This window comes from Ranitomeya imitator, chromosome 3 (genome assembly GCF_032444005.1).
Source record: "Ranitomeya imitator isolate aRanImi1 chromosome 3, aRanImi1.pri, whole genome shotgun sequence".
NCBI classification, from domain to species: Eukaryota; Metazoa; Chordata; class Amphibia; order Anura; family Dendrobatidae; genus Ranitomeya; species Ranitomeya imitator.
Window position 1 is genome coordinate 550,586,516 of NC_091284.1, and position 288,358 is coordinate 550,874,873.

Consider the following 288,358-nt stretch of genomic DNA (forward strand, 5'->3'; position numbering starts at 1 on the left):
AAAAAAACGGAAATGCAAAAAACAAAGGTCACGAAGGGGTTAAAGCCACATGTGAAGGAGAAATCCACAAAAAGTGTTTGTTTTTTTCACAAACATTAAAAAAGGCGCAAATAAGTGAGAAGTGTGAAAGTATAAGCCAAGGAAGCCATAGAGGCAGAGTGCCCACAGTCTTAGGTCCATGAAAGTCCCAGGCAGCTTCCGTCAGTCAGTGCCCCTCACAGTGGGCTCCTGCTCTGCTCGCCCCCACCAGCCTCCTGCCATCAGGCTATCCAGCCCTCAGGATTACTGGCGCTGAGCTGTCCTCGGCTCCCAGGACATACTGTCACCTTCAGCGCCGCCATAACGCGTCCTGGGCACGGGGCCGCACACAGCCACACACCACGGCCAGAAAGGAGAGCGGAACCACAATGCGGTGCAGGGGAAGCACATTCCCGGGGCACAGCTCTTGCCCCCGCCGCTGCTGTCACCACAAACAGAGCGGAGCATTGTGGGAACTGACAGCGGCTTTCGGCGGGTTTTGTTAAAATGGCGTCTATGCAGTGACCGTTAACGACACAGCTCTGTGAAAACGGCAACCCCTGGAGGAAATACAGTAGCGGGCGGACCCCAGCATGGCTACCCCGGACCAGAAGTCACCGAACGTACTGCTGCAGAACCTCTGCTGCAGGATACTTGGCAAGGGGGAAGGTAATGCTGGCCGTACCATGTTCATTCTCCGCTCCATGTATTTGTCACCCTCTTGTTCTGTAATTTGTAAGCGGGATCAGTCAGTGAGCAGGGTACCATGATCTGTCAGGTGTATCCGGGATCAGTCAGTAAGCAGGGCACCGTGATCTGTAAGGTGTATCCGGGAATAGTCAGTGAGCAGGGCACCATGATCTGTCAGGTGTATCTGGGATCAGTCAGTAAGCAGGGCACCATGATCTGTCAGGTGTATCCGGGATCAGTCAGTAAGCAGGGCACCATGATCTGTCAGGTGTATCTGCGATCAGTCAGTGAGCAGGGTACCATGATCTGTCAGGTGTATCCGGGATCAGTCAGTGAGCAGGGTACCATGATCTGTCAGGTGTATCCGGGATCAGTCAGTGAGCAGGGCACCATGATCTGTCAGGTGTATCTGCGATCAGTCAGTAAGCAGGGCACCATGATCTGTCAGGTGTATCTGCGATCAGTCAGTAAGCAGGGCACCATGATCTGTCAGGTGTATCTGCGATCAGTCAGTAAGCAGGGTACCATGATCTGTCAGGTGTATCCGGGATCAGTCAGTGAGCAGGGCACCATGATCTGTCAGGTGTATCTGGGATCAGTCAGTGAGCAGGGCACCGTGATCTGTCAGGTGTATCCGGGATCAGTCAGTGAGCAGGGCACCGTGATCTGTCAGGTGTATCTGGGATCAGTCAGTGAGCAGGGCACCGTGATCTGTCAGGTGTATCCGGGATCAGTCAGTGAGCAGGGCACCGTGATCTGTAAGGTGTATCCGGGAATAGTCAGTGAGCAGGGCACCATGATCTGTCAGGTGCATCCGGGATCAGTCAGTGAGCAGGGCACCGTGATCTGTAAGGTGTATCCGGGAATAGTCAGTGAGCAGGGCACCATGATCTGTCAGGTGTATCTGCGATCAGTCAGTGAGCAGGGTACCATGATCTGTCAGGTGTATCCGGGATCAGTCAGTGAGCAGGGCACCATGATCTGTCAGGTGTATCCGGGATCAGTCAGTGAGCAGGGCACCATGATCTGTCAGGTGTATCCGGGAATAGTCAGTGAGCAGGGCACCATGATCTGTCAGGTGTATCTGCGATCAGTCAGTGAGCAGGGTACCATGATCTGTCAGGTGTATCCGGGATCAGTCAGTGAGCAGGGCACCATGATCTGTCAGGTGTATCCGGGATCAGTCAGTGAGCAGGGCACCATGATCTGTCAGGTGTATCCGGGATCAGTCAGTGAGCAGGGCACCATGATCTGTCAGGTGTATCCGGGATCAGTCAGTGAGCAGGGCACCATGATCTGTCAGGTGTATCCGGGATCAGTCAGTGAGCAGGGCACCATGATCTGTCAGGTGTATCCGGGATCAGTCAGTGAGCAGGGCACCATGATCTGTCAGGTGTATCCGGGATCAGTCAGTGAGCAGGGCACCATGATCTGTCAGGTGTATCCGGGAATAGTCAGTGAGCAGGGCACCATGATCTGTCAGGTGTATCTGCGATCAGTCAGTGAGCAGGGTACCATGATCTGTCAGGTGTATCCGGGATCAGTCAGTGAGCAGGGCACCATGATCTGTCAGGTGTATCCGGGATCAGTCAGTGAGCAGGGCACCATGATCTGTCAGGTGTATCCGGGATCAGTCAGTGAGCAGGGCACCATGATCTGTCAGGTGTATCCGGGATCAGTCAGTGAGCAGGGCACCATGATCTGTCAGGTGTATCTGGGATCAGTCAGTGAGCAGGGCACCGTGATCTGTCAGGTGTATCCGGGATCAGTCAGTGAGCAGGGCACCGTGATCTGTAAGGTGTATCCGGGAATAGTCAGTGAGCAGGGCACCATGATCTGTCAGGTGCATCCGGGATCAGTCAGTGAGCAGGGCACCATGATCTGTCAGGTGTATCCGGGATCAGTCAGTGAGCAGGGCACCATGATCTGTCAGGTGTATCCGGGAATAGTCAGTGAGCAGGGCACCATGATCTGTCAGGTGTATCCGGGATCAGTCAGTAAGCAGGGCACCATGAAATGTCAGGTGTATCCGGGATCAGTCAGTGAGCAGGGCACCATGAGATGTCAGGTGTATCTGGGATCAGTCAGTGAGCAGGGTACCATGATCTGTCAGGTGTATCCGGGATCAGTCAGTAAGCAGGGCACCGTGATCTGTAAGGTGTATCCGGGAATAGTCAGTAAGCAGGGCACCGTGATCTGTTAGGTGTATCCAGGATCAGTCAGTAAGCAGGGCACCATGATCTGTCAGGTGTATCCGGGATCAGTCAGTAAGCAGGGCACCATGATCTGTCAGGTGTATCCAGGATCAGTCAGTAAGCAGGGCACCATGATCTGTCAGGTGTATCCGGGATCAGTCAGTAAGCAGGGCACCATGATCTGTCAGGTGTATCCAGGATCAGTCAGTAAGCAGGGCACCATGATCTGTCAGGAGTATCCAGGATCAGTCAGTAAGCAGGGCACCATGATCTGTAAGGTGTATCCGGGAATAGTCAGTGAGCAGGGCACCATGATCTGTCAGGTGTATCTGCGATCAGTCAGTAAGCAGGGCACCATGAAATGTCAGGTGTATCCGGGATCAGTCAGTAAGCAGGGCACCATGATCTGTCAGGTGTATCTGGGATAAGTCAGTAAGCAGGGCACCATGATCTGTCAGGTGTATCCGGGATCAGTCAGTAAGCAGGGCACCATGATCTGTCCGGTGTATCCGGGATCAGTCAGTGAGCAGGGCACCATGATCTGTCCGGTGTATCCGGGATCAGTCAGTGAGCAGGGCACCATGATCTGTCCGGTGTATCCGGGATCAGTCAGTGAGCAGGGCACCATGATCTGTCAGGTGTATCTGCGATCAGTCAGTGAGCAGGGCACCATGATCTGTCAGGTGTATCCGGGATCAGTCAGTAAGCAGGGCACCATGATCTGTAAGGTGTATCCGGGAATAGTCAGTGAGCAGGGCACCATGATCTGTCAGGTGTATCTGCGATCAGTCAGTAAGCAGGGCACCATGAAATGTCAGGTGTATCCGGGATCAGTCAGTAAGCAGGGCACCATGATCTGTCAGGTGTATCTGGGATAAGTCAGTAAGCAGGGCACCATGATCTGTCAGGTGTATCCGGGATCAGTCAGTAAGCAGGGCACCATGATCTGTCCGGTGTATCCGGGATCAGTCAGTGAGCAGGGCACCATGATCTGTCCGGTGTATCCGGGATCAGTCAGTGAGCAGGGCACCATGATCTGTCAGGTGTATCCGGGATCAGTCAGTAAGCAGGGCACCATGATCTGTCAGGTGTATCCGGGATCAGTCAGTAAGCAGGGCACCATGATTTGTCAGGTGTATCCGGGATCAGTCAGTGAGCAGGGCACCATGATCTGTCAGGTGTATCCGGGATCAGTCAGTAAGCAGGGCACCATGATCTGTCAGGTGTATCCGGGATCAGTCAGTAAGCAGGGCACCATGATTTGTCAGGTGTATCCGGGATCAGTCAGTGAGCAGGGCACCCTGATCTGTCAGGTGTATCTGGGATCAATCAGTAAGCAGGGCACCGGGATCAGTCAGTGAGCAGGGCACCATGATCTGTCAGGTGTATCCGGGATCAGTCAGTGAGCAGGGTACCATGATCTGTCAGGTGTATCCGGGATCAGTCAGTGAGCAGGGCACCATGATCTGTCAGGTGTATCTGGGATCAGTCAGTGAGCAGGGCACCATGATCTGTCAGGTGTATCCGGGATCAGTCAGTGAGCAGGGCACCATGATCTGTCAGGTGTATCTGGGATCAGTCAGTAAGCAGGGCACCATGATCTGTCAGGTGTATCCGGGATTAGTCAGTGAGCAGGGCACCATGATCTGTCAGGTGTATCCGGGATTAGTCAGTGAGCAGGCATAACCCTTCAGAGGATGCATAACATAATGGTGGGTCGTAGCTTGTGATGTCTCCTGTTAGCAGGTCAGTTACTGTGTCCGTCCATCCATCCATCCATCCATCCAAGCTGTGAGGGTTGTGGTCACTTTTGTATGTAAAAGGGGTCCCCAATTTGTTTTCACCTTGAGAGCCACTTTCAACTGTTGACAGATGGTCGTGAGTAGAGATGAGTGAATATGTTCGGGTTCCCTGTGATTCGGCGAGCTATAGCGCTCACCCATCCATTAAGCTGCAGAGGGAACCCAGCATCCTGGATTGCTCCGGCTGTTCGGCTCCACAGCGCCATGTGTCGCGGCTGTGTGACAGTTACAACACATGCCTGTTGAGTCACATCCAGCCTCCTCCACCGCAATAATTCCACTCTTGAGCCCACCGTGACCGGTGTGATGATACCCAAAACAAAAAGACTTTGTGCTCCCCCCTACACCGGCAGTATACTTACATCCGAGGACTCCCACTCGTCTCACAATTGCGTCCAGCTTACAATGTTATTTTTCTCCCCCATCTACCCCGCCATTGTATGCACATCCAGATCTGCTCTTCTGTGCAGGGCTACTCACAAAAGTCACCATCTAATAATCTTGCAGTCACCTGCATTTCCATCAGTACCACAAGATGTTGGGCCGGGTATGTGCAGACACAGCAGTTGCCCACTATTATGTGGCCATTACCACTCACATGAAGTTGTCAATGGTCCTTTACCAATTGGTGTAAAAATGGCTCTGAATTTCACGTGTACCTCATGGCCCTGCACCTTAAGGCGTAGTCACATGTGGGAGATAAGAATCTTTGCAGCTAGCTCATTAAGATTTATCCAGGATGGAAGTGACTTCAGTAACAAGCGTTTTTGCAAGCTTACAGTGAAAGTCTAGAAGGGACCCCCAAACACTGCTGCACCACATGCCATTCCCTTCATTGCGTTTCTTCCGGCCACCAGCAGTGCAGGAATCCGGAGCATTGCCTCTTTCTAGTGAATGGACTGCTGCAGCTGCTGAGTGTCTGGAAATGTTGCCGCGCAGGCAGCACATTGCTAGCGCGGTGCTATAACTCCTTTTTTCTCGGAATTATGAGGGTTCCCAGAGTTCGGACCCCCATCAATCATTAAGGGAGTACATATCCCAGAAATATGACATCATTTTCAGAGATGGGAATACCCCATCTAAATCTTTGACTAAAGTGCAGCACACAGACAACGTTCTTTATTTTAAATAAAAATCTGCAACACTAATGAGTCCTGTCACTGCCCCCCCCCCCCCCCAGCGTTGGAAAATCTCCGGGGTCTCGGCTACTGGGGGTAGCCGAGACCCCAGAGAACATGACTCGGGTCGGGTTTTCACTGTCCCCCGTTGTGTGATCACTATTATTCACTGAATAACTTTGATCGCAAAAAAAAAAAAGTGTCTTGATTTCCAATTCATTTCTCCTTTGATATGACCTAGCACATCAGAGGAGAGAGAAATGGGGTCCCCCAATCCCCCCTGGTACCTCTGCCGTTGCCCGGACCCTCCAGCTCTGTCCCCCGGCCCTCCAAGTCATCTTCCCAGAAGAAAATGGCGGGCGCATGCGCAGTGCGCCCGCCGAGATCTGTCGGTTGTTTCCCGGCAACAGTAGGAGATTTTTCCTATTGGTTCAGTTTGATCACTCTGATAGACCCTATCACAGTGATCAAAATAAAAAAAGGCAAATCAAACCCTCAGTTATCATCTTCTTAGTTAGGTCAAAATAATGAAATAAAAAAAAAGTATTTTTTTCCGTTGGGACTAGGGTTAGAGTGGGGCTAGGATTAGGGTTAGGGTTGGTATTAAGCTAAGGGGTGTGTTGGGGTTAGGGTTGGGATTAGGGTTAGTGGTGTGTTAGGTTTTAGGGCTGTGTTAGGATTGGAGTTAGAATTGAGGGGACGGGGAGGTTTAGGTACATCAGGGGGTCTCCAAATGCGACATAGCACCCGCCATTGATTCCAGCCAATTTTGCGTTCAGAAGTCAAATGGTGCTCCTTCCCTTCTGAGCCCTGCCATGCGCCCAAACAGTGGCTTTCCCCCACGTACGGGATATCTGCATACTCAGGAGAAATTGCACAACAAATTGTGTGGTCCATATTCTCCTGATACCCTTATGAAAATTAAAAAAGTTTGGTTCCAAAGTAAATTTTTTTGTGAAAAAAGTAAAATGTTAATTTTTTCCTTCCACATTGCTGAAGTTCTCGTGAAGCACCTGAAGGGTTAATAAACTTCTTGAATGTGGTTTTGCGCACCTTGAGGGGTGCAGTTTTTAGAATGGTGCCACTTTTGGGCATTTTCTGTTATGTTTACCTCCCAAACTCACTTCAAATTTGAGATGGTCCCTAAAAAAATGGTTTTGTAAATTTTTTTGGAAAAATGAGAAATCGCTGGTCAACATTTAACCCTTATAATGTCCTAACAAAAAAAAAATGTTTCCAAAATTGTGCTGATGTAAAGTAGATATGTGGGAAATGTTATTTATTAACTATTTTGTGTGACATAACTCTGTGATTTAAGGGTAAAAAAATTAAAAGTTTGAAAATTGCAAACTTTTCAAAATTTTTGCCAAATTTTCCTTTTTTTATCTTAACTAAATGAAAGTTATATAGAACAAATTTCACAATTAACATGAAGAACAATATGTCACAAAAGAACATTCTCAGAATCAGTGGGATCCATTGAAGCGTTCAAGAGCTATATCCTCAAAGTGACAGTGGTCAGAATTGTAAAAATTGGCTCGGTCACTAAGGGGTTAATACAGTTCCATTTTTCATGCTGAGGTTCCCCGTGTGAACACCCTACAGCAGACAGGTAGACCGGTCAGAGGTGGGGCGGAGATGGTTTGTTCTCTGTGTGCTTCCAGTGTTAAACACAGTACAGTCCTTCATTTTGTCATCTTTGTGTTTCCTGACTGACTTCTGGCAGCTGTATGGTTAATGTTCCTCCCGATGTGTTGTGTCCTATTAGCACCATGCGTCTGAATGTTTGGTGCTTTATGTGCAGCACAGGTAACTGTTAGGCTCTCATAGTTTCTATGTCCAGTCCTTTTCTGGTCCTCTAATAAAGGATGCATCCATTTGTGTCCTCTATCCACCCTACCTTACCGCACATAGGCCATGTATTGTGAGATGTGTGTCCAGGAATACAACTTTTCATATTTCTGCGCACAGGTCAGCAACCGACTGCAGCTATTGTGAAACCACAACTGCCAGCATGCCCTCCCACCCATAGGCTGTCAGGCGTCAGTGCTGCAGGTTGCTGATCCATGCTGTTTTCTCTCTTCTGGAGGAGAATTTTTGATTGCTTCCCAAGAAGCAATAGGTTAGAATATCAAGAGAAACACGCCAGATTTTGACAATTCAGAGCTTTCATGACTTTCACTATTGTGTGTTTTCGGCACTTGCCGTGCCCTATTCACAAGGGGTGTGGATTTACTCAACGGTAACATGGCCTAACATGTCATTGTGTACTCAGAATTGCACCAAACTGTGGCATAAATTGCTGGCGCAGAGTAATAAAAACCTAATAGATGTTATCAGATTAGACCGATTAGTTCCCACTGCCAGGTGCTGCGGATCGGCTCCTATTCAAATAGAAGGATCTGACTTGCAGTACCCGGCGGGGCCGCTGAACTGTACCGGTGCTCTGCTGTTCTGCTCTGCGGTTCTGCTCTGCGCACGGTCTGTATCCGGCCTCTGTCTCCCACCGATCTGATATCATTGACCATCATCACTACCAGAGTGGTGGAATACCCCTTTAGTGCTGAAGAACAGAATGCTGGAACAGAAATAGTGAATATATTTACATCACATTTTTGTTATGTTAGAAAGTCCCAGAAACAAAAAGATGGGCAACCCAACCAAAAGCAATCCGATATGTCATTATAAATAGTGTCCTAGATGTGGGGCGAAACGGGGTCTGTGCTTGGGAAGATTAGGCTGCAAGCATTCAGTAAGATGGTGGAGTTGTTAGTGATCCATCTTCTCCGCAGGCTCTGTATGGTGGGTGTTACATAGCTGGCTACCTGCTCTTGTATGACCACTATATAATGTGTGGCATGCGCTCCCTAGAGGTGAAATATCATGTTACGCTTTTCTGACTTTTACAATAAAGCAGATCTTTCTCCCCTTTCCCCACAGCCGATGTCGCCCAGCAGTTCCAGTACGCCGTGCGTGTAATTGGCAGTAATTTTGCTCCAACTGTTGAACGGGACGAATTTCTTGTTGCTGAAAAGATTAAAAAAGAATGTAAGTGTGACTTCTGCTCCTAGGTAATGGGTACTGATGGGTAGTTTCGCTGTAGGGCCACCTCATGGCATCACCCAGAGATAAAATGATCCAAGGAGAGGCTTTATTAATTCTAGGAAGGGATTTTTATCATGTGGCAACTGCTTTTTAAAGGGTATCTATCACCAGGTTTTTGCTACCCCATCCTGATGTAGGGGCAGAGATTCTGATTCCAGCAATGTGTCACTTACTGGGCGCTTGCTGCAATTTTGATTAAAGGGAACCTTTCACCCCCAAAATCGATGGTGAGGTAAGCTCACCCTCATCAGGGGCTTATCTTCAGCATTCTGTAATGCTGTAGATAAGCCCCCGATGTAACCTGGAAGAGGAGAAAAAGACGTTAGATTATACTCAACCAGGGGCGGTCCTGCTGCGGTCTGGTCAAATGGGTGTCTCAGGTCCGCTCTGGCGCCTCCTATCTTTATCAGATGACGTCCTCTTCTGGTCTTCACGCCGCGGCTCCGGCGTACTTTGACTGCCCTGTTGAGGGCAGAGGCAAGTACTGCAGTGCGCAGGCGCCGGAAAAGTCAGAGAGGCCCGGCGCCTGCGCACTGCAGTACTTTGCTCTGCCCTCAACAGGGCAAAGTACGCCTGCGCCGGAGCCGCGGCGTGAAGACCAGAAGAGGACGTCATCTGATGAAGATGGGAGGCGCTGTTCCAGACCTGAGACACCCATCGGAGCAGGACCGCCCCTGGGTGAGTGTAATCTAACCTCTTTTTCTCATCTTTCAGGTTACATCGGGGGCTTATCTACAGCATTACAGAATGCTGTAGATAAGCCCCTGATGACGGTGAGCTTACCTCACCATCGATTTTGGGGGTGACAGGTTCCCTTTAAAATCCCTATTTTATCTACTGTAGATTTGCTAGTTCTGTGAATGCTGAGCCCTGTATAACCCACTTACACCACTGGCTGACCACTTTTTGCCATCGCACAGTGTGCACAAACGCTGCTAATTAGTTGTGGGGGTAGGTTATGCAGGACTCACGGATATGGAGGGCTACATTACAGCAGGTTTACTAGTCCTCTAGTCGTAATCTGCTGATAAAACACTAACTTTGTCAAAATGACAGCAAGTAGCTGAAATCATTGCATTATGCTGCTCTCGGATTAGGTGTCAAAACCTTGGTGACAGATTCCCTTTATGTGCGATGGAATGAAATGCACTAATTTTAGTTAAAGACGTTTGTCGCTTACTATATATGGTGCTCTTGGGACTGTCTAAAAATTAGAAAAGGCGGCAGCATTAGAAGATTGGCACATGCATTCATGTCTCACAGTTTTTGTTGCAATTTATGCCCCAAATTGTCCCAAATCAGTTGATCCTGCCCCATCTCCTTTATATGTTTACTACATTAGTAAAGTGATTTTCAGTTCTCTGCAGTGATCGTTTCCTATAAATCAGTGATGGCTACATACGTGGCTGTGTCAGTGACATACCGTGCTGCGCCATTGAGGCTGGGCACCAATGTGCAGAGCCATGTAATCCCTCCTCTGGTGACTGTAATATGGGATCCGAGTATCTGTCAGTTACACACCTGCATATATCATCCCCCCCAGTTATGTCAGAATCCCATAAGAGGGTGCAATGGTTGCTCAGATTCAGTTTTCTGCAGTGATGGGTGTTCATGTGAAACGTTTATTTGCTCACTTAGGTCTTTGATACATTTGTCGGGGTAAATGCTTTGTTCTTTTGTAGTTGTGAGGCAGAGAAGAGAAGCAGACGGCGCTCTGTTTTCTGAGCTTCACCGGAAACTCCAGTCTCAGGTATGTGTTGGACATGATGTGGGCAAAACATAACTGTTCTATTGGAGAGTTGTCCCACAATTATAACATATGACCTATACAGAAGATAGATAAGTTTTTGATCACCATTAATGAGACTATAGGTCCTGTGTTTGATTGAAGCCACGGTCATGTATGTGCACTGGTGCCCCATTAATTGTCTATGGGACAGATGAAGATGACTGTGCTGTGCTTGGCACTCCTTCAGTCCCATAGGCATTGAATGAAGCTGTGCTGTGAATGCTTTGACTTCATTCAAACTGCAGAGCTAGGACCTCTGTTCTGTGCGGTGGGACCCCAGCAGACGTATAATTAACACTTACAATGTATGACGTATCTACAGAGTAATTGTGGGATTACTACATTACCTAACATAATCATTTTGCAAGTATAAAATGTGGAATCTTGTAGTTTTATTGTCACTTTTGTTTGCTTTATGGCATTTTTTAAGTATTTTATGTTTTCCTTAACATTTTCATTACAATTTACTGGCATACTTGTGTTTGTTGTCTGTGCGCATACAGGTCCTTCTCAAAAAATTAGCATATAGTGTTAAATTTCATTATTTACCATAATCTAATGATTACAATTAAACTTTCATATATTATAGATTCATTATCCACCAACTGAAATTTGTCAGGTCTTTTATTGTTTTAATACTGATGATTTTGGCATACAACTCCTGATAACCCAAAAAACCTGTCTCAATAAATTAGCATATCAAGAAAAGGTTCTCTAAACGACCTATTACCCTAATCTTCTGAATCAACTAATTAACTCTAAACACATGCAAAAGATACCTGAGGCTTTTATAAACTCCCTGCCTGGTTCATTACTCAAAACCCCCATCATGGGTAAGACTAGCGACCTGACAGATGTCAAGAAGGCCATCATTGACACCCTCAAGCAAGAGGGTAAGACCCAGAAAGAAATTTCTCAACAAATAGGCTGTTCCCAGAGTGCTGTATCAAGGCACCTCAATGGTAAGTCTGTTGGAAGGAAACAATGTGGCAGAAAACGCTGTACAACGAGAAGAGGAGACCGGACCCTGAGGAAGATTGTGGAGAAGGACCGATTCCAGACCTTGGGGAACCTGAGGAAGCAGTGGACTGAGTCTGGTGTGGAAACATCCAGAGCCACCGTGCACAGGCGTGTGCAGGAAATGGGCTACAGGTGCCGCATTCCCCAGGTAAAGCCACTTTTGAGCTACAGAGAAGCAGCACTGGACTGTTGCTAAGTGGTCCCAAGTACTTTTTTCTGATGAAAGCAAATTTTGCATGTCATTCGGAAATCAAGGTGCCAGAGTCTGGAGGAAGACTGGGGAGAAGGAAATGCCAAAATGCCTGAAGTCCAGTGTCAAGTACCCACAGTCAGTGATGGTGTGGGGTGCCATGTCAGCTGCTGGTGTTGGTCCACTGTGTTTCATCAAGGGCAGGGTCAATGCAGCTAGCTATCAGGAGATTTTGGAGCACTTCATGCTTCCATCGGCTGAAATGCTTTATGGAGATGAAGATTTCATTTTTCAGCACGACCTGGCACCTGCTCACAGTGCCAAAACCACTGGTAAATGGTTTACTGACCATGGTATTACTGTGCTCAATTGGCCTGCCAACTCTCCTGACCTGAACCCCATAGAGAATCTGTGGGATATTGTGAAGAGAAAGTTGAGAGACGCAAGACCCAACACTCTGGATGAGCTTAAGGCCGCTATTGAAGCATCCTGGGCCTCCATAACATCTCAGCAATGTCACAGGCTGATTGCCTCCATGCCACGCCGCATTGAAGCAGTCATTTCTGCCAAAGGATTCCCGACCAAGTATTGAGTGCATAACTGAACATTATTATTTGTTGGTTTTTTTGTTTGTTATTAAAAAACACTTTTATTTGATTGGATGGGTGAAATATGCTAATTTATTGAGACAGGTTTTTTGTGTTATCAGGAGTTGTATGCCAAAATCATCAGTATTAAAACAATAAAAGACCTGACAAATTTCAGTTGGTGGATAATGAATCTATAATATATGAAAGTTTAATTGTAATCATTACATTATGGTAAATAATGAAATTTAACACTATATGCTAATTTTTTGAGAAGGACCTGTATATACGTACCTGTTGGGGACATCCCTGTGGACTGTTGTTTGGGCAGAGGTGGTCTCCATTGCAGTACCAGCCCCAGCTGTCATGCTTTGGAGGGGGGGAATACTCTATCATGGCATTTAACCAGTTCACTGCTGAGTTTGCCCTGATCCCGGCACATTCAGTGTGAGTGTACCTACAAGTCCTTCTCACAAAATTAGAATATCATCAAAAAGTTAATTTATTTCAGTTCTTCAATAAAAATCGTGAAACTCATATATAGAGTCATTCCAGAGTGATCTATTTCATGTGTTTATTTCTGTTAATGTTGATGATTATGGCTTACAGCCAATGAAAACCCCAAAATAATTATCTCAGTAAATTAGAATACTTTATAACACCAGCTTGAAAAATGATTTTAAAATCTGAAATGTTGGCCTACTGAAATGTATATTCAGTAAATGCACTCAGTACTTGGTCAGGGCTCCTTTTGTATCAATTACTGCATCAATGCGGTGTGGCATGGAGGCGATCATCCTGTGGAAATTCTGAGGTCTTATGGAAGCCCAAGTTGCTTTGATAGCAGCCTTCAGCTCATCTGCATTGTTGGGTCTGGTGTCTCATCTTCCTCTTGACAATACCAGAGATTCTCTATGGGGTTAAGGTCGGGCGAATTTGCTGGCCAATCAAGCACAGTGATACTGTTGTTTTAAACCAGGTATTGGTACTTTTGGCATTGTGGACAGGTGCCAAGTCCTGCTGGAGAATGAAATCTCCATCTCCAAAAAGCTTGTTGGCAGAGGGAAGCATGAAGTGCTCTAAAATTTCCTGGTAGACGGTTGCGCTGACTTTGGTCTTGATAAAACAGAGTGGACATACACCAGCAAATGACATGGCTCCCCAAACCATCACTGATTGTGAAAACTTCACACTAGACCTCAAACAGCATGGATTGTGTGTCTCTCCATTCTTCCATCAGACTCTGGGACCTTGATTCCCAAATGAAATGCAAAATTTTCTTTCATCTGATGATAACACCTTGGACAACTGAACAACACGGAGCAACAGTCCAGTTCATTTTCTCCTTGGCCCAGATAAGACGCTTCTGGCGTTGCCTATTGGTCATGAGTGGCTTGGCACAAGGAATGCGACACTAGTAGCCCATGTCCTGGATACGTCTGTGTGTGGTGGCTCGTGAAGCAATGACTCCAGCAGTAGTCCACAACTTGTGAATCTCCCCCCAATTTTTGAATGACCTTTTCTTAACAATCCTTTCAAGACTGCGGTTATACCGGTAACTTGTGCACCTTTTTCTACCACACTTTTTCCTTCTACTCAACTTTCCATTGATATGCTTGGATACAGCACTCTGTGAACAGCCAGCTTCTTTAGCAATGACCTTTTGTGGCTTGTCCTCCATGTGGAGTGTGTCAATGACTGCCTTCTGGACAATTGTCAAGTCAGCAGTCTTCCCCATGATTGTGGAGCCTTCTGAAACAGACTATGGGACCTTTTTATACACTTAGGAAGCCTTTGCAGGTGTTTTTTGTTAATTATTCTAATTTACTGAGATAATGACTTTTGGGTTTTCATTGGCTGTGAGCCATAATCATCAACATTAATCGAAATAAACACTTGTTTGTAATGACTCTATAATATGAGCTTCACTTTTTTGTATTGAAGAACTGAAATTAATTAACTTTTTGATGATATTCTAATATTGTGAGAAGCACCTATGTTAGTTATCCTCCTGCTAGTGATTGCCCAGGCACTGTGTCAACATCCACTTCATAACATGAAACACCTAGGTGTTCATTAAAAATGAGGGTGTAATAGGCAGGGCTGTGGAGTCGCTATAAAATGGGCTAACTCTGACTCCTAAAATATATAATAAATTGGGTACAGCAGTACAATGCAGGATGTGCTGTAAATGTTTTCATAAGCATTTGGGAAAGTTATGAAATGTCCTATAAATGTCTGTTCTGTTCCTGATCTAAGGATCTCTGCTTTTTGTTGAGGTGAATCTGTGCTGCACTTTATGTACACGCTCAGTAGTGACAGGGCCGGCGTCAGCACCCGGGCAAGTGCCGGTGCCCTGAGCTGGCAGGGGGCCCACTCGATGTCGGGGACACTGGCGTGCTATAGTGCTGGCCCTTGCGAGTGGACCCCCCGCCTGCTCTGGGCCCCGGCACTTGCGATACTTACCTCTCCTGGTTCTAGCGCTGCAGCGTCTTCCATCCTCTGACTGTGTCGTTCAGGCCAGAGGGTGCGATGACGTCACCAGTGCGCGCCCTCTGCCTGAGCAGTCGCAGCACAGAGAGCAGGAAGACGCCGACGGTGAGGAGTCCAGAGCAGCGTCAAGCAACGAGAGGTGAGTATTTCATTTTTTTTGTTTTAATATTTGGAGCATTATATGGGGACCATCAGAAGGGGCATTATATGGGGCTAATTCTATATGCAGCATCTTATGGGTCCAATAATATAGGGAGCATCTTATGTTGCCAATTCTATAGGGAGCATTATATGGGGCCAATTTAATATGGAGCATCTTATGGGGCAAATTCAATATGGATCAGTATATGGGGCCAATTACCTATGGAGCAGTATATGGGGCCAATAATATACGATGCATCTTATGGGACTAATTATATATGGAGCATTTTATATGGCCAATTATATATGGAGCATTATATGGGGCCCATTATACATGGAGCATCTTATGGGGCCAATTATTTTTGGAGCATTATATGGGCCCATTCTGTATGGAGCAATATATGTGACTCAGTATACTGTATGGGGCCGATCATATACTGTATGGAGCATTATATGAGGCCCATTATATATGGAGCAATAGATGGGGCCCATGATGTACAGTATGGAGAATTATATGTGCTCACTGTATGGAACATTATATGGGGTCAATTCCGTATGGAGCAATATATGCGGCTCATTCTGTATGGAGCACTCCGTGGTGCCCATTATACTGTATGGAGCATTATATGGGGCTCATTATTCTGTATAGAGGACTGTGGTGCCAATTATACTGTATGGAGCGCTATATGGGGCCATTATACTGTATGGGGCAATAAATTGGGCTCATTATTCTGTTTGGCGCATTATATGGGGCTCATTATTCTGTATAGAGGACTATACTGTCCGGTTTCTGAGGTAATGTAGAATGTACAATAGATAACACTCATGTAATGTAAGAAGTAAGTGAAATCTTTGGCATTGTACTATCCATTATTTCTCTGCCGTATCGGTGCATTATGAATTGTGGTATGTGTTAAAGGGGCCCACTGGGACTCTTTTGCCCAGGGCCCATGAAAACCTGGAGCCGGCCCTGAATAGTGACCAGTGCTGTGGGGTCAGTCAGGGCAATTGAAGAGTCTGAGGTTTGGCTTACCGACTCCACAATCCTGATAATAGGGAATAAAGTCATATGATCAAGAAATACTCAATTCATATATTCATATATTATTATATAATCAGATAGATGTAGGTACTCACATTAAAGTGCATGTGCATAAATACAGATCTAGACCCAGTTAAATTAAATATGAATTCAAATATAAATTAAGACATGATCAAAAACAGAGTGGATTATATTTACTCTCACTGTCACTAAAGATGTCTCGACGTACATTTTGCACATTGATGTCTTAAGGGGAGAAAGCAGTGTACAAAATGCGTGTCTGATGCGGACATCTTGTGTGACGGTTTATGCACATGCACTTTTATGTGAGTATCTTTATCTACGTGGTTATGTATAAATTACTTACTCCCTTGGAAAGATCTATTAATTGGGTACCTCTTGATCATATGACTTTATTTCCCATTACACCTTCGCTTTTAATCTCCGCTCTTTGTTGTTGTTTTTTTTTTTTTTTAAATGATGGAATAAATGGTTTATGTATTTAATAATGTTTTATTGTGCAGCAAAATCAAAGCTGTAAAATAATGGTGCGATAACAAGTCGCAGACACATTGTCACTAGGTTTTTCTGAAAATTAGTGTTGGGCATCAAATATCACTTTTGTAACCCTAGCATCTGTTTGTAAATAATTGAAAATGAGCTGGTAGCATGTGGCTGGGTAGTGGCAGCCTGGGAATGGAATTACAACTGTAAATTTGACCTACGGTATGTCGTTCTTGATGTGGACGAGCATCTAGAAATTGGGTCTGTGCTGAGGTTCTGACTTCAGTGCTGAGGTTCTGATTTCCGTGCTGAGGTTCTGATTTCAGTGCTGAGGTTCTGATTTCAGTGCTGAGGTTCTGATTTCCTTGCTGAGGTTCTGATTTCCTTGCTGAGGTTCTGATTTCCGTGCTGAGGTTCTGATTTCCGTGCTGAGGTTCTGATTTCCGTGCTGAGGTTCTGATTTCAGTACTGAGGTTCTGATTTCCGTGCTGAGGTTCTGATTTCCGTGCTGAGGTTCTGACTTCCGTGCTGAGGTTCTGACTTCCGTGCTGAGGTTCTGACTTCCGTGCTGAGGTTCTGACTTCCGTGCTGAGGTTCTGATTTCCGTGCTGAGGTTCTGACTTCCGTGCTGAGGTTCTGATTTCCGTGCTGAGGTTCTGATTTCCGTGCTGAGATGACGACTCATGTCCTGGATCTGGAGCTGGAGTTTAAGATCATGCTGTCATTGTTTGTAGTAGGAAATGTCATGGTGTACTGATCCCTTTCTTGGGTGACACACAGATTGATGACATTATTTTGAGCTGCTGTTCTAGCTTGTATCTCTTTGCTGTGTTAGTCTAATAAGATGGTGTTTTCCGCAGACGTAGGAAGGGCAGCATGGTCATTATAAAAGCACTGGGTTTTTGTGATGTTATTTTTGAACCATCAAACCCTTTTAGCTTCCTTGATCATAGGAAACTTCTTGCAAGGAATAGATTTTTTTGTTTGACTTTTCACATTACGGCTTACGCTGAGTGGTGAAGGTCTATTTTTAGGATCATTTGGTTTATTGTTCCACAGATTTATTGAGTTTCTTTTTTTTCACATACAAGCTTTTTAAGCAGCTTTTGTTTCTGCCTGAAGGTTAAATACATTATTGATTTTTGGATGGGAACTGAAGAAACTATTAGTTCATCGCATTAATGGATAATACTGTTTGTCATAGAAAATGGTACTTCAAGCACTTATGTCCTAAACAGGGCTTTCTCGATCGAGCATTCTATAATAGTAGTTTGTACAGAGTTGCTATTTCTTTTTTATTATAAGGTCATGTCTAACTATGAATTTTGTTGATAGTTGCGGTCCATGGTCAGTTGTTGGACAGTGTGAAAATCTGCATGATATTTTTTTGTCAATATATTTTTGGCTTCATCTTCAGGTCTACCTACAAATTTTCGATTGGATTCAGGTCTGGGGTCTAAGTGGGTCATTCCAAAACGTCAAACTTCTTCTGGCAAAGCCATTTTTTTGTTGATTTGGAGTTATGCCTAGTGTCTTCATCTTCAGTTTTTAGCAGAGGCATGGTGATTTGTGTTGCAAAATTCACTAATATTTGGAACTTTTTAGAATTCCCTCCACCTTGACTAAAGCCCCAATTCCAGCTGCCAGAAAACTGCCCCAAAGCATAGTGATGCCTCCACCTTGCTTCACTGTGGGTTTGGTGTTCTTTTGGTGATGTACTTTATTGGCTTTGCACCAAAGACCTTTTGCTATTATAGCTAAAATGTTCAGCCTTAGAAAAAGCTTTCTTTTTGCCAACCTACCCCACAGGCCAATGTATATCTAATGCCTTGTAATTTTTTTTTTGTACTTCTCTCCTGACTGATAAATGTCAACAATGATATTAATTTGCTGTGTTGTAAGCTGTTCACGGACCATGGCTTTTGCTGTATAAGGGTATGTTCACACGTTCCTGATTTCCATCCTTTTTTTTTCAGGACTGTTTTTTAAAAAACTGCAGCTCTTGGCAGAAAACGCAGGTCCTTTTTTTGGTCCTTTTTTTGTCCTTTTTTGATGCGTTTTTTGATCCTTTTTTTGATCCTTTTTTTGATCCTTTTTTTTATGCAGTTACCCCTAACCCTAAACCTACCCCTACCCCTAACCCTACCCCTAACCCTAACCCTACCCCTAACCCTTACCCTACCCCTAACCCTACCCCTAACCCTAACCCTACCCCTAACCCTACCCCTAACCCTATTCTAACCTTAGTGGAAAAAAAAAAAAATTCTTAATTTTTTTTTATTGTCCCTACCTACGGGGGTGACAAAGGGGGGGGGGTGTCATTTACTATTTTTTTTTATTTTGATCACTGAGATAGGTTATATCTCGGTGATCAAAATGCACTTTGGAACGAATCTGCCGGCCGGCAGATTCGGCGGGCGCACTGCGCATGCGCCCGCCATTTTGTAAGATGGCGGCGCCCAGGGAGAAGACGGCCGGACGGACACCGGGACGCCGGGTAAGTATAAGGGGGGGAGATTAGGGCACGGGGGGGGGGGGCATCGGAGCACTGGGGGGGGGCATCGGAGCACGGGGCGGTGGGACTGGAGCACGGGGGGGCGGGATCGGAGCACGGGGGGCGGGATCGGAGCACGGGGGGCAGCCACACTCCGCCCACGCACTTCCGCCCGCTTCCCCGCACTTCCTGCTGCAGCGGTTCGGCACCACAAACCGCAGTAAAACCCGCAGATATTTTTTTCATCTGCGGGTTTTACTGCGGGTTTGACCTCACAATGGAGGTCAATGGGTGCAGAACCGCTGCGGCTCCGAAAAAAGAAGTGACATGGTACTTCTTTTTTCCCGCAGCTATTCAGCGCGGTTTTTTTTTTGATTTTCCGCATTGTGGGCACAGCAGTTCCTGTTTTCCATAGGGTACAATGTAATGTACCCTGCATGGAAAACAGCTGCGGACCCGCAGCGGGAAAATCGTGGCAATTCCGCATGAAAAAAAAGGATCGTGTGAACATGGCCTAATGCAGCAAAGAAAATGTCAGGAAAATCCTACCAGGAAAGCTAAACTTTATATGGAGTTAATCAGAATCCGTTAAAATGATGGTTCTGAAAAGATTTTTTTTAGTATCTTTTTTTACATGACAAAAACTTGGCATTTAAACAGAGGTGTGTAGTCTCTTTAAATCTGCTGTATATGCGTATGAGTGCATATATATGCAAGCTCTTCAAGACGTATAAAGCATGCAAAACTTTCCGAGAGCACCCTTTTTATATTCTGTATCCAGTGTAATGATAACAGTATTATTAAAATGCTTATAAATATTCAATAATGTTAAGCTGTGTGTCCACACAGGTTCCTGCTAAATCTCCTATCACGTGAAAAACGCTTTTAATTTGCAGGTATGGATTAATCTGCAGATTAATAGTGTTTTGAAAAGGCCCTGCTAACGGGAGGAACTGAACTTTATTCCTCTCGGCAGGGTCCGGTGTTCAGTCACAGGCGCGGCACTGGCTCAGGTTCCGTTACTTGACTATACCGGGGGTGCGGATACGGCAGCCCCTTTCTATACACCGAGCAGTGACTGAACCTGCGCTACAAAGTTTGAAAATTTGTAGCCTGTCCTCAAGTCTGCACAAACCGTTGTGTTTTCAGCTAAATCGAATTTGTAGTCTTTAGCTATCATTACTGCTGCACCACTTTTTTATTTTTCCCTTTTCATGTTTTCCTCTCCTCCATCTTAGGCTACTTTCACACTTCCGTCTTTTGTGTCACGTTGCAATCCGTCGATTTTTAAAATGCAGGATTCTCTCTCTCTCCCTATTTTCGTGACGTCCGTCGATACCTCATTTTACTGCACAACGACGCACAGCAGAAGACGGAAGTGTGAAAGAGGCCTTAGCTTAGGTTTGTTTTTTTTTTTTTTTTTTTCTTTACATTTTTTTGCAGCACCAGTTATAGTTTTGATTGACATCATTCATTTTGCCATACTGTGAACTGGAAACCTGAAAGAAAATTTCAAGTGCAGGAAAAAAATGCAGGTTTTCTCTAGTCACCTTCCACGACTAATTTATCCTATGCTGTTGTGGAAGGTTCCTAGAAACCGAATTACCGGTAAGGCCCCTTTCACACATCAGTTTTTTTTGCTATCAGTCGCAATCTGTCGAATTTTGAAAAAATTGGATTCGGTGACTGATGCCGCCGGATCCATTTTATTTTCTCATTGACTTGAATTAGTTACAGATGGCCTCACGTTTCATCCGTCATTCGCTGTATCCGTCGAAAATTGTTTGTCCGACGGCCTTAGACAACGGACATAGTAACATTTTTTGTGTCCGTTGAAAAAATGGACTGCAACGGTCGTTTGCTACAATGGAAGCCTATGGTGCCGGATCCGTCAAATGGCTACGGATTCCGTTTTTTTTTTCACTGAGCATGTTCCAATTTTTTTTTTTAGCATCCAATTAGCCGGATCAGCTAGTTGGATCCGGCGAAAAAACAGATCCGTCGCATCAGTTTTTCACAATCTGCAACGGATCCATTTTTTTTTCAAAATTCGATGTATTGTGACTGATGGCAAAAAACTAATGTGTGAAAGGGGCCTTAGACTAATTCTATTTTCTCTAGTCACCTTCCACAACAGCATAGGAGAAATTAGTGCTGTCGTGGAAGGTTCCTAGAAACCGAATTACCGGTAAGACTAATTCTATTTTTTTTTTGTTTTAGTTTTTACATCCTTCAGTTCAGAACGATTGTGGCAATACCATATTTGTATATTGTTTTTTTTTCTCCGGATTTAACTTTGGTTTGTGTTGTCATTTTCCAAGTAAACCTCTCCTTGATTTTCAGTTGATAGATCCGTGCAATCCTTTTTCTTTTCTTTTTTTTTTCCATGGCAAACTGATGTTTCTCCTGATACCATTTTGAGGTGCATACAATGTTTTAATTGCATTTTGGGGGCAGAAATGTGTCAACCGAGGAAAAAAAAAAAAAAAAAAAAAAAAAAAAAAAAAAATATATATATATATATATATATATATATATATATATATATATATATATATATATATTTTTTTTTTACCTTGATGTTTACCATATTGGTTACGTAATTGCTATTTTGATAGCCTGGACTCTCTTATGAATGTGGTGATACAGAATATTTCTTTTGAGGGGGAAAAGGGGGGATATTTGAATTTTATTTTATTTTTTTCATTTTTATAGCTAATTTTTTTGGTCCCTAGGGTACGTGAACAGGAGTGCTGACATGACAGCCGTAAATGCTGTCGGAGCTTCACAGCATATAAGGAGTATCTGTTAAATGCAAATGCCTGCTGTATCGTATAGTTGAAAAGTTGATTTGATATATCAGTTGTCTTGTCTGAAGGATATAACTGACAAATACAATTTTTCTTGCAGGGTGTGTTAAAAAACAGATGGTCAATTCTTTACCTATTGCTCAGTCTAAGTGAAGATCCACGCAAACAGTCAAGCAAGGTATGCAGTGGTAAGAATCTTAAGGGGGTGACCAGACAGTATAGTTGTTTGTTTTTCTTTTTTCAGTCATAGATTTTTTCCACACGTGCTGTTTTACTGTCAAACATCTACGTTTGCAATCAGAATTATTTAGCCCTCCATTATATACTAGGTTTTAAAGAATGGCGTTGTTTTGGCGAAGTTCTGGGGAATCCTTGCTGTTTCTGGCACTGGGAACTTGCATAATTTTGGAGGGCAAGATGGATTCAATCACTTATCAAGGAATTTTATGAGAGTTTGCAAGGAAGCTGCAGTTTGGGCTTTATTGGCCTTTCCAACACGACAATGATCCCAAGCATACCTCAGATTTCGCCAAGGCTCATTTCCAGAGGTCCTGGAAGATTCTGGAGTGTCTGTCCCAGTCACCTGGCTTAAACCCTGTTGAAATTCTTTGATGGAATCTGAACAAGGCGGTTGCAGCATGCAAACCCCAAAATATTAGTGAACTGCTAAGATTCCTCAAGAACGCTGCCAGAAGTTGGTGTCTGGGTCACAGCAGGTCACAACAGCCAAAGGTGCTCTAATAAGTACAACCCCAATTTCAAACAAGTTGGGATGCGGTGCACAATGTAACGAAAACAAGAATTTGGAAATGCCTTTTTAACCATATTTTACTCACAAGAGAATACGAATCACAGATCAGAAGTTGAAACTATTTTTTTATATTTGAGAAAAAAAAATATAATTGGAAATTGATGGCAGCAACACATCACATAAAAGTTGAGACTGTGTTAATAAAGAGGTCAGAAAAGTAAGTGGAACTTATGAAAAATAGCTCAAGGATCAATTTTCAACTGAGTATTATGATTGTGTATAAAAATAGCATGTTAGGCTGGTTTCACATTTGCGTTTTTTGGGTGCGTTTTTGCGGTAAAAAACCCAAAAAAACGCATTGTGAAAAAACGCGTGCAAACGCTGCGTTTTTTTGACGCATGCGTTTTTGCATGTGGTGAAAAAAACACGGCGTTTTGACGCGTTTACATGCGTTTGCGTTTTTTAAACGCATGCTGAGAAATGTGTGACTGCTGCCAATCATCAAAATAAAGTAAAAAACCCACTATAAACAGAAATAGTTAGGGTTAGGGGTTGGGATCCTAACCCTAACCCTAAAGAGATCCTAACCCTAACCCTACCGCTAACCCTAACCCTAAGGGATCCTAACCCTAACCCTACCTCTAACCCTAAGGTATCCTAACCCTACCCCTAACCCTAAGGGATCCTAACCCTAACCCTACCCCTAACCCTACCTCTAACCCTACCCCTAACCCTAAGGGATCCTAACCCTACCTCTAACCCTAAGGGATCCTAACCCTAACCCTACCCCTAACCCTAAAGAGATTAGGGTTAGGGGTAGGGTTATGGTTAGGGGTAGGGTTAGGGGTAGGGTTAGGGTTAGGATCCCTTAGGGTTAGGGGTAGGGTTAGGGTTAGGATCCCTTAGGGTTTAGGGTTAGGGGTAAGGTTAGGGTTAGGGGTAGGGTTAGGGTTAGGATCCCTTTATCACCTTTATGTTGGGGGGTGGCATTTCAGTGTGTTTTCTGGTTTTTTAATAGAAAAACGCATGCGTTTTTAACGCAAAAAAACGCATGCACAAAAAAACGCATGCGTCCCCATTGACTCCAGTGTATTTTTTGACCCAAAAAAACCGCATGAAAACGCATGCGTTTTTTTTGGTCCAAAAAACGCCTCTCAAAAATACTACAAGTTGCATTTCTGAAAATGAACGCATGCAGTAAAAAACCGCATGCGTTCAAAAACGCATGCAAACGCGTACACCAAAAAACGCATGCGTTTTCAATGTTAAATATAGGAAAAAAAATGCTGCAGACAAAAACGCAAGTGTGAAACCACCCTTAGTAGGGCGGAAGTACACCAATCTGTGAACAACTGCGTCTCAAAATGGATCGCTACTTCCAACAAGTGGTGCTATAGAGTTTAAGTCCTCTTTTTCTCAGAAGAGGCAATTTGCATATCAAAATGTTTAGATAATTTCAGTAAAATGTTCGTCTATGAAAAATTGCGAAGTGTTGAATATCCCTCTATCCACAGAACATGATATCAAGAGATTAAGTGATTCTGTAGAAATTAATGTGCACAATGGACAAGACAGTTTGCCGTGCAATCCACAAATGCAATTTAAAGTGTCATGCTCGCAGATCTGGGACCCACTGCACCACGGGCGGATTTTCTCTAGAGAGGCGTGGCTCAGCGGCTACCTGGTTATTGCTAGAGCTCCTGATTGTGGAGTTAGGCTTGAGCTGCAGCTAGCCCGCCAGGTACCACTCAAATTCCCTGGTACTGCGGCAGCTGACCCCCAGGGTGGGGATCTGAGTCGCTGGCAGGACAAGGTTCAGAATCACAGGCTACATGTCGGAACCTGTTCAGACCACATGGATTCTGGGTCACCTGACACAACCCACACTGGTACTGGTTCAGACTGTGCATATTGTGGATCACTAGACAGGACAGACATTGATACTGGTTCAGGTAACGCCGGAGCGGTTTCAGGCTCAGGTACCACCAGTATGTCATTGGAGCGGTTTCGGGTTCTGGTTTAGACAAAACACGGTTAATGAAAACAGGGACCTCGCAACAGTTGCACCAACACTAAGTTACCAAAGGGGAAGGTGTTGTTCAGGCCCCTCCCTACGGGGGAGAGTGCTTTATACACCTGATGCCTCCTAGCTACTAGTTGGGGGCAGTTCCAAAGTGAGCACACTGCCCCTTTTAAGAATTGGCGAGCATGCATTAGGCGAACAGCTAGGCGGCGCATGCAGGCCCAGAGAAGCAGGTAGCCACAGTAAGGAACGGGGACACCGCGGCTGGGGCTGTGAGTATGTTGGTGGGGGGACGGAAAAAGGGTACTCGGGGATGCTGGAATTAGTGCTACATAAAGCTCTATCATGCAAAGAAGAAGCCATATATCAGCACAATCCAGAAATGCTGCAGTCTAATCTGGGCCAAATTTTATTTAAAACAGACTGAGGCAAAGTACAAAATAGTTCTGTAGTCAGATGCATCAAAATTTGAAATTCTTTATGGAGACCATTGAAGCCATGTCTTGTGGACTTGACAAGAGGAACTATGCAGTTTGTCAGCGCAAAGTTCAAAACCCTGCATCTCTGATGGTATGAGGCTACAATAGTGCGCACGGCATAGGCAGCTTACACATCATTGGAGGCATCATTAATGCTGTACATTATATAGAGGTTGCACAACAACAAATGCTGTCATCCAGGCAGGAAGACCTTGCATATTTTAGCAAGACAATGCTAAACCACATACTGCATCCATCATAACAACATGGCTTCGCAGAAGAAGAGTTTGGGTAATGAACTGGCCACCTGCATTCACCAAGAGAAAACATTTATAATGTAACGAAAAGTTAACCAAAATTTGCCCAGGAATGTTGAGCAACTAAAATTCCACATAAAAAATCAGCCATATCTTTCAAGGGTTGTCCAATTTTTAAGTGATGTGTGTCTCTAAATGAATTGGGCGCCTCTTACTCCACTGTGCCACTACCTTGTACATGGCGCTTAATGTGTTGACTTTGGAGAAACCACTTGTATTATTTGTTGTTGAGCTATTTACATTGTTCTTGTTTGATCTGGTTAGTTATTAAAGAAAGTTAGTACATTTGGCTAATAAGCCTAATTTGCAATGGGGGTTGAATACACCAGTTTGGTATAGTGGTATTTTCTTATTGTACTTGTCTCATTACATAGTTTATGTACACCTCTCTAGGACATAAAATAATTATGCCGGACCAGAGTCCTTGGAGCTTATTCATACAAGTGTGCTGCTCTGTTCACAGCTTTTTGAGTTCTTGAGCAAATCCTTGCTTAGGAGACCTGTTTATTGCCATAATAGGAATAATTTTTTTTTAATTCTGAAACTATTTTCATGTTTGTTTTTTTTATGGAATTTATGATGAAATAAGATGTAGCAACTTGTTGTCTTCATCTTAGATTTCCAGCTATCCATCGTTGTTTGCTCAAGCTTTGCCACGTGATGCACACTCTACACCATATTACTATGCCAGGCCACAGAGCTTACCGTTGAACTACCAGGATCGAAGTGTGCCATCTGCACAAAATACCGCCAACTTGGCAAGCAGTGGAATTGGCAGCATGGGAATGTATTCCTTAAACGGGCCAACACCTACTCCGCAACAATTTGTTCCAGGGTAAGCTTTCAATTAAAGACACTTTAAAAGCTTTTTTAATATCCAAAACGTAAGTATACCTGCATGCCAGTAGTACAGTTCTTGCACATAATTTACAGAATTTGAAAGGAGCATGAAATGTTAGATTAAAATGAATGCATATATTTTTTGAGTTCTCTGCTTATGGAAAGTGGATCACATTCAAAGCCTAAAAATTAGTATAAAAATGTCTGCAGAACAGACTGTCATTCTAAGTGCCAAGGAGGGATTACAGCACGCTCGCTGTGTAGTGAGCAGTGACCCGTAGGCTCCTGCACCGCATAATGACTGGAAGCAAGCAGCTGCAAGGAGAATATAACTTGATTCTCTCTGTAGCTGCTGTCACAGTAAGACGGCTACTCTGGATTTAAATGCTATCAATCTCTGCAAACATAAATTTGTTTAAAACCCCATTGTTCAGTTTGAAGAGATATAGTTTATTAATAACTTTTCATTGGACTAAAGCATAGATATAAAAGAAAAAACTTTCATGCACCAGGGACCACTGGTTGTAAAATGTCTCAGATGCACCACACTTATTTACAGCTGCTCAGACTTGTTCTCAAGTAATGTAAACTCAATGTAATGATTAGTGTACTCTTGAGACTTGGCTTAGGGTCTTTATTTAACACTGGGAAATTAGAGCGCTTCCCAACGGACGAAAAAATTCTAAGCACCCGTCTGTGTCACATGAGCAGGGTCAAATAGTGAAGTGATCATTGTACTACAAGAGCGAGGCTTTTAAAAGTATAAATCACGTCTCAAGCCAATATCAGGAGTTCAACTTAAACTGCCCAACTCACACTTCGTCTGTCAGCGGTTTTACATTTCCCCGTTTTATTTATAGAGAAGAGGGTGAAGGGGAAGTAAATAAAAAATGTGCCTCATTATAAATCATAAATGTAAAATATGAAATTTAAATGAAATATACATACTTTATTAGATGTACATTTGATCACAGTGTGTGAGTTTTTATATTCTAAACACCACCATGATCCACTAGTTCCCTAGCAATAGGTCCCAGAAATATATTGTAATTAATATCTTAGCTTACGACCCTAAAATAGTATGCTGGATTTTCAATTTAATATGAACAGTGGAGGCTCTGGTATCTAGATGTTAAATTATCCTTATTTTATTATTTAATATTCCCACTGTAATCCATATGGGCCAATGAATGTAGCAATAATATGGTATTAATTGTAGCCCGTACGCATTATACACAGATATCAATTAAAGCTGTTTATTAGTTATTATTCAGCAAAGATATAATATTTATAGCACATAATATCTGCAGATATAAATTGAAACTACCAATTAATTATTGTGCAATAGTGATATAATATCAATTATAACACATATTCTACATAGTATATATCCTACAAAAGCAATGGAGTTCTTGTCTAGAAAAGAGTCCTTACTGTCCGGACCCTGTTTGGGGATCAATGTCGGGCAACTATCTATACTGGAACTGATCTCCTTTCCCTTAAGAAGTTTTACTCCAGGCTGTATATGGACATGATAAATTCCCCATTATCATCTGAATAGGCATCCACTACTAGAAGAGCAGCTTTTATCACTTTTATTTTCTTTTTGCATTTACACTCTTTCAACGGTATATCTTTATGGAGCACTGTTGCAATATGTATTATGTATTCATTTGTGCACTTTATATATGGCATGGTTTTCTTATTTTGTTGTTTGTCATAATATTTTTATCACATATTTGTCACTTTAGGGTACATGTTAACATTTATAACCTGCTGATTATTAATTATGGATTGTTTTTTGAAATAACTATGCACCTATACTTTATTGCGGGAATTTCCTAGTTTGTCCATATCCTGAGATAAGAAAGGGACTATGTATTAGACTTTGCCCTTTAATTTGCCCATTTCCAAAATGGCCGCCTCGCAGGCGTGCATGCCCACTGTGATAGTATCCATGGGGTGTCACCTTCGGCGCCTGTAAGCAGCTGGGCTTGGTCTTTGACGTCACAGAGGATTTCCTCCTGACCCGCCTTGCTGCTGTTGATGCCCAGCGTGTTGCCACTTGCTGGAGCTATGTGCAGTGCGCATGCGCCATTTAGCGTTATTTTATGATCGGCACTCAGTCCGGGCAGTATATAAATCTTGTTAGGAGACACCGTGTTACAGCCCCCCCGAGGAAGCCCACGCGAAACGCGCGTCGTGGCTGCACTAGACAGACACATCACACAGGCACATTCATGGGTAAGCTGTTCTTCCATCTGATTACCCCTTACATAGACAATAACTCCGTTGCTTTTTGTAGGATATATGGTATTGGGAGTGTCTATGTGTACCTTATGCTGGCTTTTTTAGATTGGCATTGCCAGCTTACATGGATATTTAGGATGTTTCAGTGGTTCTTGCTTCTACCTATTATTATACATAGATATAAATTGAAGCTGTTTATTATTTATTATGCAGCAAGGATATGGTGTTAATTATAGCACATGTTATCCGCAGATGTAGATGGAGACTATTGATTGATTACTATTAAATGCCGGCAAGCTCCAATTCACTTGTCAGTGTATAATTTGGAGATCGTCGGCACTACAGTATCCAAATTGTGCTAATAGAACAGAGCTGCTAGCTAAGGGAAAGTACCCATGCCTGATGGAAGCAGTGGCACTAAGATTGATTAATGGCAAATGCCGCCAGTCCCCGATCAGCTGTTCAATGTATATCGCGAAGATCGTCGGCACTGCACCTCGGAGCATTCTGCCTGTTTCCACTGTCACACACTGATCGGGATACACCGCTAACTGGTGAGTGTATTTAATTAGAGGCAATGTGTGCTGCTATTGCACGCCAGCCTCTATCCATTTCACAAGTATGTCCGGTAGTCACACTGGTGCCATATTGGATGCATATCTGAACACTGGAAGAAAAAAAAGGAATACAACTTAAGGTGTGTTTCTCAAAACATACAAAAAAAATTCCATAAAATACAGTGAAAAAAATGAAATTGTAACTTCAAACTTGTGTTGCAACAACTGCATTAAAATGGTGGTATCGAAATACTCATTATTTCCCTAGAGAAGTACATTAGCGGGTATAATTTTCAAAAAAGACATTGATGGGGTTTTCTATTTTCTTGAACCACACGGGCTCTGCAAATATTACAATCTATTCCAAATAGAGATGAATTTGTGTTCCAAAATGCAAATATTGCTCCTTCCTTTCCAAGCCCTGACGTTTGTCAAAACAGACGTTTTTGACTACATGTGGGGTATTGCTAAGTATTGGTAAGAAAATGGGTAACACATAGTGTGGTCCACTTTTTGGTGTAACATTTTGTAAAGGTGAAAAATTTGCTCCCTATACCCCTGGATGAAATCATTGAGGGGTGTAGTTTCCAAAATAGGATCACTTGTCAGCAGCTTCTGCTGTTTAGACACATTGTGGGCCTGTCAAATATGACATGGTGCCCACAATCTATCCACAATCTATTCTAGCCAAATTTTTGTTCCAAAATTCAAACAGTGCTCCATCTGAGCCCTGCCGTTTGCCCAAACAGGACTTTTTGACTACATGTACCATATTGCCGCGCTCTTAAGAAAGTGAGGAACAACCTTGGGTGTTTGCTTTTTGGTGTTACCTTTTTCGAAAGTGAAAAACTTGGGGCACATGTTGTTTTTATTTTTTTTATCTTTTGAGTTCTGTTTAGGCACCTTAGGGGCCCTGAAAATACGATATGGTGCCCACAGACTATTTCAGCCAAATTTGGGTTCTGAAATTCAACAGTTCTCCTTCCTTTCTGAGCCCTGCCGTTTGTTCCAACAGAAGTTTCTGACCACGTCGGGTGTCAGCGTGCCCATAACGAACTGGGTAACAAATTGTAAGGTCCATTTTGTCATGCTGTCCCTTGTAAAACTGAAAAATTTGGGCTAAAGCTACATTTTTTTGAAAAAAAATACATACATTTCAATTTTTTTCTCTTTCAACTTTGCAGTCATGTCTGTGTAGCACCTGAAGGGATAAAACAATTCCTGACAGCAGTGTTGAAGTAGAGCAGAGGGATTTGTTTTTTCTTAAAATGGTATTACATTTGGGGAATTTCGAATGTCGATAAACAAGTTTTGTGAATTTCTCGAAAAATGAGAAATAGGGTCAAAAACCCTTTTAACCCTTCTGACTTCCTAATAAAATGACATTTGAAAAATGAGACACTTGGGACATGTAATTTATTATTTTGTACAACATGATTATCTGGTCTGTCTGATAGTTTTACAAATATACACATTTTTTTTTACCACTAACATAAAGTACGTTATGTTCTGAAAAATGTCACCAAAAAAACCCAAGACCGAATTACACGCTGCCTTTTTTTTCTTGATTTTTCAGACAGCCTTATCAAACTCCTATGGGAGATGCTTTGCGGCAGCAGTTGGGCACGCGCCTTGCATGGACTTTAGCAACTGGTCAACAGCCAACATTGCAGAATGCTACCTCCAAACCAATTCCTAATCCAGTTGCCCGTGGTGTACCAAGAACCAGGAGAGAAGGCGACACAAGTGGTAACCAATACAATATCCATGATTTTTTTTTCTGTAAAGATGCCAATAGACTGGGTGGAAATCTTTGGAGAAATGCTGAGCCTCACCAACGACAACCTATGTAAATCGCCTCTTGAGAGAGGAAGAGAACAGGAACTTTAGTGCCACCTGTAGGAATCCTAACCGCCAATATTGACTTTTTAAAAGACCTGGCCATATGACTTAGGAACAGAAACCCAACCAGAAGCTCCACTTGCAGTCGTGTTTTAAGGTGTTTGTCCCTCAGTTCAAAGCAGAAGAATGGGTTCGGTCTCTGAGTGCTCTTTTAAAGCGTTGGAAAAGGACTGTCAGTATTGATACTTGCAACAGCTGGCACTAGATTTCTGTCCTCTTCCTCTACAAATGTGTTATTTGCATATTTAATTTCCCAGCATTGTATTGGCCTATGCCAACTTGGGACTTTCTACAAGGACAAACTTTATCCCTTATATCTCCTGTTAGAGACCTCTCACCCAGCCATATTGGTTCGGTTCTCGTGCTTTGCATTGATGAGGGGCAAACACACCAGATCATGTTTCCACAAATGGAGTTTCTGATTTGGCTTCCTATCCGAAGTCATGTGGTAAGGTCACCTTAAAAGGTTGATAATGGCCTCCAATAAGTGGCACTATGGTTCCAGTCCACTTCCTTTCTGAGGAGACTATTTGCATATTTAGATTCCCACAAAAACCTTGCATGGAAGTCGCCCTGCACCAACTTGATGCTCTCCACAGTCAGAACATAGTGATTTTTGGGTCTTCCAATTGGCTGAAATCCAAGAGTGTATCCATCTTGTTTCTATAAAACATTACGATAAGCACAAGAAGTTATGTTTCTAATCTTGAGCTTGCCGCAGCCATAGAAAGTCCTGTGTAGCTTTTTATCACTTGTGTCTAAGCTGGCTCCAGTGTCCAGCTGTGCCCCACTAACAATTCGGGAATCTCGGCAATTGTTCTTGACTCACAACCCATTTCAGTTAAAAAGTGTACACATCTGGGTATAGTTACCGGCTGCTTGCGCTCACTGGGGAACAGCAGAGTTTGCAAGGCGAAATTGTATTCTGCCCTTCTTGTCTCCTACAGTAGCTGCCAATGGATGACTATCTCAGAGAACACTGATCCATCACAATGTTCGTTAGCAGCTCTCTGCCGCGGCTCTTAAGGTACCTTCACACATAACGATATCGTTAACGATATCGTTGCTTTTTGTGACGTAGCAACGATATCGTTAAGGAAATCGTTATGTGTGACAGCGACCAACGATCAGGCCCCTGCTGGGAGATCGTTGGTCGCTGAACAAAGTCCAGAACTTTATTTCGTCGCTGGATCTCCCGTGGACATCGCTGGATCGGCGTGTGTGACACCGATCCAGCGATGTCTTCACTGGTAACCAGGGTAAACATCGGGTAACTAAGCGCAGGGCCGTGCTTAGTAACCCGATGTTTACCCTGGTTACCAGCGTAAAAGTAAAAAAAAACAAACAGTACATACTTACCTACCGCTGTCTGTCCCCGGCGCTGTGCTCTGCACTCCTCCTGTACTGGCTGTGAGCGTCGGTCAGCCGGAAAGCAGAGCGGTGACGTCACCGCTCTGCTTTCCGGCCGCTGTGCTCACAGCCAGTACAGGAGGAGTGCAGAGCACAGCGCCGGGGACAGACAGCGGTAGGTAAGTATGTACTGTTTGTTTTTTTTTTTTTTTTTTTTTTACTTTTACGCTGGTAACCAGGGTAAACATCGGGTTACTAAGCGCGGCCCTGCGCTTAGTAACCCAATGTTTACCCTGGTTACCCGGGGACTTCGGGATCGTTGGTCGCTGGAGAGCTGTCTGTGTGACAGCTCTCCAGCGACCAAACAGCGACGCTGCAGCGATCGACATCGTTGTCGGTATCGCTGCAGCGTCGCTTAATGTGAAGGGGCCTTTAGACCTTTCCAAGACATAAATATGCACTATGATATAACTGGATATCACTTACCTTTAAAGAGCGAGTCTCATTAACATAATATTGTGATAAACTGGTAACTGCTCAAATCTTCTTACAGGAAGAAGTAACAAACCTGACAGTGTGCCGTATGGGGTCTGACAGTGTGCCGTATGGGGTCTGACAGTGTGCCGTATGGGGTCTGACAGTGTGCCGTATTGGGTCTGACAGTGTGCCGTATTGGGTCTGACAGTGTGCCGTATGGGGTCTAACAGTGTGCCGTATTGGGTCTGACAGTGTGCCGTATGGGGTCTGGCAGTGTGCCGTATGGGGTCTGGCAGTGTGCCGTATGGGGTCTGACAGTGTGCCGTATGGGGTCTGACGTGTGCCGTATGGGGTCTGACGTGTGCCGTATGGGGTCTGACGTGTGCCGTATGGGGTCTGACAGTGTGCCGTATGGGGTCTGACAGTGTGCCGTATGGGGTCTGACGTGTGCCGTATGGGGTCTGACGTGTGCCGTATGGGGTCTGACGTGTGCCGTATGGGGTCTGACGTGTGCCGTATGGGGTCTGACGTGTGCCGTATGGGGTCTGACGTGTGCCGTATGGGGTCTGACAGTGTGCCGTATGGGGTCTGACAGTGTGCCGTATGGGGTCTGACGTGTGCCGTATGGGGTCTGACGTGTGCCGTATGGGGTCTGACGTGTGCCGTATGGGGTCTGACGTGTGCCGTATGGGGTCTGACAGTGTGCCGTATGGGGTCTGACAGTGTGCCGTATGGGGTCTGACAGTGTGCCGTATGGGGTCTGGCAGTGTGCCGTATGGGGTCTGGCAGTGTGCCGTATGGGGTCTGGCAGTGTGCCGTATGGGGTCTGGCAGTGTGCCGTATGGGGTCTGGCAGTGTGCCCTAGGGGGTCTGGCAGTGTGCCGTATGGGGTCTGGCAGTGTGCCCTAGGGGGTCTGACATGTGCTGTGATCATTTGGGGTCAAGAATTTCACAGCCACTGATGTTGTGGTAACCATTAATTTAGACCACAGGGTCACCTTAAAGGGGTTTTCTATTCACTTGCATTGTGAATATGGGGAAATTGTGACCTAGTGACTCCAGACTTTTTTTTTTCACCTTTAAGTTTATTTGCCATCTTTACATCGGAGCGCATCATGTTGAACTTGCACAATTGTCATTTACATAATTGTGAACTTCGCAAAGTAAAACTTTTTTTCTTTTCCAGGGTCTGTGGAAATAACGGAAACCTCCCTTGTAAGAGACCTTTTGTACGTTTTTCAAGGAATTGATGGGAAGAGTATCAAAATGTGCAGTTCTGAAAACTGTTACAAGGTGGACAGCAAGGTGAATATGCCGGTGTTGTAAGAGCACACACTACATGATATGCACTTCTGGATACGTATAGGTATATAACCCTATAGGTTGTACATCTGTGAATCAATCAGTCAGTTTTTACACTGGGTGATGGCATTAAAGGTCACCTATACATAACATTTTATTGAGGTTAGTCCAGTGGCAATAAAATGTTTTTTTTTGTTTTGTTTTGTTTTACGGATCAGTACTGCCATCTAGTGGTCACAACAAAGCACTTCTTTACGTATTGACTTTTGCAGTGCGATTTTCAGGATGCTGTAGGTGTTAGGCTTACATATAAAAATAGCTTGTATTTAAAGAAAACAAAACTCGATACATTTTGAGCTTTTAAATGAGAGTTCAATATTTTTTATTTTATTGACAGGGCTTTGTAATAGATCATTAACAGTGTGCCGCCATACACAAGTCTTTCAGTGTATTTAACAGCAATACTGTAAAAATAGGTACACTTTTATTTTTTAAATTTAAACTGTGAAAATCATCTTTATTATATAAAATAAATAGACAATTAAAAAATGTAGTTTTTTGTAGCATTCCAAACTAATAAGATATTACTTTACTTTTCCTGCTAGGGCTTATGAAAACTAAATGAATAGGAATGCCAGAATACCTCTCCTCCTTTAAAAAAAAAAATAAATTATAGTTTGTACTGTGCATCAAAAGCATGCTAGTAAAAATTACAGCAAGAATTGTAAAACTATCCGTCTTTTTTTAATTTATTTTAATTATTTCCATCACAGGTTGCCCTGTCTAAGTCTCTAAAGGATACTACTGGCCGACTCGCAGAGTTAGGATGGCTTCATAATAAAGTAAGAAAATATACAGATCAAAGGAGCTTGGATCGAGCGTTCGGACTCGTTGGACAGGTATGATACATTTTCTATATTTAGCAGTAATGGGAATGTCACTAGGTTTTTTTCTACCTAATCAGAGAGCAGCATAATGCAGAGACAGAGATCCAGATTTCAGTGATGTGTCATTGGGCCGATTGCTGTAGAGCTTAAAGGGAAGCTCTCATCAGGTTTGGCTGATACAAGTTTCGGCCACCCCCTTTCAAGGCTGATAGACCTCATTCTATAATGCTGTACATCTGCCGCAACCTGACCTGCAAGAGTAGAAAAAGACCTTTTTATTATACTCACCTGCGGGGTGGTCCGGTCCGATGGGTGTTGCTCTTTCTGGTCCAGCGCCTCCCATCTTCTTATGACTGCTCTCCTCCTTGGTTCTTGTGGATGACGCGTCCCTGCATCATCCACACAGTCTGCTCGGCAATGCGCTGCTGCGCAGGCGTACTTATCTGCCCTGGTGAGGGCAGAGCAAAGTACTGCAGTGTGCAGGCGCCAGGAAAGGTCAGAGAGACCCCGCGGCTGTGCACTGCAGTACTTTGCTCTGCGTAGGAGCAGCCTGCAGGTGAGTATAATAAAAGCTATTTTTCAGTTCTTCCAGGCCGGGTTGGGGCAAATATACAGCATTAAAGAATGCTGTATATCAGCCCTGAAAGGCGGTGGTTCCCTTTAAAAATTAATAAAAAATCACAGCAGGAGATTATTAGCTAGAGAACTAGTAAACCTTATGCCATGTAGTCCCCCATATTCATGAGGTCTGTATAACCCTGCCCAGCACTGATGGGCAGCTTTCCGCCTATGCACAGCATACACAGAAAGCTGCCCAATCAGTGGTGTGGGTTGGGTTAAACAAAGCTCAGTTTCAGAGAACTGGTAGATCTGCAGCAGAAAAATAAGTGATTTATCATAATTGCAGCAAGCAGCCATATAAGTGATAAATCGCTGGAAACTGGGTCTCTTACCATAAATCCTTCTGCCCTCAAATGTGGAGGCAAAAATCTGGGAAAGATTTCCCTTTACTTGGCATATTATGAGTCCAACTTGTTATAACATGTGCGGGTTTTGGGAAGGGTGCTCATGAGACAGCAATTCTAACATGGATCTGTTAGTCATATTTTGACAGCTTTTTTCAGTTTAGGCTCCATATCGGGGTACACATACTTTTTTTTTTTTTTTTTAAATTCTTTATGGGGAGGACTACAAATAAAACATCAATTTTGCAATTATCTGTTTACATTATAAAATTTTAGGCCATTCACTGTGCTACAAAAATACATTTCCAAAACTTTTTTTTTTTAATTTTTCTGTAGACTGAGCTGTATATAATATAATATAATATAACATTTTATTATTTATAGTTGGTCATTTTTTTTTATTCTGCGAGATGATACAATTAGAGATAAGAGGTTTTTTTTTGGTTGTACTGCTTTTGTCCAAAAAATTACTTTTATAGGAACCAATAATTTTTTTTTTTTTGAGACCCAAAATGCTTTTTCTTTCCATCATATGAGCTGTCTGAGGGATTGTGTGTTTTATTTATTTTTGTTTGTTTGTATACAACCATTGCGGTGGTTAGTGGTGCCCTTTTAGAATACATGTTTTTTTTTAAATTACTTTTGATATCATTTTACTTTTGTCTGAATAGAGCTAAAAAATATGGTAACTAACTTCCCACATCAAGAAGTACATATTAACCCCTCAAGACGCAGCCCTTTTTTGTTTTTTGCGTTTTCGTTTTTCCCTCCTCTCCTTCCCAGAGCCATAACTTTTTTATTATTCAGTCAATATGGCCATGTGAGGGCTTATTTTTGGAGGGACGAGTTATACTTTTGAACAACACCGTTGGTTTTATCATGTAGTGTACTACAAAACGGGGAAAAATTCCAGTTGTGGTGAAATTGCAAAGAAAAGTGCAATCCCACACTTGTTTTTTGCTTGGCTTTTTTGCTAGGTTCACTAAATGCTAAAACTTGAATAGTTACAACTAGCACACTCCAATGTGATGCAAAAAAAGGTGGGTATTTAATATACATACAGTAACCACAAATTTTTTGGTCCGCAATGGACCTTCAGTGTGCTAAATGTAGCATGAATGGTATATATAGTGGAACCCCGATAAGAATTGACTGATTTGCATCAAAATGTAAGTTTTACTGGAAAAATTGCACTGAAAACGATTTTGAATGGTAGGTCAGTCCGGCTAGCGGGAGAGGAAGAGACACGAGAGCCACGCGGTATCCGCCTATATATACCGAAACATTTGTGGTTACTGTATGTATATTAAATACCCCCCTTTTTTGCATCACATTGGAGTGTGCTAGTTTTTACTATTCCACGTATTAAGGTTTGGGAACCTATATCTATGCACCTCCCATTTTAGGCTGTGCTGAACATTTTCTGTATCATAAATGCTGAAACTAACCTGCCATTATCATTCTCCAGGTCATTACGAGTTCATAGACACCAAACATGTATAGGTTCTTTTTTTATCTAAGTGGTGAAAAAATAATTCCAAACTTTGCTTAAAAAGAAAGAAAAAAGCGCAATTTTCTTATACCCGTAGCGCTTCCATTTTTCGTGATCTGGGGTTGGGTGAAGGCTTATTTTTTGGGTGCCGAGCTGACGTTTTTAATGATACCACTTTTATGCAGATACGTTCTTTTGATCGCCCGTTACTGCATTTTAATGTGATCAAAGCAAGCCGGCATCAACAACCATAGAGGTTTCAAGGAGACCTCTGGTTGTTATGCCGACGCATCGCTGACCCCCGATCATGTGACGGGGGTCGGCGATGCGTGCATTTCCGGCCCGATGGCCGGAAGCGGTAGTTAAATGCCGCTATTAGCATTTGACAGCGGCATTTAACTAGTTAACCCCTTCCCGACCTGTGACGCCATGTAGGCGTCATGACAGTCGGTGCCAATCCGACCTGTGACGCTTATGTGGCGTCATGGAGGGATTGCGTCCCTGCAGATCGGGTGAAGGGGTTAACTCCAATTTCACCCGATCTGCAGAGACAGGGGGAGTGGTACTTCAGCCCATGGAGGGGGGGTGGCTTAGCTCCCCCGTGGCTACGATCGCTCTGATTGGCTGTAAAAAGTGAAACAGCCAATCAGAGCAATTTGTAATATTTCACCTATGAAAAGTGGTGAAATATTACAATCCAGCCATGGCCGATGCTGCAATATCATCGGCCATGACTGGAAACCCTGATCTGCCCCCCGCCACCGATCTCCTCCCCAGTCCTCCGTTCTGTCCCGTACTGTGGTCCGCTCCCCCCGTGCTCCTGTCCTCACCCCCCCGTGCTCCAATCCCACCCCCTCATACTTACCGAGCCTCCCGGTGTCCGTCCGTCTTCTCCATGGGCGCCGTCATCTTCCAAAATGGTGGGCGCATGCGCAGTGCACCCGCCGAATCTGCCGGCCGGCAGATTCCTTCCAGGTACATTTTGATCACTGTGATAGGTTTTATCACAGTGATCAAAATGAAAAAAAAAAAAAGTAAATGAACCCCCCCCTTTATCACCCACATAGGTAGGGATAATAATAAAATATATATATTTTTTCCACTAGGGTTATGGTTAGGGCTTGGAATTAGAATTAGGGTTAGAACTAGGGTTAGGGTTAGTTAGGCTATGTGCACACGGTGCGGATTTGGCTGCGGATCCGCAGCGGATTGGCTGCTGCGGATTCATAGCAGTTTTCTATCAGGTTTTACAGTACCATGTAAACCTTTGGGAAACCAAATCCGCTGCGCCGATGGTGCGGAAAATACTGCGCAGAAACGCTGTGTTGTATTTTCCGCACCATGTCAATTCTTTGTGCGGATTCCGCAGCGGTTTACACCTGTTACTCAATAGGAATCTGCAGGTGAAATCCGCATAAAAAACACTGGAAATCCGCAGGTAAAACGCAGTGCCTTTTACCTGCGGATTTTTCAAAAATGGTGCGGAAAAATCTCACACGAATCCGCAGTGTGGGCACATAGCCTTAGGGTTGGAATTAGGGCTAGGGTTGGAATGCAATAGGGTTAAGATTAGGCTTGTGGTTAGGGTTAGGCCGGCTTCACACTTGCGAGTTTTACGGACGTAAGAGTGCAGAAACTACGTCCGTAAAACTCGCAAAACATACGGCACAATTATTCTCTATGCCCCTGCTCCTATCTGCCGTATTAAACTGATCAGTATTATACGGCTTTCTACGGCCGTAGAAAATCGCAGCATGCTGCATTTGTCACCGTATTGCGCAAATAAAACGTCAATGAAAGTCTATGGAAGCCCCAAAAATACGGATCACACACGGACCAGCAGTGTGACTTGCGAGAAATACGCAGCGGTGTTAGCGACAAAAGTCGGTAATTCATTGCGGTGTACAGTAAAATCACACTCACAGCTTACAGTAGAATAGGTAGAATAAATGTGTACACATAGAATAGATATATATATATATATATATATATATATATATATATATATATATATATATATATATATATATATATATATATAATATTTCTTCCAGCGCTAGACAGCTTTAAAGCCGGTAATTCAATTACCGGCTTTTGCTTTCTCCTTCCTAAAACCCGACATGATATGAGACATGGTTTACATACAGTAAACCATCTCATATCACCATGTTTTTTGCAAATTCCACACTACTAATGTTAGTAGTGTGTCTATGCAAAATTTGGCCGTTCTAGCTAGTAAATTAAGGGGTTAAATGGCGGAAAAAATTGACATGGGCTCCCGCACAATTTTCCCCGCCAGAGCAGTAAAGCCAGTGACTGAGGGCAGATATTAATAGCCTGGAGAGGGTCCATGGTTATTGCCCCCCCCCCCCCCCCCCCCCCTCCCCGGCTAAAAACACCTGCCCCCAGCCACCCCAGAAAAGGCACATCTGGAAGATGCGCCTATTCTGGCACTTGGCCACTCTCTTCCCATTCCCGTGTAGCGGTGGGATATGGGGTAATGAAGGGTTAATGCCACCTTGCTATTGTTAAGTGACATTAAGCCAAATTAATAATGGAGAGGCGTCAATTATGACACCTATCCATTATTAATCCAATACTAGTAAAGGGTTAAAAAAACACAAACACATTATTAAAAATTATTTTAATGAAATAAAAACAAAGGTTGTTGTAATAATTTATTTAACGCCCAATCCAATCACTGAAGACCCTCGTTCTGTAACAAAAAAAACATAAACCAACAATATCCTTACCTTCCGCAGATCTGTAAAGTCCAACGATGTAAATCCATCTGAAGGGGTTAAAATATTTTGCAGACACGAGCTTTGCTAATGCAACGTTGCTCATGTCTGCAAAACCCCGGAGAATGTAGGAAAAGTAGGTCATTGACCTATATTTACCTGCATTTGCGGTGAGGCGCCCTCTGCTGGCTGTTCCTAGATCGTGGGAACTTTCCTAGAAAGCTCCCTGGCTCGAGATCATATGAGGACAACCAGCAGAGGGCGCCCTAATATATATATTAGACAGTATATATGTTTTTTTTTTTATTTTACACATGGATCCCTTGTAAGCCGTATGTCGGTTTTGCAAGCCTGCGATAAAAACACGCAGTACGGATGACATACGGATTACATACGGAGGATGCCATGCGCAAAAAACGCTGAAACACCCTGCCTACGGAGGAGCTACGGACCACTATTGTCGGGACTTTTCAGCGTATTACGGCCGTAATATACGGACCGTATTTTCATACGCTGAGTGTGAAGCCGGCCTCATGGTTAGGGGTGTGTTGTGGTTAGGGTTGGGGTTAGGGTTGTGATTAGGGTTATGGCTACAGTTGGGATTAGAGTTAGGGGTGTGTTGGGGTTTGTGTTGGAGTTAGAATTGAGGGGTTTCCACTGTTTAGGCACATCAGGGGTCTCCAAACGCAACATGGCGCCACCATTGACTCCAGCCAATCTTGCGTTCAAAAATTCAAATGTTGCTCCCTCCCTTCTAAGCCCCGACGTGTGCCCAAACAGTGGTTTACCCCCTCATATGGGGTATCTGTGTACTCAGGACAAACTTGGCAACAACTATTGGGGTCTAATTTCTTTTGTTACCCTTGTGAAAATAAAAAATAGCTTGCTAAAACATCATTTTTGAGGAAAGAGAAATTATTTTTTAGTTTCACGGCTCTGCGTTGTAAACTTCTGTGAAGCACTTGGGGGTTCAAAGTGTTCATCACATATCTAGATAAGTTCCTTGGGGGGTCTAGTTTCCAAAATGGGGTAACTTGTGGGGGGTTTCTACTTTTTAGGCACATCAGGGGCTCTGCAAACGTAACATGATGCCCGCAGACCATTCCATCAAAGTCTGCATTCCAAAACGTTACTACTTCCCTTCCGAGCCCCGACGTGTGCCCAAACAGTGGTTCCCCCCCACATATGGGGTATCAGCGTACTCAGGACAAACTGGACAACAACTTTTGGGGTCCAATTTCTCCTGTTACTCTTCTGAAAATAAAAAATTGCGGGCTAAAAAATAATTTTTGAGGAAAGAAAAATGATTTTTTATTTTCACGGTTCTGCGTACTTCTGTGAAGCACTTGAGGGTTTAAAGTGGTCACCTCACATCTAGATTAGTTCCATGGGAGGTCTAGTTTTCAAAATGGGGTCACATGTGGGGGAGCTCCAATGTTTAGGCACACAGGGGCTCTCCAAACGCGACATGGTGTCCGCTAATGATTGGAGCTAATTTTTCATTCAAAAAGTCAAATGGCTCTCCTTCCATTCTGAGCCCTGCCGTGTGCCCAAACGGGGGTTTACCCCCATATGTGAGGTATCCGTGTACTCAGGAGAAATTGCCCAATAATTTTTAGGATCCATTTCATCCTGTTGCCCATGTGGAAATGAAAAAATTGAGGCTAAAAGTACTTTTTCATTTTTAACGATCAATTTGTGAAGCCCCTGGGGTTTCAAAGTGCTCACTATGCATCTAGATAAGTTCCTTGGGGGGTCTAGTTTCCAAAATGGGGTCACTTGTGGGGGAGCTCCAATGTTTAGGCACACAGGGGCTCCCCAAACGCGACATGGTGTCCGCTAAAGATTGGAGCCAATTTTTCATTGAAAAAGTCAAATGGTGCTCCCTCCCTTCCGAACCCTGTCGTGCGCCCAAACAGTGGTTTCCAATATGTATCGGCGTACTCAGGACAAATTGTACAATAACGTTTGGGGTCCAGTTTCTCTTTTTACCCTTGGGGAAAAAAAAAATTGTTGCTAAAAGATCATTTTTGTGACTAAAAACTTAAATGTTCATTTTTTCCTTCCATGTTGCTTCTGCTGCTGTGAAGTACCTGAAGGGTTAATAAACTTCTTGAATGTGGTTTTGAGTACCTTGAGGGGTGCAGTTTTTAGAATGGTGTCACTTTTGGGTATTTTCAGCCATATAGACCCCTCAAATTAACTTCAAATGTGAGGTGGTCCCTAAAAAAAAATGGCTTTGTAAATTTCGTTGTAAAAATGAGAAATCGCTTGTCAAATTTTAACCCTTATAACTTCCTAGCAAACTAAAAAATTTGTTTCCAAAATTGTGCTGATGTAAAGTAGACGTGTGGGAAATGTTATTTATTAACTATTTTGTGTCACATAACTCTCTGGTTTAACAGAACACAAATTCAAAATTTGATAATTGCGAAAGTTTCTAAATTTTAGCCAAATTTCCATTTTTTTTTCACAAAGAAACACAAAAATTATCGACCTAAATTTACGACTAACATGAAGCCCAATATGTCACGAAAAAACAGTCTCAGAACCGCTAGGATCCGTTGAAGCGTTCCTGAGTTACCTCATAAAGGGACACTGGTCAGAATTGCAAAAAACGGCCAGTCCTTAAGGTCAAAATAGGCTGGGTCATGAAGGGGTTAATAGCGGTAGGTGGATCGCGATTCCACCTGCTTCTATTGCGCGCACAGGTCAGCTGTGCAAAATAACAGACATGTCGCGACTTTGATGCGGGCTCACCGCCGGAACCCACATCAAAGGGGGAGACACTACTTGCGCCGTACTAGTACGGCCCATATCGTGAAGGGGTTAACCTAAAAATATTAAAGTAAATATAATATAATATATTATTATGCTTTCCTTATATAACACTATCATATTCAGCAGCGCTTTATCACACATTATCATCACTGTCCCCGTCGGGGCTCACAATCCTATCAGTACGTCTAGGGGTGTAGGAGGAAACTGGAGTACCCAGAGGAAACCATCGCAACCATGGGGTGAACATGCAAACTCCTTGTAGATGTTGTCCTTGGTGGGATTTGACCCCAGGACCTCAGCAAGTGCGGGTGATTTTGTATTATATGTTGGTGGTAGGTGAGATACTGGTCCCAATATGGAGTTGTGATTGTCACAACGCCTATAAAAGCCTGTGTTAGTCAGCCGCTGCAGCAGGTAGGAGGTTCCCTTCCTCTGCACACAATAGGTAATTGAATGGAGGATAGGCGTTAGATGTCCATTCTCCTGCAGAAGAAGGCAGGTTCCACAGTACAAGGCTGATACAAGTAGTTGGATTATGCTTTTCTGTGTCTAACCAAGTCCTTTTTCCAATACAAACTACAGAGCCAGAAACTAGTGATGAGCTCAAGTGCTCGCTACTCGGGTCTGCCTAGGGTGCTCAGGTGTGTACCGAGTATCGCGGGTACTCGAGAGCCATGTTTGAGTCCCTGTGGCCATATGCTTTGTGGATGCCTAACAGCCCTGAGATAAGCAGGTCCGGGGACTTGAACATATTATTCGAGCACGCCAAAGACACTTGGTAAGCAAGTCACTCCAAGCACTTTCGCTCATCACTATTGACCAGTTAGTCAAGGGTCCAAAAAGCATTATTACACCAAATAAACCCGACACTACAAGGGCAGCTGAGGCGCAATAACTTTTGACTTTGATTACTTTAAAGTTAGGTTCACATGAGCCTATAAAAAATTAGTTTGTTTCATCCAGAAAACTTGGATGAGTTTTCTTCTCACTTATCATCCATATACAATCCATTTCTTTTATTGCAGCAGCTATTATCATTTACTGGAGAATTTATGTTGCAAAATTGCAATGCATCTAAAAATCGGATGCTACATTGGCATCTAGTTTTGCTTTTTGCGCAAATAGACTTGGATGGGTGAGTCTCTTCCGATTTAGAGAATAAACGAGTGCATGCTGACATTTTTTTTAATGCACATATTTGATCCATAAAAAAAAATAAAATTGTTCTTCTGCACTGTCCAATTGAATAACATTGGTCTCAGTGTTGTCGGTGGAAAAACAGACAGCACTCGGACCGAAAAACAGTCATGTGAGCGAGCCCTAACATTCAGGGATGTGTCTGATTTATCTGATGACTAGTAATGCAGTGTTTGGTTGGTTGTCACGTCTTCTTTTACTCGTGTAACTGTCTGTCATCGATATGTCAGGTTGGCAAGCAACGCTCACATAATGCTTTGCTTCTCTCAACAGAGTTTTTGTGCTGCTTTGCATCAGGAGCTAAAGGAGTATTACCGGCTTCTCTCTGTCCTACACTCTCAGGTAATACATAGGAATAAAGAACATACACAATGTATCCGCATTACATAATGTTATGTAATTAGGCTCCAGGCTTTGGCTTACATATTTGCTTATAGAATAATGCTCTCCAGTAGAAATATAGGATTTTTATTTTGCTTTCTTGCACAAGGCTGTGTGAGGGTATGTGCACACGCCAGAATTTCTTGCAGAAATTTTCCTGACAAAAACCGGACATTTCTGCCAGAAATCCGCATGCGTTTTTACCGCGATTTTGACGCGTTTTGGTGCGTTTTTTGTGCGTTTTTTTCCCAAATGCATAGAATTGCGGGAAAAACGCAGAAAATCCGCAGAAATAATGAACATGCTCATTTTTTTTACCGCGATGCGTTTTTTTCGCGAAAAACGCATCCATGTGCACAAAACATGCAGAATGCATTCTAAATGATAGAATGCATAATGTATGCGTTTTTAATGAGTTTTTATAGCGTTTTTAGTTCGAAAAAACGCGAAAAAACCTGTACGTGTGCACATAGCCTCAGGATTAGCAGAAAAAAGAAAAAAATATATACCAGCTCACCTGTCGGCATGTGTTGTGGGGAAGCACGGATAACGTGTAGTCATCATGTGAGCAAGCAATCCAAAAAAAGAGAAAAAAAGCCAGCTTCCAAAAATTTGTAAATTTTTGGAAGCTGGATTTTTTTCTCTTTTTTGGACTGTATCAGGATTGGCAATCGTCCAGACATTTCAGGACCATCTGTAAAAATGGAGCACTTATTTGTCCGGGAAAAAAAAAAAGAAAAATTAAGGTGCCTGTGATTGTTTTTTTTTTTGTTTGTTTGTTTGTTTTTTTTTAAGCTGAAGAGACTTATTATAGGCAGTTGACATATATCACTGATTATCATATTTTGTTTGTCCTGATTTTTAACAAGCAGTCCAGAAAAGATAAGTCAAGTTGTGAAAAAAATAAATCAATAAATAAATATTTTACAGTTGTGTTAGTCATGGCTTCTTAAGAAATGTATGAAAATTATTGGCTTGTGGGGCTTATAAATCAAAGAGGCTAACAAGGACTAAGCCCAAAATTTAGATTTAAAAGATGAAATGTAGCTGTATCAAATTTAAAAGACAATCAGCAAACACCGTACACATATAGCCATGCACTCTACAATAGATAGGCAGGTGCAGAGCCTGGATTATCTGTGGAGGTTGGCACCCTACACATATATACAAGTGATGGCACCCCCGCTCCTCGATAGCTGACCCTGGGTATCCTGGAAGACCCTATGCTGGTGAGTCATGCAAACACAGGGCCACCATGTGTAACGGACGGGGATACTGGGGTGTTTTTGACAATAGGAAGGTGTGGACAGACCAGTATCAGAGAGATGCACTGAGAAGAATGAACTATTCAGCAACAAATAGATTGGAGAAAAGATAATAGATAATATCTCTATCAGTACCTGTTATAAAACACCCTACCTGCCACCGGAGGTTGCAGAGCCTAGGGTATCTATTGTAGAGACCACGGTTATATGTGTACGGTGTTTGCTGTTTGTCTTTAGTCTTTTCAATTTGATATATTAAAAGTTACATATTATCTTTTTTAAATCTATATTTTGGGGTTAGTCCTTCTTAGCCTCATGGCTTCTTAACTTTTTTATATGGATGGGCAGGAGGTGTTAGAAACTCATGTACGGGTGACTGGTTTCAGACCACCACAGGTCTCTAATCATAGCCTGGTTATGATTGAGAACTTATGATGGGTCAAAGTGCGTCACTTGTTCATATATTTATTACCTTTTCTCCATCCCTAGGGGCAGATTCAGGGGAATATAGGCCTCCTTCTGCCTTCACTCAGATGTTGGCTCTCTGCACGGAAGTGGCGGGGTTGGGAGGGGAATCTGTGCAGCAGGAAAATGTTATATTAAAGTTTTCTACAGCGTATAAATGGGAAATGTTCATATCACATCTACATGAGTAGTTCTGGAACTTGCACATTTGCTACAAGTGGATATGCCCCTAAAAAAAAAAAATAATTATATATAATTCTGTAATTAGTTTCATTCATCCACTGAATCCAGTATAACTTCACAATGCATTTACAAGGAGACAATGATTTAGCTGATCCTACAGAATGCAGGGCTTAATAGAACAGCAAATAAGCGTCCACACCTAAGGTTTACTTCTTTTTGTGTCGTTTTTGGGGGAAGTATTTTGTACGATATTATTCTGTTCTAACTCCCTTTTCAGCAGTCCGGCATCATATACAGTTTAGAGCTTCCAATAACTTTGCATCTCCTATGTTGCCTTATTTGAGAATATACTCTTTTTAAAATCAAGTTGCAGGTGGAAGATGACCAGGGTGTAAATTTAGGGCTGGAAACTAGCCTGACTCTTAGACGATTGCTGGTGTGGACCTATGATCCCAAGATTAGATTGAAGACCCTGGCAGCACTTGTTGATCACTGTCAAGGTAAGATGAAATTGCATGAGGCCTCTGTACTTTTATATTCAGGAGCATTTTAATTTGATTGTTTTTTTAGGCCTGTTGAACAATATTATTATTACCATAGGAAGAAAGGGAGGGGAGCTGGCATCTGCAGTCCATGCATACACTAAAACTGGCGATCCGTACATGCGAGCTTTGGTGCAACACATTCTTGGCTTGGTTTCCCATCCCATCCTGAATTTCCTTTACCGCTGGATATATGATGGAGAGTTGGAGGACACTTACCATGAGGTAAAGAGATTGTTTCCAGAATCGAACTATGCTTTTTAAATAAGTCAATTTAAAATCTTTCCGATTTACCTTACATCTTTGTTTTTTTAGCAATTTGCTGTGGCTATTTTTCATTTTTTGGACTCCTATTTTCTTTCCCCTCTTCAAACAACTTTTTTTTTTCCCCCTATCGACACAGCCATTTTGAATGACACCATTTATTTTCTAAGTACGTACAGGTTAATGGGAATACAATTCTACGTGTGGTGGAAAAAAACCCATGTAATTTCCACCATTGTTTTAGCTTTGTTTGTTATTCTTGATGTCAGTACCTTCAATGTTTTAATTGCTTTCTATTGAATTTTTGATGGAGTACGACGACTTGATAATTTTGGTGTTTCGAAGAGCAGCTAAAAAAAAGAAAATGAACAGCGCGCATATAGGGCATGATCCAGGTAGAGGCGTTCATAATTTGCTCACCAGATTGAGTAGTGAGAAAGCAGAAATCTTACAAAGGTTTGGTAGAATTTCCAGCTGATTCTTCTCTGCTGGTTGGAAGTTCCAACGTGAATACGAGAAAAATTCCGACATGCGTAGAAGTAAAAATGGCATGCGGTTTATTCTCAACACCTTTCATAGTCGGGCTGACATTTTAGGAGAAGCACTTCTGTACACTAAATCAACTGCTGTCTACCAATTTGGGAAAACTCATTTCCCCCTCTTCTACTCTAGAGCACCAAGAAAACAGCACAACTGTAGACCACCAATGTTAGTGACATTAACACCGCCACATCTTTTCATCACCAGGGTAGCTTTAATTTTAATATGTAGTCCAGTGCATGAATTGTGGATCGTCTTGATATTTAGTGCTCCATGGTACATTTCACATTACAATAATAACCATTTTTTTTTTTAAGGGAAATGGTAAAAGTAACTAAGCAAAATGCACAAGTTATTTCTGTAATGCATCGAATAGAGACAGTACATGATATGTACATTTAGTATTTTAGACCCCTTTATGTCTCTGAAATGTCTAAAATATAGGGCTTTAAGAGCACCTGTCACCAAGTTTTTAGACCCCAAACTAATGTCATCTATGTAAAGTCCCTGTAATGTTGATTACATCCATATCCTTGTTTTGTAACTCCGGTGTCTCAGTTTTATAGAAATTCATAGGCAAATGTTTATGCAAATGAGCTGCAGGGTGTTTGACCCTCCACTTGCAGCACTCCAGCTTCTCTCATTTCCACCCATGCTCCCCGCTGCCAGCCTCTGTCATTGACTGATGGGTCACTTTTTTATGTAACCTGCCCTCCCAAGATCTTGCACAAGGACTGTCATTCCATGGGGCGTCTCATGTGCAATAGGGTCCTGTTAACATTTGAGAGCCTGACTATTGATTTGGTTGGGATTTCCAGAAGCATTCCTCCCATAAAAGTTTTTATCCTCTTGATATATTGCTGTCCTCGTATTATACAGCACTGTGTATTTACAATTGCTCATTTTGCCTTTCTACACAGTTAATTTTTCTTTTTTCTCTGCAGCATGTAGAAACAGGACGTTTCTTGCCCCTCCCTGCAGAAATCATTCCTCTCTTCAGCTCCTGACCCAGCTGTTCCGCTCCTCCCTCTTGCCATTGTCTTTTGCAGTAACTGTTGTCACACAGGGGAAATTGACCTCCTGTTTCTACATAGATGCTTAGAAGGATTCAGCTAGTCCGTTTTTAATCACGTGATATCATAAACCTAATGGAAATCAGGAAGTAGTAGAAAAGCAAAATGAGCAATTGTAAGTACACAGTGTTATTTATTATGATGACTGCAATATATTAAGAGGATAAAAGCGTTGATGGGAGGAGGAGTGCTTCTCTTAATGCCCTTTTGTGGGGTTTTGGGCAGGGAGCAGGTCACAGAGAAATGTGACCTGCAAGTCCCTGGTAGACGGGGAAAGAGGAAGAGTAACCAACTCCCTGCACTTGCGGCTCATTCACGTAACACTGATTTAATGGGTTTCTATAATACGGACACACGGCCTTCTAAAACAAAGGTATGCACAGAATCTTGTTTACAGGGACTTTACATGGATGACAAAACCTACTGGACACATTCCCTTTAATGCACTGTCACGTTGTGCTATATTTATCATTCCACTTGTGCTATGTAAAGTTGTTACTTTTCTTGAAAAAGGTTGCCTGAGATTAGAAAATTACTGTAATGGTGCACAAATAGGACACTGTATAAATATGGTGTACTGAGACCTGGAGAAATAGCAAGACCGGAAAGTCACCAAATGAACATGGGCCGTATGTTCCCCTAAGGATTTTTCGCAGATTGATTATGAATGGGTGGGAAGTCGAGACCCAGTTACCATGGAAACCCCATGTAACCATATTTCTATTCAGTGAAATGTGCTGATAGGTATTCATAGCGGCTTCTATTCTGTGCTGCGGCGGACTGTGTTACAGCTATTGTACCTTATGTCCTGTGTGGCTTCTGCAGCAAATCACACCGGAGTGTGCACGAGCTAGAACAGCGTTCGTTCAGAAGGAAAACACTCCACTTTTGAGAAACTGTGTAGGAAGTTATTCACACTGTCACAGAACATTGTTTACATTTGTTTTTCCACAGACTGACTGTCCTTGTTGGGTTCGGACTCCGTAACACAACTACAGACTATATACTTTTACATTGTGAACCTCCTCTGCCTAAATACACTGATCTGTTGCCATGCAGAAGTGTAGGGTGCATGCACAGGACTTCTTTCTGATTTTTCGCAGTATTTTGGCATCAAAATTTGCATGTGTAGGTTTTAATTGAGAGTTTCACATGTGCATTGCAAGTGAACTCTGCAATGATTTCCGCATGAAGAATTGACATCTATGTGTAACAATTTTCCACAGATGAGTTTTATAAAATCTCATTAACTTTGCTGCTGTGGATTTTTTGCATGCAAATCCATAAGGTTCTTGCAAAAAACAAAAAATAAATACCGTATATACTCGAGTATAAGCCGAGATTTTCAGCCCAAATTTTTGGGCTGAAAGTGCCCCTCTCGGCTTATACTCGAGTCACGGTGGGTGGCAGGGTCGGCGGGTGAGGGGGAGAGGGCACTGAGGCATACTCACCTAGTCCTGCCGTTCCCCCTGCCCGTCCCACGGTCTCCGGGTGATGCAGCTCTTCCCCTCTTCAGCGGTCACGTGGGACCGCTCATTAAACTCATGAATATGGACTCCACTCCCATAGGGGTGGAGCCACATATTAATTCCTCTGAGCGGTGCCAGTGACCGCTGAAAGGAAGAGCTGCGGCACCCGGGGACAGTGTAACAGGCAGGGGCAGCGTCAGGAGCGCTGGGACTAGGTGAGTATCATATTTACTTGTCCCCGTTCCAGCCGCCGGGCGCCGCTCCATCTTCCCGGCGCCGCTCCGTCTTCCCGGCGTCTCTGCGCTCTGACTGTTCAGGTCAGAGGGCGCGATGACGCATATAGTGTGCGCGGCGCCCTCTGCCTGATCAGTCCGTGCAGAGAGGCGCCGGGACGAGACGCCGGAACGAGACGCCGGGAGCTGCAATCAAGAGAGGTGAGTATGGCTTTTTTTTTTTTTTATTATTGCAGCAGCAGCAATGGCACAGATTTATATGGAGCATATATGGGGCAAAAATAAACGGTGCAGAGCACTATATGGCACAGCTATGGGGCAAGAAAGAACGGTGCAAGCACTATATGGCAGTTATGGGGCAAGAATGAATGGTGCAGGGCACTATATGGCACAGCTATGGGGCAATAATGAATGGTGCAGAGCACTATATGGCACAGCTATGGGGCAAGAAAGAACGGTGCAGAGCACTATATGGCACAGTTATGGGGCAAGAATGAACGGTGCAGAGCACTATATGGCACAGCTATGGGGCAAGAAAGAACGGTGCAGAGCACTATATGGCACAGCTATGGGGCAAGAAAGAACGGTGCAGAGCATTATATGGCACAGTTATGGGGCAAAAATGAACGGTGCAGAGCACTATATGGCACAGTTATGGGGCAAAAATGAACGGTGCAGAGCACTATATGGCACAGCTATGGGGTAAGAAAGAACGGTGCAGAGCATTATATGGCACAGTTATGGGGCAAGAATGAACGGTGCAGAGCACTATATGGCACAGCTATGGGGCAAGAAAGAACGGTGCAGAGCACTATATGGCACAGTTATGGGGCAAGAATGAACGGTATGGAGCATCTATTTTTATTTTTGAAATTCACCGGTAGCTGCTGCATTTTCCACCCTAGGCTTATACTCGAGTCAATACGTTTTCCCAGTTTTTTGTGGCAAAATTAGGGGGGTCGGCTTATACTCGGGTCGGCTTATACTCGAGTATATATGGTACATAATCCCTGGAAATACAGATAATCTTTTAAATAAAATGTGTAAAATAAACTTTCTCAAAATGCTAAGTAAGAAGTATGCACTGATTAGCCCCTATCCTGGAGACACCCATGTGTTAGAGCACTGAGGCACTTTTTGACCTTCAGAGCTGCGTCAATCATGGCACAGTTACTACTAGGTGTTTATATCAGTCTGTAGGATTATTGGCCAGTGCGAACAGGAAGGCTTCTCCTGGCTGTGATACATTTAGATGGAGTGATCTGTATGTTCTGAACAGTCTGCTTACCAGCGATTTAGATCTGGGGCTGTGAAGACCAGGAAAGCGGTGGTCAGGTCAGTATTAGTGATGAGCGAGTGTACTCGTTTCTCGAGTTTTCCCGAGCACGCTCTGGTGGTCTCCAAGTATTGTAACTGCTCGGAGATATAGTTTTCATCGCGGCAGCTGAATTGTTCATCAGTAGTCAGTATACCATGGTCCCTGAACAGGAGCCCTGAGAAACTCCTCCTACCTAGCAAGATCCTTGACTTGTCTTTTAAGTTTCCTCTTTGGCCCGATGTGAGCCCGGCTAATGAAAAGAGGAGCCAGAGCTGCTGGCAGATGGGAGGCATTTCACAGGACTACTATTCAGCAACCACAAAATGCTGACCTGACCTCTGGACCAGGGACATGTGCATCGATTCTCATCTCTTAACTGATGTCACCGGACCTAAGGGCTGTGATCAGACGTCTGTGATAATGGGTCCGAATGCATCAGCTGGTTGCCCATCTCCTAACCCTAGTGTGACCGCTTTATAGAAATATATGAAGCTGTCTCACACTGATCAGAGGCCAGCCCATTGCGATCCGACATCAGACGGACATCTGAGCACAGCCCTTATGTGGGCTACGAAAACACTCCCTACACCATTACTCCACCTCCACCAGCTTGGACTGTTGACATCTGACAAAAAGGGGCCATCGAATCAGGCTGCTCAGTCAAAATTCTGATCTTTCCATCAACATGTTGCAACAGAAAACTAGATTGATCGGATTAGCAGGTGATTTTCCACTGCTCAGCGACATACGTTTGTGCTGTTTTGTTTTACACTGGAGTCTTGCATTTGTTTCCCATTAGACAGTAATGTCACTCAAGCTGATCATATGCGGTTAGAGCCTATCCACGCTACAGAGCGAGCTGTGCATTGGCACGTACTGGTAGCATTAGTGTTGTGTTCGGCTGCTATGTGCTTGTCTGTGCACTACATGCTCATCCGAACAATTCTTAACATTCCCCGGACTACTTTTGTCTGAGTTCTTTGCGTCCACAGGATTCCCTGTCCATGGTTGTTTTTCCCAAAGCACACCATTCTCTATATACTCTTGTCAATGTGTTATGAGAAAAAGTGGTTTGGTACCGTGTTGGCCAGTAGAAAAAAAAAGATATAGAGTGCTCTCAGTGGGAGAAACAAAATAGGAATCTTGTGGGTGTGATACCTTTTAACGGCTAACAAAATATAGTGAATGGTGTTACAAGGCAAGCTTTCGAGACTGCTTACTAGTGATGAGCGAGTATACTCTCTGCTCGGGTGATCTCCGAGTATTTATGACTGCTCAGAGATTTAGTTTTCCTTTTTCCTCAGGGGGGGGGGGGGGTGTGCGGGGGAGATGGGGATGATTTACGGCTGCTAGCCAGCCTGAGTACATGTGGGGGTTGCCTGGTTACTAGGGAATCCCCACATGTAATCAACCTGTCTATCAGCCGTAAATCATCCAGCTGTGGCAAGGAGAACTAAATCTCCGAGCAATCATAAATACTCTGCGACCATCCGAGCGTGCTCTGGAAAACCCGAGCAACGAGTACACTCACTCATCACTACTACTTACCTCTCCATCAGGCTGATATAACAAGATATTTGAGGAAAGCCAATTATATACAGTACAGAGCACAGGCATGGTGTGATACATGGACATTTAAATAAACACTGAGCTTAAAGAGAGAATCCTTAATAAGGTAAGGTTAGACAAGTGGTGTGAAAGTTTTATCGACCCCATATGCATGTGAGATCAATGGGCTGGTGGTGCCTTCATTGTTTTTGGAGGAAATTGCTCAGATTTGATAGTGGGCCATAAATCCTCCTGACAAATTGAGTACCGTGTGAATAGAATCAAAGATGGTAATGAATTTGTATTCCCCAACCCTGCGATGTTTCTGTGATTTGAAGTTGCCTTTCAAAATGACAACTTTCATATTGTCTATGTTGTGTCCTGGACCACAGAAATGTTTGGCCACAGGTAAATGGGGTTTTTTTTTGTCTGTAATTGTATGACGATGAGACCTCATCCTTGCTCTCAGTCTCTGTCCTGTTTCTCCAACATAGAGGCCCCACACAGGACATATATTGTGTAGAATTAAATACACCACATTGGAAGAGGAACATGTGAATGTCCCAGGGATCTTTATAGTCCTGCTGTGTGTTGGGGATTTGGATCGTTGGTCTCAATATGAATGCAGATTTTGCATCTCCTCCCACTGCAAGAATATGTCACTCTTGGTGAATCTGAGGGCATTGAACTTTGGATCATGATATTTCTTAAATTAGGAGGTTGCCTGTAACATAGCAAGGGGGGGTGTCTTTGAATAATATTTTTAACCGGTCATCCTTGTGTAGTTTGTGAAGTTTCTTAGCCGTTTTTCCTCAGTATTTAAAGCTGTGGGTTGTGAAAAATGAGAAAACCCAGATTATCAAGCACTCAAAACCATGCCTTGTTCAAAGTCGCGAGATCACTTGATTTTCCCATTTTAATATGGATTCACGTTAAAACTGATACACTGATTGTGTATAAAGTGAGAACTATTAAAACTAGTAAAAAAGGAATAGTAAGGTTCTGTGCACATGTTGCAGATTTTGATGCGATTCCGCAGCATTTTTGCACTCGTGGAGTCAAATCCGCAGTGTAGTGCACAACCAATGTTATTCAATGGGAAATTGACATTTGGTGTGCACATGCTGCGGAAAAAAACGTGCGGATTTGCAGCGTTTTATTTTCCACAGCATGTCAATTCTTTTTGCGGATCAGCAGCGTTTCTGCCCCCATTGACTTCCATTGTATCAGGCAAATTGCGTGTGAGAAACGCTGCAGGTTGGGAGGAGGAAGAGTGTGTGTGCGGAGATGTGCGGGTCTTTGTGTGTGTGCACGTGGGTGTGCGTGGCTGTGTCTGTGTGCATGGATGTGTGTAGGCAGGCATCGTCCGATGGGACTACTAGTCCCATCTGGCTATGCTTGCTACAGTGACAGCTAGCCGGATGATGGGACAGCAGTAGTCCCATCATCCGGCTACTGTGTAAGAATAAAACAACAAATACCCGCATATACACATACAGTACATACAACATACAGTATATACTCACCATACAGCTAATCCCCAAAGCCTTCGATCACCTGTAAAAAAAAACAAAAAAAAAAACACAAAAAACAAAAAAAAATTAAAAATAAACAAACAAACCAACAGTCTACTCCCTGATCCAATGTAATCCATTTAATAACGAGTGTCCCATGACGATCTCCCGTGGAGAGCTGTCACATCAGCAGATGTGACCGCTTTCCAAGGGCTCCGGTGATACAATGACTGCAGGTAATCCTCTGCACTGTATCCCTCCGCCGAGTTCAGCAGAGTTCATGCTGTCACTTGTGGCACCACTGCATGGGAAAATTCTCACGCAGCAGTGCCATAAATTGAGAGCTCATTGAATCCTCAGAAATAACACTGCAGGAGCCATTGTCTCCTGTCAGTGTATCGCTGGAGGCCTATAGAGCAGTTACATCTCCTGATGTGACAGCTCTATAGGGGAGATTGTCACAGGACACTCGTTATTAAATGTACTGCGTCGGACCAGGGAGTATTTGTGTTGGTTTATTATTTTTTCTTTTTTTTACAGGAGATCAAGGGCGTCTCATGCATACTTTTTTCTGGCTGTGTCTTTTTTTTTTTAACCCATTAAATACTATAGGATTAGTAATGGATAGGTATCTTAAAGACGCCTCTCCATTGCTAAGCTGGCTTGATGTCATCTTACAATACAAAGGTGACATTAACCCTCCCCCCCCATTACCCCATGTAACGGGGTCTACTGTGCTGTAGTACCTCTTTCAGCACCCCCCCCCCCCCCCTCCTGTGTTTCAGGAGGTCCATTCAGCTTTTGCTGGATTCTGAATGAAGGACTCTGGCTAGGATTTCTTGATTACATGGGCATATGAAAGCTGATTGCTACTCCTGGTATTTCCAGTCTAAAAGAACCCACTTTATTTACAACACACAGAATATATAACACAGATACACAGGGCAGGCCAGACATACATTACAATAGCTGCAGGGGGCCGGAGCCTGCTGGTATTTACTGTGGGAATTACAAAGGTGGGGGAGGTCAGAAGCAGAATATCTTGTCCCCTCTGCCCAGGGATGCAGCCTGTGGACTGATGCATTTCACATGGAACCTATTATACATAATATATATATAGCATAACATATTCTTGGTGCTGGGGGTTCTGTAACACCCCATATGCCACCGCAACATGGCAGTGGGATGAGAGAGGCTAACTGCCGGAATTGGCATGTCTTACAGATGCGCCATTTTTGGGGCGGCTGTGTGCTGGTGTTTGTAGCCGATGGGGGTCCAATATCGATGGTACTGTCCTAGGCTATGAATATAAGCCTGCAGCTGTCTGCATAACCTTTTGTGGCTATTATAGGGGGACCCCATGTCATTTTTTGGGGGGTCCCCACTATTTGAATAGCCAGTAAGTACTAAATATACAGCTGCGGGCTGATATTCATAGCTTGGGAAAGATCCATGGGTATTAACCCCTTCCTAGGATATAAACATGGGCCCCCAGTCGCTGGCTTTCCCTCTGGCGCAGAAAATTGTGCGGGAGCCCACGCCATTTTTTTCAATATTATTATTTTTATTTTTTTTTTAAATATAGATATTGCATTTAAGGCTGGGGTCACACTTGCGAGAAACTCGCGCCTCAGTACCCGGCACTGCCGCCTGCTCTCGGGACCGGAGCGTGCGGCTGCATGTATTTCTATGTAGCTGAACGCTCCAGTCCCGATTTCCGGTGGCAGTGCCGGGTACTGAGGTGCGAGACTCGTGCGAATTTCTCGCAAGTGTGACCCCAGCCTAACGCAGATTTTGTGTGTGTCTCTAATTCTTTATGTACCATTTTATTATGTTTATTACTAAACATCGGGCTTGGCATTATCTATCCATCTATCTAGAGATGAGAAAGGATTTGTTTTATCCGAAATGTTGCCATGCCACAGGGCATTAAAGTCCTCTTTTTTCCATCTTTTTGTGCTGTTTCACTTTTTGTTTACTGTCTGAAAGGCCACTGGAATGCTGGTCAGGGAAGCGTGCACGCTTTAAGGTATTTTTTTCTGATGCTGTTCCTCTTTTTCTACCTATCCATCTATCTATAGATATATCTATCTATGGATAGATAAATCAATAGATATATATAGCTATATATTTATGGACATATCTATAGATAGATAGATCTATCATCTATCTATTATCTATCTATCTTTCTGTGTGTGTAAACATTCTTCAATGGAGTATGTAAATGAAGAGGTTGGATAAGAAACGACATCACAATTCTTTTTTTTTTTTTTTGTTAAATAATACATCTTTATTTAGCTTACAAAAACGTATACTTATCTGCATGAAAATCCGCATCAAATCTGCGCGGATTTTTACCTGCGTTTTCTGCCAAGAGATGCAGAATCTGTGCAGAAAATTCCACAGTCAAATCTGCAACGTGTGCACATAGCCATACACCTAGCAGCCATTCAGGTCTGTCTACATTTTCCCAAGGGTCCTTAGGAGTACAGGTTTAGAATGTATTCTGAATAGTAGAGAACAATAAATCATGATATAACAGTGTTTTCTGCCTTACTATAATCGTCTTTTCCTCTTGGAATCCTTTCATTGTATGGAAGGTAGATATCAATTTGTATCTTATTTAGCTGTTAAGTACTGAGACCGTTTCCTTTCGAGTAGAGCAGCAGATTTCGCATGCATGCGCTGGATAAATATCTGCTGAGGCGTAAATGATTTCCCATAATCATGTCAAGCAGTAAGGCCATTTTTGGTGTTTAATAGCTGACAACAACATGTGAAAATGACAGCTATTTACATTTTACTTACTTGTCCTTGGCATTTACCCAATAATTAATGAGAAATCATAGTACAATTATCTTTTTTTTTTGCTCTTGAATTTTTCTGCATGTCACGATGAAAATCATACAGCCTTGAACAGGAAATGCATCAGTACCTCGGCGTATAATAACCTTGATTGCTTTTGTTCTTTTTTTTATATATATAAATAAATTCACTAATGATAAGACCATATTTTTTTCTCTCTGCGGTTGTTTCTTTGTGATTTCTCTGCGCACATACTTTGTTCCCAGAATGTAATTCCATACTGCTAATGTTTCTTTTCATATGACAATTTTTTAAAATCTTTTACAGCATTTTTTTTAACAGGAATATTTTTTACGTATTGTGGCAGTGCATGGAAATTGCTAATTTTCGGCTTCATTCAGACTACACTTTTTTTTGTTTTTGTTTTGTTTTCTTCTTCTGGATCAGATTTTTTTTTTTTTTAATTGTTCCAGTTTGTACTATCGGTGTTCTAGAAGTTTATCTTGTATGCAAAAAAACCCATACAATAATAATCATGGCGGTTTCTCAAGCTTTTCCTACAGTCAGGTGAAAAAACAAGCAGCATAATAGGATGCAATGAGAAGATATCGGTGTGCGGAATTCTTCACAAAACCATAGTCTTGAATGTATCAATTTGACCCACAGAATGTGTTTATCATGTCTGTCATACTGACTGGTGAACAGCGGCTAAAAAAAACTGATTAGTGTTCACACACATTAAAATAAGCCATTTAGAAATGTTAAGTGTGTGTCTCCATAACAAATGTTTTGTATTTAACCAATGTATATATTGTTCAAAAGTAATAAAACACTACATTTATATAGAAATATTAATATTATTGTAGTCGACTTACTCAGAGTAAAACTCTCACTTTTGTTGTGTGATATGAATAAGAAAAACCTATATGAACGCAGTGCAAGGCACAGTAATATGAAGAGTAAAATTTTATAATTTTATTGTACAATATTTGAAATGGTACATACAGAGATGGGACACAGGAATGTATACAACTCAGAGATAAATAAACCAAGGCAAAATACAATGTTTACAAACTGATTCCTAATAAAATCTAGGTAAACAATGTTTAACTAGACAAATGAGAGTAAGTAATAGATAGAAATACATAGTGGCCTAAATAACCGCACCCGGGCCGCCTTTCGCATCTAGCTTCGTCAAGCGGTAATGGGACAGTGTACATCTCGGGTTACGTATACGTATGAAGACCCATCCGCACACTCCTATCGCACCATGAGTACGGTAATTAGGATGAAGTTACAGCACACGTGAAAGAGGCAGTACATCGCCATGAGGGTAATAACTGCAGACGCCATCCTCACAGTGCTGCCCATACACAGTGAAGGAGAAGACAGTCATGCATCTGAAAGTACCCCCCGTAAAATAGGACTCATTTTGAGGTGTAGTATGAGTAGCATAAAAGGTAAATGGTTAAAAAGCAACAGCAGATTTGCTGTTTTTTTCCCATTTGTTTCCATAAACGGTTAATGAACATTAGACCTGACATCTTCTTAAAGGGACTCTGTCACCTGAATTTGGCGGGACTGGTTTTGGGTCATATGGGCGGAGTTTTCGGGTGTTTGATTCACCCTTTCCTTACCCGCTGGCTGCATGCTGGCTGCAGTATTGGATTGAAGTTCATTATCTGTCCTCCATAGTACACGCCTGCGTAAAGCAATCTTGTCTTGCACAGGCGTGTACTATGGAGGACAGAGAATGAACTTCAATCCAATATTTCGGCCAGCATGCAGCCAGCGAGTAAGGAAAGGGTGAATCAAACACCCGAAAACTCCGCCCATATGACCCAAAACCAGTCCCGCCAAATTCAGGTGACAGAGTCCCTTTAACTACATTCCCCAATCTAAAATAGTAACACTTTATACTTGCCTCCCATATCTGTGCCTTCCCAGTGATGTTAGGGCTTGGTCTCCTGAGTAGTGAAAAGGGAATGTGCTGGGATAAGGTATTATCTGAGCATGCTCGGATGCTAACCAAGTGTCTTTGGCATGTTCGAAAAATATGTTCCAGTCCCCGCGGCTGCATGTCTCATGGCTGTTAGGCAATCCCTGCACGTGTGGCGGCTGTTGAACGAACAGGCAATCCCTGCATGTGTTGCTGCTGTCAAACAGCCGCGAGACATGCAGATGTGGGGATTCGGACATATTTCTCAATCATGCTAAAGACACTGGGTTAGCACCCGAGCATGCTCAGATAACACCTCATCCCAGCACAATCGCTCATCACTACTCCAGAGTTTTCCTAATTCACCCAGCACTATGTAAAATAAAACCTTTCCTGACAGCAGAACGCTGCCATATTCTATTGTGCATCTGTGCAGAGCAGTAAAATAAATGGCTGTGTACTGACCATATATCGTGTTACAGTTTTTTGTAGCTTCAGACCCTACAGTAAAAACTGACAGACTTTGGCATGACAAATATACGCTAAGAAAATCTATGATTCCATCTTTCATCACTATGGATCAATCTAGAAAGGTAAATTCTATGTATTTCCATACTTGCTACTGTTGTGTTTATATATAAATATATACAGTTATATGAAAAAGTTTAGTTTGAATGCAGATTGCACATTTTCTGTTAGTACAATAAACCTCATTTCAAGGCAGAAACATTACTGTGTCCAGCAGTTATTAGATATATGAAACTGAAATAGCTGTGGCAAAAAACAATTTTTATAAAATATTAAGCTTAAAATTAATAGGGGTACCCAAACTTATTCATATAACCGTATATACATTAGGGAGAGCGTTTCATCCCCTCTATGTCCGTTGTTTGGTGTCTCAAGTGGGTAAAATCTTACTATTTGTTTTGTCCTTTTGTGACTGCCCAGGTGTTTGGAAAGTAGTAGGTGTGCTTGGAAAAAGGCCGACTACAGGCACTACAACAAAACTGCTGTAACGTACTCCAGAAAACTGCCGTACGTTGTTGCTGAAGTCTAAATCCGCTGATGACTGCCCTAGATTTCATGTTCTGTCACCAGCAGCCCAAGATGAGACCAATTTTGTATAAAAGGCGTGCAACTTTTGATAAATTTGGCACATCTTGTTCCGACAGGATGGAGGGTCAATCTTGACAAATCTTCCCCCACCCCAAATCTGTTTACATAAAGTGGAATGCTTGTATCGGTATAGTCTGTTGTCACAAGGCAGCGACTATGTCCGTCCGTTATATCTGCTTCCCTGCTCGTATACCATGCATGTTACCATTCTTTACCCTCTGGCTTAAACTTAAAATGAGACTGTATATGTCAAGTCCCTGGTGCCATTCTCTGCACTCTCACATTTTAGAGCAGACCGATCCGATGCAGTCAGAGGACGAGTTTCTGTTGACATAGGAGTTTTTGGCTCAAAGCAAACCATCAATAGGGTACACATACAGGTGTATGATTTGTAAGACCTGTGGATATTTTCTGAGGCAGGTGGAACAAACTGATACAATCCTGCGTGAGCTTTGAATAGACTGGTTTTGGTAACGTACAGCATGTTGACTCATCCATGATTTTCTTTTTCAGGTTCTTTTGATTGGGAAATCCATTAACTTTCTTCACCAGGTGTGCCATGACCAAACGCCAACTGCTAGGATGATGGCAATTACTGAAACCCCGGAGTCCCCCAAAGATGGTAAGATAAAAATAGAAGAGCAGCAGCTTGGGGTTTCTGAAATTGTAGACATGTTAATTTGTAATATTTCAAAATAGAATTATCATACGTCTAGACCTCTGCTAAGATGAATAGAACACCTTCTACTAATAGTAGCCGTGGAAGTGGAAATACTCAAAGTAAGGATCTGCTTATTTATTCAGCAGATTTTAAATCTATCTAATGTACAGTATCTTGATTTTATTAATTTAATTTTACTCTCTGCAGTTTAAAAGTCTAATTTATGAAGCATATGTTGCTTATGATAAATTGAGTACACAGGTGAAACAGCTGGGGCTCACAGCTTCTGCTTTCACATTTCCCTTCCTGTTTTATCACAGGAGTGAGTGCTGGCCTTGTCACCAGTCTGTGAGCTCAACATACCGTATATACTCGAGTATAAGCCGACTCGAGTATAAGCCGACCCCCTAATTTTGTCACAAAAACTGGGAAAACGTAATGACTCGAGTATAAGCCTAGGGTGGAAAATGCAGCAGCTATCGGTAAATTTCAAAAGTAAAAATACATAGTTTGTGTTTTTGAATATCCATATTGAATGGGGAGCTCCATATAATGCTCCATAAAGTTTGATGGCCCCATAAGATGCTCCATATTAAAATAAGCCCCATATAATCCTGCATAAAGGTTAATAATGGCCCCATAAGATGCTCTATAGAGACATTTGCCCAATATAATGCTGCAAAAATGTTGATTATTGCCCCATAAGATGCTCCATAAAGATATTTGCCCCATATAATGCTGCACAAACCTTGATTATTGCCCTATAAGATGCTCCATACAGACACTTGCCCCATATAATGCTCCACAAACGTTAATTATGGCCCCATAAGATGCTCCATAAAGATATTTGCGCCATATAGTGCTGCACAAACGTTGATTATGGCCCCATAAGATTCTCCATACAGACACTTGCCCCATTTGCTGTTGCTGCGAAAAAAAAAAATCACATACTCACCTCTCCGTCGCTCAGGCCCCCGGCACTTTCAATATTCACCTGCTTCTCGTTCCGGCGCCGCTCCATCTTCAGCGTCTTCTGCACTGATGTTTAGGCAGAGGGCGCGCACTAATCACGTCACCGTGCCCTCTGACCTGAGCGTTACTGCAGAAGACTCTGAAGACGGAGCGGCGCCCGGAATGAGGAGCAGGTGAATATCGCGCAGCGCTCCCCTCCCCGTTATACTCACCTGCTCCTGGCGCGGTGCAGTCTCTGCTACCCCAGCGCCGCAGCTGCTTCCTGTATTGTGCGGTCACCGTTACCGCTCATTACTGTAATGAATATGCGGCTCCACCCCTATGGGAGGTGGGGCCGCATATTCATTACTGTAATGAGCGGTACTATGTGACCGCTCAGTACAGGAAGAAGCTGCTGGCGCTGGGGAACCAGGGAGCTGCAGGGACCGCGCTAGGAGCAGGTGAGTATAATTAGACAGCCCCCGCTCCCCCTCCCCTGTCGACCCCTGGGTATGACTCGAGTATAAGCCGAGAGGGGGACTTTCACCCCCAAAAATGGGCTGAAAAACTCAGCTTATACTCGAGTATATACGGTAAGTCAAGTCAGTGACATATACCTTCAGCGGCCACCGGTGCCTTTACATCACTGACTTGATTTATGATTGGTTCAGAGGGTTGGAGACAAATCAGAAACACTCATTCCTGTATTACCTTAGGCAGGGAAATATGTTCCATGAACTATTCTGGCCCAAACTAGTGCGTGTTAAAATCTTTATGTGTTGAAGATTGTTTGTGTGCACATAAACTACAATTGGTTCATTTTGCTGTTGCGCACATGAACCAGGAACCCTTTTGTGTGTACATTACCTAAAGGAACTGGCTAACATGTTTTCCTGTTAGTACTTTTTTTTTTTTTTTATTCTAACCTTGCCACAATTTACATTTTTTTGCTGTGTGTCCTGCTAACCTCAGAAATTGTAAAACTGAATTAGTACTGCACAGCCTGTAGATCAATGTCTTGAATGGATTAAAGGCGCTCCTTATAACTCTAACATTTGGTAATAGGGCCTTTCACCAGTTTTTACTTATTCGTTTTTTAAATTCTCCTCTTTGTTGCCAAGAGATTAGCATGTAACGTTTATATGATAGTTTAAACTATAACCAAAGAGGCATTTGCAGCTATTTTTATATTTACTTTTTTTGATTAGACAATGTTGCCCAATCCTAAGCAGACATCAAAAAGAACATACTTTCTATAAATACTTTTATATACAGACCAAAAAAAGCATAAAACTACATTTTATTGAAAAAATCATAAAAGTAAGCCATAAAATGACACACCCATATATAAAAAAGCGAAAAATACCACAGATGAAAAGGCTAGTTACATATTCATTACCTTATGAATTAAGGTGGTCCGAGCGTCCTCCACACCCGACGCGCGTTTTGCATTGAAATGCTTCGTCCACCCCTGAACTACCCTTTTCATTAGGCAACTTGTAGCTACCGTATTTTCCGGCGTATAAGACGACTGGGCGTATAAGACGACCCCCAACTTTTCCAGTTAAAATATAAAATCTTTTCAAAAGTCGGGGGTTGTCTTATATGCCGGGTGTCGTCTTATAGGGTGGGTGCGGAGCAATCTGCGGTCGAAGTATATAGTGGGGGGGGAGTGGTCCTGATGACGAGGTGAGGAAGCGCCTCACCAGGAAGGTGTAAGTGAAGCAAACTGTCAGCGTCTGGGATGCCAGGGGTATGCAAAAAAGAGAGAGAGAGCGGTGCTGTGCCTAGAAAAACACTCCTCTTTCACTCATCTGGCTCGCCCTTGTATCCTATTCTCTCCTTCTCTGTCTCTGCTTCACTTACACCTTCCCGGTGAGGCGCCCCCTCTCCTTGTCATTGGGATCGCTCCCCCCACAATATGCGGCGACCGCAGATTACTCCGCACCTGCCCTATAAGACGACACCTGGCGTCTAAGACGATACCCGACTTTTGAGAAGATTTTCAAGGGTTAAAAAGTAGTCTTATACGCCAGAAAATACAGTACTTTTACCCTTGCCCCTGCTTGGTTACTTTTTATTGATTAGTCGTATAAAGCTGTGTTTACTATGCTGTAACGTGTCATAACATATCTATTTACATAATATTTACCCTTCTTCAATTGTATGATGTCAATTTTGCACTTTATAAGGTATATATGAGTGGTATATTATGACACTTCTATATACTTGGTTACTAAACTTCTCTCTTATGCCTTATATTATTATGATGTATGGATATTAATCTGATGCTATTTATATACATCAGGATGTATTATGCTATTAGTTGCTAGGCAATAATAATTTGCACATGTCCTCAAGTTAAAAAAAATTATATATTTTTTTGCCTATAGTTTATACGTACCTCCTTTGCCGTCCTGTCTGACAAATTGTATTTTCTAGATCAATTAATAACTATAGTTGATCTTCAGATATATGGTCCGGGTTTCTCATCAATTAGCCTTCTTCATATGTGGTATTTTTCTTTTTTTTTTTAATATATGTGTATGTATTATGTCATTTTATGACTTGCTTTCATGATCTTTTCAATAAAATGTACTTTTATTTCTTTTTTTTTTTTTGTCTGTATATAAAGTATTTTCTTTTTGGTGTCTTTATATATACTTTATGACCTTAAGCATAAGATTCAAATATGCAGGTATGTAGGTGTGTCCAATCATACCAGAGAAACAAAAGGAATATGTACCCAGAGAAAGTAAGAATCTGCTTTCGCTGTGTGATTTAGTAAAACCTGTAATGCCACAGCTCTGCTCTCTGCCTCAGGTCACAGAGATCTCGCTGTTCGACATCTACTGCATTATTATCACTTATTTATATAGCACCATTGATTCCTGTATATGGGTTTACATACAAAATACAGATATAACTTACAGTAAGGAAACGAACAATGACAGATTGGTACAGAGGAAAAAGGATCTTGTCCCTGCAGGCTACATTCTAGTATACTGTGTTTAAGAGCCGAAAGGAGGGAAGAGTAAAGCTCTGTCATTACAAGCACCTCCCTGCATCTATCCCAGGCATCCAGGAATACTGCCCTGATGGCTAGCACAGATTCGAGGGGTGTATGTGACACACTGCAGCTCTCATCTCACGGCACTGACAGCTCTTCTGCACTTCCCACACCACCCACCTATCACCACTTTTTTTCCTTGCATGACGCCCCCTGCTTATGATTAGTTAATGTCATGCAGGGTAAAGGTAAATGCCCCCAGTAAAGATCCTCTGCTAATGCCATCCTTGATTATAGTAGAAATTGGCAAATAAACTTTACCAGCTGATATCCTCTTTAAAACAGTAGAGCTTTGACATATTGCACAACACAGGTTGCATATTTTTTGTTTCGGTGAACTGTATAATAATAATTTATTTATCATTCCAGAAGTGACAGCCTTGTTGTATTAATCGATATTATTGAATTGTGCTTTAGCTGCAGACCTGTTCTCAGATTTAGAGACTGCATTCCAGTCTAAAATCGATGCAGCATATTTTGAAACGAGCAAATATCTGCTGGATGTCCTTAACAAGAACTACAATCTGCTGGAGCACGTACAGGCCATGAGACGCTACCTCCTGCTGGGGCAGGGAGATTTTATACGCCATCTCATGGATTTGCTTAAGTAAGTTGTGTTTATAGCAATGTGTGATATGTAGTGATGAGCAAACGTGCTCGGGATAAGCTGTTATCCGAGTATCATGGGTGTGCTAATATGTTCGAGTCTTCCCCGGCTGCATGTGTTGCGGCTGTTAGGTAATCCCTGCATGTGTTGCGGCTGTTGGGTAATCCCTGCATGTGTTGCGGCTGTTGGGTAATCCCTGCATGTGTTGCGGCTGTCTAACAGCCGTGGGGACTCGTTTATTCGAGCACACCCAAGATACTCGGATAACACGTTCTGAACATGTTCACTCATCACTAGTGTTATACAATGTTTTATGTCTATTAATATATTGTGTATGTAATATTAGATTATTTCTTCATAATAGGACAGTGTGTTGCATCAACCCCATTCTGACCTCGGACGGCAGAGTACGTCCGAGGTCAGATCCCCCGCTTTGATGCAGGGCTCTGGCGGTGAGCCCGCATCAAAGACGGGACATGTCAGCTGTTTTGAACAGCTGACATGTGCCCGCAATAACGGCGGGTGAAATCGCGATTCACCCGCAGCTATTAACTAGTTAAATGCCACTGTCAAATGCTGACAGCGGCATTTAACCGGCACTTCCGATCGATCGAGTTGTGCCAGCTTTTAGCCTCCCATGGAGGCTATTGAAGCATGGCAAAAGTAAAAAAAAAAAAAAATGTGAAAAAATATCACCCCCCTTTCGCCCCATTCAAAATAAATTAATAACAAAAAATCAAACCTACACATATTTGGTATCACCGCGTTCGGAATCGCCCGATCTATCAATAAAAAACAGCATTAACCTGATCGCTAAACGGCATAGCGAGAAAAAATTAGAAACGCCAGAATTATGTTTTTTTGGTCGCCGCAACATTGCATTAAAATGCAATAATGGGCGATCAAAAGAACTTATCTGCACCAAAATAGTATCATTAAAAACACCAGCTCGGCACGCAAAAAATAAGCCCTCACATGACCCCAGATCACGAAAAATGGAGACACTACGGGTATTGGAAAATGGCGCAATTTTTTTTTTAAGCAAAGTTTGGAATTTTTTTTCACCACTTACATAAAAATGAACCTAGACATGTTTGGTGTCAATGAACTCATAATGACCTGGAGAATCATAATGGCAGGTCAGTTTTAGCATTTATTGAACCTAGCAAAAAAGCCAAACAAAAAACAAGCGTGGGACTGCACTTTTTTTTTGCAATTTCACCACACTTGGAATTTTTTTCCCGTTTTCTAGTACACGACATGCTACAACGAATGATGTCATTCAAAAGTACAACTTGTTTTGCAAAAAATAAGCCCTCACATGGCCATATTGACGGAAAAATAAAAAAGTTATGGCTCTGGGAAGGAGGGAGCGAAAAACGAACACGGAAAAACGGAAAATCCCAAGGTCATGAAGGGGTTAAGATGTACCTATCTATGTATTCTATCCATGATATAGCTACGCTTCATTACTCCCGAAATCAGATTTATTATTCAGATTGCATCAAATAAGTAAAATAGTAGCGGAATCCATACATTATGTAGACTATTGTATAAATTCCAAACTGATCAGTTCATCTACATAAATATTTCAGTAATTTATTAAACATAGTCTTTAGTCCCCAAAATGCATTTTAGACCAGTTCTATCTTAATATATGGCGCTTAGCCGCTATAAATGTTTGTGCAAGAGTAACTACTTCTGGACTGCCCATAGACTTTATATGTCCGGGCAGTCTACATTTGCCCTGCACTGACATTCTAACATATCAATGCAATGTAAGCAGCCAGCGCCAGATTGTGCAGCTGTGTGAGGGGGAAGCCGGCTGTCAGACACAGCCAGACTTCCCAGAGAAAAGCGTTATTTAGGTTTATTACCATGTTTCCCTGCATGATCTCTGTACACACAATGTTGAAATAGTGCTTGTGTATATAGATTGGGAATCACTGCCAGTGCTTCCTTCTCTGGATGCTGGGGTCATGTGATCAGAGTGCAGGAGGCCACAGTAGCTGCTGGGTCCTAAGAGACCCAATCAACTCTGATATACAGGGAGGAGGCTGCATTTCAGCTATATCTAGTGCTAATATTCCCCCCTCCCCCCATCACCCTTATCTAGAAGTCTTTGTAGACCTTATGGAGGGCAATGTGTGTACAATAAATGAAAAAAAATATATAAATGGCAAAAATAAAATTAAAAGACAGACTGTCTAAATCACGGTTTCTAGCCCTTCTCCCATTTAAAAAAGTATGTTCAAAGTATAAAAACAGTTTCAATGGAAAGGTGGAACACAATTTACAATATGTTTTGAGTCCTCTGAGGTCTTTAACATAAATAAACAATGTGAAAAATTGACATATTTCCTATTTTACCAGCAAAAAAAAAAAGCATTGTGGTAAATTTTATTTTATTTTTTTAATATTTAAACAAGAACATTTTTTTTTAGACCCTTTAGAAGCGCAATTACGATGATTCCTGAAGAATGTGCATGGCCAGGGGGAAATGGCCTGGCCATGAACTAGTTAAGCAAGCCGTCAAGAGTCTGGCACTGGTCTGCTATTGAAAGAAGTGCGTCTTGCAGGCTTAACAAGCCGGCACTTACTATCATTGAATGTACTCTCCTAAATAAATGGAAAGGTTTTGGGCTTTTTTCATGCTGACATATGTTTGTTGGGGGCTGAACCCATGGACAGGGGATAAGTAGAATGCCAGCTGCCTGGTAATACATAGCTCTGCATTCTTAGGTTGTATTCAGGTATATCTGAGGTTCATACTCGTGCTAAGAAAACAGATGTGCCTGTCTTCAAAATCTGATTGGTTCTTCATCAGCTCCTTTTCTATTCCCTTTCAGACATGCCGTTGTGTAGCTCAATATTGAATGGAACTGGGCACGTTTATTCACATCCTGCCTTTGTGCAGATTCTCTTTTCCATGCGTAGTAGTGTGAAGATCCACTTGCCTCTATCAGTGTGTTTTTCCTTTTTCCTAGACCAGAGCTTGTGCGTCCAGCAACTACATTGTACCAACACAATCTTACAGGGATCCTTGAGACTGCGGTGAGGGCAACCAATGCTCAGTTTGACAACCCTGAGATTCTCAAACGTTTGGATGTCAGGCTTTTAGAGGTAATGTGTGTGACCAAACCCCAATTAATAAGTGACCATCATGGTAAAAATTACTGATAAATGATAATGAAAATCTCAAGTGAGTAGTATTTTTTTTTTTTACTGTTCTGCCTGCTTCTGATTTCCAGCATGGCGGCCTTCACATCCCATCATCAGGGTTGTAATTCATTCTCTGATTCCTGAATTACAAGTTATGTTATTTTATATGCTATTTTTTTCTTGGTTATGTATCAGGAACACCTTCTGCAGCACTCTGCTGACATTGTCCTTACTTGTTATTCCCTGTGGGACTCGCAATCTAAATTCTCTCCTACTACGCCACCCTATTCATTATAGCGCTTACGTTAGCAAACTTGTGTAAAACAATTTGATGACTCTATGCAAAAATGTTGCGACTTATGCTGATTTCACTAAAGTAGTGGTGGGGGGTCGAAGAAACACCTTCCTGACAAATTCTTGGCGCGCTAAGGTGTACCTTATACCGGACGTTTTACTCCAGTCACCAACTGGAATAAGATTTCTGGCAAGGTGCACAGAGGCGCACGTCATTTGAATTTGCCCCTGATTCATTAAGTGATGTGTGCCTCCTAAAGAATCGGGCTCCATTTAGTCCACCACACCCCTTCATTTAAGACCTCCATGTATTATTCCAGTGTTAACGATACAAGACCTAAGTCTTTGGAGTGTGGGAGGAAATGGGAATGCCAGATGAAAACTACATAGAATAAATGGTATAGTTATCCGAATATGCCAGGAAGGAGTCTAGGAACGTCCACCCCGACGCGCGTTTCGGCGGTGTAGCCTTTTTCAAGGGGTAACCCTTGAGAAAGGCTACACCGCCAAAACACGCGTCGGGGTGGACGCTCCTAGACTCCTTCCTGGCATATTCGGGTAATTATACCATTTATTCTATGTAGTTTTCATCTGGCCCCTGCTATTTATGCCTTATAGTATTTTGCCAGGCTCTGTATTGATTAGGCGTGATGGGAATTGTGCAATACCTATATATAATGTTGTACAATAGTAGCATATGGATTCCTATTTGCCCTTACATATGTGTATTTTGTTGAGATAGATAAAATATATATATATATATATATATATATATATATATATAATCTCGTGAGCATCCCTGTTTTTGACATGTGTTAGTGGTTGTGTTCCCCTCCTTGTCCATTTCTTTTTGTCATCTTTTCCTGGTCACTTAATAAATTTATATTGATTATTTAAATTACCATTGGGATTTTTTTGTCGTGGTTTTCTTTGGTTTGAATAGTCTTTGCGATTTTCTTCCCGTTATTATGTCCATATATATAATATATAATATTATGATCACTGTGATTTGTTGCTTTCATGAGGTGTGTTGAACTAGGTTTGATTAGTAGTGATGAGTGAATGTGCTCGCATGAGATGTTATCTGAGCATGCTCGTGTGCTAACCTAGTAAATCTCGGCGTGCTCCGAAAAATATGCCCTCTTGGCTGCATGTCCTCCCGGCTGTTCGACAACCGCAACACACGCAGGGATTGAACAACTGCACGTTCGCTCAACACTATTGATTGGCTTTTCAGGTCTTCATGAAGTGGAGAGCTGAATTTCTTCTGTTTGCTGGTAGTTTCTTGAGTTTAGTAAATGCACTTTTTTGATGGAGCATGAACTTTTTAAATAACTTCATGGACTGATGGAGAAAGTTTTGTTTGTTAAAGTGTAATTTTTTATTAAAATGTAGTTCTTTCCGTCAGCCAAGCAGCTTTGTTTCCCTAGCTTCTAATGTCCTTTATCTATAACAGGGCATCACTGAACATCTGAGCTGCATTGTGCACATATCATTGGTATACCGTATTCGTATAGGGGATTGATTTGTTCTAAACTTAGGGTAAAGTGAATACTTATTAAACTAACAGAAACCGGATGTTTTGGTGCATAATTGGCTGTATGTCATGCAGAATACCCTTGTATTAAAGGTAATTTTCTTGTATTTTACGGTGTGGAAATGCACCAGACTAATACCTTGGCAATTGCATACAAATGCCTGCATCCTAAAACATTTCTAGTGTTTAATTCAGCAGTACCTCCCTTGCCAATATAAAGTCATAAACAAACATCCTCAGAGCTGGCAACTAAAGTGCTGCTAGACAGAGCACATAATAACCTCAATTTTCTTTTGATGATTCAAATAGGGCCATTTACGAGAAATAAGAAGACATTATTTATTGCATTCATCCGCACTGTAAAAATCAAAATAAGCATCATGGCCTCCTCTTTAAAATAAAACTCTCTTGTTATTGAAAGTGCCTGCTAGCTAATAACTCAGGCGGGCCTCTAACAAAAAAACAAGATTGAAATATGTCACGAGACCAATCTGTTTCCCCCTGTGCTAAATAGTGCATATTGTTTATACCAAGTCTTTGTCAAACATATGTATGTGTATATATATATATATATATATATATATATATATATATATATATATATATATATATATATATATATATATATATATATATATATATATATATATATTATTTTTTTTTTTTTTTTTTTTTTGTGGCTGAAATTTTCTTTCCTCACATCTAATTGGCCACTCCAGTTCCGAGCTTTACGGGAATATTTGTATTTTTCTAAAGATAAAATCCTGATTTGGTGGAATTAAAATCATAGAAGGTGCTTTGTATCACACAAAAACAGCATTTTATAAAAGCTTTGCTTTTTGAATATTTTTGCCATGTAGCATTGTAATAATTTCACGTGTTTCCTGATGGCAGGAATTGAAACTCTTAAAATGATTGAACGAATGTAAAATGTGGATGCCTTTTCACTTTTATAATTATTCGTAATGAATGAGCATTCCTACTCTGCATAGATCTCCATCGGTTTCAGCTTGCTTTTATTTCATATATTATACCATTTGTGCTCTGCCAACTTTTAAGCTCTTCCTAGTCAGTTTTTTGGTGCTACGGAGTTATATTCTGGAGGACCGGCAACATGTGAAAGCTGTACTGTGTGTGAAACGGATTTAAAGGGGCTGTCCACTACTAGAACAACAGCTCCTTCTTGATATAAATGTTTGGACCCAATTAAAGTAAACAAAACAGCTGATACAGCCCTCTGGTGTCAGCACTGTTCCAGCACCTTAGGACATTTTGAACATGAAGAGGAAGTCAGAAATCATCTGCCGCCCGGACTTCCTCTTCATGTTCAAAATGTCCGAAGACGGAAACCTTTCTATACATGATTCTCGATTGCATCTCTTTGTTTCTCTACATGAATGTCCCCATAACCACATTTATAACCCAGAGCTTATGTTTCATTATTTTTAGGTTTCGCCTGGAGACACTGGATGGGATGTATTTAGTTTAGACTATCACGTGGATGGACCAATTGCCACAGTAAGTTAGAAGTAAAAGACATCTCACTGCTTCCAGTGGCTACATCTCTGTGTAATTTGGTTGGGCGATGCAGCATGTGCTGGTTCCTCAGGGCTGTGGAGTCGGTAAGCCAAACCTCCGACTCTGACACCGACTCCACCAAAATGGGCTCCGACTCCACAGCCCTGGTTCCAGTCTCCCGATATGCCTGTTTTAGTGAACACCTGCTTCTCTTAAAAAGCAGTCTTAGGAATTAGAATGATATCAGCAATAATGACAACCATATGTATATAATCAGTTACAACAATCATATATACATAAGACTATGAAATAATATCAAGCTTTTTAATAATTTTGTCCATGACAGAAAGTTCTGAAACTTTGCAAATCACTTTATTAGCAGATTTGTCTTCATTCCCATAAAAAAAAAAAAATGCTGCATTTAAGCGACTTCCAAACCCCTGCTTTTCCCCCAGTTTATTTTTCTACCTTTAGCAGCATTACTATTAGAACTTACTCATTTGGGGTACAGATGGTAGTGAAAGGGTCTGCTGTAACACCTTTGTCTCTAAGGCTGCGGTCACACTAGCAGTATTTGGTCAGGATTTTTCATCAGTATTTGTAAGCCAAAACCAGGAGTGGGTGATAAATACAGAAGTGGTGCATATGTTTCTATTATACTTTTCCTCTAATTGTTCCACTCCTGGTTTTGGCTTACAAATACTGAGGTAAAATACTGACCAAATACTGCTAGTGTGACGGCAGCCTGATTCTGGCAAGAAGCCTGCCACAGGAGATTGTTCTCATAGCACAACACTGAGAGGATGATACAGGTGCTGATTCTTTCACCGCCATCCTCTGTACTCCAGCTGTATATCAATACAGCTAAAGGCAGGAAAATACCGATGTTTGGAAGCCAGTTACAAAAATGAAAAAGGCTGATTATCACTTCCAAACAGAAAGACAAATGCGAAGAGATCCACTCTATAAGTAACTAACAAATTATAAACTGCACTCTGAAATGCTATAGTATGCAAACGTTGGATATATGAAATTGGAATTGCATTACTGCTATAGAAAAGAAGTTACAACATGAAGGAACTTTTGGTCTTTAAATTGGCAAATTCATGTGTGCCCAACTGCCAACCTCCTGTGTTTGGGACCCTAACCCAACATGATACCTCTTCCCAGCTGAAAGCCTACAATCATATGTGCAAGCATGTGTATGCAAATATAAAAAATATTATGTTAGGTTAAGGTCCCAGCAGACGTGGTCGTCTTGTCGTTGGCTGTTGGGCTCGCATGAATTAACCAATTTATGTGGTAAGTTCCTTCATTTTTCTCTCCTTTTCAATATTAATAATACGATCCCATTTTCATATATTCAATATTTGCATACCATAGCATTTCAGAGTGCAGGTTTAATTTGTTGTTAACCAATTACGGTACATGCTTTTTTTTTTTTTAAGAAATGAAAGCAATTCCCTAATCAAAGTGATTTGCAAGGTTTTATAACTTTCCATGCTGGACAGAATTATTTAAAAAAAATAAAGTTTAGTTACTCTTTAACCCCTTCACGACCTTTGACTTAAGTAAATTATGCCCAAGCTGTTAAGGCCAGAATCGGTGCCCGGCCATGTATCATCCTAAATGCTGCAATTCATATCAGTTGCAACATTTAGGAGATAGAGGGTGATCTATCTCCCTTCTGATGGGCGCCCTTCGTTATGACGACCTCTGGGTCTGCCAGCTACGCCAAGCCTGTTAGACCATGGCAGGAGCATGATCTAAGAGGCTTCTGTAAGTGCAGCATTGATGGCTGTAATGCATTTTACCAGTGATCAGACTAATACAAGCTTTAAAGTCCCATAGTAAAAAAGTAGAAAAAAAAGTTAAAAAAAAAATTCAACCAATAAATAGTTTTTATTGTGTAACAGGCAAGTGTAAAATAATTATTAAATTATTAATTGATATAATCGCACAGACTCAAAGAATAACACTGTCTTATCACTTTTACCACACGGAGACTGGCATAAAGCTCAAACACTCCCACAAACATAAGAAAAAAACACAATTCAAAATGAAAAGTGATCAATAATGTGTCTGAAAATGGTACCAATAGACGTCAATTCCTCCTGTAAAAAACAAGCCCTCACATGACTGTCGGCAGTAACATTGAAACATAGCTCTCAGGATATGGCGACGCAAAATCATATTTTTTGTTCCAAAAGCCCCATCTTTAACCCCTTAAGCCCCGAGGGTGGTTTGCACGTTAATGACCGGGCCAATTTTTACAATTCTGACCACTGTCCCTTTATGAGGTTATAACTCTGGAACGCTTCAACGGATCTTGGCGATTCTGACATTGTTTTCTCGTGATATATTGTACTTCATGATAGTTGTAAAATTTCTTCGATATAACGTGCGTTTATTTGTGGAAAAAAAACAAAAATGTGGCGAAAATTTTGAATATTTTGCAATTTTCAACTTTGAATTTTTATGCCCTTAAATCACAGAGATATGTCACACAAAGTAATTAATAAGTAACATTTCCCACATGTCTACTTTACATCAGCACAATTTTAGAAGCAAAATTTTTTTTTATTAGGGAGTTATAAGGGTTAAAAGTTGACCAGCAATTTCTCATTTTTACAACGCCAATATTTTTTTAGGGACCACATCTCATTTGAAGTCATTTTGAGGGGCCTATATGATAGAAAATACCCAAGTGTGACACCATTCTAAAAACTGCACCCCTAAAGGTGCTAAAAACCACATTCAAGAAGTTTATTAACCCTTCAGGTGTTTTACAGGAATTTTTGGAATGTTTAAATAAAAATGAACATTTAACTTTTTTTCGTAAACAATTAACTTCAGCTCCAATGTTTGATTTTACCAAGGGTAACAGGAGAAAATGGACCCCAAAAGTTGTTGTACAATTTGTCCTGAGTACGCTGATACCCCATATGTGGGGGTAAACCACTGTTTGGGCGCATGGCAGAGCTCGGAAGGGAAGGGGCGCCATTTGACTTTTCAATCCAAAATTGACTGGAATTGAGATGGGACGCCATGTTGCGTTTGGAGAGCCCCTGATGTGCCTAAATATTGAAACCCCCCACAAGTGACACCATTTTGGAAAATAGACCCCCTAAGGAACTAATCTAGATGTATGGTGAGCACTTTGACCCAACAAGTGCTTCACAGAAGTTTATAATGCAGAGCCGTAAAAATAAAAAAATCATATTTTTTCACAAAAATGATCTTTTCTCTGATCGCCCATGACGGCACCACGGAGAGAGGGGATCCGCCCACCAAGGACAGGAAACCTACGGATAAAAAGGTGGTACCACTCTCCTGCATCAGTTGGTTTCCTGTCCTTGATGGGAGACCTACGGACTTACCGGTTCAACGTTGGATTCCGGGGCCAACCAGTCCGACTCCAGGCAGCTGGGGTCGGCTGGGGTGGTGACCCGAAGCACCACCGCTGGGGGCTAGTGGGCCTCTAGGGTGAGTGGGGGAGGTGACAAGGAGTTCGCGGTCACCTCCCCAGGTAAGATGCAGCAGCGGCAACATCCAGGGGGGTCCCTCTGTGGTTGTGGGAGGTGCGGCGCGGCCCTCCCCTAGCACGCGTCAGCCTGCACACTGCACTGCCATCGGGCATGCAGAGCCGCGCGGTAGGGTCTGCATAGGACCGGGGGTGCCGGTCAGCAGCGCCATATCTGCACTCCGGGCGGCCATCTTGAGAGTCCGGCGCATGCCCGGAGTTGCGCTGGTCTCGCGAGACGCTGGGGCTTGGATCTGCGCAGGCGCCGCTGAAACCCGACGGCGCAGGCGTCGGCGTTCGGCGCTCCTCGCCGTCGTCTGGACGCCACTGCGCAGGCGACGCCGATCTGACGCTTGTGCGTTCCAAAGGCGCCGCAGAAGCGTCTGCGCAGGCGCCGGCGTTCAACGCTCCTTGCCGTCGGCTGAAAAAAAAAAGGGGCGGGAGCTTTAAAAGGGAGAATTTACTTACTCCCAGTGGCTCTGCAGTATATCGGCAAGAGCCTTAGGAGCTACTAGTTGTCGCAGCATCAGCGCAGCACGCGTTATTGGCAGTGAAAGCAGACCAGCAGCAGTATGAGCGACCCGGCATCTCCCTTGCCTGAATCACCTCCACCTATAGCATCGCCGCAGCAGCAGCAGCAGCAAAAGAGGCGACAGCAGAAAGGTCACCAGGACACCAGCAAAGAACGCCAAAGGTCTCAACACAGCAAGGAGTCCAGCACGGCGTCGGGGAAAATGCCAGAGGCAGAGAATCCCCAACCGGTATTTATGGGTCCTGGAGGTGGTAAGTTGATCTTCGTGAAAGTTAGAGACAGTAAGATTATTATTTGTCTCTTTTAGGGGAGGAAAAGCGTAGGTAAAACAAAGCACAAAATCTGTGCCATCTGTAAAGAGGATCTTCCACCCGCATGGGAGAAGCAGCTATGTAATTCCTGCATACAGCAGACTGTATCCGAAAGCCTGCCCGGGTTTGCAACAGATCTTAAAAACCTGATTAAAGAACAGGTGGAAGACACCTTTAGATCCCTTAAAAGGGGAAAGAAACGGAGAAGGACCAGACACAGGTCCCCATCCCCAGTCTCTAAATCTGACAGCGATAGTGCAAGTTCAGTATCCTCCTCCTCCTCCTCCTCATCTTCATCATCCACTTCTTCCTCAGGAGGTCTCAATTGTTTCCCGCTAGAGGACACCGATGGCCTCATAAAGGCAGTGAGGAGTACTATGGGATTAGTAGACTCCCACCCTAAAAAGTCAGCACAAGACATCATGTTTGGGGGCTTAGAACAAAAAAAGAGAAGAGCTTTCCCGCTTAATGAAGCAATTGCAGCGTTAATTAAGAAGGAATGGAAAAAACCCATGAAAAAGACTCTCCTAACTCCAAAAAGGAAATACCCCTTCGAGGATGAATCCTGCTCCTTTTGGGAAAAAGCCCCCAAATTAGATGTAGCAATAGCTAAAGCATCAAAGAAATTCGCTCTCCCGTTTGAGGACATGGGGGTCCTAAAAGACCCTATGGACAAGAAGGCGGACGCCTTCCTCAAGGGCTCTTGGGAGTCAGCGGGAGGAGGCCTGAAACCGGCAGTGGCAGCAGCTTGCACATCCCGCTCCCTAATGATCTGGTTAAATCAACTAGAGGGTCAATTAAAGGGGAAAACTTCACGAGACTCGATGCTGAAGACATTACCTGTAATAAGGGGAGCTGCGGCTTTTCTGGCTGACGCCTCGGCAGACTCTATCAGATTAGCTGCCAGGTCAGCTGTGTTTGCTAATGCGGCCAGGCGTGCCCTCTGGCTTAAGAATTGGCCTGGCGATCTGCAAACAAAAACAAAACTGTGTACTATCCCCTGCGAAGGAGAGTTTTTGTTCGGTTCCACTTTAGATGACATCTTGGAAAAAGCAGGGGACAAGAAAAAGTCCTTTCCCTCTCTAGGTCTCCCCCTCTTACCGGAAGCCCTTTCGGAACAAGAGGTTTTTCCGCAAGAACCCTGGGAGAGGCCAGGGAAAGTGGGAGGATAAGAGGAACAAAAACAAGGGGTTCATCTTTAACAAAAACCCTAGCGATAACAAGAAACCTTCTCAATGAAGGTTCGCCCCAGGTGGGAGGGAGATTATCTCTCTTTCTCCCAGCCTGGAAAAAGATTACCTCCAGTCAATGGATTCTGATCATTATAGAATCAGGTCTGAGGCTGACATTCAAAAGATGCCCCCGTCCCTCTTTTACGATGACATCTATAAGATCTTCGGCAGAAGAACAGCTGGCACTGGAAAACTAGGTCATCGGGTTAGTAAAAAAGGGAGTACTCCTGGAGGTTCCCCCACAAGAAAGAGGGCAAGGGTACTATTCCCCTCTATTCCTGAGGAAGAAACCAGACGGTTCCTTCAGGACCATTATAAATCTAAAAAAACTAAACGATTACCTGGAGGTTCAAGCATTCAAGATGGAAACGATAAAATCATCTATCAAGATGTTGTTTCCCCAATGCTTCATGGTGGTCCTGGACCTAAAGGACGCATATTATCACGTCCCAATACACAAGGATCACCAGAGATTCCTCAGGATGGCAGTTCACATCAGGGGAGTCCTAAATCACTTCCAATTGTCAGCTCTACCATTTGGTCTTGCCATAGCCCTGATGGTTTTCACAAAGCTGATAGCAGAGGTAATGGCTCACCTCAGAGAAGAAAATACCCTAATCGTTCCATATCTGGACGATTTCTTGGTGATAGGCTCCTCCCCGCAACATTGCGAGGATCAACTGGCAATAGTGATACATTCCTTAAAAAAACTGCGTTGGCTAATAAACATAGAAAAATCCAGACTAATGCCTTCTCAGGTCCAGGAGTACCTGGGTCTCACTCTAGACTCCAAAAAGATGGAATGTCAGCTCCCGGAGAACAAGATACAAAAACTAAAAAGTTTAGTATCGAGAACCCAATCTCTCCCCTCCATAACACTCCGTCAGGCCATGTCCCTCTTAGGCTCCATGACCTCTTGCATCCCCGCAGTCCAGTGGGCCCAATTACATTCAAGAGATCTTCAATGGCAGATATTGTCGGAGCAAATCCATCTAGGAGGGCATTTAGACGGGCAGTTAACTCTATCTCCTCGCACCAATCACTCTCTGACATGGTGGAAATCGCAGGAAAATCTTTCCCAGGGAGTCCCGTGGGTAATTCAGATCTCGAAAGTCCTGACTACGGACGCAAGCCCTTCAGGGTGGGGGGCTCATCTGGGCGACCTAGTAACCCAGGGCATTTGGTCTCCATCTACAGTAAACAAATCCTCCAACATGAAGGAGCTCCTTGCAGTAAAATATGCCCTTCAGGAATTCTTGGGGGTCCTTCATTCTCACCATGTAAGAGTAATGTCGGACAATCGGGTGGTAGTATCTTACCTAAATCACCAGGGGGGTACCCGTTCCAAAAATCTAATGGAAGTGACCAAATCAATCCTGCAAATAGCCGAGAGCAACCTCTTATCCCTAACAAGCCTACACATAAGGGGAGTAGACAACTACAAAGCAGACTTCCTCAGCCGGTCCAGTCTAAAACAGGGGGAATGGGAACTAAATCAGGTGATATTCACCCAGATCACAGAAAGATGGGGTGTTCCCAAAATAGATCTCTTTGCGAGTCATCTAAACAAAAAAGTAACCTCCTTCTGCTCCCTATCTCCCCTGGGGAACCCAGTAGCTGTGGACGCTTTCCTGATATCTTGGGGTAACCATCTGGTCTATGCCTTCCCTCCTCTTATTCTGATTCCAGCAGTGCTGAGGAAGATTCGGGAGGACGGGGCGCTGGTCATCTTAATTGCCCCGTTCTGGCCGAAGAGACCTTGGTTCTCATGGATGAGGAAGATGTCAATATCCGACCCTTGGGTATTGCCAGACCGCCAGGATCTATTGTCGCAGGGCCCAGTCTGTCATCCTCGAGTCAAGAACTTGCACTTGACAGCTTGGCTTTTGAAAGGAAATTATTAGAAAGCAGGGGGTTCTCTCCAGGGTTAATCTCAACTCTGTTACAAAGTAGGAAGCCGGTTACAACAAAACAATACGGCAAAGTATGGAAAAAATTTCTGTCTTCAGGTGAAAAAATAGGGAAAGAAATTCCCCTTGCTTCCATACTAGAATTCCTACAAAATGGGTTGGAGATGGGTTTAGCCACTAGCACCCTAAAAGTTCATGTGGCGGCATTGGGAGCCCTATTTAACTTTGACTTGGCTTCAAATAGGTGGGTCTCTAGATTCATCAGGGCGGCAGGAAGATCAAGGCCTCTTCCAGTAAAAGTTGTTCCTCAATGGGACTTAAACTTGGTCCTTAAAGCCCTGACTAGTCCGCTATTCGAACCATTACACGAATCTACAATAAAAAACCTATCTCTCAAAACAGCTTTATTAGTCGCCCTTAGTTCTGCCCGTAGGGTTAGCGATTTACAGGCTCTCTCAGTTAACCCTCCTTACACACAATTTCTAGAGGATAGGGTCGTTTTAAAAACAGACCCAGCATATCTCCCGAAAGTGGCTTCAAAATTTCACAGGTCTCAAGAGATATCTCTCCCCTCCTTCTGTCCCAATCCTAAAAATAAGGAGGAACAAACACTACATACACTAGATGTAAGAAGATGTCTCTTACATCACCTAGAAGTCACTAGAGAGAGTAGGGAGGATTCCTCTGTGTGTTTCCAGGGTCCCCGGAAGGGGAAAAAAGCATCTAAAGCCACCAGAGCAAGATGGATCACGGACGCCATCAGTCTCTCATACTCGGCAAGTGGGATGTCCGTTCCCGGGGAGGTTAAGGCTCACTCAACAAGGGCAGTAGCGACTTCCTGGGCGGAGAAGGCCGGAGCTTCCATTGACCAGATATGTAGAGCTGCTACCTGGTCCTCACCATCCACATTCTATAGGCACTATAGATTGGACCTAATCTCCTCTTCAGACCTTACTTTTGGTAAAAGGGTTCTGGAGGCGGTGGTCCCTCCCTGAATGTACAATCTATGCAATTCTCTCCGTGGTGCCGTCATGGGCGATCAGAGAAAAATATAGTTCTTACCGATAACGGTATTTCTCTGAGCCCATGACGGCACCCGTACATTCCCTCCCTTCACTTGTGGGTGCTCACATCAAAATAGTGCCATAGTCTACTCATAGTTTTAAAGTCACGCGGTATCTAGTTATGATAAACAGTTAAAATTAACAAATGTTTAGTAGTGTCCCATCGTTCTCTATGTAAAACAACTGATGCAGGAGAGTGGTACCGCCTTTTTATCCGTAGGTTTCCTGTCCTTGGTGGGCGGATCCCCTCTCTCCGTGGTGCCGTCATGGGCTCAGAGAAATACCGTTATCGGTAAGAACTATATTTTTTGCCCCCAATTTTTTATTTTCCCAAGGGTAAGAGAAGAAATTAGACCACAAAAGTTGTTGTGCATTTTGTCCTGAGTACGCCGATACCCCATATGTGGGGGGGAACCACTGTTTGGGCGCATAGTAGAGCTCGGAAGGGAAGGAGCGCCATTTGACTTTTCAATGCAAAATTGACTGGAATTAAGATGGGACGCCATGTTGCGTTTGGAGAGCCACTGATGTGCCTAAACATTGAAACCCCCCACAAGTGACACCATTTTGGAAAGTAGACCCCCTAAGGAACTTATCTAGATGTGTGGTGAGCACTTTGTCCCAACAAGTGCTTCACAGAAGTTTATAATGCAGAGGCGTAAAAATAAAAAATGATATTTTTTCACAAAAATGATCTTTTTGCCCCCAATTTTTTATTTTCCCAAGGGTAAGAGAAGAAATTGGACCCCAAAAGTTGTTGTGCAATTTGTCCTGAGTACGCTGATACCCGATAAGTGGGGGTAAACAACTGTTTGGGCGCATGGCAGAGCTCGGAAGGGAAGGAGCGCCATTTGACTTTTCTATGCAAAATTGACTGGAATTGAGATCGGACACCATGTCGTGTTTGGAGAGCCCCTAATGTACCTAAACATTAAAACCCCCCACGTGACACCATTTTGGAAAGTAGACCCCCTAAGGAACTTATCTATATAAGAGCTTTGAACCCCCAAGTGTTTCACTACAGTTTATAATGCAGAGCCGTGAAAATAAAAATTCTTTTTTTTTCTTTCACAAAAATGATTTTTAGCCCCCAGTTTTGAATTTTCACAAGGGTAACAGGATAAATTGGACCCAAAACGTTGTTGTACAATTTGTCCTGAGTACGCTGATACACCATATGTGGGGGGAACCACTGTTTGGGCGCATGGCAGAGCTCGGAAGGGAAGGAGCGCCATTTGGAATGCAGACTTAGATGGAATGGTCTGCAGGCGTCACGTTGCATTTGCAGAGCTCCTGATGTACCCAAACAGTAGAAACCCCCCACAAGTGACCTTATATTGGAAACTAGACCTCCCAAGGAACTTATCTAGATGTGTTGTGAGAACTTTGAACCCCCAAGTGTTTCACTACAGTTTACAATGCAGAGCCGTGAAAATAAAAAATCTTTTTTTCCCCACAAAAATGATTTTTAGCCCCCCAAATTTTTGTTTTCCCAAGGGTAACAAGAGAACTTGGACCCCAAAAGTTTTTGTCCAATTTGTCCCGAGTACGCTGTTACCCCATATGTTGGGGTAAACCCCTGTTTGGGTGCACGGGAGAGCTCGGAAGGGAAGGAGCACTGTTTTACTTTTTCAACGCAGAATTGGCTGGAATTGAGATCGGACGCCATGCCGCGTTTCAAAAGCCCCTGATATGCTTAAACAGTGGAAACCCCCAATTCTAACTGAAACCCTAATCCAAACATACCCCTAACCCTAATCCCAACAGTAACCCTAACCACACCCCTAACCCTGACACACCCCTAACTCTAATCCAAACCCTAATCCTAACTTTAGCCCCAACCCTAACCCTATCTTTAGCCCCAACCCTAACTTTAGCCCCAACCCTAACCCTGACTTTAGCTCCAACCCTAGCCCCAACCCTAACCCTAGCCCTAACCCTAGCCCTTACCCTAGCTCTAACCCTAGCCCTAACGGGAAAATGGAAATAAATACATTTTTATTTTATTTTATTATTTTTCCCTAACTAAGGGGGTGATGAAGGGGGGTTTGATTTACTTTTATAGCGTTTTTTATACCGGATTTTTATGATTGGCAGCTATCACACACTAAAAGACGCTTTTTATAGCAAAAAAGTTTTTGCGTCTCCACATTTTGAGACCTATAATTTTTCCATATTTTGGTCCACAGAGTCATGTGAGGTCTTGTTTTTTGCGGGACGAGTTGACATTTTTATTGGTATCATTTTCTGACACGTGACAGTTTTTGATCACTTTTTATTCCGATTTTTGTGAGGCAGAATGACCAAAAACCAGCTGTTCATGAATTTCTTTTGGGGGAGGCGTTTATACCGTTCCGCATTTGGTAAAATGGCTAAAGCAGTTTTATTCTTCGGGTCAGTACGTTTACAGCGATACCCCATTTATATAATTTTTTTATATTTTGGCGCTTTTATACGATAAAAACTATTTTATAGAAAAAATAATTATTTTGGCATTGCTTTATTCTCAGGACTAAAACTTTTTTACATTTTAGCTGATGCTGTATGGCGGCTCGTTTTTTGCGGGACAAGATGACGCTTTCAGCGGTACCATGGTTATTTATATCCGTCTTTTTGATCGCGTGTTATTCCACTTTTTGTTCGGCGGTATGATAATAAAGCGTTGTTTTTTTTGCCTCGTTTTTTTTTTTTCTTATGGTGTTCACTGAAGGGGTTAACTAGTGGGACAGTTTTATAGATTGGGTCGTTACGGACGCGGCGATACTAAATATGTGTACTTTTATTGTTTTTTTTTTTATTTAGATAAAGAAATGTATTTATGGGAATAATATATATATATATATATATATATATATATATATATATATATATATATATATAATTTTTTTTATTTTTTTTTCTTTATTTAGGAATTTTTTTTAAATTTTTTTTTTTTTAATACATGTGGAATTTTTTTTAAAACCTTTTTGACTTTGCCCCGGGGGGAGGGGAGGGACATCACAGATCACTGATCTGACAGTTTGCACAGCACTCTGTCAGATCAGTGATCTGACTTACAGTGCTGCAGGCTTACCAAGCGCCTGCTCTGAGCAGGCACTTTGTAAGCCACCTCCCTCCCTGCAGGACCCGGATGCCGCGGCCATCTTGGATCCGGGCCTGCTGTAGGGAGGGAGGTAAGGAGACCCTCGCAGCAACGCGATCACATCGCGTTGCTGAGGGGTCTCAGTGAAGCCCGCAGGGAGCCCCCTCCCTGCGCGATGCTTCCCTATACCGCTGGCACATCACGATCATGTTTGATCGCGGTGTGCCGGGGGTTAATGTGCCGGGGGCGGTCCGTGACCGCTCCTGGCACATAGTCCTGGATGTCAGCTGCGATAGGCAGCTGACACCCGGCCGCGCTCCCCCCGTGAGCGCGGCCGATCGCGTATGACGTACTATCCCGTCACTGGGAATTAAGTCCTGGGGCACCTTGACGGGATAGTACGTCATATGGGATTAAGGGGTTAAGTGTGTTATAGCAACCTAACATATAAAACAAATTAGGTAAATCTGATATCTATGTAATTGCATTGACCCGAAGAATAAAATCATCTAATCACTTATACCGCACGAGGAACGGCATAAAAAATAAAATAAAAACAATTCTCGACCTGCTGTTGATTTGTTTATTCTGCCTCCCAAAGATCGCAGAAAGACTCTGCTCACATTTAACTTGCGCTCTACTACGCTAAGCGCTTACCTCGGGGTTTCTGTGTAAATCTATGAAATATGTCATTCAGATGGAATTCTTGATGAAAGATTCCCAAAAATAAGGCAAATTGTAGTTTCCAAAATGGGGTCCATAGTGGGGGTTTTCTGTTGTGAATTCTGTGGCTGAGTTCACTTCTGTGGTCACAAGTGGTATTGCAGTCTCTGGGCTTCCTCCCTCAGGTGTTTTGGTGAGCTCGTTGGCTGCCTTGCTATTTAACTCCACCTGAGTCTGTCTTCCTTGCTCCTTGTCAATGTTCCAGTGTTGGATCTGAGCTACTGCATCTTTCCTTGGGCCTGCTGCTCTGCTAGATAAGTGCTTCTAGTTTGTTTTCTGTTTTTTTCTGTCCAGCTTGCTATTGTCTTTTGCTGGAAGCTCTGAGAAGCAGAGGGGTGCACCGCCGTGCTGTTAGTTCGGCACGGTGGGTCTTTTTGCCCCTTTGCGTGGTTTTCGTTTTAGGGTTTTTTGTAGACTGCATAGTTCTCTTTGCTATCCTCGCTCTGTCTAGAATATCGGGCCTCACTTTGCTGAATCTATTTCATTCCTACGTTTGTCTTTTCATCTTGCTAACAGTCATTATATGTGGGGGGCTGCCTATTCCTTTGGGGTTTTTCTCTGAGGTAAGTCAGGCTTGTATTTCTATCTTCAGGCTAGTCAGCTCCTCAGGCAGTGCCGAGTTGCATAGGTAGTTGTTAGGCGCAATCCACTGCTGCTTATAGTTGTGTGAGGATAGATCAGGTACTGCAGTCTACAGAGATTCCACGTCTCAGAGCTCGTCCTATTGTTTTTGGTTATTGCCAGATCTCTGTATGTGCGCTGATTACTGCACGCTGTGTTGCCTGATTGCCAGCCATAACAGTACAAGGAGCCCCACCAATGATTCCCAATAGAGGGAAAAAAGAAATCCTGACATCATTTTTTTTTCTTAGCTCTGTCTTCAGTCTTTTTTTTCCCCTAGACATTAGAGTGCTTCAGGACACAGCTGTGGACATGGATATTCAGGCTCTGTGCTCCTCAATGGATAATCTCGTTGTAAGTGTACAAAAGATTCAAGATACTATTGATCAGAAATCGATGCTAGAACCAAGAATTCCGATTCCTGATTTGTTTTTTGGTGACAGAACTAAGTTCCTGAGCTTCAGAAATAATTGTAAGCTATTTTTGGCCTTGAAACCTCATTCTTCTGGTAATCCTATTCAACAGGTTTTGATTATTATTTCTTTTTTGCGCGGCGACCCACAGGACTGGGCGTTTTCTCTTGCACCAGGAGATTCTGCATTGAGTAATGTTGATGCATTTTTCCTGGCGCTCGGATTGCTTTACGATGAGCCTAATTCAGTGGATCAGGCTGAGAAAAATCTGCTGGCTTTATGCCAGGGTCAGGATGATGTAGAAGTATATTGTCAGAAATTTAGGAAATGGTCAGTACTCACTCTGTGGAATGAATCTGCACTAGCGGCTTTGTTCAGAAAGGGTCTCTCTGAAGCTCTTAAGGATGTAATGGTGGGATTTCCTATGCCTGCTGGTTTGAATGAGTCTATGTCCTTGGCCATTCAGATCGGTCGTCGCTTGCGCGAGCGTAAATCTGTGCACCATCTGGCGGTACTGCCTGAGAGTAAACCTGAGCCTATGCAGTGCGACAGGACTATGACTAAAGTAGAACGGCAAGAACACAGACGTCTGAACAGACTGTGTTTCTATTGTGGTGATTCTACTCATGTTATTTCTAATTGTCCTAAACGCACTAGGCGGTTCGATAGCTCTGCCGTTATTGGTACTGTACAGTCCAAATTCCTTTTGTCCATTACCTTAATGTGCTCTTTGTCATTGTATTCTGTCATGGCGTTTGTGGATTCAGGCGCTGCCCTGAATCTGATGGATTTGGATTATGCTAAACGTTGTGGATTTTTCTTGGAGCCTTTGCGGTGTCCTATTCCGTTGAGAGGAATTGATGCTACACCTTTGGCCAAGAATAAGCCTCAGTACTGGGCCCAGCTGACCATGTGCATGGCTCCTGCACATCAGGAAGTTATTCGCTTTCTGGTACTGCATAATTTGCATGATGTGGTCGTGTTGGGGTTGCCATGGCTACAAACCCATAATCCAGTATTGGATTGGAACTCTATGTCGGTAACCAGCTGGGGTTGTCAGGGAGTACATGGTGATGTTCCATTTTTGTCTATTTCGTCATCCATTCCTTCTGACATCCCAGAGTTCTTGTCGGACTTTCAGGATGTATTTGAAGAGTCCAAGTCTGATGCCCTACCTCCGCATAGGAATTGTGATTGTGCTATCGATTTGATTCCTGGTAGTAAATTCCCTAAGGGTCGTTTATTTAATTTGTCCGTACCTGAACACACCGCTATGCGCAGTTATGTGAAGGAGTCCCTGGAGAAGGGACATATTCGCCCATCGTCGTCACCATTGGGAGCAGGGTTCTTTTTTGTAGCCAAGAAGGATGGTTCGCTAAGACCGTGTATTGATTACCGCCTTCTTAATAAGATCACTGTTAAGTTTCAGTATCCCTTGCCATTGATTTCTGACTTGTTTGCTCGGATTAAGGGGGCTAGTTGGTTTACTAAGATTGATCTTCGTGGTGCGTATAATCTGGTGAGAATCAGGCAGGGAGATGAATGGAAAACGGCATTTAATACGCCCGAGGGTCATTTTGAGTATCTGGTGATGCCGTTCGGACTTGCCAATGCTCCATCTGTTTTTCAGTCTTTTATGCATGACATTTTCCGTGAGTATCTGGATAAATTCTTGATTGTTTACTTGGATGACATTTTGATCTTCTCAGATGATTGGGAGTCTCATGTGAAGCAAGTCAGAATGGTTTTCCAGGTACTGCGTGCTAATTCCTTGTTCGTGAAGGGATCAAAGTGTCTCTTCGGTGTGCAGAAAGTTTCATTTTTGGGGTTCATCTTTTCCCCTTCTACTATCGAGATGGATCCGGTTAAGGTTCAGGCCATCCAGGATTGGACTCAGCCGACATCTCTAAAAAGTCTGCAGAAATTCCTGGGCTTTGCTAATTTTTATCGTCGCTTCATCTGTAATTTTTCTAGCATTGCCAGACCATTGACCGATTTGACCAAGAAGGGTGCTGATTTGGTTAATTGGTCTTCTGCTGCCGTGGAAGCTTTTCAGGAGTTGAAGCGTCGTTTTTGCTGTGCCCCTGTGTTGTGTCAACCTGATGTTTCTCTTCCGTTCCAGGTCGAGGTTGATGCTTCTGAGATTGGTGCAGGGGCGGTTTTGTCACAGAGAGGTTCTGGTTGCTCAGTGTTCAAACCATGTGCTTTCTTTTCCAGGAAATTTTCTGCTGCTGAGCGTAATTATGATGTGGGCAACCGAGAGTTGCTGGCCATGAAGTGGGCATTCGAGGAGTGGCGTCATTGGCTTGAGGGTGCTAAGCATCGCGTGGTGGTATTGACTGATCATAAGAACTTGACTTATCTCGAGTCTGCCAAGCGCTTGAATCCTAGACAGGCCCGTTGGTCGTTATTTTTTGCTCGTTTTGATTTTGTGATTTCATACCTTCCGGGCTCTAAAAATGTGAAGGCGGATGCTCTGTCTAGGAGTTTTGTGCCCGACTCTCCGGGTTTATCTGAGCCGGCGAGTATCCTCAAGGAAGGAGTCATTGTGTCTGCCATCTCCCCTGATTTGCGGAGAGTGTTGCAGAAATTTCAGGCTAATAAACCTGATCGTTGTCCGGCCGAGAAACTGTTCGTCCCTGATAGGTGGACTAGTAAAGTTATCTCTGAACTTCATTGTTCGGTGCTGGCCGGTCATCCAGGAATCTTTGGTACCAGGGAGTTGGTTGCTAGATCCTTCTGGTGGCCATCTCTGTCACGGGATGTGCGTGCTTTTGTGCAGTCCTGTGGAATTTGTGCTAGGGCTAAGCCCTGCTGTTCACGTGCCAGTGGGTTGCTTTTGCCCTTGCCGGTCCCGAAGAGGCCTTGGACACATATTTCGATGGATTTCATTTCTGACCTTCCCGTTTCTCAAAAAATGTCGGTCATTTGGGTGGTCTGTGATCGCTTTTCTAAAATGGTCCATCTGGTGCCCTTGGTTAAATTGCCTTCCTCCTCTGATTTGGTGCCTTTGTTCTTCCAGCATGTGGTTCGTTTACATGGCATTCCTGAGAATATTGTTTCTGACAGAGGTTCCCAGTTTGTCTCGAGGTTCTGGCGAGCCTTTTGTGGTAGGATGGGCATTGACCTATCTTTCTCCTCGGCCTTCCATCCTCAGACTAATGGCCAGACCGAACGAACCAATCAGACCTTGGAAACATATCTGAGATGTTTTGTTTCCGCTGACCAGGATGATTGGGTGTCATTTTTGCCGTTGGCTGAGTTCGCCCTTAATAATCGGGCCAGCTCGGCTACCTTGGTCTCTCCATTTTTCTGCAATTCTGGGTTCCATCCTCGTTTCTCTTCAGGACAGGTTGAGTCTTCGGACTGTCCTGGTGTGGATTCTGTGGTGGACAGGTTGCAGCAGATCTGGACTCAGGTAGTGGACAATTTGACCTTGTCCCAGGAGAAGGCTCAGCTTTTCGCTAATCGCAGACGCCGTGTGGGACCCCGACTTCGTGTTGGGGATTTGGTTTGGTTATCTTCTCGTCATATTCCTATGAAGGTTTCCTCTCCTAAATTTAAACCTCGTTTTATTGGTCCGTATAGGATTTCTGAGATTCTCAATCCGGTGTCTTTTCGTCTGACCCTCCCAGACTCCTTTTCCATACATAATGTATTCCATAGGTCGTTGTTGAGGAGATACGTGGCACCTATGGTTCCATCTGTGGAGCCTCCTGCCCCTGTTTTGGTGGAGGGGGAATTGGAGTATATTGTGGAGAAGATTTTTGATTCTCGTGTCTCTAGACGGAAACTCCAGTATCTGGTCAAATGGAAGGGTTATGCTCAGGAAGATAATTCCTGGGTTTTTGCCTCTGATGTCCATGCCCCAGATCTTGTTCGTGCCTTTCATGTGGCTCATCCTGGTCGGCCTGGGGGTTCTGGTGAGGGTTCGGTGACCCCTCCTCAAGGGGGGGTACTGTTGTGAATTCTGTGGCTGAGTTCACTTCTGTGGTCACAAGTGGTATTGCAGTCTCTGGGCTTCCTCCCTCAGGTGTTTTGGTGAGCTCGTTGGCTGCCTTGCTATTTAGCTCCACCTGAGTCTGTCTTCCTTGCTCCTTGTCAATGTTCCAGTGTTGGATCTGAGCTACTGCATCTTTCCTTGGGCCTGCTGCTCTGCTAGATAAGTGCTTCTAGTTTGTTTTCTGTTTTTTTCTGTCCAGCTTGCTATTGTCTTTTGCTGGAAGCTCTGAGAAGCAGAGGGGTGCACCGCCGTGCTGTTAGTTCGGCACGGTGGGTCTTTTTGCCCCTTTGCGTGGTTTTCGTTTTAGGGTTTTTTGTAGACTGCATAGTTCTCTTTGCTATCCTCGCTCTGTCTAGAATATCGGGCCTCACTTTGCTGAATCTATTTCATTCCTACGTTTGTCTTTTCATCTTGCTAACAGTCATTATATGTGGGGGGCTGCCTATTCCTTTGGGGTTTTTCTCTGAGGTAAGTCAGGCTTGTATTTCTATCTTCAGGCTAGTCAGCTCCTCAGGCAGTGCCGAGTTGCATAGGTAGTTGTTAGGCGCAATCCACTGCTGCTTATAATTGTGTGAGGATAGATCAGGTACTGCAGTCTACAGAGATTCCACGTCTCAGAGCTCGTCCTATTGTTTTTGGTTATTGCCAGATCTCTGTATGTGCGCTGATTACTGCACGCTGTGTTGCCTGATTGCCAGCCATAACAGTTTTCCACTGTTTAGGCACTTCAGGGTCTCTGCAGATGCGACATGGCTTCCACTATCCTATCCAATTTTGCGCTCCAAAAGTCAAAAGCTCCTTCCCTTCCATGTGCCCAAACAGTAGGTTTCCACCACATATTGGGTATTTGTGTACTTAGGAGAGAATGCACAAAGAATTTCTATGTTCCATTTTCACTTGTTACCCTCTTGAAAATTGTTTAATTTTCACATCTCAACATTATAAAATTCTGTGAAGCATCTGTGGGTTCAAAGTGCTCACCATACCTCTAAATAAATTCCTCAAAGAGTGTAGTTCACAAAATTGGGTCACTTGTGGGAGGTTTAGATATAAACGCAAACATGATACAATATCTATTCCAGCCAATTTTCTGCTCGAAAAGTCAAATGGCACTCCTTCCCTTCCAAGCTTTGCCGTGTACCCAAACAGTAGTTTTCCAACACATATTGGCTATCGGTGTACTCAGGAAAAATTGTACAACATATTGGGCTGTCCATTTTCTCCTGTTACCCTTGAGAAGGTGAAAAATTGGGGGCTAAAGCAACATTTTTATGGGAAAAAGTAAAATTGTAATTTTCCTTCCAAGTTGCTTTAATTTCTGTGAAGCACCTGATGGGTTAATAAACTTATTGCATGTAGTTTTGAGCACTCTGAGGGGTGCAGTTTTTAAAATGGTGTCACGTTTGGCTATTTTCTGTCACATAGGCCCCCCAAAGTCACTTCTAATGGGAGGTGGTTCCTAAGAAAAAATTGGTTTCGTAAATGTTGTTGATCAAATTTTAACCCTTCTAACTTTGTAACAAAAAAAAAATTGTGTTTGAAAAATGATGCAGATGTAAAGTAAACATATGGTGAATGTTATTTATCATCTATTTTGTGTGATATAAACATCTGGTTATAAAAAATATTTTCGAAAATTGCGACCTTTATTCATTTTTTTTGCCAAAATGCCAGTATTTTCACAAGTAAATGCAAAAAATATCAAAATAAATTTACCACTAAGATAAAGGACAATGTGTCACGAAAAATCTCAGAATCACTGGAATAATTTGAAGCATTCCAGAGTTATCACCATATAAAGTGACACTGGTCAGAATTGTAAAATTTGGCTTGGTCAAGAAGGTGAAAACTTGGAGGTTGAAGGGGGTCAATCAGTTTGATATGGCAGCATTGCAAAATTAAATAGGAAACTATTATGCATTTTAGATCTCTTTTTTTGTGCATGTCGAAAATGGGCATTAATGACAAATGGACTCCCATAAGAATGAAAACCATTGTCTCTCCCCTTCACCCCTCAACTCTTAGCCTACGGAGAAGTGACTAGATGAATCCTAAGTGAGCAGTGCATAATCTATCATCTTTTACTTTATGGTGGTCATGGCTAATTCCCATTACATATTCCCAATAGATAATGGAGATAATGTGATGGGTACAGTAGAAAATCTTGAATTGTCCAGATGAGTAAACTCACAATATTTTATGAATGTTTACACGAGACGTTACATAGAGAGAAATTTCATTCTTCGACTTTATTTTTCCGTGTACAATATGGAACATCTGATTAAAGCCATCACTTGGCATCTGTGAGTGCTCCAGCTACAATCTGACTATATTTCTAAATTTGTAATCTGCAGATCATTGCCTTTTATATAAACCATTTCTTATATATTTAATAATTCATTTGTTCCCTTTCAGATTTAAGCATGTCCTTAATGAAATAGTTCATTCATTGTGTTCCATTATTCATAGACTATCAACTAATTTGAAATAATTTGCCAGGCACTGTAAAATGTATTTAAGTACTATCATATTTGTACTATTTAAAATAAAATATGATGAAGGATTCATTAGATTTGATTAGAAAATAGCTGGTTTATTGTTCAGAAGCGTTTTATCACATAGAACGGGTATTTTCCTTAATGAGCGCATTATATCGCTTTGTTCAGGGAGCAAGTGGGATCTTTTTACTTGAGAATGTTTGTACTGAGGTCTGATCTAATTTGTATGCACTTTTAAGGAGAGCCTGCTCAATGTGTCTGTGGTGAAATAAATTGTGTATTTGTGACCATAGTCACCATATGTATATTTCTTGGTACATGCATAACTGTATAATTGAATCCGTTTTTGACATTTTGTAGTTGTTAAATTTGATATCAAGGTTGATCATTTCTTCCCTTCAAGCCCCCATACACATTGCACTTAATTTGGCTGAACCCAGCAATTTCCATGGGATCATCTGGCACTAATTAGCACGGTGGCCTACTGACGCTACCCCGGTAGATGACAGAGGAGAGAAGGATCGCCGTTAGATTTCCAGTGGCTTACACTTTTGTTCTTGAGATGATAAGCAGCCGCCAGAGCAGAAGACAATACAGAAATACTCCACCCACTTTTTTTGTTATTGGGGTTGGGGGGAGATAGTGGTTGGCCTAGTGATCAATTGGCCAGTAGCGCGCGCGCGCGCGCGCGCGCGTCTCTGTCCTTTAAACCGCTGCCCAACTACCAGCAGATCACCACATTTTTCAGGTTTATATATATATTTTTTTCCTGGCAGTGTAGCTATATAGGCCAATTACCTTTATTCATTTTTGTCACAATCTGTAGAGTCCTACACTTAACATTTTTCAGCCATGCCTGAATTTGGTAACTGTTCATTTTTTTTTTCTCTTCGAAAATTTTTTTTTTTAATAACTCTTCTCTTTGGCAAATTGGTCATTATTCCTTTTTTCCCCTTCTTTTTATATGTAAATTGAGGTATTTACCAGAGAATGCATGAGTCATTATCTCCGCGTGTTCAACTTTCTGTGGCGTGCAAAAAGAATGGAATACATCCTAACGGACATTTGGAAAGGGCATATGTGCAATGCAAAATTACTGAAAAGTCTGCCAGGTATGTTTACAGCCTTTACTTTTATTTTTAATCTAGAATTGTTTTTTGTTTCTATTTCACAGACCATAACATCATTGTAGCTGACATATAAAACACAGTTTAGGCATAAATATTTGTTATATTTTTACCCACATTCAGTGTGCTTGTGTGGATTAGAATATGTCATAATACCGTATATACTCGAGTATAAGCCGACCCCCCTAATTTTGCCACAAAAAACTGGGAAAACTTATTGACTCGAGTATAAGCCTAGGGTAGAAAATGCAGCATTTACCGGTGAATTTCAAAAATAAAAATAGATGCTCCATACCGTTCATTATTGCCCCATAGATGCTCCATATACAACTGTGCTATATAGAATGCTCTGCACCTTTGATTATGGCCCCATAGATGCTCCTTATAATGCTGTGCCATATATGCTCTGCACCTTTGATTATGGCCCCATAAATGCTCCTTATAATGCTGTGCCATATATGCTCTGCACCTTTGATTATGGCCCCATTGATGCTCCTTATAATGCTGTGCCATATATGCTCTGCACCTTTGATTATGGCCCCATAGATGCTCCTTATAATGCTGTGCCATATATGCTCTGCACCTTTATGGCCCCATAGGTGCTCCTTATAATGCTGTGCCCCTTATATGCTCTGCACCTTTATGGCCCCATAGGTGCTCCTTAGAATGCTGTGCCCCTTATATGCTCTGCACCTTTATGGCCCCATAGGTGCTCCTTATAATGCTGTGCCCCTTATATGCTCTGCACCTTTATGGCCCCATAGGTGCTCCTTATAATGCTGTGCCCCTTATATGCTCTGCACCTTTATGGCCCCATAGGTGCTCCTTAGAATGCTGTGCCCCTTATATGCTCTGCACCATTATGGCCCCATAGGTGCTCCTTATAATGCTGTGCCCCTTATATGCTCTGCACCTTTATGGCCCCATAGGTGCTCCTTATAATGCTGTGCCCCATATATGCTCTGCACCTTTATGGCCCCATAGGTGCTCCTTATAATGCTGTGCCCCTTATATGCTCTGCACCTTTATGGCCCCATAGATGCTCCTTATAATGCTGTGCCCCATATATGCTCTGCACCTTTATGGCCCCATAGATGCTCCTTATAATGCTGTGCCCCATATATGCTCTGCACCTTTATGGCCCCATAGATGCTCCTTAGAATGCTGTGCCCCATATATGCTCTGCACCTTTCATTATGGCCCCATAGGTGCTCCTTAGAATGCTGCCCCATATATGCTCTGCACCTTTCATTATGGCCCCATAGGTGCTCCTTATAATGCTGTGCCCCATATATGCTCTGCACCTTTCATTATGGCCCCATAGGTGCTCCTTAGAATGCTGCTGGTGCTGCCATAAAAAAAAAAAAAAATCACATACTCACCTCTCTTCTCAGGACGCCGGCGCTTTCAATAATTACCTGCTCCTCGTGCGGCTCCGTCTCCAGCACTGACGCTCAGCAGAGGGCGCGCACTGACTACGTCACAGCGCCCTCTAACCTGAGCGTCACTGCTAGAGGACGCTGCAGACGGAGCCGGAGCGAGGAGCAGGTAATTATAGCGCTGCGCTCCCCTTACCTGCTGCGGCGCGGTCCCTGCAGTCCCTGGCTTCCCCGGCGCTGCAGCTTCTTCCTGTAATTGAGCGGTCACAGTTACCGATCATTTACAGCAATGAATATGCGGCTCCTCCCCTATGGGGGTGGAGCTGCCTATTCATTTCTGTAATGAGCGGTGCCATGTGACCGCTCAGTGCAGGAAGAATCTGCAGCGCCGGAGAAGCCAGGGACTGCAGGGACCGCGCTGGGAGCAGGTAAGTATGACTACACAGCCCCCACTCCCCCTCCCCTGCTGACACCCGGGTATATGACTCGAGTATAAGCCGAGAGGGGGACTTTCAGCCCAAAAAAATGGGCTGAAAATCTCGGCTTATACTCGAGTATATACGGTATATTTTTTAAATATAGATTCTTCAGTTTATATGACTACATGTCTCTTTTTGTTTTTTTTTTCTTGCAGTAAAATCCTTATATTTTGAATTATTGTACTTCACTTGTAGTCAGCCTGTCACTGAACCTCTTTTTGCTTATCTAGACAACTTGCCTAAATTTGTTAATTATTTCTGATGGAATTCGCAGACCTCGCTAACAAATTGTTAATCAAATTTCTTATGGATGAGTGACACCATAAAGGACTTTTTTAGTTGCGTAAAAACGTCTGTACCTATATTTAAAAACAGGTTTTTAGGGTTGTCCCGTTTCACGATAAGGTCAGTTACCCTCCAGGGCTTCATTTCTGCAACTGCTCCAGACAATCATTGAGCTTAGTCAATGTAAAGCCACCTTCACGCTTCAAACATTCACTTTTCGAGCATAGACTGCGATGTCTTGGCCAGTTGCCGGCCTCCTGATCCTGATTTATAGACATATATTAGGCTGTGGTAAGGTGATCTACGCTCCATACTCAGAGCATGGATGTCTGATGAGTGAAATTGGCGTTTTAGACTCTCTACATACATAATTAGGGTGCTACTTTTAAAATACTGTACATGGAATCAAAGTCAATTGACAAAAAGACAGTACATGCAGAAAATAAAAGCATTTTGGCCCGAATCCATTAATATAATTAAATGACTACAGTATTTATTGGAAGCAAAAAAAACAACAATTTTAGAGAAAACATAGTTTGAAAAGCCAGCCATAAGGACAGACCTCACAAGTATGGCTGACTTCTCTCCACCCCAGTTTATTGACGGTCTCGCCCAAATCAGCTGAAGTGGGACAGGGGAAAGGCGGCCTGGGACTGTCCTGGACTAGTCAACTGGCCTCCTTTAGTCCAATAGCAATTGTAAACTGCAGTCACTCTATAGGCTCCAATTCATACTGACAGTCTCTTGGGTAGCATGAAATGAGTGACATGTCCCTTTAAACAAGACATAGCCTCACCAGTTTAAGCATATTAACCTGACCACATCATGGAATAGTGGCTTCAAAACCGAATTAAATGGTTTTTTTTTTTTTTTTTTTAATCTCTGCTCTCCTCCTCAAAATGTATTAGCTTGTAAATTTTGCACTATAATATATGTTAAGTAAAAAAAAAAAGACATCCTCACAATAGCTTAGAGACAAGTTTTCAGTGTGAGACATGTAATGACAGAAAGACCGCTCTCCTTAGTGATCTCACTGCAGATTGTGTGTGATTACAGCAGGAGGTGCTGGACTAGAGCAGAGGTGAATGTGATCACATGTACCTTCTAGTTTTCATTTCATGGCTGTCAGTGTGGGGGGGCAGTACATAGCGGAGCTTTGTCTTGTGAAAAACACTCGTGACACTTGTAATCACACACTGCTCTGCAGTGAGGTCAGTGCGTAGACTATCTGTTATTACAAGGCTCACACAGGACAATGCTTGTCCTAAGGTATTGTAGAGGTATATTCATTTTTCCCTTTATTACATCCTGCTTATGATCGGTCAGAGTCATCTGGGGAAGAAATGCTCGCCTCCAGGGGGAAAAACAAAAAAAAAACGTTGTGAGAAACATTTCTACCAATGCATAGGATTTGTTGAATCCTTTTCGTTGGTATGTTGTTCATATTTTCTCTTAAAAACAATTAAAGCTTTAATTTGAGAAAATAAATGTTCTTCAGCTTTGCAGCCACTATTCCATGATTTGGCCAGTTTAACATGCTGAAACTGGTGGCAGGTCCTCTACACCAAGTCCAAATGTGGATATTGTCAAATATGTAGATATGAACCAGTATACATTCACACTCCAAGGAAGAAAAGAAAGATCCCCAAACCACCAAACGCTTTCCTGTGAGACAATTCAGTGCATACCTGTATATGTTCTATTATGATGATATGCTGCAAATAGACATTAGAATCTACATAGATGTAGACAGGTATGAAAAAGTATGGTGAGATTGCTAAATCATGTTCACACAAGAAATGAAAATCTGGAAGTTACCCTTGTAGATCAAAATATATTGTCCATGGAAAAATAGGAGAATAGCCCCATGTTGCATCACCACACGACACCTAACTTCCTCAAGGGGGTCCTGTGGAAACAGACAAAGAACTGTTTAGTGATGAGCGAACATGCTCGGATATCTTGTTATCCAATCATGCTAGGGTATTATCCGAGTATCTTGGGCATGCTTAAATAATATGTTTGAGTCACTGTGGCTGTATGTTTTGCTGCTGTTAGACAAACAGGCAATCCCTGCATGCGTTGCGACTCTGACAGCCACGAGCCATGCAGACACTAGACTAACATATTATTTGAGCACGCCCAAGATACTTGGGTAACATCCGGGCATACTCGGGTAACACGTTTTCCAAGCACGTTCACGCAGCCCTACTGTTGAGTTGGTTTAATTGTATTAACATTCAGTGTAGGTCAATGCTAACTTATCAATTAACCCCTTCCTGACATTGGACGTATGTTCTAATAGCCAAGGTGTTCCTACAAATGGACCAAACGGTATCAATGTGCAGGCACAGGGACTATGTGCCCAGAACGATTACGGCAGGAGCTCCTCCAATATCAGCCAGGATCGGTGCCAGCTAGATCTTAATAGCGACCACAGCATGTAAATGTTTAGCAACCTCTATAGAAGTGGAACCTGTCGTCGTAATCCTGCCTGTGGCAATTGAAAATCCTTCTATAAAAAAAAAAAAAAAAAAGCAGGAAGTACGCGTCTAGAATAGCCCAAGTGGCCAATACGGAAATGAAAAGATCTTATTTATATATATCTTTTTAAAGGAAATCTGTCAGTAGGATCGATCCTCCGAAGCCATCTATATAGGCATGTAGGTAATAGAAAGATGAATAAAATGATAGACTGATATGCGCAATTTCATGTCTTATTTCACATTTTTCTTGTATGCAAATGATCTCTTCCAGGCCATGGAGAGGACACTAATTTCCCTGAAAATCTGCCTCCAGAGCTTATTTTACTTGAAGGGGGAGTTATCCGTATGAGACAAGTAACTAGCACAGCACAGGAGACCTGAACTTTGCCTTCTTGCAAAAACATGTTTTGCAGCTCTCTGAGCTCTGCTGAATTGTAAGCTGAGAGGAACATGCAGATGTGTCAGGTATAATCACACACAGCTCTGTAGTGAGAGCAGAGAGTGGCCATTACACATCACACTCCCCCTACATCTAAAATAATCTCTGGAGGCAGATTCTCAAGGAGATCAGTGCGGACCTGTAGCCTGGAACAGCTCATTTGCATATAAGAAAAATGTGGATTTCTGTGGAATAAGACATTTGATGGCAGAAAAGGTATCCTTTTATTCAGCATCCTATGACCTACATGCCCCCATATAGATGGCTTAAGAGGGTTGATCCAACTGACAGATTCCCTTTTAATACAGATTTTAATATGAAAAATATTGTCAACAGTTTTTACAAAATACATTTAACAGAAAAAGCTGATTTAAACAATAAGTAATTTTTTGATGCTACATTTCCTTTATTTCTTATTTTAGCTGTGGGCAGTCTTGGCCCCTAATTAACCCCTTTGTTTTGTTAAGTGACACTGTTTAGAAAAGTTGTCTTTTTAATACGCTATGACGCTTCGGTTTTTCTCCGAAGTGATTAGTCCTGTTTCTCATTATTCATTTCCATTACAGAGCTGTCTGGGGTGCTTCATCAGTGTCACGTCCTGGCTTCAGAAATGGTTCATTTCATTCATCAGATGCAGTATTACATCACATTTGAGGTACATAATTGTTTATCTCCAGGCTTAGTTTATTTATTAGTTGCATTTTTTCTTCTAAATAAAGGTGTGATTGTCCTTTTGGTTTCCTTAGGTTCTGGAATGTTCTTGGGATGAGTTGTGGAATAAAGTACAGCAAGCGCAGGACTTGGATCACATCATTGCTGCTCACGAGGTTTTCTTAGATACCATCATATCTCGCTGCCTTCTAGACGGTGAATCCAGGGTAAACTGTTTTGCAGTAATGCTTTCCTGTTACATATAAAAATGGAAATCCTAGCGGTTCTGTAAGATTCTCATTGTGATTATTGCATACCTTTAGATTTTAAGCCTTCCCCTGTGCTGCAAACTGTTGTGCTTTTATCCTACCCTTTTCTCAAGCACCATGATTTCTTAACTTTTTTTTTTTTTTTTTTTTACATCTACATAGCCATTTGTTTTGTTTTTTTCTATTTTATGGGACAAATAATTATTTTGAATTACACCATTTTACAATTTAGTGTACTGGAAAATAGGATAAAATTTCAAGTGCAGTGGAAAAAAATGCAATTCCTCCATTGTTCTTGTTGTTTTTGAATTTTCAGTGTTTATAATGCAGCAAATGACTTGGAACATGACTTTCTAGGTCAGTACAATTACGGTGATATCAAATTTGCATTTTTTGTTTCTTTATAAGTGGTCAAACTGCAGCGGTCAGAGCTATAAGGCTCTGTTCACACAATGCTGATTTTGCTGTGGATCCGCAGCTGCGGGTCCACAGCAGTTTTTCATGAGTTTACAGTACAATGTAAACCTATGGGAAACCGAAAATGCTGTGCCCATGCTGCGGAAAAAAAAATGTGCGGAATCCGCGGTGGTTTTACACCTGCTCCATAATTGAAAACCGCAGGTGTAAAACCGCAGTGGAATCCGCACAAAAAACGCGGTAAATCCGCAGGAAAAACGCAGTCTTTTTGCCCTGCGGATTTATCAAATCCGCTGCGGAAAAATCCGCAGTGGACCATTCTACGTGTGCACATACCCTTAGAAGCTATCGCTGCTGTGAAAGGCTTGCTGTGTTACACAGCTGTCACCCATGATATGTAGAGCTGGCTGAAGTTCTGATTTCACTTTGTGTGCACATACACCTGGCATAAGATGTACCAGTATGTCCTATGCTGGCAAAGGGTTTAACCCGCTCATGCTTGAGCCAATTTTGATATTTTCGTTTTCATTTCCTCTCCGTCTTCCAAGAGTCATACATTTAAAAAAAAAAAAAATCTGTCCATATAACTGTTTGAGGGCTTGTTTTTTGTGGGTCGAGTTGTGCTTTTGAATGAGGCTATTTATTACTATGTTCACTTTATGGTAAAACTGACCTGGAAATATGATTCTCCAGATCAGTGTGATTATGCAGATCCCAAACATGCATAGATTTTGGCTTGTGAGCCCACATCAAAGTCAGGAACACGACATATGATGTAAGTGAAGGAGATAAACAAATGGTGTTTTTAAAAAGTGATCAAAAGTCGTAAGTATCCCAAAATGGTACCACCAAAAATTCAAGTTCATTATGTAAAAAATCAAGTCCTGAAGCAATGCTGAAAAAAAAATAAAAATAAATTCTCTCTCAGTATGCCAACCACATTTTTTTTTATTTATATTTTTAAATGATTTTCTTGTGCAGTTAGGTATAATCAGTTAATTTTACTGCGTGGTGAACTCTATAAAATAAAAAGAAATATTTCAGATCCATTGTGTTTTGCTTTCTACCAAAATATTAATTAAAATAGAAAGTCAAATGTATTTAAAAATGGTATCCGTAAATACTATAAGTTGTCCAGCAAAAAACAAGCCCTTGCAATATTTTGTATACTGGAAAATATAGGTATGGTTTATGACAATATGGTGACAAAAAAAATTATTTAAAACTTTTTTTTTTTTCCCCGCAAAACCAAGAAAACATTAAAAAACCCTAAAGTCATTTGGTATCGTCGTGCTTGTATTGACCCACAGAATAAAGATTTTGTCGATTTCTTTTGTTTATTTTGCCTCCCAAAGAGTGTAATAAACAGTGATCCAAAATGTTCATGCACCTCAAAATGGCACCAAAAACTGCCGTTCGTCATGCCAAAAATAAGCCCTCATTTAGCTTCACTAACGGAACGTTTTAAAACCTAGGGCTCTCAAATATTTTTTTCAAAGTGTAACTTTATTGTACAAAATAATAATCAAACAAAGAAACTACTAATCTGCAGAATCAAATTTACGTTTTTTTTGTGCAGCATGGGGAAAAGCATCAAATGTAAAACGCAAAAAAGCAGCGACATAATTGCTATTAGGTTTGTTCCTCCCAATAAAGAGTTAATAGAAGTATGTAATGTAATGCCGAGGAGTTAATGGTGTTCTCTGTGCATTGTAAATGAAGTAAGTTTATTCTGTGCGTTGTTATAATTGTACGATGTGAAATGTATATGGTATTTTTTTTACTTTTGCACAGAAATAACTTTTTTTTTTAATAATTTGCTTTTGAGTTTCTATGTCATTGTTGATCTAAAATAGAAATAATAACGAAATCCCACTGTACTGTTACTTTAACATGTCCATTGGTCTCTCCTCAGGCGCTACTAGATCAACTGCGAGCTGTATTTGATCAGATAATCGAATTCCAAAATGCTCAGGAAGCTATGTACAGGGCGGCCCTTGAGGAGTTACAGAGAAGATTGCAGTTTGACGAAAGGAAAAAGCAGAGGGAGGTCGAGGTAAGATCTGTTAAATTGTTTAATTTCTCCACTGAATATAGATTTTCCCATTTTTAGTAATCCCATTGTAATGCCCCTTTCTTATGTAGGCCAGAGGTCCCCAACCTTTCTGACCTTGAGAGCCAAATTCAGCTCCGCAAAACACATCCAGCTCCTGCCCCCCTCACAGTAGTAGCAAGCAAAGCCCCCATTACAGGTATAATGATGACCAAAGCTTTGTCACAGAAATCGCCCTGATCAGAATACCAAGATCCAGGTGTTCCCATAATCGGGCCTGTGGAGTTGGTAAGCCAAACCTCCGACTCCTCAATTTCCATGACTCCGACTCCATTAAAATGGGCTCCGACTCCACGACTCTGACTCCACAGCCCTGCCCACAATATAATTGAGTAATCCCCCATCAAGCTCTCCAAACATACTGTCGCATCCAGCTTCAAGCATCTCCTCTGACAGGTAGTATCTACAGCTACTTCAATTATCTCTAGACCAATAAGACCAGTATATTCCCATCCAGATCTGCTCTTCTGTGCAGAGCTGCTCACAAAATTCATCATTTTGAGATCTGCTCTTCATACCTGTTTGCCAGACCTGGAGCTAATGCACCAAGCTAGCAACCACAAGCCACAATGTATGGGACCGCGTGCCACATGTGGCTCCCAAGCTACTGGCTGGGGTCCCCTGTTATCTAGGCCTAATTTACAGTGTAGGCGAAGGAAAGGTGCAGTTGTATTAAGTCTTTCTCCTTCGCCTCATTGGGGGACACAGGACCATGGGTTATGCTGCTGTCACTAGGAGGCTGACACTAAGCTGAGACAAAAAAGGGTTAGCTCCTCCCCTGCAGTATATACCCTCATGCTGGCATCCAGAGACCCAGTTTAAGCTTAGTGTCCGTAGGAGGCACACTGATTTTTTATTCCTTATGGTTTCTTTTTTTTTTTTCTTTTTTCTTTTATCTATTCCGGACGAAGGGGGCGACGGATTCTTCTAAGGTCCGATCTCCCCCGAACCAACAACAGGCGAGCACGGGAGTTTCACCTCACCGTATCCTCTCCTGCGACGTGGGAGCCACTGCCTGAGCTGTCCTTTTTTGGGCGACGGTTTCTCCCCTAAAGGGCCCCGATCTCCCCTCTTTTTATACAGACGAGCACTGGTGTTTTTACCTCCAGTATCCTCCTCTGCAGCCAGGCTCCTTTTTTATTGCCGGACATCTGCCCTGTCCACCAGGTTCTACCCTCGGCTGTACAGTGGCCTTATCCCCGTGGCGTCCGTGCAGACCACACTGCATCACCAATGCTCTGAGTGACTCAGGTGGTGGACGGTTCCTCTCCACCCCCCATCCGGGGCCGGTGGATAGAGGCTTCCCAACCCCTGCACCGTCCCTATTACATGGCAGAATCCAGCAAGGAGAAATGAGGATTTTTTCCCTCTCACCTCCATATCAGGGTAAGTGTCCGGTGGGGGGTTTGGGGGGGATCGCCGGCGGTCCGGAGGGCTCCGCAAACTTGGGGCACATCTGCAGGCTGATACCGTTCGTTGGGCGGTGTCCCCGTCTTTTTCCGGCTCTTGCGGCCGCGCGCCGGGCCGAGGCCGAAAATTTAGCCCACGGCTTCGGCCTAGCCGCTGGTCGCCGCCGTTAGGCTCCACCCACTCCTGTCAGCGTCACAGCGGCGCCGCCCCCCGGTCCTGGCGCTTCTCGCAGCCGCCGAGATCTCTCTCCTGATCTCGGCAGCCATCTTGCTCCTCACTACAGCGCTGCAGCTCCTGCCTGTCGCATCTCCGGGTGTCACAGTGGCCACGTGCAGCCGGCTTCTTCTTCTCTGAGGGGAATCCTTAGCAGCTCGTCTCTCCTGGATTGCGGGACACAGGACCGGGGTAAGGAGACATCGTTAGCTCCCTTCTGCAGCGCCGCACTCTCTGGCTCGGTTTTCTTTTTATAGACCCTGTGTTTTTTCTGCATTAGAATCATGTCGCAGTCAAGGTCTAAAAAATCTTCTAAGGTGCATACGACCTTTTTTTCTGCGTGTACCACCTGCCAGGTCCCACTTCCCAGGCCTCAAAGCTCTCCCCTCTGTTCTGCCTGCGATGCCCCATGTGCCCAGGAGCCCTCCACCGCCACCGACTCCGGCGTACCTAGTCCCCCCCCCGTGGGTCGCCTCGCTTTCACAGTCCGTGGATTTTTTAGCTAACGCCATCAAATCCATTCAAAATCCTCCCGGGGAACGAGGCAATCTGTTACAGGTGTTAAGAGATCCCTCCATAGCAGGGGAATCGTCGGCCAGCAAGGGCCGCTCTCCTCTTAAGGAGGCACGGTCATCCAGAAAACGGATCCGTACTACCTCTCCTGAGCGTTCTCCTCGCCACTCAGACTCTGGCAGCTCCACCTCTCGCTCTTCCTCTTTGGGGGCTCGCAGCGTTCACGACTCTGAACATGAGTCCGAGATATCTTTGGACCCGGAGGCTCCGGAGTTCAGAGCTACGGTTGACTCCCTTATTGTAGCAGTCAATCACGCACTTAAGGTGGATGACGACTCTAATTCCGCTCCGGAACACGCGGTCTCCTTTTCCAGAACCAAGCGTTCTCACAAATCTTTTGCCTCTCATCCAGCCTTCCTGGATATAGTCAGGCGTCACAGGGAGCGCCCAGACAAGCGCTTCACGGGTAAGAAGGACTTGGTTTCCAAGTATCCCTTCTCGGCTGATCTCGTGAAAGACTGGACGGATCCCCCTACCGTAGATCCTCCGGTCTCGCGCCTGGCTTCTAAAACTCTTCTCTCAGTCCCGGAGGGCGCTTCAATTAAGAGTCCCACTGAACGCCAGATAGACTCTCTAGCTCGGTCAGTGTACGAAGCCTCTGGCTCTTCCCTGTCTCCCTCCTTCGCCGCGGCTTGGGTGACCAAGGCTATGGTTTCCTGGGCGGATGCCCTAGCGAAATCCATTAATGAACAGGATCTCCCCTCTGAAATGGCGGACCTGGCTAAACAGTTAGCCATGGCCAGTGATTATGTGATGTTCGCATCTCTCGACGCGGCGAACTGCGCAGCATCGGCGGCTTCCAACGCCATCGCTATTAGAAGGGCCCTTTGGCTCAGAGATTGGCGCGCAGGTTCCTCATCTAAAAAATCCCTGATTTCTCTCCCTTTTCAAAGCGGGCGTCTTTTCGGCGAAAAGCTTGACCAGCTTATTTCCGACGCCACAGGGGGAAAGAGCAAGTTTCTTCCCCAACAGAGGCCCAAGGCGGCCTTCCAGCGCCAGCCTTATTTTCGTTTTCGGCCTTTTCGTACCAGCTCAGCCTGGTCCAATCCCACCGGTCTTCCCAGATCGGACCGTTCCGCCCGCGCAGACAGAGACGCTCGTCCATCCTTTAGGCCTAATCCTTCCTGGCGCGGAAAACCGAGGCAGCCCAGGACCAGAGGTTCGAGACCCCCCAGATTCCCGTCTCACTGACTCGGGAACGGCGCCAGTCGATACCAGCAGAGTAGGCGGTCGTCTACTCCTTTTTCAGCAAGCCTGGCTCTCCGTCGTTTCCGACGAATGGGTCAGAGATCTGGTATCGTCTGGCTACAAGATAGAGTTCTCCTCTCCTCCTCCAACCCGGTTTTTCCCCTCTCGTCTCCCCAGTTCGGAAGCTCAGTCTCGCGCCCTTCTTTGCGCCATCCACTCCCTCCGCCAGAGCGGGGTCATTGTTCCGGTCCCGGAACACGAGAGGTTCAAAGGCTTCTACTCAAACCTCTTCGTCGTGCCAAAGAAGGACGGGAAGGTGCGTCCCATTTTGGATCTGAAGCTCCTGAACAAGTGCGTAAGAGTCCGGCACTTCAGGATGGAATCGCTCAGATCGGTCATCTCTTCCATGGAAAGAGGGGAATTCTTGGCCTCGATAGACATCAAGGATGCCTATCTTCACATCCCAATTTTCCCGCCTCATCAGAGGTTCCTCCGCTTTGCCATTCTGGAGGATCACTTCCAGTTCACGGCCCTACCCTTCGGCCTCGCCACGGCGCCCAGGGTATTCACCAAGGTCATGGCGGCTGTCATGGCCATTCTTCACTCTCGAGGGGTCGTCGTGTTACCGTACTTAGACGACCTCCTCATAAAGGGCCCGTCTTTCCAAGCCTGCGAGTCAAGCGTCCACATTACCCTGGATTCTCTTTCGCGCCTGGGCTGGCTGATCAACTTGGACAAGTCCTCTCCTGTTCCTGCCCGTCGGATCTCCTTTCTGGGAATGATCCTGGACACTTCAAGGGGGCTGGTCTTGCTTCCTCGGTCCAAGCGCTCCAACAGGGGGCCCGTACGCTCTGCCATTCTCGCCCGCGAACTATTCGGTTCACCATGAAGATCCTGGGAAAGATGGTTGCGGCAATCGAAGCGGTTCCCTTCGCTCAACTCCACCTCCGCCCCCTGCAACAGGCTCTGCTGGACAACTGGGACAGGAGTCCCTTTTCTCTCGACCACCCTTGTCCCCTGTCCCCAAGGGTCACAGTCTCTCGTTTGGTGGACCCTGGGACCATCTCTTCGCCAGGGGAAGTCCTTCCTTCCGATCCGCTGGTTAGTGGTGACCACCGACGCCAGTCTTCTTGGCTGGGGGGCGGTGTTTCTTCACCACTCTGCCCAGGGCTGTTGGACTGTTCAGGAGTCCAGTCTCCCCATCAACATTCTAGAAATTCGTGCTATCAGACTTGCTCTGAGTCACTTCCACGCTCTGCTCGCGGGTCACCCAATACGAGTCCAATCGGACAACGTCACGGCGGTGGCTTACATCAACCACCAGGGGGGTACCCGCAGCAGGGCGGCGATGCGCGAAGTCTCCCTCATCCTTCGTTGGGCCGAAACCAACCACTCCATCATCTCGGCGGTGCACATTCCGGGAGTCGAGAACTGGGCGGCGGACTTCCTGAGCCGCCAGGGCCTTGCCTCGGGGGAGTGGGAACTCCACCCAGAGGTTTTTCACCAGATCTGTCTTCGCTGGGGGACCCCGGACGTGGATCTGATGGCGTCCAGATTGAACACCAAAGTCCACAACTTCATTGCTCGATCTCGGGATCCCCAGGCCATAGGAGTGGACGCGCTGATTTTTCCGTGGCATCAATTTCAGCTCCCATACATGTTCCCTCCCCTTCCCTTACTGCCGAAGGTCATCCGAAAGATCAAGACGGAGGGAGTTCCGGTCATTCTGGTCGCTCCAGACTGGCCTCGTCGCGCGTGGTACGTGGAACTCGTCCAGCTCGTAGCTGACGTTCCCTTGCGGTTGCCAGACCGCCCAGACCTACTTCGCCAAGGACCGATCTACCACCAGAGCTCAGGGGCCCTACGTTTAACGGCGTGGCTGTTGAAACCTGGATTCTAACTCGTGCTGGTTTCTCTCAGCAGGTCATTCCCACCATGCTAAGTGCTCGCAAGGCGTCTTCCGCCTCTATCTACCACCGCGTCTGGAAGACCTTCTTCTCATGGTGCAGGCTCCAAGGGCACCCTCCGCTCAGGTTCTCTATCCCTTGTATCCTGAATTTCCTTCAGTCTGGTCTGGATTCCGGTTTGGCCCTGAGCTCTCTTAAAGGTCAGATCTCAGCCTTATCCGTGCTGTTCCAGCGTAGGATCGCCATCAACCTTCAGGTCAAGACTTTCATTCAGGGAGTCTCCCATGTTGTTCCTCCCTACAGGATGCCATTGGAGACCTGGGATCTCAACTTGGTCCTGGGGGTTCTCCAGGAACCGCCGTTCGAACCCCTTCAAGACGTTCCGCTCTCTGTCCTCTCTTGGAAGGTCGCCTTCCTGGTAGCGGTGACGTCCATCAGAAGGGTTTCAGAGCTCGCCGCTCTATCCTGCCGGGCACCTTTCCTTGCCTTTCATCAGGACAAGGTAGTCCTACGTCCTTCTCCGGCGTTTCTTCCAAAGGTGGTATCATCTTTCCACCTTAACGAGGACATCATTCTTCCCTCCTTTTGTCCGCAGCCCAAACATAGGGTCGAGAAGGCTCTCCATACTCTGGACGTGGTACGGGCCCTCAGGAGGTACATTTCCAGAACGGCGCACTTCAGAAAATCGGACGCCCTTTTCGTGCTCCCGGAGGGTCACAGAAAGGGTTTGGCTGCGTCTAAATCCACGATAGCCAGATGGATCCGATCTGCTATCCAGGAATCCTATCGGGTCAGGGGCAGTCCTATCCCGGCGGGGATTAGAGCTCACTCCACTCGGTCGATGGGTGCTTCCTGGGCCATCCGGCACCAGGCATCAGCGGAGCAGGTTTGCAAGGCCGCAACGTGGTCCAGCCTGCATACCTTCACAAAGCATTACAATGTTCACATCCAATCCTCTGCGGACGCGGCCCTTGGCAGGTGTATCCTGCAGGCGGCCGTTGCGCATTTGTAGTCAGATGGTACACGGAGTTACTTGGTTGTATTGTTTCCCTCCCAGGGACTGCTTTGGGACGTCCCATGGTCCTGTGTCCCCCAATGAGGCGAAGGAGAAATAGGGATTTTTGTGTGTACTCACCGTAAAATCCTTTTCTCCGAGCCGCTCATTTGGGGACACAGCACCCACCCTGGTAGCCTTACGGCTAGTTATCTTTTTTAGTCTTTGACTGTTGTTTGACATGTTATGTTCCAATGTTTTTTGATATATTGTTCTCATTATCCTACTGCTTTTGCACTTAACTGGGTCTCTGGATGCCAGCATGAGGGTGTATACTGCAGGGGAGGAGCTAACCCTTTTTTGTCTCAGCTTAGTGTCAGCCTCCTAGTGACAGCAGCATAACCCATGGTCCTGTGTCCCCCAATGAGCGGCTCGGAGAAAAGGATTTTACGGTGAGTACACACAAAAATCCCTATTTTCACAGTCAACATCTCAGTGTAAAGAATGCACTGGAATGAATAACAGATACTCATAAAAAGAATGGTAGGAACCGTACACGTTTCTAGTATTTGCCACCTTATATTGGTTGACTATAGCTTGCTGTTTAATTTGCCAGATTTTATGGAATCTTTTGCCAGGTTTTTGCTACCTAGCCTGAAAGCAGCAAAATGCCAGCATAATGTAGAGACCCTGATTCCAGAGATGTCACTTACTGGGCTGCTTGCTGTAGTTATGGTAAAATGACTGTTTTATCAGCAGGAGAGTATTACTATAGGACTAGTAAACCTGCTGCCCTGTATTTCTCCATATTCATGACCTCTGTAAAACCCCACCCCTGATTGACACCTTTTTGCCTATGCACAGTGTACATGGAAAGCTGCCATTCAGTGGTGTGGGCAGGGTTATACTCGGCAGTGAACTGGAAAATTTGCAGCAGATAAAATAACTATGTCAAAATTGTAGCAAGTAACCCTGTAAGTGACACATCGCTGGAATTGAGGACTTCCCCTTAATCATGTTATTCTCACATGTGGTAGCAGAAGGCTGGTGATGAATTCCCTTTAACCCCTTTCTGCCATTGGACGTAATATTCCGTCCATGTGGGGTGGGCCTTAATTCCCAAGGACGGAATATTACGTCCAGCGCGATCGGCCGCGCTCACGGGGGGAGCGCCGCCGATCGCGGCCGGGTGTCAGCTGCTTATCGCAGCTGACATCCGGCACTATGTGCCAGGAGCGGTCACGGACCGCCCCCGGCACATTAACCCCCGGCACACCGCGATCAAAGATGATCGCGATGTGCCGGCGGTGCAGGGAAGCATCGCGCAGGGAGGGGGCTCCCTGCGTGCTTCCCTGAGACCCCCGCAGCAACGCGATGTGATCGCGTTGCTCCGGGGGTCTCCTACCTCCCTCCCTGCAGTAAGTCCCGGATCCAAGATGGCCGCGGATCCGGGTCCTGCAGGGAGGGAGGTGGCTTACCAAGTGCCTGCTCAGAGCAGGCACTTGGTAACGCTGCAGCACTCTGAGACAGATCGGTGATCTGTCAGAGTGCTGTGCAAACTGGCAGATCACCGATCTGTATTGTCCCCCCCTGGGACAAAGTAAAAAAGTTAAAAAAAAATTTTCCAAGTGTGTAAAAAAAAAAAAAAAAAAAATCCTAAATAATGAAAAAAAAAAAAAAATATTATTCCCATAAATACATTTCTTTATCTAAATAAAAAAAAAAAAAACAATAAAAGTACACATATTTAGTATCGCCGCGTCCGTAACGACCCGACCTATAAAACTGGCCCACTAGTTAACCCCTTCAGTAAACACCGTAAGAAAAAAAAAAAAAAAAAAAAGAGGCAAAAAACAACGCTTTATTATCATACCGCCAAACAAAAAGTGGAATAACACGCGATCAAAAAGATGGATATAAATAACCATGGTACCGCTGAAAGCGTCATCTTGTCCCGCAAAAAATGAGCCGCCATACAGCAACATCAGCAAAAAAATAAAAAAGTTATAGTCCTCAGAATAAAGCGATGCAAAAATAATTATTTTTTTCTATAAAATAGTTTTTATCGTATAAAAGCGCCAAAACATAAAAAAAATGATATAAATGAGGTGTCGCTGTAATCGTACTGACCCGAAGAATAAAGCCGCTTTATCAATTTTACCAAACGCGGAACGGTATAAACGCCTCCCCCAAAAGAAATTCATGAATAGCTGGTTTTTGGTCATTCTGCCTCACAAAAATCGGAATAAAAAGCGATCAAAAAATGTCACGTGCCCGAAAATGTTACCAATAAAAACGTCAACTCGTCCCGCAAAAAACAAGACCTCACATGACTCTGTGGACTCAAATATGGAAAAATTATAGCTCTCAAAATGTGGTAACGCAAAAAATATTTTTTGCAATAAAAAGCGTCTTTCATAGTAACATAGTAACATAGTAACATAGTTAGTAAGGCCGAAAAAAGACATTTGTCCATCCAGTTCAGCCTATATTCCATTATAATGAATACCCAGATCTACGTCCTTCTACAGAACCTAATAATTGTATGATACAATATTGTTCTGCTCCAGGAAGACATCCAGGCCTCTCTTGAACCCCTCCACTGAGTTCGCCATCACCACCTCCTCAGGCAAGCAATTCCAGATTCTCACTGCCCTAACAGTAAAGAATCCTCTTCTATGTTGGTGGAAAAACCTTCTCTCCTCCAGATGCAAAGAATGCCCTCTTGTGCCCGTCACCTTCCTTGGTATAAACAGATCCTCAGCGAGATATTTGTATTGTCCCCTTATATACTTATACATGGTTATTAGATCGCCCCTCAGTCGTCTTTTTTCTAGACTAAATAATCCTAATTTCGCTAATCTATCTGGGTATTGTAGTTCTCCCATCCCCTTTATTAATTTTGTTGCCCTCCTTTGTACTCTCTCTAGTTCCATTATATCCTTCCTGAGCACCGGTGTGTTTCAGTGTGTGATGGCTGCCAATCATAAAAATCCGCTAAAAAACCCGCTATAAAAGTAAATGGAAAAAAATGTATTTATTTCCATTTTCCCGCTAGGGTTAGGGCTAGGGCTAGGGCTAGGGTTAGGGTTAGGGCTAGGGTTAGGGCTAGGGCTAGGGTTAGGGCTAGGGCTAGGGCTAGGGTTAGGGCTAGGACTAGGGTTAGGGTTAGGGCTAGGGTTGGGACTAGGGTTAGGGCTAGGGTTAGGGTTAAGGCTACAGTTAGGGTTGGGGCTAAAGTTAGGGTTAGGGTTTGGATTACATTTACGGTTGGGAATAGGGTTGGGATTAGGGTTAGGGGTGTGTCTGGGTTAGAGGTGTGGTTAGGGTTACCGTTGGGATTAGGGTTAGGGGTGTGTTTGGATTAGGGTTTCAGTTATAATTGGGGGGTTTCCACTGTTTAGGCACATCAGGGGGATCTCCAAACGCGACATGGCGACCGATACAATTCCATCCAATTCTGCATTGAAAAAGTAAAACAGTGCTCCTTCCCTTCTGAGCTCTCCCTTGTGCCCAAACAGGAGTTTACCCCAACATATGGGGTATCAGCGTACTCAGGACAAATTGGGCAACAACTTTTGGGGTCCAATTTCTCCTGTTACCCTTGGGAAAATACAAAACTGGGGGCTAAAAAATAATTTTTGTGGGAAAAAAAGAGATTTTTTATTTTCACAGCTCTGCGTTATAAACTGTAGTGAAACACTTGCGGGCTCAAAGTTCTCACAACACATCTAGATAAGTTCGTGGGGGGGTCTAGTTTCCAATATGGGGTCACTTGTGGGGGTTTGTACTGTTTAGGTATATTAGGGGCTCTGCAAACGCAATGTGACGCCTGCAGACCATTCCATCTAAGTCTGCATTCCAAATGGCGCTCCTTCCCTTCCGAGCTCTCCCATGCGCCCAAACAATGGTTTACCCCCACATATGGGGTATCCGAGTACTCAGGACAAATTGTGCCACAACTTTTGTGGTCCAATTTCTTCTCTTACCATTGGGAAAATAAAAAATTGGGGGTGAAAAGATAATTTTTGTGAAAAAAAAAATGATTTTTTATTTTTACGGTTCTGCATTATAAACTTCTGTGAAGCACTTGGTGGGTCAAAGTGCTCACCACAACTCTAGATAAGTTCCTTAGGGGGTCTACTTTCCAAAATGGTGTCACTTGTCGGGGGTTTCAATGTTTAGGCACATCAGTGGCTCTCCAAACGCAACATGGCGTCCCATCTCAATTCCAGTCAATTTTGCATTGAAAAGTCAAATGGCGCTCCTTCCGAGCTCTGCCATGCGCCCAAACTGTGGTTAACCCCCACATATGGAGTATCAGCGTACTCAGGACAAATTGTACAACAACGTTTGTGGTCCATTTTCTCCTGTAACCCTTGGTAAAATAAAACAAATTGGAGCTGAAGTAAATTTTTTGTGAAAAAAAGTTAAATGTTAATTTTTATTTAAACATTCCAAAAATTCCTGTGAAGCACCTGAAGGGTTAATAAACTTCTTGAATGTGGTTTTGAGAACCTTGAGGGGTGCAGTTTTTAGAATGGTGTCACACTTGGGTATTTTCTATCATATAGACCCCTCAAAATAACTTCAAATGAGATGTGGTCCCTAAAATAAAATGGTGTTGTAAAAATGAGAAATTGCTGGTCAACTTTTAACCCTTATAACTCCCTAACAAAAAAAAATTTTGGTTCCAAAATTGTGCTGATGTAAAGTCGACATGTGGGAAATATTACTTATTAAGTATTTTGTGTGACATATCTCTGTGATTTAATTGCATAAAAATTCAAAGTTGGAAAATTGCGAAATTTTCAAAATTTTCGCCAAATTTCCGTTTTTTTCACAAATAAACGCAGGTAATATCAAAGAAATTTTACCACTATCATGAAGTACAATATGTCACGAGAAAACAATGTCAGAATCGCCGGGATCCGTTGAAGCGTTCCAGAGTTATAACCTCATAAAAGGACAGTGGTCAGAATTGTAAAAATTGGCCCGGTCCATAACGTGCAAACCACCCTTGGGGGTAAAGGGGTTAATGAGTTACTACAGCAGCTGGTTGCTAATCTTATCACTAGTAATCCTAGCTTCTTTCTCACAGTACAACCAATGATTATTGTGACTGGATTCTTACAAAAATGGTTTTGCAAATGGTGTTGTAAAAATGAGAAATCGCTGGGCAACTTTTAACCCTTATAACTTCCTAACAAAAATAAATTTTGGTTCCAAAATTGTGCTGATGTAAAGTAGACATGTGGGAAATGTTACTTATTAAGTATTTTGTGTGACATATCTCTGTGATTAAAGGGCATGAAAATTCAAAGTTGGAAAATTGAGAAATTTTCTGCAAATTTCCATTTTTTTTCACAAATAAAACGCAAGTCTAATCAAGTTGAAAATCCGCGCAGTTTTTATGCGGATTTGATTCGGATTTTCATGTGGTTTTCTCTGTGAAATTGCAAGCTAAATAAAGATATATTATTAAACAAAAAAAAAAAAAAAAGAATTGTGATGTCAATTCCTTGTCCAACCTCTTCTTTTACATTCTCCATTGAATTCCATAATATCATTACATACCATGCTGAAATATTATGTTTACACACAAAACAAACATAAGTGAATATACTAGGAGACAGGCCAGTACACCAGGAGACGTGGAGGGGGCTGTAGGAGGGCAACAACCCAGCAGCAGAACCGCTACCTCAGCCTTTGTGCATGGAGGAACAGGAGGAGCACTGCCAGAGCCCTGCAAAATGACCTCCAGCAGGCCACAAATGTGCATGTCTGCACAAACCAACTCCTTCAGGATGGCCTGAGTGCCCGATGTCCACAGATGGGGGTGGTGCTCACAGCGGCAAATTTGCCGCTGGCACCCTTTGCTCTTCACAGATAAAAGCAGGTTCACACTGAGCACATGTGACAGATGTGACAGAGTTTGGAGACGCCGTGGAGGGCGATCTGCTTGCAACATCCTTCAGCATATGACCGGTTTGGCAGTGGGTCAGTAATGGTGTGGGGTGTCATTTCTTTGGAGGGCCACACAGCCCTCCATGTGCTCACCAGAGGCAGCCTGACTGCCATTAGGTACCGAGCTGAGATCCTCAGACCCCTTGTGAGATCATATGCTGGTGCGGTTGGGTTCCTCCTAATGCAGGACAATGCGATACCTCATGTGGCTGGAGTGTGTCAGCAGTTCCTGGAAGATGAAGGCATTGAAGCTATGGACTGGCCCGTCCGTTCCCCAAACCTGAATCTGATTGAACATATCACCTCCTGTCAGTGTATCGCCGGAGGTGACTTCTACACGTGAGATCGCCATGGGACACTTGTTATTAAATGGACTACAGCGGAAAGGTAAGTATATGTTAGTTTATTATTTTATTTTTGTTGCAGGAGTCGCGGGCTTCGGGGATTAGGTGTTTGGTATGAATGTTTTTTTTTGTTTGTTTTACAATTGAACACAGTCCCTGGATGATGGGACTACTGTCCCATCATCGGCTCGTGCTGTCACTGTCATATGTGAAAGCAGACCCAGCCGGATGGGAGTAGTAGTCCCATCAGACAATGCCTGGCTACACTCGCAGACAGACACCCGCCAACACACTCTTCCTTCTTTCTTTTTGCAGCGTTTTTGGCACACAAATCGGCAAACCTTTTTACACCTGCAGTTTACCTGCGGATTTGACTGACTCAATGTAAGTAAAGGGTGCAGAAACGCTGCAGATCTGCAAAAAGAATTGTCATGCTGTAGAAAATAAAACGCTGTGAATCGGTGCGGAATTTTCCTCCGCATGTGCACACCAATTCTGGATTCCCATTGATTAACATTGTTCGCGCAGATTTGGTGCAATTCCGAGCGGGAAAAACGCTGCGGATCCGCAACGTGTGCACATAGCCTTAACCAGTAAAAAGTAGTTGAGGAAAAAAATATTACTATATTTTTCGAATTGTAGGATATGCTTTTCTTCCTCCAAATTTGGGAGGAAAATGGGGGCGTGTCTTATAATCCAAAGTGCGCTTTCCTCTAGGCGGCGGCAGTGGTGTGGGGTCATAGGAGGCAGATTCGCTGCTTCAGGAGGCCAACAGTGATAAGTGGGGTGATGCTGCGGGCTCTTAAAAGATGTTGCACTGGTGAGCAGAGTCCCCTTTCCCAATGATTTCCTTGTTGTTGTCTTCTGGAAAATGGCCACCCAGGGCCCGCAGCATCGCCCCACTCCTGCCATTGGCCTCTTGAAGTAGCAACCCTGCCTCCTGTGACCACGCTCCACCTCCATTGCCCCCGGTAAGCTACCGTAAAACCGGTCTGTAAGGCGCGCCACCATTTTATTTCAAATAATTTTCTCCTACGCCTCATTGGGGGACACAAAGTCATGGGTGTTATGCTGCTGCCACTAGGAAGACACTAAGTTAACACAGAGAGATTAATTCCTCCCATGCAGTATACACCCTCTCACTGGGCAATATTCAACCAGTTCTTGCTTACTGTCTGTAGGAGGCACTTGCGTCTGTTTCAGACCCCAACAGTTGTATTTTGTTTTTGATTTTCTAAAAATTTTTATTTTTTAATTAACGGAGTAAAGGGAGCGACTGATTCCTTTCAAGGGTCCGCTCTCCCCCGAACCATCAACAGGCGAGCACGCGGAGTATACCTCCCCGTATCCTCTCCTGCGACGACTGGGGCACGCCTAATCTACGCTTGGGGCGACGGTTCCTATACAGTTCCAATCTCCCCCCTTTAAGATGGTGAGCACATAGAGTTCTGGCTCTTATGTGCCTTTCCTGGGCTCCACCGCATATCAAGGCCCTCACCTGATGGCGTCATGTAGTCTCCACGACAGCTGTAAGTCCCTTGTGGCAGGCACAGATGAAGATAAACGGAGGGTCCTCTCCATCCCCCAACAAAGGGAGGATGGATTCAGCTCATACCCCCGCGATGGAGGCTGCATTCCTACTCGGTGGCGGTGCGTGGGAAGGTGCGGTTCTGGTCCCCGGGGAGAGGTGCCGCTGGCTGGACGCCAGCGGCAGTCAGTCGGCGCGCCGTCGCGGCCTGCCGGCGCTCACCACTGGCAGGCTCCAGAAATTTAGTCCCCGGCTTTTCAGCCGGACTAGGCCGCAAGCTTAATTTCCCGCCCACCGCCGGAGCCCCGCCCACTATCCAGGCGCTTCTCGTTTGGAACGAGAAGCACCCTGCAAATCTCGGGGCCATCTTGGGACTCCACTTCTGCGGGGAAACCGGGCGAAAACGCTAACTGCTCTGAAGGTGCCGATCTTCTCCTATTCCTCCCTGGGGATACAGGCACAGGACCGTAGGGTAAGCTGTACAAGAGAGCTTTAAACCTTCCCTGCAAGCGCATACGCTGCATATCTGGCCCTCATGTTTAAAGGCACACTATGTCTCACCCTAAAGAGGCCAAAAAGGTTAACAAAAAGCACACTGAGCTTGCCTCGAGCTCACAATACCCCGTTATGTGCGGATTGTGATCCGGCCTGTGTGAAGTCGCCTCCTGCTGCCACCAACGCCGCCTCTGACTCTGCGGAGCCTAGTTCCCCTGAGTGGGCCGCTTCCCTGTCACGTTCTATGACTTCACTGGCCAAGGCGATAGATTCCCTCCGGGGTCCCTCTCTAAGTCAGAATGTTGAGGGAGGATCTAAATTGATCCTTCACGGTTGACTCAGTGATTTCCAAATTAATCTACAAGGCGTTGCCGGCAACTGAAAATGACCAGACGGAGACGTGTCTCTGGGGGGATCGAGCAGATCTCTGAGCCCCCGTTTATTGTGTCGCACTATTCATAATCTTAGAAGTTATACTTCAACCAATCAGCATAAGAACACACTTTCAGCACTTAACCTATAAGAATGCAGGAAAAACGAAACCCCTGAGAATACAGAAAAACCGGAAACTACATATATGGTCGTGTCTTCTTGGCATAGAAAAAGCATACCAACAGGTGCCTCAGAGTTCTGTATAGCGATACACCCCCCGAGTCTCTTATCTGGTTCAAGAGAACACTCTGGCCTTGTAGCAGAACATAAACAATAGCCTAGTTGAATAACAGACTTGTGAACAACAAGATAAAGTTACTTCATGACAACTATAACCTTTTACCTAATTAAATAACAGGATTTATCTTTAAGCAACAAGAAAATGGAGTCAAAATCACAAAATGGAGAATCTTTCTTAATTTGTTCCTTCACAAGAACACCATGTTGGCTACCGCAGAGGACTCTGGCGACGGTACGGATCCGTCCACCAGCAGGGGGTGCGTGCCCTGTCACTAAGGGCTCAGGGTGCCAGAAAATGGACCCATGTCGCATCCCCTGTCCACGGCCGCGCTTGTTCTTCAGCCTCCACGAGTTCAATGTCTTGTTCCCCTTCTTCTGAGAACCGCAATGCACATGACTCTGAATATGAGTCCGATGCATCTTCAGTTCAGGATTCCTCGACTTCTCAGTAGACGCTTGATTCTCTTATTTAGGCGGTCAGCAAGACCCTGACGATGGATGAGAAATCCGTTTCCACTCAGGAACACGAGGTGTCTTTCAAAAAGTCAAAACGTGTCCAAAGGGTATTTGTCACTCATGCTGAATTTAAGGACATTGTCCAGAAAGACAGGGACCGGCCCGATAAATGTTTCACGGGTCAAAAGCAGATTCAGTGGACCCTGCAGTATCGCATCTCGCCTCCAAGACGCTCCTTTCTTTGTCTCACGGTTCTTCAGTCAAAAATCCCTCTGACTGCCAAATTGACTACCTGGCTTGATCTATCTTTGAGGCGACAGGAGCGTCGCTCTTTCCATCTTTCGCCACTGCTTGGTGGCTAAGGCTATGGTCGCTTGGGCTGAGGTACTGACAACAACTATCCACGACAGTAATCTCCCCCCTGAGGCGATCAACCTGGCCAACCAGATCGCTCGAGCCGGGGACTTCGTAGTGAACGCCTCAATAAACGCGGCCAATTGCGCTGCGCATGCAGCCGCAAATGCAATCTCTATCAGAAAAGCCCTGTGGCTCACAGATTGGCGAGCTGATTCGGCTTCCAAAATATCTTTGACATCTCTGCCATACCAAGCGGGTCGCTTATTCGGTGAAAAGCTAGACCAAATTATCTCTGACGCCACCGGAGGAAAGAGTAAATTTCTTCCTCAACAAAAGCCTACCTGGCCATTTCGGTATCAACAACAACCTCGATTCCGGCCCTTTCGCAACAATCCCAATTGGTCTTCCACCTCCTCTGGATAAGGACGAGCTTCACGTGGAGACAGAGGTTCCCAGGTCTCATACAGACCTAACCGAAGCTGGAAACCCAGACCGCGGTCATCTGGATCTAAGGGATCCAGATCCCTTAGACCTTCCACTCAATGACTCGTTGCAACATCCGGGGGACATCGACCAAGTAGGCGGCCATTTACTTTCGTTCCGCCAAACCTGGCTCTCGGTCGTCCACGACAAGTGGTTCTGAGAACTGGTGTCCTCCGTATACAAAATAGTTTACCCCCTCGACACGTTTCTTTCAGTCGTGTCCTCCCGAAACAAAGACAATGGCTTTTCTCCAGGCCATAAGGGCACTACAAGGGGACGGAGTCATCATTCCGGTTCCCCTAGACCAAAGGTTCAAGGGGTGTTACTCAAACCTATTCGTGGTCCCAAAGAAAAACGGATCGCTACGACCAATACTGGACCTAAAGCTTCTGAGCCACTTTGTAAAAATTTGGCGCTTCAGAATGGAATCCCTCTGCTCTGTCATCGCATCCATAGAAAAGGGAGAGTTCCTAGCATCCATAGAAATCAAGGTTGCTTACCTCCACATCCCAATTTTTCCCCCTCATCAACTGTTCCTTCGCTTCACCTTTTGCGAGGAACACTTCCAGTTTGTGGCCTTACCTTTTGGCCTCGCCACCACTCCCAGAGTTTTCTCCAGGTCATGGCAGCCGTCATGGCTGTCCTTCATGCTCGGGGAGTGGTGGTACTTCCGTACCTGGGCGACCTGCTAATAAAAGGCCCATCATACCCAGCCTGCAAGGAGTCCGTCGACATCACGGTGGATACTCTTTCTCGCCTGGGTTGGAAGATAAACTTTGAAAAATCTTCCCCGGTTCCAGCTCAGCGGATTTCCTTCTTGGGAATGACCCTGGACATTTCCCACGGCTTGGTCATTCTCCCTTCAGAAAAGGCCTCGGCCTTGCAGCAGGGAGCACAGAGTCTCTCCCGCTTAGTCTCTCACTTCATTCCTTTCAGCATGCGCATTCTCGGCAAAATGGTAGCTGCCATGGAAGCGGTTCCGTTCACGTAGTTCCATCTCCGTCCTTTACAACATGCGCTGCTGTCGGCTTGGAACGGGAACCCATCTTCTTTCGACCGTCGCTTCCGTCTGTCTTGGCAGGTCAGGCAGACGATCAGGTGGTGGACGCTGAAGTCCTCTCTGAACCAGGGGAAGTCCTTTCTCCAAGTGCGCTGGCTGGTGGTGACCACCGATGCCAGCCTTTTGGGCTGGGATGCAGTCATCAGTCACTACACAGCTCACAGGCGGTGGTCCACTCTAGAGTCGCGCCTCCCCATCAATATCCTGGAAATACGAGCGATCAGACTAGCTTTGCTTAGTTTTCACCATCTCCTTGCAGGTCGACCCATCAGAATCCAGTCCGACAACGCCACAATGGTGGCGTACATCAACCGTCAAGGGGGAACCCGCAGCAAGACGGCCATGCTCGAAGTTACCCACATCCTCCGCTGGGCCGAGCGCAACCATTCGCCGATCTCACCGATCCACATTCCAGGTGTGGAGAATGAGGCGATGGACTTTCTCAATCGCCAGGGTCTTGCCTCTGGCGAATGGTCCCTTCCCCCGGAAGTTTTCCAGCAGATTTGCCATCGCTGGGGAACCCGGATGTGGACCTCATGGCCTCAAGGCTCAACAACAAGGTCCCCCAGTTCATTGCCCGATCACTCGATCCACGCGCCTTCGCAGCAGATGCCTTGGTTCTCCTGTGGCATCAATTCCGCCTTCCGTACATTTTTCCTCCTCTCCCCCAGCTACCGAGGGTCATCAAGAAGATCAGGGCAGAGGGGGTACCAGTGATCTTAATTGCGCCGGACTGGCTGCGCCGGGCATGGTACGCGGACCTGGTTCAACTGGTCGCCGATGTCCCCTGGCGGCTTCCAGATCGCATGGATCTCCTCTCACAGGGCCCGATTTACCACCAGAACTCCAGGGCACTGTCTTTGACGGCTTGGCTGTTGAATCCTGGATTCTAGCTCAAGCTGGATTCTCTACTGAGGTGTCCTCCACCATGATTAGTGCTAGAAAGTCCGTGTCCGTGCGCATTTATCACCGCACCTGGCGAATCTTGTTCGCGTGGTGCAACACCCGTGGACGATCCCCTCTGGTATTTCCCATCCCTTCCCTATTGGAATTTCTCCAATCAGGACTAGAATCGGGTCTCGCACTTAGCTCCCTCAAGCAACAAGTGTCAGCATTGTCAGTTCTTTTTCAACTAAAAATTGCCACCAGATTACCGGTTAAGACGTTCATTCAGGGGGTTTCCCGTGTGGCGCCTCCCTATAAAATGCCTTTGGATCCATGAGATCCTAATTTGGTCCTTGGAGCTCTTCAGGAGACCCCTTTTGAGCCACTACAGGACGTCTCTCTGACTTTCCTTTCCTGGAAGGTAGTTTTTCTAGTGGCTATTACGTCAATCAGGCGTGTCTCGGAGTTGGCGGCTCTCTCCTGCCGACCCCCGTTTCTGATTTTTCACCCGGATAAGGCAGTCTTGAGGACTTCTCCCTTTTTTCTACCCAAGGTCGTTTCCTCCTTTCACCTCAATGAACAGATTATTCTGCCTTCATTATGTCCGGCACCAGTCCATCGCGTTGAGAAAGCTATCCACACTCTTGATGTGGTTAGGGCTCTTCGACGGTACATCTCACGGACGGCTCCTTTCCGCAAGTCAGATGTCCTGTTCGTGCTTCCAGAGGGACAACGGAAGGGCTTGCCCGCTTCCAAGGCCACTCTAGCCAAGTGGATCCGATCGGCTATTCAGGAATCCTATTGTGTCAAGGGTGCTCCTATCCCAGCAGGGATTAAGGCCCATTCTACTCTGTCAGTGGGCGCCTCTTGGGCCATTCGGCACCAGGCGTCAGCACAACAGGTCTGCAAAGCTGCGACTTGGTCCAGCTTGCATACTTTTACAAAGCATTACCACATTCATTCTTTTTCCTCTGCAGACGCTGCCCTTGGCAGGCGCATTTTGCAGTCGGCAGCAGTACCTTAGCTGTAAGTCTATGGTACATGGGGTAATAGCAGCTATGTTGCTCCCACCCAGAGACTGCTTTAGGAAGTCCCATGGTCTGTGTCCCCCAATGAGGCGAATTTTTCTGTACTCATCGTAAAATCCTTTTCTCCGAGCCAACCTTTAGGGGACACGGCACCCACCCTCTTAGCCTTTTGGCTTGTTACTTCTTTGGTTTTGAGATCGTTTTATTGTCTTTCGTTTAATACTCCTTCTGCTTTTCTACCAAACTGGTTGAATATTGCCCAGTGAGAGGGTGTATACTGCAGGGGAGGAGTTAATCTTTCTGTGTTAACTTAGTGTCCTCCTAGTGGCAGCAGCATAACACCCATGGTCCTGTGTCCCCCAATGATTGGCTCGGAGAAAAGGATTTTACGGTGAGTACACAATAATCCCTATTTTCTTATTTTCCACCCCAATATTTGGGGTGCATCTTGTGGTCCGGTGCGACTTATAGAACACAAAATACAGTATACCCCCTCAAAAGACAAGGGGGCACTCCTCACCAGAGGAGACTGGCATTCTTCACCATAAGAACTTTTAGACAATGTCCACACGTTGAGTATTTGGAACGGTTCTTTCTCCAGGCAAATCCTGGTCTCTTGGCAGTAAAGGAGCTACTTACAAAAAGTAGATTTTGCTGCATTTTTGCTGCATTTTTTGGTGGGGCTTATGTGTTATTTGTCTGCAATACATGTTTCATAAAGTTAGTTGTATTCACCAAAAACATAGCAAAATCACATGGTCGGGGTTTTTGCACTTGCTCATTGCTTCGTAAGGTGAAAAAACACTGCTAAAATACTGAAAGTATAGACATGCTGCAGATTTTAAAAAACGCAGAAGTTTACCAATTCAGACAGAAAAAAACAAGCGTATGCATGAGAATTCTGAAATCTCATACCTTTTGCTGGTACTGTAAAAAGCAACTTTTAATTTGAATTAAAAAATTCAGCTCCCCAAAATGTTGCAAAATCCGCAATGTTATAGAGAAAAATTAAAAATCCATAAGACCTCTCTGGAGAGGAGAAATATCACCCTCACATTGAACATATGGGATTAATTATAGCTGGGGAAGAGAAAAACTAATTATAACTGGAGAAGTGGGAAGGAGCTGACACTTCATCTTCCATTGCAGTAGGGACCCCCCTGTAGTGACCGGGTAATTACAGCAGAATCTGTACCAGATGAGAGCCAGACACTAGGTTATGGATCCGCTACACAGATGCGGGAAAGTGTTCCTCTGATCAAAGCACAGTTGTCAGATGTTTTGGAGCCAGTGGTCAGTGATTAATATTGGGGTTTGCATTGATCCGACATTTAAGAGAGCTGTATTTTCAGCGTGATAGCAAAGGGACGAACATAACGCATAAACTCGCATTTCTGTAAGGCCATTCTAACACCTCCAACTTAATAATGGTCCGAAGGATGATGCAGTCCAGGCCATGTTTCATCCTTTATATAAAGGTAAAATCGCAATAGTAAACATGAAGACAATCTCTATGGCCTGGGACCTCCAGGGCGAAAATATTCTGTAAGTTGGGGATCTCATAAAATTCTAACAGACAGCACATCCCACAACCAGCCGCACATAAGCTCACCAGTGGGAGGTATGTGGGTGTAACCTTGATCTAATAAAAAGTTGAATTTTTGTGTGGTCATTTGTCAGTCCTAGAAGGTACAGCTTGCTGTGGTCCAGTCTGTTTTCCTAAGGAGCACCTCCCTCTGCTCTGCTCTGATCTGAGCCATTTCTGTGAGATCAGGATTATTACCTGTAGGGGGATGCTTGTCTCTCATATCACATGTCATTAAAAAGACAAACTGGTGGTCACTAAGGGGTTAAGGCTTGTTTTGCTTTCATGCATTTTTATGGGTTGGGGTTGGCCATCCAAGTCACAAGAGACCCATTAAAATGCAAGAAAAGTAGGAGACCTCCATTTTAGAACAGTTAACCGTTTTTCTTTTTCTTCATCCTCGTGACTGATTCATTGATAAGTGACAATCTAAAAAATGTTCTGTTTTACAACCCTGATGAAACAAAAAATTGCAATTTTGAGACTGAGAGAGACTCGTCCTTACCAGCAATACTCTGAAAGTGACTGAAGCCATAGAGTGGCACCCACCACCCTATTGTAAAAAATACATAAATTTAACAGTTATTTTTGCTAGTCAATAAAGTATGAAATAGCATATTATACTATGTGATTCTATAATTTACAGTATTTTCCGGCGTACAAGACGACCCCAACTTTTCCAGTTAAAATATAAAATGTTCTCAAAAAAGGGGGGGGGGGGCTCCTCTTAAAGGGCGGGTGCGGAGCAATCTGCGGTCGCGGCATATAATGGGGGGAGCGGAACCCCAATGACGAGGGGGCGCCTCACCGGGAAGGTGTAAGTGAAGCAAATTGCAGGCGTCCGGGACACCCGGGGTATGGAAAAAGAGAGAAAGCGGCGCTGTGCCAGAAAAACACACCTTTTTCACCCGTCTGGGCCACCCTTGTATCCCGTTACCTACTCTGCCTCTCAGAGCTTGCTCCCGAGGACTGCAGTGAAGCGGTGCAGGTGCGCATGTGCGAGATCTGAGAGGCAGAGGAGTTAATAGGATACAAGGGCGGGCCAGACAGGGGAAAGACGTGTGTTTTTCTGGGCACATCGCTGCGCTCTCTTTTTTCCATACCCCGGACCCCTTTTTTACTTCACTTATACCTTCCCGGAGAGACGCCCCCGTCATCAGGACCTCTCCCCCACCATATATGGGACCGCAGAATGCTCCACACCCACCCTATAAGACAACCCCCGACTTTTGAGAAGATTTTCAGGGGTTAAAAAGTCATCTTATATGCCTGAAAATACAGTATTTAAATTTTTTTGGCGTACCAATCTGTAAGATATCAACCAAAATTACACTCTTTAATTCTGTAAATCCCATTATAAATCATTAATGTAATTAAAGAGAATTACAACTGCAGGACTAGATCCAGTTCTGTAGCACACGTTAAAGGGAACCTGTCACCTGAATTTGGCGGGACTGGTTTTGGGTCATATGGGCGGAGTTTTCGGGTGTTTGATTCACCCTTTCCTCACCCGCTGGCTGCATGCTGGCTGCAATATTGGATTGAAGTTCATTCTATGTCCTCCATAGTACACACCTGCACAAGGCAAGATTGCTTTGCGCAGGCATGTACTACGGAGGACGGAGAATGAACTTCAATCCAATATTGCAGCCAGCATGCAGCCAGCGGGTGAGGAAAGGGTGAATCAAACACCCGAAAACTCCGCCCATATTACCCAAAACCAGTCCCGCCAAATTCAGGTGACAGAGTCCCTTTAAAGGTCTACTAACACCTTCTGCAGCTGCTAGGATGATGATACAGTATCTCACTCAGTGAGCTGAATTATATGATCCAAGTCATGTCGATTGCTAAGTAAAATGGCTGACTCTGCGAAAAATGTGGTACCCGTGAATCCCATTCAGAGAGTGATTGTTATTTCAACCCCTGATGCGCTCTGTTGCCATTACATAAACACGTACAGTCTGTGTATAGTTAGTATATACCTAACAGCTATTAATTGGTCCCACACTTCTGTAGGGTGAATGGGGAGTTACTGCTGAAGAAGAAGCCGAAGAAAACAAAAGGGTTTTGGAATTTCAGGAATCCATACCAAAAATGTGTTCACAATTGCGCATTCTAACGCATTTCTACCAGGTAAGAAGACGAAGGACTGCATATTATTTGACTTCAAAGAGTTTTCCATGGAAAGATCATATACATTTTATTCTTTTATCAGACAGTTTAGATAACGGTATGATAATAATAACATATTATTTCTGTTCTGTCCCATCTAACCATTGAGCACTTACCATTTGTCCCTCACTGGCGATCCAGCGCCACGCAGACCTGAGCTCCTCATCCTGATTATGGACTACAGACTCCATTAGCGACTTAGTTCGCCTAGAGCCCCTTCGTTTTCCCATTTGTTGCATTGTTCCACAGTTTCTCGCCAGAAGGTGATTTTTCCTTCCATATGATTTAACCAGCTAACCAGATAAATTGGAAATTGTTCTGAAGAAGGTCCAGTGGGACCGAAAACGTTTAACTGTTGAAACTGTATCTGGGACGTGCAATAAAGATAATGAACTACACCTTACAACCAATTTCAGTGCCAAGTTTTTTGCATAAAGAGATGTAGTATATAACAGAGCCCACGCAGTATGTAACACAGCCCACGTAGTATATAGCAATGTGGGAACTATATGCGTGGTTAAAAAAGACTTAAATAATAAACATATACTCACCATCCGAAGGCCCCTTGAAGTCCTGGCACCTGTGTGCGGTGCACGCGGCAGCTTCCGGTCCCAGGATTGGTATGAGTGTAGGACCTGTGATGACGTCGCGGTCACATGACCGTGACGTCATGGCAGGTCCTTCTCACATAGCATTCTTGGCACCGGAACCTGCCGCTTGCACTGCCGAGGACAGCACGCCACGTCGGAGGGTGAGAATAACCTTTTTTTTTATTATTATTATTATTATTTGTAACATTAGATCTTTTTACTATTGATGCTGCATAAGCAGCATCAATAGTAAAAAGTTGGTCACACAGGGTTAATAGCTGCGGTAACGGAGTGCGTTACACCGCGGTCCGTTAACACTGGCATTAACCCTGTGTGAGCGCTCAGTGCTGACTGCAGGGCAGTAAAGCAGCAGCTATTTCGCTGCCAGACTATGGCCGTCACTGATTGGTCGTGGCAAAACGCCCACGACCAATCAGTGACTTGGATTTCCATGACAGGCAGAGGCCGCGACCAAATATAGTAGATGGTTGTCTGTTCTATGCAATTTAAAGAAGTATTCCCATCACCAAGATCCTATATGTATTAGGTATAATAATAATATTAGCAAATACCTTCAGTTAGAAATATAATATCTTTCTGCTAATAACCTATGTCGCTTACCCCCATGTGCAGAACATTGCACTAGCTTAGGTGTCCGTGGTTACGACCAATCATTTGACAATTAGTTATCTGTTAGTGGTCATTACCATGGATACCTAAGGTACTGCAATGCCTGCTCACGGGTTTCTCGATATAGCGAATCTTACAAACTATACTACATTATATAACTGGAGGTATTTTGCTAATAATATTACACCTACTGTATTGAGATAGTATCTTGGCGATATGAGCACCCCTTTTAAGTACATCCATTTTTTTTACATATATGCAGCTATGTTTATCATTTAGCAGTTGCTATATATATATATATATATATATATATATATATATATATATATATATATAAAATTTAGCTTTGGAGTTCATTATTTCATCTTGTGATAATAGAAAGAATGTAACAGATACTCTTTAAAGGGAATCTGTCAGCAGGTTTTGGCGACCTCATCTGAGAGCAGCATAATGTAGGCAAAACGTCTCTGATTATAACAATATATCACTTAGTTTACTGGGTGCAGCCGTTGAGAGAATTTTTAGATATAGCAGATCTCAGAAAGCTAATCTCCACACACCACAGTTTTCATTGCACATAGTCTATTGACAGTGAGCTGCTTATCAGAGGAGGGGGTGGAGTCAGACAACGTGACACAAGGGAACTAGTCACAGCAATTATAATGTCCGGGTGATAAAGCGTTCACTGTATGGAATCCGCAGCCTAATAAGTTAGACTTCAATGAAATCAGTGTCTCAGCCCAGATCTCTTGCTGCCATCAGATTACTTAGCCTTAAAGGGAATTTGTATGAAGGTTTTTGCTATGTGGTGCCCACAGTCAGGAAGTAGCAGCACTTTGGACGTAGTGTATTTTCTCTGCATCCAGAGCACTGCGTTCTAATCACATAGGTAAATCCCCATGTGTTCACTGAACAATGCTGAGTTATCGTGTCCCATACACACTGTTGTGGAAATTTCTGTTGCGGAGACTAGCATCTCTGTAACAGAAACTGACATGCTGCGGCTCGTAAACATGTGCCGTGGGTGAGTCTGCACAGCGTCAGATAGAAGCACAGTGGGCATGGGATTTCTATAAATGCTTGTATCGTAGAATGCAGCGTTTTGAAGACAGCGCAGATGTGCTGCATCCCAAACGCTGCTATTCCTGATCGTGAGCACATGGTCTGAAGAATATGTCCAACGTCCTTTTAGTTGGGGTGTTTGCTTCTTTGTAAAGCAGTCTTTTTCTTTCCCTCTTTAGAATATTGTTCAGCAGTTTCTAGTTTTGCTGACTACAAGTACAGATGAAAGCTTGAGATTTTTAAGCTTTAGGTTGGACTTCAATGAACATTATAAAGCAAGAGAACCAAAGCTTCGGATGTCCCTGGGAGCAAGAGGTCGACGTATCTTACAAGTCTGAGCAATGTGGTAATAGTAAAGAAAAAACAACAATAAAACTCTCTCGCTGTATATGTTGTAGACATTTTGCTCCAGCGGTAGTGTACGAATGGCTGAGCTTGTCCAATGGATACAATAAATCTATTTAATCAAGAGGTTGTTTTTTTTCTATGAATGGATGCTTTGCTCAAAAAAGAATTCTTATGGACATCAGTACCGACTACAAGGGGACGCTGTACTGACCAGTCTAAGTACTACTTTTCAGTGTGCCAAGTGTTGTTCACCCACAATCTAGAACATACGCCATGATATTCACCCTGTAATAGACGAAAGCAAACCAAATAATGTGCAGCGCTTATATTTACCGAGGCTGTTGGGGTTCTATATGTGTATGCAAAATACAGAAGGGAAAAAAAAAGTTTTATTTACAGTACAAACTGGTTTACACTGTACATTTAAGTCTATTTATGTGTGATTTTTTTTTTTGTTTTTTTTTTTATTTTGCGTCAAAGTATTTTTTCAAAGGGAGACAAAAGATCTTGAGACTATTGTGTAATTGTTACATATTCTTTCATTAGCCTTATGTTAAAAAAAGGAACTTAATATTAGAGGTTAAGTATTCTCAGTTAGCTTTCCGCACCATCACAATTTTGTGATTACTAGCTGCTTAGTTTTTAAGTGGAAATTATTATTTTTTAATGTTATCTCTGGGCAAAACAGAAAATGACTTTATTTCCCAAAGACTTGGTTGCTCTGTATGCCTCCAATATATTATATATCTCTTGGCCATTGTCCTAGAAATCTCATGCTCCCATAGTCCTGTACTACGCAAGCAGCATAGCCATGGATCAGTCAGGAGCCTGCCTAAGAAATACTCCAGGTTAACATGTAGAGAGAATATTTTCTCCCGGAGGACTCTCGGCAATGATACTTGGATATTTTGACAACTGGTGGATGCAAGAACATTGCTTAGTTCAGTGATACTGAGGACAGGCAGCGTCTCGTAACGATGTGACATTTTTTTCATTTTTCCCTGAGTTCTATGTTTTTCTGGTGCTGGGAAGCGCATGCCTCATTCATGTTTACTTTTTGTTTTGCCTCATTATAAGTTCATATAAAAATCCGTCTTAAGAAATGCAATGAGATCTACTGTCTTCTGTAGTATGTAAATTAACGGCTTTGTCATCGGTGATGGTGAACCTACAGTAAGTAATGAAGTCTATTTTAACTTTGTATATTTTTCCACTGTAATTATTTATATATTTCTGTCTTTGTTCTTCTCTTTGTAATATATAAATCGCGTATCATTTAAATCCATGTTTTACTATGTCACAAAATATTCTCAATAAATAAAAAAAAAAGATTTTTAAAATGGGTATTTATCTCTTTTTTTATTAAATGCAGTATTTCACATCACAGTAGAGATCATATTGAAGTGTATGTCAATCACTGCTACATAGCTTGTTTGCCTGTATTATTTGGATTGTTATTTGCAATGTTCAGATCTTGTATTGGTATTTATCTGAATAACGGTGCTTTATTTCTACTTATCAGTGTCTAAAAGATTAAAGCATGCTCAGGAAAGTACTGGCTGCCGTAAAACATTGTATTTTATTGCTTCCCCTTGTACAGATCTGTTATATTTTCTATATTCACAAAATATTGAATAGGGGATAATCTGACAGTGGTCTGGCTTTCGGGACCACCAGCGATGGGGACTCTGGAACCCTGTCAACATAGCTTTGCAGCCCCATCCTAAATGGAGTGGAGGTGCACATGCTCTGCCTCTGCTCCCTTCAAGGTCTATGGGATTGTGGAGTATAGCGTTGATCCATTTCCTACTGTCCCATAAACAATTAATGAACCAATGTACGAGCATGTGCACCATCACTCCATCCAAAATGAGTCTACAGTGCCCATTTTTAGGATTCCAGACCCCAATCTTAGGATTCTTAAGGGTTCCAGAGGTTGAGGGTCCAGCTATCCGTTATTACTTTTCTTGTGAATAGGGGATCGGGGATTACTTGTTTTTTTTTTTCAGATTAAGACTGATGCAATACCTATTCCTTCCTAAAAGGGGTTGACTATTTTAAAACACTTTTAAATACTCTAGTTTTATTTAATAGATCGAAATCCTGCATTGAGCACCTCGATCACTGAGTGTAAAGATTCTTCATTGAATGTTTGTTGGACCTCGTCTGTCTTTACATTATACAAACATCCAGTTTATTCTACTGACCATCTAATGTCTCTTTTTTTCTGGAGCTGCAAGAAAATGCAAATGACATCTGATGTATCTGGATAGTAATTCAAACACCCAATTATCAACTTATTTTTATGGAACCCATCTTGCAAAAAGTGTTTACTTCAGGCAATGTGTTTAGATTGAGTCGGTTTAACTTTCATGCTGAAATCAAATTACTGTAAATACCCGAGTATAAGCCGACCTGAGTATAAGCCGAGACCCCTAATTTTGCCACAAAAAACTGGGAAAACTTAATGACTCGAGTATAAGCCTAGAGTGGGTAATGCAGCAGCTACCGGTAAATGTCAAAAATAAAAATAGGTACCAATAAAAGTAAAATTAATTGAGACATCAGTAGGTTAAGTGTTTTTGAATATCCATATTGAATCAGGAGCCCCATAAGATGCTCCATACAGTTCATGATGGGCCTCCTAAGAAACTCCATACAAAATATGCCCCATATAATACTCCATACAGTTTATGATGGGCCCCATAAGATGCTTCATATTAAAATATGCCCCATATAATGCTGCACAAATGTTGATTATGACCCCATAAGATGCTCCATAGAGACATTTACCCCATATAATGCAGCACAAATGCTGATTATTTCCCCATAAGATGCTCCATTGACACATTTGCCCCGTATAATGCTGCACAAATGCTGATTATGGCCCCATAAGATGCTCCATAGAGATATTTGCCCCCATATAATGCTGCACATTGCCCCATAAGATGCTCCATAGAAATATTTGCCCCACATAGCGCTGCACATGGCCCCATAAGATGCTCCATAGAGATTTTTGCCCCATATAATGCTGCACATGGCCCCATAAGATGCTCCATAGAAATATTTGCCCCATATAACGCTGCACAAGGCCCCATAAGATGCTCCATAGAGATATTTGACCCATATGCTGTTGCTGCGATAAAAAAATTAAAAATCACATACCTCTTGTCGTTCAGGCCCCCAGCACTTGCTATATTCACCTGTCCCACGTTCCACCACCGAGCGCCGCTGTGTCTTCCGCGTCCTCTGCACTGACTGTTCAGGCAGAGGGCGGCGCGCACGCTAATCGCGTCATCGCGCCCTCTGACCTGAGCGTCACTGCAGAGGACGCGGAAGACTGGGCGGCGCCGACGGTGGGACAGGGAGTGGAGTCGGGTCCATATTCATTACTGTAATGAGCGGTACCATGTGACCGCTCAATACAGAAAGAAACTGTCAACGCCCGGAGAACCAGGGACCTGCAGGGACCGCGCCAGGAGCAGGTGAGTATTATTAGACAGCTGCCGCTCCCCTTCCCTGCCGACCCCTGGGAATGATTCGAGTATAAGCCGAGAGGGGCAATTTCAGCCTAAAAAAATGGGCTGATATTCTTGGTTTATACTCGAGTATATACGGTATATAGATTTATGCAAATACCATACATTAGTGTATAACCCGACCCGAGTATAAGCTGAGGCACCTAATTTTGCTACAAAAAACTGGGAAAACTTATTGACTCAACCCCATCCTGGTATGCATGGTTCCTCATCCCCATCCTTGTTTACATGGCTCCTTATTCCCATCCTGGTATGCATGGTTCCTCATCCCCATCCTTGTCTGCATGGCTCCTTATTCCCATCCTTGTCTACATGGCTCCTTATTCCCATCCTTGTCTGCAGGGCTCCTTATTCCCATCCTTGTCTGCATGGCTCTTTATTCCCATCTTTCTCTGCATGGAGTGGAGAGAGGTGAATATTGATTACCTTAATGAGCGGGCACCCATGATAGCCCGGCAGCTGCTGGAAACGTGCGGCTGTAACTGTGTGCATGCCAGTGCAGTGAATATTCATTTCTCTTTAGCAGCGGGCACAGGCTTTAGCTTCAGCAGCCGGCTCCAACCTCCGGTGACCCGCTGCTGCGCCGCTCCCTTTACCCTGCCGTCTTCTGAGACAATGACACAAAAAATGTGCTGAAAAACTCTGCTTATGCACAGGTATATACGGTAAGTCAATGATCAATCCTCGGTCCTTTCTGCAGGTAAGGGTTTCAACTAGTTTTTCGAAGGTGTACATGTTGTGTAATATTGCTAAAAGGGTAAAAATGTGTGAGCTTTAGCAGTCCAACACTTCATTGCATTTTTAGGTTTTTACTGTACACTTAAATGGTGAAGATCTGTTGGTTAAGGTGTTAACCCCAGTAAATTCTATTAATGATAACTGCTTGGCAGTTAACTCAAATTTGGTCAGGAGATTTAAATGTATTGGTTGCACAATTGAATGCATCGTATTCTTTTGGACATCGTCAAACCCCAGTGCATAATAAACATAGAGTTCTTGAGAAAAAATTATACTCTAGTTTCATCTCAATAGTCCCTTTGCTGTAGCTCTCCAATGGGTCATCTGATCTCTCCCTGTGGCTCCAGTGTAGTCTTTTCTTCAGGTATGACAATGGACATCCTCTTCTGGGTAGTCAATCTTAACCATTGTTTCCGGGACCAAACAGACCTTACGAAGAACAAGGTGATTTCTCCCTGTAAGGCTGTCACAACATGCGCCTCTCAAGGTGCTAGCTAGGCTGCTCAAGCCTAGTTGGTGCTGGCAGCATCAGCAAAAACTGGAGATCCAGAAGAAGGCATCAGTTGCCACACCTCAAGAATACACTAGAGGTGCAAAGAGAAATCATATGGCTGGCCCAGTGAGCTGTGGAGACAGGACAGGTAAGCGGCAAAGAATATATTTTTTTTTCCTTGAGCATGATATCACTGGGACAGCAGAGCGCCTACCTATGACAGGAAACCTATGTATAGAACCATGCAAAGTCTGTGCATTCCTAGAATCATAGAATGGTAGAGTTGGAAGGGACCTCCTGTGTCATCTAGTCCAACCCCCTGCTCAAAGCAGGATTCACTAAATCATCCCAGACAGATGTCTGTCCAGCCTCTGTTTGAAAACTTCCATTGAATGAGAACTCGCCACCTCTCGTGGCAGCCTGTTCCACTCATTGATCACCCTAACTCAAAAAGTTTTTTCTAATATCTGTGTCTCCTCCCATTCAGTTTCATCCCATTGCTTCTAATCTTTCCTTGTGCAAATGAGAATAAAGATGATCCTTCTACAATGTGACAGCCCTTGAGATATTTGTAGACCGCTATTAAGTCTCTCAGTCTTCTTTTTTGCAAGCTAAACATTCCCAAATCCTGTAACTGTTCCTCATAGGACATGGTTTGCAGACCGGTCACCATTCTGGTCGCTCTTCTCTGAACTTGCTACAGTTTGTTAATGCCTTTTTTAAAATGTGGTGCCAAAAAGTGGACACAGTATTCCAGATGAGGTCTGATCAAAGAGGGGTAGAGGGCAATCATGACTTTGCGTGATCTAGACTGTATGCTTCAGTTAATACATCCCAGAATTGCATTTGCCTTTTTTGCTGCTGCATCACACTGTTGACTCATGTTCAGTTTGTGATCTATTAGTATACTCAAGCTTTTTTCACATGTGCTGTTGATTAGCCCTATTCCTCCGATTCTGTAAATGCTTTTTTTCATTTTTATTGCCCAGTTGTAGTACTTTGCATTTTTCCTTGTTAAAAACCATTCTGTTAGTTGCTGCCCACTGCTCCAGTTTATTTATATATTTTTTGAGTCCTCTCTCTCTCTTTTCTCTTCCTATCCCTCCTAGCTTTGTGTCATCAGCAAATTTAATCAGCATGCCCTCAATTCCTTCATCTAAATCATTGATAAACCTGTGGTACCCCACTTGAGACATTCTTCCAACTGGATATGCAGCCATTTACAACCACTCTGGGTCTGATCACTAAGCCAGTTATGAATCCACCTAACAATTGCCTTGTCCATTCGATACTTAGTCATTTTTTCAATAAGGGTGGTGTGAGATACTTTGTCAAATGCTTTGCTGAAGTCAAGACATACTATATCTTCAGCATTTCCCTGATCCACACAGTCAGTGATTCTGTCATAGAAGGAAATTAAGTTAGTCTGACATGACTTATTAGTTACAATCCCATGTCGACTAATTTGTTCAAAGATCTTTCCTGGTATGGAAGTAAGTCTCACTGGCCTATAGTTCCCTGGGTCCACCTTCTTCCCATTTTTGAAGATAGGAACGACATTTGCTTTTCAGTCTTCTGGGACTTCTCCTTTTCTCCAAGAATTTTCAAAGATTATGGAGAGTCGTTCAAAAATTTCTTCTGCTGTCTCCTTCAGTACTCTGGGGTGTAATTCATCTGGACCTGGAGACTCAAATTAATTTGTTAACAAAGTGTTTTCTCACTATCTGTTTATAGATATCTTGGATTCTTCTATTCCTTTAATAGGACAGTGAAGATCAGTTGATGTTACGTTTTCTTTCTGAGAGAAAACAGATGTCAAATGGGAATTTAAAAGTTTGGCCTTCTCAACATCCTTTCTTACCATTTCATCATTTTCATCCTGTTAAAATCCTATAGGATATTTGACTTTTCTTTTACTTTTGACATATCCCCAACATCCTTTTTTATTGCTTTTAACGTCTCTTGCAAGCCTTAATTTAATGTCAGCTTTAGATGATCTGATTCGTGCCCTGCAGGTTCTGCAGACTGCAATATATTCTTCTTTAGATATGCGTCCCTCTTTCCATTTGATAAACATTTTTCTTTTTAGCATGTGTTTAAGTTCTGTGTTCATCCATCCTGGTTTCTTTAAACGCTTTGTATTCTTCCCTCTTTTTGGAATTTTTAACTATTGTTCTTTGAGAATCTAATTTTTCAAGATTTTCCAACCTTCCTGGACTTTTTTGTACTTAAGGATATCCAGCCATTGGATCCCTCGGTTTCTCTTTGAGTCCCTTAAAATTTGCCTTTCTGAAATCTAACCTTGAAATCTGAGTCTTCACAGGTCTTTCTCCTCTAGTTATCCAAAATTCTAAAATAGCATGGTCGCTACCTCCTAGGGTACCAGCCACTCTTACCTCCTCAACCATTTACTCTCTGTTTATAAGGATTAGATCAACAGTAGCAGATCCCCTTGTTTTCTTTCCTACCTTTTGGAAGATAAAGTTGTCAGCAAGAGTGGATAAGAATTTGCTTGACCTGATAGTTTTGTCTGAGAGAGATTCCCAACAAATGTCTGGATAATTGAAATCTCCCATGACCACTATGTCATTTTTTGGAGAACGTGGCCATTTGATGCATAAAGAGTTCATCCATATCGTCAGCTTGCACAGCCGGCCTATGGTAAATGCCTACAATGGTGTCCTTTCCGTTGTTCTCTCATTGTATTCTTACCCAAACCGTTTCCACAGAACTCCCCGTCTCTGAAGCTTCAAACTCTGTGCAGATATACACTTTTCTAACATACAATGCGACACTTCCTCCTCGTTTATCAAGTCTGTTTCTTGCCAATAAGTTGTATCCTTCTAACCTTATATTCCAATCATGTGTATCATCCCACCAAGTTTCAGTGATTCCAATGACATCATAATTCTTCTCCTGTATTAGTAGTTCCAATTCTCCATGTTTGTTGCCCATGCTTTGTGCATTTGTATAGAAACATTTTAGTTTGTGATTGGTTTCTCTTCCTCCGATATTTTTATTTAGAATTTTTTTTGTCTTTGTTCTTCCTTTCCACTTCTAATAGTAGAGTTCTCAATAGTATTTGTCAGGTGTATGGCTTTTTCTGGCCTTTTGCTTCCTTTCCCACATTGTTCTAGTTTAGACCTGTCCTGATGAGTGTAGCAAGGCGACTTCCAAATACATGTTTTCCAGTCTTCGTAAGGTGCACCTCATCTCTAGCAAGGTGGGAGACATATAGTGCCAATGCTATGTCTTGGGTGAGCTATGGGAGGTAATTCCTTCCCTTTTCTCTGGAGTGGCAGAACACTTTCTTTTTTCCTTCCCCTTTGAGCTTGCACCCCGAAGGTAAATGTCTGAGTACTTGCTTCTGGGCCCTACTATCACAACCATGTTTTCCTCACACGCACCGCTGGAATTCTTTGGGCTTCTGATTCAAGATTGATAGCCCCCTCCATAGCAACAAGATCAGACGTCAATGCCCCTCTGTTTGGATTGGCATGGAGTTTGAAGGAAAAAGATCCAACTTCAATCCATAGAGATAGAAAATCTTTATTTAGTCATTAAAATTATTTGCTGCATCGTTAGGGTCGAAATGGGGTAAAAACAGGAGAGATTGGAATTTAAAGTTGCAATATGATGAGCATAATTAGAAAACTCATGAAAACTACAAAGCTCCAAAGCTGGATGTGGCCATAACAAGAGCTTTTAAAAAACCAACTCTTTTGATATGGGGCTTCTGAGGGATCCCTTCAATAGAAAAGCGAACATTATTCTTAGAGGTACGTGGGAGACATCAGCCTGGGCCCTAAAACGAACAGTGGCTGCAACATGTATGGCCAGATCTTTAATGATTTGGTTGGATCACCTAGAAGCCCATTTAAAGGACAAGGTGTCGAGATATTTTGGCCACTATCCCACTTATGCGTGGTGCGGTTTTGTGGTTAAAATGCTGGCATGGGGATATTAAGGCAAGAGCAAGGCTGTATGCCATTCCGTGTGAAGGAGAACACCTTTTTGGCCCAGATTTGGATGAACTTTTGGAGAAGGCTGGAGATGTCAAGAAGGGATTCCCTAACAAAAATCCAGGCCAATGACTCCCATGCCATGTGGGGGGATGTGCTCCTTCTTTGCCTGGGAAAGAATATTGGGTGTCATCTGGATTCTTAGCCTAATAAATTTCTATGTTAAAACTATAGTTCCAGTCAATCCCACAATGGAGGTTTGTGACTTTCCCTCGGTCTACTTTAATAGAGCAATAGGCTCTAGAGACCGAAATCTCAGATCTGGTTTAGAAGGCTGTCCTCCTAGAAGTTCCCACGTCGGAAAAAGGAGATGGGTTTTACTATCTCTAATTAAACAGATGGAATCTATAAGGTCAACAATAAAGATGCTCTTGACAGATTGTTTCATGACAGTCTCGCACATGCTTACTATCATGTGCCCCATACACACAGAACCCCAGAAATAGGGGTAGCAATATCCATTGGGGGATAGTCAAGCACTTTCAGTTCTGGGCCCTTCCATTTAGCCTGGCAATAGCTCCTTGTATCCTCACCAAGGTGATTGCAGGTGATGGCCATTCTCCGGGAGGACATGTTAATTGTCCCGTATCTGGATGGCTTTCTGGTGGTGGGTAATTCGGCCCAACATTGTGCAAGTCAGCTCGAGGAAACGATGTCTACCTTAAGTTTAGGCTGGCTGTTTAATCTAAAAAAGTCAAGACTGGGGCCCCAAAAAATACAGGAATTTTTAGGGGTCCTGTTGAAAGCTGAGGTGCAGAAGTGCCATCTCCCAGGTGACAAAATAGAAAAAATTCAACGTGAAATGTCAAAAGCCCTGGCTATCCCCACCATGTCCCTTAGGAGAATTAGATTCTTATTTTTGTGATAGATCCCTTAAAATTGACATCCTTGCTGCTACAGTCTCAAACATGACTTTCCTTCCCTTTGTTGTATGGGTTTGGTCAAGGCACCAATTAATAGCAAAGTGGAACATTTTCTGAAAAGAGCGTGTCAAGTGTCTGTTGCTTCTTTTAAACCAAATACTGCAGCAACCTGCACAGCTAGGTCCCTTATTGTGTGGTTGAGACATGTGGAGGAGGAAAAACCTCAAGGGAACAGATCCTTCCCTCACTTCCAACTTTTCAGAAGACAGCAGAATTCCTCGCAGACACATTTCCTGGTTCAGTAAGAATATCCTCCTGGGCCACTTCTCTAATCAATTCTAGCATACTCTCCCTTTTTGGTTACAGAATAGGAACAGGTACATTCATTTTAAATCCAAACTATGTGTCGGGGGGAATTTCTGCTTAGTTCAGTTCTGGATATCCTAGTCAAAGCAACAAATAAGAAAAAGTGGATTTCCAAATTTCTCTAGGTACAGTTCTAGAAGAAGGTTTTTTTCCTTTCCTCTGAGAGACAACGGACAGTACCTGTTCACCCTCGAGAGCACTGTTAGAGGTTAAGACAAGCGCCTTTAGCAGTTTGAACCATTGTTCTCTGAACTCCCTGTACCTACAGACACACATCCCAAGCAGTTTTCTACAACCCAAATATTGTAGTGCAATGTGTCCCATTGGGAGATACAATAATGTCCAGCCAGACCTCATTCAATTTGGAATCGGACATGAACATTCATGGACACTTTATTTTGTAATACAGGACACAATACCTAACACTTGCCACTTACTATCTATAATTCACGAGACAAGTGTGGGCAAATGATATATAGATTTTATCAAACCAACGTGATAAAACAAAAGATCAAAATAATCAGTCTACTCAAAATCCATGTGAGGATTGGTACCCCAATTTTAGCTTGATATATTCACCAACAACTCATTCAATTACGTGTCTATACTTATATTTTTTTTTTCTACTACATTTTATCTAGATTATAGAGAACTAGTGAGTAACAAAAAATAGAAATCAACAGAGTAAGAAATAAACACCAATTAATAAAAATCCCCATAAAAATAAAAAATAGAAAAGAAAATATATGCAATAAATCGTTACATTTTTAATGAAAGAACCAGCCAATAACGATTAAATAAATTTCTTTATAAATTTCACTTCTGATTGATTCTACAACACATGCTACTAGCATTTCTTCATTTGGATCGGGGTTGATTGGTCTCTTTAAATATATGGGTTTCATCACAAGGGAAACATTAATTGGATCTTTCAAATGAGAAACCGCACCCACAATTGATGGGGATATCTATAAAATACCTCACAAGATATATAGCTTTTCACACTGGATGAAGGCTCTTTTCAGCTGGAACGCTTTGTGCACTATTTTTATGCTTTTATTATATTTTTTTTATTTTCATTTTATCCATGTACTCCACTCCTTGGTATGCAGCAAATATCTAGTGTCTGCAAACTTTAGGAATAAACAGTCACTTTTTTTTTTTTTTGATCCACTGTGGTTTCACCCAGTGCACGGAATGCGTTTTTTACCGTCTCGTTAACAACTGGAGGTACGTTATGAATATGATAACCAATTAGGATCCTGTCTTCTAGAGGGAAGTTCCTCCAGATTCTTCCTTTTTTTTGTATCCACATGGATTTGTGGTTACGCCAGGATAAGCACATCACCACGCATCTCGGATGAGCGGCATTCCACCTCCAGAATCTTACGTCTTTTTGTAATAAATATACACATGAGCATGTTTTCTCTGTAGAAAATATTCTCGTCCTTACAAATATATATACTGGAATATAGAAAAAAATGTTCCAATGTAGTAGTACCAGTTAAGCAGCCATTGCAAATACTATTTTTAGATATTTTGAAATCTATCAAATCCTTTTATATTGCTCCACCATTATTATATTTTCTGCAGTAGGTGAAATTGGCAAGATATCAAAAGTTATTTTCCAATTTTTTTAAACATTAATTTTACTTCATTCCTTTTTTTAATAATTGATTTTACTTTTTTTTTTTTTTTTTTAAATTTTGCTTTTATTTTATGCTTTCCATTTCTTTCCAATATTTTTTCATTGATTATTTTCATTTTATTACACTGTGTTATATAAGCCTACTACGATCTGATCGTTACCTTATAGCGGGCACCCGTTATGCTATTTAACCAGGCTAATTTTTTTTAACTTCTGCTACATTTATTAAAGGGGCGGTGGTGCAGAATAAGTTCTGCATGGATGACGATGCAGACAGGATGATAATTGGGATGCAACTAATTCCACCAGAGAAACATTATATTTATTTCATGTGTCAAGATCTTTTCCAGGATAGTGAGTAAGAAAGGATAATTAACTCTAAATAGCATGTCATATGTACTAGTCAAATTTCCCGAGGCACTTTAAGTGAATGTCATTCCAATTGAATGGAACATTGATTGCTAGATGCTAAATAACATGTCACTGAGTTAATACTGAGGACTTCTCACTTATAACTATTGATTTATAAATTTGATGGAGATTCAAACAGGTTATGTTCATACATTAGATTAGATTCTATAGAAAGTTCTTTAAATATCTAGTCTAAATCTAAAGCTTGTTATCACCTGACATCAGCTATTAGCTATGGTTATAAACCTTTTGATAGCACATGTATTTGACGATTATACTTAATTATCAGATGATTTACATGTTTTTCTCATCAGGTCATTGAATTTTAGAAGCCCTGGTTTCTGCATTTTTTCTTGTCAGTAGAGGAAGATTTGATTCAATAAAAAATAATAATGAGTGTTATACTTTTTGAACCACTAGGTTGGAAGATATGAACTTCTCTAATTTTGGTGTGGCTACTTTTCTCATGCTGCAGTTAACTAGTTTTTTTCCACCATATAAACTGTACACTTCTTCGCAAGACAATTTATTTTAAAGACTATGGTCTTGAGTCTTTCACAATTTTTTTTTAAAAAAGTTGTGACAATTTTGTGCAACATGGAATTTACGACTTTTGACAACAGTTTTGCCCAACTCTGCAAAAATGGGCAGAGCTGGGGTGGGATTATTGTGTAGCAAGGGCAAACCTTACTTCAGACATCATATTCTACACCATGTTCCAAATTATTATGCAAATTATATTTTTCTCGGATTTTCCTAAATGGTGGGTGCAAATGAGTCAGTCTAATAAGTCATCACCTGTTAGATTATACATCGAATTTTATGGAGGAAACTTCCCAATGATAATAGTATAATCTCCAAAATGAATAAAAACACAAAATGCACTGTTCCAAATTATTAGGCACTGTAGAATTTCTAAACATTTGATATGTTTTAGAGGGAATCTGTTACCCCAAATATTGTATATGAGCTAAGGCCACCAGCATCAGGGGCTTATCTATAGCATTCTGTAACCTAAAAGGTAAGAAAAACAGGTTATATTATACTCACCCAGGGGCGGTCCCGCTGCGGTCCGGTCCGATGGGCGTCGTGGTCAAGGTCAGGGCCTCTCTGACCTTTTCCGGCGCCTGCGCACTGCAAAAGTTTTCTCTGCCCTCAACAGGGCAAAGTACGCCGGAGCTGCGGCAGGAACACAAGAAGAGGACGTCATTGTATGAAGATGGGGGCGCCGGACTCGTACCTCGACACCCATCGGACCCGAAGCGAACCAGGACCGCCCCTGGGTGAGTATAATATAACCTGTTTTTCTTACCTTTCAGGTTACATCGGGGCTTATCTACAGCATTACAGAATGCTGTAGATGAACCCCTGATGCCGGTGGCCTTAACTCATATACGATTTTTGGGGTGACAGATTCCCTTTAAAAATAAGGATGAATGACCTCGGGGAGATCAAAACATGGAACACCGCGGAGACACCATCACGTGTTTCTCAACGCAGTGGTCCAGAACACTGCCCCCATCCCTTATGGGAAATATGCAGATGCATGTAGAAAAGCCACGGAGACACCATCACGTGTTTCTCAACGCAAGCAATAAATAGCCAGGTCTTTCACCGGGAAGGAACAACCACGGGAGGGGCAGCATCCAAAAGGAAAACCACCTATGCCAAAACATGGTATCCATCCACTGACAGCTGTTTCGGGGTATAGTATTTGCCCCTCATCAGTGTGGAGTAGGAAACTGGCTATTAGGAGCAGTGCCTGGTAAAAGGACTATATACATGGTATAGGTGGTTTTCCTTTTGGATGCTCCCCTTCCCGTGGTTGTTCCTTCCTGGTGAAAGACCTGGCTATTTATTGCTTGCGTTGAGAAACACGTGATTGTGTCTCCGCGGCTTTTCTACATGCATTTGCATATTTCCCATAAGGGATGGGGGCAGTGTTCTAGATCACTGCGTTGAGAAACACGTGATGGTGTCTCCGCGGTGTTGGATGTTTTGATCTCCCTGAGGTCATTCATCCTTATGTTTATAGTCCTTTTACCAGGCACTGCTCCTAATAGCCAGTTTCCTACTCCACACTGATGAGGGGCAAATACCCCGAAACAGCTGTCTGTGGATGGATACCATGTTTTGGCATGGCATAGGTGGATTTCCTTTTGGATGCTGCCCTTCCCGTGGTTGTTCCTTCCCGGTGAAAGACCTGGCTATTTATTGCTTGCGTTGAGAAACACGTGATGGTGTCTCCGTGGCTTTTCTACATAGATTCCCTTTAAAGACTGAAAATGCTCATTTGTTGAATTTGCAGCATCAGGAGGTGATATTCACTGAACAAAAAAAGCTATTTAACTCCAAAACATCCTAACAGGCCAAGTTACAACATAGGACCCCTCCTTTGATATCACCTTCACAATTCTTGCATCCATTGAACTTGTGAGTTTTTGGAGAGTTTCTGCTTGTGTTTCTTTGCATGAAGTCAGAATAGCCTCCCAGCGCTGCTGTTTTGATGTGAACTGCCTCCCACTCTCATAGATCTTTTGCTTGATGATACTCCAAAGGTTTTCTATAGAGTTGAGGTCAGGGGAAGATGTCCACACCATGAATTTATCTCCTTTTATGCCCATAGCAGCCAATGACTCAGATGTATTCTTTGCAGCATGAGATGGTGCATTGTCATGCATGAAAATTATTTTGCTCCTGAAGGCACGTTTGTGCTTTTTATACCATGCAAGAAAGTTGTCAGTCAGAAACTCTATATACTTTACAGAGGTCATTTTCACACCTTCAGGAACCTTAAAGGGTCTTACGTGTTACGGAACCACTCAGCACCCAGAATATGTTGTGCAGTTATATGTATGTATAATAGGTTCCATGTGAGATGCATGTCCATAATGCATCAGCCCACAGGCTGCGCTCCTGGGCAGGGGGGACACGATATTCCCCTTTTGTCCGCCCCCCCTTTGTAATTCCCACAGTAAATATCAGCAGGCTCCGGCCACCTGCGGCTATTGTAATGTATGCCTGGCCTGTCGCTTTTCTATTGGCCTGCCCTCTGTATCTGTGTGATATATTCTTTGTCCTGTGAGTAAAGTGTTGTCAGACTGGAAATACGTAGAGAAGCAGTGATCTTTTATACGCGCCCATGTAACCAAGCAATTCCAGCCAGCGTCCTTTATTCAGACTCCAGCCAAAGCAGAGTGGACCTCCTGAAACTCGGGGTGGTACTGAAAGAGGTACCCCAGCTTGGTAGACCCCGTTACACTGGTGGCAGACAGCGGGATATGATACCCCTTCAACAGGAGGAAAGGAATGAATGGAAAACAACTACCAGAAGTTAAAGAGGACTACATAAAAAGATCTGGTGGAAGCCTGAGGGTTGATCGCCAGCAACAAAACAAAAGCGGATTTGATAGCAGCCATCATGGAACACGACAGTGCAGCGCCCCCCAATGTGAACGTGGAGGAGACTGAATTCCAGAGGGAGGTAAAGAACAGACTGGCGTTCTATGGCCCAAACCCTGCAGTAGAGATCATATGAGAGGTGATGGCTGATGTGCTTACTGATCTGAAGGAAAAGATGGCCGAGCGGACCAGGATAGAGCTAGCCAAGATAGAGATGGCAGAGCGGAGAGAGGAGAGTCAGCGAACAGGGGGAGCTCTGGCTTTCGACCAGGTACCTTCAACAATAAGCCACAAAAAGATCCAGTATAATGCCTTCCGACAGTTGGGGGAGGCAGAGGAAGACATTGATGGCTTTCTGCAGGACTTTGAGCGGCAGTGTGCCCTTCATCAAGTGAAGCCGGAGGAACGGGTTCAGACGAGCCCCACTATAAAATGACAGCTGGTAGTTCCCAAGAAGTATAGGCAGGAGTTACTGCTAATCTCTCATGACATACCCTTGGCCGGGCACTTCTGCGTCGGTCGCACCAGGCATCGTCTGACACAAAACTTCTTTTGGCCGGGGGTAACCTATGATGTTTGTCAGTACTGCCAGACCTGTGACAGTTGCCAGCGCATTGGCAAGAGGGGAAAATCAATGCAAGGCCAAATTACGCCCCCTCCCCATTGTGGAGGAACCATGTAGCCGAGTAGCGGTTGATCTGATAGGGCCGTTAGCCAAACCCAGTCCGTCAGGGAAAAGGTATATATTGACTGTGGTAGATTATGCCACACGGTATCCAGAGGCGGTTGCGTTACCTAACATACTAGCAGAGACAGTGGTGGCCGCCCTTCTCCAGGTTTTCTCACAGGTTGGATTTCCCCGGGAGATTATCTCGGACCAGGGTACCCAGTTTACAGCAGAGGTGACCAACCAACTGTGGAAGCTGTGTGGCGTAAAGTCCATTAGAAGCGCCCCGTACCACCCACAAACCAATGGGTTGTGTGAATGCTTTAACGGGACGTTAAAACAACTCATTGGGACTTTTATCAGGACCTACAGGGACTGGGAGAAATTCTTGCCACACCTCCTGTTTGCCTATCGGGAGGTGCCCCAAGAATCCATGGGTTCTCCCCGTTCTAGCTGGTATACGGGAGACGGGTAAGGGGACCCCTAGACTTAGTGCTAGAACACTGGGAAGTGGAGAGCATCATAGAAGGGGTACCTATTGTACCCTATGTGCTGGAATTCTGGGACCGCCTACAGGAGCTGACCCAGGCTGTACGTGAGAACATGCGCTGCGTATGGTACGATCGGAGGGCCAGAGAGGGCACCTTGGAAATAGGACAGAAGGTCCTGGTGTTAGAGCCCACTAGGCAGAACAAGTTCCAAGCTGCATGGCAGGGGCCCTACCAGGTAGTGGGATAAATAGCCGACACAACCTATGATGCAGATTGTGACGACCCCAGCGTTATCCGCATGTTCCACGTGAATATGCTGAAGCCCTACCGGGAGCGACCTGAAGAGGTAGTGGCCATCTGTGCACCTGAAGCAGAGGATTTAGCTGGACTTCCCTTGCCGGATGTCTTAGGGAAAAGGACTCAGTCTAAAACAGGGGACCAGGTACACTTGGGTGAAGACTTAGGCCCCGGGAGAGACAGCAGGCGGAGGAGTTGTTGAGGCAGCGACAGAGGATGTTTTTGGGGAGACCAGGGTACACTCGCCTGGCACAACACAAGTTTGAGACCCAGGTTCAGACCCCCCTGTGACAAAACCCCTTCCACGTCCCTGAGTCTGTACGAGAGGGGATGCAACAAGAGATACAAGAGATGTTGCGTTTAGGGGTCATTGAAGAGTCAGATAGTCCCTGGGCATCCCCCGTAGTGTTGGTGCCCAAGAAGGATAGGACTACACGGTTTTGTATAGACTATCGTAAGCTCAATGAGAAAACAGTGGCAGATGCATATCCCATGCCGCGTGTGGATGAGTTGTTAGACCGGCTGGCGGGGGCAAAGTATTTGACCACCATCGTTCTATGCAAAGGCTACTGGCAGATTCCCCTTAGTCCTGACGCTATTCCCAAGTCGGCATTTGTCACCCTGTTTGGCTTATTCCAGTTTCGAATTATGCCATTCGGGATGAAGAATGCCCCGGCGACTTTCCAGAGGCTGGCTGACCGGCTTCTGGATGGTCTCCAGGACTATGCTTGTGCCTACCTGGACGACATCGCCATCTACAGTGCGACATGGGAAGAGCATCTAAATCACCTAGAGACAGTATTGGACAGGATCCACAAGGCCCGAATCACACTGAACCCAAACAAGTGTCACGTGGGCAAAGCAGAGGTTCAGTATTTAGGGCATTGAGTGGGAAGTGGGAAACAGCGACCAGAACCAGCCAAGATTTAAGCCATAGCCAAATGGCCCACCCCATGCACTAAAACCCAGGTCATGGCGCTTCTAGGGACAGCGGGGTATTGCAGGAAATTTGTTCCCAATTACAGCAGCATAGCCAAGCCCCTCACTGATCTGACCCGTAAGAACAAACCCCGCCAGGTAACCTGGACCCCAGAGTGTGAGGAAGCCTTCCACCAACTAAAGGACGCCCTCGCCAATATCCCTGTATTGGCCGCACCCGATCCTACTAAACGTTTCCTTGTTCACACAGACGCTTCTATGTTTGGATTGGGGGCAGTACTGATCCAAGTTGGGCCGGACGGCCAAGAACACCCGGTAGCTTACCTGAGTCGGAATCTACTGCCCTGTGAAGTAAGCTATGCAGCCATCGAGAAGGAGTGCCTGGCAGTAGTATGGTCACTCAAAAAGTTGCAACCATATTTGTGTGGATGACAGTTTTCTCTCCTAACGGACCATAATCCCCTAGTCTGGCTTAATCGGGTCTCTGGAGACAACGCCAGATTGCTGCGGTGGAGTTTAGCCCTACAACCTCTGGACTTCACCATCCACTACAGACCCGGCAAACAAAACGGTAACGCCGATGGGCTAAGTCGACAAATGCAACTTGTACCAACCCATAAACTTCGGTCATCCCCAAACCGATCCGTTAAGGATCAGACTGTGTATGCTGATCGCGTCGCTGAAAAGGGGAGCCGTGTTACATGTTACGGAACCACTCAGCACCCAGAATATGTTGTGCAGTTACAGTGGGGCAAAAAAGTATTTAGTCAGTCAGCAATAGTGCAAGTTCCACCACTTAAAAAGATGAGAGGCGTCTGTAATTTACATCATAGGTAGACCTCAACTATGGGAGACAAACTGAGAGAAAAAAATCCAGAAAATCACATTGTCTGTTTTTTTTATCATTTTTTTTGCATATTATGGTGGAAAATAAGTATTTGGTCAGAAACAAACAATCAAGATTTCTGTCTCTCACAGACCTGTAACTTCTTCTTTAAGAGTCTCCTCTTTCCTCCACTCATTACCTGTAGTAATGGCACCTGTTTAAACTTGTTATCAGTATAAAAAGACACCTGTGCACACCCTCAAACAGTCTGACTCCAAACTCCACTATGGTGAAGACCAAAGAGCTGTCAAAGGACACCAGAAACAAAATTGTAGCCCTGCACCAGGCTGGGAAGACTGAATCTGCAATAGCCAACCAGCTTGGAGTGAAGAAATCAACAGTGGGAGCAATAATTAGAAAATGGAAGACATACAAGACCACTGATAATCTCCCTCGATCTGGGGCTCCACGCAAAATCCCACCCCGTGGGGTCAGAATGATCACAAGAACGGTGAACAAAAATCCCAGAACCACGCGGGGGGACCTAGTGAATGAACTGCAGAGAGCTGGGACCAATGTAACAAGGCCTACCATAAGTAACACACTACGCCACCATGGACTCAGATCCTGCAGTGCCAGACGTGTCCCACTGCTTAAGCCAGTACATGTCCGGGCCCGTCTGAAGTTTGCTAGAGAGCATTTGGATGATCCAGAGGAGTTTTGGGAGAATGTCCTATGGTCTGATGAAACCAAACTGGAACTGTTTGGTAGAAACACAACTTGTCGTGTTTGGAGGAAAAAGAATACTGAGTTGCATCCATCAAACACCATACCTACTGTAAAGCATGGTGGTGGAAACATCATGCTTTGGGGCTGTTTCTCTGCAAAGGGGCCAGGACGACTGATCCGGGTACATGAAAGAATGAATGGGGCCATGTATCGTGAGATTTTGAGTGCAAACCTCCTTCCATCAGCAAGGGCATTGAAGATGAAACGTGGCTATGTCTTTCAACATGACAATGATCCAAAGCACACCGCCAGGGCAACGAAGGAGTGGCTTCGTAAGAAGCATTTCAAGGTCCTGGAGTGGCCTAGCCAGTCTCCAGATCTCAACCCTATAGAAAACCTTTGGAGGGAATTGAAAGTCCATGTTGCCAAGCGAAAAGCCAAAAACATCACTGCTCTAGAGGAGATCTGCATGGAGGAATGGGCCAACATACCAACAGTGTGTGGCAACCTTGTGAAGACTTACAGAAAACGTTTGACCTCTGTCATTGCCAACAAAGGATATATTACAAAGTATTGAGATGAAATTTTGTTTCTGACCAAATATTTATTTTCCACCATAATATGCAAATAAAATGTTAAAAAAACAGACAATGTGATTTTCTGGATTTTTTTTTCTCAGTTTGTCTCCCATAGTTGAGGTCTACCTATGATGTAAATTACAGACGCCTCTCATCTTTTTAAGTGGTGGAACTTGCACTATTGCTGACTGACTAAATACTTTTTTGCCCCACTGTATATGTATGTATAATAGGTTCCATGTGAGATGCATGTCCCTAATGCATCAGCCCACAGGCTGCGCCCCTGGGCAGAGGGGACACGATTTTCCCCTTTTGTCCACCCCCCACCTTTGTAATTCCCACAGTAAATATCAGCAGGCTTTGGCCACCTGCGGCTTTTGTAATGTATGTCTGGCCTGCGGCTTTTCTATTGGCCTGCCCTCTGTATCTGTGATATATTCTGTGTCCTGTGAGTAAAGTGTTGTCAGACTGGAAATACGTAGAGAAGCAGTGATCTTTTATACGCGCCCATGTAAACAAGCAATTCCAGCCAGCGTCCTTCATTCAGACTCCAGCCAAAGCAGAGTGGACCTCCTGAAACACGGGGTGGTAATGAAAGAGGTACCCCAGCTTGGTAGACCCCATTACAAAGGGCCTTTCCAGCTGTTTCCCCATGATTCCGACCCAAAACGTGACGACTCCACCTCCTTGCTGATGTCGCAGCCTTGTTGGGACATAGTGGCCATCCACAAACCATTCACTACTCCATCCATCTGGACCATCCAGGGTTGCTCAACACTCATCAGTAAACAACACTGTTTGAAAATTAGTCTTTATGTATGTCTGGGCCCACTGCAACCGTTTCTGCTTGTGAACACTGTTTAGGGGTGGCAGAATAGTAGGTTTATGAACCAAAGCAAACCATTGAAGCATCCTACACCTTGAGGTTCGAGGGACTCCAGAGGCACCAGCAGCTTCAAATATCTGTTTGCTGCTTTGTAATGGCTTTTTAGCAGCTGCTCTCTTAATCCGATGAACTTGCCTGGCAGAAACCATCCTCATTATGCCTTTATCAGCATGAACATGTCTGTGCTCAGATTCAGCCACAAATCTCTTAACAGTACGTTGATCATACTTACGTTTTTGGGAAATATCTAATGTTTTCATCCCTTGACCAAGGCATTGCACTATTTGATGCTTTTCAGCAGCAGGGAGATCCTTTTTCTTTACCATGTTACTTGAAAACTGTGGCCTGCTTAATAATGTGGAGCATCATTTTTAAGTAGTTTTCCTTTAATTAGAATCACCTGGAAAACTAATTATCACATGTTTTTAAGATTGATTTCAGTTATCCATTGAGCCCCGAGACACAATACCATCCATGAGTTTATTTTAAAAACAAAACAATTAGATCTTTGACACTTAAATCCAATTTGAATAATAATTTGGAACATGGTGTAGTCTCTGGAGGCCACTCATCAGGTACTCCTCATTCATGAAGAGGTGTGCATCTCTTAATCAATCAGAAAATTCTGACTCCAACACACCCCTTCATCAAAACCAGAGTGAAAATTGCCAGTCTTGATGAATCGAGGTATATGTACACCTTTGCAGCCATTCTTTTTTTTATTCCAATAAAAAATAAAAATGAAAGCAATACGTCAAACGGCTTTGATTCAAAATCTACTGCTATTTTTTTTGGCTACAGGACTTAAGGCCCCGTCACACTTAGCGACGCTAAAGCGATCCCGACAACAATACGACCTATAAGGGATCGTTGCTGCGTCGCTATGTGGTCGTTGGTGAGATGTCAAACAGTGAGATCTTCCCAACGACGCAGCAGCGATGCGGCGACCTGTAGCGACCTGTACAAGGATGTCGTTGGTCGTTGTGACCCTGTCACATGGCAGCTATTATGACGATCCAGACCTCGATGAGGGTCGTCCTGTGTGACGTTGTAGTCACACAGGCGTGCATTTGCGTTGCGTTTTCCGTGCCTATTCAGTTCCGATTGGTGGTCGCTACTGCGTTCTGATTGGTGGCCGCCTTGCCTTATGAGGCGACACAATAGCCCTTCGGTGGGAACGCATTTGAGACCCCAAACGATACCTACCGTGCACAAAAAGTGTCAGAAGAACTGTTGAAGAATAGATAAATCGAAGAGGAGTCGCAGGCCGGAGAACTCTACAACGATCTGCAAACCACCACGCGGTCAGGAACAAAGGATGGAAGCGCTACTATGTCGCCTTCTGTTGAAGGCATGACCGCCAATCAGAACGCAGTAGCAACCACCAATCGGAGCGGAGGGGTGCGGAAAAGGCAACGCAAATGCACGCCTATGTGTCGGTGTCTGAGTCGTCAACGAGGTTGTTGGTAAGGTGTCAAACACAGCGATGTGTGCTACCCAGCGGGACCTCAACGATCAAAAAAAGGTCCAGGCCATTCCAACACGACCAGCGATCTCACAGCAGGGGCCTGGTCGCTGCTACGTGTCAAACATAGCGAGATCGCTACTGAGGTCGCTGTTGCGTCACAAAACTTGTGACTCAGCAGCGATCTCGCTAGCGACCTCGCTTAGTGTGAAGGTACCTTTATGCAAACCTGCCTCCATGGCAAAATTCCTCAAACATATCCTGTGTAGTCTGATTCTAAAATCAACCTGTGCCTGTTTACTTACTTAATGATGGGTAGAGATAGGAGATATGCCTGCAGGATCAGACTACTCAAGGTTTGTTTGTAGTCTGTTACCACGGAGACAATTCTACATTGTAGCTATGAGCATAAAATAGCAACAATTTGAAATGTAGACTATATTTGTAGAGGAAAGTATAGCCTTTTAGCTTCGGTCGCACATTTTCATCATTAAAAATAACAAAGTCCCATCCAGAAAAGTACATGTTTTTCTTCCTCATCTTGCTGGCACCACCTTTTGGGGGGCTGCCAGCCCATTTTCCAGTTGCCGGTCCGTTTAATTTTTCAGGTACCTGGTGGTGCAGCATCACAGGGGGTGGGGTGCGCAGGGTGCACATGTAGCTGGAGCCATGGCCAGTTTTAGCAATGTGTACGCAGTGTTGAGAGTGGGCAACTCTGCTACCTGGTACACCACTAAAAAAGAAAAGAGGAAATGGCATCCTCCTCTTCTCTGTGCGGAGATCTGTCTCTGATGTCCGATTAGCCAGGATGGGGATGGGCATAAGCATGCAGAGCAGCAGCACAGGACAGCAGGCCAAGATGAAATAACTGCCCTGCGTGCCTACTGCCGAGCACACTCCAGGCAACCTGCTCAACTCGGCTTTTGCTGTGCTGAGAAAAATAGCAAGGGGAGGGGAGCATTTGACAAATGATAAATTAAACATGGCAGGTTAGAGTATGTGTGTTTTCCTATGTGTGAGCATGCATGTGCATTTTCCTATGCGTGCATGTGTGTATTTTGCAATGTGTGTGAACGTGCATGTGTTTCTTATCCAATGTGTGTGAGCATGCATGTGTGTGTTTTCGTGTGGGTGTGATCGTGCATGCATTTGTGTGTCTTATCTAATGTGTGTTTTGCAATGCGTGTGAGCGTGCATGTGTGCCTTTTGCAGTGTGTGTGTGTGTGCATGTGTGGGCGTGCATGTGTGTCTTTTGCAATGTGTGTGAGCGTGCACGAGTGTGTCTTTTGCTATGTGTATATCTATCTGTGTATTTGTATAAGCACATGTGTATTTTGTGGGATTGGCCAATAGCCTAATGTGTATAGGACTGATCCATTCATCGTGTGTTTAAAATGACCCAGAAAAATGATTCATCAGGTCAGTATGATTTCGGTCATGAGTGTAACGTTTGTGGTCATAGACAATGATCCTCGTTCTGGCTCTCATAGACTTGTATTGAGAGCTTGTGATGTAGCTTCTGATCTCAGGCTGTTAGAAGCTGCGCTTACAAGATGGTGCCATGGACCAGAGCAAAAGCGGGGAAGATGCCGGAGGGTGAGTATTACATTTAAAACGCCACTCCAGAGCTGAAAAAAAAAAAACTGCTAGAGTAAATAAATAAAAATGAACTGATCTGGGGTGGGACATGTTATAGTATGTGGGCTGGTGGGATTTGTGTGGCAAGGACTGTTTTTTCCCCATTCCGGCACTGTCAACAACAGCTTCTGAAAACTTAACGTTTGCTGAGGAACTTGTTTGGCTCACGAATGGATTGCTTAAAGAGTAACCATTATTTTTATGGTATAAATAAAACACATGACGGTAAGCAACTTTGTAATGTATTTTATCAGATAAATCTGATTCTTTCACCCCCTGGATTAATCTTTCACTCTTAAGATTTTCAATTTACGGCTGGAATTCTATTGTTATCTATTAGCAATCCTAAAAGTCATTATTGATTCTTTAACGAGCCTTGCCATATGACTTAGGATAAAAGCCAAACCAGAATCTCAGTTTGCAGACATGGTGTTTTGGAGTATTGCCCCTAATCAGTGCAAAAGAGTTCTAGTCTTTTTCCTCTTTGAAGAGGCAATTTGCATATTTAATTTACCAGAGCAGCATCCATGGTGTAGAAGTCTTCTCATCTGACATGTCAGACCTGTCACTCTCCACAAGGAAGAATTTTATCCATTAAAATACAAATTTATGGCTAGAATCTGTATTCAGTATTGTTTCATTTCTAAGATAGGAAATGACAATCTGGGCAGGATTCACAAGAGTATATGTCACAGTTTTTATACTGGCCACAATGCTTGGATTTATCATGGATCTCTCAACCTGAACTTTTCAGCCTTGTCGATACACATGAAATTAGTAGTTTGAGTGTGGAGACTTGCTACCAGACTGGACATTGTGGTCCATATACGGACCATGAAATATGCTCGAGTGAATTGGTGAGAAGTATATGGGAAGATAAAACCTAATGGGTAGCGATATCTGATCACTTGAAGTGTTGGTTAATAGTAAATGAATGGACTCAGGGAAGGCAAGTGAATGGAATATAGAAGAACTGCGGTTCCAATGTTATCTAAACTTTGAATTTTGTGCCTACACCAATCAACTACACTAATGAGATGGGTAGTGTTATCCCACCACGACTCTGCAAGCCTGTCTTCTATTCTAGTTTTGTTAGTCCACAAAAAGGCAGCAAGTAGTCGATTTACTGTTTAAAAAATAGTAATAATTAGGATTGTTATTGGAATAGGTTTGTATAAGCAAAACCAATAATAAAAGGCTCACACCTACTACCCAAAAAAAGGGGGGTGTAAAACGAGTCAAACAGCTAAGTGCTAATAATACATAGAAATCATATATGAAAATGAGCACCAAAACAACCAATATTAAAAAAGTCTAAATTTTATTCATAATTATATAAAAGTAACAGACAGAAAAAACTTAATAGGGATGTGACAAAAATGGGCCATAAAAAGGTGGCACCTGAAAAGAGATAGATACCCTCCGATATGTATAAGAAAAAGCTCTAAGTGCTCCAACTGGTATGTATACACATTATGCGTTGTACCAATCATTATGAAGTCCCAGACCGTACCAGGACCAAAACGTAATAAACACAGAGAGGCTGTATGCCACAGCTGAAAGAGGAGGAAAAATAAGCTTGTGAACTAGGATGACCTGTAAACATACCTGAGCGGTACCTGGAGTTCAAAGGTGCCACCGTCCCCAACGTGCATTTCGGCGCTGTGCTTTCTTCCGGGGGATGGCATCCAAAGGTAGCCAAGACCCCAAGACCTTATATACACCGAACTGCCCTATCATAGGGTAAGAATCAAATAGCTGCATATGTGCGGCGCATGTGGACGCCAACACTCCCGGAAGCAGGGGCCAATGAGGGCGTCACCGGATCAGCCAGTCCCTGCACGGGGCACTGCCCACAAGATCATGTGACCGGGACTCAGTGCACAGGAATAGCAAAGCCGGAAAAGACGCCGTCACCGGAGCCCAGTCGCCAGGGGCAGGCACACATGTGCACCAGCAGTAAGTGATAGATATACAAGAGGAATTAAAAAAAGAGAAGAAAGTGCATGAACACCTAAACAGTGTGGGCGCACATTGCTCCAACAATAATTTATAAAACTAGAATGTGAGTACCAAATGAGCCACCTAATCACTGGTGACATACCAAGGTGAAATATTAAAGTAAATGACAGTGGTATGAACAAATCAAGTGCTAGTACATATAAAAAAAAACAAAATTGGGGAATATATGAAAAAAAGTTGTAAAATACAATAATATATGATGATAAAAGACAACATTTATGCAAAGTGATCAAAAATACTCAATATAATATATGGGCACAACAAATATACAATACATATGTAAAAGAATAAATGATGCAGCTAAATAATACAAAGATGATGGTAATTCAATTAGATGGCTACAGAAGAGCATTCTAATGAGGAAGCCGAATAGCAGAATTGATCCAGGACAAATCCACATAAGACGTGCGACCAGATACTATTTCATCACCAACAAGAAGCGGATCGATGTAGACTAAGGAACATACTGAAAACATAAAACATAGTTAATGATATGCACACCAAAATAAAAATTAAAAACAAGAAGAATGCCAATAAAAACCGTATACACAGCACCAGTGTATTCCGAGAAAGGGGGAAAAGCTTAAAACCTCATTAAGCCCTGAGGCTGTACTGTGCGAAGCCTCCAAATCCAGTAAGATTCCCTCTGTGCCAATAGATGACTTAAATTACCCCCACGAAGATTAGAAATAATTCAATCAATCCCCTTTATTTTCAACCCAGATGAATCACAAGAGTGATATTTCTTAAAATGACGTGGGATAGTTTTCCTTGGCTGCAGCTATAATGTCACAAACATGTTCCCGCGTGCGGACCTTCAAAGCTTGTGTGGTGAGGCCCACATAAATTTTGTTGCAAGGACATGATGCATAATAAACGACCATTGAGGTGGTACATGTAATGGTCTGCGTGATGACAAAAATGCGGCCACCAGAAGAAGAAAAATCAGCAGCCTGAACGATATTGGGGCAGGCCACACACCTTCCACACGGTTGGCAACCCCAAGCAGTAACCCGAAGGGCAGACCCAGAGGGGAAAATCAGAGGTGGAGGGAGTGGCGCAAAATAACTCCTCACTGAGTGGTCACCCAGATTACGAGACCTCCTAGCTGTAATGGAAGGTCATACCAGTAAATATTGCTTCAATATTGGATCAGCGAGTAGAATTGGCCAATATTTAGTCAAAGCATCTTGCATCTTATTCCACTGGGAATGATACTGGGTCACCAGTCTTACCTATGAGTTTTCCTTGATTCTTCTGGAAGAGTACAAAAGTTGATGTCTCTCGGTATTTCTAGCTATATTGTATGCTTTCTTAAGGCTCCTCCTACTATAGCCCCTGTCCAGAAAACTTTTCATCATCTCCTTAGCTTGTGCCTCAAAATCTTCACTGGATGAACAGATCTTTTTGATACGGAGAAATTGGCCAACAGGGACAGAATTAATCACATGGGGAGGGTGGGAAGATGACGCATGCAGTACAGAATTGACCGCCGTGCCCTTACGGAAGGCATCGGCAAACAAAGCGCCATCCTTGCCCCTCCTCACAGTGACATCCAAAAAATCAATTACATTTAAATCAAATTTAAAAGACAAATGTATGTTTAAATCATTGTTGTTCAAATCAGAAAAAAAAGACTGTAACTCATGAGATGTACTCCACCAGATCAGGAATATGTCATCAATGTAATGGGCCCAAAAAATGACCCACTCCATTGACGAACCCCGATCTGATGAGAACAGGTCCCTCTCCCACAACCCCAGGAATAGATTTGCGTAAGATGGCGCACAGGCCGCGCCCATCGCAGTCCCCTGGAGCTGCAGGTAGAAGGACCCATTAAATAAAAAGAAATTGTGAGTTAACAAAAATTTCAAGAGTTCAAGTAAAAAATAATTGTCACTGGAGGAGAAGCTCGTCATGGACAAAAAATGTAAAACCGCCTTCAAACCATTCTGGTGGTGAATATTGGTGTCACATGTTCCCAAAATCATGTCATCATCAATGTGCACGGAGTCTATTTTTTAAAGAAAATCTGAAGTATCCTTTAAATAGGACGGAATAGTCTCCACCAGGGGCTTGAGAAATGTGTCAATATATTTGCCGACAGCCTCCGTAAGCCCACCCACCCCAGAGATTATTGGCCTACCTGGGGGATTGTGCAAATTCTTATGGACCTTAGGAAGAAGGTATAGTGTCGATATGCACGGATCCTTGACCACCAGGACATCCCGTAGTTGTGGAGTTATAACGCCACCACTTACAGCCCTCTGCAAAATCTTGACCAATTCTTCCTTATAGGAAATGAGAGGATTAAATGTCAATTTTTTGTAGCAAGAAACATCTCTATGCAGGCGATAAGCCTCAGATAGATATAGTTTAGATGGCCAAATCACAATGTTCTCGCCCTTGTCAGCCGGTTAAAATACTACGTCCTTCAGTTTTTTAAGTTTTTGTAAACCCTAAAATTCAGCTCTAGAAAGGTTGTTACAATATGCTGAAGTGGGGATCCTGTCAAACTCATTGGACATAAGTTTGAAATTGGGGCATAACGACAGGGGGGGAGAAATGGTTTACCTGGGACGCAAAGAAACCGGCAACCTACCCAAAGCAGGATTAACATGCTCCAGTGCCAATTCCTCCAATGTTCGAAGGGCCATTTGCTCTTTAGGTAACGAAAAGGCCTTCTGAATATCTTCACTATGATGCCATTTTTTAAAAATAAGGGACCTTGCGAACATATGTAGGTCCTTGAGGGCCACAAAAGGATCAAATTGCATGCTAGGAGAGAAGGTAAGGCCTTTAGAAAGTAAGGATATCTCATCTGGACTAAAGGTACCGTCACACTCAGCAACTTTCCAAAGATCATGACCAGCAATACAACCTGGCCGTGATCGTTGGAAAGTCCTTGTGTGGTCGCTGGAGAGCTGTCACACAGCCAGCTCTCCAGCGACCATCGACGCCGAAGTCCCCAGGTAACCAGGGTAAACATTGGGTTACTAAGCGCAGGGCCGCGCTTAGTAACCCGATGTTTACCCTGGTTACCATTGTAAATGTAAAAAAAAAAAACAGTACATACTCACATTCCGGTGTCTGTCACGTCCCTCGCCTTCAGCTTCCCGCACTGACTGTGAGCGCCGGCCGGCAGTAAAGCAGAGCACAGCAGTGACGTCACCTGCTTCCGGGAGTGTCGGCGTCCATATGCGCCGCACATATGCAGCTATTTGATTCTTACCCTATGATAGGGCAGTTCGGTGTATATAAGGTCCTGGCTACCTTTGGATGCAATCCCCCGGAAGAAGGCACAGTGCCGAAATGCGCATTGGGGACGGTGGCACCTTTGAGCTCCAGGTACCGCTCAGGTATGTTTACAGGTCATCCTAGTTCACAAGCTTCTTTTTGCTTCTCTTTCAACTGCGGCATACGGCCTCTCTGTGTTTATTACGTTTTGGTCCTGGTACGGTCTGGGACTTTATAATGATTGGTACAATGCATAATGTGTATACATACCAGTTGGAGCACTTAGAGCTTTTTCTTACACATATCTGAGAGTATCTGTCTCTTTTCAGGTGCCGCCTTTTTTTTTTAATATTGGTTGTTTTGGTGCTCATTTTCATATGATTTCTATACGTTTGTATAAGGTACAGGATGTGTAAAAATATTAATTTTTGGAATGTTTGTGAAATGGATTCAAAAGAATTAGCTCAGTCTCTAGATAAATCAGCTTAAAAAACCTTCAGCAGTGTAGGAATGTTATATGTGAATGTAGTCTATTTTGATCTTGCACAGTGGTGCTTAAACGTTTGTGAACCCTTCAGAACTTTCCGTATTTCTGCATAAATTTAACCTAAAACTACATCAGATTTCCACATGAATCCCTAATGCGAAAATTGAAAACCACATCAAAGACATATGTCAAAATTAACATTTTTAATCCATTATCACATTTGTGAGAGGCATAAATGTGAACTTTTGCTTTCAGTATTTGGTATGTCCCCCTTTTGCGGCAATAAATGCTTTTCAACGGTTTGGGTAATCATGCTGCCCATCAGCTTGGAGGAATTCTTACAGAGTCTTCCTGACAAAGCTGCTTCAAATCTCTTGGTGGGTTTTGTCCCATGAACTACTCACTTCAAATCCATTCACAACATTTTTATAGGATTAAGGTCAGGGCTGTGACTTGGCCATTCCAAAAATGTTACCATACTTCTTCTTTAACTATTCTTTTATAGATCGACTTGTATGATTTGGGTTGTTGTCTTGCTGCATGACCCACATTCTCTTGAAATAGATGTCGTGACATTGTCCCTTAGAATTTTGAATAATTCAGAATTCATTGTTCTGTTGATAGCAACCTGTCCTGGCCCAGATGTACTGTAGCAAAGCAGGCCCAGACCATGATACAGTCACTACTGTATTTAACAGATAGTATGTAGTATTTATGCTGAAATGCAGGGTTTTCTTTTTACAAACATAACACTTTTCATTGAAAATGCTTGGTTTTGGACTAATCTGTCCTCAAAACTTTGTTTCAATAGCCTTCAGGCTTTTCCAGGTACTATTTATCAAGCAACAGATGTGCAGCAATATTATTTTCCATGAAATTCTGCTAAGCACACCATGGTTTGGTGCCCACCTGATAGTGGACTCAAGAAAATTAATATTAGCTAATGTGTGAGAGGCCTTCACTTAGAGGCCAGCTTGGGTTCACTTGTGACCTTGCAAACCATTATGTGCCTTGCTCTTGTAGTGAACTTTGTTAAGTAACCACTCTTTGGGATGGTAATAATGGTCTTGAATTACCTCCATTTGTACACAATCTGTCTGCTGAGGTTCTAGGATGTTTTGCCCCCAGCAGTTCGCCCACAGCAGTTCGCCTCCAGCAGTTCGCCTCCAGGATGTTTCGCACCCGCACAGTTCGCCCCCAGCAGTTCGCCCCTGGGTACATTTCACCCCCAGTATTTGGTCCCCAGGATGTTTGGCCCCCGCACATTTCGCCCCCAGCAGTTCGCCCCCAGATGTTTGTACCCTTGTGGTTCATGAATTCCTGTCTGTCATCAATGTTTCGCCCCCAGCAGTTCGCCCCCGGATGTTTGTACCCTTGTGGTTCATGAATTCCTGTCCGTCATCAATGTTTCGCCCCCAGCAGTTTGCCCTCAGCAGTTCGCCCCCGAATGTTTCTCCTACAGCATTTTGTCCCTTGATGTTTCGCCATATGATGTTTCGCACCTAACATTTTGACCCCACATGTTTCACCCTCAACTTTTGGGGTCAACATGCAGGGATCAAAACATCTAGGGATTAATATACAGTGGGGCAAAAAAGTATTTAGTCAGTCAGCAATAGTATAAGTTAAAAAGATGAGAGGCGTCTGTAATTTACATCATAGGTAGACCTCAACTATGGGAGACAAACTGAGAAAAAAAAATCCAGAAAATCACATTGTCTGTTTTTTAAACAATTTATTTGCATATTATGGTGGAAAATAAGTATTTGGTCAGAAACAAACAATCAAGATTTCTGGCTCTCACAGACCTGTAACTTCTTCTTTAAGAGTCTCCTCTTTCCTCCACTCATTACCTGTAGTAATGGCACCTGTTTAAACTTGTTATCAGTATAAAAAGACACCTGTGCACACCCTCAAACAGTCTGACTCCAAACTCCACTATGGTGAAGACCAAAGAGCTGTCAAAGGACACCAGAAACAAAATTGTAGCCCTGCACCAGGCTGGGATGACTGAATCTGCAATAGCCAACCAGCTTGGAGTGAAGAAATCAACAGTGGGAGCAATAATTAGAAAATGGAAGACATACAAGACCACTGATAATCTCCCTCGATCTGGGGCTCCACGCAAAATCCCACCCCGTGGGGTCAGAATGATCACAAGAACGGTGAGCAAAAATCCCAGAACCACGCGGGGGGACCTAGTGAATGAACTGCAGAGAGCTGGGACCAATGTAACAAGGCCTACCATAAGTAACACACTACGCCACCATGGACTCAGATCCTGCAGTGCCAGACGTGTCCCACTGCTTAAGCCAGTACATGTCCGGGCCTGGCTGAAGTTTGCTAGAGAGCATTTGGATGATCCAGAGGAGTTTTGGGAGAATGTCCTATGGTCTGATGAAACCAAACTGTAACTGTTTGGTAGAAACACAACTTGTCGTGTTTGGAGGAAAAAGAATACTGAGTTGCATCCATCAAACACCATACCTATTGTAAAGCATGGTGGTGGAAACATCATGCTTTGGGGCTGTTTCTCTGCAAAGGGGCCAGGACGACTGATCCGGGTACATGAAAGAATGAATGGGGCCATGTATCGTGAGATTTTGAGTGCAAACCTCCTTCCATCAGCAAGGACATTGAAGATGAAACGTGGCTGGGTCTTTCAACATGACAATGATCCAAAGCACACCGCCAGGGCAATGAAGGAGTGGCTTCGTAAGAAGCATTTCAAGGTCCTGGAGTGGCCTAGCCAGTCTCCAGATCTCAACCCTATAGAAAACCTTTGGAGGGAGTTGAAAGTCCGTGTTGCCAAGCGAAAAGCCAAAAAACATCACTGCTCTAGAGGAGATCTGCATGGAGGAATGGGCCAACATACCAACAACAGTGTGTGGCAACCTTGTGAAGACTTACAGAAAACGTTTGACCTCTGTCATTGCCAACAAAGGATATATTACAAAGTATTGAGATGAAATTTTGTTTCTGACCAAATACTTATTTTCCACCATAATATGCAAATAAAATGTTAAAAAAACAGACAATGTGATTTTCTGGATTTTTTTTCTCAGTTTGTCTCCCATAGTTGAGGTCTACCTATGATGTAAATTACAGACGCCTCTCATCTTTTTAAATGGTGGAACTTGCACTATTGCTGACTGACTAAATACTTTTTTGCCCCACTGTATCTGGGGGTAAAATATACAGGACCCCTATTTCTGGGGATTCCTGTGGCTGCCTTTTCAGCAGCTCGCCTAGTGTCTCTTCTGGCTCGCCTTTAAGGAGTATTATCACCCTAGAACAAAAAAAACCTGACATACTTACCAGTCGCAGCTGCAGCTCCTTGGGTTACGGAGTGCAGTCTAGCAGTTCCCCGTGATGTCTTCTCCTGCTTCTGGCTGTCTTTTCATCTTTCCTGGATCACTGATCCATGAAGCATGATGAATGCCACAGCAGTGAGGTCGAATGTCTCCAGGCCGCTCACTGACATGACGTCACTCCTGCCCCATTCATCAGTCAATCCAGGGGGCAGGATACCTCTCCTGTCACCAAGACTCGTGGTGGCCTCCAGATCCAGCATGGCCATCGCCAGCCCACACAGCCAGGAGAAGATCAGGCAAAGATGAGCAGAAGACCTCTAGGTAAATACCAGAAGGGGAAGATTGGCAGCATGCTTACCGCAACATGATTGCTGAAGCATGCTGCCTTATTTTGATTTTGTTGTTCGGCATGAGAATACCCCTTTAATGCAGGCTATGTATGGAAGCAGGGGGATTGTTTACTGACTACAGGGTTAATCCCACCAACCATCTTGGCAGAACTGAGATATTGGCTTTGCTGAACTAAAGTGGTGGTTAACCAGCTTCTACAGAACCTCTTTATCAGATCTTCAGAAGTGGGTTTTGGGATTAGCCCTCACAAAAGAATGGATCAGCAGGTAACAGTGGTATTCTCACTTCAGGATCCCCTTTTCTGTTGATGCCCATTCCTCAAATTAGGCCAAGAATAGGGTCCAGTTGTATTCTGCGTTGAACCAGCTGTTTATCAGCAACTTTCAGCACCAACGACAATGACAAGTGACTGGAAGCTGCAGCCATAGCTCTCCATGATTTCAGTGAGATTCAGGGGAAGATGTGACAGCGCCTGGCAAAGAGCTGATCCATCTGACATGCCTTATACAGGGGAATGCACTGCTCTATGCAGAGAAATGCATGTTCAGGACAGGACTTGGTTGTGTGCATCTGGTCTTTCAGCAACAAATGGCCCTTGGGAACAACCATTAAATTGGTGTGGCCCTTGGTGAATGAGTTTGACACCCCTGATCTAAGACAAGTGACCATCATTTTACTGTCATGTACTAGTGGTGTTACACTTAATGGCTTCCATTACATATCATATTGCATCTAGTGATGAGCCAAACCGCTCTGGAAAGTTCAGGGTTCGTATCGAACATTGCCTGCTCGGGTTCAACCACACCAACCCCAAACAGGCAATGTTCGGTGTTTGCTCATCAGAAAATAAAAATCACTTCTCTCCCTATTGCTGAGAGGTCCTGACCTGTGTGGAGAGTTTTCTTTACCAAGGGAATCCCTAGCTAGGAATCCTGAAAGGGATTCCCTCGGGTAGGATGACCTATTCACACAATGTGGAAGTGCATGGAAGAGGACTGAAGAGGACCCTCCGCATCTGCCGGTACCTCAGCAGAGGGGTAAGTAGCAATATATATATTTTCTTTTTACTATCTGGTCAGTGATGAGGATGTGGTGGACAGATCCTCCACTCCTCTGAGTCTCCATACCCATCGAGTTCAATGGAGATGATAGTTTGGGGGTGCTGAATCTGGCAGGTTAACTTCTCACTAATCATATTTTGGGTCTAAAGGTACCTTCACACATAACGATATTGTTAACGATATCGTTGCTATTTGTGACGTAGCAACGATATCGTTAATGAAATCGTTATGTGTGACAGCGACCAACGATCAGGCCCCTGTTGGGAGATCGTTGGTCGCTGAATAAAGTCCAGAACTTTATTTCGTCGCTGGACTCCCTGGAGACATCGCTGGATCGGCGTGTGTGACACCGATCCAGCGATGTCTTCACTGGTAACCAGGGTAAACATCGGGTAACTAAGCGCAGGGCCGCGCTTAGTAACCCGATGTTTACCCTGGTTACCATGCTAAAAGTAAAAAAAACCAAACAGTACATACTTACCTACAGCCGTCTGTCCTCCAGCGCTGCGCTCTGCTCTCCTCCTGTACTGGCTGTGAGCCGGAAAGCAGAGCGGTGACGTCACCGCTCTGCTTTCCGGCTCACAGACAGTACAGGAGGAGAGCAGAGAAGCAGATCGCAGCGCTGGAGGACAGACGGCTGTAGGTAAGTATGTACTGTTTGTTTTTTTTTTACTTTTAGCATGGTAACCAGGGTAAACATCGGGTTACTAAGCGCGGCCCTGCGCTTAGTTACCCGATGTTTACCCTGGTTACCGGCATCGTTGGTCGCTGGAGAGCGGTCTGTGTGACAGCTCTCCAGCGACCAAACAGCGACGCTGCAGCGATTCGGATCGTTGTCGGTATCGCTGCAGCGTCGCTAAATGTGAAGGGGCCTTAAGATGTATAAATGTGATCAAGTTACTTTTTTTTTAAATTCCAAAACTTTGAGTTTTTTAGATAAGTAACTTTACAAACAGACAGAAAAATATTAACAATTGGTCACACAAACCAACATTGCAGAACAATATATTTACAGCGTAATCTAAAAAAAGACAAAAAACTTTTGATATGTTATGGTACCCGTGGCACTGATCTTTTCCAATGGAGAACCCCTTCCAGCAGCTTTAGATTATTTTTTTAAATATAATATTTTGTAAATTTTATTTAGTTTTGTGTGAAAAGTCCCATCCAAGTTACAGCAGCAGGCTCTATGTGCTACAGGATTTCAGTGGTTACTAAGGAAGTCGGGCCCCCTTGGTAGCAGAAATTGTAGACGGATTCAGGCTTTCTGTGATACATTCAGGGCTGCTAGATCACATCCCTCTGGAAAGATCCTCTTCCCACTCCCCAAGAGGAGGGCTTCCCCCTTGTGTAAAGCCAGTAATGGATTGAGCACATGGGGCGTTGGGGAGTTTTACAGGGGGCTGTGAACAAGCAGCCCTGTATACATCATAGGGAACACGTTGATGCCTCTTTCAGACTTGCTGTTTTCCTGGCGATTACCACGGCATCACTAAAATTAACATCTAGTAATGTGGGTTTGATGCGACAACCTTATCCTCTGGCTGTGGTTGACAATGGCTAGATACCTGCAAATCATGGTTGGTGGACAAGGTTACCACTCTGCTTATGAACATGGCAGACCACTGTATCTTAAAGGCAGGACTTCTACTTTGAAGCTGAGCAGAGAATTAGACTGCAACTAAACAAGTGAGGCATAGTGGGAATTAGTAGGTCTCATCCTACATTATACTATCCTCAAAGTTTCCCTTTAACGCAAAAAAATCACATAGTATTGTATATCAGCACTTTGTAATATATAATATTTCACATTTGTGCAACATAAACTTTGCAATAATTCTGCATAATGGAAATGTTAAATGCTTACCAGAGTCGTGCAGCAGGAACTGCTGCTGGATGCCATCAATATTGATCCCCTGGAACTCCTGGGGAATAACAAGTTGATCAAGGGTTTGGGGCAACCTTGGAATATTGCCAAGTTGCCTTGGTTATCGTACTGTTCTCTTCAGTGATGCTTTCTTAGGGAGAAGTGCTACAATATTAGAATGGGCTCCTGAAATGACTTCTGTGAGAATCTGTTGTGGTGTCTCCTGTGTTGTCCTTGCCCTGGTGATGGCCTCATTGACAAGTCGGATTGCTTCAGGTCTTGCTGCTTGTGCTGCATGGTTGTGGGGATTGGTTACTTTCACCACTTCACCAGATGCTTCATTGGTCCAAACACGTCCCTTGCAAGTCGACCGTTTTTCACACACCCAGATGCCATGGACATCGTCAGCCGTTCGTTTTGAAAATTTTGGACCCCATCCTGGTATATATATGTGCCCTCCATCCTGGTATATATGTCCCTCATCCTGGCCCCATCCTGGTGTATAACCACAGCCAATATAGAGTTACCCAAGAAAGGCTACCAGGCAGAGTTAAGATACAAAGAATGCCTTTATTATATCTTATTGGCAAAAAAATATATAAAGATGATAAAATTCAAAATATAACAATTGTGCGCACAATCAGGACAATAATAACAGATAATTAAAACAATGTGGGAGATGGTACAGGCTGACCCAATTTATATAAAACAATCAAACATCAGGTACATATAACACCCAGAAGAAAATTATATAAAATATGTATGACACAGATTTGTATTAGAGATATGGTACAAAAAAAAAATATATATATATATATGAAGCAACTATATATGTATGTGAACTTATACCCTATCCACTCTTGGTGCAAAAAATAGTAAAAGGGGATTATCCACAAACTAAAATTGTGTGCATAACTGCAAAAAAATGTTTTTGTAAAAACAGTGGATGGAACAATTTACTAGAAAAATAAAAAAATACAAAATACAAAAATATATATATAAAAATATATATATGCGGCCACTCAAGTGCTGCTCACACTATATTTGTGTAAATAATGTATAAAGTGCAACGTGCAGAAATGTCCAGAGAAACCTGGAGGCTTATAGCAACCTTGCCAAAGTGCATAAAAAATAAGTGCAACTATTGTTAATAAAGTGCAACTGCAACTGCAATGGTAGTGTGCAATAAGCGCGAATAGGGAAGTGCTATGAATAGCTAGAGAGGATATAATAGAACCGCTAAAGTTGTAATTTGTAGTGTGCAGACGGTGCAACTGGGGAAGATTATAGGTAGCTAGAGAGCTTCAGAATAGCACAACACCAGGTGCCAGAGTGATAATACTGAATGTAGAGCAATGCTCTGTACGTCATATCTAGCCACAGTCCCACAACTGAAGCTAAATATCAATATGGCAATGTAAAGGGTGGAATATATAAAATACCTGTGCAAAAGGGGTCAGCCCGGGTCCCGAGATGGCGCACCCCGACGCGCGTTTCGGATCTAAATCCTTCGTCAGGGGGTAGCCATTGTATCAAATAGAAAGCCTTTTATATGATTCCCTTACCGAGCGCTGCGGCCCGGATGTAGCTGGCGCATGCGCAGTGGCACCGATCCGGAGCTTCCGCCGCCCGCCTCATGCAGCCGGACGTACGGGGCAGAGTACCCGACGTCACCACAGCAACAGAGACGCCATGCGACTGAGCTCCCTCACAGCAACCAGGCATGCGCACCATCAAGGACCGAGTCTCAGGCAGGTGAATAGAGCCAGCAAACTTATCGAAACAATAACCCTGCCGCTTCTAATATGTGATGTACTGGGGACCTATCTGGATGTAATTACAGTCACAAAATACCGCGTACCTATACTTCTAATTATAAAATCTATAAAGTGGTATGACAGCACTGTATAAATGAAATGGTACAAATTATCCAAACTATAATGTGGAAGTGTATATGTACCTGACATGAATAAGAGGAACGGGGGGGGGGGGGGGGGGGGGGTTGGAGGGGAAGGAGAGGGGAAAGAAGGGAAGGAGAAAAAAATCACCATATAGACACACATCTGTGCAAATGCTGGGTGACATGTTAGCGAATATAGACAGACTAAACAAGATCCATGTTCACCCATATGCATATACACCATAATCTGTAAATGTGTACATGTATATGCCATATATCTATTGGATATACTCAACACTTAAATATATATATAAACAAAGTGTATCATTTCTCATGCAGCACATTCATGCTTGATCCGGAAAAGACTCCAACCCCTCAACCGCAGCAACCAAATCCGAGACAACCAGATCCGAATGTCCGTCCCTGGAGCACCGACGCAAAGGTCAAGAATGATTAGCATGATAAGGTAAGTAGGCACTAAATTAATAAAAAAATTAATAAAAAATGTATAAATTAGAACCACAAAATATTTAGAAAAATAATATATATATACAGTTAGGGCCAGAAATATTTGGACAGTGACACAATTTTCGCGAGTTGGGCTCTGCATGCCACCACATTGGATTTGAAATGAAACCTCTACAACAGAATTCAAGTGCAGATTGTAACGTTTAATTTGAAGGGTTGAACAAAAATATCTGATAGAAAATGTAGGAATTGTACACATTTCTTTACAAACACTCCACATTTTAGGAGGTCAAAAGTAATTGGACAAATAAACATAACCCAAACAAAATATTTTTATTTTCAATATTTTGTTGCAAATCCTTTGGAGGCAATCACTGCCTTAAGTCTGGAACCCATGGACATCACCAAACGCTGGGTTTCCTCCTTCTTAATGCTTTGCCAGGCCTTTACAGCCGCAGCCTTCAGGTCTTGCTTGTTTGTGGGTCTTTCCGTCTTAAGTCTGGATTTGAGCAAGTGAAATGCATGCTCAATTGGGTTTAGATCTGGAGATTGACTTGGCCATTGCAGAATGTTCCACTTTTTGGCACTCATGAACTCCTGGGTAGCTTTGGCTGTATGCTTGGGGTCATTGTCCATCTGTACTATGAAGCGCCGTCCAATCAACTTTGCAGCATTTGGCTGAATCTGGGCTGAAAGTATATCCCGGTACACTTCAGAATTCATCCGGCTACTCTTGTCTGCTCTTATGTCATCAATAAACACAAGTGACCCAGTGCCATTGAAAGCCATGCATGCCCATGCCATCACGTTGCCTCCACCATGTTTTACAGAGGATGTGGTGTGCCTTGGATCATGTGCCGTTCCCTTTCTTCTCCAAACTTTTTTCTTCCCATCATTCTGGTACAGGTTGATCTTTGTCTCATCTGTCCATAGAATACTTTTCCAGAACTGAGCTGGCTTCTTGAGGTGTTTTTCTGCAAATTTAACTCTGGCCTGTCTATTTTTGGTATTGATGAATGGTTTGCATCTAGATGTGAACCCTTTGTATTTACTGTCATGGAGTCTTCTCTTTACTGTTGACTTAGAGACAGATACACCTACTTCACTGAGAGTGTTCTGGACTTCAGTTGATGTTGTGAACGGGTTCTTCTTCACCAAATTAAGTATGCGGCGATCATCCACCACTGTTGTCATCCGTGGACACCCAGGCCTTTTTGAGTTCCCAAGCTCACCAGTCAATTCCTTTTTTCTCAGAATGTACCCAACTGTTGATTTTGCTACTCCAAGCATGTCTGCTATCTCTCTGATGGATTTTTTCTTTTTTTTCAGCCTCAGGATGTTCTGCTTCACCTCAATTGAGAGTTCCTTTGACCGCATGTTGTCTGCTCACAGCAACAGCTTCCAAATGCAAAACCACACATCTGGAATCCACCCCTGACCTTTTAACTACTTCATTGATTACAGGTTAACGAGGGAGACGCCTTCAGAGTTAATTGCAGCCCTTAGAGTCCATTGTCCAATTACTTTTGGTCCCTTGAAAAAGAGGACGCTATGCATTACAGAGCTATGATTCCTAAACCCTTTCTCCGATTTGGATGTGGAAACTATCATATTGCAGCTGGGAGTGTGCACTTTCAGCCCATATTATATATATAATTGTATTTCTGAACATGTTTTTGTAAACAGCAAAAATAACAAAACTTGTGTCACTGTCCAAATATTTCTGGCCCTAACTGTATATATATATATATAAAAGGCATGAAAAATACAACAGCACAAATAAAATTGTTACAATATTTCCATATGCACACATGTTACTACACATGCACGTGCGCATATAAAATTAGTTACATATACTGGTGGTAATCATAAATATAGATTATATTATTCGAAGTATATTATTAAAAATTGTTAAGAAAAACTAAAATTGATTAAAACCCTATTTTTAAAATGGACAATAACTAAAACCAGAAAGGAGAGTAATCCATAAAATTTAAAAAAAAAATTATTTATAAAATATTTCAAAAATTTTTTTTATAAAAAGGGAACAAAGCTCAAGTTTTCATTCAGTCCCTTAGGTGACACCGTATCCAAGATCCAAATCCACTTAGTCTCCATCTTGGCAAGTGGTATTCCAATTTCACCACCACGCTCATCTAGTATGATAGTATCAATTCCTATGAATTTTAAACCGGATGGATCGCAATTGTGGTGGATTTTAAAATGTTTCGGTAGTGTCTTTAATTCCGATACATCTTCTACATCTTTTGCAGCCTGTATTCCGCGCACGTGTTCTCTGATCCGCACCTTAAATTGTCTAGTCGTCATGCCCACATAAATTAAGGAACATGGGCATACTGCGTAGTAGATTACGGCCTTTGATACGCACGTTATGGCATGTTTAATTTTGAAGGTGCAAGTCCTGCTAGAATTTACAAATGTATCCGCTCTCTTTACATTTGGGCAAGCCACGCATTTGCCACACTCTCTACATCCAGAAGGACGTTTACCATTGTCCAGAAACGAGGTTATTGTTGGTTCAAATTTATAGTGACTCTTAATCAAGTAGTCACTCAAATTTCTGGATCTCCGGTATGTTATACTGGGTCCCTCCCCCACATATTGGGACAGTATTGGGTCTGCTTTTAAAATGCCCCAAGATTTCAGTAGTTGGGCTCTCATCATTTCTGTCTGCCCGTTATATTGCGTGATAAATCTCACCTTCTGACTTGTTTTCTGCGGTCTATTGCCATAAAGTGCTTGGTGCCGAGTAGTGTTCTTTGCTCTATTATAGCCCCTTTTTATCGACCGGCGGCTATAGCCCCTCTCTACAAATCTTTCTTTTAATATTGCCGACTGTTCCTCAAAATCCATATCATTGGAACATATTCTCCGCAGCCGTAAGAACTGTCCAATCGGGATTGCGTTAATCAATGCATGGGGATGGGAAGACGTTGCATGTAACAAGGAGTTGACGGCTGATGTTTTCCGAAAGATGTCACTAGAGAGGCAATCATCATTGTTCCTGTATATGCGTACGTCCAGGAACTCCATCTCATTGGCATTAAATTTGTACGTTAAACGCAAATTCCGAGAATTGCTGTTCAGCTGTTCCATAAAATCACGCAGGGAGTCCGCCGGACCCTGCCAAATAAAAAATATGTCATCTATGAACCGCACCCACAACGGGATGCGGTCCATCTATGGCATGAGTCCAGACATAAAGAGGTCCCTCTCCCACAGCCCCAGGAATAAATTTGCATACGCCGGCGCAAAAGAAGCACCCATAGCGGTGCCCTGGAGCTGTAGGTAGAGGGACCCCTTAAAAAGAAAAAAAATTTTTGATAAAGAAAATTCAAGTAGCTGGACAACAAATTCCCTCATAGGTTCCGGCAGAAATGATGATTCCAAAAAGTATTTGGTCGCAGACACACCATCATGGTGGCGAATGTTGGTGTAGAGACTCTCCACATCACATGATACTAGGAGAGTATCCACACCAACATGTAAGCCATCAATTTTCCTCAGAAAGTCGTTGGTGTCCTTTATGTATGAGGGGAGTTCAGTAACAATTGGTTGAAGTCTGGAATCTATAAATTTATTGATCTTTTCCAGGTAATTACCACAACCTGAGATAATTGGTCTCCTGGGCGGATTAACTTGGTTTTTATGAAGTTCCCCTTGGAATTTGGTTAGTGGATTAAACGTCATCTTCTTGTAGCATATCTTATCCCCTAGCTGACGAAAGACCTCACATTCATATAGCTGTTTAGGCCATATCACCACGTTGCCCCCCTTGTCGGCCGGCTTGAATATCACATCCTTTAAATTCTGTAAATTTGTCAGAGCTTTTTTCTCACTTTTATTGAGATTTTCACCAGACGGAAACTGTGGAATTTTATCAAGATCCTTACTCACAGTTTTCACAAAAACATCGATTGTTGGACAAGCCGACAAGGGAGGAAACCTACGTGACTTAGGCCTGATGGAAGATGGAATCTTACCTCCTATTTGTTCCGTGTGCTCCTGGGCCAATTCGTTAAGTACACTCAATGCCTCCTGCTCCGCCTCTGTGGGAAATAACCGCAATGCATCCTCATTATGATAGAATTTTTTGAACATCAATTTTCTTGCAAAGAGGTGTAAATCTTTGATGGCAGTAAATTTGTTAAATTGGGCAGTGGGACAAAACATAAGGCCCCTCTGGAGGACATTGATTTCTACATCAGATAGCTCATAGTTACTCAAATTAATCACCTTAAGATTAAGATTCCCTGGTGAGTATCCAAAGTTGCGTTTAGCGGGTGCATATCGTGGTTCACGTTTCCTTTTAGGTGTTGAGGCAACCGATGTGACCACAGAGGCGGAGCAGGAGGCACCAGAGACGTCACTCACAGCCTGATTGTACGAGACGGAGATACTTCTATTCCGGCCTTCATTGCTTGGGTTTGGTCTACGCCACCTATAGACCCTTCCATTTGCAAAGTCCTTTTGGTCTCTGACTAGCTTGTTTGTCTGATTGCTTCGGATGTCCTTGATCCACTGGTCCATGAATTTTTCTAATTGGCCATCCAATGTATTCATTTGCTCAGTAGACAAGCAAGATTTGGCCTTAATAAATGTCTCGTCCAGTAGCTTATCAGTTTCTATCAGATTTTTGGAGTTAAATTTGATTAAAAGTTCCATTAATTGTTTGGAGGCCACATTACAAATTCCCTCCCAATCCTTAATGAATTCTTCATCGTTTACAGGGAAGGATGGGGTTATATGTATACGCAGGCCCCTGGGGATAAGATTGTGTTGGATATAATTCTCCAAGAACGCTCTACTCCACCATGAGCGAGTTCTTTTGTATGTTAAATTCTTAATACTCTTGAATACTTCATCAAATTTAAGACCACCAGTATTGGAAGTTGCCATATCATTATTAGAAAATACCGCATTGATCTGCCCCTGCCAAGACACCTCTCTGGATTTAAAATCCATATCCAGCTGTGGAAGAAGAAGCCTGTGCGAAACACAGCAATATCAAATTAGACAACAACCACAGATGTACCAATCACTGTATACCAATAGTTAATAAGATTGTTTAAAGAAATATATATAAATATATATATGTGTATATAATTTGTGCCAGTGACTAGCGTTCTGTGGAGAAAGAGTGTGGAAACCACAAGTGAACCAGAAGAGGACAACCACAGCCAATATAGAGTTACCCAAGAAAGGCTACCAGGCAGAGTTAAGATACAAAGAATGCCTTTATTATATCTTATTGGCAAAAAAATATATAAAGATGATAAAATTCAAAATATAACAATTGTGCGCACAATCAGGACAATAATAACAGATAATTAAAACAATGTGGGAGATGGTACAGGCTGACCCAATTTATATAAAACAATCAAACATCAGGTACATATGACACCCAGAAGAAAATTATATAAAATATGTATGAGACAGATTTATATTAGAGATATGGTACAAAAATATATATATATATATATATATTTATATGAAGCAACTATATATGTATGTGAACTTATACCCTATCCACTCTTGGTGCAAAAAATAGTAAAAGGGGATTATCCACAAACTAAAATTGTGTGCATAACTGCAAAAAAATGTTTTTGTAAAAACAGTGGATGGAACAATTTACTAGAAAAATAAAAAAATACAAAATACAAAAATATATATATAAAAATATATATATGCGGCCACTCAAGTGCTGCTCACACTATATTTGTGTAAATAATGTATAAAGTGCAACGTGCAGAAATGTCCAGAGAAACCTGGAGGCTTATAGCAACCTTGCCAAAGTGCATAAAAAATAAGTGCAACTATTGTTAATAAAGTGCAACTGCAACTGCAATGGTAGTGTGCAATAAGCGCGAATAGGGAAGTGCTATGAATAGCTAGAGAGGATAGAACCGCTATAGTTGTAATTTGTAGTGTGCAGACGGTGCAACTGGGGAAGATTATAGGTAGCTAGAGAGCTTCAGAATAGCACAACACCAGGTGCCAGAGTGATAATACTGAATGTAGAGCAATGCTCTGTACGTCATATCTAGCCACAGTCCCACAACTGAAGCTAAATATCAATATGGCAATGTAAAGGGTGGAATATATAATATACCTGTGCAAAAGGGGTCAGCCCGGGTCCCGAGATGGCGCACCCCGACGCGCGTTTCGGATCTAAATCCTTCGTCAGGGGGTAGCCATTGTATCAAATAGAAAGCCTTTTATATGTTTCCCTTACCGAGCGCTGCGGCCCGGATGTAGCTGGCGCATGCGCAGTTGCACCGATCCGGAGCTTCCGCCGCCCGCGTCATGCAGCCGGACGTACGGGGCAGAGTACCCAACGTCACCACAGCAACAGAGACGCCATGCGACTGAGCTCCCTCACAGCAACCAGGCATGCGCACCATCAAGGACCGAGTCTCAGGCAGGTGAATAGAGCCAGCAAACTTATCGAAACAATAACCCTGCCGCTTCTAATATGTGATGTACTGGGGACCTATCTGGATGTAATTACAGTCACAAAATACCGCGTACCTATACTTCTAATTATAAAATCTATAAAGTGGTATGTCAGCACTGTATAAATGAAATGGTACAAATTATCCTAACTATAATGTGGAAATGTATATGTACCTGACATGAATAAGAGGAACGGGGGGGGGGGGGTTGGAAAGGAGAGGGGAAAGAAGGGAAGGAGAAAAAAATCACCATATAGACACACATCTGAGCAAATGTTGGGTGACATGTTAGCGAATATAGACAGACTAAACAAGATCCATGTTCACCCATATGCACATACACCATAATCTGTAAATGTGTACATGTATATGCCATATATCTATTGGATATACTCAACACTTAAATATATATATATAAACAAAGTGTATCATTTCTCATGCAGCACATTCATGCTTGATCCGGAAAAGACTCCAACCCCTCAACCGCAGCGACCAAATCCGAGACAACCAGATCCGAACGTCCGTCCCTGGAGCACCGACGCAAAGGTCAAGAATGATTAGCATGATAAGGTAAGTAGGCACTAAATTAATAAAAAAATTAATAAAAAATGTATAAATTAGAACCACAAAATATTTGGAAAAATAATATATATATATATATATATATATATATATATATATATATATATATATATATATATATATATATATATATAAAAGGCATGAAAAATACAACAGCACAAATAAAATTGTTACAATATTTCCATATGCACACATGTTACTACACATGCACGTGCGCATATAAAATTAGTTACATATACTGGTGGTAATCATAAATATAGATTATATTATTCGAAGTATATTATTAAAAATTGTTAAGAAAAACTAAAATTGATTAAAACCCTATTTTTAAAATGGACAATAACTAAAACCAGAAAGGAGAGTAATCCATAAAATGTAAAAAAAAAAATTATTTATAAAATATTTCAAAAATTTTTTTTATAAAAAGGGAACAAAGCTCAAGTTTTCATTCAGTCCCTTAGGTGACACCGTATCCAAGATCCAAATCCACTTAGTCTCCATCTTGGCAAGTGGTATTCCAATTTCACCACCACGCTCATCTAGTATGATAGTATCAATTCCTATGAATTTTAAACCGGATGGATCGCAATTGTGGTGGATTTTAAAATGTTTCGGTAGTGTCTTTAATTCCGATACATCTTCTACATCTTTTGCAGCCTGTATTCCGCGCACGTGTTCTCTGATCCGCACCTTAAATTGTCTAGTCGTCATGCCCACATAAATTAAGGAACATGGGCATACTGCGTAGTAGATTACGGCCTTTGATACGCACGTTATGGCATGTTTAATTTTGAAGGTGCAAGTCCTGCTAGAATTTACAAATGTATCCGCTCTCTTTACATTTGGGCAAGCCACGCATTTGCCACACTCTCTACATCCAGAAGGACGTTTACCATTGTCCAGAAACGAGGTTATTGTTGGTTCAAATTTATAGTGACTCTTAATCAAGTAGTCACTCAAATTTCTGGATCTCCGGTATGTTATACTGGGTCCCTCCCCCACATATTGGGACAGTATTGGGTCTGCTTTTAAAATGCCCCAAGATTTCAGTAGTTGGGCTCTCATCATTTCTGTCTGCCCGTTATATTGCGTGATAAATCTCACCTTCTGACTTGTTTTCTGCGGTCTATTGCCATAAAGTGCTTGGTGCCGAGTAGTGTTCTTTGCTCTATTATAGCCCCTTTTTATCGACCGGCGGCTATAGCCCCTCTCTACAAATCTTTCTTTTAATATTGCCGACTGTTCCTCAAAATCCATATCATTGGAACATGTTCTCCGCAGCCGTAAGAACTGTCCAATCGGGATTGCGTTAATCAATGCATGGGGATGGGAAGACGTTGCATGTAACAAGGAGTTGACGGCTGATGTTTTCCGAAAGATGTCACTAGAGAGGCAATCATCATTGTTCCTGTATATGCGTACGTCCAGGCACTCCATCTCGTTGGCATTAAATTTGTACGTTAAACGCAAATTCCGAGAATTGCTGTTCAGCTGTTCCATAAAATCACGCAGGGAGTCCGCCGGACCCTGCCAAATAAAAAATATGTCATCTATGAACCGCACCCACAATGGGATGCGGTCCATCGATGGCATGAGTCCAGACATAAAGAGGTCCCTCTCCCACAGCCCCAGGAATAAAGTTGCATATGCCGGCGCAAAAGAAGCACCCATAGCGGTGCCCTGGAGCTGTAGGTAGAGGGACCCCTTAAAAAGAAAAAAAATTTTTGATAAAGAAAATTCAAGTAGCTGGACAACAAATTCCCTCATAGGTTCCGGCAGAAATGATGATTCCAAAAAGTATTTGGTCGCAGACACACCATCATGGTGGCGAATGTTGGTGTAGAGACTCTCCACATCACATGATACTAGGAGAGTGTCCACACCAACATGTAAGCCATCAATTTTCCTCAGAAAGTCGTTGGTGTCCTTTATGTATGAGGGGAGTTCAGTAACAATTGGTTGAAGTCTGGAATCTATAAATTTATTGATCTTTTCCAGGTAATTACCACAACCTGAGATAATTGGTCTCCCGGGCGGATTAACTTGGTTTTTATGAACCTTAGGTAACAAATATAACGGTGGTATCACAGGTTCAAACACGTGTAAAGCTGCAAATAATTCTTTGGTAATTACATCACATTCAAGGGCTGTTTTCAAAATCTTTTCAAGTTCCCCTTGGAATTTGGTTAGTGGATTAAACGTCATCTTCTTGTAGCATATCTTATCCCCTAGCTGACGAAAGACCTCACATTCATATAGCTGTTTAGGCCATATCACCACGTTGCCCCCCTTGTTGGCCGGTTTGAATATCACATCCTTTAAATTCTGTAAATTTGTCAGAGCTTTTTTCTCACTTTTATTGAGATTTTCACCAGACGGAAACTGTGGAATTTTATCAAGATCCTTACTCACAGTTTTCACAAAAACATCGATTGTTGGACAAGCCGACAAGGGAGGAAACCTACGTGACTTAGGCCTGATGGAAGATGGAATCTTACCTCCTATTTGTTCCGTGTGCTCCTGGGCCAATTCGTTAAGTACACTCAATGCCTCCTGCTCCGCCTCTGTGGGAAATAACCGCAATGCATTCTCATTATGATAGAATTTTTTGAACATCAATTTTCTTGCAAAGAGGTGTAAATCTTTGATGGCAGTAAATTTGTTAAATTGGGCAGTGGGACAAAACATAAGGCCCCTCTGGAGGACATTGATTTCTACATCAGATAGCTCATAGTTACTCAAATTAATCACCTTAAGATTAAGATTCCCTGGTGAGTATCCAAAGTTGCGTTTAGCGGGTGCATATCGTGGTTCACGTTTCCTTTTAGGTGTTGAGGCAACCGATGTGACCACAGAGGCGGAGCAGGAGGCACCAGAGACGTCACTCACAGCCTGATTGTACGAGACGGAGATACTTCTATCCCGGCCTTCATTGCTTGGGTTTGGTCTACGCCACCTATAGACCCTTCCATTTGCAAAGTCCTTTTGGTCTCTGACTAGCTTGTTTGTCTGATTGCTTCGGATGTCCTTGATCCACTGGTCCATGAATTTTTCTAATTGGCCATCCAATGTATTCATTTGCTCAGTAGACAAGCAAGATTTGGCCTTAATAAATGTCTCGTCCAGTAGCTTATCAGTTTCTATCAGATTTTTGGAGTTAAATTTGATTAAAAGTTCCATTAATTGTTTGGAGGCCACATTACAAATTCCCTCCCAATCCTTAATGAATTCTTCATTGTTTACAGGGAAGGATGGGGTTATATGTATACGCAGGCCCCTGGGGATAAGATTGTGTTGGATATAATTCTCCAAGAACGCTCTACTCCACCATGAGCGAGTTCTTTTGTATGTTAAATTCTTAATACTCTTGAATACTTCATCAAATTTAAGACCACCAGTATTGGAAGTTGCCATATCATTATTAGAAAATACCGCATTGATCTGCCCCTGCCAAGACACCTCTCTGGATTTAAAATCCATATCCAGCTGTGGAAGAAGAAGCCTGTGCGAAACACAGCAATATCAAATTAGACAACAACCACAGATGTACCAATCACTGTATACCAATAGTTAATAAGATTGTTTAAAGAAATATATATAAATATATATATGTGTATATAATTTGTGCCAGTGACTAGCGTTCTGTGGAGAAAGAGTGTGGAAACCACAAGTGAACCAGAAGAGGACAACCACAGCCAATATAGAGTTACCCAAGAAAGGCTACCAGGCAGAGTTAAGATACAAAGAATGCCTTTATTATATCTTATTGGCAAAAAAATATATAAAGATGATAAAATTCAAAATATAACAATTGTGCGCACAATCAGGACAATAATAACAGATAATTAAAACAATGTGGGAGATGGTACAGGCTGACCCAATTTATATAAAACAATCAAACATCAGGTACATATAACACCCAGAAGAAAATTATATAAAATATGTATGAGACAGATTTATATTAGAGATATGGTACAAAAATATATATATATATATATTTATATGAAGCAACTATATATGTATGTGAACTTATACCCTATCCACTCTTGGTGCAAAAAATAGTAAAAGGGGATTATCCACAAACTAAAATTGTGTGCATAACTGCAAAAAAATGTTTTTGTAAAAACAGTGGATGGAACAATTTACTAGAAAAATAAAAAAATACAAAATACAAAAATATATATATAAAAATATATATATGCGGCCACTCAAGTGCTGCTCACACTATATTTGTGTAAATAATGTATAAAGTGCAACGTGCAGAAATGTCCAGAGAAACCTGGAGGCTTATAGCAACCTTGCCAAAGTGCATAAAAAATAAGTGCAACTATTGTTAATAGTGTTGAGCGATACCTTCCGATATCGGAAAGTATCGGTATCGGTTTGGATCGGCCGATATTCAAAAAATATCGGATATCGCCGATACCGATACCCGATCCCAATGCAAGTCAATGGGACCAAAATATCGGAATTAAAATAAACCCTTTCTTTCCTTGTAGGTTCATTCTACCTGAAGGAAAACAACTAAGAATAATGTAGGATGTATGGGGGAGGTGGCGGAGACATTAAAGGCAATGAGGATTAGTCCAATCAAATAGAATAGCATGTTTTTTTTTTTTTTTTAAAGAAGTTCGGATTGAAAAAGATATTGAGTATGTAAATTTTTTTTATTTTGTCAGATATTGATGTTTCACTATTCCACGCCCTTCCCCTTCTTTTTTTTCTTTTTTTTTTTTTTCTTTTCCCACACTTTCATCTTCATCATCATCAGCATCCTTGACATCAACTTCTTCACCTTATTCATCTTCTTCTTCATCTTCTACCTATTTTTTTTTTTATTACATTCTTCATATTCATTTTCTTCAACTATTATTATTCTTCCTATTCTACATATTCTTTTTATTCCACTGTTATTATTCTTCCTATTCTACTTCTTCATCATATTCTCATTTGTGACAGGCATTCCCGTAGTTGTTATCTATAAAAGTTGGAAGATTACACCTTCCGTTCTGCCAGTCACAAAAGTTACATTTGTCCGCGTTCAGTTTGGCCTGCAGCATCAGGCTTTATCCAGGGGCACCACGAGGAGGAACGGACTCACCCCCATACACTGCTTAGTCTTCTTCTGCATATAATTTAGATAATATCTTTTGCTCTGATATTAAGTCTTATGCTTAATGTTCTTCTGCTCTTTGTTCTGCAGCCTCTTGTTCTTCTGCTTCTCGGTCTTCCATGTTGTCGTCTCCAGGGTCTTCGTCTCCAGTGTCGTCATCTCCGCCGTCGTCGTCTCAGCCGTCGTCGTCTCCGCCGTCGTCGTCGTCGTCGTCATCGGGGTGGTCTTCCGGGTCGTCGTCATCGGGGTGGTCTTCCGGGTTGTCGACGTTAGGGTCTTCAACTTGGAAATGTAGCAGAAGGTACAAGAAGGCTGAGAAAATGCCAAGAACCAGCTGATGGAACTGGAACTCGGATGGCTACCCGAAGGTTCAAGAGCCTATGGAACTACCGAGGACCAGCTGACGTTACTGGAACCCGGTTACTAAGCAGGAGGTACCCGTGCTAAAAAGCACTACCAAGGACCGCCTGACGTTGGCGGAACTCGGATACCCAGAAGGAGGCACCTAAGCCAAAGGCTCTGCCCGGAACCAGATGACGTTACTGGAACCAGGATGGGGAGCAGAAGGTACAAGAGCAAAAGACACTGCCGAGAACCAGCTGACGGTACTGGAACCCGGATGGGTAGCCGAATGTCCAAGAGCCAATGGAACTACCAAGGACCAGCTGACGTTACTGGAACCCGGTTACTAAGCAGGAGGTACCCGTGCCTGAAAGCACTACCAAGGACCACCTGACATTGGTGGAACTTGGATACCCAGAAGGAGGCACCTAAGCCAAAGGCTCTGCCCGGAACCAGCTGACGGTACTGGAACCAGGATGGGGAGCAGAAGGTACAAGAGCAAAAGACACTGCCGAGAACCAGCTGACGGTGCTGGAACCAGGTGGTGGACCCCAAGGCCCACAGGAGAGGAGAGAACAGCTAGGCCGCGAGGCAGCCGCAGTTACCGAACCCCAACAGTCCTACAGGGGGAGCTGGGCCTACTGGCACTACAGAACCAGCCTTGACTACCAGTTCACGCAGCCCACATAGGAAGCTCCTAAACTGGAGGCACCCTGGAGTTGGCTAACTCGACCGCCCCACGACGGGGCAAGCATAGGCGTCTCAGTGAAGTTGACACAACCCGGAAACAGCTGACGGTGCTGAAACCAGGCTTGGCACGAGGGAGTACCTGTGACAAGAACACTGCCGAGAACCAGCTGGCGGTGCTGGAACCCGGATGCGTTGCCCCAGTGTGCAAGAGCCAATGGCACGACCGAGGACCAGCTGACGGTGCTGGAACCCGGTTACTAAGCTGTAGGTGCCCGCGCTTAAAAGCACTACCAAGGACCGCCTGGCGTTGGCGGAACTCGGATACCCAGGAGGAGGCACCTTAGCCAAAGGCTCGGCCCGGAACCAGCTGACGGTGCTGGAACCAGGTGGTGGACCCCAAGGCCCACAGGAGAGGAGAGAACAGCTAGGCCGCGAGGCAGCCGCAGTTACCGAACCCCAACAGTCCTACAGGGGGAGCTGGGCCTACTGGCACTACAGAACCAGCCTTGACTACCAGTTCACGCAGCCCACATAGAAAGCTCCTAAACTGGAGGCACCCTGGAGTTGGCTAACTCGACCGCCCCACGACGGGGCAAGCATAGGCGTCTCAGTGAAGTTGACACAACCCGGAAACAGCTGACGGTGCTGAAACCAGGCTTGGCACGAGGGAGTACCTGTGACAAGAACACTGCCGAGAACCAGCTGGCGGTGCTGGAACCCGGATGCGTTGCCCCAGTGTGCAAGAGCCAATGGCACGACCGAGGACCAGCTGACGGTGCTGGAACCCGGTTACTAAGCTGTAGGTGCCCGCGCTTAAAAGCACTACCAAGGACCGCCTGGCGTTGGCGGAACTCGGATACCCAGGAGGAGGCACCTAAGCCAAAGGCTCGGCCCGGAACCAGCTGACGGTGCTGGAACCAGGTGGTGGACCCCAAGGCCCACAGGAGAGGAGAGAACAGCTAGGCCGCGAGGCAGCCGCAGTTACCGAACCCCAACAGTCCTACAGGGGGAGCTGGGCCTACTGGCACTACAGAACCAGCCTTGACTACCAGTTCACGCAGCCCACATAGGAAGCTCCTAAACTGGAGGCACCCTGGAGTTGGCTAACTCGACCGCCCCACGACGGGGCAAGCATAGGCGTCTCAGTGAAGTTGACACAACCCGGAAACAGCTGACGGTGCTGAAACCAGGCTTGGCACGAGGGAGTACCTGTGACAAGAACACTGCCGAGAACCAGCTGGCGGTGCTGGAACCCGGATGCGTTGCCCCAGTGTGCAAGAGCCAATGGCACGACCGAGGACCAGCTGACGGTGCTGGAACCCGGTTACTAAGCTGTAGGTGCCCGCGCTTAAAAGCACTACCAAGGACCGCCTGGCGTTGGCGGAACTCGGATACCCAGGAGGAGGCACCTTAGCCAAAGGCTCGGCCCGGAACCAGCTGACGGTGCTGGAACCAGGTGGTGGACCCCAAGGCCCACAGGAGAGGAGAGAACAGCTAGGCCGCGAGGCAGCCGCAGTTACCGAACCCCAACAGTCCTACAGGGGGAGCTGGGCCTACTGGCACTACAGAACCAGCCTTGACTACCAGTTCACGCAGCCCACATAGGAAGCTCCTAAACTGGAGGCACCCTGGAGTTGGCTAACTCGACCGCCCCACGACGGGGCAAGCATAGGCGTCTCAGTGAAGTTGACACAACCCGGAAACAGCTGACGGTGCTGAAACCAGGCTTGGCACGAGGGAGTACCTGTGACAAGAACACTGCCGAGAACCAGCTGGCGGTGCTGGAACCCGGATGCGTTGCCCCAGTGTGCAAGAGCCAATGGCACGACCGAGGACCAGCTGACGGTGCTGGAACCCGGTTACTAAGCTGTAGGTGCCCGCGCTTAAAAGCACTACCAAGGACCGCCTGGCGTTGGCGGAACTCGGATACCCAGGAGGAGGCACCTTAGCCAAAGGCTCGGCCCGGAACCAGCTGACGGTGCTGGAACCAGGTGGTGGACCCCAAGGCCCACAGGAGAGGAGAGAACAGCTAGGCCGCGAGGCAGCCGCAGTTACCGAACCCCAACAGTCCTACAGGGGGAGCTGGGCCTACTGGCACTACAGAACCAGCCTTGACTACCAGTTCACGCAGCCCACATAGAAAGCTCCTAAACTGGAGGCACCCTGGAGTTGGCTAACTCGACCGCCCCACGACGGGGCAAGCATAGGCGTCTCAGTGAAGTTGACACAACCCGGAAACAGCTGACGGTGCTGAAACCAGGCTTGGCACGAGGGAGTACCTGTGACAAGAACACTGCCGAGAACCAGCTGGCGGTGCTGGAACCCGGATGCGTTGCCCCAGTGTGCAAGAGCCAATGGCACGACCGAGGACCAGCTGACGGTGCTGGAACCCGGTTACTAAGCTGTAGGTGCCCGCGCTTAAAAGCACTACCAAGGACCGCCTGGCGTTGGCGGAACTCGGATACCCAGGAGGAGGCACCTAAGCCAAAGGCTCGGCCCGGAACCAGCTGACGGTGCTGGAACCAGGTGGTGGACCCCAAGGCCCACAGGAGAGGAGAGAACAGCTAGGCCGCGAGGCAGCCGCAGTTACCGAACCCCAACAGTCCTACAGGGGGAGCTGGGCCTACTGGCACTACAGAACCAGCCTTGACTACCAGTTCACGCAGCCCACATAGGAAGCTCCTAAACTGGAGGCACCCTGGAGTTGGCTAACTCGACCGCCCCACGACGGGGCAAGCATAGGCGTCTCAGTGAAGTTGACACAACCCGGAAACAGCTGACGGTGCTGAAACCAGGCTTGGCACGAGGGAGTACCTGTGACAAGAACACTGCCGAGAACCAGCTGGCGGTGCTGGAACCCGGATGCGTTGCCCCAGTGTGCAAGAGCCAATGGCACGACCGAGGACCAGCTGACGGTGCTGGAACCCGGTTACTAAGCTGTAGGTGCCCGCGCTTAAAAGCACTACCAAGGACCGCCTGGCGTTGGCGGAACTCGGATACCCAGGAGGAGGCACCTAAGCCAAAGGCTCGGCCCGGAACCAGCTGACGGTGCTGGAACCAGGTGGTGGACCCCAAGGCCCACAGGAGAGGAGAGAACAGCTAGGCCGCGAGGCAGCCGCAGTTACCGAACCCCAACAGTCCTACAGGGGGAGCTGGGCCTACTGGCACTACAGAACCAGCCTTGACTACCAGTTCACGCAGCCCACATAGGAAGCTCCTAAACTGGAGGCACCCTGGAGTTGGCTAACTCGACCGCCCCACGACGGGGCAAGCATAGGCGTCTCAGTGAAGTTGACACAACCCGGAAACAGCTGACGGTGCTGAAACCAGGCTTGGCACGAGGGAGTACCTGTGACAAGAACACTGCCGAGAACCAGCTGGCGGTGCTGGAACCCGGATGCGTTGCCCCAGTGTGCAAGAGCCAATGGCACGACCGAGGACCAGCTGACGGTGCTGGAACCCGGTTACTAAGCTGTAGGTGCCCGCGCTTAAAAGCACTACCAAGGACCGCCTGGCGTTGGCGGAACTCGGATACCCAGGAGGAGGCACCTAAGCCAAAGGCTCGGCCCGGAACCAGCTGACGGTGCTGGAACCAGGTGGTGGACCCCAAGGCCCACAGGAGAGGAGAGAACAGCTAGGCCGCGAGGCAGCCGCAGTTACCGAACCCCAACAGTCCTACAGGGGGAGCTGGGCCTACTGGCACTACAGAACCAGCCTTGACTACCAGTTCACGCAGCCCACATAGGAAGCTCCTAAACTGGAGGCACCCTGGAGTTGGCTAACTCGACCGCCCCACGACGGGGCAAGCATAGGCGTCTCAGTGAAGTTGACACAACCCGGAAACAGCTGACGGTGCTGAAACCAGGCTTGGCACGAGGGAGTACCTGTGACAAGAACACTGCCGAGAACCAGCTGGCGGTGCTGGAACCCGGATGCGTTGCCCCAGTGTGCAAGAGCCAATGGCACGACCGAGGACCAGCTGACGGTGCTGGAACCCGGTTACTAAGCTGTAGGTGCCCGCGCTTAAAAGCACTACCAAGGACCGCCTGGCGTTGGCGGAACTCGGATACCCAGGAGGAGGCACCTTAGCCAAAGGCTCGGCCCGGAACCAGCTGACGGTGCTGGAACCAGGTGGTGGACCCCAAGGCCCACAGGAGAGGAGAGAACAGCTAGGCCGCGAGGCAGCCGCAGTTACCGAACCCCAACAGTCCTACAGGGGGAGCTGGGCCTACTGGCACTACAGAACCAGCCTTGACTACCAGTTCACGCAGCCCACATAGGAAGCTCCTAAACTGGAGGCACCCTGGAGTTGGCTAACTCGACCGCCCCACGACGGGGCAAGCATAGGCGTCTCAGTGAAGTTGACACAACCCGGAAACAGCTGACGGTGCTGAAACCAGGCTTGGCACGAGGGAGTACCTGTGACAAGAACACTGCCGAGAACCAGCTGGCGGTGCTGGAACCCGGATGCGTTGCCTTGCCTATTAAAGATTGTCTTCCTAGAGCCCCAACTAGCGGTGTTGGAGCAAAGGGTAAGCAGGGGGAGATGAGTGTAGGCCGAAGCCTGCACTGGAGGCAGCTTTGTGTCTGCGTTGCGTTTGCAGGACACTTTGCCGGCTACACACTGGGGGAACAGCTGGCGTTGCTGAACCCCACTAACACAATGGCGTGTGTTTTTATCTGTGCAGCTAGCACTTGCGGGCAAAAACTTGCGATGTTAGAGCCCGTGTTGAAGCAGGAGGAGGAGGAGAGGAGCAGAGTGTAGGCCGAAGCCTAGTTGAACCAATTTCAAAGGAAACCTTTAACCCCCCCCTCAGGTGTTACAAAGTACAAGAGACACACCTTGTGCAGTATTAATGCTGCACAAGTGAAAGGTTGCTCTATTAATTTGTCTACTTGCACACGCTGAATGAAAGACATACACAATTTACCCCATTCTACAGTCAAACTGTAGTGGATGCGTGACTTGGTTTTTTGATGAGACGCAGCACAGGTGTCCAAAATAACGCCTTGGTGCTTGGCGCAGCTTCCTGAGCGTTGTTATTTGCTGTACAGGAGTCTGCGCTCTTGTGTTATCCCTTGGCAATGCCCTGTTAGCGCTGCCCATCTTATGACCTCATTTCATGTTGGCCGGTGCGGTTAACGATGGCCATAAATCCCAGACCCACAGTGTCTTTTCATAAAGCCACACTGCGGTGCTGGGATTCGTGGCCTTGAGCAGTAAATATTTTGGCCGCTCACACACGTCCTTACACCTGCTTCAGACTGGGCGGCCTCTGCTGATCCCTTCTCGCATGCCGCGGCCATGAGGCTGCACAGTCTGAAGAAGGCGGAAGGAGATGAGTTAAGACAGGCGAAGATATGCACTGCTCGTGCCCATCAATCACACCCTCGCAGTCAAAATAATTAAGACAACGAGGAGCATTTTATTCAGGCAGGGCGGACGAACAGGCGCAAGTAGCCAACCAATGATGTCAGAAGACGGGAAGCGCTACCAAGGGGGGTGCTGCGTATCATTAGAAAGGAAAGTCACACCTCAGGGACAGTGGAATGGTCTCAAAGAGACACATTTTGTACGTGTTGAGTTCCACGTGGGCAAGGAGAAAACGTCAGCCACCTTGTACAAATGCAGCAGTACTGCTGTACAAGGTGGCTGTTATACATAGAAACACCTGGGGGTGGTGGCCAGGCTCCCTTCAATTTCAGTTCATGTGCCTGCGTGGCGTTTGCAGGTCACGTTGCAAGCTGCACAGCAGGGGAACAGCTGGCGGTGCTGAACCCCACTAACACATTGGCTGGTGTTTTTCTCTGTGCAGCTAGCATGTCCGGGCAGAAACTGGCGTTGTTTGAGCCCAGGGTCAGCAGGAGGAGGAGAGGAGCAAAGTGTAGGCCGAAGCCTGCACTGGTGGCAGCTTTTGTTCTGTTGTGCCAGCGTGGCTTGTGCTGGACACGTTGCCGACTACACAGCAGGGGAACAGCTGGCGGTGCTGAACCCCACTAACACATTGGCTGGTGTTTTTCTCTGTGCAGCTAGCATTTCCGGGCAAAAACTAGCGGTGTTTGAGCCCAGGGTCAGCAGGAGGAGTAGAGGAGCAGAGTGTTGGCCAAAGCCTAGTTGAACCAATTTCAAAGGTTACCTTTAACCCCCCCCTCAGGTGTTGCAAGGTACAAGAGCCACACCTTGAACAGCATTATTGATGCACAAGTCAAAGGTTGCTCTATTTAATTTTGCTCCTTGCACACGCTGAATTAAACACGTACACTATTTAGCCCATTATACTGTCAAACAGTAGTGGAGGCGTGACTACTAGTCTTTTTAAGGAGACGCAGCACAGGTGTACAAATTTACACCTAGGTGCTGTGCGCAGATTCCTTACCGTTGTTATTTGCAGTACAGGAAACTGCGCTCTTGTGTTATCCCTTGGCAATACCCTGTTAGTGCAGGCCGTCTCATGACCTCATTTCATGTTGGCCGGTGCGGTTAACGATGGCCATAAATCCCAGACCCACAGTGGCTTTTCCTAAAGTCACACTGCGGTGCTGGGATTCGTGGCCTTGTGCAGTAAATATGTTCGCCGCTCACACATGTCCTTACACCTGCTTCAGACTGGGCGGCCTCAGCTGATCCCTTATCGCATGCCGCGGCCATGAGGCCGCACAGTCAGAAGAAGGCGGAAGGAGGGGAGTGAAAACAGGGGAACATATGCACTGCTCGTGCCCATCAATCACACCCTCGCAGTCAAAATATATGAGACAACGGGGGGCGTTGTGTCGGGCAGGGGGGACGCACAGGCACAGCCAGCCAACCAATGATGTCAGGAGACGGGCAGCGCTAACAATGGGGGTGCTGCGTGTCATTAAAAAGGAAAGTCACACCTCAGGGACATTGTAATGGTCTGTAATGAGACACATTTTGTACTTGTTGAGTTCCACGTGTGCAAGGAGAAAAAGTCAGCCACCTTGTACAAATGCAGCAGTACTGCTGTACAAGGTGGCTGTTATACATAGAAACACCTGGGGGGGTGGGGGGCAGGCTCCCTTCAATTTCAGTTCATGTGCCTGCGTGGCGTTTGCAGGTCACGTTGCAAGCTACACAGCAGGGGAACAGCTGGCGTTGCTGAACCCCACTGACACATTGACTGGTGTTTTTCTCTGTGCAGATTGCATGTCCGGGCAAAAACTAGCGGTGTTAGAGCCCAGGGTCAGCAGGAGGAGGAGGAGAGGAGCAAAGTGTAGGCCGAAGCCTGCACTGGTGGCAGCTTTTGGTCGGTTGTGCCAGCGTGGCTTGTGCTGGACACGATGCCGGCTACACAGCGGGGGAACAGCTGGCGGTGCTGAACCCCACTAACACATTGGCTGGTGTTTTTCTCTGTGCAGCTAGCATGTCCGGGCAGAAACTGGCGTTGTTTGAGCCCAGGGTCAGCAGGAGGAGGAGAGGAGCAAAGTGTAGGCCGAAGCCTGCACTGGTGGCAGCTTTTGTTCTGTTGTGCCAGCGTGGCTTGTGCTGGACACGTTGCCGACTACACAGCAGGGGAACAGCTGGCGGTGCTGAACCCCACTAACACATTGGCTGGTGTTTTTCTCTGTGCAGCTAGCATTTCCGGGCAAAAAATAGCGGTGTTTGAGCCCAGGGTCAGCAGGAGGAGTAGAGGAGCAGAGTGTAGGCCGAAGCCTAGTTGAACCAATTTCAAAGGTTACCTTTAACCCCCCCCTCAGGTGTTGCAAGGTACAAGAGCCACACCTTGAACAGCATTAATGATGCACAAGTCAAAGGTTGCTCTATTTAATTTTGCTCCTTGCACACGCTGAATTAAACACGTACACTATTTAGCCCATTATACTGTCAAACAGTTGTGGAGGCGTGACTTGTCTTTTTAACGAGACGCAGCACAGGTGTCAAAATTTGCACCTAGGTACTGGGCGCAGATTCCTGAGCGTTGTTATTTGCTGTACAGGAGTCTGCGCTCTTGTGTTATCCCTTGGCAATACCCTGTTAGTGCAGGCCGTCTCATGACCTCATTTCATGTTGGCCGGTGCGGTTAACGATGGCCATAAATCCCAGACCCACAGTGGCTTTTCCTAAAGTCACACTGCGGTGCTGGGATTCGTGGCCTTGTGCAGTAAATATGTTCGCCGCTCACACATGTCCTTACACCTGCTTCAGACTGGGCGGCCTCAGCTGATCCCTTATCGCATGCCGCGGCCATGAGGCCGCACAGTCAGAAGAAGGCGGAAGGAGGGGAGTGAAAACAGGGGAACATATGCACTGCTCGTGCCCATCAATCACACCCTCGCAGTCAAAATATATGAGACAACGGGGGGCGTTGTGTCGGGCAGGGGGGACGCACAGGCACAGCCAGCCAACCAATGATGTCAGGAGACGGGCAGCGCTAACAATGGGGGTGCTGCGTGTCATTAAAAAGGAAAGTCACACCTCAGGGACATTGTAATGGTCTGTAATGAGACACATTTTGTACTTGTTGAGTTCCACGTGTGCAAGGAGAAAAAGTCAGCCACCTTGTACAAATGCAGCAGTACTGCTGTACAAGGTGGCTGTTATACATAGAAACACCTGGGGGGGTGGGGGGCAGGCTCCCTTCAATTTCAGTTCATGTGCCTGCGTGGCGTTTGCAGGTCACGTTGCAAGCTACACAGCAGGGGAACAGCTGGCGTTGCTGAACCCCACTGACACATTGACTGGTGTTTTTCTCTGTGCAGATTGCATGTCCGGGCAAAAACTAGCGGTGTTAGAGCCCAGGGTCAGCAGGAGGAGGAGGAGAGGAGCAAAGTGTAGGCCGAAGCCTGCACTGGTGGCAGCTTTTGGTCGGTTGTGCCAGCGTGGCTTGTGCTGGACACGATGCCGGCTACACAGCGGGGGAACAGCTGGCGGTGCTGAATCCCACTAACACATTGGCTGGTGTTTTTCTCTGTGCAGCTAGCATGTCCGGGCAGAAACTGGCGTTGTTTGAGCCCAGGGTCAGCAGGAGGAGGAGAGGAGCAAAGTGTAGGCCGAAGCCTGCACTGGTGGCAGCTTTTGTTCTGTTGTGCCAGCGTGGCTTGTGCTGGACACGTTGCCGACTACACAGCAGGGGAACAGCTGGCGGTGCTGAACCCCACTAACACATTGGCTGGTGTTTTTCTCTGTGCAGCTAGCATTTCCGGGCAAAAAATAGCGGTGTTTGAGCCCAGGGTCAGCAGGAGGAGTAGAGGAGCAGAGTGTAGGCCGAAGCCTAGTTGAACCAATTTCAAAGGTTACCTTTAACCCCCCCCTCAGGTGTTGCAAGGTACAAGAGCCACACCTTGAACAGCATTAATGATGCACAAGTCAAAGGTTGCTCTATTTAATTTTGCTCCTTGCACACGCTGAATTAAACACGTACACTATTTAGCCCATTATACTGTCAAACAGTTGTGGAGGCGTGACTTGTCTTTTTAACGAGACGCAGCACAGGTGTCAAAATTTGCACCTAGGTACTGGGCGCAGATTCCTGAGCGTTGTTATTTGCTGTACAGGAGTCTGCGCTATTGTGATCCCTTGGCCATGCGCTGTGAGCGCTTCCTGTCTTCTGACCTCATTTCATGTCGGCCGTTGCGGTTAGCGATGGACATGAATCCCAGACCCACAGTGTGTTTTTAAAAAATCACACTGCGGTGCTGGGATTTGTGCCCTGGTGCACTAAATATGTTTGCCGCTCACACATGTCCTTACACCTGCTTCAGACTGGGCGGCCTCATCTGATCCCTTATCGCCTGCCGCGGCCATGAGGACACCCAGTCTGAAGAAGGCGGAAGGAGATGAGTGAACACAGGCAAACATATGCACTGCACATGCCCATCAATCACACCCTCGCTGTCCAAAAAAATAAGACACCGAGGGCCGTTGTTTCGAGCAGGGGAGATGCACAGGCGCAGCCAGCTAACCAATGATGTCAAAAGACGGGCAGCGCTAACAAGGGTGGTGCTGCGTGTCATTACAAAGGAAAGTCACACCTCAGGGACATTGTAATGGTCTCTAATGAGACACATTTTGTACGTGTTGAGTTCCACGTGGGCAAGGAGAAAAAGTCAGCCACCTCGTACAAATGCAGCAGTACTGCTGTACAAGGTGGCTGATATACATAGAAACACCTGTGGGTGGGGGGCAGGCTCCCTTCAATTTCAGTTCATGTGCCTGCGTGGCGTTTGCAGGTCACGTTGCAAGCTACACAGCAGGGGAACAGCTGGCGTTGCTGAACCCCACTGACACATTGACTGGTGTTTTTCTCTGTGCAGATTGCATGTCCGGGCAAAAACTAGCGGTGTTAGAGCCCAGGGTCAGCAGGAGGAGGAGGAGAGGAGCAAAGTGTAGGCCGAAGCCTGCACTGGTGGCAGCTTTTGGTCGGTTGTGCCAGCGTGGCTTGTGCTGGACACGATGCCGGCTACACAGCGGGGGAACAGCAGGCGGTGCTGAACCCCACTAACACATTGGCTGGTGTTTTTCTCTGTGCAGCTAGCATGTCCGGGCAGAAACTGGCGTTGTTTGAGCCCAGGGTCAGCAGGAGGAGGAGAGGAGCAAAGTGTAGGCCGAAGCCTGCACTGGTGGCAGCTTTTGTTCTGTTGTGCCAGCGTGGCTTGTGCTGGACACGTTGCCGACTACACAGCAGGGGAACAGCTGGCGGTGCTGAACCCCACTAACACATTGGCTGGTGTTTTTCTCTGTGCAGCTAGCATTTCCGGGCAAAAACTAGCGGTGTTTGAGCCCAGGGTCAGCAGGAGGAGTAGAGGAGCAGAGTGTAGGCCGAAGCCTAGTTGAACCAATTTCAAAGGTTACCTTTAACCCCCCCCTCAGGTGTTGCAAGGTACAAGAGCCACACCTTGTGCAGCATTAATGCTGCACAAGTAAAAGGTTGCTCTATTTGTTTTGCTCCTTGCACACGCTGACTAAAACACGTACACTATTTAGCCCATTATACTGTCAAACAGTTGTGGAGGCGTGACTTGTCTTTTTAACGAGACGCAGCACAGGTGTCAAAATTTGCACCTAGGTACTGGGCGCAGATTCCTGAGCGTTGTTATTTGCTGTACAGGAGTCTGCGCTATTGTGATCCCTTGGCCATGCGCTGTGAGCGCTTCCTGTCTTCTGACCTCATTTCATGTCGGCCGTTGCGGTTAGCGATGGACATGAATCCCAGACCCACAGTGTGTTTTCAAAAAATCACACTGCGTGGCTGGGATTCGTGGCCTTGTGCAGTAAATAGGTTTGCCGCTTACACATGTCCTTACACCTGCTCCAGACTGGGCGGCCTCAGCTGATCCCTTATCGCCTACCACGGCCAGGAGGCCGCACAGTCTGAAGAAGGCGGAAGGAGATGAGTTAAGACAGGCGAACATATGCACTGCTCGTGCCCATAAACCACACCCTCGCTGACAAAATAAATATGACAACGAGGGGCGTTGTTTCTAGCAGGGCGGATGCACAGGCGCAGCCAGCTAACCATGATGACAAAAGACGGGAAACGCTACCAAGGGGGGTGCTGCGTATCATTACAAAGGAAAGTCACACCTCAGGGACAGTGGAATGGTCTCAATGAGACACATTTTGTACGTGTTGAGTTCCACGTGGGCAAGGAGAAAAAGTCAGCCACCTTGTACAAATGCAGCAGTACTGCTGTACTAGGTGGCTGTTATACATAGAAACACCTGGGGGGGTGGGGCCAGGTTCCCTTTTAATTTCAGTTCCTGTGCCTGCATGGCGTTTGCAGGTCACGTTGCCGGCTACACAGCAGGGGAACAGCTGGCGTTGCTGAACCCCACTAACACATTGGCTGGTGTTTTTCTCTGTGCAGCTAGCACTTCCGGGCAAAAACTAGCGGTGTTTGAGCCCAGGGTCAGCAGGAGGAGGAGAGGAGCAGAGTGTAGGCCGAAGCCTGCACTGGTGGCAGCTTTTGTTCTGTTGTGCCAGCGTGGCTTGTGCTGGACACGTTGCCGACTACACAGCAGGGGAACAGCTGGCGGTGCTGAACCCCACTGACACATCACCTAGTGTTTTTTTCTGTGTAGACAACACTTCCAGGTGGCAACTGACAGTGTTGAAACCCAGGGAATCAAAGAGGAGCAGAGTGTAGGCCGAAGCCTGCAGTGGAGCAAGTTGAAAGGGAACCTTTAACCCCCCCCCCCAGGCATTTGTTGCTGAAAGAGCCATCTTGTACAGCAGTAATACTGCACATGGAAAATGGTGGCTCCGAAAATTATGCTCCTTGCAAACGCTGAAGTACACACTCATATAATGTGTCCCCTCACACCGTCAAACCATCCCGGAAGTGGGACTTTCCTTTGTAATGTGACACAGCACAGCCGTCATTCCAACCCCCTTGGTGCCGGGCACCACCTCCTCAACGTTGTTTGGTTCTGTCACGGAGCCCGCACTGTAATGTTATCCCTTGGCCATGCACAGTTAGCGGTGCCCGTCTTCTGACATCATGTAGGTGTCAGGCTGGCAGTGCCTGTGCGTCCAAGCTGCCCGAGATCCAACCTTGCAGTGTCATCTAATGTAGTCCCACTGCGGGCCAGGGATCCATGGGCATGCGCAGTGCATATCATCGCCTCTCACTCACCTCCTTCCTGCTTCTTCAGACTGTGCGGCGTCACGGCCGTGGCATGCTATTAGGGATCAGCTGACGCCGCCTAGTCTGAAGAAGCGTGAAGAAGGGGAGTGAGAGGCTAGTATATGCACTGCGCATGGCCATGGATACCAGGCCCACTGTGGGATCACATTAGACGACACTGCGAGGTGTGATTTCGGGCAGCGTGGACGCACAGGCGCAGCCAGGACGACAACAAATGATGTCAGAGGACGGGCAGCGCAAACTGTGCATGGCCAAGGGATAACATAACAGCGCAGGGTCCATGACGGAATCAAACAACGCTAAGGAGGCAGCGCACGGTGCCAAGGGGGTAGCAATGACGGCTGTGCTGCGTCACATTACAAAGGAAAGTCCCACCTCCGGGACGGTTGGACGGTGTGAGGGGACACATTACATGAGTGTGTAGTTCAGCGTTTGCAAGGAGCATAATTTCAAGAGCGACCTTTCCCTTGTGCAGTATTAGTGCTGCACATGGTGGCTCTTTCAGTAACAAACGCCTAGGGGGGGGGGGGGACAGGTCCCCTTACATTTTAGTTGTGCCAGCGTGGCGGTCGCATGACACGTTGCCGGATACACAGCTGGGGATCAGCTGACGTTACTGAACCCCAATAACAGAGGAGCGACTGTTGACTGTGCACACAGCACTTCCAGGCACCAACTGGCGGTGTTAGAGCCCAGGGACAGCAGGAGGAGCAGATTGGAGGTATTGCCGCACACACAGCTGGGGATCAGCTGACGTTACTGAACCCCAATAACAGAGGAGCGACTGTTGACTGTGCACACAGCACTTCCAGGCACCAACTGGCGGTGTTAGAGCCCAGGGACAGCAGGAGGAGCAGATTGGAGGTATTGCCGCACACACAGCTGGGGATCAGCTGACGTTACTGAACCCCAATAACAGAGGAGCGACTGTTGACTGTGCACACAGCACTTCCAGGCACCAACTGGCGGTGTTAGAGCCCAGGGACAGCAGGAGGAGCAGATTGGAGGTATTGCCGCACACACAGCTGGGGATCAGCTGACGTTACTGAACCCCAATAACAGAGGAGCGACTGTTGACTGTGCACACAGCACTTCCAGGCACCAACTGGCGGTGTTAGAGCCCAGGGACAGCAGGAGGAGCAGAGGAACAGAGTGTAGGCCGAAGCCTGATTGGAGCAAGTTGAAAGGAAACCTTTAACCCCCCCCCCAAGACGTTTGTAGCTGAAAGAGCCATGTTGTGCAGCACTAAGGATGCAAAAGGAAAAGGTTGCTCTTTTAATTATGCTCCTTGCAAACACCGAAGTAAACACTAAAAATGTGTCCCTTTATACCGTTAAACCGTTCCGGAGGTGCGAATTTCCTTCGTAATGGGACACAGCACAGCTGTCATTCCTATCCCCTTGATGCCGTGCGCTGCCTCCTCAGCGTTGTTTTAAGCTGCCACGGAGCCTGCGCTGTTCTGTTAGCCCTTTGGCCATGCCCAATTAGCGCTGCCTGTCTTCTGACATAATTTGGTGTCAGGCTGTCAGTGCCTGTGCGTCCACGCTGCTCCAGATCCCACCTCGCAGTCTCATCTAACGTAATCCCACTGCGGGCCTTGGAACCATGGGCATGCACAGTGCATAACCTCGACTCTCACTCCCCTCCTTCCCTCTTCTTCAGACTGTGCGGTGTCACGGCCGTGGCATGCTAGGGATCAGCTGACGGCGCACAGTCTAAAGAAGGCGGAGGGAAATGAGCGAGAGCCCGAGGGGAAGATATGCACTGCGCATGCCCATGGATCCCAGGCCCGCAGTGTGACTCAATCAGAAGACACTGCGAGGCGGGATCTCGGGCACCGCGGCCGCACAGGCGCAGCCAGCCTGACACCAAATTATGTCAGAAGACAGGCAGCGCAAATAGGGCATGCCCAAGGGATAACAGAACAGCGCAGGCTCCGTGACAGCTTAAAACAACGCTGAGGAGGCAGCGCATGGCACCAAGGGGGTAGGAATGACGGCTGTGCTGCGTCACATTACGAAGGAAAGTCCCAGCTCCGGGACGGTATAACGGTATCAGTGAACACATTTTATAAGTGTTAAGTTCTGCGTGTGCAAAGAGCTAAAAAAAAAGAGCTACCTTTTCCTTGTGCAGCATTACTGCTGCACAAGATGGCTCTTTCAGTAACAAACGACGGGGGGGGGGGGGGACAGGTTCCCTTACATTTAGGTTGTTGTGCCAGCGTGGCGGTCGCAGGACACATTGCCGGCTACACAGCTGGGGATCAGCTGACGTTACTGAAACCCAATAACACTGGGTCGTATGTTTTTACTGTGCAGCCTGCACTTCTGAGCCGCAACTGGCGGTGTTGGAGCCCAGGAATAGCAGTTCAGGTGGTAGAAAGATGAACACAGCAGGAGACCTGGATGACACCCAATTACTTAATCAGGCAGAGGAGTGGCAAATTCCTGCGAGATCCAGGCCTGGTTCATTTTCAGGAAAGTAAGCCGGTCAACGTTATCGGAGGATAGTCGCATGCGACGGTCTGTTAGTACACCACCTGCGGCACTAAAGACACGTTCCGATAAGACACTAGCCGCAGGGCAAGCCAGCACCTCCAATGCATACTGGCTTAGCTCTGGCCATGTATCCAGCTTAGAGACCCAAAACTTGAACGGGGAAGAGCCGTCTGGGAGTACAGTAAGAGGGCAAGCCATGTAGTCTGTCACCATCTGACGGAACCGTTGCCTCCTGCTGACTGGAGCCGCCGGTGATGGTGTAGACATTTGGGGCGGGCACACAAAAGTGTGCCAGAGTTGTGCCATACTGGGCTTGCCTTGGGCAGAGGCACTGCTTCTGCTCCCTCTTTGGGCAGAGCCTCCCCCACTGCCTCGACGCACTGAGCTGCTTTGTAAAGCACTAGCAGCACTCCTCTCAGTTGGACAGGAGAAGATGATGGAATTCACCAGTGTGTCGTGGTACTCCCGCAATTTACGCTCCCGGGTCAACGCAGGGATGAGGTTTTGGACGTTGTCCCGGTAGCGAGGATCGAGGAGGGTGAACACCCAATAATCAGGCATGTTGAGAATGTGGTCGATGCGGCGGTCGTTTCTCAGGCACTGCAGCATGAAATCCACCATGTGCTGCAGAGTGCCAACCGGCCCAGAAACGCTGTCCCCTGCTTGAGACATGATCTCTGCCCGCTCGTCATCACCCCACCCTCGCTGTACACACTGACCACTGGACAATTGTGTCGCTCCCTCCTCTGGACGGAGCTCTTCCTCCTCCATTGACTCCTCCTCATCCTCCTCACAAATTGACCCCTGCGTACCCCTTTGTGAGGAACCACGTGGCGCTGACTCTCCAGAAGCTGATGGAAAAGGTGACTCCTCATCCTCCACCTCTTCCACCACATCATCCCTTAACCCTTGCAAAGTTTGCTGAAGCAGGCAGATAAGGGGGACAGTCATGCTGACTAGTGCATCATCTGCACTTGCCATCCGCGTGGAATAATCAAAAGGACGCAAAACCTGGCAGACGTCCTTCATAGTGGCCCACTCTGTGGTTGTGAAGTCTGATCGGCGCTGACTGCGACTTCTTTGCGCCTGATGCAGCTGGTACTCCATAACTGCTTGCTGCTGCTCACACAACCGCTCCAACATATGTAACGTGGAATTCCACCGGGTAGGTAGGTCACATATGATGCGGTGTTCCGGAAGGCGGAATCGGCGCTGCAGAGCAGCAATGCGGGATCTGGCCAAGCTGGAACGCCGCAAGTGAGCACACTCTAGGCGGACCTTGTGCAGCAGGGCATCAAGATCCGGATAGTCCCTCAGAAAACTCTGCACAACCAAATTGAGCACATGTGCCAGACATGGGATGTGAGTGAGGTTGCCAAGGGCCAAAGCTGCCACCAGATTTCGGCCATTGTCACACACTACCATGCCTGGCTGGAGATTCGCTGGCAGTAACCACACATCGCTCTCCTGCTTTATGGCATTCCAGAGCTCCTGCGCTGTGTGGCTTCGATGCCCCAATGAAACTAGTTTCAAGACGGCCTGCTGACGTTTGGCCACGGCTGTGCTCATGTCGGTCATAGGTAAACGTTCACGGGTCCATGTGGGGGTGGACTGTGACGGATCCTGCAGAGAGGAATCAGAGGAACTGGTGTAAGAGGAGGAGTCGATGCGTACAGACTGGATTCCTGCAATCCTTGGAGTGGGCAGGACACGTCCTGCGCCACTCGCACGATCTGTACCTGGCTCAACAACATTAACCCAATGGGCAGTGAGGGAAACATATCGCCCCTGTCCATGCTGACTGGTCCACGCATCGGTGGTGAGGTGGACCTTGCTACTGACGGCGTTCAGTAGCGCATGTTTTATGTTTGCCTCAACATGCCTGTGCAGGGCAGGGACAGCCTGCCTGCTGAAGTAAAAGCGGCTGGGCACCTTGTACTGTGGGACTGCCAATGCCATCAAGTCACGGAAGCTGTCAGTCTCCACCAGCCTGAACGAGAGCATTTCCAGGGACAACAGTTTGGCAATGCCTGCATTCAGAGCCTGTGCTCGGGGGTGGTTGGCCGAGAATGCCCGCCTTTTCTCCCATGCCTGTACTACCGATGGCTGTAGAGTAGACTGGGAGTGTGAGGATGACTGGGAAGGTGGTGCTGTGGGTGGAATTACACAAGGTCTCTGGGAGGAAGCCAAACCAGCTGTGCGTGAGCTGGAGGAAGAGGCAACACGAGCTGAAGAGGTGGTAGCTGCCGCTGTTGGTTGGCCTACATCTTCAGTGTGTTTCTGTAACTCCACCGCGTGCCTGGTCCGCACATGTTTCCACATATTTGTGGTATTGAGGTTGCTGACATTTTTCCCTCTTTTTACTTTATGATGACACAGCTTGCATTTGACAAAACAAATGTCATCTGCAACTGTGTCAAAAAAGGACCAGGCACTGCAAGTCTTGGGAGCGCCCTTTTTGGCTTTGGAAAGAGACAGGCTCCTAACGGGTGCCAAATTGGAGGCTACAGGCTCCGCAGTCTTCCCCCTCCCTCTCCCTCTTTGGCCCGTAAGAGGAAGCTCTTCCTCTGAGCTGCTCCCACCACCTTCCTGTTCCTCACGCCACGATGGGTCAAGGACCTCATCATCTCCACTACCCTCTGCCACCAACTGCTCCTCCTGGGTAGTCTCAGCAGCACAGTACGCACGAGAAAGCGGCACCTGAGTTTCATCATCAGATGCGTACTGCGCTGTGGTCACCGGAGGCACTGGCCCACCTGCCTCTTCAGAGTCAGAGAGAAAAAGGTGTTGGGCATCACTGCACACTGCCTCTTCTTCCATTTCTCCAATGCTGCTTGGCTGGCCCCCTGTTTCCAAGCCAAGAGATTCAGAGAACAGAAGTAGAGACGGCTCCTGTCCTGGGCTCTCTGACTGCCTGGCCAATTTGGCAGGTGGTGAAGAGACAGATGGCTGCTCTCCAGTGCTCTGTGCCTGAGAGGATGTGGCACTAACTGAAGTCGATGCCGAGGCGTTAGCTGCCATCCACCCGACAACGGCTTCAATTTGGTCTTCACGCAGCAGCGGTGCACGGCGCTCTCCGACAAAGCTGCGCATGAAGGACTGTTCCCTGCTGAAACTGAGTGACGACGAGTCACCGGCGCCCGCAGCAGGCACAGAATCACCACGTCCTCTCCCTGCTCCTCTCCCTGCTCCGCGCCCACGCCCACGTGCCTTACTCCCTGCCCTCTTCATCTTGGTTGACAGATAAAGATAAGCAGAAAAGTACTAAGGCCTTAGTGTGCTTATTCCTGTAATGCTCCTCCTAACAGGTGTAAGAAACACTAATGTTGTAAATTGTGGACTAAACTTTATTATTTTTCAAATGTGGCCTACACAAGTGTAAGTTGTGTTTGGTGAACTTAACCTTTTTTTTGGTGCAGATCGGGCTACAGAGCTAGTTTAAATCACACGGAGACCGTGCAGACAGCCGTAAACGGCGCTGCAAGGCCAAGAAACCCTCCTCTAGGTTATCCTATATAGTGTTTTTCCACTATTTAGCTGGATACAAGTGGAAAGACACTAATAGGAATTTTTTTTTTCAAATTTTAAACTGGCTGCACTATTTGAAAAAAAGGAAATTGTTTTTCAAGGTATGAGGCAGTAACGCACCCTGAGCTGAATCCAACCGGCTATGGCTGCACACAGACTACAGGGCGAGCTGCGCTCACACAGAGACCGTGCAGACAGCCGTAAACGGCGCTGCAAGGCCCCCAAAAAAACCTCTAGGTTATCCTATGTAGTGTTTTTCCACAATTGAGCTGGAGACTGGTGGAAAGACACTAATAGGAATTTTTTTTTTTTTCAAATTTTAAACAGGCTGCACTATTTGAAAAAAAGGAAAATTTTTCTCAAGGTATGAGCCAGTAACGAACCCTGAGCTGAATCCAACCGGCTATGGCTGCACACAGACTACAGGGCGAGCTGGGCTCACACGGAGACCGTGCAGACAGCCGTAAACGGCGCTGCAAGGCCAAAAAACCCTCCTCTAGGTTATCCTATATAGTGTTTTTCCACTATTTAGCTGGATACGAGTGGAAAGACACTAATAGGAATTTTTTTTTTCAAATTTTAAACAGGCTGCACTATTTGAAAAAAAGGAAAATTTTTCTCAAGGTATGAGCCAGTAACGAACCCTGAGCTGAATCCAACCGGCTATGGCTGCACACAGACTACAGGGCGAGCTGGGCTCACACGGAGACCGTGCAGACAGCCGTAAACGGCGCTGCAAGGCCCAAAAACCCCCCTCTAGGTTATCCTATGTAGTGTTTTTCCACAATAGAGCTGGAGACTGGTGGAAAAACACTAATAGGAAATTTGAGAAAAAATGTGCAGCAGGCTGCACTAAGAGCAAAAAAGAACAACTGTGTGAGGCAGTGTGAACCCCCCCTGAGCTGAATACAACCGGGTATATGGCTGCACACAGACTACAGAGTGAGCTGCACACACACACACACACAGAGACCTTGCAGAACGCTGTTAAAACAGCGCTGCAAGGCAAGAGCAAGGTGAACAGTGAAGAACACACAGCGTTTTGCTAAATTAGCCTTTGGAAAGGAAAATAAAGCAATTAGCTAGCTCGACTGGCCCTCAGTTAGAACACAGCGTCCTGTCCCTAACTGAAATCACAGCAGAGTGAGCGCAAAATGGCGGCAGCGCTTTTTTATAGTGCAGAGTGACATCATTTCAGCAGCCAATCCCAGCCATGCCAGTACTTACATGCCCACCATGCTAAACAGGATGTGCCCACACTTTCATTCATTCCTCATTGGCTGCTGCGTTCAATTTGAATTCTGGGAACTTCCGATTCCGGTATCCGATACGCGGGAAGTATCGGAATTCAGTATCGGAATTCTGATACCGCAAATATCGGCCGATACCCGATACTTGCGGTATCGGAATGCTCAACACTAATTGTTAATAAAGTGCAACTGCAACTGCAATGGTAGTGTGCAATAAGCGCGAATAGGGAAGTGCTATGAATAGCTAGAGAGGATATAATAGAACCGCTATAGTTGTAATTTGTAGTGTGCAGACGGTGCAACTGGGGAAGATTATAGGTAGCTAGAGAGCTTCAGAATAGCACAACACCAGGTGCCAGAGTGATAATACTGAATGTAGAGCAATGCTCTGTACGTCATATCTAGCCACAGTCCCACAACTGAAGCTAAATATCAATATGGCAATGTAAAGGGTGGAATATATAATATACCTGTGCAAAAGGGGTCAGCCCGGGTCCCGAGATGGCGCACCCCGACGCGCGTTTCGGATCTAAATCCTTCGTCAGGGGGTAGCCATTGTATCAAATAGAAAGCCTTTTATATGATTCCCTTACCGAGCGCTGCGGCCCGGATGTAGCTGGCGCATGCGCAGTTGCACCGATCCGGAGCTTCCGCCGCCCGCGTCATGCAGCCGGACGTACGGGGCAGAGTACCCGACGTCACCACAGCAACAGAGACGCCATGCGACTGAGCTCCCTCACAGCAACCAGGCATGCGCACCATCAAGGACCGAGTCTCAGGCAGGTGAATAGAGCCAGCAAACTTATCGAAACAATAACCCTGCCGCTTCTAATATGTGATGTACTGGGGACCTATCTGGATGTAATTACAGTCACAAAATACCGCGTACCTATACTTCTAATTATAAAATCTATAAAGTGGTATGTCAGCACTGTATAAATGAAATGGTACAAATTATCCTAACTATAATGTGGAAATGTATATGTACCTGACATGAATAAGAGGAACGGGGGGGGGGGGGGGGTTGGAAAGGAGAGGGGAAAGAAGGGAAGGAGAAAAAAATCACCATATAGACACACATCTGAGCAAATGTTGGGTGACATGTTAGCGAATATAGACAGACTAAACAAGATCCATGTTCACCCATATGCATATACACCATAATCTGTAAATGTGTACATGTATATGCCATATATCTATTGGATATACTCAACACTTAAATATATATATAAACAAAGTGTATCATTTCTCATGCAGCACATTCATGCTTGATCCGGAAAAGACTCCAACCCCTCAACCGCAGCGACCAAATCCGAGACAACCAGATCCGAACGTCCGTCCCTGGAGCACCGACGCAAAGGTCAAGAATGATTAGCATGATAAGGTAAGTAGGCACTAAATTAATAAAAAAATTAATAAAAAATGTATAAATTAGAACCACAAAATATTTAGAAAAATAATATATATATATATATATATATATATATATATATATATATATATATAAAAGGCATGAAAAATACAACAGCACAAATAAAATTGTTACAATATTTCCATATGCACACATGTTACTACACATGCACGTGCGCATATAAAATTAGTTACATATACTGGTGGTAATCATAAATATAGATTATATTATTCGAAGTATATTATTAAAAATTGTTAAGAAAAACTAAAATTGATTAAAACCCTATTTTTAAAATGGACAATAACTAAAACCAGAAAGGAGAGTAATCCATAAAATTTAAAAAAAAAAATTATTTATAAAATATTTCAAAAATTTTTTTTATGAAAAGGGAACAAAGCTCAAGTTTTCATTCAGTCCCTTAGGTGACACCGTATCCAAGATCCAAATCCACTTAGTCTCCATCTTGGCAAGTGGTATTCCAATTTCACCACCACGCTCATCTAGTATGATAGTATCAATTCCTATGAATTTTAAACCGGATGGATCGCAATTGTGGTGGATTTTAAAATGTTTCGGTAGTGTCTTTAATTCCGATACATCTTCTACATCTTTTGCAGCCTGTATTCCGCGCACGTGTTCTCTGATCCGCACCTTAAATTGTCTAGTCGTCATGCCCACATAAATTAAGGAACATGGGCATACTGCGTAGTAGATTACGGCCTTTGATACGCACGTTATGGCATGTTTAATTTTGAAGGTGCAAGTCCTGCTAGAATTTACAAATGTATCCGCTCTCTTTACATTTGGGCAAGCCACGCATTTGCCACACTCTCTACATCCAGAAGGACGTTTACCATTGTCCAGAAACGAGGTTATTGTTGGTTCAAATTTATAGTGACTCTTAATCAAGTAGTCACTCAAATTTCTGGATCTCCGGTATGTTATACTGGGTCCCTCCCCCACATATTGGGACAGTATTGGGTCTGCTTTTAAAATGCCCCAAGATTTCAGTAGTTGGGCTCTCATCATTTCTGTCTGCCCGTTATATTGCGTGATAAATCTCACCTTCTGACTTGTTTTCTGCGGTCTATTGCCATAAAGTGCTTGGTGCCGAGTAGTGTTCTTTGCTCTATTATAGCCCCTTTTTATTGACCGGCGGCTATAGCCCCTCTCTACAAATCTTTCTTTTAATATTGCCGACTGTTCCTCAAAATCCATATCATTGGAACATGTTCTCCGCAGCCGTAAGAACTGTCCAATCGGGATTGCGTTAATCAATGCATGGGGATGGGAAGACGTTGCATGTAACAAGGAGTTGACGGCTGATGTTTTCCGAAAGATGTCACTAGAGAGGCAATCATCATTGTTCCTGTATATGCGTACATCCAGGAACTCCATCTCGTTGGCATTAAATTTGTACGTTAAACGCAAATTCCGAGAATTGCTGTTCAGCTGTTCCATAAAATCACGCAGGGAGTCCGCCGGACCCTGCCAAATAAAAAATATGTCATCTATGAACCGCACCCACAATGGGATGCGGTCCATCGATGGCATGAGTCCAGACATAAAGAGGTCCCTCTCCCACAGCCCCAGGAATAAATTTGCATATGCCGGCGCAAAAGAAGCACCCATAGCGGTGCCCTGGAGCTGTAGGTAGAGGGACCCCTTAAAAAGAAAAAACATTTTTGATAAAGAAAATTCAAGTAGCTGGACAACAAATTCCCTCATAGGTTCCGGCAGAAATGATGATTCCAAAAAGTATTTGGTCGCAGACACACCATCATGGTGGCGAATGTTGGTGTAGAGACTCTCCACATCACATGATACTAGGAGAGTGTCCACACCAACATGTAAGCCATCAATTTTCCTCAGAAAGTCGTTGGTGTCCTTTATGTATGAGGGGAGTTCAGTAACAATTGGTTGAAGTCTGGAATCTATAAATTTATTGATCTTTTCCAGGTAATTACCACAACCTGAGATAATTGGTCTCCCGGGCGGATTAACTTGGTTTTTATGAACCTTAGGTAACAAATATAACGGTGGTATCACAGGTTCAGACACGTGTAAAGCTGCAAATAATTCTTTGGTAATTACATCACATTCAAGGGCTGTTTTCAAAATCTTTTCAAGTTCCCCTTGGAATTTGGTTAGTGGATTAAACGTCATCTTCTTGTAGCATATCTTATCCCCTAGCTGACGAAAGACCTCACATTCATATAGCTGTTTAGGCCATATCACCACGTTGCCCCCCTTGTCGGCCGGTTTGAATATCACATCCTTTAAATTCTGTAAATTTGTCAGAGCTTTTTTCTCACTTTTATTGAGATTTTCACCAGACGGAAACTGTGGAATTTTATCAAGATCCTTACTCACAGTTTTCACAAAAACATCGATTGTTGGACAAGCCGACAAGGGAGGAAACCTACGTGACTTAGGCCTGATGGAAGATGGAATCTTACCTCCTATTTGTTCCGTGTGCTCCTGGGCCAATTCGTTAAGTACACTCAATGCCTCCTGCTCCGCCTCTGTGGGAAATAACCGCAATGCATTCTCATTATGATAGAATTTTTTGAACATCAATTTTCTTGCAAAGAGGTGTAAATCTTTGATGGCAGTAAATTTGTTAAATTGGGCAGTGGGACAAAACATAAGGCCCCTCTGGAGGACATTGATTTCTACATCAGATAGCTCATAGTTACTCAAATTAATCACCTTAAGATTAAGATTCCCTGGTGAGTATCCAAAGTTGCGTTTAGCGGGTGCATATCGTGGTTCACGTTTCCTTTTAGGTGTTGAGGCAACCGATGTGACCACAGAGGCGGAGCAGGAGGCACCAGAGACGTCACTCACAGCCTGATTGTACGAGACGGAGATACTTCTATCCCGGCCTTCATTGCTTGGGTTTGGTCTACGCCACCTATAGACCCTTCCATTTGCAAAGTCCTTTTGGTCTCTGACTAGCTTGTTTGTCTGATTGCTTCGGATGTCCTTGATCCACTGGTCCATGAATTTTTCTAATTGGCCATCCAATGTATTCATTTGCTCAGTAGACAAGCAAGATTTGGCCTTAATAAATGTCTCGTCCAGTAGCTTATCAGTTTCTATCAGATTTTTGGAGTTAAATTTGATTAAAAGTTCCATTAATTGTTTGGAGGCCACATTACAAATTCCCTCCCAATCCTTAATGAATTCTTCATCGTTTACAGGGAAGGATGGGGTTATATGTATACGCAGGCCCCTGGGGATAAGATTGTGTTGGATATAATTCTCCAAGAACGCTCTACTCCACCATGAGCGAGTTCTTTTGTATGTTAAATTCTTAATACTCTTGAATACTTCATCAAATTTAAGACCACCAGTATTGGAAGTTGCCATATCATTATTAGAAAATACCGCATTGATCTGCCCCTGCCAAGACACCTCTCTGGATTTAAAATCCATATCCAGCTGTGGAAGAAGAAGCCTGTGCGAAACACAGCAATATCAAATTAGACAACAACCACAGATGTACCAATCACTGTATACCAATAGTTAATAAGATTGTTTAAAGAAATATATATATATATGTGTATATAATTTGTGCCAGTGACTAGCGTTCTGTGGAGAAAGAGTGTGGAAACCACAAGTGAACCAGAAGAGGACAACCACAGCCAATATAGAGTTACCCAAGAAAGGCTACCAGGCAGAGTTAAGATACAAAGAATGCCTTTATTATATCTTATTGGCAAAAAAATATATAAAGATGATAAAATTCAAAATATAGGTCAAGAATGATTAGCATGATAAGGTAAGTAGGCACTAAATTAATAAAAAAATTAATAAAAAATGTATAAATTAGAACCACAAAATATTTAGAAAAATAATATATATATATAAAAGGCATGAAAAATACAACAGCACAAATAAAATTGTTACAATATTTCCATATGCACACACGTTACTACACATGCACGTGCGCATATAAAATTAGTTACATATAAAGGCTTTCTATTTGATACAATGGCTACCCCCTGACGAAGGATTTAGATCCGAAACGCGCGTCGGGGTGCGCCATCTCGGGACCCGGGCTGACCCCTTTTGCACAGGTATATTATATATTCCACCCTTTACATTGCCATATTGATATTTAGCTTCAGTTGTGGGACTGTGGCTAGATATGACGTACAGAGCATTGCTCTACATTCAGTATTATCACTCTGGCACCTGGTGTTGTGCTATTCTGAAGCTCTCTAGCTACCTATAATCTTCCCCAGTTGCACCGTCTGCACACTACAAATTACAACTATAGCGGTTCTATTATATCCTCTCTAGCTATTCATAGCACTTCCCTATTCGCGCTTATTGCACACTACCATTGCAGTTGCAGTTGCACTTTATTAACAATAGAAGACACAAAAGAGAATAGTAAAACCAAAAACACTCAGTTTGAAAAAATGTTGCAGTAATCCGCAAGTGCTAGTAAAAGATGTAAAAAACAGGGTATTTGGTTGATACGTTTTTTGCAAAAAATGTATACTTAGCTGCTCTACCAATCTTCACGGTATACCCTTATCAGAGCAGTCCTAACTAATGTATGCAATCCCTATCTGATGTATTTAAAAACCTGATCATCTGTATATAACCTGTGTGAACAGGGTTCAGAGAGGAAAAATCCATGTGTGCATACAGGGTAGAACAGCTTTTGTGCAGATAGCCCAAGAGGAGTGGTGGAACTCCCCAGTCTTGTAGACACAAGAGAACAATTATGGAAACAGGAACACATGGGCTACTTCCACAGTGAACAAGTCTGTATGATCATGTTCACACACCACCAAGAAACCTGAAGACACAAAAGAGAATAGTAAAACCAAAAACACTCAGTTTGAAAAAATGTTGCAGTAATCCGCACGTGCTAGTAAAAGATGTAAAAAACAGGGTATTTGGTTGATACGTTTTTTGCAAAAAATGTATGTATTGGTAGAGCAGCTTAGTATACATTTTTTGCAAAAAACGTATCAACCAAATACCCTGTTTTTTACATCTTTTACTAGCACTTGCGGATTACTGCAACATTTTTTCAAACTGAGTGTTTTTGGTTTTACTATTCTCTTTTGTGTCTTCAGGTTTCTTGGTGGTGTGTGAACATGATCATACAGACTTGTTCACTGTGCAAGTAGCCCATGTGTTCCTGTTTCCATACTTTATTAACAATAGTTGCACTTATTTTTTATGCACTTTGGCAAGGTTGCTATAAGCCTCCAGGTTTCTCTGGACATTTCTGCACGTTGCACTTTATACATTATTTACACAAATATAGTGTGAGCAGCACTTGAGTGGCCGCATATATATATTTTTATATATATTTTTTTGTATTTTGTATTTTTGTATTTTTCTAGTAAATTGTTCCATCCACTGTTTTTATAAAAATATTTTTTTGCAGTTATGCACACAATTTTAGTTTGTGGATAATCCCCTTTTACTATTTTTTGCACCAAGAGTGGATAGGGTATAAGTTCACATACATATATAGTTGCTTCATATATATATATATATATATATATATTTTTGTACCATATCTCTAATATAAATCTGTGTCATACATATTTTATATAATTTTCTTCTGGGTGTTATATGTACCTGATGTTTGATTGTTTTATATAAATTGGGTCAGCCTGTACCATCTCCCACATTGTTTTAATTATCTGTTATTATTGTCCTGATTGTGCGCACAATTGTTATATTTTGAATTTTATCATCTTTATATATTTTTTTGCCAATAAGATATAATAAAGGCATTCTTTGTATCTTAACTCTGCCTGGTAGCCTTTCTTGGGTAACTCTATATTGGCTGTGGTTGTCCTCTTCTGGTTCACTTGTGGTTTCCACACTCTTTCTCCACAGAACGCTAGTCACTGGCACAAATTATATACACACATATATATATATATATATATATATATATATATATATTTCTTTAAACAATCTTATTAACTATTGGTATACAGTGATTGGTACATCTGTGGTTGTTGTCCATCCTGGTGTATATATATTTTCCATCCTGGTTTATACAGTTTGTCCCTTATCCTGGGCCACATCCTGCTGTATAGTATATACCTCCCACTCTGGTATATACATCCCTTATCCTGGGCTCCATTCTGGTATATATATATCCTCCATCCTGGTATATACAGTGGTTTGAAAAAATGTTTATCCTCTTCATGATTTTCTATTCTTTTGCATGTTTGTCACAATTAAATGTTTCAGATCACCAAACAAATTTAAATATTCTAAAGTGTTACTTCACCTATCACCGTCAATAAAGCAAATTCACCTTAAGCATACTCTTCAACTGTGTGCAGTGATTCTATATTTGACTTAAATTTAAATATTAGACTAAGACAACACAAGTAAAACAAAATGCAGTTTTTAAATTAAGGTCTTTATTATTAAGGTGAAAAGAAATTCAAACCTAGGGCCCTGTGTGGAAAAAATGATTGCTCCCTTACCGTAATAACAGGTTGGACCAATCTCAGCAGCAACAACTGCAATCAAGCGTCTGCTATAACTGGCAATGAGTCTTTTACAACACTCTGAAGGAATTGGCCCACTCATATTTGCAAAATTGTTGTAGTTCAGTCACACTGGAGGGTTTCTGAGCATGAACCACCTTTTTAAAGTCATGCCACATTATCTCAATTGGATTTAGATCAGGGCTTTGACTAGGCCACTCCAAAGTCTTCACTTTGTTTTTCTTAGGTCATTCACAGGGAGACTTTCTGGTGTGTTTTGGATTATTGTCCTGCTGCATAACCCAAGTGTGCTTCAGCTTGAGATCACGAACAGATTTCCAGACATTTTCCTTCAGGAATTTTTGGTAGACAGCGGAATTCAAGGTTCCATTTACTGCAGCAAGTCTTCCAGGTCCTGAAGCAGCAAGACAGCCCCAGACCATTACACTACCATCACCATATTTTACTGTTGTATAATGTTGCTTTTCTGAAATGTTGTGTTATTTTTACGCCAGATGTAATGGGACATACACCTTCCAAAAAGTTCAAATTTTGTCTCACCAGTCCACAGAGTATTCTCACAAAAGTCTTGAGGATCATCAAGATGTTTTTGGCAAAGCTGAGATGAGCCTTTATGTTCTTATTGTTCTTGGAAATCTGCCATGCAGGCCATTTTTGCCCAGTCTCTTTATGGTGGAGTCATGAACACTGACCTTAACAAAGGCAAGTGAGGCCTGCAGTTCGTTGGATGTTGTGGTGTCTTTTGTGACCTCTTGGATGAGCCGTTTTTGCGCTCTTGGGGTGATTTTGGTCTGCTGGCCACTCCTGCGAAGGTTCACCACTGTTCCATGTTTTCGCCATCTGTGGATAATGGTTCTCACTGTGGTTCGCTGGAATTCCAAAACTTTAGAATTTACCTTATATACTTTTCCAGACTGATAGATCTCAATTACTTTGTTTCTCATTTGTTCCAGAATTTCTTTGGGTTGTGACATGATGTCTAGCTTTTGAAGAACTTTTGATCTAATATACTTTGTCAGGGAGGTCCTTTTAAAGTGATTTCTTGGTTGAGCACAGGTGTGGCAGTAATCAGGCCTGGGCGTGGCTAAAAAATTTGAACTCATCTTCCCAAATATGTGAGAAACCACAGTTAGTTTATGTTTCAAGGACGGGGGAAACATTTTTTCACACAAGGCCCTGTAGATTTTGATTTCATCTTTGTCTAATATCTAATTAAATTTGTTTGGTGATCTGAAACATTTAAGTGTGACAAACATGCAAAAGAATAGAAAATCAGGAAGGAGGCAAATGCTTTTTCACACCACTGTATGGCCCTTATCTTGGTATCTATATCCTCCCCCATCCTGGTATATATCCCTCATCCTGGTATATACAGGTGCTTCTCACAAATTTAGAATATCATCAAAAAGTTAATTTATTTCAGTTCTCCAATACAAAAAGCGAAACTCCTCTATTATATAAAGTCATTACAAACAGAATGATCTATTTCAAGTGCTTATTTCTGTTAATGTTGATGATTATGGCTTACAGCCAATGAAAACCCAAAAGTCATTATCTCAGTAAATTAGAATAATTAACAAAAATACCTGCAAAGGCTTCCTAAGCATTCCCATAGTCTGTTTCAGTAGGCTCCACAATCATGGGGGAGACTGCGGACTTGACAGATGTCTAGAAGGCAGTCATTGACACGCTCCACAAGGAGGGTAAGCCACAAAAGGTAATTGCATCATATTATACAGAACTGCATACTTACTATTGCTCATGATGCCCTTCTACACAGCTAATTCTTTTCGTTTCTCTGCTTTTTGTAGATACAGTAAATATCTTTTCCCTACATTTATCATTCCTCTCTTCACCTCCTGACCCAGCTGCTCCCTCCTCTCCCGACCAGGGACTTTGAAACTACTTATAACCCATACAGGAAAAATTGACCTCCTATTTCTACCTAAGGCTTAGAAGGATTCAGCTAGTCACATTTTAATCATGTGATGTAATAGACCTAATGGAAAAGAGAATAATTACCTGGGTAGAAAGGCAAAATGAGCAATTGTAAGTACACAGTGCTGTATAATATGATGATTACAATGTATTGAGGATAATTTTGATGGGAGTTCTTCTTTTAGATAAGGACAAGCCTTGGTTAAATTCACTGCAGGAACAGATCACTGTACATGTAATAAAACACTGTGTATGCTGTTGTGCATGGGCAAGAGTCAGTCATTGGACATTAGTTGGCCATGCACTGCACAAACCATTGATACTATAGGATCTTAACTCATAGTTTACTATTATCTAAACAGGATACTGATAAGAGAGGGTATGTACAAATAGCTTCACCATTCACTCTAGAGAATGGGCACATTACATGATCCTGGCTCTACATCAATATTGTATGCGTCTCTAGATCAACTTACAGAATGATGCAGTGAGTTCCATACAGGCCATTGTGTATGAGGAGTTAGATGCAGTAACTGAGCTATAATTCAGTTACCATAGAGGTGTAACATTTACATCAGTGCTAACAGCTTCCTATGTGTGTATATTCAATATAGTTTCCATCTATAAATGAGGCTTTCATCTGGCCTGCCTGCTGTTTCTTATTGCCATTACAGTCTAGAAAATGTAGGTTCTTTCATTTTGAATGAATGCCTTTCGGTGAAAAACAGACCGTATTTTATATTAGAGGGCCACTTGATAGCATGTGTAGAACAGATCAGAAAGAACAGATGTATAATATGATGTGATTCCTAAAACCTACAGTAGAAAGTATTTGGTTGGGTACAAGGTAGTAGAGATGCACAACCTCTCATTTGGGCTATGCCCCGTTATCCTTTATAATTTGATTAATAAATTAATAAATAAGTAAATCTTTGTATTTTATCACCATGATATACCTTAGAAAAGAAAAAAACAACATAGTGCTCTTAAGTTGGGCCACAGACCAAATCTGGCAAGGATATTGAGTCCACTGCACCCCAAGTACAAAGACGCAGTAACTTTAAGCCTCTGCAGCCAGCATGAGACTTATACTTCCCTTTGAAGACACTTCATTTTTCTCACTATATAAAAGGCAATATGATGTTGTATATAGTTCTCCAAAGGAATGTTGCAGAACTCTGAGGTTATGCCTCCCACAAGATTTATCTTTTATGTTCAATTTGGAAGTCAGGTACCCTAAGGGCGTATCAAACATAGAGCAATATTGCAATGGAGGCAGGTCAATAAAAAGATTTGGATGATACTCGCCAGAGTAAAAGCATTATTAACGCATCAAATTAAAGCTTCATTATATGCTTTTGGCTTTAATGCAGCTCTCTTTAGGTTTTCTTCTTACTTCTCTGACTATCTGCTCACTATATCCTATTTAGTGCCACATCTGCTGTTTTTTTCCAAACACCAATCTTGGTAACATTAACCTCTCCACTTCCTGAGATCATCGAGGAAGGTTTGATGTGCATGAAATATGGAAAATATTTTCTGTTGTATACACCTGGGTGCATCTTTTAGTCAGGTACATCTAAGGCTACTTTCAGACCTCCTAATTTCACAGTCTGTATAAGGACCACAAAGATCTTGCTCATCTTAAATACATCACTCATGTGACGTCACCCCAATATAATAGCTCCCATCCCAGATTCAGGGGGACTATCCAGCCACATAATTGCTTTGTCCCAACTTCCACTCACTCTCACCTCAGTGCGATGTCTTCATCACAATTATCTTCTTGTCATCTGGTCTTTCTGGGAATCAAACCCACAACTTCTATCTTTGCAAGCTAAAGCTATGATCCACAGTGTGAACTGATAAAGATAGGGGTAGTAAGTATACTTGAAGATGCATTGCAGGCTCCGGAACCTACGTGCAGATTATACTGGTACATAAAGATACATTGTATATAGCTGTGTATTTCTATGTCCCTGTAATTTTGAGGTGAATAAAAAGTTAGATTTTTTGTTACTAAAAATAAAGAAAACAATTATTTTTCTGTTTTTTTTTTGTGAGATCTTGTCTAACCCAGTATTTGAACCCACGGCCTCTATTATTGAAGACAGCAGCTAAAGCAATGAGCCATAGCCTACATTAAAAAAACATTGGAAGAATTGTTATTCTTGAAGCTACATTCTGTGGGCTGTGGACCCACAGGCAGATTATACATGTACATAGAGGTACCTCTGCATATAGCAGTCTATTTCTATGCCCCTGTATTCTAGAGGGAAAACAAAATTATTTTATATGAAGAGAAAAATATTTATCAAAAAATAATGCTCAATTTTAAATAATAAACATGACATCAGCAAATAACACATAGTTGGTATCCCTGTAATTGTAACAACCCTCACAACACAGCAAGATTATTTACAGTGAACTGTAAATGGCATAAAAATGTCGTGATTGATTTTTTCTCTATTAAACCCATGAAAAGATATAATAAAAATATAACACTGACACCGTGTTCACATATAGCATAAATGCTGCATTTATTCTGCTGCTTTTTCTGCTCATTTTGTGCAGGTGTCTGCACCACAATAAGAATCTCTTCTGATGATTATATTTTTCCTGTCCTTTATGTGTCTACCCCGTTATTTGATGAGTTTTTGGTGTCGATGTGAAGCTGCGTTTTTAACACTTTATTAGTAGTACAGGAAAGCTTTGATTTTCTTTTTCCATGCACTTTTTTTCAAACTCCACATTGAAACTTATAGAGAATTAAAACACCAAAAACTGCAAAGTACAACAGAGTCTTTAGATGCACAGAGGGTGGACATTTCCATAAATCACATTCACTTTTCTTGGACATTAAGACTGTGTTCACATGTAGCATACATGCTGCATTTTTTCTGCTTCTTTTTGTACACAGAAATTCTGCTATGTTTAACTGTCCAAGCAAAGTGGATGTAATTTCATGAAAACTGCGCTCACAGTGAATCTAAAGATGCTACTCAACTGTGCGGTTTTGCGGTTTTTTTTATCTCCAAAGGCGTCTATATGAAGCCTAAAAAATGCACGTAAAAAACAGCAGTTACTTTTTTTAAGCGGCGACTCAAAGCTTTTCTGTATAATAAAAAACATTTAAAAAACGCCGCTTCACAACTGCACAAAAAAAGCATAAAATAATGGGAAAAATGCAAAAAAAATGCAGCAAAAATTCAATAACCACAGAACATTGTTATTGCATACTGTAGTTTGGTTGAAACAGCTGAAGAAAACAAAAAACAGTATTTACACAACGTGTGAAGACGGCATTAGAAACACAAAAAAGCCACATGTCATAGTGAAGCTACATAAAGATGAGAACGTTTTGGCAGCTACAACTATGAATAAATGAACACAAAAAAAAGAATCCATAGGTCCCAACTAGAGAGGAGCATGACACACAGTTGACATAGCCGGGGATAGCAAGAGATTCGCTGGTCTCCCGGCCATCCGTCAGGTACACCGTACTAGTGAGCTGAACACTGGGGACAGTCACATAAATTGATCCACTGAACTCTAGTCCCAAATGTCCTGGATACAGCAGGACAGTCCTGGATTTAGGTCTACACCCTGCAATCTTGAGTGTTTGCTGAATGTTCCTCACTGCCAGCGCCCCTCTGACATCTCCTCCTGCCAGGATAGAAAGAAATGGTAAAAGGGGTGTGGCTAAGAGTGCACCTAAAATTTGCTGCAGTGCGCTATGTGTGACGCATGATTTGTGCCTCTTTTTCTTCTTCAAAATTTGGGTTGTATGCCAGTATTACTTAATAAAACAGTGATAACCAGTCAGCTGTCTTTAAATTATGTCATCTCTCTATTTGAAACAGTATCTTGTGTTACCACCAGATGCATAGCTACTGGGTATGCAGAGGTGGTGGTTTGCCCAGGCCTGCTCACATGAAGGCACCCACTAGCAAATCAGTGAGCTGCTCTAGCTATGTATATACACTCAGTGGAAAAAACAAATGATGTTACAAAGCAAGTTTTTGAGACTTGTTAAGTCTCTTCCCCAGGCATGGAATGACAAAGTATCTGAAGAAACACAAATATATGCCCAAAAAACCCATAGGCATGGCATAGTAAATGGACATTTAAATAAACAAACTGTACTCAGAGAATGAATCCTAAATTGGATTAAATTAGTGGTGTGAAAGTTTTATAGCCATAATAGCCTTGTAAGACCAGAGGCCTGGTGCCCTCATTGTCTCTGGAGCAGATTCTTCAGATTTTGTAGTGAGTCATAAATCCTCCAGACAGATTTAGGGTACCGTCACACAGTGGCATTTTGATCGCTACGACGGCACGATCCGTGACGTTCCAGCGATATACTTACGATCTCGCTGTGTCTGACACGCTACTGCGATCAGGGACCCCGCTGAGAATCGTACGTCGTAGCAGATCGTTTGAAACTTTCTTTCGTCGTCAAGTGTCCCGCTGTGGCGGCATGATCGCATCGTGTAACAAAGGTGTGCACGATATTGCATACGATGTGCGCATAGTAACCAACGGCTTCTACATCGCAAACACGTCATGAAATTATCGCTCCAGCGTCGTGCATTGCGAAGTGTGACCGCAGTCTACGACGCTGGTGCGATAATGGTGCGATGCTGGAGCGTCACGGATCGTGCCGTCGTAGCGACCAAAGTGCCACTGTGAGACTGCACCCTTAGTTCTTTGAGGAGGGAATCAAAGAATGTATTAGGTTTCTATTCCAAAACCCTTCATTGTTTTTGTGATTTAACCCCTTTCTGTCATTGGACGTACTATTCCGTCCATGTGGGGTGGGCCCTACTTCCCAAGGACAGAATAGTACGTCCAGCGCGATCGGCCGCTCTCACGGGGGGAGCGCGGCCGATCGCGGCCGGGTGTCAGCTGCCTATCGCAGCTGACATCCGGCACTATGTGCCAGGAGCAGTCACGGACTGCCCCCGGCACATTAACCCCCAGCACAGTGTGATCAAAAATGATCGCGGTGTGCCGGCGGTACAGGGAAGCATCGCGTTGTTGCAAGGGTCTGCTTACCTCCCTCCCTGCTCCAGGCCTGGATCCAAGATGGCTGCGGCATCCAGGTCCTGCAGGGAGGGAGCTGGCTTCACAGAGCCTGCTCAGAGCAGGCACTGTGAAGCCTGCAGTGCTCTAAGTCAGATCGGTGAGTGCTGTGCAAACTGTCAGATCACCGATCTGTGATGTCCCCCCCTGGGACAAAGTAAAAATGTTTAAAAAAAAATTTCCACACGTGTAAAAAAAAAAATAAAAAAAATTCCTAAATAATGAAAAAAAAAATATTATTCCCATAAATTCATTTCTTTATCTAAATAAAAAACAAACAATAAAAGTACACATATTTAGTATCGCCGCTTCCGTAACGACCCAACCTATAAAACTGGCCCACTAGTTAACCCCTTCAGTAAACACCGTAAGGAAAAAAAAAACGAGGCAAAAAACAGCGCTTTATTATCATACCGCCAAATAAAAAGTGGAATAACATGCGATCAAAAATGCAGAAATAAATAACCATGATATCACTGAAAGCGTCACGAGCCGCCATACAGCATCATCAGCAAAAAAATAAAAAAGTTATAGTCCTCAGAATAAAGCGATGCAAAAATAATTATTTTTTCTATAAAATAGTTTTTATCGTATAAAAGCGCCAAAACATTAAAAAAAATTATATAAATGAGGTATCGCTGTAATCGTACTGACCCGAAGAATAAAACTGCTTTAATAATTTTACCAAACGCAGAACGGTATAAACGCCTCCCCAAAAGAAATTCATGAATAGCTGGTTTTAGGTCATTCTGCCTCACTAAAATTGGAATAAAAAGCGATCAAAAAATGTCACGTGCCTAATTGCATAAAAATTCAAAGTTGGAAAATTGCGAAATTTTCAAAATTTTCGCCAAATTTCCATTTTTTTTCACAAATAAACGGAGGTAGCATCAAATAAATTTTACCACTATCATGAAGTACGATATGTCATGAGAAAGCATTGTCAGAATCACCGGGATCCGTTGAAGCGTTCCAGAGTTATAACCTCATAAAGGGACAGTGGTCAGAATTGTAAAAATTGGCCCGGTCCATAACGTGCAAACCACCCTTGGGGGTAAAGGGGTTAAAGTTCACTTTTAATATGACAACTTTCATATTGTTTATGTTGTGTCCTTGACGACAGGAATGTTTTGTCACTGGTAAATGTTTTTTTTGTTTTCTGTAATAGTGTAGTGATTAGTGATGAGCGAATATACTTGTTACCCGAGATTTCCTGAGCACGCTCGGGTGACATCCGAGTATTTTTTAGTGCTCGGAGTTTTAGTTTTTCTTGCCGCAGCTGAATGATTTACATCTGATAGCCAGCATAAATACATGTGGGGGTTGCCTGGTTGAACTGCCATTATGATTCTCCAGGTCATTACGAGTTCATAGACACCAAACATGTCTAGGTTCTTTTTTATCTAAGTGGTGAAAATAATTCCAAACTTTGTTAAAGAAAAAAAATTTGCGCCATTTTCCGATACCCATAGCATCTCCATTTTTCGTGATCTCGGGGTAGGTGAGGGCTTATTTTTTGGGCACCGAGCTGACATTTTAATTATATCATTTTGGTGCAGATACGATCTTTTGATCGCCCGTTATTGCATTTTAATGCAATGTTGCAGTGACAAAAAAAAGGAATTTTGGCATTTTTACTTTTTTCTTGCTACGCCGTTTAGAGATTAGGTTAATCCTTTTTTTATTGATAGATCAGGCGATTCTGAACGCGGCAATACCAAATATGTGTGGTTTGATTTTATTTTTCTTGTTTTATCTTGAATGGGGCGAAAGGCAAGTGATTTGAATGCTTATATTTTTTACATTTTTAAAATATTTTTAAAAACATTTTTCTTACTTTTGCCATGGTTCAATAGTTTCCATAGGAGACTAGAAGCTGGCACAACTCAATCGGCTCTGCTACATAGAAGCGATGGTCAGATCGCCTCTATATAGCAGAATTGCTGAGTTGCTATGAGCGCCGACCACTGGGTGGTGCTCAAAGAAATCCAGCACTGACAACCATAGAGGTCTCCAGGAGACCTCAGGTTGTCATGCCGACACACCGGTGACCCGCGATCATATGACGCAGGTCACCGGTGTGCGTATTTCCTGCTCGATTGCCAGAAGCGCCATTTAAATTCCGCTGTCAGAGTTTGACAGCGGCATTGAACTAGTTAATAGCCGCAGGTGGATCACGATTCCATCCAAGGCTATTACAGGCACATGTCAGCAGTTCAAAACAGCTGACATGTCCTTGGAAAGATATGGGCTCACCGCCGGGGCCCACATCAAAGGGAGGGATACTCACATTGGCATACTATTACGCCCGATGACGGTAAGGGGTTAAGGACATTTTCTACCCACCCTGAAACTTTTTTGAGTGAGTGTTCCCACCCATGAGATGATTGGCTTTCCTGGATTACCTGGCTTATGATTCTTGGGAAGCACATAGAAAATTCCTATCCTGGGATTCTCAAGTATAAAGTCCAGAAGGTATGTGGAATCTGTACACAGACCTCTGATGACTCTTCTCAACTCCCTCATATACCGTATATACTCGAGTATAAGCCGACCCGAGTATAAGCCGACACCCCTAATTTTGCCACAATAAACTGGGAAAACTTATTGACTCGAGTATAAGCCTAGGGTGGAAAATGCAGCAGCTACCGGTGAATTTCAAAAATAAAAATAGATGCTCCATACCGTTCATTATGGCCCCATAGCTGTGCCATATAGTGCTCTGCACCATTCATTATTGCCCCATAGATGTACCATAGAAAGCTGGGCCATATAGTGCTCTGCACCGTTCATTATTGCCCCATAGCTGTGCCATATAGTTCTCTGCACCGTTCATTATTGCCCCATAGCTGTGCCATATAGTACTCTGCACCATTCATTATTGCCCCATAGCTGTGCCATATAGTTCTCTGCACTGTTCATTATTGCCCCATATCTGTGCCATATAGTGCTCTGCACAGTTCATTATTGCCCCATAGCTGTGCCATATAGTGCTCTGCACCGTTCATTATTGCCCCATAGCTGTGCCATATAGTGCTCTGCAGCGTTCATTATTGCCCCATAGCCGTGCCATATAGTGCTCTGCACCATTCATTATTGCCCCATAGCCGTGCCATATAGTGCTCTCACCGTTCATTATTGCCCCATAGCTGTGCCATATAGTGCTCTGCACTGTTCATTATTGCCCCATAGCTGTGCCATATAGTGCTATGCACCGTTCATTATTGCCCCATAGCTGTGCCATATAGTGCTCTGCACCGTTCATTATTGCCCCATAGCTGTGCCATATAGTGCTCTGCACCGTTCATTATTGCCCCATAGCTGTGCCATATAGTGCTCTGCACCGTTCATTATTGCCCCATAGCTGTGCCATATAGTACTCTGCACCATTCATTATTGCCCCAAAGCTGTGCCATATAGTGCTCTGCACTGTTCATTATTGCCCCATAGCTGTGCCATATAGTGCTCTGCACCATTCATTATTGCCCCATAGCTGTGCCATATAGTGCTATGCACCGTTCATTATTGCCCCATAGCTGTGCCATATAGTGCTCTGCACCGTTCATTATTGCCCCATAGCTGTGCCATATAGTGCTCTGCACTGTTCATTATTGCCCCATAGCTGTGCCATATAGTGCTCTGCACCGTTCATTATTGCCCCATAGCTGTGCCATATAGTGCTCTGCACCGTTCATTATTGCTCCATAGCTGTGCCATATAGTGCTATGCACCGTTCATTATTGCCCCGTAGCTGTGCCATAGAAAGCTGTGCCATTGCTGCTGCTACAATAATAAAAAAAAATGCCATGCTCCCCTCTCTTGCTTGCAGCTCCTCAGCGTCCCGTCTCAGCGTCTCCCCGCACTGACTGATCAGGCAGAGGGCAGCGCGCACGCTATATGCGTCATCGCGCCCTTTGACCTGCACAGTCAGTGCGGAGAGACGCCGGGAAGATGGAGCGGCGCCTGGCGTGTGGAATGCGGACAGGTGAATATGTAATACTTACCTGATCCCGGCGTCCCGCTCCTTCCCCCGGACAGCTGGTCTTCGGTGCCGCAGACTCTTCCTCTATCAGCGGTCACCGTTACCGCCCATTAAAGAAATGAATATGCGGCTCCACCCCTATGGGAGTGGAGTCCATATTCATTTCTCTAATGAGCGGTCCCACGTGACCACTGAACAGGGGAAGAGCTGCGGCACCCAGAGACCGTGGGACTGCAGGGACAGCGCCAGGAGCCCCAGAAGCAGGTAAGTATGCCTCAGGGCCCTCTCCCCCTCACCCGCCGGCCCTGCCGCCCACCGTGACTCGAGTATAAGCCGATAGAGGCACATTCAGCCCAAAAGTTTGGGCTGAAAATCTCGGCTTATACTCGAGTATATACGGTATTTTGGAGTTGGGTCATCATCCAGTTAGGTGCAGTATTGTATGTCCGTCCGCTGTCTGTGTGCTTCTGGAACGCCTGCCAGGGCCGTGGGGTACCTGGTACCGGGTCCGGTATTCACAGGGAGATGTCACGGTTGCGACCTGGTCCGTGGCCCTGGGCGCCCATGTAAAAGGGAAATTAAATAAAGTTTATGTTTACGCCACCTGTGGTATTTGGTCAGTGAGGACCAACGCTGCTTTAAGGGGTCTTCTGGGGTGATGTTATGGCAGCTAGATGGTATAACTTCCCACAGGTGAAGTATATCCCCAGGGCTCCTGGTGTGTAGATGGAAGATGGTGAATAGTGCAGTAAAGAGGACACAGGTTTGCAGTCTCTTTACCTGGCATACTGTAGCTTCAGGCAACCACAGTCCAGGACACCAGATCACAGGACAGGCAGGGTCCCCTTTACCAGGTGGAGTTAAATGCCTTCCACATAGCGTGGTGGTGTTGTAATCCCTTACTACCTATGGCTTCTGATAAGGTCCTCACAGTTCTCTCTGTCCTCCATAAAGATGGAGACATAATCCCGTATGGCAGGTGACTCGAGCCTTTTTACAGGATTTCTATCATGACCTGGGCTCTATGTGTCTCTGTGCCTCCTGGGTATTCGGGCGGACAGGTGACGTGTAATCCAGCTGTCCTGCCGGTTTCTGCTGTCAGTCTTAGAGTCCCTCACAACCTCGGTGTTCCGGCTACCGGTAATCTGCGCCAGCCAGGGAGGTAGCTAATTTACTGCTCTGCTCCATTGGTGTCCCTCTCCTGTGCTTCACTCTCCCACAAGCTCACTACAATCTGTTCGGCTTTCGGTATTATCTCTGTCCAGGAGCTGCAAAACTTTCTTGTGGCTGCACAGTTTCTCATACGTTCTTCCTGCCTCAGACTGCTCCAGTCTGCTCTCCGGCACTATCTAACTAACTTTCCCTCCAAACCACAATATATTTCTATATGCAGGGAAGTCACCTAGAAATAGGATCAAAAGCTCCCTCTTGTTGCCTGGAGTGTGAACATGTTGCATGTTTGTGTTACCTGGTGAGAGTTATTCTTCATCGCTTCCAAGCGTGACATCACTCTCCCCGTGAGGAAAGCAATGCAACTGTGACGACCAGGACCCTGGGGCGCCACACTTCTTTAATGTAGTCAGTTGTATTTAAAAAGTACTATGGCACCACCTTTATTAGGCTTAATAGTAATCTCCTTGTTGTTCTTCAGAATGTGAACTGTGAACTTTCATTTTTTTTATCCAATATCATGGACTGCACCAAATGTCTAAATAAGTCATATTAGCATTTTTTTTATTTAGACTATTTTTAGACTTGATAATTGCCATATGATCCAGAAAATGGCAGGTATAGTTTTGGGTTATTAGGGACAAATCTTTACTTTTTTTATTTTGACTATCTTTTACTTATTTTACATTATGTTTTCAGAGCCACAGCATCCTCACTCTCTTTTTTCTCTGCTTATAACTTTCCTCCAGCTGCACATTTTCATTGTTACAAAATAGTGTTTATCAATGACTGTAGTGAATATACAGATGCCTGTACGCTGTGGCAGAAATACAAATGCAAACACAATGCCTTAGGACTCTTCAAACATTGACTATATGAATTACATTACTGCGACGCACAAAATGTGAGCTTCTTTGACATTTTGATCAAAGTGTTTGAACACATCTGCTATTGACAAGACGACTTGAGATCCTGCCCTCTCTGAGCCTAGACCTCAAAATAAACTTGGATGAAGTCTGTATTTGCTCCAATGTTTTATCTGCCTGCTGTTGGTATGATGATGCCACAATAAAGGATTTTGTTGCACGGGACGGTATGTGCCAATCCGCTTTCTTCTTCATGGACATACAGATTCTTTTTCTTTGGAAGTGGCACCCGTAATCCCTGGTGTGTGTGCAGCTTCATCAACCCGAGGTCATACAGCTGTGCCTTTGTCCTGCTTCTCTTCTATGGTATATAAATTTGGCTAAATTGATATTCAATTATATTCTCTTCTAATTAAAAACAACAACGACAAACTTGAAAACTTATTTTTTTTGGGAGACATGCCATTTTCGTAGCCATGTTTTATGGAACATTTAATAGCGGGTGTCAGAATCTTCATAGCCAAGATGTCAATGAGCTTGGCAATCCAAAGGGGGATCTCTTTTTTTCCATCGCAAGGAAATGCATTCCTTAACTAGTAAAGAGGAAAAGTAAGCCAGCTCACCCGTGATGCATAAACCAATCTTCGGGAGCACGGACCCGCTGTGTCCAGGCGTGTAAAGTCAAAAAGAGAAGGAATGTCCAGCTTCACCGAATCAGTAAAAAACAATTTTCTTTATTCACAAACTTTAAACATGGAGGATACAGACTTCAGCACGAACCATATAGGTAGGAATCTCAACGCGTTTCTGGAGACTAAGCTCCCCTAATCATGAAAAAATTCTTTTTTACGGATTCGGTGAAGCTGGACACACCTTAACTAGTGCCTATGCTACTTGGGTTAATTATAGCTCATAGGCAGCAAGGGAGATCTCTCAGGGATAAAAAAAATAAGACGACGGTCCCTTGTAAGGCTTGACATTTTTATGACTCACCTACTGTATTTTGATCCACAATGAAAATACCAGAGGACGTCAAGAACGCTTGTCTCGTCATCGCAATGTTTACAGGTCACGTGGTCAATTTTAGTCATAAACCAGTGTATGTGAGATGCGCTCTATATAGGAGAGTACATTTTTCACTTGCCTCTGGGAGCTTTTTGCTAAACCTTGCACATTTGCCTTCACTTTGTGGGATAAATCCTATTTCTTCCAGACGTCAGTACATTTCTCATACAATGTGCTTTTTTCCTATGCACGTCTCATTATTTGGTTAAACGTATCAGTAAAAAAACAAATTCGGGTGTAATGTATTTGAGATCCATTAAATTATGATGATGTTTCATTTTAGACGTATTCTCCGCAAACCAAAGCCTAATTTCCAATACTGCAGATAGTCCTCACGTCTATTGTGAACCTTACAATACCACACATTGAGCCTCTTTCATATTTATTAGTGCAGACAAAAAGGACAGGGTTGCCCATAGCCATTACTGACCTTACTGGTGTATTGGGCCTGGGGAGCAGAAGCAAGGAGGGAGGCCTGGATCGGGCCCTCCCTCCTTTTGTTTCTGCTTACTGGATCCAAGGGGCAGGATTCTGCCAGTACAGTAACTGAGTGTGGGTCCTTAGACGCACATTCAGTTCAAATCTATTGCTGATGACTTCCTGCATGTCAACAGTTAACAGCTGCCAGCCAGTCAGAGGCAGGCAGCTGACATCGTTGTGCAGATTGCTGGTGTATGACTTCACTGCCATCCGCCGGCACATCTGTGCCTCAAATGAAGGAGGAAGAGGGTGCCGCTGGACCGCAAGGTAAAGAGAACTTTTTTTCTTTTTGTACTGAAAGCCTCAATAAGGGGGTGGGATGGGAGATCATATGGGGCAGGATGGAGATCCCAGGGGCAGGATGGGAGATCACATGGGGGCAGGATGGAGACACCTGGGCAAAGATGAGAGGACACATAGGGCCAGGATGGAGATGCATAGGGCCATGACGTGGGACATTATTACTGTAGGAGCTAATTAAGGGATGTTATTACTGCTGTTATGCATTTTATTTTTGAGGATACTGTTTTTAGTGGGGGGGATGTCCTGTTACTGTGCAGGGTGACACTGTTGCTTTTTTTTTTTTCATCTGACGCAGTGTACAATTTGTGGAAAAATTGGGGAATGTGCTCTAGATAACTGTGTCTTATTTGCTGCAGACACAAGTCCTGGCTGGAAAAAATGATGGTGGTCTGTGCTGAATGTAGAAGAAAAGTGAAGATGAATATCTTCAACTAGCGATGTCACTGATGAGTCAGTGTGTTACCTTAACACTCTCATTTTATACAGAGCTCCATTAATATAATGTCCCTGGTTATCGTTGTATTACCTGTATACTTTACACTGTATACAGAGCTCCTATGTATAATGTCACTGGTGATCACTGTTACCAGTACACTTAGACTATACACTGTATACTATAACCAGAGCTCCTGTGTATAATGTCACTGGCGAGTCACTGTATTACCTGTACACTTACACTATACACTGTATAATATGTACAGGACTCTTGTGTATAATGGCACTTATGGTAATATTAGTATTGTGTTTTTTTTTAATTAATGATCAATATTGTAGTGTTTTGTAGTGTTCGGACAATGTGTGCTGGTAATATGTGGTCTGGCCATGGTGTAGGGGTATTTGTTCCATCTATGTGGGATTATTTAGTCACTATGTGGTGGTAATATGTGATCTGGTTGTGGTGTGGTGGTATTTGGTCTTTGTATGTGGTATTACTGGGCATTTTAAAAAATGTATTTGACTCCTTTACTTAAAGAAAAATAAATAAAAAATATACCTAAACAGAGTATTGGGTATTTTAACAAATGCTTAATAGGTTAGAGTAGATTGGGGCTCTGCTAAAAGATTCTACCTTGTTGTGGAGGTAGGCTAAAAAATCTTTTGGCCAAACCAAAAGCTGGTGGCTATGAATGTGATATGTTGTTTGATGGAAACTGTTAAGGTGTGATTTATGAAGATGTGGTGCAGAAGTTGAGTTTTTCTAAGTGTGGATGATAGGACTGTGGAAGGTTTGAGGAGTGGAGGTGGAGCTGGGGTGGAGCCTGCAGTCTCAAGGGGGCCTGAAAAGTTTGCCACTATGGGTCCTTGAAATTCCTGGTGGCAGCCCTGCCCATAGCATTTTGACAGAACTTAGCTGTTATTCTTATAGTACCCATTAGAAAATTAACAAGCTAAAGGGCAGCTCTGCAAATATAATGTATAGATTACTAGTAGCTTTCCAGGTAGCAGTATGTTACAAGCTCAGGTGATCTTTATGAATCTAGCTTTGGCTAGACTTTTCCTAGCACCTTTGAATGGAAAAGTAATTGATTTTTTAAAAATATGTTTTTCAATGCTTAATTCTGTAATCTCGACACTCTTACTCACAAATATGTAGAGGAGAAAGAGTTTCAGAAGTATGGCATCCTATCTGAACAACATATTTTTAATAGCAAACCAGAAACTGGCATAAATCCTTGGATGAATCCTCCCACATACAGCTATAAAACCTTCCTTCCTATTGCATAAAGAAAACCAATAAGAGAATATAGGAAGCAACTGTCAAAAATCTAAAATTAACAAATGTTATTAAATTCACAGAAAAAATAGGATTACATATTACAGATAATGTTAAAATATACTGTCCTCAAGAAAATGCACATGCAAAATATGACCACAAGTGCACAGCCATGCAAAGCAACCGCATAAAGTCTTCAAATTAGTAGCAAAGAAATGCCCAAAGGCAAAGAAGTAGAGACGTATAGTACAATACTGTAATAAGCCTATTTAAGATGACCAATAGTGCGTCCTCAGTGCATATAGATATCTCTGTTTCCCCTCTTTATAATATGTGGAAAAGTATTTTGACCCTAGCTGCCATGTTATTAAAGTGCCTAGTGCTTAATGAGAAGAGCCTCTCCTAATAGCTACTGCATGGCAGATATTACAGGCCTCACACTATATTAAAGAGGATAGTGACTTTAGCATGTCTCATACATTTTAAGGCTGAGTAATGATGGAATATGAATGCTATACATGACCTGCACGTGCTGTCCTGATGGCCCCAACGCGCGTTTCGCGTCCTGCTTCCCCCCGGAAACAGAGATATCTATATGCACTGAGGACGCACTATTGGTCATCTTAAATAGGCTTATTACAGTATTGTACTATACGTCTCTACTTCTTTGCCTTTGGGCATTTCTTTGCTACTAATTTGAAGACTTTATGCAGTTGCTTTGCATGGCTGTGCACTTGTGGTCATATTTTGCATGTGCATTTTCTTGAGGACAGTATATTTTAACATTATCTGTAATATGTAATCCTATTTTTTCTGTGCATTTAATAAAATTTGTTAATTTTAGATTTTTGACAGTTGCTTCCTATATTCTCTTATTGGTTTTCTTTATATTTTTGGGAAGAGTCATTTAAATAGGCCAGTTCTATATGTGAATCTTCCTATTGCATAGTACATGATAACTCTCACTGCTGCTTCCCATAAGTATCACTGAACAGCTGCCATCGAACCATAAGTTGTAGAAATCTCCATGTAATGAGTTCAGCGATGGCTGCAGTGAAATGTTACAGGTCTATGTTGGAAAGAAGGAGTACACCGTGTTCCAAGCTATTATGCAAATTAGATTGAAGTGTCATAAGATGTAATTGTAAACTCATGGATGGTATTGTGCCACAGGGCTGTTTGGGTCACTGAAATCAGTCTCAAACACCTGTGATAATTAGTTTGCTAGGTGAGCCCACTTAAGGAAAGCTACTTAAGAAGGACGTTCCACCTTATTAACCCCTTACCAACATCAGGCGTAATAGTATGCCAATGTCGGTATCCCTCCCTTTGATGTGGGCTCCGGCATATAGTTTTGAGCCACTTCTTCATACCAGGGGCCCCATTGTGATCTGCTTCTATGATGAGTACGCCATTGGCGACGAGCGACACAAACACTTTGTCCCAGTTATTTCTGTATATGCATTTTATATTGTTTCAGGTATTTCTCCATTTATTCTACATTCATTCATTTTGTAATTAAAGCGTATCTCCCCTTATTGCTGCACCCCCAGAATTGTCAACTCTCAATATATTCACATTACCTAAACACTGCTTACTTTTTTCATTGTTAATGGAAAAAAAATGATGCTCCCATGGCAGATTTTTAACATGTAGAAGTTTTACTTAGGTTTTTGTGATTGTAGTTTTCATAATTTGACTTTTCACTTTCAGCCTCCGTGTTTTTCAGAGGTCAAACTTTTTAACCAGCAATCATGGTGTTATATTATCAGTATTCAAATTAAATATTTTTTTCCTGTCATTGTGTCCTTAAACTATAAACATCCGATAAATATCACACAAGATATATGTTGTAATTGTAGATAGTCAGCAACAATGATTTAATGCTGACTACACAAATTTTAATTTCTCTTCTATGTGTATCCAATATATTAATATAACTAGCAATATATCAAAGATAAAACATTTCAGCCCCTTTTCACTTATCATTGTTTTTAATTTGTGCATCTGCAGTTTATCCCCAGTCTGGCATATAATGCCACCTTTTGCCCTATTTGCCATGGTTATCTTGAATTCTATAAATCTGTCAATAACAACATGTCTGAGATTATATGCCATGTGGTTTCATTTTTATTGCTATCCATCTCATGTAATTGCATCTACATTTCTTAACTTGTAGCATTCTGATAGAGCATGAAATTATGCTATTTGGCCAGCAGAGGGCATTATTCTCCTTGCTTTGTTGTAAAGTAGCTAAACCCAAATTTCAGAATCAAAGTGCAATAAGAAAGCCCCACAAAAATCAACCTGAGTGTTTCTTATTGACTCGTAAGGATTCATAAGCAAAAATCTATCTATCTATCTATCATTCTATCATAATTAAAAAAAATGGCAGCACTACCAAAAAAAACGGGTACAATAATACCTGTAAAGGTGATGTCCAAAACTCCAAAATAGAAAATAAAAAAAAACAGGCAGCACTCCAAAAATCAAAGAGAGGCTGAAACGTTGCTGCTAATGGAAAAGTAAAGCCACGTTTTTTTACTGTGATTTTTGGAGCGCTGCATGTTCTTTTTTTATCTATCTATCTATCTATCTATCTATCTATCTATCTATCTATCTATCTATCTATCTATCTATCTAGCTCTATCTATCTGTCTATTTATCTATCACACTATCTGTCTATGGGCTATTACATCTGTCACATATCTATCATGTATCTATTCAATTTCTATTTCTCCATCTCACTATCTATCTCACTATCTATCTATCTATCTATCTATCCCATATCTATCTATCTATCTATCTATCTATCTTCCTATCTATCTATCTATCTATCTATCTATCTATCTATCTCACTATCTATCTATCTATCTATCTATCTATCTATCTATCTATCTATCTCACTATCTATCTATCTATCTATCTATCTATCTATCTATCTATCTATCTATCTATCTATCCCATATCTATCTATCTATCTATCTATCTATCTATCTAAATTCAGAAAAAAGAGACAGCATTCCAGTATTTCTAAAAATACAAAAGGGACTTTAATAGCCCTGGTGGCATGGTGACGTTTCAGCTACAATGAGCCTTTCTCAAACCTTGCAGCAGAAACGCCACCAGGGCTATTAAAGTCCCTTTTGTATTTTTAGAAATACTGGAATGCTGTCTCTTTTTTTCTGAACCTACAGCTCTGGCAAAAATTAAGAGACCACTGCATTATGTTCAGTTTGTCTAATTTTTCTCTTTATAGGTATATTTTTGAGTAAAATGTAAATTGTTCTTTTAGTCTATAAACTACTGACAACGTCTCCGAATTTCCAAGCAATTATTTTTGTATTTTTTTCTGACAAAGAAAAATGGTCAAAATAAAAAAAGCCCAGTGCTTTCAGACCTCAAATAATGCAAATATAAACAAATTCATAATCATTTAGAAACAACAATACTAATGTTTTAACTCGGGAAGAGTTCAGAAATCAATATTTTGTGGAATATCCATGATTTTTAATCACAGCTTTCATGCATCTTGGCATGCTTTCCACCAGTCTTTCACACTGCTTCTGGCGCAAAAATGTAAGCAGTTCTTCTTTACTTGATGGCTTGTGACTATCCATCATCCTCTTGATTACATTCCAGAGGTTTTCAGGGGGGTTCAGGTCTGGAGATTGGGCTGCCCATGACAGGGATTTAATGTGGTGGTCTCTTACTTTTTGTATATCCCTTTGCATGGAGGGGACTAATTGCTGAGAGGCCCTGCACCGATAGTACTTTTATATATGTGCTGTTCCATTTTTTGCTATCTATCTATCTATCTATCTATCTATCTATCTATCTATCTATCTATCTATCTATCATTTAGTAATGCTTATGTTAGAAGCAGTGATTGTGTTAATAATGTGTTCTTAATCCCACTCTTATCGATAATGCTCTGTGTGAGTCTGTATTTATCCCTTTATACACCTAGATAGTGAACGTGAGATATATGAAAATATTGCTTTCACAAAGTTGAAATGACAAGTTTTCATACATAACAGAACTGTAGAAGTTTTAGGATTAATATTCTTTAATTGCTTATATTAGAATTTGTGCTCCACTTTGACTAACATGAAATTTGAGGTCTACTCACACTATGTATTTGCGTTGTGACACAATTGATTTCTGTAGATTGAATTATTGTTTCCGATTTACAATATTTGCAATTAAAATTATTCTGACGTGCCATAAATTAGTGCAGTCAGACAGGCCCAGAATAGGTAACCACATCCAGAAGCGGGATGCCGACCGTCTAGAAACTCCTGAACAGTCCGTAAAAATAGGACACTTTTTTGCCATGTGCATAAAAAAAATTGAGGTGTCCGTGATTTTTTTGGAGGTTGAAGAAACTTATACTGATTATTTTTTTACTGTATTAATCATTATTTTAATTACAGTAAAAACTATATATCTTTAATTTTTTTTTATAAGCTGTAAAATAAAAAAAATAAAAAATGAAGAATAGTCAGCATTAGAATGAATGGCCTTCTCATGTCGCTGTCCTGTAAAGGAGTAGTTCGCATTTGATAGACAAGTCGCTGTGTGTAGATTTGCCCGAATTGTAAATCATTCTCGATCATCATAATTGGACTGAAAAAAATTGTGTAAATTCAGTCTTAGAAAATCAATTTAGTCAGGGAATTACAGACTGTAAGCTTATGGCAAGCGATGGCGCTTTCATGGCGGAGCAAAAGACACCAGTCATCAAAAGCTGCCGCGAAAAAACTTACCATCGAGGCACTAACTGCACTCCACCATGGAAAATATCTTGAATGCTATTCAAGAGGAGAAACTAGCATGCAAAATCTATCAAATGACGTTAAACGCATTAATCACATTTTTTTTAAATTTATTTACGATTCATAGTGCACATGTGTTAGAACAAAATGAATTATATTTAGTTTTTAATTTAGAAATTTAAATTAACAGAGGTTGGGTAATTGCATATCATTCACTGGTTCATAAAGATGCCGGATATATTTATTCACACTTTAATGATGATATGTGATTAACACATTTTTTTTTTTTTTGCGCAAGATACAAAATAAGCAGATTACTGCCAAAATAAATCTGAATTTGCATAATTATTAAAAGGAATAGCAGGGAATTATTTATCTCAATATTCCTGCCGCACTTTGATCATAACCGATATTTTGTATGAGGCACACTGATTTGCTATGAATATATCTACAATACCTGACTCATCAACTTATCTGAGAAAAGTCAGGATGAATTATGCTTGGAGTGCTCATTTTTTGGATTGGATATGGATAATGGTCATATGATTTCAATTGGCTTTAAATGATGTCTTTCCATGTTTGTAGCATTAATTGTTGGATAAGCAGACAACATCGCGAAAAAAACAAAAAAAAATACCCATCAGTAGAAGGAAACAATAGAAATGGTATTAACCATAGAAGTTCTGCACTGAAGGAAAGCTTGCTAATCAGCAGTTGGATTTCTTTGTTAATCTTTCCTCCGAGTATATGGAAAAGAAGGGGGTACAATACTAAGTGGCCGCACTCTGCATTGCTTCTGCTGACTTCCTATTCATTGCGTCTTTGACAAGCAGGGGGGTGGAGAGCCGCTGAGCTGTGTTTTGTGGGAATAGGCTCTTTTAGTTCTGGTTTATTACATGGCTAATTAAGCAAGGTCACTGAGCTCTTTTTAAAGTCTGTCAATAGAGACATCATTGCTACGTCTATCCTAAGAAGGGTTACCTTGAGAATATGATGTGAACCTAGAAATGACTTTATCTAATGTAATAAATAGGTAGTTTCTCAACTGAATGCATAAGCTCCACCACAAAAACCCTTCAAATCATTTAGATTTTATATAGTAAGCCGCCCTGCATATTTTAGGCCAGAATGTGCAGACCCCACCGTGCAATAATATAGGCAATTACTAAACTTTTACTTCCATGCCAAGAGAAGACCAACAACAAAGGCTTGTGCTGGGTTTTCATCACTTTTTGAGTGGGTCGTAGGGTAAACTCAAAGTATGACATATTGACCTTTATTTATTTTTTTTTTAAAGCTTCCAGTGAGTGATGATTAGATCCCAATACTGATACTTTACAAGATATTTTCTAACATTCATTTACTTTTATTAAAGTTTGGAGATCAATGTAGCAATGGTTTGGAATGGTGGCATTTCCAGCACTTGGCTACAGGAGGTTGGATCCATGACCTGGGTCTTCTGTAGGGCAGCACGATGGCTCAGTAGTTAGCACTGTTGCTTTGCAGTGCTGGGGTCCCAGGTTCAAATCCCACCTATTGCAACATGTCCAAGGAGTTTGTATGTTCTCCCCGTGTGTTTGGGGGTTTCCTCGGTGTTGTCTGGTTTCCTCTCAAACTCCAAAAATCTGTAAGGTGCTGTGGAATATGATGAAAATTAAATAATTCTTCATCGGTCTCACTCAATTAACATTACTGATTCCCCCTCCCCCCACCAATGTGGTATCTTTATAGTAATCCAACATATATGCTTTGGTAAATGGGCCCTCTATCTCCTCAGGTTGAGGTGATCTCCTACTGTGTACAGATTAGGCTAAGTCAAATAAATAATGATCTCAAGAATTACAATAAATTGCAGTGTAAAAGTGTTTTTGTGAAAATTGTCTTGCCCCGTTCTTCCAATGCCATTTATATTCTTGGATCCTTGCCCCATTCTTCCTGTGCCATTTATATTCTTGGATCCTCCATCCTATATAACTGGGTACGTAAAGTTGCATCAGGGACTTCTACATGTGGAGTTTTAGTTTTACTAACTAGAAATCTGCTTTATAGCATAACTGTATTTTTCTAGGTTGTAGATAAAGCCTTGGTTGTTAATGGCAATGTGACCATGAAAATCACCAACTGCTGAAAGCATTGGGTGGGGTTAGACAGTTCTGCATGCTGTCTCCCTCATCGCTAACAGCAATGTTACGTGGCTGTCATGGGTGGCTCAGGCTTTAGCTGTGAAGGTCATATGGAGCTTCATAGTTCTTGACAAAACTGAAAATGCCACTTTTTGACTGCATTTATGTTATTGGGTCGAGCATAACTCTAATAAATAATTGAAATAGAAAAGGTGATCTGTTCCCTTGACTTTTAGAGGGTTTCCAACTAGAAAGATACAATCTGACATTGTGGAATGTTCAATAAAATGAACATTAATATTCTGTATAATACAAAAAATGAAAATATTGACACCTACTGGTCTTGGGATCTGTGAGTGATCAGTAACACTGCAAAAGAAGCAGAGGGAAATAGCTCAGTGCAGCTTTGGTCTGGATTAATGGAGACAAGAGCTGAGTCCCTTAGCAGTGGAACTATAGGGGATTTTATCAAGCTTAATAATATTGGTGCACAGCTGAGTGATGTCCCAATATGTTATTTTAATGCAGTTTGTGTCATCCCTTAACAGGATGAACAGTTTGATTGGATTTAACTTTCTATACTATTTATGGGAGTATTTTTCATTTTTGGTATAACAGTGTTATGACGATAGCTTAGGACCTTTTCACTAGTTCTTTCAAGTATGTTTATTTCTTATACGTAGAGTCATGGTGCATCAGTTTTATGTGACTGTTGGTTTGTGAAACCTCCAATCATGTGCACTGCACACTGTGGGGATTCTCTAGTGCTGGGAACAATGGTCATGTGACCGCAAGTATGCGATTTACATATTTCCGGAAACATTCCGACTAGACATGTCTGGCCTTGTTCAATACACTTGCATTGAGAGAGACTGCACATGTCTAGTCGATATATATAACCACATGTATGCAAAACACAGAGTGCAATGTGTTGATTCACAAGTCAGTGGTAACATAAGACCGGACCGGGTATTAGGTGATTACTGCATGACTATAATTTGGGAGTTTGGGTACTGGGCTACACATCTTCTGAGACTTTCAACACTCCTGGTTCCACATGAATAGTTTCCTGCGGTCCAGCACTTCACCAATAGGTAATCTAATATTTTTTCCGTTTCATGGCATATATTTTGCTATTCTATTTAGATCATGTATCTTTTTATTTTACAAGGTTTATATATTTAAGCTAAAACTACTTATATTAAAAGTAGAATATTTTATTATCAATTTGCATCAGAATGAAACAAATATCCATAATGCTTTGCTAGGCTACACGAAACACCTGTAGTAGAAGACATGGTTCTCTAGGTCGCTACACATATGCCAGATTTCATCTTTTGTTCCCTTTCTTTTAGCACCTACTTAAAGGATAGGAGCTTTCCCTAAGCGCTTCATCAATAGACAGCAAACATTTGTCTTCTAATGAAGCAGAGGTCAAACAGTTTCACTTGGCCATAAACCTTGGCAAGATAATTGCTTGTGATTAGCAATTTTAATTAACAGGTGCACTAGAGGGTCATGACTTGTAGTTATCGTAATTTCACAAGATGTTATTGTAGGCTATGCCGGTTTTCTATTATTAACTATTGCATTCTACCTGTATTACAGTCTATCTATTAGTAAAAAAAAATTGTATTTAGTCTTATTTTATTACTGTGGAGCCGATCTATCAACACTGAAAGATATGAACTTAGGTACTTCGAAAGCTCCTGCACCACTTCTGATTGTGTTAGGAAAGTAGACAGAACTTCCTTGATTCATTCTCCGCAATTAATTTTTCAAAATGTTCCCCTTCTCTTTTGTAATGGGTGTAAAAATATACCAAATTGCCATTGTTTTCTCTCAAACCCTATTCATATACAGGCTGTATTCACCAACAGGGTATATGCCCTGTCTGTGAATGTGGTGTCTTGTAATACAGGAGTTTCATGTTGATTAGCAAAGCATTATGGGTATTTCATTTCTAATAATACAAACTGAGAATTAAACATTTCAGTATTTGGTAAAATTAGTTTTAGCTTAAATATGTAAACTGTATAAATTCTAGATGATCATGAGGGAGAGACTGGTGTACCATTTGGATAGCGCATGACAGTACTGATGATTTATTCCCACAATTAAACGTGATGGGATATTGGTAAGAAGTGTCATCACATCATGTTCACTGGAGGTCAGACCTGGGAACCTTGTTATCCTTGGAATGAAGGCTATGCAGAGCTGATTTATTTTTTGTTGATTCAAACAAAAATGGAGGGCCTCTATCTCTCCGCAACGGACTTCCCCCAGAACTCCAGGAGAAGTCCGTGTTCAGCGTTTAGAATCGGACACTGTCTGGCATGAATCCCAGACTTTTAATTTCAGGTTCGCTGTTCTCTAATTCACACGTAACCAAAGGACAGGAACATAAAAACAAGTACTAAACTAAAAAGCTATACATTTGAAAGGGGAAAAAAAAGCGTTTGATAAAGCTGAAGTTCACCCTAAATGCCAAATTTAACAGAAAGTCTGCCAATAAACAGTGCTGGTGTGTGGCAAAAAATACAGAGTGACAAAACAAAAAAAAAAACCTAAATTGAACAGGCTCAATATACAGACATGAACTTGATGAGTAACAATCATAGCATGCAAGCGCAAATACAAGTACAGTCATCCTTGCACAAATGGGAAAACAAAATCACTAGAATATATGCAAAAATTAGAAAAAATAAATAGATGAATGTATTCTACTTCCAGCACAAGGGATCATTAGCTGGATCAAAAGATAAAGATGTGGAGGCCACCTGTGATTTTTTTGTATCTTTTTGTAATTCTCTCTAGGTTTACCTTTGGTTTTATTATAGTTTTCTAGTTCGGCTTCATTTCCATAGTTAGGGGTATCATCTCCATTTTTCTACATATGTACATGCGCTGCTTATCACGAGTATTTAGAACTGTGGAATACTTGATCTTAATTCATTACTTTAACTAGTCCCTTTAGTTCTTTTGTATATTTAGCCAACTGCTTCTCGGAAAGAATATGATAGAGCTTTTATTTTCATTCTTATAAGTAACTTTTTATATAAAATAATAAATAAAAATCAACAACTTTAGATCATGATCTATTATATGTCAATTTTCTATACATGATATAATGCAAACTCTTGATCACAGTTTATGTGGTTCCTTGCCCTCCTGCCTTGGTGCGTTGGTCACTTTGTGCATTCACTCAGGTATATTTTTTTTATATTTCTTTACTTTTTTACTACAATTTTTTCTATTTTTCATTTTTATTTTTTAGGTATTTTTGGTCTTCTAATTTAGTTGCCTTTTACACCCACTGTAATTCTCAGTGCACATGTGCTTTCTTTGTTTTATGTTAGATTCGAACAGTTTATAGATGCTCTATACTTATGGGTTGTATCTAATATCGGGATATGCTTGATATATCACTCGTTATAGGGCCCTAACATATGTTGCTACTTTACACCTTTTCACACCATGTGTGGGTCCTTGTTCATTTTCATGTTTGCATCAGTTTCTGCATATATTCGGTGCATGAATTTTTTTTTCTTTGGTTATACTTACCTTCTACTGGGATTTCCATCTTAAATTTGTATGTTTTAATGGTGTGATACTAATAGATTAATGATTATTTCCTTTTATTTGCATACACGTTTTGTATAATGTATGGTCAATACAGTGTGTGCGTTTTACCAACATATTTTTGTAATGTATGCATATTCATGGTACACATATGTTGTGTTTTTCTAGTATAAAGCATCATGATTGTATGATTTCACACACCATTTGCTGTTGGTATACAAATATTACCAATACATATGCATATATAATATTTATATCAATTATTATGTGTCTGTTTTGCTTCGTGCCTGCGCTTAATCCTCCCACGAAAGAAGTAGCCACAGTGGATAACTCTTTTATGCTACATCATTATATACTAACTATATACAACCAATTAGCTTCAAACCATTTCCTTGTTAAGAATACTACATTTTCCCCGTAGTAGGGCAAATGAGCAGCCCAAGATAACTTCTTTTGGCAAAATGAGCTGGGCCGCATAATAAAAGGGATGTTCATAATCAGAGATAGACTTCCAACTGAAGAAGTATTCATCTGACGATCCTCACTTGACAGATATTCTCTCTTGACGATCCCATAAACATGAGCACAAAACTTGACCAAGTGTTCAGATTTTTTCAATGGGGAGAGGAGAGACACCATTTTTTGTTGAAATTCAAACTTCCCAATCCTTCTTGCCCTGACATGATAGAATGGAGGAGAGTCCGGAGACTCCCACACATATCAGATAGTCAGCTGGTCCTACCGAAATCGGAAGGTGCGACTTCCTTTCAATTTATATGTATATGGTCCCTTTTTTGAAGAAGCGCTAATGAAGCTTGCCCTTATAATGTTGACGTGTTAAGATGTCTCACATTATTTAAAAAAGTCTTTTTCAATGTGTGGGCTCAAATTACATTTCTAAACTTGGTTAAAGCAACTGACAACATGTGAAAAGAAAGGGCAAACTAGACCTGACCAGGATAGAAAAAAACAAAGAAAAAGAAAGGAATAAATTATAATATTAATCTGCAATAAAAGAAATACGGATCCTATAGGTCTACTATGCTACTATGTTTGAGTGTCCACTTCCATTAGACGTACACGCCCAAAACTGCTCTGTCGGCACCATAAAGTCTATGGCCAAATCGACACATATGCCTGAATCCCTTTTTGTGGGGGGGTTTGGATATAAGCTACGACATGACCAACGAACGGATACTGAAATTATATGCATTTAAGTGCATTTTATATATTTAACATTCCTTTAATAAATCAGAACTCATCTTTAGAAGGTTGTCGTACAGGAATACATATATGGTTTTAGGATCAATTAAAAATAATAAAGGGAGGTATATTCAGCTGCATAGGCTCTCTAGAGTTGTCTAGTGGCTCTAGAGACAGTGTCTGCCCTTTTTGGAAGTCATAGGACCACCACACCTAATTATAGGAAGAATATCCAATAATGCTCTCTTCTAGTTGCTTGCAATTGGCAGCAGTAGTGCTGTAGCTTCCAAACGGGGCAAACATCTCTTCAGGAGCCAGTGGAGGCCTTAACTCACTTTTTACTTAAATTGAATTCTATATTGTAATTTATTTTTGTAACCATCTTCATAACAGCATTTCTGTATTTGGCTTTTAGCTGCAATGATTTTCTAATATACCCGCTCTACTTTTTTTTCAAGTATAGAACAGTAGTTCTCATGTTGACATCACTGAAGGAGTCTCTTTTTCTGATTTCTGGATTTTTATACAAGGTATATGGAGATCAGCCTAGCTTGGGAGAGCACACAATCCGGACCAGTGGCCCCGCCAGCCCTTTGGTCCAAACTGTCCGTTCTCAAGGGCGGGCCACCCTGTGGCAAGCAGGAATCCACTAGGAAGGGTACTGGTGTACTACTGAAGATACGATCATGGGGAGAAACCCTTTAAATAAATGGCAAATGTTTTAATTGTTCATGATTGATGCAATAAATATAATTTTTACTGGTTGGATGATCCCATTAAACATTAGCCAAGTCATTGACTGTTATGTAACTGTATCTGTGAGAATGTCTACAGAAAAATGCCTGCTTCATTTAACACAGCGGATTACAATATAAATTAATACATTCTGTCTTATTCTACATGCTGTAGTGTGATTTTATTATCAGACATGTTTGTTTTACAGTTGTAAACCTTCTTAGAAGAAGAAAACATACCCTTAATGGACCATGGAAAAACACTTAACAAAGGGGGTTTGAGGAGAGTTCAATATTGAGACAGAAGACTGAGTGCTGGGGGCATTTATGCTCCATATTAATATTAGCTTCCAGCTGGGAAACATGGTACAAGACAGTTTCATTTTTGTAGTGTGGAAAATGCAGGTATTGTACACCTGAATTATAATCTTGCTGTGATAATATGCTTGTATTGATTCGGAGGGAGAAAAAATTGAAGACGGAAAGAAAAAAGAAGAAAAGAAAAAATAGAAAATATGTATCTGTTTTTCTCTCTAAAACTTTTCCACTAACACCTCTATATCGTCTAATCTTCATGATAAAATTGAAAAATAAAAAAAAAGGCAGAAAAAAAAAATCCAATGTAAACTGTAGCCAGTTCGTATATGAAGAGGCTATTTGCTCTGTTGGTGAATGGTATGAAAAAGCTGCTCTATTTGAAGAAGAAATGTTCAGATAAGGAATTACAAATTAATAATGCCTTTAATAGGATTATGGTATTAGGTTAACACATTCTCTCTATCAGTTCTCTGAAATGGTTAATCCCCTACCATCAACCACAAGGCAGCACTTTTCACATGTGGGCATTCTAGTGAAATGAACATATTCAAAATATAATCCCCTAATTGAGTCATCTAATTTATAGCAACTAAAATGAGGATTAATTTTTTGTGCCCTAATTGGCACCTCAAAGGGTCCAAATGTATAAATTGTATTTGCTTCTTGATTTATTATTTTGGCAGTTTTAAATGTACATGGTTATCTTTAAATGGCTAACATATTTTACATTAACGTAATAGCTTGACATCAGCTATTAAGCTTATAGAAATCTTTGAAATTAATGAAGTAGTAAAGTCTTGACACAATTGCTTAGTGTACTTATAATAAATTATGGATTTTCATACTAGCTAATTTATTTATTTCCATGGACTTTTTTCAGCATGTGATAGTTATTTTTCCCCTGAGGCCGTGATACATCTCTAACAAATGTAAATGTGAGGTTAAAACTAATTTAAATTTGATTTTCCCTGCTTTCAGTATTTCTGTGTACACTTTTGTATCCATCTACACAAAACAGCTATTTAGATTAAACACATTTTTAACAAATATCTTTCAGTAGCAATTTAGGGGAATTTTTTGGGAAAGTTCTTGAAAGTTTGTGAATCCTTCAGAATTTTACATACTTCCGCATAAAGTTGTGAAACTGCATAAGATTTTAACACAAGTCCTAAAAGTAGATAAAAGAACTAAACTAAACAAATGAGTCAAAATATTAGACTTTTTTTTACAAGGAGAATTACTTAATATCACTTGTCTTTGAGTGGCAAAAGTATGTAAACCTTTAGGATTTGCAGATAATATTAAGGTGAAATTAGAGTCTACTGTTTTCAATCAATGGGATCACCATAACTTGAGAGTGGACAACCTGTTTTATTTAAGTTCCCTGTTCCTATCAAAGACTGATCTTCTCAACAAAAAATTGTAGATGTCTATTGTGGCATGGAAAAAGGAGATTTCTGAGGATCACAGAAGAAGAATTGTTGATGCTCATCAAGCTGGAAATAGTTACAAAACTATATCTAAAATCATATAGATTGTGTTCAAAAAGAGGAAATTCTATACCTTTGTTACACTCCCCAACACTATTGACCAACACTCCATAAACATGGCATGTAATATTGTGCGTGGTCAAAAAGGTACTCAAGGTAACCTTTAAAGGGACTCTGTCACCTGAATTTGGCGGGACTGGTTTTGGGTCATATGGGCGGAGTTTTCGGGTGTTTGATTCACCCTTTCCTTACCTTCTGGCTGCATGCTGGCTGCAATATTGGATTGAAGTTCATTCTCTGTCCTCCGTAGTACACGCCTGCGCAAGGCAAGATTGCTTTGCGCAGGCGTTTACTATGGAGGACAGAGAATGAACTTCAATCCAATATTGCAGCCAGCATGCAGCCAGCAGGTAAGGAAAGGGTGAATCAAACACCCGAAAACTCCGCCCATATGACCCAAAACCAGTCCCGCCAAATTCAGGTGACAGGTTCCCTTTAAGCAACTAAAGGCTTCTTTCACATTAGCTAATGTCATATTTTGAGTCCTGAACCGAAATGTTAGGTACGGATTCATCAGTGAAGCCTAATTCATGAATGTAAGCATGGTTATAGGCGAGCGCTCTGAGAACTTAGATGCACACAGCTGTTGGGCAAAGAAATTCTGTTTAATAAGACAGTAAACAGGGTCCTTATTTACAGACAAAGTAACACTCCATGCAAAGTTCCCTTGGAAAAGTCCACCAAACCCTCCACCTCTCAGGGGTTAGTTCTTATAATACTTGGCTCACAAACCTTTTCCAGCATACACCCTCTTGCAAAACATTGCATATATGATAAGAAAATATTATACAAAATATGAGACTAGAAAAATCTTAACCTTTCAATGTCACTAATGTTAATGTTAATGAGTCCGCCATCAAGAAAACACTGAACATTAATGGTGTGCAAAGAAGGATTGTAAAGAATAAGCCATTTCTTTGCAAAAATAATATTATTGCCAGTCTTCAGTTTACTAAATATTACCTGAAGAAGCCAAACATTTATTGAAACAATGTTTGGTGGATGAATGAGACCAAAGGAGAGCTTCTTAGTTTAAATAAGATGCTGTTTGGTAAAAGAAAAATATCTTACAGCATAAAAACCTCATGCTATCTGTGAAATGGTGGTAGTAGTAGTATCTTGGTGTAGGCCTCTTTTGCTGCATCTGAGGCCAGGTCAACTTACTATTATTTATGGAACAATGAGTTCTGAATTATACCTGCAAATTCAAAAGAAAAATGTCAGCACGTCAGTCCATAAGCTGAATCTCAAGAGGGGGTCATGCAGCCTTGCTAGATGGGAGAATTCAGTTGTGCTGAAAAGTTTACATACCCCTGGAGAATTTTTTGCTTTCTTGGCCTTTTTTCAGAGATTATGAATGATAACACTAAAACCGTTAGTGTTTGGGTGAAGCCATTTATTGTCAAACTACTGTGATTTATCTTTTTAAATCATAATAACAACGCCAAACATCCAAAGGACCCTGATCAAAAGTTCATATACCCTGGTGATTTTGGCCTGATAGCATGCACAGAAGTTGACACAAATGGGTTTGAATGGCTACTAAAGGTAACATCTAGAGTTGAGCGACTTTTAATTTTTTAGGATCGAGTCGGGTTTTGCGAAACCCGACTTTGTCAAAAGTCGGGTCGGGGGAAATCGGCCGATTATTTTGAAAAGTCGGGGGCCAACCGAAACACGAAACCCAATGCAAGTCGATGGGGAATCAAAGTTGGCAGTGAGTAGAGGACAGGAAAACACCTACAGTACCCAATTTTAATGCCAAAAACATTGATTCTCAATTCTTAAGCTTGTCAATCTTAATTTACTTTATAATAATAGTTAGGCATTGAAAACAGGGGGTCATTTGGCTAAAGTTGTGGGGGGGTAGGGCTGGCTCAAGATTTTCGTGGGCCCAGGAAACGCGGAATACGTCACGGCGGTGGAGCAGGTAGAGGTAAGTATTTCAACTTTGCAAGTGCTGTGATCCTGAGCAAGCAGGAGGGCCCACTCATTGACACTTGGAACGGGCGCAGGGCCCCTCATAGTACGGCAGTGTGTTTGACGGGGGTAGCGCCTCCCAGTGCCAGAGACTCTTTTGCGTACTATGAGGGGCCCTGTGCCAGTGATGTCACCATCGAGTATGCCCCCCCACCTGATGAAGGAACCTGCACTTTCATCTGCACCTTCCATTTTGTCCCCGTGTAAGGTGGTATAGTATGCGGGAAGGGGAACCTGACTTTCAGCAGGGTTAGATTCTGGCTGTGTAGAGTGCAAGGGGAATGTAGTGGTCTGGGTCAATGTACCAGCAGACTCATCTAGCAGTGGCTGGGCAATGGGCAGGATGAGGAGGAAACACTTATATTTGCCCAAATATTAAAGTAGACTAAAAGCAGTTCAAAATGGGTAACAGGACTAAACAGGCGGCATTGCTTTGTTCAGTGGAGGACAACTGTAATGAGTGGCGCAGACACAGTTAGCAAGCCCAAAATAAAAACGTAGACTAAATGCAGTTCAAAATTGGTAACAGGACTATACAGGCGACCTAGTTTTGTTCAGTGGAGGACAACTGTAATGAGTGGCGCAGACACAGTTAGTAGGCCCAAATACAAAAGTAATAAGCACAAAGCACAAGCCCATTTCCCTAATACCAAGGCAGGGCAACACTCCAAACACAACTTAGATCATACTGATCACAGAATTATTAAACTCCATCAGATCATGAAGCGTTAAACAATTCAAATAACTTTATTAATACATAAAACCACAAACAATTAAAAAATGCCTCACAGTTACAAATAATAAACAATACAGAGATCAGCCAGAGACGCAGGTATAAATCTATCCAAATATCGTAACTATTAATGTTGTGAAGTACAGAACATACACTTTCAATATAGGTAATAGGACCCGGGAATAAGTTCTAGGTAGGTGACAATGCACGCTGGGTATAGATATGACTGTCTGAGAGGGCTAAAGATACCATACAAGCAGGGAAAAAATTACCCAGCCAGGGACGTAAATACGCCTATCTTATATGGACAAGCCTGTAGGTCTATACACTTTATAACAGACTGCCGAGTACCAAGGAAAAAAAACCCCCACAGCTAAGCGCCTATAGTAAAGGGGGTAGGAAACCCTCACCCCGAAATGTAAACAAGTCCAACCCAGCAAACAAATCCAACTACCTGTGCACCACAGTTCCCATGCTGCCAAAGACAAGTGAAGCTCCACACACGCAAAATACATGTGAAACAAAGCAATGAAAACAGATCCTATACATATTACCTGAGAATGATTCCTGCGATAACAGCCTCGTGGCACGCTGAGACCCTGTTAACCCCGACGCGCGTTTCGCATCTGCTTCCTCATGGGGGCGTGTCAAAGGTAAGGCGTCATGCTATCTTTAAACATAGAGGCAGCCAATCCTAATCGCGGAGAAAGGCAAACCCCCAGTGAGTCATCCTATCTAGAAATCCTAAACCAATCCAAATAAACTCGGGGCGGAGTTATCCAAAACGTCAATGCAGCCTGCACGTCACCCAAATCAAGACCACTCCCAGCTAGAGCAGACGATAGAAGAGAACCAGCGAGCCGCCCACCTCCCACGGCAAAGCTGAACGGACCTGTGAGCGCCGACCAATCAGCGCCACAACAAGCACCCCCGCCGATGGAACAGCGACGCCTGGGCACGGGGATCACCCTGAGCACAGCCAGGCACCGCCGGCGCCCCCCTGCAGGATGGGGCACCGACGGCAGCCATCGCCCCCAGCGTGAACCCACATGCTTCAGTGTGCGCGCCGACCACCGCACGGAGCATACCAGATGCCCCACTCCCCCGACATGCCGGTGCCGGTATCAAACAATAAGTGTAGGTGACAAACACCTACCAACCTGGAGGCGTCACCATCCTCTATAACCAAGGCATAACATGACCAAATACATATCAATAGTGGATGTCCTACCCACGAGCGCAATACCTGTACTAAAAGGAGACAAAACAGTCCTCAGTTGGAACCCTCCATATACATACCTAACACCCATAATAGTAACCCAAAACAAATACCCCCCATAGTGTCTGCTGCGACACAATATAATAGATTAATACAAAGACGTACTAAAAAGTACATATGAAAAATGGCATCGCTTTATATCAAATTATCCAAAAAAGACTAATTTTTGCAGGGCACCTAGATCCCCAGTCGGGCGTTTAGATATCTAATCATGCAAAATATATACTTATTTTACAAAGGCTGATGATTTTATTACAGCCCTGAAATAAAATACTGCAGATCTTTCCAAAACCGTAGGGGTCCCAACTTGGTGCCTCATTATTATCAGTACCAATATACAGTTTTAGTGGAGAATTCCAACCAAGAACCAAATTAAAACAGATATCTTTAGGATAGCGACAATGTCTGTGAATATATATAGGGAAAATGGCCACAACCCTTAGATGTAGCGTGTAGATTCTTTTCCAAAGTACAGTCTTGATGAACAGTTCCCATCACAAACCAAATACCAACACGACCATCTTCGGGGTACCAACAACATCCAGGATCTTGTATGAAAAAGATGACCACGACCCCTGGATCTGGGGTATATGCTCCTTAGATGTAACGTGTAGATTCTTATCCAAAGTACAGTCTTGATGGACAGTTCCCATCAAAAAACCAAATACCAGCACGACAATCTTCGGGATACCAACAATATCCAGGATCTTGTATGAAAAAGATGACCACGACCCCCAGATCAGGAGTATAGGCTCCTTAGATGTAACGTGTAGATTCTTGTCCAAAGTACAGTCTTGATGGATGGTTCCCATCAAAAGCAAAATATCAGCACGACAATCTTCGGGGTACCAACAGTATCCAAGATCTTGTATAAAAAAAAAAAGATGACCACAACCCCTGGATCTGGAATATAGGCTCTGAAAATGAATGACTCACATTAAAAACAATTCAAAACCAAACCACAAACGACACAAACACATAAATATAAAATCATTGCTTAAAAAGACCGACCAAATCCAAAATATACACAAAAAGACCAAACGATGATGATCATAAAAAAGAACCAAAACCCAAATTTTCGTTTAGTCCTTGTGGAGCTAGTGTACCCAACCGGTAGATCCACCGGCTCTCTACTTGTGCAAGGGCTTTACCAAGGTCACCCCCCCTAGGGCCAACCGTCACCAGGTCAATGCCCTTAACCACCATAAAGCGCGGGTTACAGTCATGATATTTTTTATAATGTCTCGGGAGTGTCTTTAAACAGGTCAGGTCTTCTGCAGTTGCGGCTCTCTCAATATCCCGCGCATGTTCGCGGACACGAAGTTTGAGTTCCCTAGTGGTGAGGCCGATATACACCTTACCGCAGGGACAAGTGGAATGATAAATCACCCCTTTTGATGAGCATGAGATAAAATGCCTTATCTCAAACACCTTGGAACCGTCAAAATTGGTGAACTTCTTTGTTTTCACACAATTGGTACAGGCCTTGCACCGGCCACAAGGGAAAAAACCCACCAGATCCCGACCCAGGCTTTTCTTATTTCCAGGCTCATAATGGCTATGCACTAGAATGTCACGGATATTTCTAGATCTCTTTGCCACAATATCCGGTTTCGGGGGTAAAATGGCTTTTAATATTGGATCCGTGTGGAGAATGGCCCAGTGCTTCTCTACAATTTGCCTGAAGTCAAACCATTTGTTGTGATATCCTGTAATAAATCGTACCCGGTCTCCACCACCTTTTGCTGCATTGTTATTATTACCATATAACAGCACATCCCTAGAAGTGTTCTTGGCTCTCATAAGCCCTCTCCTGATTGATTTCCAACCGTATCCACGTTGTAGAAATCTATCAACCAAATCATCTGATTGAGTCACAAAGTCCGCCTCATTCGAACAAATGCGGCGAACCCGCAGAAACTGGCCAATTGGGATCCCTCTAATTGTAGAGGGCAAATGCGCTGATCGGGCATGAAGCACCGAATTCGTAGCTGTGTTCTTACGAAATACACTGGTAACAATGTCCCCTTCCGGGCGGGCACGTACCTGCAAATCCAGGAAATCAACTGACCTCCCATACTTGAAGGTAAGTTTAATATTCAAGTTATTATGATTCAAGTTGTTCATAAGGGCACTGAGCTCAGTGGTGCTCCCCTCCCATACAAACCAAATGTCATCAATATATCTCATCCACTCCTGGATGAGATGACTCTGGGGGATGGGATTACTCATAAAGATGTCCCTTTCCCAAGCCCCCAAGAAAAGGTTTGCATAGGAGGGGGCACAACACGCCCCCATGGCAGTGCCTTGCAGTTGCAAATACGTGCCACGCCCAAAAACAAAGACATTGTGTGAGAGTACAAATTCAAGTAATACCAATAGTAGTTGTATTAATTTCCTATCAAGATTACTACATTCCAAATACCAGGCTACCGCTCTTATACCATCGGCATGCTTAATTGAAGTATACAATGCCTCCACGTCGGCAGTAACCATAACGCTATTGGGACCCAGATGAAGATTGTCTAATCTGCGCAAAGCTGCTGTGGTATCTTTAATAAATGAAGGCAGTTGTGTCACCAGAGGTTTGAGATAATAATCAAGGACTTGGGTAATGACCTCACAAAGACCCCCATTACCCGACACGATAGGCCTACCGGGGGGGTCAAGGGGGTCCTTGTGTATCTTGGGTAACAAATATAGAGTAGGCATCCTAGGATACATGTTTGTAATCAATTCCCATAGTCTCTTAGGGATTATACCTTCCTGATATGCTTTTTCCAAAATGTCACCCAACTGATCCTGGAAAACTTTCATAGGGTTGGAACTCAGTTTTTTGTAGCAATCCTTGTTATTCAGCAATTTAAATGCTTGCTTCTCATACAGGGTATGTGGCCAGATTACCAGATTCCCGCCTTTATCGGCTGGTTTGAAAACGACATCCCCCCAATCTTTGAGGGTGTCCAGCGCTTTTTTCTCAGACTGCCTGATGTTAGAAGAGCCAAAACCCTTCTGAGCAAGCTTCTCGATATCACTAGCCACCAACTTCGTGAACACCTCTACTGCCGGACAAATATTGAGGGCTGGAAATTTCTTTGGTTTTCCAACCAAATGGGCTGGAAATCCACTCACCTCAATAAAATTGCTTTCCCGCTCCAAAGCTTCCAAATTAGCCAAAGTCTCCCTCTCCGCCTCCGTCTCAAATAGAATATCACCCTGCCCCTTACAGTGAAGCCTCTTTAGGATAAGCTTCCTAGAAAAAAGATGTAAGTCTTTCACTGAGGTAAAGGGATCTAGGGAGAAAGAGGGACAAAAAGTGAGGCCCTTTTCCAAGATGGATGTCTGCTCCTCGGATAATACATGTGAAGACAAATTGATTACCTTCATCTTATCATTCCTTTGTTGGGATCTCTTTTTAAAGAAATCATGCGACCTCGAACTGCCACCATGCCTAGTACGTTTATTCCATGGCACCATATCGGACCCCTGATTTGAAGTGCCAGCATCTGACATTGATGATGTGGAGCTAATAGAGGTAATTCTCAAGTCTCTCTTCTCCCTATTGGGGCGAGGCTCCTGCCACTTATAGACCCTATTATTCTCATAATCGGTCACATCCCTGGAATATTTCTTCATTTTACCAGAGCAGATATCCTTCTCCCATCTTTCAAGATCATTAGTAATCTCTTTAAGAAAAGACTCAAGTTGATCTTTCTTCAATTCTTTTTTGAGTGATAGATCCAATCTATCAATCTCGTCCTCTATTTTTTTAATAGCCAAGGTGTTGCTTTCAATAATGATTTGCAAAAATTCCAAGGAACATGCTGAAGCGGCTGACATCCATCGATCTACCAATTGTTGCTCACCCAGGTCAAAAGTTGGATACAACTGCACCCTTAACCCTCTAGGGATGATTTTCTGATGCACATAATTTTCTAGGGTGGTCTTAGTCCACCACACTTTAGTCTTTTTGTGTACATAATTTTTATACTGTTTCATCAAATCTTTATCATTGCTGGTTACATCGGTCACTAACTGAGAGGCACTTGCTTGAAAAATAGTAGAGGCCTTCTGACGCCAGGTCAATTCTCTGGCTGTAAAGTCCATATTGGACCACTGCGTGCACTGCCAACAGACAGAAAAATATGCAATAAGCACAAAGCACAAGCCCATTTCCCTAATACCAAGGCAGGGCAACACTCCAAACACAACTTAGATCATACTGATCACAGAATTATTAAACTCCATCAGATCATGAAGCGTTAAACAATTCAAATAACTTTATTAATACATAATAATCTGTCTAATCTGCGCAAAGCTGCTGTGGTATCTTTAATAAATGAAGGCAGTTGTGTCACCAGAGGTTTGAGATAATAATCAAGGACTTGGGTAATGACCTCACAAAGACCCCCATTACCCGACACGATAGGCCTACCGGGGGGGTCAAGGGGGTCCTTGTGTATCTTGGGTAACAAATATAGAGTAGGCATCCTAGGATACATGTTTGTAATCAATTCCCATAGTCTCTTAGGGATTATACCTTCCTGATATGCTTTTTCCAAAATGTCACCCAACTGATCCTGGAAAACTTTCATAGGGTTGGAACTCAGTTTTTTGTAGCAATCCTTGTTATTCAGCAATTTAAATGCTTGCTTCTCATACAGGGTATGTGGCCAGATTACCAGATTCCCGCCTTTATCGGCTGGTTTGAAAACGACATCCCCCCAATCTTTGAGGGTGTCCAGCGCTTTTTTCTCAGACTGCCTGATGTTAGAAGAGCCAAAACCCTTCTGAGCAAGCTTCTCGATATCACTAGCCACCAACTTCGTGAACACCTCTACTGCCGGACAAATATTGAGGGCTGGAAATTTCTTTGGTTTTCCAACCAAATGGGCTGGAAATCCACTCACCTCAATAAAATTGCTTTCCCGCTCCAAAGCTTCCAAATTAGCCAAAGTCTCCCTCTCCGCCTCCGTCTCAAATAGAATATCACCCTGCCCCTTACAGTGAAGCCTCTTTAGGATAAGCTTCCTAGAAAAAAGATGTTTTCATTGCTTTGTTTCACATGTATTTTGCGTGTGTGGAGCTTCACTTGTCTTTGGCAGCATGGGAACTGTGGTGCACAGGTAGTTGGATTTGTTTGCTGGGTTGGACTTGTTTACATTTCGGGGTGAGGGTTTCCTACCCCCTTTACTATAGGCGCTTAGCTGTGGGGGTTTTTTTTCCTTGGTACTCGGCAGTCTGTTATAAAGTGTATAGACCTACAGGCTTGTCCATATAAGATAGGCGTATTTACGTCCCTGGCTGGGTAATTTTTTCCCTGCTTGTATGGTATCTTTAGCCCTCTCAGACAGTCATATCTATACCCAGCGTGCATTGTCACCTACCTAGAACTTATTCCCGGGTCCTATTACCTATATTGAAAGTGTATGTTCTGTACTTCACAACATTAATAGTTACGATATTTGGATAGATTTATACCTGCGTCTCTGGCTGATCTCTGTATTGTTTATTATTTGTAACTGTGAGGCATTTTTTAATTGTTTGTGGTTTTATGTATTAATAAAGTTATTTGAATTGTTTAACGCTTCATGATCTGATGGAGTTTAATAATTCTGTGATCAGTATGATCCAAATACAAAAGTAGGCTAAATGCAGTTCAAAATTGGTAACAGGACTAAACAGGCAGCATAGCTTTGTTCAGAGGAGGACAACTGTAGTGAGTGGCGCAGACACAATTAGTAGGCCCAAATACAAAAGTAGGCTAAATGCAGTTCAAAATTGGTAACAGGACTAAACAAGCGGCATAGCTTTGTTCAGTGGAGGACAATTGTAATGAGTGGCGCAGACACAGTTAGTAGGCCCAAATACAAAAGTAGGCTAAATGCAGTTCAAAATTGGTAACAGGATTAAACAGGCGGCATAGCTTTGTTCAGTGGAGGACAACTGTAATGAGTGGCGCAGACACAGTTAGTAGGCCCAAATACAAAAGTAGGCTAAATGCAGTTCAAAATTGGTAACAGGACTAAACAGGTGGCATAGCTTTGTTCAGTGGAGGACAACTGTAATGAGTGGCGCAGACACAGTTAGTAGGCCCAAAATAAAAAAGTTGGCTAAATGCAGTTCAAAATTGGTAACACGACTAAACAGGCGGCATAGCTAGGTACTGGGGTGGGCTCCTCTGCTGAGTAGCAGACAGTGGTAGTAGGCGCATAGTATTAACTGGTCTAAATGAAGGCCAGGGCCCCTGTATAGTTTAACTAACATCTATCATTTCAACAAATTTGTATTGGCAGTGCCATTGAAGGATTTAACAGCACAGACTACACAGTGGTGGAGCAGGGAGAGGTAAGTATTGCAAGTGGTAGAGCACTATTCGAGCTGGGGGGGAACACTCACTCGTGAGCAGCGGTACTGGCACATGGCCCCTCATTTTACGACGGTGTGTCTGACGTTGGTTGAGCACCACCACCGTCAGAGACACTTCATTGTACTATGAGGAACCCTGTGCCAGTGCCGTCGCCCAAGAGTGGGTGCACCCATCTGTCCAGGCAAACGGCACTCGCACGGGTGCTTGCGCCAGGTGGTGGCCACGGCACTGTAGGGGAGTCAGCCCATTTAGGGACGTATAAAAATGGCCTATGGTGGACATTCAGCAGCTGCAAATGGCGGAATTGGAGAAGTCAGTAAGAGGAGGCCAAAAGCAAGACAATTGTCAGGCAAGCTATGTGTCAGCAGGAGAAGGTGGGGCAAAATAATTTGAAATCCATGATTGGTTCATTTTAATGAAGGTTAGATCATCAACATTCTGGGTAGCCAGATATGTCCTTTTTTCGGTCAGTATTGAACCAGCAGCACTGAAGACTCTTTTTGATAGCACACTAGAAGCAGGACAAGCGAGCTCCTATAATGCATATTCTGACAATTCAGGCCAGGTGTCTATTTTAGATGCCCAGTAATCAAAGGGGAATGACCTGTGAGGGAGAACATTGATAAGGGAGGAAAAGTAGTTTGTAACCATACTGGACAAATGCTGTCTCCTGTCACTTTGAATCGATGCAGCACTACCTGTCGTGTCAGCGGTCTGTAGTACAATTTCAATCTCCCTACAATGATCTCAGGAAAAGTATGGCTGCAATAAAAAGGACTGCTGCACACAAAAGTGTGGACAAATAAACAAGATAACTGTGCAGAAAAGAGCAACAGGATGTTTGCTTTTAAAAAAGCAGTTGGTTTGCACATCGGCATGCAAACAGCAATGCAGCTATCAGGGAGCCTTATAAGGCAGCCTAATAAGCTACAGAGCTGATGCACAAAAATATAGCCTCCACTATCCCTGCAAATAAATGGTGGTGTTGGACAGTGGAAATCGCTACAGTACAAGCAGTTTCGAGGCTCAATCTTCCCTCCCTAACTATATCCCTTCTTCTGATGAAGCTGCGGAAACCTCTCCCTATGCTACGATCGGCAGAAGTAAGATGTCAGTCGGCGTGCAGGCCCCTTTATAGCCCCTGTGATGCCACAGAAAGCAAGCCAATCACTGTCATGCCCTTCTCTAAGATGGTGGGGACTGAGACCTATGTCATCATGCTGCCCACACTCTGCGTCCTCCTTCATTGGATGAAAAATGGCGCTGAAAGCGTCATACGAAATGCGACTTTGGCGTGAAGATCGTCGACCTCATGGCCTATCCCACACTTTGCCGAAAGTCGGCAATTTTTGAATTTGTCCAATTAGTTTCACTCAACCCTAGTAGCATCCTCACCTGTGACCTGTTTGCTTTTAATCAGTGAGTTTCTGGGATCCAGACAGACTTTTGCATCTTTCATCCAGCCACTGACATTTCTGGATTGAGAGTCATAGGGAAACCAAAAGAATTGTCAACAGATCTATGGGAAAAGGTAGTTGAACTGTATAAAACAGGAAAGGGATACAAAAAGATATCAAGAGAATTGACAATGCCAGTCAGCAGCGTTCAAACTGTGATTAACAAATGGAAAATCAGGGGCTCTGTAAAACCAAAACCACGGTCAGGTAAACCAACAAAAATATCGTTCACAACTGCCGGGAAAATTGTTCAGGATGCAAAGAAAAACCCACAAATAACATCAGCTGAAATACAGGACTCTCTGAAAACTAGCGGTGTGGTGGTTGCAAGATGTGTAATAAAGAGGCACTTGAAGAAAAATGGGCTGCATTGTTGAGTCAACAGAAGAAAGCCATTACTGTGCAAATGCTCACCTACAATATGCAAAATAGCACAGAGACAAGCCCCAAAACTTCTGGAACAAAGTAATTTGGAGTGATGAGACCAAAATTGAACTGTGCTTCTTTTTCACTCAGCATAAACTGATCTGCAGTGCGTGTTTTATATCCACAACATGTCAATTTCTTCTGCAAGCACACTGAGTTTTATGTGTGGATTCTTCCCATAGGCTTGCATAAAATGCAGAACATCTGCAAGTAAAAAATGCACATGCGTTTTTAGTGCGTTTCCGTGCCAGAAACGCATAAAAAATGCATGTAGTCTGCACATGACTTTATCAATAAAGTCTTGTCAAAACCAAATACCAGGAAGTATCAAAACCAAAGCAGTTTTATTTAAATCATGACATATCAAGAAAAGACAAGAAACGCAGCATCAAAGACGCAATAAAAATACATGTAAAAAAATGCACTCAAAAATACAATGAAAAAAAACACACATAACCTAATTTGCTTAATAGGTGCTGAAATGCTGCAGAAAATCTACAACATCAGAAACTCACCGAGTGCTCATCGTGGGAATGAAGCCTTAAGGTACCTTCACACTGAGCGACTTAACAACGATATCGCTAGCGATCCGTGACGTTGCAGCGTCCTGGATAGCGATATCGTTGTGTTTGACACGCAGCAATCTGAATCCTGCTGTGACATCGTTGGTCGGAGCAGAAAGGCCAGAACTTTATTTCGCGCTTAGTGACCCGATGTTTACCCTGGTTACCATTGTAAATGTAAAAAAACCCCCAAACACTACATACTTACATTCCGGTGTCTGTCCCCTCGCCGTCAGCTTCCCGCACTGATGGTGAGCACCGGCCGGCCGTAAAGCACAGCGGTGACGTCACTGCTCTGCCTTACGTCCGGCCGGCGCTGAGACAGTGCAGGGAAGCTGAGGCCGGGGGACAGACACCGGAATGTAAGTATGCAGTGTTTGTTTTTTTTTACATTTACAATGGTAACCAGGGTAAACATTGGGTTACTAAGCGCGGCCCTGCGCTTAGTAACCCAATGTTTACCCTGGTTACCAGGGCACTTCGGCATCGTTGGTCGCTGGAGAGCTGTCTGTGTGACAGCTCTCCAGCGACCACACAGAGACGAAACAGCGACGCTGCAGCGATCGGCATCGTTGCCTATATCGCTGTAGCGTCGCTTAATGTGACGGTACCTTTAGAGTGCAGAATTATTAATGTGCAGAATTATTGTGAAACTAAATGAAAAAAAGGTAAATTCTCCCATCTCAAAGTTTATCTGTAAAATAATAATAATAAATAATAAACAATAATAACCAAACAACTCAAAATAAGCAAAAAATATATTTCAGACACATAAAAAAACCAGTGGCCAATATACAGGAGCCACCTTTCTTTTTAATATCAGTCATAAGCTTTCCAGCCATGGAGTTTATTAGTTTCTTAACCTGTTGACGATCATCTTTTTGGGCAGACTCATCCATCTTGCCCATTAAGAGTCACTCTCATCTCATCAATCCATAAAGCTTTAGAAAAATCTGTCTTCAGATATTTCTTGACCCAGTCTAAATGTTTCAACTTTCTTGAATGGAGATCTGGTTTGGCTGATTGAGAGGCGTCTGACCGTTCCAAGAAGTATCGTTTCTCCTTGCAAAGAGTGACATGATAAGCATGTTGAGGTGAGGAGACTTAAAGGGAAGGTGCCGCAATTTTGTTTTTGTATTAAAAGTTATTGTTTATATAAACAATTATTTTTAATACAAAATTATTTTTTTAACTTTAATATCTTTTTTATTATTAATTATTTTTGCAGCCACTGGGTGCCGCCATTTTCCTATGCAGGAGTGTAAGAGTCCCAGCATGACACTTACACTCTGCAAATACGGCAGCCCTGGGCATAGGAGACTGCGGTCGGCGTCCGAACCCCATACCTATCATTGAGCTGCTCCCTGCTGTGATCTGGCCACGCCCCCTGGGCTGTCTCCACATCACAGCAGAGGCAGGAGGTCGGCGCCATTTTTCTTCAGCCCACAGTGTATCTGTGAGCTCCACTGTGACTTGAGAGCTGCGCTGTTATAGGAGGGACAGCTCCATCTGTCTCCCCTTTCACACTGTCAGCAGCGGCCGTTCCCTGTCCTCTTCAATGCTGCCTGGTGCCCTGGCTCTAATCTCTAGAATCGCTAGAGAGGATGAAGTGCTGCGGTCTGATGTCCTCTTATCGGGAGATGCAGAGAGGTAACAGAGGAGGATGGGGGAGGCTCTGTGCTGCTCCGACTCTGCCTCTCACTGTAGCTTCTCATCAGGACATCAGGCCGTGTATCTATCACTATACTGTGCTGAGCTGTGTATCTATTCCTCTCCTGTGTGATACTATGCTGAGCCATGTATCTAATCCTATACTGTGTGATACTGTCTGCTGAGCTGTGTATCTAATCCTCTCCTGTGTGATACTGTCTGCTGAGCTGTGTATCTAATCCTCTCCTGTGTGATACTGTCTGCTGAGCTGTGTATCTAATCCTCTCCTGTGTGATACTGTCTGCTGAGCCGTGTATCTAATCCTCTCCTGTGTGATACTGTCTGCTGAGCCGTGTATCTAATCCTATCCTTTATGATACTGTCTGCTGCGCCGTGTATCTAATCCTATCCTGTGTGATACTATGCTGAGCCGTGTGTCTAATCCTGTACTGTGTGATACTGTCTGGTGAACCGTGTATCTAATCCTCTCCTGTGTGATACTGTCTGGTGAACTGTGTATCTGATCCTCTCCTTTGCACTCCTCTCCCCCCTGCATGTCTTTCCCCATTGCACACACAACTCAATGTGTGCGATAACAGGAGCTGCGGAGGTCATGCTGTATTTTGGCATTATGTGAGATCTATATGATGGTATTATGTGATCTGTATGGTGGTATTATGCTTGATCAGTATTGAGAGAATTATATGGTGGTATTGTGTGTGATCTATATGGTGGTATTATGTGAGATCTATGTGGTGGCATTGTGAGAAGTATGTGGCGGTATTGTGTGATCTATATGGCGGTATTATGTGAGAACACTATGGCGGTATTATGTGTGATCTATATGGTGGTATGTGAGAACTGTATGACAGTATTGTGTGATCTATTTGATAGTATTGTGTGTGATCTATATGGCGGTATTATGTGTGATCTATATGGCGGTATTATGTGTGATCTGTATGGCGGTATTATGTGAGAACACTATGGCAGTATTATCTTCAGAAAGGGGACCCATTCTATGGTGGTCCTGGCTGAGCAGCTGCACATGGATCTGGGGTAATAGAGGGGGCAGCATGACCTCCAGTTAGGTGCAGTCAGGGCTGGTGAGGCAGCTGAAGAGAGGGGTCTCATTTTTATCGTTAATATATGGCTACATTTCCTTCCCAGCATCACCCCGTACTTCGCCTGTCGCTTCGCTTTCACACATCGCCATGACAGGATGGAGAAGACAGGATCTGAGGAGGGGAATGGGGTCTGCATGCAAAGTCTGGATAGAACAGGCCATCAATCCACAGAAATGTTTCCTGGATTTCTGTGGAGCAGACAAGCAGACTGTCCATCCATGTGTATAAAAGACAGCGCTCTATGTACAATCCCTGGCTGCTCTGCGCACCAAACATTGTGCCCCCCATAGACCAGCACACTGCTCTCCTGAAATACTCTGTGCTGCTGTCACCCTGCTCCCTCCACCATATTTCTCCCAGAATCCTTGCTGCCTGCCATCCTCAGTGACTGTCTACTTGTCAGTATAACTCTGCAGTCACCAACAAAATGGCTGCTCACTGGGTTCCTGAATATCATCCTCTCTTATCCCTTAGCAAACACCCAGAAGGGAAGGAGAAGAGTGACATCACACACGTCAGCAGACTCTGCCCATAATTACTGCAGTGCTGTAATGTGAGCTATTTGTACACTAAGTTTTTGTGAAATTTCAGCAGCTGCTCCCCCTAGTGTTTAAAAGTGGAAATTCCAAAACTTTTCAAATTATTTTTCATATTTTACTAAATTATAAACAAATGATAATATTTTTTAAGAAAATGTAAACCTTAATTATTTACATTTTTTCAATTGCAGTAAAAAATAATTTTTTTGATGGCAACTTCCCTTTAAAGCCGCAATGCTCCTCTGGGAAATATGCAAATTTTCTCTTCAGAGAGGAAGAGGACTAGAACTCTAGTGCCACCTATTGGAAGTAGCAATCCTAACAGTCAATGTCGACCCTTTGACTTAGGATAATAGCCAAACCAGAATTGAGATTCTGGTTTGGCTTTTATCCTAAGTCATGTGACAAGGATTGTTAAAGGGTCGACATTGACTGTTAGGATTGCTACTTCCAATAGGTGGCACTAGAGTTTTAGTCCTCTTCCTCTCTGAAGAGACAATTTGCAACTTTCTTGAATCAACTTTTGAGTTTCAGCCTCCCTGACCTTGGCCATATCTCTGAGCACTGAACACCTTGTACTTCTAGGAACTCCAGGGAGGCTGCAGTTCTGGAATATGGAATATGACTGCACTGCAGGATAATGGGCTCCTGGTTATTTCAAAACCTTGGCAGATAATATGTGTCTTTTTTTCTCAACACATATTTTGTGACCCTGTTGATAATTTACAACAAAACTTTTCATGGTTCTTTGATCACTCCCCAATAGCTTAGCAACCTCAAGAGTATTTCATCTGTCTGCAAAATTTTCAACTTTTCAGGATCAGTTAAATCGATTTTTTTGGCACATTTTGCCTGAGGAAAACAAGCTGCCTAACATTTATGCACATCTTGATAAAGGCTGTTGATATCACAAAAGTGAGTGGGTCAGTTGAAGTTAAGAGACTCACAGTCTGGCGGGGTATTGCTAAAGCTTTAGTCACACTAAACGACTTACCAACGATCACGACCAGCGATACGACCTGGCCGTGATTGTTGGTAAGTTGTTGTGTGGTCGCTGGGGAGCTGTCACACAGACAGCTCTCTCCAGCGACCAACGATCAGGGGAACGACTTCGGCATCGTTGAAGCTGTCTTCAACGATGCCAAAGTCCCCCTGCAGCACCCAGGTAACCAGGGTAAACATCGGGTTACTAAGTGCAGGGCCGCGCTTAATAACCCGATATTTACCCTGGTTACCATTGTAAAAGTAAAAAAAAAAAACACTACATACTCACATTCTGATGTCTGTCACATCCCCCGCCGGTGTCCACAGGGTTAAAACTGCTTTCGGCAAGAGCGCTGCTAATGCACGCGCTGCTGCCGAGAGCTTCCCTGCACTGACTGTGTCAGCGCCGGCAGTAACAGTGGTGATGTCCGCTGTGCTCTGCTTTATGGCCAGCGCTGACACAGTCAGTGCAGGGAAGCTCTCGGCCGGAGCGCATGCATTAGCAGCGCTCCTGCCAAAAGCAGTTTTAACCCTGTGGACACTGGGGGTTGTGACAGACATCAGAATGTGAGTATGTACTGTTTTTTTTTTAACTTTTATAATGGTAACCAGGGTAAATATCGGGTTACTAAGCGCGGCCCTGCGCTTAGTAACCCGATATTTACCCTGGTTACAAGTGAACACATCGCTGGATCGGCGTCACACACACCGATCCAGCGATGACAGCGGGTGATCAGCGACCAAAAAATGGTCCTGATCATTCCCAAATGACCAACGATCTCCCAGCAGGGGCCTGATCGTTGGTCGCTGTCACACATAACAAGACCGTTAGCGGGATCGTTGCTACGTCACCAAAAGCGTGACGTTGCAACAATATCGTTAACGATATCGTTATGTGTGACTCCAGCTTAAGGTGTGTAAATCTAGCTTTGCAAAAGGAATAAACCCCATTTTCTGCATACAATGTTTCACTGTTGTCCAAATTGCCTATTACAGACTGGCAAAAAAGAAAATCATTTACTTTACGGGAGGATAGAAAGAGAAGAACCACTAACTAGAAATTTCTGTTAAGGACCTCAGATTCACAACACTTTAGTAAACTCATTGACAAGGCTAAAATAGAAGCAGAAAACTCAGGGAACAAATAGTCACAGACACATCAATATCAATTGATTTTTTCATGTTGTAAGAAAGTAGCTTTTTAGGATGTGCTACAGCCTCTTGATGTGGAAGAATGTGTGACATTTTCTACAATTCATGTAAAACAATTTAACCATAGTCAAAGATTTTGAATATCTGGCAGACCTAAATACAGGTTATTAAGTCTGAATAATAAATATTAGGACATTTTTAGTTCAATTTTCTTGTATAGAGCTTTCTCTGCAGTTTTTGTAAGGACTGTACAGTACGGTAGTTTTAGATAGGAAACCCTAGCTGTTCCAGAGTGAAGTACAGCAGGGAGCATTGCATTAGAAAAGCTCAGATAGGAGATACGTCAGTCAACAAGCTGCTGACTCGCTTTATTAGAACCAGCCATAATAGCGGCTGTCATAATGTATCAGGAAAAGATAAAGAAAAATACATAGGAAGTTATTCAACTTATCATGAAGATATAGTTTATATATAAATATAAACTTGTGGTTAAAGTCTATATTGATCTCAAAAGTCCACTGCGCACGATATCCCTTTTTTTAGCTCTCTTCTTTAGACCACACATATTGCCCCACCTCCCCTCCTGCTGCTTCCACTTTAAAGTTTGCACTTTATTCTTAAGTCAATACAAATGCTTGCACAGTAGATGGCTCATCTAAAGTTGGCAGTCTTTGCCCACTCTTCCTTGCAATAGTGCTCCAAGTCAGTCAGACTGCGAGTGCATCTTTCATGTACAGCCCTCTTCAGGCTAACTTACAGACTTTCAACTGAAAACATGACCTTTGATCTTTTTCTGATAAAGCAATTCTTTTGTTGATTTAGAATAATGCTTACCAGCTCTTTATTTACTGGTAATTTAGGAGGAAGTTGCCCCAAGAAAGCACGGCATCTGTGGAGTGGTGCAAAGGGAGCTATCGTTACATAGCCTACATCGCTCCCCGCACTTGATGGCTGAGTTAATCAGCTATCAAATGCCTCTAACAGCCACAGATGGAGCAGTGCTCCATCCGCAGTTGTTAACCAGTCAATCACTGACAGCGGGATTTCACATGAAAGCGTTTCACAAATCCCGCCCATCAGCGCCCCTGTCACGTGATCACGAGGTGCCAATGGTTTGTCATGACAGCTGGGGGTCTGCAGAAGACACCCATACCTCATTACGCTACGTCTATGAACTCTGATGCACTGCTATGTAGTATAGCAAAAGTGATTGAACAATTGCAGCTTCAAATCTCCAAAGGGGACTATTGAAGACTGTAAAAGAATAAAGATAAAAAAGTTTTACAAAATATGAACCCCCTCCGCCACATAAGTTCAAATCACCCCCTTTTGCCCCAATAGAAATAAAACATTTTTTTTAAATATGTGTATATATTTGGTATCTCTGCTTTCAGAAATGTCCGATCTATCAAAATATAAAATAAATTAATCGGATCGGTAAACGGTATAATGAGAAAAAAAATTGAAATGCCAGAATTACGTACTTTTGGCCACAACAATGCAATAAAATGCAATAAGAGGCGATCAAAACACCATGCCTACCTGAAAATGGTATCAATAAAAATGTCAGCTCAAGGTGCAAAATGTAAGCCATCATATAGCTCCAGAGTGTGAAAAATGGAAATGCCGTGAGTCTTGAAAAATGGCAACAAAACCCCCAATTTTTTTTTTTTACAAATTTCCTAATTTTTTCCTAAATAAAAATTTCCGAAATAAAAAAAACAACCTATACATGTTTGGTATCTGCATACTCATACTGACCTGGGTAATCATATCGACAGGTGAGTTTTACCACATAGTGAAAATGGTAAATAAAAAAAATAAAATAAATACATTGTGGAATTGCACTTTTTGTTTGCAATTTCAACGCACTTGGAATTTTTTTTTACTGGTTTCCAATGCACTATATTGTAAAATGAATGATGTTGTTCAAAAGTACAACCCGTCCGGCAAAAAAATAAGCCCTCATACTGCTATATGGTCAAAAAAAAGTTATGGCTGCTGGAAGAAGGGGAGGAAAAAATGAAAATGGAAAATCGCCCTGGTGGTGAAGGGTTTCAAAACTCTGACCTACTGGAATATAGAGTCGCAAATGTTTTAAAAGTGTTTGATTTTCTGGCGCTGATTGTATTTCGCACACAACTTACCTTCCATAGAGCTCAATGTACATCACATGCGACTGGAATTTGGCTGTTTCATTTACTGCATAAACACAGCTCTAAAGTATTTGCGCTACGCAAGCCGCAGACAAGTTGTACGAATGTTTTGGTTCTTGCAATTTGTCTGACAACTACTGTCTCACAACACCTGTCAATGTAGATCCAGCCAAACGGTTTCTTTATTTTACATGTCTTGAATGAGTGGAGGAGGGCGATTCGGATTGGAAAACACCTTTGACATATTTATAAAATAGATAAAAAGGGGACATTCATTTTCTTTAAATGAATTTAAGGAAAACTATCCTAAAATATATTATTATATATAAATATTCAGGATTATTTAGATTTTTTTGGCTTCTTTCCTACCTTGTGTCTCTAACAGGCTATATTTTTTCTGTGATTACTAAGTATTTAGTTTTTGACAGAAAGTTCTATTTTATGCTTACTCTGCAGCACTATTTTATTTCAGTATTTCAAATGGAAAAAAACTAATTCAGGTGATCTGCATATTTTAAGGCTTTTCACATCATGAATACTCTTGTGATTTTGTATGACTAGGCCAATTTTCTGCATGTTCAAAAGAAAATATATACTATGTGCATGCAAGGCTTTTTTATTATGGGCAGCAGAAATTTATGAGCATTGTTTATTAAGTGCAGAATAAGTTCCCAGCAGCACATACTGTGCTGCCTAAGTTAGGTGTTGGAAGCAATGTCAAAATATCGTACCATGCTAAAGTTACTTATTTCCTAACCTGGTGAAGATGTATTTAGTGTGCATCCATTATACATCTAGTTGTGAAAGCCGAATAGAAAGGCAGCAGGGAACTAGAGATAACTTGGAATGCCATAAGGGATCTGCATGAAAAACTAAAAGAGACTTAGGGGTTTTCAGTGTAAACCCTCCTTTTACCTGTCATTGACAACTCTAGCATCCTGACTGGTGATGGGATTTTCTATGGAAACATTCTGGAATGGGACAAAAGTCACTAGGACTATCTCGAAGAAGTGTCAGTGCATATCTCTATGTGCACTCCCTATTCTCTGGTACAGGTGCTTCTCAAAAAATTAGAATATCATCAAAAAGTTAATTTATTTCAGTTCTTCAACACAAAAAATGAAACTCATATATTATATAAAGTCATTACAAGCAGAGTGATCTATTACAAGTGTTTATTTCTGTTTATGTTGATGATTATGGCTTACAGCCAATGAAAACCCAAAAGTCAATATCTCAGTAAATTAGAATACTTTATAACACCAGCTTGAAAAATGATTTTAAAAGCTGGAATGTTGGCCTACTGAAATGTATGTTCAGTAAGTGCACTCAATACGTGGTCGGGGCTCCTTTTGCATCAATTACTGCATCATTGTTGCATGGCATGGAGGCGATCAGCCTGTGGCACCTCTGAAGTGTTATGGAAGTCCAGGTTGCTTTGATAGCAGCCTTCAGCTCGTCTGGATTGTTGGGTTTGGTGTCTCTCATCTTCCTCTTGGCAATACCCCATAGATTCTCTCTGGGGATAAGGTCAGGCAAGTTTGCTGGACAATCAAGCACAGTGATATTGTTGTCTTTAAACCAGGTATTGGTAGTTTTGGCAGTGTGGACAGGTGCCAAGTCCTGCTGGAGAATGAAATTTCCATCTCCAAAAAGCTTGTTGGCAGAGGGAAGCATGAAGTGCTCTAAAATTTCCTGGTAGATGGCTGCGCTGACTTTGGTCTTGATAAAACACAATGGACCTGCACCAAAGGATGACATAGCTCCCCAAACCATCACGGATTGTGGAAACTACACCTCAAGCAGCTTGGATTGTGTGCCTCTCCACTCTTCCTCCAAACTCTGGGACCTTGATTTCCAAATGAAATGCAAAATGTACTTTCATCTGAAAACCACACCTTGGACCACTGAACAACAGTCCAGTTCTTTTTCTCCTTAGCTCAGGTAAGACACTTCTTGCGTTGTCTATTGGTCATGAGTGGCTTGACACAAGGAATGCAACACTTTTAGCTCATGTACAGGATACGTCTGTGTGTGATGGCTCTTGAAGCAATGATTTGAGAAGCAGTCCATTCCTTGAAAATCTCCCCCAAATTTTTGAATGGCCATTTCTTAACAATCCTTTCAAGGCTGTGGTTATATCGGTTGCCTGTGTACCTTTTTCTACCACACTTTTTCCTTCCACTCAACTTTCCATTAAGATGCTTGGATTCAGCACTCTGTGAACAGCCAGCTTCTTTAGCAATGACCTTTAGTTGCTTACCCTCCTTGTGGAGTGTGTCAATGACTGCTTTCTGGACATCTGTCAAGTCAGCAGTCTACCCCATGATTGTGGAGCCTACTGATACAGACTAAGGTACCTTTTTAAATGCTTAGGAAGTCTTTGCAGGTGTTTTTTGTTATTTATTCTAATTTAGTGAGATAATGACTTTTGAGTTTTCATTGGCTGTAGGCCATAATGATCAACATTAACAGAAATAAAGACTTGAAATAGATGACACTGTTTGTAATGACTCTATATAATGAGCTTCACTTTTTGTATTGAAGAAATTAAATAAATCAACTTTTGATGATATTCTAATTATGTGAGAAGCACCTGCATGAGCAAACTCAACAGGTCAGACTTTCCTAAAGCAACTTGAAAACCAGCCTGTTCAGAAAAGCTTACATCTCACAATAACTAGCTGCCACCACACTATATATGAGCAGCCAGCCGGACGCACATTCAGCTGAAATGTATTGCGGTGCAGAGATCCACCAGCCCCATGCATGGCAAGGGCTATAGTATCCGCCGGTCGATTTGAGGCAGGTAGCTGATGTCGACAAATCCATTGCAGGCGGATCATGATGTAATTTCCATGTACTGCTCACCCCCCTGTGCTATCTATGGAGGAGGAAGAGGGAACTGCTTGCCTCCGGAGTGAAGAAAGGTAAGGGTAAGAATAATAGTTTATTTTTTATGTTAAGGAAAGTGCCAGAAGGGGGAACATCTATATATATAATAGTCTAAAGGTTTAATTGTCTGTCCTGGAAATCCCGTGTCGCTGATTGGTCGAGGCCGCCAGGGGTGTTCCTGTGCAGCGGTACATAACAATGGGTAAGCATTGAATCTATTTCTAACACTTTTACAATGTTCTTTATGTTGAATTCTCATCATCCGGGAACAATATATTTATGATTACCTTAAAGGATGTCTCTGGGAACCTCATATTAGACTAGTACTGATTATAGTGTGTTTCAATGCTAAGCAATATGGCTATATGTGTTACCTCTGCTCTATATGGAACATTGGTTTATTCTCTTTGAAGATACTCACATGGTATTATGTATACTTTTTTAATTAATTCTCAATAAACTTTATTGATTTTATGATATTTGTGTTATAGTGGTCTGTGGGTAGTAGATACTCATTTTTTGGTAGTTATACGTATTTGTCCACTATTCTTTACATGGTTTGATATTATTGATGGAGAAGTAGTTATAAGAATGCTTCTGGCTGAGATTGGTTATTTCTGCTTTCTGAATCTGTGTTTTGAGAGGCTGCAGACTGTTTCACTGCATCTGTCTGCAGAAGGTCTCAGGATTTTGCTTTGCAGACTTCTGCCTGGTCCTTCTGATGCTAGGACCAAGTGGCCACCTCCCCCCCATGCTATTGGCCACACCTGGACCTGAGTGTTGATATACTTCCTGCTTGCTGCTGGCAAGCACGGGTGATATTACCATTTGCATTTCCCTGTTGAGGCTTGGAGCGGTGGCAGTCTACTTTCGTCCTTTTTGGAGTTTGGAGGATGTTGGTGTTTCTCTCTGAGTATTCTCAAGCTAAGTGTTCCCTTGTATTGTTTGTCTATCCCAGTTGTCTTTAGCGGTAGTGAGGGTTGACTAGCACTCATCCTGTCCTTCCTGGTGCAGAGCTTATCGCCAAGGTCAGGCAGGGGTTAGGTATCCTGCTTGACGATCGGTGAGGAACCTATATAGGGATGATAGGACATATAGGGTGACGTTGGATCTGTCTAGGGGTCTCCACTCCCTCCTTCCCTAGTGTTTGGTTACCCTTCTCTTATCCCTTCATGTTGCACTTAATCTGTCCTACACTGTGCGTGACACAGTGTTTCTAATCAACACTATCCTTCATCATAACCTTTCTTCCACACCTGTTTTGCATACTTGTTGTCCATCTTATAACGGAAGTGGAGCTATATCGTAAAATGGTGAAGACACCGGAGGGTGATTATATGACAGGGAGCTGGGGATTTACGCTTAAAGCGGCACTCCAGTGGTGAAAAAAAGCAAAAAACACTGGAGTAGTGCTTTAATTTAGTATTCTTTTTTAATTTATTTTGTTTGAAAAACCTAATCAGAGATCTGTCAGGAAATCCAATGGCAACATGGCAAATCCAGCAGTGGTCTAGTACAATACACTAGCATTGCGTGACTTAATGGTAGAAGCTGCTCTCTATCATGTATTGATGTTTAATAAAATGTGCCAAATTGGACAGAGAGTCTGTAATGAGATTTTAATAATGGTGGCTTCTTGCTTTGACTCCTGTGTATTTGACCAGTGATTAAATCAGCGCTTATTTAAGTAGACTTGTAATTGATTGTAAAGTAGTGGTAAAGTAAGCCCCATATAGCTATGAGATTCTGTTCCCTACACATCTAATCGCCATTTAATACAGCTTCGTTAGCTTGTAGGCATGTGGAGTTTAAATACTGTCTGCAATCTGGTGCCATGCTGATTTACTAATCCTTGATCTTAGCTGAACATGATCACAGGACCTGCTTCTCTTCTTAGGGGATAGGCTTTCTGTTAATTGACATAGTCTGGCTCCTTCCCAGAAGACTGTAATGTAGAAAGGGAAGAACTAATACAGTTACAGTGAGCCAGGCTATTTAATTTAGATGGAAATAAACTCTTCTTAATGAATATGGACACAATTGCTACTAGTTTATCATCTTCTATTCCAACATTACGTATTAAACATGCTACAAGAAAATCTTAAAAACTAGCACAAAGGAAATGCCGCTGTTCATAACAGCCAATCATGAAGCTGCATACATCTTTTAAATAACCTAGAAAAAAAGTGTATATAGTACCATTAAATAATATTTTTAGCTGCAGGAATCTTTTCAGATTATTGTCTAAAGGGTATTACTACACACACCAAAAAATGTATGATGTGGGCGGCATATTCAACCCCCATAGCAAAGCATGCCATTCATTTACAGTGCTGGCAGGAAGTGCTTCCAGCATAACATGGGAAGTGTAAGGTTTTTGCAAGATAAGCAATGGGTTTCGCATATATAGTCATAACTCATGGAAATCTAAGTCAAGGCACTATCTCAGCTGGCTGCCAATTATGCCCTTTAAATAGTCCAAAACAAAGATTGGATGGAATGAGAGTCTTCTCATCTCCAACAAAAAAAATTCTTAAATATTACTTATTATTATTATTTATTTATATAGCACCATTAATTCCATGGTGCTGTACATGTGAAAAGGGGTTACATACAAGGTTATAGATATCGTTAACAGTAAACAAATTTACAGTGACAGACTGGTACAGAGGGGAGAGGACCCTGTCCTTGCGGACTTACATTCTTCAGGATAGTGGGGAAGAGACAGGAGATTGGTGTGCTGCAGCACTGGTGGTGGTGAGGTGGCAGCTCGGGTGGTCGTGGTGGCAGCTCGGGTGGTCGGTGATGTGGCGGCAGCTTGGGCGGTCGGTGACGTGGTGACAGCTCGGGCGGTCGGTGACATGGCGGCAGCTTGGGCGGTGGGAGACGTGGCGGTAGAATGGTTATTGCAGGCTGTAGGCTTTCCTGAAGAGATGGGTTTTCAGGTTCCGTGTGAAGGATCCGAGGGTGGTGGATAATCGGACGTGTTGAAGTGTGGAATTCCAGAGAATGGGGGATATTCGGGAGAAATCTTGGAGGCGGTTGTGTGAGGAACGAATAAGTGTGGAGGAGAGAAGGAGGTCTTGGGAGGATCGGAGATTACGTGAGGGAAGATAGTGCGAGATTAGATCAAAGATATAGGGAGGGGACAGGTTGTGGATGGCTTTGTAGATCAGTGTTAGTAGTTTGAACTGGATTTGTTGGTGAATTGGGAGCCTGTGGAGGGATTTGCAGAGGGGTGAAGCAGGGGAGTAGCGAGAAGAGAGGTGGATTAGCCAAGCAGCAGAGTTGAGGACAGACTGGAGTGGTGCAAGGGAGTTAGCGGAGAGGCCACAGAGGAGGGTGTTGCAGTAATCGAGGCGGGAGATGATGAGGGCATGCACAAGAGTTTTAGTAGATTGTGGGCTGAGGAAGGGACGGATTCTGGCAATATTTTTGAGTTGGAGGCGACAGGAGGTGGCAAGGGTTTGGACGTGCGGTTTGAAGGACAGGGCAGAATCGAGAGTTACGCAGAGGCAGCGGATTTCAGGTGTGTGAGAGAGCGTGATGCCGTTTACTATAATAGATAGTTCAGGTAGGGGGATACGTGAGATGGGGGAAAGATGATGAGTTCGGTTTTGTCTACATTGAGTTTTAGGAAGCGAGAGGTGAAGAAGGAGGATATGTCTGACAGACACTCCGGGATTCTGGACAGAAGAGAGGCGAAATCTGAGCCAGAGAGGTAGATCTGAGTGTTGTCCGCATATAGGTGGTACTGGAAGCCATGGGACTTTATGAGTTGTCCTAGGCCAAGGGTATAGATGGAAAAAAGTAGGGGCCCTAGGACAGAGCCTTGAGGGACTCCAACAGAGAGAGGGCGGGATGAGGAGGTAGTGTGGGAGTGAGAAACACTAAATGTGCGGTCAGAAAGGTATGAGGCAATCCAGGACAGGGCAAGGCCTTTGATGCCGAAGGAAGAAAGAATCTGTAGCAGTAGGTGGTGGTCGACTGTGTCGAAAGCCGAGGACAGATCGAGAAGGAGGAGGATGGAGAACTGTCTGTTGGCTTTGGCTGTGAGTAAGTCATTAGTAATTTTGGTCAGAGCAGTTTTGGTGGAGTGGTGGGGGGCGGAAGCCAGATTGGAGGTTGTCAAGGAGAGAGTTAGATGAGAGGTGGGAGGAAAGTTGAGTATGGACATGCTGCTCAAGGAATTTGGAAGCAAACGGGAGCAGTGATATGGGGCGATAGCTTGGCATAGCGGTTGGGTCAAGGTTAGCTTTTTTGAGGATGGGTGTGATGGTGGCGTGTTTGAAGGCAAAGGGGAAAGTACCAGAAGATAGCGATAGGTTGAAGAGATGGGTTAGGGCTGGAATGAGCGTGTTAGTGAGGTTGGGGAGCAAGTGGGAAGGGATGGGGTCAAGTGCACAGGTGGTGAGGTGTTATTTGGAAAGGAGGCGAGTAAGTTCTCCTTCAGTGATGTTGGAGAGGGAAGTTATTGGGGAAGGGCAGAGGTCTGGTATATGGAGTGGTTGGGGTGGTGGAAAAGTAAAGGTATGCCTTGTTTGGTCGATCTTGTTTTTGAAGTGGGTGGCAAAGTCCTCAGAAGAGATTAGGGGAGTTGGAGGTGGCAGTGGTGGGCGGAGGAGAGAGTTAAATGTGCTGAACAGTTGTTTTGGGTTGTAGGATAGTGAAGATACAAGGTTAGTGAAATAGGTCTGTTTAGCAGAAGTGAGGGCTAGTTTAAAGGCAAGTGTAGCTTGTATTTTTTTTACTTAAATCCACATTTTTAGTAGCCGTTTTACTACAATATATTAATACGTTTCGTTCAATGCTACAGCTGCCATGGACAATTGTGCCTGTTGGCCTCCGGTGAAGATTCACTCGTATGCTTATCATCCACTTGGGAGGGAGGGGAGGAGATGCTTCTAATTTTAATGCACAAAGAGAGGGCTTCTATAAAGTTGTATTGCCAAGTTATTAAAACTAAGGAGCAGATACAGCTCTACAGAAGACTACTGCTTGCGATATAACACAATTTTATTTCAAAGTACAAAATTAAAGGAATAGTATTGAGTACACTTTTGTATATTTTAACATACAAAAGTTAAGTACATATAAAGATAAAGATGAAATACATATAAAGATTAAATATATATAAAGATTAACTACTCTACATATACTCACATAATCACCAAGGAGCTTTTAAACATCATCTGTCTGGAATATCAGAAAAGCAACACCAAGACAGAGAACCCCTTATGCAGGCATCACAACACTGTACACGTATAAGTACAGGTACCCAAGTTTCTGCTTCTATCTTAGTCATGTTTCTCTGGCCTTAAATAGTGATTTACACTATGTAGTAACTCTGGTTTCACCTTCCCCCTCCAGTGGCCAGCTTTCAAGATAACATGAATCAGAGATACCAGGCAAACATCAGACAATGGGCAATAAACAATGACAAATCAAAAGCTCTCAAGGATTAGATAAGCCCACAACAGAGAGAGGTTAAATAATCTTTCATGTTGTACAATAACAAAAAACAAACATAGAGAAACACAGAACTATTTGTGAGGTAAAGGCTTTAAGACAATAAAGGTACCGTCACACTAAGCGACGCTGCAGCGATACCGTCAACGATCCGGATCGCTGCAGTGTCGCTGTTTGGTCGCTGGAGAGCTGTCACACAGACAGCTCTCCAGCGACCAACTATGCCGGTAACCAGGGTAAACATCGGGTTACTAAGCGCAGGGCCGCGCTTAGTAACCCGATGTTTACCCTGGTTACCAGCGTAAAAGTAAAAAACAAACAAACACTACATACTTACGTTCCGCTGTCTGTCCCTCGGCGCTCTGCTTCTCTGCCCTGTGTAAGCACAGCGGCCGGAAAGCAGAGCGGTGACGTCACCGCTCTGCTTTCCGGCTGCTGTGCTTACACAGGGCAGAGAAGCAGAGGGACAGACAGCGGAAGGTAAGTATGTAGTGTTTTTTTTTTTTACTTTTACGCTGGTAACCAGGGTAAACATCGGGTTACTAAGCGCGGCCCTGCGCTTAGTAACCCGATGTTTACCCTGGTTACCAGCGAAGACATCGTTGAATCGGCGTCACACACGCCGATTCAGCGATGTCAGCAGGAAGTCCAGCGACAAAATAAAGTGCTGGACTTTCTGCAGCGACCAACGACATCACAGCAGGGGCCTGATCGCTGCTGTGTGTCAAACTGAACGATATCGCTAGCCAGGACGCTGCAACGTCACGGATCGCTAGCGATATCAATTAGTGTGACGGTACCTTAAGTAAGCAGTTCTCAATATTGTGTCACTATGAGCATTGTCTGTCTGTAAATGTATGACCAGCAATGCTGCTCTGTCATGGTCTGAATGCATTCTGTATATTTCAATCTGGACTCAAAATATAAATTTTTATATTCACACTACAAAAGTGCACACAGGTGTATAGAAGTTTGGCTTCTCTGCATCCTTCTGTGAATTGGTGTTTTGACTGAGGTGTCATTGATGGGACTTACAAAAAGATATGGACCCTTATTTTGGCCCCCTCAAAAAATATATGTCATGATGATCATTTTTGCAGTCTTTCTATGTGATGTTCTGGAAAAGAGAATTGTCAGCACATTGTAGGGTGTACTAAGAACCCATTCTAGTTTTTTTGCTGCCTGAGACTATAATTAAACTGATGCCCCTTACCCTCCGTTAGCCACCCACCAAAAAAAGATAATATAAAAAGAAATCAATACAAAATCAACATCTAATTGTTCTTCTCTAAATTGAATTGAACATCTATGCGTATGGGCTCTACACATGGACTCAATGAATTAACTGCACACAAATATTTATGCCAATAGTGAATATATCACACACATAAATATATATCAGTAGTTAATAAACCAAACACAATTTCTGTAAATTTGGATTCCATTTGGCCTCCATTACAGCAATGTTCATCTTTTTATGTGGACCCAATTACGTGTACAGAGGTTTAAGGCACTGCCTTGACTATAATGTAATGTTGTCCACTGGCTTGTATTAATTGCAAAATACAATAATCTATTTGATACTGAGGAGAAATGTGAAGCATAAATAGGGTCTTATCCATGTGAAGTGAACTTGTAGAAATGCAGGAGGCGCTCACCTGGTGGGGCTGGGTGTGACAAAACCATTTTATTCTCCTTATATCAGCTGCTGTGGTTCTCACAGTAATTCAAAATGTGTTGTAGTATTGGGATAGTGGGTTTATTCTGCGCTGCTGATATTCTGGTAAAGGAACCATGAGTCAATGGAAAAATTAAAAGTGGTTTATTGTCAACGCGTTCCAAAGTCATCAGACTCCTTGGTTCACATGGTGGTTCTGCTGAAGAAGAAGTCTGATGACTTTGAATCACGTTGACAATAGACCACTTTGATTTATCTGTTGACTCGTGCATTCTTTACCAGAATTTCAGCAGCACAAAGTAAACCCACTATCCTAATACTACAACCCACCATGATTTAGCATAGGCTGTTCATTTCGCTGATGGTCCACATAACTTTATAATATTGGCCCGTGAAAATGAAATATTACGTTTTTTCCACAAATATGTTGCATTAACCCCACATTTCTCATTTTCACTAAGGTAACAGGATAAAATTGATCCCACAATTTGTTTGGCATTTTCTCATGAGTATGCTGAAACCTCACTTCTGGTCAGAAACTACTGTTTGGGCAAATGGGAGGTCTCAAAAGGGACAGCATACCATTTGTCTTTTGGAGGTCAATGTTTGCTAGAATAGATTATGGCAGCCATGTCTTACTAAGAAAGCTTTTTAAACTTGCAGGTGATTCACAGAATTTAAAAATTTTGGGCTGAGGAGCTGAACATTTAATTTTTTCCATTATCATGTGGCTTTATCCCGAAGTATTTCATTTTTAAAAGTGTTAATAGTAGAAAGAAAGTATGATTTGTATGCAGGACAACGCTCCATTGCATGCATCACAGTACTCCACTGCTTGGCTACCCAATAAGGTCCTTAAAGATGAAAGAATATTGTCATGGCCCTGATATTTTTTTGTAATGCTAGAAATGTGTATTTGTACATTTTTATTTGTTTGATTATTATTCTTACTTACTGATAAATGATGTACTGGTATGTCATATGTTGGCTCCCAGACTTTGATGCGGGCTCAGAAACATCTTTGCTGGCAGATGATAGCTGTGCCATCTAGCCATCATATGCCTCTAACAGTCCTTGGCTGTTAGTTTGTCAAATGCCTCAGTCATTCTCTAACAGTGGGACCTACAGCACGCCGGCCTGCTGGCGTGTCATTTTATTCCCCCATCGGTGCCCCCTTGCCTTTACCATGACAGCTAGGGTACTGCTGAAGACATCCGTACCTGTCATAATGATTCTTCTGTGGGTACCAGCTTCTGGCTGTTGTTTCTAGAGATCAAGATTTTTGCTATACACAGCAATACTTTACTATTTCTGTATATAATACAAGTGATCTAATGATCGCAAGTTCAAGTTCTGCAAGAGGAATAAGAAATAGAGTGAACAGTGAAGAGTTTTAAATATGAAAAAAATATATAAAGTTCAAATTCCCCATTAAAATTAGAGAAATTAACAAAAAAAGACATACATGCTATCAATACATCTGTAAAACTCCGATCTATCAAAATCTAGAATTAATTAACCCGATTGGTAAATTATGTAATTAGAAAAAATCCACATGCCAGAATTACTTTTTTCAGCTGCTGAAACACTGCAAAGAAATACAATAAGTGGCAATCAAAACATTGTATCCATTCAAAAACAGCATCAATAAAAACGTCGAGTCAAGGTGCAAAAGAAAACAGCTCTCCAGCAGCCCCACCGACCAAAAATTTAAAACGTTATGGGCCTTGGAAAATGGCACCCCACGCAAAGTAAAAGTATATGTACAATACCTACAAGTAGTATTTAACCCCCTGCAGATTTAGCAGGTTTAATAAGATGCAAATAAGTTAGAGCCTTCAAACTTCAAACAAGAGCAGGATTTATTAACAGATGCATAAATCTTACAAACCAAAAAGTATTGTTGCTCAGTTAAATTTTTATAAATTTTAAACATAAAAGTGTGGGTCAATTATTATTCAACCCCTAGGTTTAATATTTTGTGGAATAACCTTTGTTTGCAATTACAGCTAATAATCGTCTTTTATAAGATCTGATCAGTCCGGCACAGGTCTCTGGAGTTATCTTGGCCCACTCCTCCATGCAGATCTTCTCCAAGTTATCTAGGTTCTTTGGGTGTCTCATGTGGACTTTAATCTTGAGCTCCTTCCACAAGTTTTCAATTGGGTTAAGGTCAGGAGACTGACTAGGCCACTGCAACACCTTGATTTTTTGCCTCTTGAACCAGGCCTTGGTTTTCTTGGCTGTGTGCTTTGGGTCGTTGTCTTGTTGGAAGATGAAATTACGACCCATCTTAAGATCCTTGATGGAGGAGCGGAGGTTCTTGGCCAAAATCTCCAGGTAGGCCGTGCTATCCATCTTCCCATGGATGCGGACCAGATGGCCAGGCCCCTTGGCTGAGAAACAGCCCCACAGCATGATGCTGCCACCACCATGCTTTACTGTAGGGATGGTATTCTTGGGGTCGTATGCAGTGCCATCCAGTCTCCAAACGTCACGTGTGTGGTTGGCACCAAAGATCTCGATCTTGGTCTCATCAGACGAGAGAACCTTGAACCAGTCAGTCTCAGAGTCCTCCAAGTGATCATTAGCAAACTGTAGACGAGCCTTGACATGACGCTTTGAAAGTAAAGGTACCTTACGGGCTCGTCTGGAACGGAGACCATTGCGGTGGAGTACGTTACTTATGGTATTGACTGAAACCAATGTCCCCACTGCCATGAGATCTTCCCGGAGCTCCTTCCTTGTTGTCCTTGGGTTAGCCTCGACTCTTCAGACAAGCCTGGCCTCGGCACGGGAGGAAACTTTCAAAGGCTGTCCAGGCCGTGGAAGGCTAACAGTAGTTCCATAAGCCTTCCACTTCCGGATGATGCTCCCAACAGTGGAGACAGGTAGGCCCAACTCCTTGGAAAGGGTTTTGTACCCCTTGCCAGCCTTGTGACCCTCCACGATCTTCTCTCTGATGGCCTTGGAATGCTCCTTTGTCTTTCCCATGTTGACCATGTATGAGTGCTGTTCACAAGTTTGGGGAGGGTCTTAAATAGTCAGAAAAGGCTGGAAAAAGAGATAATTAATCCAAACATGTGAAGCTCATTGTTCTTTGTGCCTGAACTACTTCTTAATACTTTAGGGGAACCAAACAGAATTCTGGTGGGTTGAGGGGTTGAATAATAAATGACCCTCTGAAAAGACTTTTCACAATTAAAAAAAAAAATAAACAAAGAAATAACATTCTTTTTTGCTGCAGTGCATTTCACACTTCCAGGCTGATCTACAGTCCAAATGTCACAATGCCAAGTTAATTCCAAATGTGTAAACCTGCTAAATCTGCAGGGGGTTGAATACTACTTGTAGGCACTGTATGTTTGGTATTGCCAGAATTTTTGCTGATCTGCAGAATTATATTACTGATTAATTTCAACCACATATTGAACACTATAAATAAAAAATAATTGTGGAATTGCACTTTTTTTTACAATTTTGCCACACTGGGAACTTTTTTCCCGCTTTCCACTACATCAAATGATAAAATACATGTTGTCATTCAAAAATAAAAGAAGAAGAAGGACAGAGAAGAAACACTCCCCAAGGTAGGTAAAAAGGAAACACAGGTAGTGGTGCTCAGCTAATAGTGAGAACTATGTAATAATCCAGGTAAGAAATAGCGGCACTCAATACTCAAGGCCTTGAGAAAGCGCGTGTTCATGCGAAACGGCGATGGCCATCTGACTTTTCATCTGCCCAACTTAGCAATTTCATGCTTCAATAAAAGTTCAGCACTTTATTTTGTACTGAGTGCTGCCATTTTTCTTATCTGTCAAAAATACAACTTGCTCCGCAAAAAATATCTCTATGTCTTTTTTAGGCCTTTGTCGACGGAAAAATAAACAGTTATAATTTTTGGAAGAATGAGAGGAAAAAATGAAAATGCAAAAAATGGAAAATAGCCATGTCAGGGGCAGGTTAAAAGATAGAAATAAATAATTGAGATGTGTTTTTTGTTTGCTTGCATAATAATTCTGCGCACTAATAATTGCCCAAAAATTATGTACATACCACACTTTTACTTTTGGATTGAGAGACAGCACTGTCGTTGTTCAACAATATAACTTATCATTAAAAATACAAATTGTCTAATAGCTGTGCACATAGTGTAATGTTACATACACACATAGGCATACTTTCACATATGAACAGCAAAGAACCCAATATATGGAGATCAAAAAAATATATAGAAAAAAATTATATATATATACAGTATGTATATAAAATAAAGATGAGAGAACAAATATATGTATATATACAGTTATATGAAAAAGTTTGGGCACCCCTATTAATCTTAAGCTTAATGTTTTATAAAAATTGTTTTTTTTGCAACAGCTATTTCAGTTTCATATATCTAATAACTGTTGGACACAGTAATGTTTCTGCCTTTAAATGAGGTTTATTGTACTAACAGAAAATGTGCAATCTGCATCCAACAGTTATTAGATATATGAAACTGAAATTGCTGTTGCAAAAAAAACATTAAGCTTAAGATTAAAAGGGTGCCCACACTTTTTCGTATAACTGTATATATATAGATATTAGGATCAATAATTCTAGATCGAATGAAACAGAAACATAATAAAGTTTAAAATACCTTTATTTAATTGGTAAAAAAGTGGCACTATAAAAAGTGAAGTCCATGCGGTGCCGGCGGACGGTGGTAGGCCGGTAGCGGCCCCCAGTGCGGCGGGACCCGGTCTTCCCGGACTCGGGTTGATTGTGAATGCAGCCCAAAGCGGGTGGTAAACTCCATCTAAGGCTAAATACTGACGCGAGACCGATAGCGGACAAGTACCGTGAGGGAATATATATATTCCTTTTTGCACTTGCGCACATTTTTGCAATTTTGCACAGATATTTATTTACTTATATAATTTTTCCTGCACATGGTCATTTATATTCCTGACTATACATTTGTTTGCACTGTTGCTTGCATTATTTGCTTGTTTTTATTATCTTTTGTACATACATATATGCCCCTGAGTGCACCGTTATGTGCACTATTAGATTGCTATTGTGTTGGTCGTTTATTCTTTTTTTGCATACACAAATATGCCCCTGAATGCATAGTTGCACGCATCATGGCTCAAGTGATTGATTTTTTCTGCTGATGATTTTTTTATTTTCCCCCTTTTTTTGTGTGTCCGTTCTACTTGTGCTACTTATATATATATTTTTTACATATTTATAAAAAATTGTTTTTTAAGCACAAATTTGGTATTTGTCTCCAAGTACAGGCACTTTTTGTAGTGCCACTTTTTTACCAATTAAATTTAATAAAGGTATTTTACACTTTATTATGTTTCTGTTTCATTCGATCTACGATTATTGATCCTTCTATCTATCTATCTATCTATCTATCTCTACATATATTTGTTGTCTCATATTTATTTTATATACATATATATATAATTTTTTTCTCTATATTTTTTTGATCTCCATATATTGGGTTCTTTGCTGTTCAGCTTTCCGAATGGTCTGCCATTCATGATTTGTAGCTGCCTTTTTTAACTTCTATATATTTATATATATTTCTACTTAATTGGTATTTCTTGCTGTTTATAGTTAATATTCGGACCGCTATTTTCGTTGTTATACTTTCACATATGTATTGACACACAAACAGTACAGACCAAACGTTTGGACACACATTCTGATTTAAATATTTTTCTATATTTTCATGACTATGAAAATTGTAAATTCACACTGAAGGCATCAAAACTATGAATTAACACGTGGAATTATATGCTCAACAAAAAAGTGTGAAACAACTGAAAATACGTCTTATATTCTAGGTTCTTCAAAGTAGCCACCTTTTGCTTTGATGACTGCTTTGCACACCTTAGACATTCTCTTGATGAGCTTCAAGAGGTAGTCACCAGAAATGGTTTTCACTTCACAGGTGTCCCCTGTCAGGTTTAATAAGTGGGATTTCTTGCCTTATAAATGGGAATGGGACCATCAGTTGTGTTGAGCAGAAGTCTGGTGGATACACAGCTGATAGTCCTACTAAATAGACTTTAGAATTTGTATTATGGCAAGAAAAAAGCAGCTAAGTAAAGAAAAACGAGTGGCCATCATTACTTTAAGAAATGAAAGTCAGTTAGTCCCAAAAATTGAGAAAACTTTGAAAGTGTCCCCAAGTGCAGTTGCAAAAACCTTCAAGCGCTACAAAGAAACTGGCTCTCATGAGGACCGCTACAGGAAAGGAAGACCAAGAGTCACCTCTGCTTCTGAGGATAAGTTTATCCGAGTCACCAGCCTCAGAAATCGCAGGTTAACAGCAGCTCAGATTAGAGACCAGGTCAATGCCACACAGAGTTCTAGCAGCAGGCACATCTCTACAACAACTGTTAAGAGGAGACTGTGCAGCAGGTCTTCATGGTAAAATAGCTGCAAGGAAAGCACTGCTAAGGACAGGCAACAAGCAGAAGAGACTTGTTTGGGCTAAAAAACACAAGGAATGGACATTAGACCAGTGGAAATCTGTGCTTTGGTCTGATGAGTCCAAATTTGAGATCTTTGGTTCCCACCACCGTGTCTTTGTGTGATGCAGAAAAGGTGAACGGATGGACTCTACATGCCTGGTTCCCACCGTGAAGCATGGAGGAGGAGGTGTGATGGCGTGGGGGTGCTTTGCTTGTGACACTGTTGGGGATTTATTCAAAATTGAAGGCATACTGAACTAGCATGGCTACCACAGCATCTTGCAGCGGCATGCTATTCCATCCGGTTTGCGCTTAGTTGGACCATCATTTATTTTTCAACAGGACAATGACCCCAAACACTCCTCCAGGCTGTGTAAGGGCTATTTGAACAAGAAGGAGAGTGATGGGGTGCTACGCTAGATGACCTGGCCTCCACAGTCACCAGACCTGAACCCAATCTAGATGGTTTGGGGTGAGCTGGAGTGAAGACAAAAGGGCCAACAAGTGCTAAGAATCTCTGGGAACTCCTTCAAGATTGGTGGAAGACCATTTCCGGTGACTACCTCTTGAAGCTCATTAAGAGAATGCCTGCAGTGTGCAAAGCAGTCGTCAAAGCAAAAGGTGGCTACTTTGAAGAACCTAGAATATAAGACATATTTTCAGTTGTTTCACACTTTTTTGTTAAGTATATAATTCCACATGTGTTAATTCATAGTTTTGATGCCTTCAGTGTGAATGTACAATTTTCATAGTCATGAAAATACAGAAAAATCTTTAGATGAGAAGGTGTGTCCAAACTTTTGGTCTGTACTGTATGAAATTATTAATCTAATGATATACATTCATACATAATTTGACATACATATAACATACATACAACATACACACATGGATGCACAGGTACTTACAAGTGCATGCAAGCAGAAATGGACATATACTTATTTAAGTCTGAGTATACTAATTCTTTACACTGGAGCAATGTAAGTGATGGACATGGACCACAATAAGAAGCAAGAAAACAGAAGAGTGGATGCTCAGGCAAGGAGGGATCAACGGTGCCTAATAACAAGCACTGTTTTCACACCACATGACCACTCAGCAGTTCTTCTACCCACTCGATGCTTGCAGAGGAAGTGCGGCCCCAGAGTACTTCTTGTCACTCTCCCCAGACATGTGGTTTGGTAGCTATTATCGATTCATGGCAATTACTCAGACTGCTATTATTGTAAGGTATACATACATGCTAGCCACCTTAGGGAGAGACCCAAGTTGGGCTAAATGTAGCGGGACAAAAGAGACCGAAAAGCCCTCTACTTAAAGGAAATACATAGTGGATGCTTTCCTGAAACGGAAAGTACTTGCAAGCAGCATAATACAAAGAATAGCAGGTTTACCCAGAATCCTTTGCAGTAGGCGGAGCTATGCAAATCATCTCTTTCCACCCCTGTCTAATCCACAGCGCTTGGAACCGCCAAGCGTGCAATGCTGCGGATTAGTTTCTAAATTTACACAGCCAACCAATTCCTACCTATGGACACGTGTTTTGTAAGGTGGCATTCCTAGTCTGGTCGCCAGTGCATCTCAGGATTACTTAGCTATGCCATAAAACAGGGGCCCCCTGAGACATACTTTACACAGTTGTCTTAAGTGAAACGCTCATCTCACCTCAGGACAGATTTGAACGTGGTTGTATTTAGAAGGTGTTGGATAGCCCCCTGAACTAATACTGTGATCATGACTAATAGGCTGCAAAGTCTGGTTTCCACCTGAACAGATATCCTGTTCCTTTTCCTCTGTCCTGGCAATGAAACACCAGCAGAAAAGATGCAAGAACTGATATTATAGTTTGATATTCACAATCACCAGGGGTGTAAGTTGTTGCATTAGACATATCAAGAAGGTTTTGAAGTAGAAACTGGTGAAAAAGCAATAGGACAACTAATGTCATTTCATCAGTTTTGTTCAGTTGAGACAAAAACAAAATACGGTTCACCCCCCTCATGAATGGGAGTTATGTGAGTGGATGTTAATCGGGATTGTACACCAGTGCAAACTCACTCATGTAGCACTGTGTAATATTATAACCTTGAAGTTATTTTGTTTTTTATGCTTGATGGTTAATACATTCTTGTAATGTAATGGGCTAAGAAAGAGATATGGCCACCTGGAAATTGTTAGACCTTTATAAGATATTCTGCCCCTAGTAAAAAGACAACTCAATACTTTTATTCTGTTTTTCAAACACATATATAATGTAATTTAAACAAATACAGGAATGCCTAATACAGTTAGGTGATTTGTAAAACCCAGAACAAATTAGAAGTAATGTTCATGATCTTCTTTAATCTCTTCAATCTATTGACCATGCTTTGCTAGCTAAACAAATCATTAATAATGACCCTTGAGATAAAAATAATTTGTAATGACTTAGAAGATAAAAGATTTGTGAGGACTAGAGATGGTGCGAATGTATTTGCACTTATCATTCCATCAGTCATGACAGTGACCGGCTGATCTTTTCTACTCTTCTGTTGATTAGCTGGCCTGGTACAACGTCACATACAGTGCTGGTCACCATTATTGGAACCCCTTAATTTTTTCAATAGGCTGTACAATATCTTCGAAAATAAATGGAAATGTAAAATATATATCTCCAGGAGTTCTTAATTAGTGGTTTAAAGTAATTCAACAATAAAACATTGCTTTTCAACTTACATGTTGCAATTTCAAAGAAGAAACAGAATAAACAGCATGTGCAGCAATAAAGGCACCCCTAATTAATACTTGGTTGCACAACCTTTGGCATTAATGACTGCCTCCAAACGTCTCTTGTAGCCATCTATAAGCTTCTTGCACTTCTCAACTGGTATTTTCTCCACCTCTTCCATTGTAGTTTGTTCAAGCTCTTGAATGTTTGCAGGGTTATTTTTCCCAATGGTAGTTTTCAGCTCACCCCAAAGATTTTCAATCGGTTTGAGGTCAGGACTAGAGTTGAGCGACTTTTACTTTTTTCGGATCAAGTCAGGTTTCGCGAAACCCGGCTTTGTCAAAAGTCGGGTCGGGTGAAATCGGCCGATTATTGCGAAAAGTCGGGGGCCGACTGAAACACGAAGCCCAATGCAAGTCAATGGGGAATCAAAGTCAGCAGTGAGTGGAGGACAGGAAAACACCTACAGTGCCCATTTTAATGCCAAAAACATCAATTCTTATTACTTAAGCTTGTCAATCTTAATTTACTTTATAATAATAGTTAGGCATTGAAAACTGGGGGTCATTTGGCTAAAGTTGTGGGGGGGTAGGGCTGGCTCAAGATTTTTGTGGGCCCAGGAAATGCGGAATACGTCATGGCGGTGGAGCAGGGAGAGGTAAGTATTTCAACTTTGCAAGTACTGTGATCCTCAGCAAGCAGGGGGGCCCCACTCGTTGGCACCGGCACAGGGCCCCTCATAGTATGGTGGTGTGTTTGATGGCGGGTGGCGCCTCCCACTGGCAGAGACACTTTTGCATACTATGAGGGGCCCTGTGCCAGTGATGTCGCCAATGAGTATGCCCCCCACCTGATGAAGGAACCTGCACTTTCATCTGCTCCTTCCTCTTTGTCCCCGTGAAAGGTGGTATAGTATGCGGGAAGGGGAACCTGACTTTCAGCAGGGTCAGATTCTGGCTGTGTAGACTGCAAGGGGAATGTAGTGGTCTGGATCAATGTACCAGGAGACTCATCTAGCAGTGGCTGGGCAATGGGCAGGATGAGGAGGAAACACAGATATAGGCCCAAATAATAAAGTAGGCTAAATGCAGTTCAAAATTGGTAACAGGGCTAAACAGGTGGCATTGCTTTGTTCAGTGGAGGACAACTGTAATGAGTGGCAGACACAGTTAGTAGGCCCAAATAATAAAGTAGGCTAAATGCAGTTCAAAATTGGTAACAGGACTAAACAGGCGGCATTGCTTTGTTCAGTGGAGGACAACTGTAATGAGTGGCAGACACAGTTAGTAGGCCAAAATACTAAAGTTGGCTAAATGCAGTTCAAAATTGTTAACAGGACTAAACGGGCGGCATTGCTTTGTTCAGTGGAGGACAACTGTAATGAGTGGCAGACACAGTTAGTAGGCCAAAATACTAAAGTAAGCTAAATGCAGTTCAAAATTGGTAACAGGACTAAATGGGTGGCATTGCTTTGTTCAGTGGAGGACAACTGTAATGATTGGCAGACATAGTAGGCCCAAATACTAAAGTAGGCTAAATGCAGTTCAAAATTGGTAACAGGACTAAACGGGCGGCATTGCTTTGTTCAGTGGAGGACAACTGTAATGAGTGGCAGACACAGTTAGTAGGCCCAAATAATTATGTAGGCTAAATGCAGTTCAAAATTGGTAACAGGACTAAACAGGCGGCATAGCTAGGTACAGGGGTGGACTCCTCTGCTGAGTAGCAGACAGTGGTAGTAGGCGAAAAGTTTAAACTGGTCTAAATGGAGGCCAGGGCCCCTGTATATTTTAACTATCATCTATCATTTCAACAAATTTGTATTGGCAGTGCCATTGAAGGATTTAACAGCACAGACTACACAGTGGTGGAGCAGGGAGAGGTAAGTATTGCAAGTGGTAGAGCACTGTTCGAGCTGGGGGGAACACTCTCTCGTGGGCGGCGGTACTGGCACAGGGTCCCTCATATTACAACGGTGTGTCTGACGTTGGTTGTGCACCACCACTGTGAGAGACAGTTCATTGTACTAAGAGGGACCCTGTGCCAGTGCTGTCACCCAAGAGTGGGCACACCCACCTGTCCAGGCAAATGGCACTCGCACGGGTGCTTGCACCAGGTGGTGACCACGGCCCTGTGGGGGGAGTCAGCCCATTTAGGGAGGTATAAAAATGGCGTATGTTTTAAAACAGTCCAGTTTTCCTATTTCAACCATTTCTGTGTACTTTTGGATGTGTACTTTGGGTCATTGTCTTACTGGAAGACCCATGATCTTTGACTCAAACCAAGTTTTCTTACACTGGGTAGGACATTTTGCTCTAAAATCTTTCAATAATTCGCTGATTTCATGATTCCTTTATGCATCACGTCTCCAGGATGAAATTGCACCAAGACGGCTAATGAAATGGGACATGCGAATTGATTCGCATAAACACTAAAAAAGACCCCAAATTGCTTGAAACTTGGTGAACCCTTTAGAATCTTCCATATTTTTGCCTAAATATGTCCTACAAATAGATACAAAAATAAAACAAATGAGTAAAAAAAGTAGACTTTGCCATTTTTAAATGAGGAAAATGGTCAAATATCATATGATTGTGTGTCGCAAAAGTAAAAGAGACAGTGTATCATATGACAGATTAAAGAGATTTTTGAGGTCTTTAGCAGAAGAATTATTGATGCTTATCAGTTTGGAAAAGGTTAGAAAACCATCTCTAAAGAGTTTGGATGCCACCAAACCACAGTCAGATTGAGTACAAATAGAGGTCAACAAACAGCAAGAGATATAATTGTCTGCAGGATCACAAAGAAACCCAAGGTAACCTATAAGCAACTAACCAAGAGACACAATATCATATTCTACAGGAGTATGAATTTGAAAAATCACCTTGCGCCTAGTAGAATAAAACCGATTAAAAAATGTAACCAACTATTCATTAGATCATCGACAATATTATCCTCTGTAGGGGTCACATTGTTATGGGGGAGAAAAATGTTTATGCTGTAGGATGATAGAAACAGTATGTAAGTAATTCAGGTATGTAATCACAGGCGATAATTATCATATAACTCAATATAGTAACATAGTAACATAGTTAGTAAGGCCGAAAAAAGACATTTGTCCATCCAGTTCAGCCTATATTCCATCATAATAAATCCCCAGATCTACGTCCTTCTACAGAACCTAATAATTGTATATAGTAACATATCTTAATTGCAATTCAAATTACGTAATATATTTATTACAATGCAAATGTAATCTACAATATGTGGGTAGGACTATTCAGAAATAAACATAGACACAATATTTGGAATGGGGTAACCAGCCATAGTCTAATAAAACATTTTCTTACAAAACATCAAAAAGATCCCATTGGTTTAAAATTAATTATAATAGAAAATATATTAGAAAACTCCCCTTATCAAGATCAAAAACTGATTAAAAGGGAATCATATTGGATTTTTAAATTATTAACACTAACTTCCAATTACCTAATTAAGTGTATTGAAAATACAAACTGGTTAGGATATTATCCTAGGATTTAATAGTTTCTACACATTTTAGTTTGCACACTTTTTTATATTACAGTATGTTTTACAATGCAGTATATATTTTTTTTTACATTTCTTATATGTATGAAATTTTTAAATGTTATCATTTGTTCTTCCATTGTACTACATCATTATTGATCAATATCCTGTTAGCTGGTACCTGATGAAGGAGCCAGATCGGCCCCGAAAAGTGTAGTTTGAGTAAAAATGTTATTTCCCACTCTTGGTCCTCATCCTCTGTGCAGCAATCACCAAGTCTGCAGTATTTTTTCATTTCCCAAATTGTTTCTTTATAGAGCAGAGAAAAGATAAGAATTATCTGTGTAGAAAGGCAAAATGAGCAATTGTAAGTACATAGTGTTATACACTGTAATATGATAACTGCAATATATTAATAAGAACTTTGATGGGAGTGATTTTTTTGTTTGCCACATGTATAATAGTGCTTTTATATTATTATTATTATTATACATTTTTATAGCGCCATTTATTCCATGGCGCTTTACATGTGAATACGAGGCAAATATAGACAAGTACATTAAACATGAGCAAATAAGGCACACGGGTACATAAGGAGGGAGGACCCTGCCCGCGAGGGCTCACAGTCTGTAGGGGATGGGTGATGAAACACTAGGAGAGGGTAGGGCAGGTTGTGCGGCGGTTCAGTAACTTCAGGATCACTGCAGGCTGTAGACTATCCACTAATCATGGTAGACTAGATGCGGAATTGTATTTGCAAGCATACATATATTTAATACCTTCAACTTAGCCATGGCAACAATGAGGACAATTATGACAAAGTTATTGTTTATATTGCTGGCTGCAGAAAGGGACTATAGTAGAAAAAAATAATTTCAGAACCAATTTAGCTTTGACAATATTTACCTGTTTGACACAGTCTGCATTTTAGATATTTATTTGCACCAAATTTTTTTGTTGGTAAATTTCCAAAGACAAGAGAATGGATCAGCACTTAGATAAGTAAAGAAGGCCATCAATAACCAGAATTAGAAAATATTTTGCATAACATATTTAAATGTATGTGGGTCACACTTAAAAGCTGAAAAAAATCATTTTATGTTAAAATGTTCCAAATATTGTGAAGATTTCGTCTGAAATGTAAATGCAAGAAATAAAGTGTAATGGAGTAAGTAATCACTTAACATCAACTTAACACCTAAAATATAGAAAAAGAATTCTAAAAAGTTCTAAACGTATAGGTACAATATAATTTATAGTATTGCTAACACTTGTAGATGAATGGATGACAGTGATTTGCAGGCAAACATTAGATAACTATTGGTATAAATTAGAGAGCAAAGTGCTGTAGGTAAATCACTGTCACAGTATTCATAGAGACAGTAATTGTGCACTTTTTATGTGTCAATTTTATATTATTTTCTATGTGCAATTTTCACCTTTCGTTTGAACAGTCGTCTGTAATCAAAGTAAAATACAAATCCACTGGAACTTGGATAATAAAAAGATCACATCGCAATGGGAAAGTTATTACAAAACCATTTGCAGGTATGAAAAAATACATAGCATATTTTAGGTTAAGTTTACATCTATAAAGTTGAATGCACTGGACATATACTCCTGAATTGCAAATAATTTTATTTGGACATTTATGGAGGTATAGCCTATAATGGTAAAGGCAGCAAAAAATGTTCTTTTGATTAGTTTTTGTCAGGTTTACATAGACTATAACACACACTTTTTTCTTCAAAAATTTGGAGGAAAGTGGGGGTTAATCTTATAGTCTGGATTTACTTAGCTTTGGAGGTGCGGTGTTGGCGTTGAAGGAGCGGGTAACAGGAGGCAGGGGCTGGGGCTAACATGTGTGCCCGGTATTAAAGAAAATGATTATGCATTGCTCTCCACACCCAACATCTCACCCCTCTCTAAACTGAAGCTGGCCTCAAGAGGTGGGTGGAACTATGGGCACAGAGAGCAGTGCATATTCATTTTCTTTAATACCGGGCACATTTGTTAGCCAGCTTCCTGCAGCGGCAGGACAATCACGTGTGTAGTTTCCAAGCAGATACTGAGGTATCTGTCCACAAGGCCACAATAAATTGTACACTACATATACGTAGGTGGCCTTAATGGAAGAGTGGGTAGAAAACAGCCTTTACTTACAAAAATTGTAAGGCTCATTTTGCATTTGCCAAAAGACATGTGGGAGACTCCCCAAATGTATGGAGGAAGGTGCTGTGATCATATGAGACCAAAATTGAACTTTTTAGCCACCAAGGTAAACACTATGTCTGGCGCCAAAATAACACAGCTCATCATCTCAAGAACACCATTCCCACAGTGAAACATGGCGGTATCATTCTGTGGGGGTGTTTTTTGGCAGCAGGGACAGGGAAAATGGTCTGATTCAAGAGAAGGATGGATATTCTTGAACCAAACCTGTTTCAGTCTGTCAGTGATTTTAGACTGGGATGGAGGAGGACCTTTCAAAAAGATAATGACCCAAAGCATGCTGCTAAAACAACACTCACGTTTAAAAGGAAAAGTGTAAATATTTTAGAGTGGCCTAGTCAAAGCTCAGAACTCAATCCAATTGAGAATCTGTGGTCAGACTTGAAGATTGCTGCTCACCAGAGGAAATCATCTAATTTCAAGAAGCTGGAGCAGTTTTGCCTGGAGGAATATTCAAAAATCCCAGTGGCGTGATGTGGAAAGCTCATAGAGACTTATCCAAAGTGACTTGCAGCTGTAATTGCCACAAGAGGAGGCCTTACAATGTACTGACTTTAGGGGGGTGAATAGTTATGCACACTGAAGTTTTCAGTTATTTTGTCCTATTTGTTGTTTTCTTAGCAAAAAAAACCACAACCAAATGTCCACAGTTGTAGGCATGTTCCCCGCATAAACTGATGCAAACCCTTAAAAATACCCAGTGAAATTCCATGTTGTCAGGAAGCAAAACATGAAAAATGCTGAGGGGATATATTCTTTTGCAAGCCACTGTATGGATTCCAGCATTAAAGTAGGTAAAATATAATTTTTAATTAATTATCATTTTAATTTAATATGCCCCATTCAGGGGCATATTAAAAACACACAAAACAAGAAATTGTCTGTACTCCAAGCCCCAATCTGTCAACCAACACATCTTGGATTATAAGATAAACTAGGAACAATCTCACCAAAAATCAGAAGACAATCTCTGCTGGTACAGAACAATGATCCTCAGATTACGGAGAGATAGCTATACTTTATGCTACTCTCAGTCCGAGAATTTCCCATCAACACCCATATGCAGGGATTCATTTGGGATGCATGTTGCTGGAGCGCAGAGCATCCGTGATGGTCCAACGGTCCATCTATCTTGTTTCCATTGGTCCTTATTATAATAAAGCCCATGTTCTGGCAGTGAGGGATTGGCATTATATTATTTTTTGTATCTGGGCCTTTTTTCGAATCTGTAGGGTTCAGTCTCCACTCATTCACTCACACATCGAATGGGAATAACAACGAGAGGGGCTACGTTTTGTCAGTATTCCAAAGCCCAGTCCCTCAAATAAAGATTTTTCACAGTTTCATATTCCCTGGATAAAAACTACAGAGGGGGCAGCAATATATATCAACTAATGGCAACAATTCAGACCCACATTTTTGAAAAGACACCCAGAAAAATGACAAATAAGGTTGGGTACATCAAAGGATAATGTATAACTGACTCAATCACTTCATTTCATACAAGACTGGGGACTTGGTTCTATCTTAAAAAAGATTCTCTTGAAATCCTGGCCATTCAGGGATTAGAAGAAGAATGTATGATATAACTTTTATTAAATATTAGTGCAAAAAGCCTTCTGGTTATATGTAAAAGGACAAACACATAAATACTGATAGCGTGATATGTTCCAAGGTTTACTAGAAAGTCTGTATCAAAACATTAACTTGTCAAAAAATGATAAAACCTGAGTGGAAAACCTAGTGTGGAAAACCTACACCATGAGATAAATATAAAGGAACTATCTCACCAGATAGGTTACATTCCAGATTCCTGGTGGCATTAGGGTCAGCAGTGAATGGCTATCATGCCACCAATGATTAAGTCCCCTGATGAATTAGATAAAAGAATTGCATCGAGAGTAGTGATGAGTGAGTGTGCTCGTTATTCAAGTTTTCCAAGCATGCTCGAGTGTTCTCCGAGTATCTTGGGCGTGTTCATAGATTATGCTTGTGTCCCTACATCTGCATGATTTGTGGCTGCTAGACAACCTGAACACATGTGCGAATTCCCCAACAAACAGGCAATCCCTGCATGTGTTCAGGTTGTCTGACAGCTCGAGTCACGAGCACACTCGCTCATCACTAATCGAGAATACTTGGGAGTATCTGTGGCGAGTCAGTTCCTTCTTTTTGGGGTAATGTTTGGCTAATGGACAAAAGAGCCCCCCCATTGTACACCTAAGGAGCTCAAAGGAACTTCACCAGGAATCAGGAATGTTACCTGTGATGTGAGAAAGTAAAAATATACACTACGTACTGAGTAAGTAAAGGGATGTCAAACTATCCGAGGTCAGGTCCAGGAAATGGTGCAGTACAACAAGGGAAAGTCAGAGATGAAATCTAATTCACTAGCCGAGGTCAGGAAAACAGAAAGACAAGACAGTTTACAGGGAGCAAGCACGAGAGAAGTCAGGTCACAAGCGAAGAGTCTAAGTCCGGGAAGGGAATAAAGTCAGGCTGGGTCAAGCACAGAGGGATCAGTCTTACACAGGCTGCAGCAAGTGTACAATTGACACTGGATGGAGGAGCTAGCATGCTTAAGTAGAGGACTAATCAACGAAAGTGAACACAGATGATTGCAGCACAGACCCAGCACAACCAAAACAGATTGACAGCCTCTACACAAAGTAACATAGCAGGAACAGAATGGAGATTGTGACATTACCTATCTGGTGAGATTGTTCCTTTATATTTGTCTCATAATTTAATTTTTCCATACCATCAGGTTTTGCCATTTATTAACAAGTTAATGTTTTGATACAGACTTTCTAGCAAATTGTGGAACATATCACGTTACTAGTATATGTGTTTGTCCTTTTGCATATAGTCAGAAGGCTTTTTATACTATTATTTATTAAAAGCTATATTTTATATTCTTCTACCTCTGCTATAGCTATTGTGAACCGATTTTTGTTTACAAGAAGCTATCATGTGACCACTGCAACCAATGTGTTCTTATGACCGCTGAGGCCGATAATTGACTGCAGTGGTCACATGTACCCCTTGTAACTAAAGACTGAAAGGAAAAGTGCAGCATCAATTCTAGTAAATAAAAAGGTACTGTTCATTTTTTATTTTATACAATTTTCAGATTTTTTTTCAAGAAGGTAAAATTTGAATAACCTTTCTTAATAAAGGAAATAGAAATTTGTAAATTGGATAGAATTTAATGAATGATAAATGTTATATGTTGAAATCAGTTCTAATTAATATTCAGATGTTGTAATAAATTGCGATATAGCTCCTGACCCATGAAGAAAGTTGCTTTACATAGTTTTAGTGAGAAATTATGCACATCGTGATTCAGTATTCGAGGATGCAAGCATAATATCTGGTGAGTCCCTTCAATTGTTGGCAGATTGTTGTTTTAGGCTTTATCTACATACTGCAGAACATCCATAACCCCATGTTGAGCGCAGATCACGCTGGTCCATATGTATGTATGAGATTTATTTCTGACAAATAAAGACTTTCAGTGAACAATTTATCTAATATCAAATATGAAAACACATCTGTTTTCGGCAAAGTTCTGTAAAGAGAGAGCCTATTGTTCTGATTAAATGATATACTGCCCCTTACTAAGCAGAAGTAGATAGTGTTCTCATAGTCTTGTATTTTCTATACAGGATCTAAAGGAAAATAAGGTATTTTAGTGATGTGCAAAAACATTCTTTTTGTAATTACTCTGCTATGAACAGTTGTTTAGGCACGGAGGTTGTAGGGCTTCATAGTATAGTACCACAGGCTCTCTGAGCTGCCTAATAGAAGCTGAATGGAATCAAAGATATACAAATGACCAGTAAAGGCCTCATACACCTTTATTGCATCCCTTTTACATCACTTCAGCAAACAGCTGCATGCATAAGCTCTAAAGGGAATTTACTGATTGAGCAAAATGTGAGGATAATAGTTATCAGATTTGACCTACATGATGCATTTATGTAGCTTAGGTGTATAAGTAGAAAAAAAAGAGTAAAAAATGGTGTGGTTTCTTTTTTTATCCATAAGTTAATAAATTTATGAATAAAAAACACTTTAAAACCTTAAAGT

General features: G+C 43.1%; 1 protein-coding gene across 3 annotated transcripts; it reads left to right on the plus strand.

The window, feature by feature from the left end:
• The first annotated feature begins 468 nt into the window (after positions 1–468).
• TUBGCP3 (tubulin gamma complex component 3) lies at positions 469–129,608 on the plus strand. 3 transcript variants are annotated; one of them, XM_069757903.1, is made up of 22 exons: positions 469–687; positions 8,764–8,871; positions 10,611–10,678; positions 22,099–22,176; positions 26,186–26,403; positions 30,792–30,964; positions 34,131–34,249; positions 35,020–35,145; positions 44,583–44,651; positions 46,971–47,103; positions 47,174–47,370; positions 60,331–60,441; positions 61,478–61,586; positions 66,064–66,253; positions 69,241–69,376; positions 72,696–72,764; positions 93,653–93,788; positions 99,438–99,526; positions 99,618–99,749; positions 102,124–102,264; positions 125,483–125,599; positions 128,100–129,608. In XM_069757903.1, the coding sequence occupies exons 1-22, from the start codon at positions 612–614 to the stop codon at positions 128,256–128,258; spliced, it is 2,754 nt and encodes a 917-aa protein (XP_069614004.1). In that variant the 5' UTR covers positions 469–611; the 3' UTR covers positions 128,259–129,608. The 3 variants fall into 3 exon arrangements, with proteins under 3 accessions (XP_069614004.1, XP_069614006.1, XP_069614005.1); XM_069757905.1 differs by having other exon boundaries at positions 47,204–47,370; XM_069757904.1 differs by having other exon boundaries at positions 46,977–47,103.
• The last annotated feature ends 158,750 nt before the right edge of the window (positions 129,609–288,358 follow it).

What these genes read in the sequence shown, in the direction of transcription:
- TUBGCP3 (XM_069757903.1), top strand. Translation starts at nt 612, where the DNA reads ATGGCTACCCCGGACCAGAAGTCACCGAACGTACTGCTGCAGAACCTC. An exon ending in ACCGGAAACTCCAGTCTCAG is followed by an intron (nt 10,679 to 22,098) that starts GTATGTGTTGGA and finishes TTTTTCTTGCAG; the next exon opens with GGTGTGTTAAAAAACAGATG. An exon ending in CATCTCATGGATTTGCTTAA is followed by an intron (nt 66,254 to 69,240) that starts GTAAGTTGTGTT and finishes CCTTTTTCCTAG; the next exon opens with ACCAGAGCTTGTGCGTCCAG.